We start from the raw sequence: 288,358 nt of genomic DNA, 5'->3' as shown, positions 1-288,358 counted from the left end.
CCAACGCCCTAGAATGAAGCCTAGGTTGCCCGGAACGTAGAAATGACCATATCTTTCACACTGTTTGCAATTATTAATTTATTCGATGCCAAAGCTGTTGTATTTATATTGTATTTTATACTTCTGGCATTGACTTCTTAGGCCCCAACTATTCGATCTGGAGGAGCAATGCATCAGAGTTAAGTCTAGGATGCCCGAACCGCCGAAATGATCATTACTTTCACGCTTATTGCAATTATTTCTGTAATACGATGAAAAGACTGTTGTATTTTTATTGTATCTTATGCTCCTGGCGTTGAGTCCTAAGGCCCTAACTATTCGATCTGGTGGAGGAACACCCTGGAGTGAAGCCTAGGTTGCCCGGATCGTCGAAATGACCAGAACTCTCACACTGGTTGCAATTATTCGTTTTATACGATGTAAAAGCTGTTGTATTTATTTCGTATTTTATGCTTCTGGCGTTGACTTCTAAGGCCCTAGCTACTCGACCTGGTGGAGGAACGCCCTAGAGTGAAACCTAGGTTGCCCGGAACGTAGAAATGACCATTACATTCACACTGGTTGAAATTATTCCTGTTATACGATGGAAAAACCGTTGCATCTTTATTGTATTTTATGCTTCTGGCGTTGACTTCTAAGGCCCCAACTAGTCGATCTGGTGCAGCAACGCCCTAGAGTGAAGCCTATGTTGCCGGAACGTAGAAATGACCAGTACCTTCACAATGTTAGCAATTATTCATTTTATACGATGGAAAAACTGTTGTACATATATTGTGTTTTATTCATCTGGCGTTGACTTCTCAGGCCCCAACTAGTCGATCTGGTGCAGCAACGCCCTAGAGTGAAGCCTATGTTGCCGGAACGTAGAAATGACCAGTACCTTCACAATGTTAGCAATTATTCATTTTATACGATGGAAAAACTGTTGTACATATATTGTGTTTTATTCATCTGGCGTTGACTTCTCAGGCCCTAACTATTCGATCTGGTGTAACAACGCCCTAGAGTGAAGCCTAGGTTGCCCGGAACGTAGAAATGACCATCACTTTCAAACTGGTTGGAATTATTCCTGTTATACGATAGAAAAACTGTTGTATTTTTATTGCATTCTATGCTTCGGGCGTTGACATCTAAGGCCCTAACTATTCAATGTGGTGGAGCAACGCCCTAGGGTAATGCCTAGGTTGCCCGGAAAGTAGAAATGACCATAACTTTCACAATGTTTGCAATTATTCATTTTATACGATGAAAAAACTGTTGTACATGTATTGTATTTTATCCTTCTGGCGTTGAATTCTAAGTCCCTAGCTATTCGATCTATTGGAGCGACGCCCTAGAGTGAAACCTAGGTTGCCCGGAACGTAGAAATGACCCTCACTTTCAAACTGGTTGGAATTATTCCTGTTATACGATGGAAAAACTGTTGTACTTTTATTGCATTTTATGCTTCTGGCGTTGACTTCTTAGGCCCTAAATATTCGAGCTGGTGGAGCAACGCCCTAGAGTGAAACCTAGGTTGCCCGGAACGTAGAAATGACCATTACATTCACACTGCTTGCAATTATTCCTGTTATGCGATGGAAAAACTGTTGTATTTTTATTGTATTCTATGCTTCTGGCGTTTAATTCTAAGTCGCTAGCCATTTGATCTGGTGGAGCAACGACCTAGAGTGATGCCTAGGTTGCCCGGAACGTAGAAATGACAATTACTTTCACACTGTTTGGTATTATTCATTTTGTACGATGGAAAATCTGTTGTATTTATATTGTTTTTTATGCCTCTGGCGTTGACTTCTAAGGCCGTAGCTATTAAATGCGGTGGAGCAACGGCCTAGAGTGACGCCTAGGTTGCCCGGAACGTAGAAATGACCATTCCTTTCACACTGGTTGCAATTATTCCTGTTATACGATGGAAAAACTGTTATGTTTATATCGTATTTTATTCTCATGGCGTTGAATTCTAAGTCCCTAGCTATTCCATCTCGTGGAACAACGCCCTAGGGTAAAGCCCGGGTTGCGCGGAACGTAGAAATGACCATAACTTTCACACTGGTAGCAATTATTCGTTTTATACGATGAAAAAACTGTTGTATTTATATTGTATTTTATGCTTCTGGCGTTCACTTCTTAGGCCCTAACTATTCGATCTGGTGGAACAACGCCGTAGAGTGAAGCCTAGGTTCCCCGGAACGTAGAAATGACCATTACTTTCACACTGTTTGCAATTACTCGTTTTATACGATGGAAAAACTGTTGCATCTTTATCGTATTTTATGCTTCTGGCGTCGACTTCTTAGGCCGTAACTATCCGATCTGGTGGAGCAACGCCCTAGAGTGACGCCTAGGTTGCTCGGAATGTAGAAATGACCATAAGTTGCATACTGGTTGCAATTATTCGTTTTATACGATGGAAAAGCTGTTGTATTTATATCGTATTTTATACTTCAGGCGTTGACTTCTGAGGCCGTAGCTATTCGATGTGGTGGAAGAACGCCATACAGTGAACCCTAGGTTGCCCGGAACGTAGAAATGTCCATATCTTTCACACTGTTTGCAATTATTCATTTTATACGATGGCAAAGCTGTTGTATTTATATTGTATTTTATGCTTCTGGCGTTGACTTCTTAGGCCCTAACTATTCGATCAGGTGGAGAAACGCCCTAGAGTGAAGCCTAGGTTGCCCGGAACGTAGAATTGGCCATCACTTTCAAACTGGTTGCAATTATTCCTGTTATAAGATGGATACACTGTTGTATTTTTATTGCATTTTATGCTTCGTGCGTTGACTTCTAAGGCCCTAAGTATTCAATCTGTTGGACCAACGCCCTAGGGTGAAGCCTAGCTTGCTCGGAAAGTAGAGATGACCATAAGTTTCATACTGGTTGCAATTATTCGTTTTATACGATGGAAAAGCTGTTGTATTTATATCGTATTTTATGCTTCTGGCGTTGACTTCTTAGGCCGTAACTATTCGCTCTGGTGGAGCAACGCCCTGGAGTGAAACCTAGGTTGCCCGGAACGTAGAATTGGCCATCACTTTCAAACTGGTTGCAATTATTCCTGATATATGATGGAAACACTGTTGTATTTTTTTTGCATTTTATGGTTCGGGCGTTGACTTCTAAGGCCCTAACTATTCAATCTGTTGGAGCAACGCCCTAGGGTGAAGCCTAGGTTGCTCGGAAAGTAGAAATGTCCATAAGTTTCATACTGGTTGCAATTATTCGTTTTATACGATGGAAAAACTGTTGTATTTATATTGTATTTTATGCTTCTGGCGTTGACTTCTAAGGCACTAACTATTCGATCTGGTGGAGCAACGCCCTAGAGTGGAGCCTAGGTTGCCCGGAAGGTAGAATTGGCCATCACTTTCAAACTGGCTGCAATTATTCGTTTTATACGATGGAAAAACTGTTGGATTTATATTGTATTTTATGCTTCTGGCGTTGACTTCTAAGGCACTAACTATTCGATCTGGTGGAGCAACGCCCTAGAGTGAAGCCTAGGTTGCCCGGAACGTAGAATTAGCCATCACTTTCAAACTGGTTGCAATTATTCCTGATATATGATGGAAACACTGTTGTATTTTTATTGCATTTTATGCTTCGGGCGTTGACTTCTAAGTCCCTAACTATTCAATCTGTTGGAACAACGCCCTAGGGTGAAGCCTAGGTTGCTCGGAAAGTAGAAATGACCATAAGTTTCATACTGGTTGCAATTATTCGTTTTATACGATGGAAAAACTGTTGTATTTATATCGCATTTTATGCTTCTGTCGTTGACTTCTAAGGCACTATCTTTTCGATCTGGTGGAGCAACGCCCTAGAGCGAAGCCTAGGTTGCCCGGAACGTACAATTGGCCATCACGTTCAAACTGGCTGCAATTATTCCTGTTATATGATGGAAACACTGTTGTATTTTTTTTGCATTTTATGGTTCGGGCGTTGACTTCTAAGGTCCTAACTATTCAATCTGTTGGAGCAACGCCCTAGGGTGAAGCCTAGGTTGCTCGGAAACTAGAAATGACCATAAGTTTCATTCTGGTTGCAATTATTCGTTTTATACGATGGAAAAACTGTTGTATTTATATTGTATTTTATGCTTCTGCGCTGACTTCTAAGGCACTAGCTATTCGATCTGGTGGAGCAACGCCCTAGAATGAGGCCTAGGTTGCCCGGAACGTAGAATTGGCCATCACTTTCAAACTGGTTGCAATTATTCCTGTTATATGATGGAAACACTGTTGTATTTTTATTGCATTTTATGCTTCGGGCGTTGACTTCTAAGGCCCTAACTATTCAATCTGTTGGAGCAACGCCCTAGGGTGAAGCCTAGCATGCTCGGAAAGTAGAAATGACCATAAGTTTCATACTGTTTGCAATTATTCGTTTTATACGATGGAAAAGCTGTTGTATTTATATCGTATTTTATGCTTCTGGCGTTGACTTCTTAGGCCGTAACTATTCGCTCTGGTGGAGCAACGCCCTGGAGTGAAACCTAGGTTGCCCGGAACGTAGAATTGGCCATCACTTTCAAACTGGTTGCAATTATTCCTGATATATGATGGAAACACTGTTGTATTTTTTTTGCATTTTATGGTTCGGGCGTTGACTTCTAAGGCCCTAACTATTCAATCTGTTGGAGCAACGCCCTAGGGTGAAGCCTAGGTTGCTCGGAAAGTAGAAATGTCCATAAGTTTCATACTGGTTGCAATTATTCGTTTTATACGATGGAAAAACTGTTGGATTTATATTGTATTTTATGCTTCTGGCGTTGACTTCTATGGCACTAACTATTCGATCTGGTGGAGCAACGCCCTAGAGTGAAGCCTAGGTTGCCCGGAACGTAGAATTGGCCATCACTTTCAAACTGGTTGCAATTATTCCTGATATATGATGGAAACACTGTTGTATTTTTATTGCATTTTATGCTTCGGTCGTTGACTTCTAAGGCCCTAACTATTCAATCTGTTGGAACAACGCCCTAGGGTGAAGCCTAGGTTGCTCGGAAAGTAGAAATGACCATAAGTTTCATACTGGTTGCAATTATTCGTTTTATACGATGGAAAAACTGTTGTATTTATATCGCATTTTATGCTTCTGGCGTTGACTTCTAAGGCACTATCTTTTCGATCTGGTGCAGCAACGCCCTAGAGCGAAGCCTAGGTTGCCCGGAACGTACAATTGGCCATCACTTTCAAACTGGTTGCAATTATTCCTGTTATATGATGGAAACACTGTTGTATTTTTTTTGCATTTTATGGTTCGCGCGTTGACTTCTAAGGTCCTAACTATTCAATCTGTTGGAGCAACACCCTAGAGTGAAGCCTAGGTTGCTCGGAAACTAGAAATGACCATAAGTTTCATACTGGTTGCAATTAATCGTTTTATACGATGGAAAAGCTGTTGTATTTATATCGTATTTTATGCTTCTGGCGTTTACTTCTAAGGACCTCAGTATTCGATCTGGTGGAGCAACGCCCTAGAGTGAATCCTAGGTTGCTCGGAATGTAGAAATGACCATAACTTTCACACTGGTTGCAATTATTCGTTTTATACGATGGAAAAGCTGTTGTATTTATATCGTATTTTATGCTTCTGGCGTTGACTTCTTAGGCTGTAACTATTCGGTCTGGTGGAGCAACGCCCTGGAGTGAAACCTAGGTTGCCAGGAACGTAGAATTGGCCATTACTTTCAAACTAGTTGCAATCATACCTGTTATATGATGGAAACACTGTTGTATTTTTTTTGCATTTTATGCTTCGGGCGTTGACTTCTAAGGCCCTAACGATTCAATCTGTTGGAGCAACGCCCTAGGGTGAAGCCTAGCTTGCTCGGAAAGTAGAAATGACCATAAGTTTCATACTGGTTGCAATTAGTCGTTTTATATGATGGAAAAGCTGTTGTATTTATATCGTATTTTATGCTTCTGGCGTTGACTTCATAGGCCGTAACTATTCGGTCTGGTGGAGAAACGCCCTGGAGTGAAACCTAGGTTGCCCGGAACGTAGAATTGGCCATCACTTTCAAACTGGTTGCAATTATTCCTGATATATGATGGAAACATTGTTGTATTTTTTTTTCATTTTTGGTTCGGGCGTTGACATCTAAGGCCCTAACTATTCAATCTGCTGGAGCAAGGCCCTAGGGTGAAGCCTAGGTTGCTCGGAAAGTAGAAATGACCATAAGTTTCATACTGGTTGCAATTATTCGCTTTATACGATGGAAAAACTGTTGTATTTATATTGTATTTTATGCTTCTGGCGTTGACTTCTAAGGCACTATCTATTCGATCTGGTGGAGCAACGCCCTAGAGAGAAGCCTAGGTTGCCCGGAACGTAGAATTGGCCATCACTTTCAAACTGGTTGCAATTATTCCTGTTATATGATGGAAACAGTGTTGTATTTTTTTTGCATTTTATGGTTCGGGCGTTGACTTCTAAGGTCCTAACTACTCAATCTGTTGGAGAAACGCCCTAGGGTGAAGCCTAGGTTGCTCGGAAAGTAGAAATGACCATAAGTTTCATACTGGTTGCAATTATTCGTTTTATACGATGGAAAAACTGTTGTATTTATATTGTATTTTATGCTTCTGGCGTTGACTTCTAAGGCCCTAACTATTCAATCTGTTGGAGCAACGCCCTAGGGCGAAGCCTAGGTTGCTCGGAAAGTAGAAATGACCATAAGTTTCATACTGGTTGCAATTATTCGTTTTATACGATGGAAAAACTGTTGTATTTATATCGTATTTTATGCTTCTGGCGTTGACTTCTAAGGCACTAGCTATTCGATCTGGTGGAGCAACGCCCTAGTGTGAGGCCTAGGTTGCCCGGAACGTAGAATTGGCCATCACTTTCAAACTGGTTGCAATTATTCCTGTTATATGATGGATACACTGTTGTATTTTTATTGCGTTTTATGGTTCGGGCGTTGACTTCTAAGGCCCTAACTATTCAATCCGTTGGAGCTACGCCCTAGGGTGAAGCCTAGGTTGCTCGGAAAGTAGAAATGACCATAAGTTTCATACTGGTTGCAATTATTTGTTTCATACGATGGAAAAACTGTTGTATTTATATTGTATTTTATGCTTCTGGCGTTGACTTCTAAGGCACTAACTATTCGATCTGGTGGAGCAACGCCCTAGAGTGAAGCCTAGGTTGCCCGGAACGTAGAATTGGCCATCACTTTCAAACTGGTCGCAATTATTCCTGTTATATGATGGAAACACTGTTGCATTTTTATTGCATTTTATGCTTCGTTCGTTGACCTCTAAGACCCTAACTATTCAGTCTGTTGGAGCAACGCCCTAGGGTGAAGCCTAGGTTGCTCGGAAAGTAGAAATGACCATAAGTTTCATACTGGTTGCAATTATTCGTTTTATACGATGGAAAAACTGTTGTATTTATATTGTATTTTATGCTTCTGGCGTCGACTTCTAAGGCACTAACTATTCGATCTGGTGGAGAAATGCCCTAGAGTGAAGCCTAGGTTGCCCGGAACGTAGAATTGGCCATCACTTTCAAACTGGTTGCAATTATTCGTTTATACGATGGAAAAACTGTTGTATTTATATTGTATTATATGCTTCTGGCGTTGACTTCTTAGGCCGTAACTATTCGGTCTGGTGGAGCAACGCCCTGGAGTGAAACCTAGGTTGCCCGGAACGTAGAATTGGCTGTCACTTTCAAACTGGTTGCAATTATTCCTGTTATACGATGGAAACACTGTTGTATTTTTATTGCATTTTATGCTTCGGGCGTTGACTTCTAAGGCCCTAACTATTCAATCTGTTGGTGCAACGCCCTAGGGTGAAGCCTAGGTTGCTCGGAAAGTAGAAATGACCGTAAGTTTCATACTGGTTGCAATTATTTGTTTTATACGATGGAAAAGCTGTTGTATTTATATTGTATTTTATGCTTCTGGCGCTGACTTCTAAGGCACTAACTATTCGATCTGGTGGAGCAACGTCCTAGAGTGAAGCCTAGGTTGCCCGGAACGTAGAATTGGCCATCACTTTCAAACTGGTTGCAATTATTCCTGTTATATGATGGAAACACTGTTGTATTTTTTTTGCATTTTACGGTTCGGGCGTTGACTTCTAAGGTCCTAACTATTCAATCTGTTGGAGCAACGCCCTAGGGTGAAGCCTAGGTTGCTCTGAAAGTAGAAATGACCATAAGTTTCATACTGGTTGCAATTATTCGTTTTATACGATGGAAAAACTGTTGTATTTATATTGTATTTTATGCTTCTGGCGTTGACTTCTAAGGCACTAACTATTCGATCTGGTGGAGCAACGCCCTAGAGTGAAGCCTAGGTTGCCCGGAACGTAGAATTGGCCATCACTTTCAAACTGGTTGCAATTATTCCTGTTATATGATGGATACACTGTTGTATTTTTATTGCATTTTATGCTTGGGGCGTTGACTTCTAAGGCCCTAAGTATTCAATCTGTTGGACCAACGCCCTAGGGTGAAGCCTAGCTTGCTCGGAATGTAGAAATGACCATAAGTTTCATACTGGTTGCAATTATTCGTTTTATACGATGGAAAAGCTGTTGTATTTATATCGTATTTTATGCTTCTGGCGTTGACTTCTAAGGCCCTGACTATTCAATCTGTTGGAGCAACGCCCTAGAGTGAAGCCGAGGTTGCCCGGAAAGGAGAAATGACCATCACTTTCAAACTGGTTGCAATTAATCCTTTTATACGATGGAAAAGCTGTTGTATTTATATCGTATTTTATGCTTCTGGCGTTTACTTCTAAGGACCTAACTATTCGATCTGGTGGAGCAACGCCCTAGAGTGAAGCCTAGGTTGCTCGGAATGTAGAAATGACCATAACTATCACACTGCTTGCAATTATTCGTTTTATACGATGGAAACGCTGTTGTATTTATATTGTATTTTATGCCTCTGGCGTTGACTTCTAAGGCCGTAGCTATTAGATGTGGTGGAGCAACGCCCTAGAGTGATGCCTATGGTGCTCGGAACGTAGAAATAACCATTACTTTCACACTGGTTGCAATTATCCGTTTTATACGATGGAAAAGCTGTTGTATTTATATCGTTTTTTATGGTTCTGGCGTTGACTTCTTAGGCCGTAACTATTCGATCTGGTGGAGCAGCGCCCTAGAGTGAAGCCTAGGTTGCCCGGAACGTAGCATTGGCCATCACTTTCAAACTAGTTGCAATTATTCCTGTTATATGAGGGAAGCACTGTTGTATTTTTTTTGCATTTTATGGTTTGGGCGTTGACTTCTAAGACCCTAACTATTCAATCTGTTGGAGCAACGCCCTAGGGTGAAAGCCTAGGTTGCTCGGAAAGTAGAAATGACCATAAGTTTCATACTGGTTGCAATTATTCGTTTTATACGATGGAAAAGCTGTTGTATTTATATTGTATTTTATGCTTCTGGCGTTGACTTCTAAGGCCCTAGCTGTTCGATCTAGCGGAGCAACGCCCTAGAGTGAAGCCGAGGTTGCCCGGAAAGGAGAAATGACCATCACTTTCAAACTGGTTGCAATTAATCCTTTTATACGATGGAAAAGCTGTTGTATTCATATCGTATTTTATGCTTCTGGCGTTGACTTCTAAGGCACTAACTATTCGATCTGGTGGAGCAACGCCCTAGAGTGAAGCCTAGGTTGCCCGGAACGTAGAATTGGCCATCACTTTCAAACTGGTTGCAATTATTCCTGTTATATGATGGAAACACTGTTGTATTTTAATTGCATTTTATGCTTCGGGCGTTGACTTCTAAGGCCCTAACTGTTCAATCTGTTGGAGCAACGCCCTAGGGTGAAGCCTACCTTGCTCGGAAAGTAGAAATGACCATAAGTTTCATACTGGTTGCAATTATTCGTTTTATACGATGGAAAAACTGTTGTATTTATATTGTATTTTATGCTTCTGGCGTTGACTTCTAAGGCACTAACTATTCGATCTGGTGGAGCAACGCCCTAGAGTGAAGCCTAGGTTGCCCGGAACGTAGAATTGGCCATCACTTTCAAACTGGTTGCAATTATTCCTGTTATATGATGGATACACTGTTGTATTTTTATTGCATTTTATGTTTCGGGCGTTGACTTCTAAGGCCCTAAGTATTCAATCTGTTGGACCAACGCCCTAGGGTGAAGCCTAGCTTGCTCGGAAAGTAGAAATGACCATAAGTTTCATACTGGTTGCAATTATTCGTTTTATACGATGGAAAAGCTGTTGTATTTATATCGTATTTTATGCTTCTGGCGTTGACTTCTAAGGCCCTGACTATTCAATCTGTTGGAGCAACGCCCTAGGGCGAAGCCTATGTTGCCCGGAACGTAGAAATGACCATAACTTTCACACTGGTTGCAATAATTCGTTTTATACGATGGAAAAGCTGTGGCATCTTTTATGTATTTTATTCATCTGGGGCTGACTTCTAAGGCCGTTGCTATTAGATGTGGTGGAGCAACGCCCTAGGGTGACGCCTAAGTTGCCTGGAACGTAGAAATGACCATTACCTTCACACTGGTTGCAATTATTCGTTTTATACGATGGAAAAGCTGTTCTATTTATATCGTATTTTATGCTTCTAGCGTTGACTTCTAAGGGCCTAACTATTCAATCTGTTGGTGCAACGCCCAAGGGTGAAGCCTATGTTGCCCGGAAAGTAGAAATGACCATAACTTTTACACTGGTTGCAATTATTCGTTTTATATGATGGAAAAACTGTTGTATTTATATAGTATTTTATGCTTCTGGCGTTGACTTCATAGGCCCTAACTATTCCATCTGGTGGAACAACGCCCTAGGGTGAATCCTAAGTTGCCTGGAACGTAGAAATGACCATCACCTTCACACGGGTTGCAATTATTCCTGTTATAGGATGGAAAGGCTGTTGTATTTTTATTGTATTTTATACTTCAGGCGTTGACTTCTAAGGCCCTAGCTATCCGATCTGGTCGAGCAACGCCCTAGAGTGAAGCCTAGGTTGCCCGGAACGTAGACATGACCATAACTTCCACACTGGTTGCAATTATTCGTTTTATACGATGGAAAAGCTGTTCTATTTATATCGTATTTTATGCTTCTGGCGTTGACTTCTAAGGCCCTGACTATTCAATCTGTTGGTGCAACGCCCAAGGGTGAAGCCTATGTTGCCCCAAAAGTAGAAATGACGTTAACTTTCATCCTGGTTGCAATTATTCGTTTTATATGATGGAAAAACTGTTGTATTTATATAGTGTTTTATGCTTCTGGCGTTGACTTCTTAGGCCCTAACTATTGCATCTGGTGGAACAACGCCCTAGAGTGAAGCCTAGGTTGCCCGGAACGTAGAAATGACCATAACTTCCACACTGGTTGCAATTATTCGTTTTATACGATGGAACAGCTGTTGTATTTATATCGTATTTTATGATTCTGGCGTTGAACTCTTAGGCCCTAACTATTCCATCTGGTGGATCAACGCCCTCGGGTGAAACCTAGGTTGCGCGTAACGTAGAAATGACCATAACTTTCACACTGGAAGCAATTATTCGTTTTATACGATGGAAAAACTGTTGTATTTATATCGTATTTTATGCTTCTGGCGTTGACTTCTAAGGCCCTAACTATTCGATCTGGTGGCGCAACGCCCTAGAGTGAAGCCTAGGTTGCCCGGAACGTAGAAATGACCATAACTTTCACACTGGCTGCAATTATTAGATTTATACGATGGAAAAGCTGTGGCATCTTTTATGTATTTTATTCATCTGGGGTTGACTTCTAAGGCCGTTACTATTAGATGTGGTGGAGCAACGCCCTAGGGTGACGCCTAAGTTCCCCGGAACGTAGAAATGACCATTACCTTCACACTGGTTGCAATTATTCGTTTTATACGATGGAAAAACTGTTCTATTTATTTTGTATTTCATGCTTCGGGCGTTGACTTCTAAGGCCCTAACTATTAAATCTGTTGGTGCAACGCCCAAGGTGAAGCCTATGTTGCCCGGAAGGTAGAAATGACGTTAACTTTCATACTGGTTGCAATTATTCGTTTTATGCGATGGAAAAGCTGTTTTATTTATTTTGTGTTTTATGCTTCGGGCATTGACTTCTAAGGCCCTAACTATTCGATCTGGTGGGGCAACGCCCTAGAGTGAAGCCTAGGTTGCCCGGAAAGTAGAAATGACCATAAATTTCATCCTGGTTGCAATTATTCGCTTTATATGATGGAAAAACTGTTGTATTTATATAGTGTTTTATGCTTCTGGCGTTGACTTCTAAGGCCCTAACTATTCCATCTGGTGGAACAACGCCCTAGGGTGAAGCCTAGGTTGCCTGGAACGTAGAAATGACCATCCCTTTCACACGGGTTGCAATTATTCCTGTTATAGGATGGAAAGGCTGTTGTATTTTTATTGTATTTTATACTTCAGGCGTTGACTTCTAAGGCCCTAGCTATTCGATCTGGTCGAGCAACGCCCTAGAGTGAAGCCTAGGTTGCCCGGAACGTAGACATGACCATAACTTCCACACTGGTTGCAATTATTCGTTTTATAGGATGGAAAAGCTATTCTATTTATATCGTATTTTATGCTTCTGGCGTTGACTTCTAAGGGCCTAACTATTCAATCTGTTGGTGCAACGCCCAAGGGTGAAGCCTATGTTGCCCCGAAAGTAGAAATGACGTTAACTTTCATACTGGTTGCAATTATTCGTTTTATACGATGGAAAACCTGTTTTATTTATTTTGCATTTTATGCTTCGGGCGTTGACTTCTAAGGCCCTAACTATTCGATCTGGTGGAGCAACGCCCTCGGGTGAAGCCTAGGATGCGCGTAACGTAGAAATGACCATAACTTTCACACTGGTAGCAATTATTCGTTTTATACGATGGAAAAACTGTTTTATTTATTTTGTATTTTATGCTACTGGCGTTGACTTCTAAGGCCCTAACCATTCTATCCGGTGGAGCAACGCCCTAGAGTGAAGCCTAGGTTGCCCGGTACGGAGAAATGACCATAGCTTTCACACCGGTAGCAATTATTCGTTTTATACGATGGAAAAACTGTTCTATTTATTTTGTATTTTATGCTTCGGGCGTTGACTTCTAAGGCCCTAACTATTCAATCTGTTGGTGCAACGCCCAAGGGTGAAGCCTATGTTGCCCGGAAAGTAGAAATGACGTTAACTTTTATACTGGTTGTAATTATTCGTTTTATACGATGGAAAAACTGTTTGATTTATTTTGTATTTTATGATTCGGGCGTTGACTTCTAAGGCCCTAACTATTCGATCTGGTGGCATAACGCCCTAGAGTGAAGCCTAGGTTGCCCGGAACGTAGAAATGACCATAACTTTCATCCTGGTTGCAATTATCCGTTTTATATGTTGGAAAAGCTGTTGTATTTATATAGTGTTTTATGCTTCTGGCGTTGACTTCTTAGGCCCTAACTATTCCATCTGGTGGAGCAACGCCCTAGGGTGAATCCTAGGTTGCCTGGAACGTAGAAATGACCATCACTTTCACACGGGTTGCAGTTATTCCTGTTATAGGATGGAAAAGCTGTTGTATTCATATCGTATTTTATGCTTCTGGCGTTGACTTCTAAGGCACTAACTATTCGATCTGGTGGAGCAACGCCCTAGAGTGAAGCCTAGGTTGCCCGGAACGTAGAATTGGCCATCACTTTCAAACTGGTTGCAATTATTCCTGTTATATGATGGAAACACTGTTGTATTTTAATTGCATTTTATGCTTCGGGCGTTGACTTCTAAGGCCCTAACTGTTCAATCTGTTGGAGCAACGCCCTAGGGTGAAGCCTACCTTGCTCGGAAAGTAGAAATGACCATAAGTTTCATACTGGTTGCAATTATTCGTTTTATACGATGGAAAAACTGTTGTATTTATATTGTATTTTATGCTTCTGGCGTTGACTTCTAAGGCACTAACTATTCGATCTGGTGGAGCAACGCCCTAGAGTGAAGCCTAGGTTGCCCGGAACGTAGAATTGGCCATCACTTTCAAACTGGTTGCAATTATTCCTGTTATATGATGGATACACTGTTGTATTTTTATTGCATTTTATGCTTCGGGCGTTGACTTCTAAGGCCCTAAGTATTCAATCTGTTGGACCAACGCCCTAGGGTGAAGCCTAGCTTGCTCAGAAAGTAGAAATGACCATAAGTTTCATACTGGTTGCAATTATTCGTTTTATACGATGGAAAAGCTGTTGTATTTATATCGTATTTTATGCTTCTGGCGTTGACTTCTAAGGCCCTGACTATTCAATCTGTTGGAGCAACGCCCTAGGGCGAAGCCTATGTTGCCCGGAACGTAGAAATGACCATAACTTTCACACTGGTTGCAATAATTCGTTATATACGATGGAAAAGCTGTGGCATCTTTTATGTATTTTATTCATCTGGGGCTGACTTCTAAGGCCGTTGCTATTAGATGTGGTGGAGCAACGCCCTAGGGTGACGCCTAAGTTGCCTGGAATGTAGAAATGACCATTACCTTCACACTGGTTGCAATTATTCGTTTTATACGATGGAAAAGCTGTTCTATTTATATCGTATTTTATGCTTCTAGCGTTGACTTCTAAGGGCCTAACTATTCAATCTGTTGGTGCAACGCCCAAGGGTGAAGCCTATGTTGCCCGGAAAGTAGAAATGACCATAACTTTTACACTGGTTGCAATTATTCGTTTTATATGATGGAAAAACTGTTGTATTTATATAGTATTTTATGCTTCTGGCGTTGACTTCATAGGCCCTAACTATTCCATCTGGTGGAACAACGCCCTAGGGTGAATCCTAAGTTGCCTGGAACGTAGAAATGACCATCACTTTCACACGGGTTGCAATTATTCCTGTTATAGGATGGAAAGGCTGTTGTATTTTTATTGTATTTTATACTTCAGGCGTTGACTTCTAAGGCCCTAGCTATCCGATCTGGTCGAGCAACGCCCTAGAGTGAAGCCTAGGTTGCCCGGAACGTAGACATGACCATAACTTCCACACTGGTTGCAATTATTCGTTTTATACGATGGAAAAGCTGTTCTATTTATATCGTATTTTATGCTTCTGGCGTTGACTTCTAAGGCCCTGACTATTCAATCTGTTGGTGCAACGCCCAAGGGTGAAGCCTATGTTGCCCCGAAAGTAGAAATGACGTTAACTTTCATCCTGGTTGCAATTATTCGTTTTATATGATGGAAAAACTGTTGTATTTATATAGTGTTTTATGCTTCTGGCGTTGACTTCTTAGGCCCTAACTATTGCATCTGGTGGAACAACGCCCTAGAGTGAAGCCTAGGTTGCCCGGAACGTAGAAATGACCATAACTTCCACACTGGTTGCAATTATTCGTTTTATACGATGGAACAGCTGTTGTATTTATATCGTATTTTATGATTCTGGCGTTGAACTCTTAGGCCCTAACTATTCCATCTGGTGGATCAACGCCCTCGGGTGAAACCTAGGTTGCGCGTAACGTAGAAATGACCATAACTTTCACACTGGAAGCAATTATTCGTTTTATACGATGGAAAAACTGTTGTATTTATATCGTATTTTATGCTTCTGGCGTTGACTTCTAAGGCCCTAACTATTCGATCTGGTGGCGCAACGCCCTAGAGTGAAGCCTAGGTTGCCCGGAACGTAGAAATGACCATAACTTTCACACTGGCTGCAATTATTAGATTTATACGATGGAAAAGCTGTGGCATCTTTTATGTATTTTATTCATCTGGGGTTGACTTCTAAGGCCGTTACTATTAGATGTGGTGGAGCAACGCCCTAGGGTGACGCGTAAGTTCCCCGGAACGTAGAAATGACCATTACCTTCACACTGGTTGCAATTATTCGTTTTATACGATGGAAAAACTGTTCTATTTATTTTGTATTTCATGCTTCGGGCGTTGACTTCTAAGGCCCTAACTATTAAATCTGTTGGTGCAACGCCCAAGGTGAAGCCTATGTTGCCCGGAAGGTAGAAATGACGTTAACTTTCATACTGGTTGCAATTATTCGTTTTATGCGATGGAAAAGCTGTTTTATTTATTTTGTGTTTTATGCTTCGGGCATTGACTTCTAAGGCCCTAACTATTCGATCTGGTGGGGCAACGCCCTAGAGTGAAGCCTAGGTTGCCCGGAAAGTAGAAATGACCATAAATTTCATCCTGGTTGCAATTATTCGCTTTATATGATGGAAAAACTGTTGTATTTATATAGTGTTTTATGCTTCTGGCGTTGACTTCTTAGGCCCTAACTATTCCATCTGGTGGAACAACGCCCTAGGGTGAAGCCTAGGTTGCCTGGAACGTAGAAATGACCATCCCTTTCACACGGGTTGCAATTATTCCTGTTATAGGATGGAAAGGCTGTTGTATTTTTATTGTATTTTATACTTCAGGCGTTGACTTCTAAGGCCCTAGCTATTCGATCTGGTCGAGCAACGCCCTAGAGTGAAGCCTAGGTTGCCCGGAACGTAGACATGACCATAACTTCCACACTGGTTGCAATTATTCGTTTTATAGGATGGAAAAGCTATTCTATTTATATCGTATTTTATGCTTCTGGCGTTGACTTCTAAGGGCCTAACTATTCAATCTGTTGGTGCAACGCCCAAGGGTGAAGCCTATGTTGCCCCGAAAGTAGAAATGACGTTAACTTTCATACTGGTTGCAATTATTCGTTTTATACGATGGAAAACCTGTTTTATTTATTTTGCATTTTATGCTTCGGGCGTTGACTTCTAAGGCCCTAACTATTCGATCTGGTGGAGCAACGCCCTCGGGTGAAGCCTAGGATGCGCGTAACGTAGAAATGACCATAACTTTCACACTGGTAGCAATTATTCGTTTTATACGATGGAAAAACTGTTTTATTTATTTTGTATTTTATGCTACTGGCGTTGACTTCTAAGGCCCTAACCATTCTATCCGGTGGAGCAACGCCCTAGAGTGAAGCCTAGGTTGCCCGGTACGGAGAAATGACCATAGCTTTCACACCGGTAGCAATTATTCGTTTTATACGATGGAAAAACTGTTCTATTTATTTTGTATTTTATGCTTCGGGCGTTGACTTCTAAGGCCCTAACTATTCAATCTGTTGGTGCAACGCCCAAGGGTGAAGCCTATGTTGCCCGGAAAGTAGAAATGACGTTAACTTTTATACTGGTTGTAATTATTCGTTTTATACGATGGAAAAACTGTTTGATTTATTTTGTATTTTATGACTCGGGCGTTGACTTCTAAGGCCCTAACTATTCGATCTGGTGGCATAACGCCCTAGAGTGAAGCCTAGGTTGCCCGGAACGTAGAAATGACCATAACTTTCATCCTGGTTGCAATTATCCGTTTTATATGTTGGAAAAGCTGTTGTATTTATATAGTGTTTTATGCTTCTGGCGTTGACTTCTTAGGCCCTAACTATTCCATCTGGCGGAGCAACGCCCTAGGGTGAATCCTAGGTTGCCTGGAACGTAGAAATGACCATCACTTTCACACGGGTTGCAGTTATTCCTGTTATAGGATGGAAAGGCTGTTGTATTTTTATTGTATTTTATACTTCAGGCGTTGACTTCTAAGGCCCAAGCTATTCGATCTGGTCGAGCAACGCCCTAGAGTGAAGCCTATGTTGCCCGGAACGTAGACATGACCATAACTTCCACACTGGTTGCAATTATTCGTTTTATACGATGGAAAAGCTGTTCTATTTATATCGTATTTTATGCTTCTGGCGTTGACTTCTAAGGGCCTAACTATTCAATCTGCTGGTGCAACGCCCAAGGGTGAAGCCTATGTTGCCCCGAAAGTAGAAATGACGTTAACTTTCATACTGGTTGCAATTATTCTTTTTATACGATGGAAAAACTGTTTTATTTATTTTGTATTTTATGCTTCGGGCGTAGACTTCTAAGGCCCTAACTATTCGATCTGGTGGAGCAACGCCCTAGAGTGAAGCCTAGGTTGCCCGGAACGTAGAAATGACCATAACTTCCACACTGGTTGCAATTATTCGTTTTATACGATGGAAAAACTGTATTATTTATTTTGTATTTTATGCTTCGGGCGTTGATTTCTAAGGCCCTAACTATTCGATCTGGTGCCGCAACGCCCTAGAGTGAAGCCGAGGTTGCCCGGAACGTAGAAATGACCATAACTTTCACACTGTTTGCAGTTATTCCTGTTATACGATGGAAAAACTTTTGCATCTTTATTGTACTTTATGCTTCTGGCGTTGGCTTCTAAGGTCCTAACTATTCAATCTGTTGGTGCAACGCTCTAGGGTGAAACCTAGGTAGCCCGGAAAGTAGAAATGACGTTAACTTTCATACTGGTTTCAATTATTCGTTTTATACGATGGAAAAACTGTTGTATTTATATTGTATTTTATGCTTCGGGCATTGACTTCTAAGGCCCTAGCTACTCAATCTGTTGGAGCAACGCCCTAGGGTGAAGCCTAGGTTGCCCGGAAAGTAGAAATGACAATAACTTTCATCCTGGTTGCAATTATTCGTTTTATATGATGGAAAAACTGTTGTATTTATATAGTGTTTTATGCTTCTGGCGTTGACTTCTTATGCCCTAACTATTGCATCTGGTGGAACAACGCCCTAGAGTGAAGCCTAGGTTGTCCGGAACGTAGAAATGACCATAACTTCCACACTGGTTGCAATTATTCGTTTTATACGATGGAAAAGCTGTTGTATTTATATCGTATTTTATGATTCTGGCGTTGAACTCTTAGGCCCTAACTATTCCATCTGGTGGATCAACGCCCTCGGGTGAAGCCTAGGTTGCGCGTAACGTAGAAATGACCATAACTTTCACACTGGTAGCAATTATTCGTTTTATACGATGGAAAAACTGTTGTATTTATATCGTATTTTATGCTTCTGGCGTTGACTTCTAAGGCCCTAACTATTCGATCTGGTGGCGCAACGCCCTAGAGTGAAGCCTAGGTTGCCCGGAACGTAGAAATGACCATAACTTTCACACTGGTTGCAATTATTAGTTTTATACGATGGAAAAGCTGTGGCATCCTTTATGTATTTTATTCATCTGGGGTTGACTTCTAAGGCCGTTGCTATTAGATGTGGTGGAGCAACGACCTAGGGTGACGCCTAAGTTCCCCGGAACGTAGAAATGACCATTACCTTCACACTGGTTGCAATTATTCGTTTTATACGATGGAAAAACTGTTCTATTTATTTTGTATTTCATGCTTCGGGCGTTGACTTCTAAGGCCCTAACTATTAAACCTGTTGGTGCAACGCCCAAGGTGAAGCCTATGTTGCCCGGAAGGTAGAAATGACGTTAACGTTCATACTGGTTGCAATTATTCGTTTTATGCGATGGAAAAGCTGTTTTATTTATTTTGTGTTTTATGCTTCGGGCATTGACTTCTAAGGCCCTAACTATTCGATCTGGTGGGGCAACGCCCTAGAGTGAAGCCTAGGTTGCCCGGAAAGTAGAAATGACCATAAATTTCATCCTGGTTGCAATTATTCGCTTTATATGATGGAAAAACTGTTGTATTTATATAGTGTTTTATGCTTCTGGCGTTGACTTCTTAGGCCCTAACTATTCCATCTGGTGGAACAACGCCCTAGGGTGAAGCCTAGGTTGCCTGGAACGTAGAAATGACCATCCCTTTCACACGGGTTGCAATTATTCCTGTTATAGGATGGAAAGGCTGTTGTATTTTTAATGTATTTTATACTTCAGGCGTTGACTTCTAAGGCCCTAGCTATTCGATCTGGTCGAGCAACGCCCTAGAGTGAAGCCTAGGTTGCCCGGAACGTAGACATGACCATAACTTCCACACTGGTTGCAATTATTCGTTTTATAGGATGGAAAAGCTATTCTATTTATATCGTATTTTATGCTTCTGGCGTTGACTTCTAAGGGCCTAACTATTCAATCTGTTGGTGCAACGCCCAAGGGTGAAGCCTATGTTGCCCCGAAAGTAGAAATGACGTTAACTTTCATACTGGTTGCAATTATTCGTTTTATACGATGGAAAACCTGTTTTATTTATTTTGCATTTTATGCTTCGGGCGTTGACTTCTAAGGCCCTAACTATTCGATCTGGTGGAGCAACGCCCTCGGGTGAAGCCTAGGATGCGCGTAACGTAGAAATGACCATAACTTTCACACTGGTAGCAATTATTCGTTTTATACGATGGAAAAACTGTTTTATTTATTTTGTATTTTATGCTACTGGCGTTGACTTCTAAGGCCCTAACCATTCGATCCGGTGGAGCAACGCCCTAGAGTGAAGCCTAGGTTGCCCGGAACGGAGAAATGACCATAGCTTTCACACCGGTAGCAATTATTCGTTTTATACGATGGAAAAACTGTTCTATTTATTTTGTATTTTATGCTTCGGGCGTTGACTTCTAAGGCCCTAACTATTCAATCTGTTGGTGCAACGCCCAAGGGTGAAGCCTATGTTGCCCGGAAAGTAGAAATGACGTTAACTTTTATACTGGTTGTAATTATTCGTTTTATACGATGGAAAAACTGTTTTATTTATTTTGTATTTTATGATTCGGGCGTTGACTTCTAAGGCCCTAACTATTCGATCTGGTGGCATAACGCCCTAGAGTGAAGCCTAGGTTGCCCGGAACGTAGAAATGACCTTAACTTTCATCCTGGTTGCAATTATCCGTTTTATATGTTGGAAAAGCTGTTGTATTTATATAGTGTTTTATGCTTCTGGCGTTGACTTCTTAGGCCCTAACTATTCCATCTGGCGGAACAACGCCCTAGGGTGAATCCTAGGTTGCCTGGAACGTAGAAATGACCATCACTTTCACACGGGTTGCAGTTATTCCTGTTATAGGATGGAAAGGCTGTTGTATTTTTATTGTATTTTATACTTCAGGCGTTGACTTCTATGGCCCTAGCTATTCGATCTGGTCGAGCAACGCCGTAGAGTGAAGCCTATGTTGCCCGGAACGTAGACATGACCATAACTTCCACACTGGTTGCAATTATTCGTTTTATACGATGGAAAAGCTGTTCTATTTATATCGTATTTTATGCTTCTGGCGTTGACTTCTAAGGGCCTAACTATTCAATCTGCTGGTGCAACGCCCAAGGGTGAAGCCTATGTTGCCCCGAAATTAGAAATGACGTTATCTTTCATAATGGTTGCAATTATTCTTTTTATACGATGGAAAAACTGTTTTATTTATTTTGTATTTTATGCTTCGGGCGTAGACTTCTAAGGCCCTAACTATTCGATCTGGTGGAGCAACGCCCTAGAGTGAAGCCTAGGTTGCCCGGAACGTAGAAATGACCATAACTTCCACACTGGTTGCAATTATTCGTTTTATACGATGGAAAAACTGTATTATTTATTTTGTATTTTATGCTTCGGGCGTTGATTTCTAAGGCCCTAACTATTCGATCTGGTGCCGCAACGCCCTAGAGTGAAGCCGAGGTTGCCCGGAACGTAGAAATGACCATAACTTTCACACTGTTTGCAGTTATTCCTGTTATACGATGGAAAAACTTTTGCATCTTTATTGTACTTTATGCTTCTGGCGTTGGCTTCTAAGGTCCTAACTATTCAATCTGTTGGTGCAACGCTCTAGGGTGAAACCTAGGTAGCCCGGAAAGTAGAAATGACGTTAACTTTCCGACTGGTTTCAATTATTCGTTTTATACGATGGAAAAACTGTTGTATTTATATTGTATTTTATGCTTCGGGCATTGACTTCTAAGGCCCTAGCTACTCAATCTGTTGGAGCAACGCCCTAGGGTGAAGCCTAGGTTGCCCGGAAAGTAGAAATGACAATAACTTTCATCCTGGTTGCAATTATTCGTTTTATATGATGGAAAAACTGTTGTATTTATATAGTGTTTTATGCTTCTGGCGTTGACTTCTTAGGCCCTAACTATTGCATCTGGTGGAACAACGCCCTAGAGTGAAGCCTAGGTTGTCCGGAACGTAGAAATGACCATAACTTCCACACTGGTTGCAATTATTCGTTTTATACGATGGAAAAGCTGTTGTATATATATCGTATTTTATGATTCTGGCGTTGAACTCTTAGGCCCTAACTATTCCATCTGGTGGATCAACGCCCTCGGGTGAAGCCTAGGTTGCGCGTAACGTAGAAATGACCATAACTTTCACACTGGTAGCAATTATTCGTTTTATACGATGGAAAAACTGTTGTATTTATATCGTATTTTATGCTTCTGGCGTTGACTTCTAAGGCCCTAACTATTCGATCTGGTGGCGCAACGCCCTAGAGTGAAGCCTAGGTTGCCCGGAACGTAGAAATGACCATAACTTTCACACTGGTTGCAATTATTAGTTTTATACGATGGAAAAGCTGTGGCATCCTTTATGTATTTTATTCATCTGGGGTTGACTTCTAAGGCCGTTGCTATTAGATGTGGTGGAGCAACGACCTAGGGTGACGCCTAAGTTCCCCGGAACGTAGAAATGACCATTACCTTCACACTGGTTGCAATTATTCGTTTTATACGATGGAAAAACTGTTCTATTTATTTTGTATTTCATGCTTCGGGCGTTGACTTCTAAGGCCCTAATTATTAAATCTGTTGGTGCAACGCCCAAGGTGAAGCCTATGTTGCCCGGAAGGTAGAAATGACGTTAACTTTCATACTGGTTGCAATTATTCGTTTTATGCGATGGAAAAGCTGTTTTATTTATTTTGTGTTTTATGCTTCGGGCGTTGACTTCTAAGGCCCTAACTATTCGATCTGGTGGGGCAACGCCCTAGAGTGAAGACTAGGTTGCCCGGAAAGTAGAAATGACCATAAATTTCATCCTGGTTGCAATTATTCGTTTTATATGATGGAAAAACTGTTGTATTTATATAGTGTTTTATGCTTCTGGCGTTGACTTCTTAGGCCTTAACTATTCCATCTGGTGGAACAACGCCTTAGGGTGAAGCCTAGGTTGCCCGCAAAGTAGAAATGACGTTAACTTTCATACTGGTTGCAATTATTCGTTTTATACGATGGAAAAGCTGTTTTATGTATTTTGTATTTTATGCTTCGGGCGTTGACTTCTTAGGCCCTAGCTATTCAATCTGTTGGTGCAACGCCCAAGGGTGAAGCCTATGTTGCCCGGAAAGTAGAAATGACGTTAACTGTCATACTGGTTGCAATTATTCGTTTTATACGATGGAAAAACAGTTTTATTTATTTTGTATTTTATGCTTCGGGCGTTGACTTCTAAGGCCCTAACTATTCGATCTGGTGGCGCAACGCCCTAGGGTGAAGCCTAGGTTGCCCGGAAAGTTGAAATGACCATAACTTTCACCCTGGTTGCAATTATTCGTTTTATATGATGGAAAAACTGTTGTATTTATATAGTGTTTTATGCTTCTGGCGTTGACTTCTTAGGCCCTAACTATTCCATCTGGTGGAACAACGCCCTAGGGTGAAGCCTAGGTTGCCTGGAACGTAGAAATGACCATCACTTTCACACGGGTTGCAATTATTCCTGTTATAGGATGGAAAGGCTGTTGTATTTTTATTGTATTTTATACTTCAGGCGTTGACTTCTAAGGCCCTAGCTATCCGATCTGGTCGAGCAACGCCCTAGAGTGAAGCCTAGGTTGCCCGGAACGTAGACATGACCATAACTTCCACACTGGTTGCAATCATTCGTTTTATACGATGGAAAAGCTGTTCTATTTATATCGTATTTTATGCTTCTGGCGTTGACTTCTAAGGGCCTAACTATTCAATCTGTTGGTGCAACGCCCAAGGGTGAAGCCTATGTTGCCTGGAAAGTAGAAATGACGTTAACTATCATACTGGTTGCAATTATTCGTTTTATACGATGGAAAAACGGTTTTATTTATTTTGTATTTTATGCTTCGGGCGTTGACTTCTAAGGCCCTAACTATTCGATCTGGTGGCGCAACGCCCTAGGGTGATGCCTAGGTTGCCCGGAAAGTAGAAATGACAATAACTTTCATCCTGGTTGCAATTATTCGTCTTATACGATGGAAAAGCTGTTGTATTTATATCGTATTTCATGATTCTGGCGTTGAACTCTTAGGCCCTAACTATTCCATCTGGTGGAGCAAGGCCCTAGAGTGAAGCCTAGGTTGCCCGGAACGGAGAAATTACCATAAATTTCACACCGGTAGCAATTATTCGTTTTATACGATGGAAAAGCTGTTCTATTTATATCGTATTTTATGCTTCTGGCGTTGACTTCTAAGGCCCTAACTATTCAATCTGTTCGTGCAACGCCCTAGGGTGAAGCCTAGGTTGCCCGGAACGTAGAAATGACCATAACTTCCACACTGGATGCAATTATTCGTTTTATACGATGGAAAAACTGTATTATTGATTTTGTATTTTATGCTTCGGGCGTCGATTTCTAAGGTCCTAACTATTCGATCTGGTGCCGCAATGCCCTAGAGTGAAGCCGAGGTTGCCCGGAACGTAGAAATGACCATAACTTTCACACTGTTTGCAGTTATTCCTGTTATACGATGGAAAAACTTTTGCATCTTTATTGTACTTTATGCTTCTGGCGTTGGCTTCTAAGGCCCTAACTATTCAATCTGTTGGTGCAACGCTCTAGGGTGAAGCCTAGGTAGCCCGGAAAGTAGAAATGACGTTAACTCTCATACTGGTTTCAATTATTCGTTTTATACGATGGAAAAACTGTTCTATTTATTTTGTATTTTATGCTTCGGGCGTTGACTTCTAAGGCCCTAACTATTCAATCTGTTGGTGCAACGCCCAAGGGTGAAGCCTATGTTGCCCGGAAAGTAGAAATGACGTTAACTTTTATACTGGTTGTAATTATTCGTTTTATACGATGGAAAAACTGTTTTATTTATTTTGTATTTTATGATTCGGGCGTTGACTTCTAAGGCCCTAACTATTCGATCTGGTGGCATAACGCCCTAGAGTGAAGCCTAGGTTGCCCGGAACGTAGAAATGACCTTAACTTTCATCCTGGTTGCAATTATCCGTTTTATATGTTGGAAAAGCTGTTGTATTTATATAGTGTTTTATGCTTCTGGCGTTGACTTCTTAGGCCCTAACTATTCCATCTGGCGGAACAACGCCCTAGGGTGAATCCTAGGTTGCCTGGAACGTAGAAATGACCATCACTTTCACACGGGTTGCAGTTATTCCTGTTATAGGATGGAAAGGCTGTTGTATTTTTATTGTATTTTATACTTCAGGCGTTGACTTCTATGGCCCTAGCTATTCGATCTGGTCGAGCAACGCCCTAGAGTGAAGCCTATGTTGCCCGGAACGTAGACATGACCATAACTTCCACACTGGTTGCAATTATTCGTTTTATACGATGGAAAAGCTGTTCTATTTATATCGTATTTTATGCTTCTGGCGTTGACTTCTAAGGGCCTAACTATTCAATCTGCTGGTGCAACGCCCAAGGGTGAAGCCTATGTTGCCCCGAAAGTAGAAATGACGTTAACTTTCATAATGGTTGCAATTATTCTTTTTATACGATGGAAAAACTGTTTTATTTATTTTGTATTTTATGCTTCGGGCGTAGACTTCTAAGGCCCTAACTATTCGATCTGGTGGAGCAACGCCCTAGAGTGAAGCCTAGGTTGCCCGGAACGTAGAAATGACCATAACTTCCACACTGGTTGCAATTATTCGTTTTATACGATGGAAAAACTGTATTATTTATTTTGTATTTTATGCTTCGGGCGTTGATTTCTAAGGCCCTAACTATTCGATCTGGTGCCGCAACGCCCTAGAGTGAAGCCGAGGTTGCCCGGAACGTAGAAATGACCATAACTTTCACACTGTTTGCAGTTATTCCTGTTATACGATGGAAAAACTTTTGCATCTTTATTGTACTTTATGCTTCTGGCGTTGGCTTCTAAGGTCCTAACTATTCAATCTGTTGGTGCAACGCTCTAGGGTGAAACCTAGGTAGCCCGGAAAGTAGAAATGACGTTAACTTTCCGACTGGTTTCAATTATTCGTTTTATACGATGGAAAAACTGTTGTATTTATATTGTATTTTATGCTTCGGGCATTGACTTCTAAGGCCCTAGCTACTCAATCTGTTGGAGCAACGCCCTAGGGTGAAGCCTAGGTTGCCCGGAAAGTAGAAATGACAATAACTTTCATCCTGGTTGCAATTATTCGTTTTATATGATGGAAAAACTGTTGTATTTATATAGTGTTTTATGCTTCTGGCGTTGACTTCTTAGGCCCTAACTATTGCATCTGGTGGAACAACGCCCTAGAGTGAAGCCTAGGTTGTCCGGAACGTAGAAATGACCTTAACTTCCACACTGGTTGCAATTATTCGTTTTATACGATGGAAAAGCTGTTGTATATATATCGTATTTTATGATTCTGGCGTTGAACTCTTAGGCCCTAACTATTCCATCTGGTGGATCAACGCCCTCGGGTGAAGCCTAGGTTGCGCGTAACGTAGAAATGACCATAACTTTCACACTGGTAGCAATTATTCGTTTTATACGATGGAAAAACTGTTGTATTTATATCGTATTTTATGCTTCTGGCGTTGACTTCTAAGGCCCTAACTATTCGATCTGGTGGCGCAACGCCCTAGAGTGAAGCCTAGGTTGCCCGGAACGTAGAAATGACCATAACTTTCACACTGGTTGCAATTATTAGTTTTATACGATGGAAAAGCTGTGGCATCCTTTATGTATTTTATTCATCTGGGGTTGACTTCTAAGGCCGTTGCTATTAGATGTGGTGGAGCAACGACCTAGGGTGACGCCTAAGTTCCCCGGAACGTAGAAATGACCATTACCTTCACACTGGTTGCAATTATTCGTTTTATACGATGGAAAAACTGTTCTATTTATTTTGTATTTCATGCTTCGGGCGTCGATTTCTAAGGTCCTAACTATTCGATCTGGTGCCGCAATGCCCTAGAGTGAAGCCGAGGTTGCCCGGAACGTAGAAATGACCATAACTTTCACACTGTTTGCAGTTATTCCTGTTATACGATGGAAAAACTTTTGCATCTTTATTGTACTTTATGCTTCTGGCGTTGGCTTCTAAGGCCCTAACTATTCAATCTGTTGGTGCAACGCTCTAGGGTGAAGCCTAGGTAGCCCGGAAAGTAGAAATGACGTTAACTCTCATACTGGTTTCAATTATTCGTTTTATACGATGGAAAAACTGTTGTATTTATATTGTATTTTATGTTTCGGGCATTGACTTCTAAGGCCCTAGCTACTCAATCTGTTGGAGCAGCGCCCTAGGGTGAAGCCTAGGTTGCCCGGAAAGTAGAAATGACAATAACTTTCATACTGGTTGCAATTATTCGTTTTATATGATGGAAAAACTGTTGTATTTATATAGTGTTTTATGCTTCTGGCGTTGACTTCTTAGGCCCTAACTATTGCATCTGGTGGAACACCGCCCTAGAGTGAAGCCTAGGTTGTCCGGAACGTAGAAATGACCATAACTTCCACACTGGTTGCAATTATTCGTTTTATACGATGGAAAAGCTGTTGTATTTATATCGTATTTTATGATTCTGGCGTTGAACTGTTAGGGCCTAACTATTCCATCTGGTGGATCAACGCCCTCGGGTGAAGCCTAGGTTGCGCGTAACGTAGAAATGACCATAACTTTCACACTGGTAGCAATTATTCGTTTTATACGATGGAAAAACTGTTGTATTTATATCGTATTTTATGCTTCAGTCGTAGACTTCTAAGGCCGTAGCTATTCGATATGTTGGAGCACCGGCCTAGAGTGAAGCCTAGGTTGCTCGGAACGTAGAAATGACCACTACTTTCACACTGTTTGCAATTATTCATTTAATACGGTGGAAATGCTGTTGTATTTATATCGTATTTTATGCTTCTGGCGTTGACTTCTAAGGCCCTAACTATTCGATCTGGTGGGGCAACGCCCTAGAGTGAAGCCTAGGTTGCCCGGAAAGTAGAAATGACCATAAATTTCATCCTGGTTGCAATTATTCGTTTTATATGATGGAAAAACTGTTGTATTTATATAGTGTTTTATGCTTCTGGCGTTGACTTCTTAGGCCTTAACTATTCCATCTGGTGGAACAACGCCTTAGGGTGAATCCTAGGTTGCCCGCAAAGTAGAAATGACGTTAACTTTCATACTGGTTGCAATTATTCGTTTTATACGATGGAAAAGCTGTTTTATGTATTTTGTATTTTATGCTTCGGGCGTTGACTTCTAAGGCCCTAACTATTCGATCTGGTGGCGCGACGCCCTAGAGTGAAGCCTATGTTGCCCGGAACGTAGAAATGACCATAACTTTCACACTGGTTGCTATCATTCGTTTTATATGATGGAAAAACTGTTGTATTTATATAGTGTTTTATGCTTCTGGCGTTGACTTCTTAGGCCCTAACTATTCCATCTGGTGGAACAACGGCCTAGAGTGAAGCCTAGGTTGCCCGGAACGTAGAAATGACCATAACTTCCACACTGGTTGCAATTATTCGTTTTATACGATGGAAAAGCTGTTCTATTTATATCGTATTTTATGCTTCTGGCGTTGACTTCTAAGGGCCTAACTATTCAATCTGTTGGTGCAACGCCCAAGGGTGAAGCCTATGTTGCCCCGAAAGTAGAAATGACGTTAACTTTCATACTGGTTGCAATTATTCTTTTTATACGATGGAAAACTGTTTTATTTATTTTGTATTTTATGCTTCGGGCGTAGACTTCTAAGGCCCTAACTATTCGATCTGGTGGAGGAACGCCCTAGAGTGAAGCCTAGGTTGCCCGGAACGTAGAAATGACCATAACTTCCACACTGGTTGCAATTATTCGTTTTATACGATGGAAAAACTGTATTATTTATTTTGTATTTTGTGCTTCGGGCGTTGATTTCTAAGGCCCTAACTATTCGATCTGGTGCCGCTACGCCCTAGAGTGAAGCCGAGGTTGCCCGGAACGTAGAAATGACCATAACTTTCACACTGTTTGCAGTTATTCCTGTTATACGATGGAAAAACTTTTGCATCTTTATTGTACTTTATGCTTCTGGCGTTGGCTTCTAAGGCCCTAACTATTCAATCTGTTGGTGCAACGCTCTAGGGTGAAGCCTAGGTAGCCCGGAAAGTAGAAATGACGTTAGCTTTCATACTGGTTTCAATTATTCGTTTTATACGATGGAAAAACTGTTGTATTTATATTGTATTTTATGCTTCGGGCATTGACTTCTAAGGCCCTAGCTACTCAATCTGTTGGAGCAATGCCCTAGGGTGAAGCCTAGGTTGCCCGGAAAGTAGAAATGAAGAATAACTTTCATCCTGGTTGCAATTATTCGTTTTATATGATGGAAAAACTGTTGTATTTATATAGTGTTTTATGCTTCTGGCGTTGACTTCTTAGACCCTAACTATTGCATCTGGTGGAACAACGCCCTAGAGTGAAGCCTAGGTTGCCCGGAACGTAGAAATGATCATAACTTCCACACTGGTTGCAATTATTCGTTTTATACGATGGAAAAGGTGTTGTATTTATATCGTATTTTATGATTCTGGCGTTGAACTCTTAGGCCCTAACTATTCCATCTGGTGGATCAACGCCCTCGGGTGAAGCCTAGGTTGCGCGTAACGTAGAAATGACCATAACTTTCACACTGGAAGCAATTATTCGTTTTATACGATGGAAAAACTGTTGTATTTATATCGTATTTTATGCTTCTGGCGTTGACTTCTATGGCCCTAACTATTCGATCTGGTGGCGCAACGCCCTAGAGTGAAGCCTAGGTTGCCCGGAACGTAGAAATGACCATAACTTTCACACTGGTTGCAATTATTAGATTTATACGATGGAAAAGCTGTGGCATCTTTTATGTATTTTATTCATCTGGGGTTGACTTCTAAGGCCGTTACTATTAGATGTGGTGGAGCAACGCCCTAGGGTGACGCCTAAGTTCCCCGGAACGTAGAAATGACCATTACCTTCACACTGGTTGCAATTATTCGTTTTATACGATGGAAAAACTGTTCTATTTATTTTGTATTTCATACTTCGGGCGTTGACTTCTAAGGCCCTAACTATTAAATCTGTTGGTGCAACGCCCAAGGTGAAGCCTATGTTGCCCGGAAGGTAGAAATGACGTTAACTTTCATACTGGTTGCAATTATTCGTTTTATGCGATGGAAAAGCTGTTTTATTTATTTTGTGTTTTAAGCTTTGGGCATTGACTTCTAAGGCCCTAACTATTCGATCTGGTGGGGCAACGCCCTAGAGTGAAGCCTAGGTTGCCCGGAAAGTAGAAATGACCATAAATTTCATCCTGGTTGCAATTATTCGCTTTATATGATGGAAAAACTGTTGTATTTATATAGTGTTTTATGCTTCTGGCGTTGAATTCTTAGGCCCTAACTATTCCATCTGGTGGAGAACGCCCTAGGGTGAAGCCTAGGTTGCCTGGAACGTAGAAATGACCATCCCTTTCACACGGGTTGCAATTATTCCTGTTATAGGATGGAAAGGCTGCTGTATTTTTATTGTATTTTATACTTCAGGCGTTGACTTCTAAGGCCCTAGCTAATCGATCTCATCGAGCAACGCCCTAGAGTGAAGCCTAGGTTGCCCGGAACGTAGACATGACCATAACTTCCACACTGGTTGCAATTATTCGTTTTATAGGATGGAAAAGCTATTCTATTTATATCGTATTTTATGCTTCTGGCGTTGACTTCTAAGGGCCTAACTATTCAATCTGCTGGTGCAACGCCCAAGGGTGAAGCCTATGTTGCCCCGAAAGTAGATATGACGTTAACTTTCATACTGGTTGCAATTATTCGTTTTATACGATGGAAAACCTGTTTTATTTATTTTGCATTTTATGCTTCGGGCGTTGACTTCTAAGGCCCTAACTATTCGATCTGGTGGAGCAACGCCCTCGGGTGAAGCCTAGGATGCGCGTAACGTAGAAATGACCATAACTTTCACACTGGTAGCAATTATTCGTTTTATACGATGGAAAAACTGTTTTATTTATTTTGTATTTTATGCTACTGGCGTTGACTTCTAAGGCCCTAACCATTCGATCCGGTGGAGCAACGCCCTAGAGTGAAGCCTAGGTTGCCCGGAACGGAGAAATGACCATAACTTTCACACCGGTAGCAATTATTCTTTTTATACGAAGGAAAAACTGTTCTATTTATTTTGTATTTTATGCTTCGGGCGTTGATTGCTAAGGCCCTAACTATTCAATCTGTTGGTGCAACGCCCAAGGGTGAAGCCTATGTTGCCCGGAAAGTAGAAATGACGTTAACTTTCATACTGGTTGCAATTATCCGATTTATACGATGGAAAAGCTGTTCTATTTATTTTGTATTTCATGCTTCGGGCGTTGACTTCTAAGGCCCTAACTATTAAATCTGTTGGTGCAACGCCCAAGGTGAAGCCTATGTTGCCCGGAACGTAGAAATGACCATAACTTTCACACTGGTTACTATCATTCCTTTTATACGATGGAAAAACTGTTGTATTTATATCGTATTTTATGCTTCTGGCGTTGACTTCTAAGGCCCGAACTATTCGATCTGGTGGAGCAATGCCCTAGAGTGAAGCCTAGGCTGCCCGGAACGGAGAAATCACCATAACTTTCACACCGGTAGCAATTATTCGTTTTATACGATGGAAAAACTGTTCTGTTTATTTTGTATTTTATGCTTCGGGCGTTGACTTCTAAGGCCCTAACTATTCAATCTGTTGGTGCAACGCCCTAGGGTGAAGCCTAGGTTGCCCGGAAAGTAGAAATGACGTTAACCTTCATACTGGTTGCAATTATTCGTTTTATACGATGGAAAAACTGTTGTATTTATATTGTATTTTATGCTTCGGGCATTGGCTTCTAAGGCCCTAACTATTCAATCTGTTGGAGCAACGCCCCAGTGTGAAACCTAGGTTGCCCGGAAAGTAGAAATGACCATAACTTTCATCCTGGTTGCAATTATCCGTTTTATATGTTGGAAAAGCTGTTGTATTTATATAGTGTTTTATGCTTCTGGCGTTGACTTCTTAGGCCCAAACTATTCCATCTGGTGGAACAACGCCCTAGGGTGAATCCTAGGTTGCCTGGAACGTAGAAATGACCATCACTTTCACACGGGTTGCAGTTATTCCTGTTATAGGATGGAAAGGCAGTTGCATTTTTATTGTATTTTATACTTCAGGCGTCGACTTCTAGGGTCCTAGCTATTCGATCTGGTCGAGCAACGCCTTAGAGTGCAGCCTAGGTTGCCCGGAACGTAGAAATGACCATAACTTCCACACTGGTTGCAATTATTCGTTTTATACGATGGAAAAACTGTTTTATTTATTCTGTATTTTATGCTTCTGGCGTTGACTTCTAAGGCCCTAACAATTCGATCTGGTGAAGCAACGCCCTAGAGTGAAGCCTAGGTTGCCCGGAACGGAGAAATGACCATAGCTTTCACACCGGTAGCAATTATTCGTTTTATACGATGGAAAAACTGTTCTATTTATTTTGTATTTTATGCTTCGGGCGTTGACTTCTAAGGCCCTAACTATTCAATCTGTTGGTGCAACGCCCAAGAGTGAAGCCTATGTTGCCCGGAAAGTAGAAATGACGTTAACTTTTATACTGGTTGTAATTATTCGTTTTATACGATGGAAAAACTGTTTTATTTATTTTGTATTTTATGATTCGGGCGTTGACTTCTAAGGCCCTAACTATTCGATCTGGTGGCATAACGCCCTAGAGTGAGGCCTAGGTTGCCCGGAACGTAGAAATGACCATAACTTTCATCCTGGTTGCAATTATCCGTTTTATATGTTGGAAAAGCTGTTGTATTTATATAGTGTTTTATGCTTCTGGCGTTGACTTCTTAGGCCCTAACTATTCCATCTGGTGGAACAACGCCCTAGGGTGAATCCTAGGTTGCCTGGAACGTAGAAATGACCATCACTTTCACACGGGTTGCAGTTATTCCTGTTATAGGATGGAAAGACAGTTGCATCTTTATTGTATTTTAAGCTTCGGGCATTGACTTCTAAGGCCCTAGCTATTCAATCTGTTGGAGCAACGCCCTAGGGTGAAGCCTAGGTTGCCCGGAAAGTAGAAATGACAATAACTTTCATCCTGGTTGCTATCATTCGTTTTATATGATGGAATAACTGTTGTATTCATATAGTGTTTTATGCTTCTGGCGTTGACTTCTTAGGCCCTAACTATTCCATCTGGTGGAACAACGCCCTAGAGTGAAGCCTAGGTTGCCCGGAACGTAGAAATGACCATAACTTCCACACTGGTTGCAATTATTCGTTTTATACGATGGAAAAGCTGTTGTATTTATATCGTATTTTATGCTTCTGGCGTTGACTTCTAAGGCCCTAACTATTCGATCTGGTGGCGCAACGCCCTAGAGTGAAGCCTATGTTGCCCGGAACGTAGAAATGACCATAACTTTCACACTGGTTGCAATTATTCGTTTTAGACGATGGAAAAGCTGTGGCATCTTTTATGTATTTTATTCATCTGGGGCTGACTTGTAAGGCCGTTGCTATTAGATGTGGTGGAGCAACGCCCTAGGGTGACGCCTAAGTTGCCCGGAACGTAGAAATGACCATTAGCTTCACACTGGTTGCAATTATTCGTTTTATACGATGGAAAAACTGTTCTATTTATTTTGTATTTTATGCTTCGGGCGTTGACTTCTAAGGCCCTAACTATTCAATCTGTTGGTGCAACGCCCAAGGGTGAAGTCTATGTTGCGCGGAAGGTAGAAATGACGTTAACTTTCATACTGGTTGCAATTATCCGTTTTATACGATGGAAAAGCTGTTGTATTTATATTGTATTTTATGCTTCGGGCATTGACTTCTAAGGCCCTAGCTACTGAATCTGTTGGAGCAACGCCCTAGGGTGAAGCCTAGGTTGCCCGGAAAGCAGAAATGACCATAACTTCCACACTGGTTGCAATTATTCGTTTTATACGATGGAAAAACTGTTTTATTTATTTTGTATTTTATGCTTCTGGCGTTGACTTCTAAGGCCCTAACTATTCGATCCGGTGGAGCAACGCCCTAGAGTGAAGCCTAGGTTGCCCGGAACGGCGAAATGACCATAACTTTCACACCGGTAGCAATTATTCTTTTTATACGTTGGAAAAACTGTTCTATTTATTTTGTATTTTATGCTTCGGGCGTTGACTGCTATGGCCCTAACTATTCAATCTGTTGGTGCAACACCCTACGGTGACGCCTAAGTTGCCCGGAACGTAGAAATGACCATTACCTTCACACTGGTTGCAATTATTGGTTTTATGCGATGGAAAAGCTGTTTTATTTATTTTGTGTTTTATGCTTCGGGCGTTGACTTCTAAGGCCCTAACTATTCGATCTGTTGGTGCAACGCCCTAGAGTGAAGCCTAGGTAGCCCGGAACGTAGAAATGACCATGACTTTCACACTGTTTGCAGTTATTCCTGTTATACGATGGAAAAACTTTTGCATCTTTATTGTACTTTGTGCTTCTGGCGTTGACTTCTAAGGCCCTAACTATTCAATCTGTTGGTGCAACGCCCTATGGTCAAGCCTAGGTAGCCCGGAAAGTAGAAATGACGTTAACTTTCATACTGGTTTCAATTATTCGTTTTATACGATGGAAAAACTTCTGTATTTATATTGTATTTTATGCTTCGGGCATTGACTTCTAAGGCCCTAGCTATTCAATCTGTTGTAGCAACGCCCTAGGGTGAAGCCTAGGTTGCCCGGAAAGTAGAAATGACATTAACATTCATCCTGGTTGCGATTATTCGTTTTATATGGCGGAAAAGCTGTTGTATTTATATAGTGTTTTATGCTTCTGGCGTTGACTTCTTAGGCCCTAACTATTCCATCTGGTGGAAAAACGCCCTTGGGTGAAGCCTCGGTTGCGCGGAACGTAGCAATGACCATAACTTTCACACTGGTAGCAATTATTCGTTTCATACGATGGAAAAACTGTTCTATTTATTTTGTATTTTATGCTTCGGGCGTTGACTTCTAAGGCCCTAGCTATTCGATCTGGTCGAGCAACGCCCTAGAGTGAAGCCTAGGTTGCACGGAACGTAGAAATGACCATAACTTCCACACTGCTTGCAATTATTCGTTTTATACGATGGAAAAGCTGTTGTATATATATCGTATTTTATGCTTCTGGCGTTGACTTCTTAGGCCCTAACTATTCCATCTGGTGGAACAGCGTCCTAGGGTGAAGCCTAGGTTGCGCGGAACGTAGAAGTGACCATAAATTTCACTCTGGTAGCAATTATTCGTTTTATACGATGGAAAAACTGTTTTATTTATTTTGTATTTTATGCTTCTGGCGTTGACTTCTACGGCCCTAACTATTCGATCTGGTGGAGCAATGCCCTAGAGTGAAGCCTAGGTTGCCCGGAACGGAGAAATCACCATAAATTTCACACCGGTAGCAATTATTCGTTTTATACGATGGAAAAACTGTTCTGTTTATTTTGTATTTTATGCTTCGGGCGTTGACTTCTAAGGCCCTAACTATTCAATCTGTTGGTGCAACGCCCTAGGGTGAAGCCTAGGTTGCCCGGAAAGTAGGAATGACGATAACTTTCATACTGGTTGCAATTATTCGTTTTATACGATGGAAAAACTGTTGTATTTATATTGTATTTTATGCTTCGGGCATTGACTTCTAAGGCCCTAACTATTCAATCTGTTGGAGCAACGCCCCAGGGTGAAACCTAGGTTGCCCGGAAAGTAGAAATGACCATTACTTTCATCCTGATTGCAATTATCCGTTTTATATGTTGGAAAAGCTGTTGTATTTATATAGCGTTTTAAGCTTCTGGCGTTGACTTCTTAGGGCCTAACTATTCTATCTGGTGGAACTACGCCCTAGGGTGAATCCTAGGTTGCCTGGAACGTAGAAATGACCATCACTTTCACACGGGTTGCAGTTATTCCTGTTATAGGATGGAAAGACTGTTGCATTTTTATTGTATTTTATACTTCAGGCGTTGACTTCTAAGGCCCTAGCTATTCGATCGGGGTCGAGCAACGCCCTAGAGTGAAGCCTAGGTTGCCGGGAACGTAGAAATGACCATAACTTCCACTCTGGTTGCAATTATTCGTTTTATACGATGGAAAAGCTGTTGTATTTATATCGTATTTTATGCTTCTGGCGTTGACTTCTAAGCACCTAGCCATTCGATCTGGTGGAGCAACGCCCTAGAGTGAAGCCTAGATTGCGCGGAACGTAGAAATGACCATAACGTTCACACTGGTAGCAATTATTCGTTTTGTACGATGGAAAAACTGTTTTATTTATTCTGTATTTTATGCTTCTGGCGTTGACTTCTAAGGCCCTAACTATTCGATCTGGTGGAGCAACGCCCTAGAGTGAAGCCTGGGTTGCCCGCTACGGAGAAATGACCATAACTTTCACACCGGTAGCAATTATTCGTTTTATACGATGGAAAAACTGTTCTATTTATTTTGTATTTTATGCTTCGGGCGTTGACTTCTAAGGCCCTAACTATTCAATCTGTTGGTGCAACGCCCTAGAGTGAAGCCTAGGTTGTCCGGAACGTAGAAATGACCATAACTTCCACACTGGTTGCAATTATTCGTTTTATACGATGGAAAAGCTGTTCTATTTATATCGTATTTTATGCTTCTGGCGTTGACTTCTAAGGGCCTAACTATTCAATCTGTTGGTGCAACGCCCAAGGGTGAAGCCTATGTTGCCCGGAAAGTAGAAATGACCATAACTTTTACACTGGTTGCAATTATTCGTTTTATATGATGGAAAAACTGTTGTATTTATATAGTGTTTTATGCATCTGGCGTTGACTTCTTAGGCCCTAACTATTCCATCTGGTGGAACAACGCCCTAGGGTGAATCCTAAGTTGCCTCGAACGTAGAAATGACCATCACTTTCACACGGGTTGCAATTATTCCTGTTATAGGATGGAAAGGCTGTTGTATTTTTATTGTATTTTATACTTCAGGCGTTGACTTCTAAGGCCCTAGCTATCCGATCTGGTCGAGCAACGCCCTAGAGTGAAGCCTAGGTTGCCCGGAACGTAGACATGACCATAACTTCCACACTGGTTGCAATTATTCGTTTTATACGATGGAAAAGCTGTTCTATTTATATCGTATTTTATGCTTCTGGCGTTGACTTCTAAGGGCCTAACTATTCAATCTGTTGGTGCAACGCCCAAGGGTGAAGCCTATGTTGCCCCGAAAGTAGAAATGACGTTAACTTTCATACTGGTTGCAATTATTCTTTTTATACGATGGAAAACTGTTTTATTATATTTTGTATTTTATGCTTCGGGCGTAGACTTCTAAGGCCCTAACTATTCGATCTGGTGGAGGAACGCCCTAGAGTGAAGCCTAGGTTGCCCGGAACGTAGAAATGACCATAACTTCCACACTGGTTGCAATTATTCGTTTTATACGATGGAAAAACTGTATTATTTATTTTGGATTTTATGCTTCGGGCGTTGATTTCTAAGGCCCTAACTATTCGATCTGGTGCCGCTACGCCCTAGAGTGAAGCCGAGGTTGCCCGGAACGTAGAAATGACCATAACTTTCACACTGTTTGCAGTTATTCCTGTTATACGATGGAAAAACTTTTGCATCTTTATTGTACTTTATGCTTCTGGCGTTGGCTTCTAAGGCCCTAACTATTCAATCTGTTGGTGCAACGCTCTAGGGTGAAGCCTAGGTAGCCCGGAAAGTAGAAATGACGTTAGCTTTCATACTGGTTTCAATTATTCGTTTTATACGATGGAAAAACTGTTGTATTTATATTGTATTTTATGCTTCGGGCATTGACTTCTAAGGCCCTAGCTACTCAATCTGTTGGAGCAACGCCCTAGGGTGAAGCCTAGGTTGCCCGGAAACTAGAAATGAAGAATAACTTTCATCCTGGTTGCAATTATTCGTTTTATATGATGGAAAAACTGTTGTATTTATATAGTGTTTTATGCTTCTGGCGTTGACTTCTTAGGCCCTAACTATTGCATCTGGTGGAACAACGCCCTAGAGTGAAGCCTAGGTTGCCCGGACCGTAGAAATGACCATAACTTCCACACTGGTTGCAATTATTCGTTTTATACGATGGAAAAGCTGTTGTATTTATATCGTATTTTATGATTCTGGCGTTGAACTCTTAGGCCCTAACTATTCCATCTGGTGGATCAACGCCCTCGGGTGAAGCCTAGGTTGCGCGTAACGTAGAAATGACCATAACTTTCACACTGGAAGCAATTATTCGTTTTATACGATGGAAAAACTGTTGTATTTATATCGTATTTTATGCTTCTGGCGTTGACTTCTAAGGCCCTAACTATTCGATCTGGTGGCGCAACGCCCTAGAGTGAAGCCTAGGTTGCCCGGAACGTAGAAATGACCATAACTTTCACACTGGTTGCAATTATTAGATTTATACGATGGAAAAGCTGTGGCATCTTTTATGTATTTTATTCATCTGGGGTTGACTTCTAAGGCCGTTACTATTAAATCTGTTGGTGCAACGCCCAAGGTGAAGCCTATGTTGCCCGGAAGGTAGAAATGACGTTAACTTTCATACTGGTTGCAATTATTCGTTTTATGCGATGGAAAAGCTGTTTTATTTATTTTGTGTTTTATGCTTCGGGCATTGACTTCTAAGGCCCTAACTATTCGATCTGGTGGGGCAACGCCCTAGAGTGAAGCCTAGGTTGCCCGGAAAGTAGAAATGACCATAAATTTCATCCTGGTTGCAATTATTCGCTTTATATGATGGAAAAACTGTTGTATTTATATAGTGTTTTATGCTTCTGGCGTTGACTTCTTAGGCCCTAACTATTCCATCTGGTGGAACAACGCCCTAGGGTGAAGCCTAGGTTGCCTGGAACGTAGAAATGACCATCCCTTTCACACGGGTTGCAATTATTCCTGTTATAGGATGGAAAGGCTGTTGTATTTTTATTGTATTTTATACTTCAGGCGTTGACTTCTAAGGCCCTAGCTATTCGATCTGGTCGAGCAACGCCCTAGAGTGAAGCCTAGGTTGCCCGGAACGTAGACATGACCATAACTTCCACACTGGTTGCAATTATTCGTTTTATAGGATGGAAAAGCTATTCTATTTATATCGTATTTTATGCTTCTGGCGTTGACTTCTAAGGGCCTAACTATTCAATCTGTTGCTGCAACGCCCAAGGGTGAAGCCTATGTTGCCCCGAAAGTAGAAATGACGTTAACTTTCATACTGGTTGCAATTATTCGTTTTATACGATGGAAAACCTGTTTTATTTATTTTGCATTTTATGCTTCGGGCGTTGACTTCTAAGGCCCTAACTATTCGATCTGGTGGAGCAACGCCCTCGGGTGAAGCCTAGGATGCGCGTAACGTAGAAATGACCATAACTTTCACACTGGTAGCAATTATTCGTTTTATACGATGGAAAAACTGTTTTATTTATTTTGTATTTTATGCTACTGGCGTTGACTTCTAAGGCCCTAACCATTCGATCCGGTGGAGCAACGCCCTAGAGTGAAGCCTAGGTTGCCCGGAACGGAGAAATGACCATAACTTTCACACCGGTAGCAATTATTCTTTTTATACGATGGAAAAACTGTTCTATTTATTTTGTATTTTATGCTTCGGGCGTTGATTGCTAAGGCCCTAACTATTCAATCTGTTGGTGCAACGCCCAAGGGTGAAGCCTATGTTGCCCGGAAAGTAGAAATGACGTTAACTTTCATACTGGTTGCAATTATTCGTTTTATACGATGGAAAAGCTGTTCTATTTATTTTGTATTTCATGCTTCGGGCGTTGACTTCTAAGGCCCTAACTATTAAATCTGTTGGTGCAACGCCCAAGGTGAAGCCTATGTTGCCCGGAACGTAGAAATGACCATAACTTTCACACTGGTTACTATCATTCGTTTTATACGATGGAAAAACTGTTGTATTTATATCGTATTTTATGCTTCTGGCGTTGACTTCTAAGGCCCGAACTATTCGATCTGGTGGAGCAATGCCCTAGAGCGAAGCCTAGGCTGCCCGGAACGGAGAAATCACCATAACTTTCACACCGGTATCAATTATTCGTTTTATACGATGGAAAAACTGTTCTGTTTATTTTGTATTTTATGCTTCGGGCGTTGACTTCTAAGGCCCTAACTATTCAATCTGTTGGTGCAACGCCCAAGGGTGAAGCCTATGTTGCCCGGAAAGTAGAAATGACGTTAACTTTTATACTGGTTGTAATTATTCGTTTTATACGATGGAAAAACTGTTTTATTTATTTTGTATTTTATGATTCGGGCGTTGACTTCTAAGGCCCTAACTATTCGATCTGGTGGCATAACGCCCTAGAGTGAAGCCTAGGTTGCCCGGAACGTAGAAACGACCATAACTTTCATCCTGGTTGCAATTATCCGTTTTATATGTTGGAAAAGCTGTTGTATTTATATAGTGTTTTATGCTTCTGGCGTTGACTTCTTAGGCCCTAACTATTCCATCTGGTGGAACAACGCCCTAGGGTGAATCCTAGGTTGCCTGGAACGTAGAAATGACCATCACTTTCACACGGGTTGCAGTTATTCCTGTTATAGGATGGAAAGACAGTTGCATCTTTATTGTATTTTAAGCTTCGGGCATTGACTTCTAAGGCCCTAGCTATTCAATCTGTAGGAGCAACGCCCTAGGGTGAAGCCTAGGTTGCCCGGAAAGTAGAAATGACAATAACTTTCATGCTGGTTGCTATCATTCGTTTTATATGATGGAATAACTGTTGTATTCATATAGTGTTTTATGCTTCTGGCGTTGACTTCTTAGGCCCTAACTATTCCATCTGGTGGAACAACGCCCTAGAGTGAAGCCTAGGTTGCCCGGAACGTAGAAATGACCATAACTTCCACACTGGTTGCAATTATTCGTTTTATACGATGGAAAAGCTGTTGTATTTATATCGTATTTTATGCTTCTGGCGTTGACTTCTAAGGCCCTAACTATTCGATCTGGTGGCGCAACGCCCTAGAGTGAAGCCTATGTTGCCCGGAACGTAGAAATGACCATAACTTTCACACTGGTTGCAATTATTCGTTTTAGACGATGGAAAAGCTGTGGCATCTTTTATGTATTTTATTCATCTGGGGCTGACTTGTAAGGCCGTTGCTATTAGATGTGGTGGAGCAACGCCCTAGGGTGACGCCTAAGTTGCCCGGAACGTAGAAATGACCATTCTCTTCACACTGGTTGCAATTATTCGTTTTATACGATGGAAAAACTGTTCTATTTATTTTGTATTTTATGCTTCGGGCGTTGACTTCTAAGGCCCTAACTATTCAATCTGTTGGTGCAACGCCCAAGGGTGAAGCCTATGTTGCGCGGAAGGTAGAAATGACGTTAACTTTCATACTGGTTGCAATTATCCGTTTTATACGATGGAAAAGCTGTTGTATTTATATTGTATTTTATGCTTCGGGCATTGACTTCTAAGGCCCTAGCTACTGAATCTGTTGGAGCAACGCCCTAGGGTGAAGCCTAGGTTGCCCGGAAAGCAGAAATGACCATAACTTCCACACTGGTTGCAATTATTCGTTTTATACGATGGAAAAACTGTTTTATTTATTTTGTATTTTATGCTTCTGGCGTTGACTTCTAAGGCCCTAACTATTCGATCCGGTGGAGCAACGCCCTAGAGTGAAGCCTAGGTTGCCCGGAACGGCGAAATGACCATAACTTTCACACCGGTAGCAATTATTCTTTTTATACGTTGGAAAAACTGTTCTATTTATTTTGTATTTTATGCTTCGGGCGTTGACTGCTATGGCCCTAACTATTCAATCTGTTGGTGCAACGCCCTAGGGTGAAGCCTAGGTTGCCCGGAAAGTAGGAATGACGATAACTTTCATACTGGTTGCAATTATTCGTTTTATACGATGGAAAAACTGTTGTATTTATATTGTATTTTATGCTTCGGCCATTGACTTCTAAGGCCCTAACTATTCAATCTGTTGGAGCAACGCCCCAGGGTGAAACCTAGGTTGCCCGGAAAGTAGAAATGACAATTACTTTCATCCTGGTAGCAATTATCCGTTTTATATGTTGGAAAAGCTGTTGTATTTATATAGCGTTTTAAGCTTCTGGCGTTGACTTCTTAGGGCCTAACTATTCTATCTGGTGGAACTACGCCCTAGGGTGAATCCTAGGTTGCCTGGAACGTAGAAATGACCATCACTTTCACACGGGTTGCAGTTATTCCTGTTATAGGATGGAAAGACAGTTGCATTTTTATTGTATTTTATACTTCAGGCGTTGACTTCTAAGGCCCTAGCTATTCGATCGGGGTCGAGCAACGCCCTAGAGTGAAGCCTAGGTTGCCGGGAACGTAGAAATGACCATAACTTCCACTCTGGTTGCAATTATTCGTTTTATACGATGGAAAAGCTGTTGTATTTATATCGTATTTTATGCTTCTGGCGTTGACTTCTAAGCACCTAGCCATTCGATCTGGTGGAGCAACGCCCTAGAGTGAAGCCTAGGTTGCGCGGAACGTAGAAATGACCATAACGTTCACACTGGTAGCAATTATTCGTTTTGTACGATGGAAAAACTGTTTTATTTATTCTGTATTTTATGCTTCTGGCGTTGACTTCTAAGGCCCTAACTATTCGATCTGGTGGAGCAACGCCCTAGAGTGAAGCCTGGGTTGCCCGCAACGGAGAAATGACCATAACTTTCACACCGGTAGCAATTATTCGTTTTATACGATGGAAAAACTGTTCTATTTATTTTGTATTTTATGCTTCGGGCGTTGACTTCTAAGGCCCTAACTATTCAATCTGTTGGTGCAACGCCCTAGAGTGAAGCCTAGGTTATCCGGAACGTAGAAATGACCATAACTTTCACACTGGTTACTATCATTCGTTTTATACGATGGAAAAACTGTTGTATTTATATCGTATTTTATGCTTCTGGCGTTGACTTCTTAGGCCCTAACTATTCCATCTGGTGGAACAACGCCCTTCGGTGAAGCCTAGGTTGCGCGGAACGTAGAAATCACCATAAATTTCACACCGGTAGCAATTATTCGTTTTATACGATGGAAAAACTGTTCTGTTTATTTTGTATTTTATGCTTCGGGCGTTGACTTCTAAGACCCTAACTATTCAATCTGTTGGTGCAACGCCCTAGGGTGAAGCCTAGGTTGCCCGGAACGGAGAAATCACCATAAATTTCACACCGGTAGCAATTACTCGTTTTATACGATGGAAAAACTGTTCTGTTTATTTTGTATTTTATGCTTCGGGCGTTGACTTCTAAGGCCCTAACTATTCAATCTGTTGGTGCAACGCCCTAGGGTGAAGCCTAGGTTGCCCGGAAAGTAGGAATGACAATAACTTTCATACTGGTTTCAATTATTCGTTTTATACGATGGAAAAACTTCTGTATTTATATTGTATTTTATGCTTCGGGCATTGACTTCTAAGGCCCTAGCTATTCAATCTGTTGTAGCAACGCCCTAGTGTGAAGCCTAGGTTGCCCGGAAAGTAGAAATGACATTAACATTCATCCTGGTTGCAATTATTCGTTTTATATGGCGGAAAAGCTGTTGTATTTATATAGTATTTTATGCTTCTGGCGTTGACTTCTTAGGCCCTAACTATTCCATCTGGTGGAACAACGTCCTTGGGTGAAGCCTCGGTTGCGCGGATCGTAGCAATGACCATAACTTTCACACTGGTAGCAATTATTCGTTTCATACGATGGAAAAACTGTTCTATTTATTTTGTATTTTATGCTTCGGGCGTTGACTTCTAAGGCCCTAGCTATTCGATCTGGTCGAGCAACGCCCTAGAGTGAAGCCTAGGTTGCACGGAACGTAGAAATGACCATAACTTCCACACTGCTTGCAATTATTCGTTTTATACGATGGAAAAGCTGTTGTATATATATCGTATTTTATGCTTCTGGCGTTGACTTCTTAGGCCCTAACTATTCCATCTGGTGGAACAGCGTCCTAGGGTGAAGCCTAGGTTGCGCGGAACGTAGAAGTGACCATAAATTTCACTCTGGTAGCAATTATTCGTTTTATACGATGGAAAAACTGTTTTATTTATTTTGTATTTTATGCTTCTGGCGTTGACTTCTACGGCCCTAACTATTCGATCTGGTGGAGCAACGCCCTAGAGTGAAGCCTGGGTTGCCCGCAACGGAGAAATGACCATAACTTTCACACCGGTAGCAATTATTCGTTTTATACGATGGAAAAACTGTTCTATTTATTTTGTATTTTATGCTTCGGGCGTTGACTTCTAAGGCCCTAACTATTCAATCTGTTGGTGCAACGCCCTAGAGTGAAGCCTAGGTTGTCCGGAACGTAGAAATGACCATAACTTCCACACTGGTTGCAATTATTCGTTTTATACGATGGAAAAGCTGTTCTATTTATATCGTATTTTATGCTTCTGGCGTTGACTTCTAAGGGCCTAACTATTCAATCTGTTGGTGCAACGCCCAAGGGTGAAGCCTATGTTGCCCGGAAAGTAGAAATGACCATAACTTTTACACTGGTTGCAATTATTCGTTTTATATGATGGAAAAACTGTTGTATTTATATAGTGTTTTATGCATCTGGCGTTGACTTCTTAGGCCCTAACTATTCCATCTGGTGGAACAACGCCCTAGGGTGAATCCTAAGTTGCCTGGAACGTAGAAATGACCATCACTTTCACACGGGTTGCAATTATTCCTGTTATAGGATGGAAAGGCTGTTGTATTTTTATTGTATTTTATACTTCAGGCGTTGACTTCTAAGGCCCTAGCTATCCGATCTGGTCGAGCAACGCCCTAGAGTGAAGCCTAGGTTGCCCGGAACGTAGACATGACCATAACTTCCACACTGGTTGCAATTATTCGTTTTATACGATGGAAAAGCTGTTCTATTTATATCGTATTTTATGCTTCTGGCGTTGACTTCTAAGGGCCTAACTATTCAATCTGTTGGTGCAACGCCCAAGGGTGAAGCCTATGTTGCCCCGAAAGTAGAAATGACGTTAACTTTCATACTGGTTGCAATTATTCTTTTTATACGATGGAAAACTGTTTTATTATATTTTGTATTTTATGCTTCGGGCGTAGACTTCTAAGGCCCTAACTATTCGATCTGGTGGAGGAACGCCCTAGAGTGAAGCCTAGGTTGCCCGGAACGTAGAAATGACCATAACTTCCACACTGGTTGCAATTATTCGTTTTATACGATGGAAAAACTGTATTATTTATTTTGGATTTTATGCTTCGGGCGTTGATTTCTAAGGCCCTAACTATTCGATCTGGTGCCGCTACGCCCTAGAGTGAAGCCGAGGTTGCCCGGAACGTAGAAATGACCATAACTTTCACACTGTTTGCAGTTATTCCTGTTATACGATGGAAAAACTTTTGCATCTTTATTGTACTTTATGCTTCTGGCGTTGGCTTCTAAGGCCCTAACTATTCAATCTGTTGGTGCAACGCTCTAGGGTGAAGCCTAGGTAGCCCGGAAAGTAGAAATGACGTTAGCTTTCATACTGGTTTCAATTATTCGTTTTATACGATGGAAAAACTGTTGTATTTATATTGTATTTTATGCTTCGGGCATTGACTTCTAAGGCCCTAGCTACTCAATCTGTTGGAGCAACGCCCTAGGGTGAAGCCTAGGTTGCCCGGAAAGTAGAAATGAAGAATAACTTTCATCCTGGTTGCAATTATTCGTTTTATATGATGGAAAAACTGTTGTATTTATATAGTGTTTTATGCTTCTGGCGTTGACTTCTTAGGCCCTAACTATTGCATCTGGTGGAACAACGCCCTAGAGTGAAGCCTAGGTTGCCCGGACCGTAGAAATGACCATAACTTCCACACTGGTTGCAATTATTCGTTTTATACGATGGAAAAGCTGTTGTATTTATATCGTATTTTATGATTCTGGCGTTGAACTCTTAGGCCCTAACTATTCCATCTGGTGGATCAACGCCCTCGGGTGAAGCCTAGGTTGCGCGTAACGTAGAAATGACCATAACTTTCACACTGGAAGCAATTATTCGTTTTATACGATGGAAAAACTGTTGTATTTATATCGTATTTTATGCTTCTGGCGTTGACTTCTAAGGCCCTAACTATTCGATCTGGTGGCGCAACGCCCTAGAGTGAAGCCTAGGTTGCCCGGAACGTAGAAATGACCATAACTTTCACACTGGTTGCAATTATTAGATTTATACGATGGAAAAGCTGTGGCATCTTTTATGTATTTTATTCATCTGGGGTTGACTTCTAAGGCCGTTACTATTAGATGTGGTGGAGCAACGCCCTAGGGTGACGCCTAAGTTCCCCGGAACGTAGAAATGACCATTACCTTCACACTGGTTGCAATTATTCGTTTTATACGATGGAAAAACTGTTCTATTTATTTTGTATTTCATGCTTCGGGCGTTGACTTCTAAGGCCCTAACTATTAAATCTGTTGGTGCAACGCCCAAGGTGAAGCCTATGTTGCCCGGAAGGTAGAAATGACGTTAACTTTCATACTGGTTGCAATTATTCGTTTTATGCGATGGAAAAGCTGTTTTATTTATTTTGTGTTTTATGCTTCGGGCATTGACTTCTAAGGCCCTAACTATTCGATCTGGTGGGGCAACGCCCTAGAGTGAAGCCTAGGTTGCCCGGAAAGTAGAAATGACCATAAATTTCATCCTGGTTGCAATTATTCGCTTTATATGATGGAAAAACTGTTGTATTTATATAGTGTTTTATGCTTCTGGCGTTGACTTCTTAGGCCCTAACTATTCCATCTGGTGGAACAACGCCCTAGGGTGAAGCCTAGGTTGCCTGGAACGTAGAAATGACCATCCCTTTCACACGGGTTGCAATTATTCCTGTTATAGGATGGAAAGGCTGTTGTATTTTTATTGTATTTTATACTTCAGGCGTTGACTTCTAAGGCCCTAGCTATTCGATCTGGTCGAGCAACGCCCTAGAGTGAAGCCTAGGTTGCCCGGAACGTAGACATGACCATAACTTCCACACTGGTTGCAATTATTCGTTTTATAGGATGGAAAAGCTATTCTATTTATATCGTATTTTATGCTTCTGGCGTTGACTTCTAAGGGCCTAACTATTCAATCTGTTGCTGCAACGCCCAAGGGTGAAGCCTATGTTGCCCCGAAAGTAGAAATGACGTTAACTTTCATACTGGTTGCAATTATTCGTTTTATACGATGGAAAACCTGTTTTATTTATTTTGCATTTTATGCTTCGGGCGTTGACTTCTAAGGCCCTAACTATTCGATCTGGTGGAGCAACGCCCTCGGGTGAAGCCTAGGATGCGCGTAACGTAGAAATGACCATAACTTTCACACTGGTAGCAATTATTCGTTTTATACGATGGAAAAACTGTTTTATTTATTTTGTATTTTATGCTACTGGCGTTGACTTCTAAGGCCCTAACCATTCGATCCGGTGGAGCAACGCCCTAGAGTGAAGCCTAGGTTGCCCGGAACGGAGAAATGACCATAACTTTCACACCGGTAGCAATTATTCTTTTTATACGATGGAAAAACTGTTCTATTTATTTTGTATTTTATGCTTCGGGCGTTGATTGCTAAGGCCCTAACTATTCAATCTGTTGGTGCAACGCCCAAGGGTGAAGCCTATGTTGCCCGGAAAGTAGAAATGACGTTAACTTTCATACTGGTTGCAATTATTCGTTTTATACGATGGAAAAGCTGTTCTATTTATTTTGTATTTCATGCTTCGGGCGTTGACTTCTAAGGCCCTAACTATTAAATCTGTTGGTGCAACGCCCAAGGTGAAGCCTATGTTGCCCGGAACGTAGAAATGACCATAACTTTCACACTGGTTACTATCATTCGTTTTATACGATGGAAAAACTGTTGTATTTATATCGTATTTTATGCTTCTGGCGTTGACTTCTAAGGCCCGAACTATTCGATCTGGTGGAGCAATGCCCTAGAGCGAAGCCTAGGCTGCCCGGAACGGAGAAATCACCATAACTTTCACACCGGTATCAATTATTCGTTTTATACGATGGAAAAACTGTTCTGTTTATTTTGTATTTTATGCTTCGGGCGTTGACTTCTAAGGCCCTAACTATTCAATCTGTTGGTGCAACGCCCAAGGGTGAAGCCTATGTTGCCCGGAAAGTAGAAATGACGTTAACTTTTATACTGGTTGTAATTATTCGTTTTATACGATGGAAAAACTGTTTTATTTATTTTGTATTTTATGATTCGGGCGTTGACTTCTAAGGCCCTAACTATTCGATCTGGTGGCATAACGCCCTAGAGTGAAGCCTAGGTTGCCCGGAACGTAGAAACGACCATAACTTTCATCCTGGTTGCAATTATCCGTTTTATATGTTGGAAAAGCTGTTGTATTTATATAGTGTTTTATGCTTCTGGCGTTGACTTCTTAGGCCCTAACTATTCCATCTGGTGGAACAACGCCCTAGGGTGAATCCTAGGTTGCCTGGAACGTAGAAATGACCATCACTTTCACACGGGTTGCAGTTATTCCTGTTATAGGATGGAAAGACAGTTGCATCTTTATTGTATTTTAAGCTTCGGGCATTGACTTCTAAGGCCCTAGCTATTCAATCTGTAGGAGCAACGCCCTAGGGTGAAGCCTAGGTTGCCCGGAAAGTAGAAATGACAATAACTTTCATGCTGGTTGCTATCATTCGTTTTATATGATGGAATAACTGTTGTATTCATATAGTGTTTTATGCTTCTGGCGTTGACTTCTTAGGCCCTAACTATTCCATCTGGTGGAACAACGCCCTAGAGTGAAGCCTAGGTTGCCCGGAACGTAGAAATGACCATAACTTCCACACTGGTTGCAATTATTCGTTTTATACGATGGAAAAGCTGTTGTATTTATATCGTATTTTATGCTTCTGGCGTTGACTTCTAAGGCCCTAACTATTCGATCTGGTGGCGCAACGCCCTAGAGTGAAGCCTATGTTGCCCGGAACGTAGAAATGACCATAACTTTCACACTGGTTGCAATTATTCGTTTTAGACGATGGAAAAGCTGTGGCATCTTTTATGTATTTTATTCATCTGGGGCTGACTTGTAAGGCCGTTGCTATTAGATGTGGTGGAGCAACGCCCTAGGGTGACGCCTAAGTTGCCCGGAACGTAGAAATGACCATTCTCTTCACACTGGTTGCAATTATTCGTTTTATACGATGGAAAAACTGTTCTATTTATTTTGTATTTTATGCTTCGGGCGTTGACTTCTAAGGCCCTAACTATTCAATCTGTTGGTGCAACGCCCAAGGGTGAAGCCTATGTTGCGCGGAAGGTAGAAATGACGTTAACTTTCATACTGGTTGCAATTATCCGTTTTATACGATGGAAAAGCTGTTGTATTTATATTGTATTTTATGCTTCGGGCATTGACTTCTAAGGCCCTAGCTACTGAATCTGTTGGAGCAACGCCCTAGGGTGAAGCCTAGGTTGCCCGGAAAGCAGAAATGACCATAACTTCCACACTGGTTGCAATTATTCGTTTTATACGATGGAAAAACTGTTTTATTTATTTTGTATTTTATGCTTCTGGCGTTGACTTCTAAGGCCCTAACTATTCGATCCGGTGGAGCAACGCCCTAGAGTGAAGCCTAGGTTGCCCGGAACGGCGAAATGACCATAACTTTCACACCGGTAGCAATTATTCTTTTTATACGTTGGAAAAACTGTTCTATTTATTTTGTATTTTATGCTTCGGGCGTTGACTGCTATGGCCCTAACTATTCAATCTGTTGGTGCAACGCCCTAGGGTGAAGCCTAGGTTGCCCGGAAAGTAGGAATGACGATAACTTTCATACTGGTTGCAATTATTCGTTTTATACGATGGAAAAACTGTTGTATTTATATTGTATTTTATGCTTCGGCCATTGACTTCTAAGGCCCTAACTATTCAATCTGTTGGAGCAACGCCCCAGGGTGAAACCTAGGTTGCCCGGAAAGTAGAAATGACAATTACTTTCATCCTGGTAGCAATTATCCGTTTTATATGTTGGAAAAGCTGTTGTATTTATATAGCGTTTTAAGCTTCTGGCGTTGACTTCTTAGGGCCTAACTATTCTATCTGGTGGAACTACGCCCTAGGGTGAATCCTAGGTTGCCTGGAACGTAGAAATGACCATCACTTTCACACGGGTTGCAGTTATTCCTGTTATAGGATGGAAAGACAGTTGCATTTTTATTGTATTTTATACTTCAGGCGTTGACTTCTAAGGCCCTAGCTATTCGATCGGGGTCGAGCAACGCCCTAGAGTGAAGCCTAGGTTGCCGGGAACGTAGAAGTGACCATAACTTCCACTCTGGTTGCAATTATTCGTTTTATACGATGGAAAAGCTGTTGTATTTATATCGTATTTTATGCTTCTGGCGTTGACTTCTAAGCACCTAGCCATTCGATCTGGTGGAGCAACGCCCTAGAGTGAAGCCTAGGTTGCGCGGAACGTTGAAATGACCATAACGTTCACACTGGTAGCAATTATTCGTTTTATACGATGGAAAAACTGTTTTATTTATTTTGTATTTTATGCTACTGGCGTTGACTTCTAAGGCCCTAACCATTCGATCCGGTGGAGCAACGCCCTAGAGTGAAGCCTAGGTTGCCCGGAACGGAGAAATGACCATAACTTTCACACCGGTAGCAATTATTCTTTTTATACGATGGAAAAACTGTTCTGTTTATTTTGTATTTTATGCTTCGGGCGTTGACTTCTAAGGCCCTAACTATTCAATCTGTTGGTGCAACGCCCAAGGGTGAAGCCTATGTTGCCCGGAAAGTAGAAATGACGTTAACTTTTATACTGGTTGTAATTATTCGTTTTATACGATGGAAAAACTGTTTTATTTATTTTGTATTTTATGATTCGGGCGTTGACTTCTAAGGCCCTAACTATTCGATCTGGTGGCATAACGCCCTAGAGTGAAGCCTAGGTTGCCCGGAACGTAGAAACGACCATAACTTTCATCCTGGTTGCAATTATCCGTTTTATATGTTGGAAAAGCTGTTGTATTTATATAGTGTTTTATGCTTCTGGCGTTGACTTCTTAGGCCCTAACTATTCCATCTGGTGGAACAACGCCCTAGGGTGAATCCTAGGTTGCCTGGAACGTAGAAATGACCATCACTTTCACACGGGTTGCAGTTATTCCTGTTATAGGATGGAAAGACAGTTGCATCTTTATTGTATTTTAAGCTTCGGGCATTGACTTCTAAGGCCCTAGCTATTCAATCTGTAGGAGCAACGCCCTAGGGTGAAGCCTAGGTTGCCCGGAAAGTAGAAATGACAATAACTTTCATGCTGGTTGCTATCATTCGTTTTATATGATGGAATAACTGTTGTATTCATATAGTGTTTTATGCTTCTGGCGTTGACTTCTTAGGCCCTAACTATTCCATCTGGTGGAACAACGCCCTAGAGTGAAGCCTAGGTTGCCCGGAACGTAGAAATGACCATAACTTCCACACTGGTTGCAATTATTCGTTTTATACGATGGAAAAGCTGTTGTATTTATATCGTATTTTATGCTTCTGGCGTTGACTTCTAAGGCCCTAACTATTCGATCTGGTGGCGCAACGCCCTAGAGTGAAGCCTATGTTGCCCGGAACGTAGAAATGACCATAACTTTCACACTGGTTGCAATTATTCGTTTTAGACGATGGAAAAGCTGTGGCATCTTTTATGTATTTTATTCATCTGGGGCTGACTTGTAAGGCCGTTGCTATTAGATGTGGTGGAGCAACGCCCTAGGGTGACGCCTAAGTTGCCCGGAACGTAGAAATGACCATTCTCTTCACACTGGTTGCAATTATTCGTTTTATACGATGGAAAAACTGTTCTATTTATTTTGTATTTTATGCTTCGGGCGTTGACTTCTAAGGCCCTAACTATTCAATCTGTTGGTGCAACGCCCAAGGGTGAAGCCTATGTTGCGCGGAAGGTAGAAATGACGTTAACTTTCATACTGGTTGCAATTATCCGTTTTATACGATGGAAAAGCTGTTGTATTTATATTGTATTTTATGCTTCGGGCATTGACTTCTAAGGCCCTAGCTACTGAATCTGTTGGAGCAACGCCCTAGGGTGAAGCCTAGGTTGCCCGGAAAGCAGAAATGACCATAACTTCCACACTGGTTGCAATTATTCGTTTTATACGATGGAAAAACTGTTTTATTTATTTTGTATTTTATGCTTCTGGCGTTGACTTCTAAGGCCCTAACTATTCGATCCGGTGGAGCAACGCCCTAGAGTGAAGCCTAGGTTGCCCGGAACGGCGAAATGACCATAACTTTCACACCGGTAGCAATTATTCTTTTTATACGTTGGAAAAACTGTTCTATTTATTTTGTATTTTATGCTTCGGGCGTTGACTGCTATGGCCCTAACTATTCAATCTGTTGGTGCAACGCCCTAGGGTGAAGCCTAGGTTGCCCGGAAAGTAGGAATGACGATAACTTTCATACTGGTTGCAATTATTCGTTTTATACGATGGAAAAACTGTTGTATTTATATTGTATTTTATGCTTCGGCCATTGACTTCTAAGGCCCTAACTATTCAATCTGTTGGAGCAACGCCCCAGGGTGAAACCTAGGTTGCCCGGAAAGTAGAAATGACAATTACTTTCATCCTGGTAGCAATTATCCGTTTTATATGTTGGAAAAGCTGTTGTATTTATATAGCGTTTTAAGCTTCTGGCGTTGACTTCTTAGGGCCTAACTATTCTATCTGGTGGAACTACGCCCTAGGGTGAATCCTAGGTTGCCTGGAACGTAGAAATGACCATCACTTTCACACGGGTTGCAGTTATTCCTGTTATAGGATGGAAAGACAGTTGCATTTTTATTGTATTTTATACTTCAGGCGTTGACTTCTAAGGCCCTAGCTATTCGATCGGGGTCGAGCAACGCCCTAGAGTGAAGCCTAGGTTGCCGGGAACGTAGAAGTGACCATAACTTCCACTCTGGTTGCAATTATTCGTTTTATACGATGGAAAAGCTGTTGTATTTATATCGTATTTTATGCTTCTGGCGTTGACTTCTAAGCACCTAGCCATTCGATCTGGTGGAGCAACGCCCTAGAGTGAAGCCTAGGTTGCGCGGAACGTTGAAATGACCATAACGTTCACACTGGTAGCAATTATTCGTTTTGTACGATGGAAAAACTGTTTTATTTATTCTGTATTTTATGCTTCTGGCGTTGACTTCTAAGGCCCTAACTATTCGATCTGGTGGAGCAACGCCCTAGAGTGAAGCCTGGGTTGCCCGCAACGGAGAAATGACCATAACTTTCACACCGGTAGCAATTATTCGTTTTATACGATGGAAAAACTGTTCTATTTATTTTGTATTTTATGCTTCGGGCGTTGACTTCTAAGGCCCTAACTATTCAATCTGTTGGTGCAACGCCCTAGAGTGAAGCCTAGGTTATCCGGAACGTAGAAATGACCATAACTTTCACACTGGTTACTATCATTCGTTTTATACGATGGAAAAACTGTTGTATTTATATCGTATTTTATGCTTCTGGCGTTGACTTCTTAGGCCCTAACTATTCCATCTGGTGGAACAACGCCCTTCGGTGAAGCCTAGGTTGCGCGGAACGTAGAAATCACCATAAATTTCACACCGGTAGCAATTATTCGTTTTATACGATGGAAAAACTGTTCTGTTTATTTTGTATTTTATGCTTCGGGCGTTGACTTCTAAGACCCTAACTATTCAATCTGTTGGTGCAACGCCCTAGGGTGAAGCCTAGGTTGCCCGGAACGGAGAAATCACCATAAATTTCACACCGGTAGCAATTACTCGTTTTATACGATGGAAAAACTGTTCTGTTTATTTTGTATTTTATGCTTCGGGCGTTGACTTCTAAGGCCCTAACTATTCAATCTGTTGGTGCAACGCCCTAGGGTGAAGCCTAGGTTGCCCGGAAAGTAGGAATGACAATAACTTTCATACTGGTTTCAATTATTCGTTTTATACGATGGAAAAACTTCTGTATTTATATTGTATTTTATGCTTCGGGCATTGACTTCTAAGGCCCTAGCTATTCAATCTGTTGTAGCAACGCCCTAGTGTGAAGCCTAGGTTGCCCGGAAAGTAGAAATGACATTAACATTCATCCTGGTTGCAATTATTCGTTTTATATGGCGGAAAAGCTGTTGTATTTATATAGTATTTTATGCTTCTGGCGTTGACTTCTTAGGCCCTAACTATTCCATCTGGTGGAACAACGTCCTTGGGTGAAGCCTCGGTTGCGCGGATCGTAGCAATGACCATAACTTTCACACTGGTAGCAATTATTCGTTTCATACGATGGAAAAACTGTTCTATTTATTTTGTATTTTATGCTTCGGGCGTTGACTTCTAAGGCCCTAGCTATTCGATCTGGTCGAGCAACGCCCTAGAGTGAAGCCTAGGTTGCACGGAACGTAGAAATGACCATAACTTCCACACTGCTTGCAATTATTCGTTTTATACGATGGAAAAGCTGTTGTATATATATCGTATTTTATGCTTCTGGCGTTGACTTCTTAGGCCCTAACTATTCCATCTGGTGGAACAGCGTCCTAGGGTGAAGCCTAGGTTGCGCGGAACGTAGAAGTGACCATAAATTTCACTCTGGTAGCAATTATTCGTTTTATACGATGGAAAAACTGTTTTATTTATTTTGTATTTTATGCTTCTGGCGTTGACTTCTACGGCCCTAACTATTCGATCTGGTGGATCAATGCCCTAGAGTGAAGCCTAGGTTGCCCGGAACGGAGAAATCACCATAAATTTCACACCGGTAGCAATTATTCGTTTTATACGATGGAAAAACTGTTCTGTTTATTTTGTATTTTATGCTTCGGGCGTTGACTTCTAAGGCCCTAACTATTCAATCTCTTGGTGCAACGCCCTAGGGTGAAGCCTAGGTTGCCCGGAAAGTAGGAATGACGATAACTTTCATACTGGTTGCAATTATTCGTTTTATACGATGGAAAAACTGTTGTATTTATATTGTATTTTATGCTTCTGGCGTTGACTTCTAAGCACCTAGCCATTCGATCTGGTGGAGCAACGCCCTAGAGTGAAGCCTAGGTTGCGCGGAACGTAGAAATGACCATAACGTTCACACTGGTAGCAATTATTCGTTTTGTACGATGGAAAAACTGTTTTATTTATTCTGTATTTTATGCTTCTGGCGTTGACTTCTAAGGCCCTAACTATTCGATCTGGTGGAGCAACGCCCTAGAGTGAAGCCTGGGTTGCCCGCAACGGAGAAATGACCATAACTTTCACACCGGTAGCAATTATTCGTTTTATACGATGGAAAAACTGTTCTATTTATTTTGTATTTTATGCTTCGGGCGTTGACTTCTAAGGCCCTAACTATTCAATCTGTTGGTGCAACGCCCAAGGGTGAAGCCTATGTTGCCCGGAAAGTAGAAATGACGTTAACTTTTATACTGGTTGTAATTATTCGTTTTATACGATGGAAAAACTGTTTTATTTATTTTGTATTTTATGATTCGGGCGTTGACTTCTAAGGCCCTAACTATTCGATCTGGTGGCATAACGCCCTAGAGTGAAGCCTAGGTTGCCCGGAACGTAGAAACGACCATAACTTTCATCCTGGTTGCAATTATCCGTTTTATATGTTGGAAAAGCTGTTGTATTTATATAGTGTTTTATGCTTCTGGCGTTGACTTCTTAGGCCCTAACTATTCCATCTGGTGGAACAACGCCCTAGGGTGAATCCTAGGTTGCCTGGAACGTAGAAATGACCATCACTTTCACACGGGTTGCAGTTATTCCTGTTATAGGATGGAAAGACAGTTGCATCTTTATTGTATTTTAAGCTTCGGGCATTGACTTCTAAGGCCCTAGCTATTCAATCTGTAGGAGCAACGCCCTAGGGTGAAGCCTAGGTTGCCCGGAAAGTAGAAATGACAATAACTTTCATGCTGGTTGCTATCATTCGTTTTATATGATGGAATAACTGTTGTATTCATATAGTGTTTTATGCTTCTGGCGTTGACTTCTTAGGCCCTAACTATTCCATCTGGTGGAACAACGCCCTAGAGTGAAGCCTAGGTTGCCCGGAACGTAGAAATGACCATAACTTCCACACTGGTTGCAATTATTCGTTTTATACGATGGAAAAGCTGTTGTATTTATATCGTATTTTATGCTTCTGGCGTTGACTTCTAAGGCCCTAACTATTCGATCTGGTGGCGCAACGCCCTAGAGTGAAGCCTATGTTGCCCGGAACGTAGAAATGACCATAACTTTCACACTGGTTGCAATTATTCGTTTTAGACGATGGAAAAGCTGTGGCATCTTTTATGTATTTTATTCATCTGGGGCTGACTTGTAAGGCCGTTGCTATTAGATGTGGTGGAGCAACGCCCTAGGGTGACGCCTAAGTTGCCCGGAACGTAGAAATGACCATTCTCTTCACACTGGTTGCAATTATTCGTTTTATACGATGGAAAAACTGTTCTATTTATTTTGTATTTTATGCTTCGGGCGTTGACTTCTAAGGCCCTAACTATTCAATCTGTTGGTGCAACGCCCAAGGGTGAAGCCTATGTTGCGCGGAAGGTAGAAATGACGTTAACTTTCATACTGGTTGCAATTATCCGTTTTATACGATGGAAAAGCTGTTGTATTTATATTGTATTTTATGCTTCGGGCATTGACTTCTAAGGCCCTAGCTACTGAATCTGTTGGAGCAACGCCCTAGGGTGAAGCCTAGGTTGCCCGGAAAGCAGAAATGACCATAACTTCCACACTGGTTGCAATTATTCGTTTTATACGATGGAAAAACTGTTTTATTTATTTTGTATTTTATGCTTCTGGCGTTGACTTCTAAGGCCCTAACTATTCGATCCGGTGGAGCAACGCCCTAGAGTGAAGCCTAGGTTGCCCGGAACGGCGAAATGACCATAACTTTCACACCGGTAGCAATTATTCTTTTTATACGTTGGAAAAACTGTTCTATTTATTTTGTATTTTATGCTTCGGGCGTTGACTGCTATGGCCCTAACTATTCAATCTGTTGGTGCAACGCCCTAGGGTGAAGCCTAGGTTGCCCGGAAAGTAGGAATGACGATAACTTTCATACTGGTTGCAATTATTCGTTTTATACGATGGAAAAACTGTTGTATTTATATTGTATTTTATGCTTCGGCCATTGACTTCTAAGGCCCTAACTATTCAATCTGTTGGAGCAACGCCCCAGGGTGAAACCTAGGTTGCCCGGAAAGTAGAAATGACAATTACTTTCATCCTGGTAGCAATTATCCGTTTTATATGTTGGAAAAGCTGTTGTATTTATATAGCGTTTTAAGCTTCTGGCGTTGACTTCTTAGGGCCTAACTATTCTATCTGGTGGAACTACGCCCTAGGGTGAATCCTAGGTTGCCTGGAACGTAGAAATGACCATCACTTTCACACGGGTTGCAGTTATTCCTGTTATAGGATGGAAAGACAGTTGCATTTTTATTGTATTTTATACTTCAGGCGTTGACTTCTAAGGCCCTAGCTATTCGATCGGGGTCGAGCAACGCCCTAGAGTGAAGCCTAGGTTGCCGGGAACGTAGAAGTGACCATAACTTCCACTCTGGTTGCAATTATTCGTTTTATACGATGGAAAAGCTGTTGTATTTATATCGTATTTTATGCTTCTGGCGTTGACTTCTAAGCACCTAGCCATTCGATCTGGTGGAGCAACGCCCTAGAGTGAAGCCTAGGTTGCGCGGAACGTTGAAATGACCATAACGTTCACACTGGTAGCAATTATTCGTTTTGTACGATGGAAAAACTGTTTTATTTATTCTGTATTTTATGCTTCTGGCGTTGACTTCTAAGGCCCTAACTATTCGATCTGGTGGAGCAACGCCCTAGAGTGAAGCCTGGGTTGCCCGCAACGGAGAAATGACCATAACTTTCACACCGGTAGCAATTATTCGTTTTATACGATGGAAAAACTGTTCTATTTATTTTGTATTTTATGCTTCGGGCGTTGACTTCTAAGGCCCTAACTATTCAATCTGTTGGTGCAACGCCCTAGAGTGAAGCCTAGGTTATCCGGAACGTAGAAATGACCATAACTTTCACACTGGTTACTATCATTCGTTTTATACGATGGAAAAACTGTTGTATTTATATCGTATTTTATGCTTCTGGCGTTGACTTCTTAGGCCCTAACTATTCCATCTGGTGGAACAACGCCCTTCGGTGAAGCCTAGGTTGCGCGGAACGTAGAAATCACCATAAATTTCACACCGGTAGCAATTATTCGTTTTATACGATGGAAAAACTGTTCTGTTTATTTTGTATTTTATGCTTCGGGCGTTGACTTCTAAGACCCTAACTATTCAATCTGTTGGTGCAACGCCCTAGGGTGAAGCCTAGGTTGCCCGGAACGGAGAAATCACCATAAATTTCACACCGGTAGCAATTACTCGTTTTATACGATGGAAAAACTGTTCTGTTTATTTTGTATTTTATGCTTCGGGCGTTGACTTCTAAGGCCCTAACTATTCAATCTGTTGGTGCAACGCCCTAGGGTGAAGCCTAGGTTGCCCGGAAAGTAGGAATGACAATAACTTTCATACTGGTTTCAATTATTCGTTTTATACGATGGAAAAACTTCTGTATTTATATTGTATTTTATGCTTCGGGCATTGACTTCTAAGGCCCTAGCTATTCAATCTGTTGTAGCAACGCCCTAGTGTGAAGCCTAGGTTGCCCGGAAAGTAGAAATGACATTAACATTCATCCTGGTTGCAATTATTCGTTTTATATGGCGGAAAAGCTGTTGTATTTATATAGTATTTTATGCTTCTGGCGTTGACTTCTTAGGCCCTAACTATTCCATCTGGTGGAACAACGTCCTTGGGTGAAGCCTCGGTTGCGCGGATCGTAGCAATGACCATAACTTTCACACTGGTAGCAATTATTCGTTTCATACGATGGAAAAACTGTTCTATTTATTTTGTATTTTATGCTTCGGGCGTTGACTTCTAAGGCCCTAGCTATTCGATCTGGTCGAGCAACGCCCTAGAGTGAAGCCTAGGTTGCACGGAACGTAGAAATGACCATAACTTCCACACTGCTTGCAATTATTCGTTTTATACGATGGAAAAGCTGTTGTATATATATCGTATTTTATGCTTCTGGCGTTGACTTCTTAGGCCCTAACTATTCCATCTGGTGGAACAGCGTCCTAGGGTGAAGCCTAGGTTGCGCGGAACGTAGAAGTGACCATAAATTTCACTCTGGTAGCAATTATTCGTTTTATACGATGGAAAAACTGTTTTATTTATTTTGTATTTTATGCTTCTGGCGTTGACTTCTACGGCCCTAACTATTCGATCTGGTGGATCAATGCCCTAGAGTGAAGCCTAGGTTGCCCGGAACGGAGAAATCACCATAAATTTCACACCGGTAGCAATTATTCGTTTTATACGATGGAAAAACTGTTCTGTTTATTTTGTATTTTATGCTTCGGGCGTTGACTTCTAAGGCCCTAACTATTCAATCTCTTGGTGCAACGCCCTAGGGTGAAGCCTAGGTTGCCCGGAAAGTAGGAATGACGATAACTTTCATACTGGTTGCAATTATTCGTTTTATACGATGGAAAAACTGTTGTATTTATATTGTATTTTATGCTTCTGGCGTTGACTTCTAAGCACCTAGCCATTCGATCTGGTGGAGCAACGCCCTAGAGTGAAGCCTAGGTTGCGCGGAACGTAGAAATGACCATAACGTTCACACTGGTAGCAATTATTCGTTTTGTACGATGGAAAAACTGTTTTATTTATTCTGTATTTTATGCTTCTGGCGTTGACTTCTAAGGCCCTAACTATTCGATCTGGTGGAGCAACGCCCTAGAGTGAAGCCTGGGTTGCCCGCAACGGAGAAATGACCATAACTTTCACACCGGTAGCAATTATTCGTTTTATACGATGGAAAAACTGTTCTATTTATTTTGTATTTTATGCTTCGGGCGTTGACTTCTAAGGCCCTAACTATTCAATCTGTTGGTGCAACGCCCTAGAGTGAAGCCTAGGTTGCCCGGAACGTAGAAATGACCATAACTTTCACGCTGGTTACTATCATTCGTTTTATACGATGGAAAAACTGTTGTATTTATATCGTATTTTATGCTTCTGGCGTTGACTTCTTAGGCCCAAACTATTCCATCTGGTGGAACAACGCCCTTGGCTGAAGCCTAGGTTGCGCGGAACGTAGAAATGACCATTACTTTCACAATGTTTGCAATTATTCATTTTATACGATGGAAAAGCTTTTGTTCTTATATTGTATTTTATTCTTCTGCCGTTGGCTTCTTAGGCCCTAACTATTCGATCTGGTGGAACAACCCCCTAGAGTGAAGACTTGGTTGCCCGGAACATGGAAATGACCATTACTTTAACACTGTTTGCAGTTATTCCTATTATACGATGGAAAAACCTTTGCATCTTTATTGTATTTTATGCTTCTGGCGTTGACTTCTAAGGCCCGAACTATTCGATCTGGTGGAGCAATGCCCTAGAGTGAAGCCTAGGCTGCCCGGAACGGAGAAATCACCATAACTTTCACACCGGTAGCAATTATTCGTTTTATACGATGGAAAAACTGTTCTGTTTATTTTGTATTTTATGCTTCGGGCGTTGACTTCTAAGGCCCTAACTATTCAATCTGTTGGTGCAACGCCCTAGGGTGAAGCCTAGGTTGCCCGGAAAGTAGGAACGACGTTAACTTTCTTACTGGTTGCAATTATTCGTTTTATACGATGGAAAAACTGTTGTATTTATATTGTATTTATATGCTTCGGGCATTGACTTCTAAGGCCCTAACTATTCAATCTGTTGGAGCAACGCCCCAGTGTGAAACCTAGGTTGCCCGGAAAGTAGAAATGACCATAACTTTCATCCTGGTTGCAATTATCCGTTTTATATGTTGGAAAAGCTGTTGTATTTATATAGTGTTTTATGCTTCTGGCGTTGACTTCTTAGGCCCTAACTATTCCATCTGGTGGAACAACGCCCTAGGGTGAATCCTAGGTTGCCTGGAACGTAGAAATGACCATCACTTTCACACGGGTTGCAGTTATTCCTGTTATATGATGGAAACACAGTTGCATTTTTATTGTATTTTATACTTCAGGCGTTGACTTCTAAGGCCCTAGCTATTCGATCTGGTGGGGCACCGCCCTAGATTGAAGCCTAGGTTGCCCGGAACGTAGAAAAAACCATTACCTTCACACTGGTTGCAATTATTCGTTTTATACGATGGAAAAACTGTTCTATTTATTTTGTATTTTATGCTTCGGGCGTTGACTTCTAAGGGCCTAACTATTCAATCTGTTGGTGCAACGCCCAAGGGTGAAGCCTATGTTGCCCCGAAAGTAGAAATGACGTTAACTTTCATACTGGTTGCAATTATTCGTTTTATATGATGGAAAAACTGTTTTATTTATTTTGTATTTTATGCTTCGGGCGTTGACTTCTAAGGCCCTAACTATTCGATCTGGTGGAGCAACGCCCTAGAGTGAAGCCTAGGTTGCCCGGAACTTAGAAATGACCATAACTTCCACACTGGTTGCAATTATTCGTTTTATACGATGGAAAAACTGTTCTATTTATTTTGTATTTTATGCTTCGGGCGTTGACTTCTGAGGCCGTTGCTATTCGATGTGGTGGAAGAACGCCATAGAGTGAAGCCTAGGTAGCCCGGAACTTAGAAATGACCATAACTTTCACACTGTTTGCAGTTATTCCTGTTATACGATGGAAAAACTTTTGCATCTTTATTGTATTTTATGCTTCGGGCATTGACTTCTAAGGCCCTAGCTATTCAATCTGTTGGAGCAACGCCCTAGGGTGAAGCCTAGGTTGCCCGGAAAGTAGAAATGACAATAACTTTCATCCTGGTTGCAATTATTCGTTTTATATGATGGAAAAACTGTTGTATTTATATAGTGTTTTATGCTTCTGGCGTTGACTTCTTAGGCCCTAACTATTGCATCTGGTGGAACAACGCCCTAGGGTGACGCCTAAGTTGTCCGGAACGTAGAAATGACCATTACCTTCACACTGGTTGCAATTATTCGTTTTATACGATGGAAAAACTGTTCTATTTATTTTGTATTTTATGCTTCGGGCGTTGACTTCTAAGGCCCCAGCTATTCGATCTGGTCGAGCAACGCCCTAGAGTGAAGCCTAGGTTGCACGGAACGTAGAAATGACCATAACTTCCACACTGCTTGCAATTATTCGTTTTATACGATGGAAAAGCTGTTGTATATTTATCGTATTTTATGCTTCTGGCGTTGACTTCTTAGGCCCTAACTATTCCATCTGGTGGAACAGCGTCCTAGGGTGAAGCCTAGGTTGCGCGGAACGTAGAAGTGACCATAAATTTCACTCTGGTAGCAATTATTCGTTTTATATGTTGGAAAAGCTGTTGTATTTATATAGCGTTTTAAGCTTCTGGCGTTGACTTCTTAGGGCCTAACTATTCTATCTGGTGGAACTACGCCCTAGGGTGAATCCTAGGTTGCCTGGAACGTAGAAATGACCATCACTTTCACACGGGTTGCAGTTATTCCTGTTATAGGATGGAAAGACTGTTGCATTTTTATTGTATTTTATACTTCAGGCGTTGACTTCTAAGGCCCTAGCTATTCGATCTGGTCGAGCAACGCCCTAGAGTGAAGCCTAGGTTGCCGGGAACGTAGAAATGACCATAACTTCCACACTGGTTGTAATTATTCGTTTTATACGATGGAAAAGCTGTTGTATTTATATCGTATTTTATGCTTCTGGCGTTGACTTCTAAGCACCTAGCCATTGGATCTGGTGGAGCAACGCCCTAGAGTGAAGCCTAGGTTGCACGGAACGTAGAAATGACCATAACGTTCACACTGGTAGCAATTATTCGTTTTGTACGATGGAAAAACTGTTTTATTTATTCTGTATTTTATGCTTGTGGCGTTGACTTCTAAGGCCCTAACTATTCGATCTGGTGGAGCAACGCCCTAGAGTGAAGCCTGGGTTGCCCGCAACGGAGAAATGACCATAACTTTCACACCGGTAGCAATTATTCGTTTTATACGATGGAAAAACTGTTCTATTTATTTTGTATTTTATGCTTCGGGCGTTGACTTCTAAGGCCCTAACTATTCAATCTGTTGGTGCAACGCCCTAGAGTGAAGCCTAGGTTACCCGGAACGTAGAAATGACCATAACTTTCACACTGGTTACTATCATTCGTTTTATACGATGGAAAAACTGTTGTATTTATATCGTATTTTATGCTTCTGGCGTTGACTTCTTAGGCCCTAACTATTCCATCTGGTGGAACAACGCCCTTGGGTGAAGCCTAGGTTGCGCGGAACGTAGAAATGACCATTACTTTCACAATGTTTGCAATTATTCATTTTATACGATGGAAAAGCTTTTGTTCTTATATTGTATTTTATTCTTCTGCCGTTGACTTCTTAGGCCCTAACTATTCGATCTGGTGGAACAACGCCCTAGAGTGAAGACTTGGTTGCCCGGAACATGGAAATGACCATTACTTTAACACTGTTTGCAGTTATTCCTGTTATACGATGGAAAAACCTTTGCATCTTTATTGTATTTTATGCTTCTGGCGTTGACTTCTAAGGCCCGAACTATTCGATCTGGTGGAGCAATGCCCTAGAGTGAAGCCTAGGCTGCCCGGAACGGAGAAATCACCATAACTTTCACACCGGTAGCAATTATTCGTTTTATACGATGGAAAAACTGTTCCGTTTATTTTGTATTTTATGCTTCGGGCGTTGACTTCTAAGGCCCTAACTATTCAATCTGTTGGTGCAACGCCCTAGGGTGAAGCCTAGGTTGCCCGGAAAGTAGGAACGACGTTAACTTTCTTACTGGTTGCAATTATTCGTTTTATAAGATGGAAAAACTGTTGTATTTATATTGTATTTATATGCTTCGGGCGTTGACTTCTGAGGCCGTTGCTATTCGATGTGGTGGAAGAACGCCATAGAGTGAAGCCTAGGTAGCCCGGAACGTAGAAATGACCATAACTTTCACACTGTTTCCAGTTATTCCTGTTATACGATGGAAAAACTTTTGCATCTTTATTGTATTTTATGCTTCGGGCATTGACTTCTAAGGCCCTAGCTATTCAATCTGTTGGAGCAACGTCCTAGGGTGAAGCCTAGGTTGCCCGGAAAGTAGAAATGACAATAACTTTCATCCTGGTTGCAATTATTCGTTTTATATGATGGAAAAACTGTTGTATTTATATAGTGTTTTATGCTTCTGGCGTTGACTTCTTAGGCCCTAACTATTGCATCTGGTGGAACAACGCCCTAGGGTGACGCCTAAGTTGCCCGGAACGTAGAAATGACCATTACCTTCACACTGGTTGCAATTATTCGTTTTATACGATGGAAAAACTGTTCTATTTATTTTGTATTTTATGCTTCGGGCGTTGACTTCTAAGGCCCTAACTATTCAATCTGTTGGTGCAACGCCCAAGGGTGAAGCCTATGTTGCCCGGAAGGTAGAAATGACGTTAACTTTCATACTGGTTGCAATTATCCGTTTTTTGCGATGGAAAAACTGTTTTATTTATTTTGTGTTTTATGCTTCGGGCTTTGACTTCTAAGGCCCTAACTATTCGATCTGGTGGGGCAACGCCCTAGAGTGAAGCCTAGGTTGCCCGGAAAGTAGAAATGACCATAACTTTCATCCTGGTTGCAATTATTCGTTTTATATGATGGAAAAACTGTTGCATTTATATAGTGTTTTATGCTTCTGGCGTTGACTTCTTAGGTCCTAACTATTCCATCTGGTGGAACAACGCCCTATCGTGAAGCCTAGGTTGCCTGGAACGTAGAAATGACCGTCACTTTCACACGGGTTGCAATTATTCCTGTTATAGGATGAAAAGGCTGTTGTATTTTTATTGTATTTTATACTTCAGGCGTTGACTTCTAAGGCCCTAGCTATTCGATCTGGTCGAGCAGCGCCCTAGAGTGAAGCCTAGGTTGCCCGGAACGTAGACATGACCATAACTTCCACACTGGTTGCAATTATTCGTTTTATACGATGGAAAAGCTGTTCTATTTATATCGTATTTTATGCTTCTGGCGTTGACTTCTAAGGGCCTAACTATTCAATCTGTTGGTGCAACGCCCAAGGGTGAAGCCTATGTTGCCCCGAAAGTAGAAATGACGTTAACTTTCATACTGGTTGCAATTATTCTTTTTATACGATGGAAAAACTGTTTTATTTATTTTGTATTTTATGCTTCGGGCGTAGACTTCTAAGGCCCTAACTATTCGATCTGGTGGAGCAACGCCCTAGAGTGAAGCCTAGGTTGCCCGGAACGTAGAAATGAGCATAACTTCCACACTGGATGCAATTATTCGTTTTATACGATGGAAAAACTGTATTATTTGTTTTGTATTTTATGCTTCGGGCGTCGATTTCTAAGGCCCTAACTATTCGATCTGGTGCCGCAACGCCCTAGAGTGAAGCCGAGGTTGCCCGGAACGTAGAAATGACCATAACTTTCACACTGTTTGCAGTTATTCCTGTTATACGATGGAAAAACTTTTGCATCTTTATTGTACTTTATGCTTCTGGCGTTGGCTTCTAAGGCCCTTACTATTCAATCTGTTGGTGCAACGCTCTAGGGTGAAGCCTAGGTAGCCCGGAAAGTAGAAATGACGTTAACTTTCATACTGGTTTCAATTATTCGTTTTATACGATGGAAAAACTGTTGTATTTATATTGTATTTTATGCTTCGGGCATTGACTTCTCAGGCCCTAGCTACTCAATCTGTTGGAGCAACGCCCTAGGGTGAAGCCTAGGTTGCCCGGAAAGTAGAAATGACAATAACTTTCATACTGGTTGCAATTATCCGTTTTATATGATGGAAAAACTGTTGTATTTATATAGTGTTTTATGCTTCTGGCGTTGACTTCTTAGGCCCTAACTATTGCATCTGGTGGAACAACGCCCTAGAGTGAAGCCTAGGTTGTCCGGAACGTAGAAATGACCATAACTTCCACACTGGTTGCAATTATTCGTTTTATACGATGGAAAAGCTGTTGTATTTATATCGTATTTTATGATTCTGGCGTTGAACTCTTAGGCCCTAACTATTCCATCTGGTGGATCAACGCCCTCGGGTGAAGCCTAGGTTGCGCGTAACGTAGAAATGACCATAACTTTTACACTGGTAGCAATTATTCGTTTTATACGATGGAAAAACTGTTGTATTTATATCGTATTTTATGCTCCTGGCGTTGACTTCTAAGGCCCTAACTATTCGATCTGGTGGCGCAACGCCCTAGAGTGAAGCCTAGGTTGCCCGGAACGTAGAAATGACCATAACTTTCACACTGGTTGCAATTATTAGTTTTATACGATGGAAAAGCTGTGGCATCCTTTATGTATTTTATTCATCTGGGGTTGACTTCTAAGGCCGTTGCTATTAGATGTGGTGGAGCAACGCCCTAGGGTGACGCCTAAGTTCACCGGAACGTAGAAATGACCATTACCTTCACACTGGTTGCAATTATTCGTTTTATACGATGGAAAAACTGTTCTATTTATTTTGTATTTCATGCTTCGGGCGTTGACTTCTAAGGCCCTAACTATTAAATCTGTTGGTGCAACGCCCAAGGTGAAGCCTATGTTGCCCGGAAGGTAGAAATGACGTTAACTTTCATACTGGTTGCAATTATTCGTTTTATGCGATGGAAAAGCTATTTTATTTATTTTGTGTTTTATGCTTCGGGCGTTGACTTCTAAGGCCCTAACTATTCGATCTGGTGGGGCAACGCCCTAGAGTGAAGCCTAGGTTGCCCAGAAAGTAGAAATGACCATAAATTTCATCCTGGTTGCAATTATTCGTTTTATATGATGGAAAAACTGTTGTATTTATATAGTGTTTTATGCTTCTGGCGTTGACTTCTTAGGCCTTAACTATTCCATCTGGTGGAACAACGCCTTAGGGTGAAGCCTAGGTTGCCTGCAAAGTAGAAATGACGTTAACTTTCATACTGGTTGATATTATTCGTTTTATACGATGGAAAAGCTGTTTTATGTATTTTGTATTTTATGCTTCGGGCGTTGACTTCTAAGGCCCTAACTATTCGATCTGGTGGCGCGACGCCCTAGAGTGAAGCCTATGTTGCCCGGAACGCAGAAATGACCATAACTTTCACACTGGTTGCTATCATTCGTTTTATATGATGGAAAAACTGTTGTATTTATATAGTGTTTTATGCTTCTGGCGTTGACTTCTTAGGCCCTAACTATTCCATCTGGTGGAACAACGCCCTAGAGTGAAGCCTAGGTTGCCCGGAACGTAGAAATGACCATAACTTCCACACTGGTTGCAATTATTCGTTTTATACGATGGAAAAGCTGTTGTATTTATATCGTATTTTATGCTTCTTGCGTTGACTTCTAAGGCCCTAACTATTCGATCTGGTTGCGCCACGCCCTAGAGTGAAGCCTATGTTGCCCGGAACGTAGAAATGACCATAACTTTCACACTGGTTGCAATAATTCGTTTTATACGATGGAAAAGCTGTGGCATCTTTTATGTATTTTACTCATCTGGGGCTGACTTCTAAGGCCGTTGCTGTTAGATGTGGTGGAGCAACGCCCAAGGGTGAAGCCTATGTTGCCCGGAAAGTAGAAATGACCATAACTTTTACACTGGTTGCAATTATTCGTTTTATATGATGGAAAAACTGTTGTAGTTATATAGTGTTTTATGCTTCTGGCGTTGACTTCTTAGGCCCTAACTATTCCATCTGGTGGAACAACGCCCTAGGGTGAAGCCTAAGTTGCCTGGAACGTAGAAATAACCATCACTTTCACACGGGTTGCAATTATTCCTGTTATAGGATGGAAAGGCTGTTGTATTTTTATTGTATTTTATACTTCAGGCGTTGACTTCTAAGGCCCTAGCTATCCGATCTGGTCGAGCAACGCCCTAGAGTGAAGCCTAGGTTGCCCGGAACGTAGACATGACCATAACTTCCACTCTGGTTGCAATTATTCGTTTTATACGATGGAAAAGCTGTTCTATTTATATCGTATTTTATGCTTCTGGCGTTGACTTCTAAGGGCCTAACTATTCAATCTGTTGGTGCAACGCCCAAGGGTGAAGCCTATGTTGCCCCGAAAGTAGAAATGACGTTAACTTTCATACTGGTTGCAATTATTCTTTTTATACGATGGAAAACTGTTTTATTTATTTTGTATTTTATGCTTCGGGCGTAGACTTCTAAGGCCCTAACTATTCGATCTGGTGGACGAACGCCCTAGAGTGAAGCCTAGGTTGCCCGGAACGTAGAAATGACCATAACTTCCACACTGGTTGCAATTATTCGTTTTATACGATGGAAAAACTGTATTATTTATTTTGTATTTTATGCTTCGGGCGTTGATTTCTAAGGCCCTAACTATTCGATCCGGTGGAGCAACGCCCTAGAGTGAAGCCTAGGTTGCCCGGAACGGCGAAATGACCATAACTTTCACACCGGTAGCAATTATTCTTTTTATACGTTGGAAAAACTGTTCTATTTATTTTGTATTTTATGCTTCGGGCGTTGACTGCTATGGCCCTAACTATTCAATCTGTTGGTGCAACGCCCTAGGGTGACGCCTAAGTTGCCCGGAACGTAGAAATGACCATTACCTTCACACTGGTTGCAATTATTCGTTTTATACGATGGAAAAGCTGTTGTATTTATATCGTATTTTATGCTTCTGGCGTTGACTTCTAAGGCCCTAACTATTCGATCTGGTGGCGCCACGCCCTAGAGTGAAGCCTATGTTGCCCGGAACGTAGAAATGACCATAACTTTCACACTGGTTGCAATAATTCGTTTTATACGATGGAAAAGCTGTGGCATCTTTTATGTATTTTATTCATCTGGGGCTGACTTCTAAGGCCGTTGCTATTAGATGTGGTGGAGCAACGCCCTAGGGTGACGCCTAAGTTGCCTGGAACGTAGAAATGACCATTACCTTCACACTGGTTGCAATTATTCGTTTTATACGATGGAAAAGCTGTTCTATTTATATCGTATTTTATGCTTCTGGCGTTGACTTCTTAGGCCCTAACTATTCCATCTGGTGGAACAACGCCCTAGGGTGAAGCCTAAGTTGCCAGGAACGTAGAAATGACCATCACTTTCACACGGGTTGCAATTATTCCTGTTATAGGATGGAAAGGCTGTTGTATTTTTATTGTATTTTATACTTCAGGCGTTGACTTCTAAGGCCCTAGCTATCCGATCTGGTCGAGCAACGCCCTAGAGTGAAGCCTAGGTTGCCCGGAACGTAGACATGACCATAACTTCCACACTGGTTGCAATTACTCGTTTTATACGATGGAAAAGCTGTTCTATTTATATCGTATTTTATGCTTCTGGCGTTGACTTCTTAGGCCCTAACTATTCCATCTGGTGGAACAACGCCCTTGGGTGAAGCCTAGGTTGCGCGGAACGTAGAAATGACCATTACTTTCACAATGTTTGCAATTATTCATTTTATACGATGGAAAAGCTTTTGTTCTTATATTGTATTTTATTCTTCTGCCGTTGACTTCTTAGGCCCTAACTATTCGATCTGGTGGAACAACGCCCTAGAGTGAAGACTTGGTTGCCCGGAACATGGAAATGACCATTACTTTAACACTGTTTGCAGTTATTCCTGTTATACGATGGAAAAACTTTTGCATCTTTATTGTATTTTATGCTTCGGGCATTGACTTCTAAGGCCCTAGCTATTCAATCTGTTGGAGCAACGTCCTAGGGTGAAGCCTAGGTTGCCCGGAAAGTAGAAATGACAATAACTTTCATCCTGGTTGCAATTATTCGTTTTATATGATGGAAAAACTGTTGTATTTATATAGTGTTTTATGCTTCTGGCGTTGACTTCTTAGGCCCTAACTATTGCATCTGGTGGAACAACGCCCTAGGGTGACGCCTAAGTTGCCCGGAACGTAGAAATGACCATTACCTTCACACTGGTTGCAATTATTCGTTTTATACGATGGAAAAACTGTTCTATTTATTTTGTATTTTATGCTTCGGGCGTTGACTTCTAAGGCCCTAACTATTCAATCTGTTGGTGCAACGCCCAAGGGTGAAGCCTATGTTGCCCGGAAGGTAGAAATGACGTTAACTTTCATACTGGTTGCAATTATCCGTTTTTTGCGATGGAAAAACTGTTTTATTTATTTTGTGTTTTATGCTTCGGGCTTTGACTTCTAAGGCCCTAACTATTCGATCTGGTGGGGCAACGCCCTAGAGTGAAGCCTAGGTTGCCCGGAAAGTAGAAATGACCATAACTTTCATCCTGGTTGCAATTATTCGTTTTATATGATGGAAAAACTGTTGCATTTATATAGTGTTTTATGCTTCTGGCGTTGACTTCTTAGGTCCTAACTATTCCATCTGGTGGAACAACGCCCTATCGTGAAGCCTAGGTTGCCTGGAACGTAGAAATGACCGTCACTTTCACACGGGTTGCAATTATTCCTGTTATAGGATGAAAAGGCTGTTGTATTTTTATTGTATTTTATACTTCAGGCGTTGACTTCTAAGGCCCTAGCTATTCGATCTGGTCGAGCAGCGCCCTAGAGTGAAGCCTAGGTTGCCCGGAACGTAGACATGACCATAACTTCCACACTGGTTGCAATTATTCGTTTTATACGATGGAAAAGCTGTTCTATTTATATCGTATTTTATGCTTCTGGCGTTGACTTCTAAGGGCCTAACTATTCAATCTGTTGGTGCAACGCCCAAGGGTGAAGCCTATGTTGCCCCGAAAGTAGAAATGACGTTAACTTTCATACTGGTTGCAATTATTCTTTTTATACGATGGAAAAACTGTTTTATTTATTTTGTATTTTATGCTTCGGGCGTAGACTTCTAAGGCCCTAACTATTCGATCTGGTGGAGCAACGCCCTAGAGTGAAGCCTAGGTTGCCCGGAACGTAGAAATGAGCATAACTTCCACACTGGATGCAATTATTCGTTTTATACGATGGAAAAACTGTATTATTTGTTTTGTATTTTATGCTTCGGGCGTCGATTTCTAAGGCCCTAACTATTCGATCTGGTGCCGCAACGCCCTAGAGTGAAGCCGAGGTTGCCCGGAACGTAGAAATGACCATAACTTTCACACTGTTTGCAGTTATTCCTGTTATACGATGGAAAAACTTTTGCATCTTTATTGTACTTTATGCTTCTGGCGTTGGCTTCTAAGGCCCTTACTATTCAATCTGTTGGTGCAACGCTCTAGGGTGAAGCCTAGGTAGCCCGGAAAGTAGAAATGACGTTAACTTTCATACTGGTTTCAATTATTCGTTTTATACGATGGAAAAACTGTTGTATTTATATTGTATTTTATGCTTCGGGCATTGACTTCTCAGGCCCTAGCTACTCAATCTGTTGGAGCAACGCCCTAGGGTGAAGCCTAGGTTGCCCGGAAAGTAGAAATGACAATAACTTTCATACTGGTTGCAATTATCCGTTTTATATGATGGAAAAACTGTTGTATTTATATAGTGTTTTATGCTTCTGGCGTTGACTTCTTAGGCCCTAACTATTGCATCTGGTGGAACAACGCCCTAGAGTGAAGCCTAGGTTGTCCGGAACGTAGAAATGACCATAACTTCCACACTGGTTGCAATTATTCGTTTTATACGATGGAAAAGCTGTTGTATTTATATCGTATTTTATGATTCTGGCGTTGAACTCTTAGGCCCTAACTATTCCATCTGGTGGATCAACGCCCTCGGGTGAAGCCTAGGTTGCGCGTAACGTAGAAATGACCATAACTTTTACACTGGTAGCAATTATTCGTTTTATACGATGGAAAAACTGTTGTATTTATATCGTATTTTATGCTCCTGGCGTTGACTTCTAAGGCCCTAACTATTCGATCTGGTGGCGCAACGCCCTAGAGTGAAGCCTAGGTTGCCCGGAACGTAGAAATGACCATAACTTTCACACTGGTTGCAATTATTAGTTTTATACGATGGAAAAGCTGTGGCATCCTTTATGTATTTTATTCATCTGGGGTTGACTTCTAAGGCCGTTGCTATTAGATGTGGTGGAGCAACGCCCTAGGGTGACGCCTAAGTTCACCGGAACGTAGAAATGACCATTACCTTCACACTGGTTGCAATTATTCGTTTTATACGATGGAAAAACTGTTCTATTTATTTTGTATTTCATGCTTCGGGCGTTGACTTCTAAGGCCCTAACTATTAAATCTGTTGGTGCAACGCCCAAGGTGAAGCCTATGTTGCCCGGAAGGTAGAAATGACGTTAACTTTCATACTGGTTGCAATTATTCGTTTTATGCGATGGAAAAGCTATTTTATTTATTTTGTGTTTTATGCTTCGGGCGTTGACTTCTAAGGCCCTAACTATTCGATCTGGTGGGGCAACGCCCTAGAGTGAAGCCTAGGTTGCCCAGAAAGTAGAAATGACCATAAATTTCATCCTGGTTGCAATTATTCGTTTTATATGATGGAAAAACTGTTGTATTTATATAGTGTTTTATGCTTCTGGCGTTGACTTCTTAGGCCTTAACTATTCCATCTGGTGGAACAACGCCTTAGGGTGAAGCCTAGGTTGCCTGCAAAGTAGAAATGACGTTAACTTTCATACTGGTTGATATTATTCGTTTTATACGATGGAAAAGCTGTTTTATGTATTTTGTATTTTATGCTTCGGGCGTTGACTTCTAAGGCCCTAACTATTCGATCTGGTGGCGCGACGCCCTAGAGTGAAGCCTATGTTGCCCGGAACGCAGAAATGACCATAACTTTCACACTGGTTGCTATCATTCGTTTTATATGATGGAAAAACTGTTGTATTTATATAGTGTTTTATGCTTCTGGCGTTGACTTCTTAGGCCCTAACTATTCCATCTGGTGGAACAACGCCCTAGAGTGAAGCCTAGGTTGCCCGGAACGTAGAAATGACCATAACTTCCACACTGGTTGCAATTATTCGTTTTATACGATGGAAAAGCTGTTGTATTTATATCGTATTTTATGCTTCTTGCGTTGACTTCTAAGGCCCTAACTATTCGATCTGGTTGCGCCACGCCCTAGAGTGAAGCCTATGTTGCCCGGAACGTAGAAATGACCATAACTTTCACACTGGTTGCAATAATTCGTTTTATACGATGGAAAAGCTGTGGCATCTTTTATGTATTTTACTCATCTGGGGCTGACTTCTAAGGCCGTTGCTGTTAGATGTGGTGGAGCAACGCCCAAGGGTGAAGCCTATGTTGCCCGGAAAGTAGAAATGACCATAACTTTTACACTGGTTGCAATTATTCGTTTTATATGATGGAAAAACTGTTGTAGTTATATAGTGTTTTATGCTTCTGGCGTTGACTTCTTAGGCCCTAACTATTCCATCTGGTGGAACAACGCCCTAGGGTGAAGCCTAAGTTGCCTGGAACGTAGAAATAACCATCACTTTCACACGGGTTGCAATTATTCCTGTTATAGGATGGAAAGGCTGTTGTATTTTTATTGTATTTTATACTTCAGGCGTTGACTTCTAAGGCCCTAGCTATCCGATCTGGTCGAGCAACGCCCTAGAGTGAAGCCTAGGTTGCCCGGAACGTAGACATGACCATAACTTCCACTCTGGTTGCAATTATTCGTTTTATACGATGGAAAAGCTGTTCTATTTATATCGTATTTTATGCTTCTGGCGTTGACTTCTAAGGGCCTAACTATTCAATCTGTTGGTGCAACGCCCAAGGGTGAAGCCTATGTTGCCCCGAAAGTAGAAATGACGTTAACTTTCATACTGGTTGCAATTATTCTTTTTATACGATGGAAAACTGTTTTATTTATTTTGTATTTTATGCTTCGGGCGTAGACTTCTAAGGCCCTAACTATTCGATCTGGTGGACGAACGCCCTAGAGTGAAGCCTAGGTTGCCCGGAACGTAGAAATGACCATAACTTCCACACTGGTTGCAATTATTCGTTTTATACGATGGAAAAACTGTATTATTTATTTTGTATTTTATGCTTCGGGCGTTGATTTCTAAGGCCCTAACTATTCGATCCGGTGGAGCAACGCCCTAGAGTGAAGCCTAGGTTGCCCGGAACGGCGAAATGACCATAACTTTCACACCGGTAGCAATTATTCTTTTTATACGTTGGAAAAACTGTTCTATTTATTTTGTATTTTATGCTTCGGGCGTTGACTGCTATGGCCCTAACTATTCAATCTGTTGGTGCAACGCCCTAGGGTGACGCCTAAGTTGCCCGGAACGTAGAAATGACCATTACCTTCACACTGGTTGCAATTATTCGTTTTATACGATGGAAAAGCTGTTGTATTTATATCGTATTTTATGCTTCTGGCGTTGACTTCTAAGGCCCTAACTATTCGATCTGGTGGCGCCACGCCCTAGAGTGAAGCCTATGTTGCCCGGAACGTAGAAATGACCATAACTTTCACACTGGTTGCAATAATTCGTTTTATACGATGGAAAAGCTGTGGCATCTTTTATGTATTTTATTCATCTGGGGCTGACTTCTAAGGCCGTTGCTATTAGATGTGGTGGAGCAACGCCCTAGGGTGACGCCTAAGTTGCCTGGAACGTAGAAATGACCATTACCTTCACACTGGTTGCAATTATTCGTTTTATACGATGGAAAAGCTGTTCTATTTATATCGTATTTTATGCTTCTGGCGTTGACTTCTTAGGCCCTAACTATTCCATCTGGTGGAACAACGCCCTAGGGTGAAGCCTAAGTTGCCAGGAACGTAGAAATGACCATCACTTTCACACGGGTTGCAATTATTCCTGTTATAGGATGGAAAGGCTGTTGTATTTTTATTGTATTTTATACTTCAGGCGTTGACTTCTAAGGCCCTAGCTATCCGATCTGGTCGAGCAACGCCCTAGAGTGAAGCCTAGGTTGCCCGGAACGTAGACATGACCATAACTTCCACACTGGTTGCAATTACTCGTTTTATACGATGGAAAAGCTGTTCTATTTATATCGTATTTTATGCTTCTGGCGTTGACTTCTAAGGCCCTAACTATTCGATCTGGTGGCGCAACGCCCTAGAGTGAAGCCTAGGTTGCCCGGAACGTAGAAATGACCATAACTTCCACACTGGTTGCAATTATTCGTTTTATACGATGGAAAAACTGTTTTATTTATTTTGTATTTTATGCTTCTGGCGTTGACTTCTAAGGCCCTAACCATTCGATCCGGTGGAGCAACGCCCTAGAGTGAAGCCTAGGTTGCCCGGAACGTAGAAATGACCATAACTTTCACACTGGTTACTATCATTCGTTTTATACTATGGAAAAACTGTTGTATTTATATCGTATTTTATGCTCCTGGCGTTGACTTCTTAGGCCCTAACTATTCCATCCGGTGGAACAACGCCCTTGGGTGAAGCCTAGGTTGCGCGGAACGTAGCAATGACCATAACTTTCACACTGGTAGCAATTATTCGTTTTATACGATGGAAAAACTGTTTTATTTATTTTGTATTTTATGCTTCGGGCGTTGACTTCTAAGGCCCTAACTATTCGATCTGGTGGCGCGACGCCCTAGAGTGAAGCCTATGTTGCCCGGAACGTAGAAATGACCATAACTTTCACACTGGTTGCTATCATTCGTTTTATATGATGGAAAAACTGTTGTATTTATATAGTGTTTTATGCTTCTGCCGTTGACTTCTTAGGCCCTAGCTATTCCATCTGGTGGAACAACGCCCTAGAGTGAAGCCTATGTTGCCCGGAACGTAGAAATGACCATAACTTCCACACTGGTTGCAATTATTCGTTTTATACGATGGAAAAGCTGTTGTATTTATATCGTATTTTATGCTTCTGGCGTTGACTTCTAAGGCCCTAACTATTCGATCTGGTGGCGCCACGCCCTAGAGTGAAGCCTATGTTGCCCGGAACGTAGAAATGACCATAACTTTCACACTGGTTGCAATTATTCGTTTTATACGATGGAAAAGCTGTGGCATCTTTTATGTATTTTCTTCATCTGGGGCTGACTTCTAAGGCCCTAACCATTCGATCCGGTGGATCAACGCCCTAGAGTGAAGCCTAGGTTGCCCGGAACGTAGAAATGACCATAACTTTCACACTGGTTACTATCATTCGTTTTATACGATGGAAAAACTGTTGTATTTATATCGTATTTTATGCTCCTGGCGTTGACTTCTTAGGCCCTAACTATTCCATCCGGTGGAACAACGCCCTTGGGTGAAGCCTAGGTTGCGCGGAACGTAGAAATGACCGTCACTTTCACACGGGTTGCAATTATTCCTGTTATAGGATGGAAAGGCTGTTGTATTTTTATTGTATTTTATACTTCAGGCGTTGACTTCTAAGGCCCTAGCTATTCGATCTGGTCGAGCAGCGCCCTAGAGTGAAGCCTAGGTTGCCCGGAACGTAGACATGACCATAACTTCCACACTGGTTGCAATTATTCGTTTTATACGATGGAAAAGCTGTTCTATTTATATCGTATTTTATGCTTCTGGCGTTGACTTCTAAGGGCCTAACTATTCAATCTGTTGGTGCAACGCCCAAGGGTGAAGCCTATGTTGCCCCGAAAGTAGAAATGACGTTAACTTTCATACTGGTTGCAATTATTCTTTTTATACGATGGAAAAACTGTTTTATTTATTTTGTATTTTATGCTTCGGGCGTAGACTTCTAAGGCCCTAACTATTCGATCTGGTGGAGCAACGCCCTAGAGTGAAGCCTAGGTTGCCCGGAACGTAGAAATGAGCATAACTTCCACACTGGATGCAATTATTCGTTTTATACGATGGAAAAACTGTATTATTTGTTTTGTATTTTATGCTTCGGGCGTCGATTTCTAAGGCCCTAACTATTCGATCTGGTGCCGCAACGCCCTAGAGTGAAGCCGAGGTTGCCCGGAACGTAGAAATGACCATAACTTTCACACTGTTTGCAGTTATTCCTGTTATACGATGGAAAAACTTTTGCATCTTTATTGTACTTTATGCTTCTGGCGTTGGCTTCTAAGGCCCTTACTATTCAATCTGTTGGTGCAACGCTCTAGGGTGAAGCCTAGGTAGCCCGGAAAGTAGAAATGACGTTAACTTTCATACTGGTTTCAATTATTCGTTTTATACGATGGAAAAACTGTTGTATTTATATTGTATTTTATGCTTCGGGCATTGACTTCTCAGGCCCTAGCTACTCAATCTGTTGGAGCAACGCCCTAGGGTGAAGCCTAGGTTGCCCGGAAAGTAGAAATGACAATAACTTTCATACTGGTTGCAATTATCCGTTTTATATGATGGAAAAACTGTTGTATTTATATAGTGTTTTATGCTTCTGGCGTTGACTTCTTAGGCCCTAACTATTGCATCTGGTGGAACAACGCCCTAGAGTGAAGCCTAGGTTGTCCGGAACGTAGAAATGACCATAACTTCCACACTGGTTGCAATTATTCGTTTTATACGATGGAAAAGCTGTTGTATTTATATCGTATTTTATGATTCTGGCGTTGAACTCTTAGGCCCTAACTATTCCATCTGGTGGATCAACGCCCTCGGGTGAAGCCTAGGTTGCGCGTAACGTAGAAATGACCATAACTTTCACACTGGTAGCAATTATTCGTTTTATACGATGGAAAAACTGTTGTATTTATATCGTATTTTATGCTCCTGGCGTTGACTTCTAAGGCCCTAACTATTCGATCTGGTGGCGCAACGCCCTAGAGTGAAGCCTAGGTTGCCCGGAACGTAGAAATGACCATAACTTTCACACTGGTTGCAATTATTAGTTTTATACGATGGAAAAGCTGTGGCATCCTTTATGTATTTTATTCATCTGGGGTTGACTTCTAAGGCCGTTGCTATTAGATGTGGTGGAGCAACGCCCTAGGGTGACGCCTAAGTTCACCGGAACGTAGAAATGACCATTACCTTCACACTGGTTGCAATTATTCGTTTTATACGATGGAAAAACTGTTCTATTTATTTTGTATTTCATGCTTCGGGCGTTGACTTCTAAGGCCCTAACTATTAAATCTGTTGGTGCAACGCCCAAGGTGAAGCCTATGTTGCCCGGAAGGTAGAAATGACGTTAACTTTCATACTGGTTGCAATTATTCGTTTTATGCGATGGAAAAGCTATTTTATTTATTTTGTGTTTTATGCTTCGGGCGTTGACTTCTAAGGCCCTAACTATTCGATCTGGTGGGGCAACGCCCTAGAGTGAAGCCTAGGTTGCCCAGAAAGTAGAAATGACCATAAATTTCATCCTGGTTGCAATTATTCGTTTTATATGATGGAAAAACTGTTGTATTTATATAGTGTTTTATGCTTCTGGCGTTGACTTCTTAGGCCTTAACTATTCCATCTGGTGGAACAACGCCTTAGGGTGAAGCCTAGGTTGCCTGCAAAGTAGAAATGACGTTAACTTTCATACTGGTTGATATTATTCGTTTTATACGATGGAAAAGCTGTTTTATGTATTTTGTATTTTATGCTTCGGGCGTTGACTTCTAAGGCCCTAACTATTCGATCTGGTGGCGCGACGCCCTAGAGTGAAGCCTATGTTGCCCGGAACGCAGAAATGACCATAACTTTCACACTGGTTGCTATCATTCGTTTTATATGATGGAAAAACTGTTGTATTTATATAGTGTTTTATGCTTCTGGCGTTGACTTCTTAGGCCCTAACTATTCCATCTGGTGGAACAACGCCCTAGAGTGAAGCCTAGGTTGCCCGGAACGTAGAAATGACCATAACTTCCACACTGGTTGCAATTATTCGTTTTATACGATGGAAAAGCTGTTGTATTTATATCGTATTTTATGCTTCTTGCGTTGACTTCTAAGGCCCTAACTATTCGATCTGGTTGCGCCACGCCCTAGAGTGAAGCCTATGTTGCCCGGAACGTAGAAATGACCATAACTTTCACACTGGTTGCAATAATTCGTTTTATACGATGGAAAAGCTGTGGCATCTTTTATGTATTTTACTCATCTGGGGCTGACTTCTAAGGCCGTTGCTGTTAGATGTGGTGGAGCAACGCCCTAGGGTGACGCCTAAGTTGCCTGGAACGTAGAAATGACCATTACCTTCACACTGGTTGCAATTATTCGTTTTATACGATGGAAAAGCTGTTCTATTTATATCGTATTTTATGCTTCTGGCGTTGACTTCTAAGGGCGTAACTGTTCAATCTGTTGGTGCAACGCCCAAGGGTGAAGCCTATGTTGCCCGGAAAGTAGAAATGACCATAACTTTTACACTGGTTGCAATTATTCGTTTTATATGATGGAAAAACTGTTGTAGTTATATAGTGTTTTATGCTTCTGGCGTTGACTTCTTAGGCCCTAACTATTCCATCTGGTGGAACAACGCCCTAGGGTGAAGCCTAAGTTGCCTGGAACGTAGAAATAACCATCACTTTCACACGGGTTGCAATTATTCCTGTTATAGGATGGAAAGGCTGTTGTATTTTTATTGTATTTTATACTTCAGGCGTTGACTTCTAAGGCCCTAGCTATCCGATCTGGTCGAGCAACGCCCTAGAGTGAAGCCTAGGTTGCCCGGAACGTAGACATGACCATAACTTCCACTCTGGTTGCAATTATTCGTTTTATACGATGGAAAAGCTGTTCTATTTATATCGTATTTTATGCTTCTGACGTTGACTTCTAAGGGCCTAACTATTCAATCTGTTGGTGCAACGCCCAAGGGTGAAGCCTATGTTGCCCCGAAAGTAGAAATGACGTTAACTTTCATACTGGTTGCAATTATTCTTTTTATACGATGGAAAACTGTTTTATTTATTTTGTATTTTATGCTTCGGGCGTAGACTTCTAAGGCCCTAACTATTCGATCTGGTGGACGAACGCCCTAGAGTGAAGCCTAGGTTGCCCGGAACGTAGAAATGACCATAACTTCCACACTGGTTGCAATTATTCGTTTTATACGATGGAAAAACTGTATTATTTATTTTGTATTTTATGCTTCGGGCGTTGATTTCTAAGGCCCTAACTATTCGATCCGGTGGAGCAACGCCCTAGAGTGAAGCCTAGGTTGCCCGGAACGGCGAAATGACCATAACTTTCACACCGGTAGCAATTATTCTTTTTATACGTTGGAAAAACTGTTCTATTTATTTTGTATTTTATGCTTCGGGCGTTGACTGCTATGGCCCTAACTATTCAATCTGTTGGTGCAACGCCCTAGGGTGACGCCTAAGTTGCCCGGAACGTAGAAATGACCATTACCTTCACACTGGTTGCAATTATTCGTTTTATACGATGGAAAAGCTGTTGTATTTATATCGTATTTTATGCTTCTGGCGTTGACTTCTAAGGCCCTAACTATTCGATCTGGTGGCGCCACGCCCTAGAGTGAAGCCTATGTTGCCCGGAACGTAGAAATGACCATAACTTTCACACTGGTTGCAATAATTCGTTTTATACGATGGAAAAGCTGTGGCATCTTTTATGTATTTTATTCATCTGGGGCTGACTTCTAAGGCCGTTGCTATTAGATGTGGTGGAGCAACGCCCTAGGGTGACGCCTAAGTTGCCTGGAACGTAGAAATGACCATTACCTTCACACTGGTTGCAATTATTCGTTTTATACGATGGAAAAGCTGTTCTATTTATATCGTATTTTATGCTTCTGGCGTTGACTTCTTAGGCCCTAACTATTCCATCTGGTGGAACAACGCCCTAGGGTGAAGCCTAAGTTGCCTGGAACGTAGAAATGACCATCACTTTCACACGGGTTGCAATTATTCCTGTTATAGGATGGAAAGGCTGTTGTATTTTTATTGTATTTTATACTTCAGGCGTTGACTTCTAAGGCCCTAGCTATCCGATCTGGTCGAGCAACGCCCTAGAGTGAAGCCTAGGTTGCCCGGAACGTAGACATGACCATAACTTCCACACTGGTTGCAATTACTCGTTTTATACGATGGAAAAGCTGTTCTATTTATATCGTATTTTATGCTTCTGGCGTTGACTTCTAAGGACCTAACTATTCAATCTGTTGGTGCAACGCCCAAGGGTGAAGCCTATGTTGCCCCGAAAGTAGAAATGACGTTAACTTTCATACTGGTTGCAATTATTCTTTTTATACGATGGAAAACTGTTTTATTTATTTTGTATTTTATGCTTCGGGCGTAGACTTCTAAGGCCCTAACTATTCGATCTGGTGGAGGAACGCCCTAGAGTGAAGCCTAGGTTGCCCGGAACGTAGAAATGACCATAACTTCCACACTGGTTGCAATTATTCGTTTTATACGATGGAAAAACTGTTTTATTTATTTTGTATTTTATGCTTCTGGCGTTGACTTCTAAGGCCCTAACCATTCGATCCGGTGGAGCAACGCCCTAGAGTGAAGCCTAGGTTGCCCGGAACGTAGAAATGACCATAACTTTCACACTGGTTACTATCATTCGTTTTATACTATGGAAAAACTGTTGTATTTATATCGTATTTTATGCTCCTGGCGTTGACTTCTTAGGCCCTAACTATTCCATCCGGTGGAACAACGCCCTTGGGTGAAGCCTAGGTTGCGCGGAACGTAGCAATGACCATAACTTTCACACTGGTAGCAATTATTCGTTTTATACGATGGAAAAACTGTTTTATTTATTTTGTATTTTATGCTTCGGGCGTTGACTTCTAAGGCCCTAACTATTCGATCTGGTGGCGCCACGCCCTAGAGTGAAGCCTATGTTGCCCGGAACGTAGAAATGACCATAACTTTCACACTGGTTGCAATTATTCGTTTTATACGATGGAAAAGCTGTGGCATCTTTTATGTATTTTCTTCATCTGGGGCTGACTTCTAAGGCCCTAACCATTCGATCCGGTGGAGCAACGCCCTAGAGTGAAGCCTAGGTTGCCCGGAACGTAGAAATGACCATAACTTTCACACTGGTTACTATCATTCGTTTTATACGATGGAAAAACTGTTGTATTTATATCGTATTTTATGCTCCTGGCGTTGACTTCTTAGGCCCTAACTATTCCATCCGGTGGAACAACGCCCTTGGGTGAAGCCTAGGTTGCGCGGAACGTAGCAATGACCATAACTTTCACACTGGTAGCAATTATTCGTTTTATACGATGGAAAAACTGTTTTATTTATTTTGTATTTTATGCTTCTGGCGTTGACTTCTACGGCCCTAACTATTCGATCTGGTGGAGCAATGCCCTAGAGTGAAGCCTGGGTTGCCCGGGAAGGAGAAATCACCATAAATTTCACACCGGTAGCAATTATTCGTTTTATACGGTGGAAAAACTGTTCTGTTTATTTTGTATTTTATGCTTCGGGCGTTGACTTCTAAGGCCCTAACTATTCAATCTGTTGGTGCAACGCCCTAGGGTGAAGCCTAGGTTGCCCGGAAAGTAGAAATGACGATAACTTTCATACTGGTTGCAATTATTCGTTTTATACGATGGAAAAACTGTTGTATTTATATTGTATTTTATGCTTCGGGCATTGACTTCTAAGGCCCTAACTATTCAATCTGTTGGAGCAACGCCCCAGTGTGAAACCTAGGTTGCCCGGAAAGTAGAAATGACCATTACTTTCATCCTGGTTGCAATTATCCGTGTTATATGTTGGAAAAGCTGTTGTATTTATATAGCGTTTTAAGCTTCTGGCGTTGACTTCTTAGGCCCTAACTATTCTATCTGGTGGAACTACGCCCTAGGGAGAATCCTAGGTTGCCTGGAACGTAGAAATGACCATCACTTTCACACGGGTTGCAGTTATTCCTGTTATAGGATGGAAAGACTGTTGCATTTTTATTGTATTTTATACTTCAGGCGTTGACTTCTAAGGCCCTAGCTATTCGATCTGGTCGAGCAACGCCCTAGAGTGAAGCCTAGGTTGCCGGGAACGTAGAAATGACCATAACTTCCACACTGGTTGCAATTATTCGTTTTATACGATGGAAAAGCTGTTTTATTTATTCTGTATTTTATGCTTCTGGCGTTGACTTCTAAGGCCCTAACTATTCGATCTGGTGGAGCAACGCCCTAGAGTGAAGCCTGGGTTGCCCGGAACGGAGAAATGACCATAACTTTCACACCGGTAGCAATTATTCGTTTTATACGATGGAAAAGCTGTTCTATTTATTTTGTATTTTATGCTTCGTGCGTTGACTTCTAAGGCCCTAACTATTCAATCTGTTGGTGCAACGCCCTAGAGTGAAGCCTAGGTTGCCCGGAACGTAGAAATGACCATAACTTTCACACTGGTTACTATCATTCGTTTTATACGATGGAAAAACTGTTGTATTTATATCGTATCTTATGCTTCTGGCATTGACTTCTTATGCCCTAACTATTCCATCTGGTGGAACAACGCCCTTGGGTGAAGCCTAGGTTGCACGGAACGTAGAAATCACCATAACTTTCACACTGGTAGCAATTATTCGTTTTATACGATGGAAAAACTGTTGTATTTATATCGTATTTTATGCTTCTGGCGTTGACATCTAAGGCCCTAACTATTCGATCTGGTGGCGCAACGCCCTAGAGTGAAGCCTAGGTTGCCCGGAACGTAGAAATGACCATAACTTTCACACTGGTTGCAATTATTAGTATTATACGATGGAAAAGCTGTGGCATCTTTTATGTATTTTATTCATCTGGGGTTGACTTCTAAGGCCGTTGCTATTAGATGTGGTGGAGCAACGCCCTAGGGTGACACCTAAGTTCCCCGGAACGTAGAAATGACCATTACCTTCACACTGGTTGCAATTATTCGTTTTATACGATGGAAAAACTGTTCTATTTATTTTGTATTTCATGCTTCGGGCGTTGACTTCTAAGGCCCTAACTATTAAATCTGTTGGTGCAACGCCCAAGGTGAAGCCTATGTTGCCCGGAAGGTAGAAATGACGTTAACTTTCATACTGGTTGCAATTTTTCGTTTTATGCGATGGAAAAGCTGTTTTATTTATTTTGTGTTTTATGCTTCGGGCATTGACTTCTAAGGCCCTAACTATTCGATCTGGAGGGGCAACGCCCTAGAGTGAAGCCTGGGTTGCGCGTAACGTAGAAATGACCATAACTTTCACACTGGTAGCAATTATTCGTTTTATGCGATGGAAAAACTGTTTTATTTATTTTGTATTTTATGCTTCTGGCGTTGACTTCTAAGGCCCTAACCATTCGATCCGGTGGAGCAACGCCCTAGAGTGAAGCCTAGGTTGCCCGGAACGGAGAAATGACCATAACTTTCACACCGGTAGCAATTATTCTTTTTATACGATGGAAAAACTGTTCTATTTATTTTGTATTTTATGCTTCGGGCGTTGATTGCTAAGGCCCTAACTATTCAATCTGTTGGTGCAACGCCGAAGGGTGAAGCCTATGTTGCCCGGAAAGTAGAAATGACGTTAACTTTCATACTGGTTGCAATTATTAGTTTTATACGATGGAAAAGCTGTTTTATGTATTTTGTATTTTATGCTTCGGGCGTTGACTTCTAAGGCCCTAACTATTCGATCTGGTGGCGCGACGCCCTAGAGTGAAGCCTATGTTGCCCGGAACGTAGAAATGACCATAACTTTCACACTGGTTGATATCATTCGTTTTATATGATGGAAAAACTGTTGTATTTATATAGTGTTTTATGCTTCTGGCGTTGTCTTCTTAGGCCCTAGCTATTCCATCTGGTGGAACAACGCCCTAGAGTGAAGCCTAGGTTGCCCGGAACGTAGAAATGACCATAACATCCACACTGGTTGCAATTATTCGTTTTATACGATGGAAAAGCTGTTTTATTTATTCTGTATTTTATGCTTCTGGCGTTGACTTCTAAGGCCCTAACTATTCGATCTGGTGGAGCAACGCCCTAGAGTGAAGCCTGGGTTGCCCGGAACGGAGAAATGACCATAACTTTCACACCGGTAGCAATTATTCGTTTTATACGATGGAAAAGCTGTTCTATTTATTTTGTATTTTATGCTTCGTGCGTTGACTTCTAAGGCCCTAACTATTCAATCTGTTGGTGGAACGCCCTAGAGTGAAGCCTAGGTTGCCCGGAACGTAGAAATGACCATAACTTTCACACTGGTTACTATCATTCGTTTTATACGATGGAAAAACTGTTGTATTTATATCGTATTTTATGCTTCTGGCGTTGACTTCTTATGCCCTAACTATTCCATCTGGTGGAACAGCGCCCTTGGGTGAAGCCTAGGTTGCGCGGAACGCAGAAATGACCATACCTTTCACACTGGTAGCAATTATTCGTTTTATACGATGGAAAAACTGTTGTATTTATATCGTATTTTATGCTTCTGGCGTTGACATCTAAGGCCCTAACTATTCGATCTGGTGGCGCAACGCCCTAGAGTGAAGCCTATGTTGCCCGGAACGTAGAAATGACCATAACTTTCACACTGGTTGCAATTATTCGTTTTATACGATGGAAAAGCTGTGGCATCTTTTATGTATTTTATTCATCTGGGGCTGACTTCTAAGGCCGTTGCTATTAGATGTGTTGGAGCAACGCCCTAGGGTGACGCCTAAGTTGCCTGGAACGTAGAAATGACCATTACCTTCACACTGGCTGCTATCATTCGTTTTATATGATGGAAAGACTGTTGTATTTATATAGTGTTTTATGCTTCTGGCGTTGACTTCTTAGGCCGTAGCTATTCCATCTGGTGGAACAACGCCCTAGAGTGAAGCCTAGGTTGCCCGGAACGTAGACATGACCATAACTTCCACACTGGTTGCAATTATTCGTTTTATACGATGGAAAAGCTGTTGTATTTATTCTGTATTTTATGCTTCTGGCGTTGACTTCTAAGGCCCTAACTATTCGATCTGGTGGAGCAACGCCCTAGAGTGAAGCCTGGGTTGCCCGGAACGGAGAAATGACCATAACTTTCACACCGGTAGCAATTATTCGTTTTATACGATGGAAAAGCTGTTCTATTTATTTTGTATTTTATGCTTCGTGCGTTGACTTCTAAGGCCCTAACTATTCAATCTGTTGGTGCAACGCCCTAGAGTGAAGCCTAGGTTGCCCGGAACGTAGAAATGACCATAACTTTCACACTGGTTACTATCATTCGTTTTATACGATGGAAAAACTGTTGTATTTATATCGTATTTTATGCTTCTGGCGTTGACTTCTTATGCCCTAACTATTCCATCTGGTGGAACAACGCCCTTGGGTGAAGCCTAGGTTGCGCGGAACGTAGAAATGACCATAACTTTCACACTGGTAGCAATTATTCGTTTTATACGATGGAAAAACTGTTGTATTTATATCGTATTTTATGCTTCTGGCGTTGACATCTAAGGCCCTAACTATTCGATCTGGTGGCGCAACGCCCTAGAGTGAAGCCTATGTTGCCCGGAACGTAGAAATGACCATAACTTTCACACTGGTTGCAATTATTAGTTTTATACGATGGAAAAGCTGTGGCATCTTTTATGTATTTTATTCATCTGGGGTTGACTTCTAAGGCCGTTGCTATTAGATGTGGTGGAGCAACGCCCTAGGGTGACACCTAAGTTCCCCGGAACGTAGAAATGACCATTACCTTCACACTGGTTGCAATTATTCGTTTTATACGATGGAAAAACTGTTCTATTTATTTTGTATTTCATGCTTCGGGCGTTGACTTCTAAGGCCCTAACTATTAAATCTGTTGGTGCAACGCCCAAGGTGAAGCCTATGTTGCCCGGAAGGTAGAAATGACGTTAACTTTCATACTGGTTGCAATTATTCGTTTTATGCGATGGAAAAGCTGTTTTATTTATTTTGTGTTTTATGCTTCGGGCATTGACTTCTAAGGCCCTAACTATTCGATCTGGTGGGGCAACGCCCTAGAGTGAAGCCTAGGTTGCGCGTAACGTAGAAATGACCATAACTTTCACACTGGTAGCAATTATTCGTTTTATGCGATGGAAAAACTGTTTTATTTATTTTGTATTTTATGCTTCTGGCGTTGACTTCTAAGGCCCTAACCATTCGATCCGGTGGAGCAACGCCCTAGAGTGAAGCCTAGGTTGCCCGGAACGGAGAAATGACCATAACTTTCATACCGGTAGCAATTATTCTTTTTATACGATGGAAAAACTGTTCTATTTATTTTGTATTTTATGCTTCGGGCGTTGATTGCTAAGGCCCTAACTATTCAATCTGTTGGTGCAACGCCGAAGGGTGAAGCCTATGTTGCCCGGAAAGTAGAAATGACGTTAACTTTCATACTGGTTGCAATTATTAGTTTTATACGATGGAAAAGCTGTTTTATGTATTTTGTATTTTATGCTTCGGGCGTTGACTTCTAAGGCCCTAACTATTCGATCTGGTGGCGCGACGCCCTAGAGTGAAGCCTATGTTGCCCGGAACGTAGAAATGACCATAACTTTCACACTGGTTGATATCATTCGTTTTATATGATGGAAAAACTGTTGTATTTATATAGTGTTTTATGCTTCTGGCGTTGTCTTCTTAGGCCCTAGCTATTCGATTTGGTGGTGCAACGCCCTAGAGTGGAGCCTAGGTTGCCCGGAACGTAGAAATGACCTTTACTTTCAAACTGGTTGGAATTATTCCTGTTATACGATCGAAAAACTGTTGTCTTTTTATTGCATTTTATGCTTCGGGCGTTGACTTCTAAGGCCCTAACTATTCAGTGTGGTGGGGCAACGCCCTAGAGGGAAGCCTAGGATGCCCGGAAAGTAGAAATGACCATAACTTTCACAATGTTTGCAATTATTCATTTTATACGATGAAAACACTGTTGTACATATATTGTATTTTATCCTTCTGGCGTTGAATTCTAAGTCCCTAGCCATTCGATCTATTGGAGCGACGCCCTAGAGTGAAACCTAGGTTGCCCGGAACGTAGAAATGACCATCATTTTCAAACTGGTTGGAATCATTCCTGTTATACGATGGAAAAACTGTTGTACTTTTATTGCATTTTATGCTTCTGGCGTTGACTTCTTAGGGTCTAACTATTCGATCTGGTGGAACAACGCCCTAGAGTGAAGCCTAGGCTGCCCGGAACGTAGAAATGACCATAACTTTCACACTGGTTGCTATCATTCGTTTTATACGATGGAAAAACTGTTATATTTATATTGCATTTTATGCTTCTGGCGTTGACTTCTTAGGCCCTAACTGTTCGATCAGGTTCAACAACGCCCTAGAGTGAAGACTAGGTTGCCCGGAACATGGAAATGACCATTACTTTCACATTGTTTGCAGTTATTCCTGTTATACGGTGGAAAAACTTTTGCATCTTTATTGTAATTTATGCTTCTGGCGTTGACTTCTAGGGCCCTACCTATTCGGTTTGGTGGAGCAACGCCCGAGAGCGGAGCCTAAGTTGCCCGGTACGTAGAAATCACCATTACTTTCACACTGTTTGCAAATATACATTATATACGATGGAAAATCTGTTGCATTTATGTTGTATTTTATGCTTCTGGCGTTGACTTCTAAGGCCCTAACTATTTGATCTGGTGGAGCACCGCCCTAGAGTGAAGCCTAGGTTGCTCGGAACGTAGAAAAGACCATTACATTCACACTGGTTGCAATTATTCCTGTTTTACGATGGAAAGACTGTTGCATCTTTATTGTATTTTATGTTTCTGGCTTTGATTTCTAAGGCCCTAACTATTCGATCCGGTGGTGCAACGCCCTAGGGTGAAGCCTAGGTTGCCCAGAAAGTAGAAATGACCATAACTTTCATACTGGTTGCGATTATTCGTTTTATACGATGCAAAAACTGTTCTATTTACTTTGTATTTTATGCTTCGGGCGTTGACTTCTAAGGCCCTAACTATTCGATATTGTGGAGCAACGCCCTAGAGTGCAGCCTAGGTTGCCCGGAACGTAGAAATGACCATAACTTTTACACTGGTAGCAATTATTCGTTTGATACAATGGAAAAACTGTTCTATTTATTTTGTATTTAATGCTTCTGGCGTTGACTTCTAAGGACCTAACTATTCGATCTGATGGAAAAACGCCCTAGCGTGAAGCCTAGGTTGCCCGGAACGTAGAAATGACCATAACTTTTACACTGGTAGCAATTATTCGTTTTATGCAATGGAAAAACAGTTCTAATTATTTTGCATTTTATGCTTCGGGCGTTGACTTCTAAGGCCCTAACTGATTGACCTGGTGGAGCAACGCCCTAGAGTGAAGCCTAGATTGCCCGGAACGTTGAAATGACAATAACTTTCACACAGGTTGTTATTATTCGTTTGATACAATGGAAAAACTGTTACATCTATATTGTATTTTATTCTTATGGCGTTGAATTCTAAGTCATTAGCTACTCGATCTGGTGGAGCAACGCCCTAAAGTAATACCTAGGTTACCCGGAACGTAGAAATGACCAGTACTTTCACACTGTTTGCAGTTATTCCTGTTATACGATGGAAAATCTTTTGCATCTTTATTGTATTTTATACTTCAGGCGTTGACTTCTAAGGCCCTAGCTATTCGATCTGGTCGAGCTGCGCCCTAGAGTGAAGCCTAGGTTGCCCGGAACGTAGAAATGACCATAACTTCCACACTGGTTGCAATTATTCGTTTTATACGATGGAAAAACTGTTTTATTTATTCTGTATTTTATGCTTCTGGCGTTGACTTCTAAGGCCCTAACTATTCGACCTGGTGGAGTAACGCCCTAGAGTGATGCCTAGGTTGCCCGGAACGGCGAAGTGACCATAACTTTCACACCGGTAGCAATTATTCGTTTTATACGATGGAAAAACTGTTCTATCTATTTTGTATTTTATGCTTCGGGCGTTGACTTCTAAGGACCTAACTATCCAATCTGTTGGTGCAACGCCCAAGTGTAAAGCCTATGTTGCCCGGAAAGTAGAAATGACGTTAACTTTTATACTGGTTGTAATTATTCGTTTTATACGATGGAAAAACTGTTTTATTTATTTTGTAATTTATGCTTCGGGAGTTGACTTCTAAGGACCTAACTATTCGATCTGGTGGCATAACACCCTAGAGTGAAGCCTAGGTTGCTCGGAACGTAGAAATGACCATAACTTTCACACTGGTTGCTATCATTCGTTTTATACGATGGAAAAACTGTTATATTTATATTGTATTTTATGCTTCTGGCGTTGACTTCTTAGGCCCTAACTGTTCGATCTGGTTCAACAACGCCCTAGAGTGAAGACTAGGTAGCCCGGAACATGGAAATGACCATTACCTTCACACTGTTTGCAGTTATTCCTGTTATACGGTGGAAAAACTTTTGCATCTTTATTGTATTTTATGCTTCTGGCGTTGACTTCTAAGGCCCTACCTATTCGGTTTGGTGCAGCAACGCCCGAGAGCGGAGCCTAAGTTGCCCTGTACGTAGAAATCACCATTACTTTCACACTGTTTGCAAATATACATTATATACGATGGAAAATCTGTTGTATTTATGTTGTATTTTATGCTTGTGGCGTTGACTTCTTAGGCCCTAACTATTTGATCTGGTGGAGCACCGCCCTAGAGTGAAGCCTAGGTTGCCCGGAACGTAGAAAAGACCATTACCTTCACACTGGTTGCAATTATTCCTGCTTTACGATGGGAAGACTGTTGCATCTTTATTGTATTTTATGCTTCTGGCGTTGATTTCTAAGGCCCTAACTATTCGATCTGGTGGTGCAACGTCCTATGGTGAAGCCTAGGTTGCCCAGAAAGTAGAAATGACCATAACTTTCATACTGGTTGCGATTATTCGTTTTATACGATGCAAAAACTGTTCTATTTACTTTGTATTTTATGCTTCGGGCGTTGACTTCTAAGGCCCTAACCATTCGATATGGTGGAGCAACGCCCTAGAGTGCAGCCTAGGTTGCCCGGAACGTAGAAATGACCATAACTTTTACACTGGCAGCAATTATTCGTTTTATACAGTGGAAAAACTGTTCTATTTATTTTGTATTTAATGCTTCTGGCGTTGACTTCTCAGGACCTAACTATTCGATCTGATGGAAAAACGCCCTAGGGTGAAGCCTAGGTTGCCCGGAACGTAGAAATGACCATAACTTTTACACTGGTAGCAATTATTCGTTTTATGCAATGGAAAAACAGTTCTAATTATTTTGCATTTTATGCTTCGGGCGTTGACTTCTAAGGCCCTAACTGATTGACCTGGTGGAGCAACGCCCTAGAGTGAAGCCTAGATTGCCCGGAACGTTGAAATGACAATAACTTTCACACAGGTTGTTATTATTCGTTTGATACAATGGAAAAACTGTTATATTTATATTGTATTTTATTCTTATGGCGTTGAATTCTAAGTCATTAGCTACTCGATCTGGTGGAGCAACGCCCTAAAGTAATACCTAGGTTACCCTGAACGTAGAAATGACCAGTACTTTCACACTGTTTGCAGTTATTCCTGTTATACGATGGAAAATCTTTTGCATCTTTATTGTATTTTATACTTCAGGCGTTGATTTCTAAGGCCCTAGCTATTCGATCTGGTCGAGCAGCGCCCTAGAGTGAAGCCTAGGTTGCCCGGAACGTAGAAATGACCATAACTTCCACACTGGTTGCAATTATTCGTTTTATACGATGGAAAAACTGTTTTATTTATTCTGTATTTTATGCTTCTGGCGTTGACTTCTAAGGCCCTAACTATTCGACCTGGTGGAGGAACGCCCTAGAGTGATGCCTAGGTTGCCCGGAACGGCGAAATGACCATAACTTTCACACCGGTAGCAATTATTCGTTTTATACGATGGAAAAACTGTTATATTTATATTGTATTTTATGCTTCTGGCGTTGACTTCTTAGGCCCTAACTGTTCGATCTGGTTCAACAACGCCCTAGAGTGAAGACTAAGGTAGCCCGGAACATGGAAATGACCATTACCTTCACACTGTTTGCAGTTATTCCTGTTATACGGTGGAAAAACTTTTGCATCTTTATTGTATTTTATGCTTCTGGCGTTGACTTCTAAGGCCCTACCTATTCGGTTTGGTGGAGCAACGCCCGAGAGCGGAGCCTAAGTTGCCCTGTACGTAGAAATCACCATTACTTTCACACTGTTTGCAAATATACATTATATACGATGGAAAATCTGTTGTATTTATGTTGTATTTTATGCTTGTGGCGTTGACTTCTTAGGCCCTAACTATTTGATCTGGTGGAGCACCGCCCTAGAGTGAAGCCTAGGTTGCCCGGAACGTAGAAAAGACCATTACCTTCACACTGGTTGCAATTATTCCTGCTTTACGATGGGAAGACTGTTGCATCTTTATTGTATTTTATGCTTCTGGCGTTGATTTCTAAGGCCCTAACTATTCGATCTGGTGGTGCAACGTCCTATGGTGAAGCCTAGGTTGCCCAGAAAGTAGAAATGACCATAACTTTCATACTGGTTGCGATTATTCGTTTTATACGATGCAAAAACTGTTCTATTTACTTTGTATTTTATGCTTCGGGCGTTGACTTCTAAGGCCCTAACTATTCGATATGGTGGAGCAACGCCCTAGAGTGCAGCCTAGGTTGCCCGGAACGTAGAAATGACCATAACTTTTACACTGGCAGCAATTATTCGTTTTATACAGTGGAAAAACTGTTCTATTTATTTTGTATTTAATGCTTCTGGCGTTGACTTCTCAGGACCTAACTATTCGATCTGATGGAAAAACGCCCTAGGGTGAAGCCTAGGTTGCCCGGAACGTAGAAATGACCATAACTTTTACACTGGTAGCAATTATTCGTTTTATGCAATGGAAAAACAGTTCTAATTATTTTGCATTTTATGCTTCGGGCGTTGACTTCTAAGGCCCTAACTGATTGAACTGGTGGAGCAACGCCCTAGAGTGAAGCCTAGATTGCCCGGAACGTTGAAATGACAATAACTTTCACACAGGTTGTTATTATTCGTTTGATACAATGGAAAAACTGTTATATTTATATTGTATTTTATTCTTATGGCGTTGAATTCTAAGTCATTAGCTACTCGATCTGGTGGAGCAACGCCCTAAAGTAATACCTAGGTTACCCGGAACGTAGAAATGACCAGTACTTTCACACTGTTTGCAGTTATTCCTGTTATACGATGGAAAATCTTTTGCATCTTTATTGTATTTTATACTTCAGGCGTTGATTTCTAAGGCCCTAGCTATTCGATCTGGTCGAGCAGCGCCCTAGAGTGAAGCCTAGGTTGCCCGGAACGTAGAAATGACCATAACTTCCACACTGGTTGCAATTATTCGTTTTATACGATGGAAAAACTGTTTTATTTATTCTGTATTTTATGCTTCTGGCGTTGACTTCTAAGGCCCTAACTATTCGACCTGGTGGAGGAACGCCCTAGAGTGATGCCTAGGTTGCCCGGAACGGCGAAATGACCATAACTTTCACACCGGTAGCAATTATTCGTTTTATACGATGGAAAAACTGTTATATTTATATTGTATTTTATGCTTCTGGCGTTGACTTCTTAGGCCCTAACTGTTCGATCTGGTTCAACAACGCCCTAGAGTGAAGACTAAGGTAGCCCGGAACATGGAAATGACCATTACCTTCACACTGTTTGCAGTTATTCCTGTTATACGGTGGAAAAACTTTTGCATCTTTATTGTATTTTATGCTTCTGGCGTTGACTTCTAAGGCCCTACCTATTCGGTTTGGTGGAGCAACGCCCGAGAGCGGAGCCTAAGTTGCCCTGTACGTAGAAATCACCATTACTTTCACACTGTTTGCAAATATACATTATATACGTTGGAAAATCTGTTGTATTTATGTTGTATTTTATGCTTGTGGCGTTGACTTCTTAGGCCCTAACTATTTGATCTGGTGGAGCACCGCCCTAGAGTGAAGCCTAGGTTGCCCGGAACGTAGAAAAGACCATTACCTTCACACTGGTTGCAATTATTCCTGCTTTACGATGGGAAGACTGTTGCATCTTTATTGTATTTTATGCTTCTGGCGTTGATTTCTAAGGCCCTAACTATTCGATCTGGTGGTGCAACGTCCTATGGTGAAGCCTAGGTTGCCCAGAAAGTAGAAATGACCATAACTTTCATACTGGTTGCGATTATTCGTTTTATACGATGCAAAAACTGTTCTATTTACTTTGTATTTTATGCTTCGGGCGTTGACTTCTAAGGCCCTAACTATTCGATATGGTGGAGCAACGCCCTAGAGTGCAGCCTAGGTTGCCCGGAACGTAGAAATGACCATAACTTTTACACTGGCAGCAATTATTCGTTTTATACAGTGGAAAAACTGTTCTATTTATTTTGTATTCAATGCTTCTGGCGTTGACTTCTAAGGACCTAACTATTCGATCTGATGGAAAAACGCCCTAGGGTGAAGCCTAGGTTGCCCGGAACGTAGAAATGACCATAACTTTTACACTGGTAGCAATTATTCGTTTTATGCAATGGAAAAACAGTTCTAATTATTTTGCATTTTATGCTTCGGGCGTTGACTTCTAAGGCCCTAACTGATTGACCTGGTGGAGCAACGCCCTAGAGTGAAGCCTAGATTGCCCGGAACGTTGAAATGACAATAACTTTCACACAGGTTGTTATTATTCGTTTGATACAGTGGAAAAACTGTTATATTTATATTGTATTTTATTCTTATGGCGTTGAATTCTAAGTCATTAGCTACTCGATCTGGTGGAGCAACGCCCTAAAGTAATACCTAGGTTACCCGGAACGTAGAAATGACCAGTACTTTCACACTGTTTGCAGTTATTCCTGTTATACGATGGAAAATCTTTTGCATCTTTATTGTATTTTATACTTCAGGCGTTGACTTCTAAGGCCCTAGCTATTCGATCTGGTCGAGCAGCGCCCTAGAGTGAAGCTTAGGTTGCCCGGAACGTAGAAATGACCATAACTTCCACACTGGTTGCAATTATTCGTTTTATACGATGGAAAAACTGTTTTATTTACTTTGTATTTTATGCTTCGGGCGTTGACTTCTAAGGCCCTAACTATTCGATATGGTGGAGCAACGCCCTAGAGTGCAGCCTAGGTTGCCCGGAACGTAGAAATGACCATAACTTTTACACTGGCAGCAATTATTCGTTTTATACAGTGGAAAAACTGTTCTATTTATTTTGTATTTAATGCTTCTGGCGTTGACTTCTAAGGACCTAACTATTCGATCTGTTGGTGCAACGCCCAAGGGTGAAGCCTATGTTGCCCGGAAAGTAGAAATGACGATAACTTTTATACTGGTTGTAATTATTCGTTTTATACGATGGAAAAACTGTTTTATTTATTTTGTATTTTATGCTTCGGGAGTTGACTTCTAAGGACCTAACTATTCGATCTGGTGGCATAACACCCTAGAGTGAAGCCTAGGTTGCCCGGAACGTAGAAATGACCATAACTTTCACACTGGTTGCTATCATTCGTTTTATACGATGGAAAAACTGTTATATTTATATTGTATTTTATGCTTCTGGCGTTGACTTCTTAGGCCCTAACTGTTCGATCTGGTTCAACAACGCCCTAGAGTGAAGACTAAGGTAGCCCGGAACATGGAAATGACCATTACCTTCACACTGTTTGCAGTTATTCCTGTTATACGGTGGAAAAACTTTTGCATCTTTATTGTATTTTATGCTTCTGGCGTTGACTTCTAAGGCCCTACCTATTCGGTTTGGTGGAGCAACGCCCGAGAGCGGAGCCTAAGTTGCCCTGTACGTAGAAATCACCATTACTTTCACACTGTTTGCAAATATACATTATATACGATGGAAAATCTGTTGTATTTATGTTGTATTTTATGCTTGTGGCGTTGACTTCTTAGGCCCTAACTATTTGATCTGGTGGAGCACCGCCCTAGAGTGAAGCCTAGGTTGCCCGGAACGTAGAAAAGACCATTACCTTCACACTGGTTGCAATTATTCCTGCTTTACGATGGGAAGACTGTTGCATCTTTATTGTATTTTATGCTTCTGGCGTTGATTTCTAAGGCCCTAACTATTCGATCTGGTGGTGCAACGTCCTATGGTGAAGCGTAGGTTGCCCAGAAAGTAGAAATGACCATAACTTTCATACTGGTTGCGATTATTCGTTTTATACGATGCAAAAACTGTTCTATTTACTTTGTATTTTATGCTTCGGGCGTTGACTTCTAAGGCCCTAACTATTCGATATGGTGGAGCAACGCCCTAGAGTGCAGCCTAGGTTGCCCGGAACGTAGAAATGACCATAACTTTTACACTGGCAGCAATTATTCGTTTTATACAGTGGAAAAACTGTTCTATTTATTTTGTATTTAATGCTTCTGGCGTTGACTTCTAAGGACCTAACTATTCGATCTGATGGAAAAACGCCCTAGGGTGAAGCCTAGGTTGCCCGGGACGTAGAAATGACCATAACTTTTACACGGGTAGCAATTATTCGTTTTATGCAATGGAAAAACAGTTCTAATTATTTTGCATTTTATGCTTCGGGCGTTGACTTCTAAGGCCCTAACTGATTGACCTGGTGGAGCAACGCCCTAGAGTGAAGCCTAGATTGCCCGGAACGTTGAAATGACAATAACTTTCACACAGGTTGTTATTATTCGTTTGATACAATGGAAAAACTGTTATATTTATATTGTATTTTATTCTTATGGCGTTGAATTCTAAGTCACTAGCTACTCGATCTGGTGGAGCAACGCCCTAAAGTAATACCTAGGTTACCCGGAACGTAGAAATGACCAGTACTTTCACACTGTTTGCAGTTACTCCTGTTATACGATGGAAAATCTTTTGCATCTTTATTGTATTTTATACTTCAGGCGTTGATTTCTAAGGCCCTAGCTATTCGATCTGGTCGAGCAGCGCCCTAGAGTGAAGCCTAGGTTGCCCGGAACGTAGAAATGACCATAACTTCCACACTGGTTGCAATTATTCGTTTTATACGATGGAAAAACTGTTTTATTTATTCTGTATTTTATGCTTCTGGCGTTGACTTCTAAGGCCCTAACTATTCGACCTGGTGGAGGAACGCCCTAGAGTGATGCCTAGGTTGCCCGGAACGGCGAAATGACCATAACTTTCACACCGGTAGCAATTATTCGTTTTATACGATGGAAAAACTGTTATATTTATATTGTATTTTATGCTTCTGGCGTTGACTTCTTAGGCCCTAACTGTTCGATCTGGTTCAACAACGCCCTAGAGTGAAGACTAAGGTAGCCCGGAACATGGAAATGACCATTACCTTCACACTGTTTGCAGTTATTCCTGTTATACGGTGGAAAAACTTTTGCATCTTTATTGTATTTTATGCTTCTGGCGTTGACTTCTAAGGCCCTACCTATTCGGTTTGGTGGAGCAACGCCCGAGAGCGGAGCCTAAGTTGCCCTGTACGTAGAAATCACCATTACTTTCACACTGTTTGCAAATATACATTATATACGATGGAAAATCTGTTGTATTTATGTTGTATTTTATGCTTGTGGCGTTGACTTCTTAGGCCCTAACTATTTGATCTGGTGGAGCACCGCCCTAGAGTGAAGCCTAGGTTGCCCGGAACGTAGAAAAGACCATTACCTTCACACTGGTTGCAATTATTCCTGCTTTACGATGGGAAGACTGTTGCATCTTTATTGTATTTTATGCTTCTGGCGTTGATTTCTAAGGCCCTAACTATTCGATCTGGTGGTGCAACGTCCTATGGTGAAGCCTAGGTTGCCCAGAAAGTAGAAATGACCTTAACTTTCATACTGGTTGCGATTATTCGTTTTATACGATGCAAAAACTGTTCTATTTACTTTGTATTTTATGCTTCGGGCGTTGACTTCTAAGGCCCTAACTATTCGATATGGTGGAGCAACGCCCTAGAGTGCAGCCTAGGTTGCCCGGAACGTAGAAATGACCATAACTTTTACACTGGCAGCAATTATTCGTTTTATACAGTGGAAAAACTGTTCTATTTATTTTGTATTTAATGCTTCTGGCGTTGACTTCTCAGGACCTAACTATTCGATCTGATGGAAAAACGCCCTAGGGTGAAGCCTAGGTTGCCCGGAACGTAGAAATGACCATAACTTTTACACTGGTAGCAATTATTCGTTTTATGCAATGGAAAAACAGTTCTAATTATTTTGCATTTTATGCTTCGGGCGTTGACTTCTAAGGCCCTAACTGATTGAACTGGTGGAGCAACGCCCTAGAGTGAAGCCTAGATTGCCCGGAACGTTGAAATGACAATAACTTTCACACAGGTTGTTATTATTCGTTTGATACAATGGAAAAACTGTTATATTTATATTGTATTTTATTCTTATGGCGTTGAATTCTAAGTCATTAGCTACTCGATCTGGTGGAGCAACGCCCTAAAGTAATACCTAGGTTACCCGGAACGTAGAAATGACCAGTACTTTCACACTGTTTGCAGTTATTCCTGTTATACGATGGAAAATCTTTTGCATCTTTATTGTATTTTATACTTCAGGCGTTGATTTCTAAGGCCCTAGCTATTCGATCTGGTCGAGCAGCGCCCTAGAGTGAAGCCTAGGTTGCCCGGAACGTAGAAATGACCATAACTTCCACACTGGTTGCAATTATTCGTTTTATACGATGGAAAAACTGTTTTATTTATTCTGTATTTTATGCTTCTGGCGTTGACTTCTAAGGCCCTAACTATTCGACCTGGTGGAGGAACGCCCTAGAGTGATGCCTAGGTTGCCCGGAACGGCGAAATGACCATAACTTTCACACCGGTAGCAATTATTCGTTTTATACGATGGAAAAACTGTTATATTTATATTGTATTTTATGCTTCTGGCGTTGACTTCTTAGGCCCTAACTGTTCGATCTGGTTCAACAACGCCCTAGAGTGAAGACTAAGGTAGCCCGGAACATGGAAATGACCATTACCTTCACACTGTTTGCAGTTATTCCTGTTATACGGTGGAAAAACTTTTGCATCTTTATTGTATTTTATGCTTCTGGCGTTGACTTCTAAGGCCCTACCTATTCGGTTTGGTGGAGCAACGCCCGAGAGCGGAGCCTAGGTTGCCCTGTACGTAGAAATCACCATTACTTTCACACTGTTTGCAAATATACATTATATACGATGGAAAATCTGTTGTATTTATGTTGTATTTTATGCTTGTGGCGTTGACTTCTTAGGCCCTAACTATTTGATCTGGTGGAGCACCGCCCTAGAGTGAAGCCTAGGTTGCCCGGAACGTAGAAAAGACCATTACCTTCACACTGGTTGCAATTATTCCTGCTTTACGATGGGAAGACTGTTGCATCTTTATTGTATTTTATGCTTCTGGCGTTGATTTCTAAGGCCCTAACTATTCGATCTGGTGGTGCAACGTCCTATGGTGAAGCGTAGGTTGCCCAGAAAGTAGAAATGACCATAACTTTCATACTGGTTGCGATTATTCGTTTTATACGATGCAAAAACTGTTCTATTTACTTTGTATTTTATGCTTCGGGCGTTGACTTCTAAGGCCCTAACTATTCGATATGGTGGAGCAACGCCCTAGAGTGCAGCCTAGGTTGCCCGGAACGTAGAAATGACCATAACTTTTACACTGGCAGCAATTATTCGTTTTATACAGTGGAAAAACTGTTCTATTTATTTTGTATTCAATGCTTCTGGCGTTGACTTCTAAGGACCTAACTATTCGATCTGATGGAAAAACGCCCTAGGGTGAAGCCTAGGTTGCCCGGAACGTAGAAATGACCATAACTTTTACACTGGTAGCAATTATTCGTTTTATGCAATGGAAAAACAGTTCTAATTATTTTGCATTTTATGCTTCGGGCGTTGACTTCTAAGGCCCTAACTGATTGACCTGGTGGAGCAACGCCCTAGAGTGAAGCCTAGATTGCCCGGAACGTTGAAATGACAATAACTTTCACACAGGTTGTTATTATTCGTTTGATACAATGGAAAAACTGTTATATTTATATTGTATTTTATTCTTATGGCGTTGAATTCTAAGTCACTAGCTACTCGATCTGGTGGAGCAACGCCCTAAAGTAATACCTAGGTTACCCGGAACGTAGAAATGACCAGTACTTTCACACTGTTTGCAGTTACTCCTGTTATACGATGGAAAATCTTTTGCATCTTTATTGTATTTTATACTTCAGGCGTTGACTTCTAAGGCCCTAGCTATTCGATCTGGTCGAGCAGCGCCCTAGAGTGAAGCCTAGGTTGCCCGGAACGTAGAAATGACCATAACTTCCACACTGGTTGCAATTATTCGTTTTATACGATGGAAAAACTGTTCTATTTATTCTGTATTTTATGCTTCTGGCGTTGACTTCTAAGGCCCTAACTATTCGATCTGGTGGCATAACACCCTAGAGTGAAGCCTAGGTTGCCCGGAACGTAGAAATGACCATAACTTTCACACTGGTTGCTATCATTCGTTTTATACGATGGAAAAACTGTTATATTTATATTGTATTTTATGCTTCTGGCGTTGACTTCTTAGGCCCTAACTGTTCGATCTGGTTCAACAACGCCCTAGAGTGAAGACTAGGTAGCCCGGAACATGGAAATGACCATTACCTTCACACTGTTTGCAGTTATTCCTGTTATACGGTGGAAAAACATTTGCATCTTTATTGTATTTTATGCTTCTGGCGTTGACTTCTAAGGCCCTACCTATTCGGTTTGGTGGAGCAACGCCCGAGAGCGGAGCCTAAGTTGCCCTGTACGTAGAAATCACCATTACTTTCACACTGTTTGCAAATATACATTATATACGATGGAAAATCTGTTGTATTTATGTTGTATTTTATGCTTGTGGCGTTGACTTCTTAGGCCCTAACTATTTGATCTGGTGGAGCACCGCCCTAGAGTGAAGCCTAGGTTGCCCGGAACGTAGAAAAGACCATTACCTTCACACTGGTAGCAATTATTCGTTTTATGCAATGGAAAAACTGTTCTAATTATTTTGCATTTTATGCTTCGGGTGTTGACTTCTAAGGACCTAACTATTCGACCTGATGGAAAAGCGCCCTAGGGTGAAGCCTAGGTTGCCCGGAACGTAGAAATGACCATAACTTTTACACTGGTAGCAATTATTCGTTTTATGCAATGGAAAAACTGTTCTAATTATTTTGCATTTTATGCTTCGGGTGTTGACTTCTAAGGCCCTAACTGATTGAACTGGTGGAGCAACGCTCTAGAGTGAAGCCTAGATTGCCCGGAACGTTGAAATGACCATAACTTTCACACAGGTTGTTATTATTCGTTTGATACAATGGAAAAACTGTTATATTTATATTGTATTTTATTCTTATGGCGTTGAATTCTAAGTCACTAGCTACTCGGTCTGGTGGAGCAACGCCCTAAAGTGATACCTAGGTTACCCGGAACGTAGAAATGACCAGTACTTTCACACTGTTTGCAGTTATTCCTGTTATACGATGGAAAATCTTTTGCATCTTTATTGTATTTTATGCTTCTGGCGTTGACTTCTAAGTCCCTAGCTATTCGATTTGGTGGAGCAACGCCCTAGAGTGGAGCCTAGGTTGCCCGGAACGTAGAAATGACCATTACTTTCAAACTGGTTGGAATTATTCGTGTTATACTATCGAAAAACTGTTGTCTTTTTATTGCATTTTATGCTTCGGGCGTTGACTTCTAACGCCCTAACTATTCAGTGTGGTGGGGCAACGCCCTAGAGTGAAGCCTAGGATGCCCGGAAAGTAGAAATGACCATAACTTTCGCAATGTTTGCAATTATTCGTTTTATACGATGAAAACACTGTTGTACATATATTGTATTTTATCCTTCTGGCGTTGAATTCTAAGTCCCTAGCCATTCGATCTATTGGAGCGACGCCCTAGAGTGAAACCTAGGTTGCCCGGAACGTAGAAATGACCATCATTTTCAAACTGGTTGGAATCACTCCTGTTATACGATGGAAAAACTGTTGTACTTTTATTGCATTTTATGCTTCTGGCGTTGACTTCTTAGGGCCTAACTATTCGATCTGGTGGAACAACGCCCTAGAGTGAAGCCTAGGCTGCCCGGAACGTAGAAATGACCATAACTTTCACACTGGTTGCTATCATACGTTTTATACGATGGAAAAACTGTTATATTTATATTGCATTTTATGCTTCTGGCGTTGACTTCTTAGGCCCTAACTGTTCGATCAGGTTCAACAACGCCCTAGAGTGAAGACTAGGTTGCCCGGAGCATGGAAATGACCATTACTTTCACACTGTTTGCAGTTATTCCTGTTATACGGTGGAAAAACTTTTGCATCTTTATTGTATTTTATCCTTCTGGCGTTGACTTCTAAGGCCCTACCTATTCGGTTTGGTGGAGCAACGCCCGAGAGCGGAGCCTAAGTTGCCCGGTACGTAGAAATCACCATTACTTTCACACTGTTTGCAAATATACATTATATACGATGGAAAATCTGTTGTATTTATGTTGTATTTTATGCTTCTGGCGTTGACTTCTTAGGCCCTAACTATTTGATCTGGTGGAGCACCGCCCTAGAGTGAAGCCGAGGTTGCCCGGAACGTAGAAATGACCATAACTTTCACACTGTTTGCAGTTATTCCTGTTATACGATGGAAAAACTTTTGCACCTTTATTGTACTTTATGCTTCTGGCGTTGACTTCTAAGGCCCTAACTATTCAATCTGTTGGTGCAACGACCTAGGGTGAAGCCTAGGATGCCCGGAAAGCAGAAATGACCATAACTTTCACACTGGTTGCAATTATTCGTTTTATACGATGGAAAAGCTGTGGCACCTTTATTGTATTTTATTCATCTGCGGTTGACTTCTAAGGCCGTAGCTGTTAGATGTGGTGGAGCAACGCCCTAGAGTGACGCCTAGGTTGGCCGGAACGTAGAAATGACCATTACTTTCACAATGTTTGCAATTATTCATTTTATACGATGGAAAAGCTTTTGTACTTATATTGTATTTTATTCTTCTGGCGTTAACTTCTTAGGCCCTAACTATTCGATCTGGAGGAACAACGCCCTAGAGTGAAGACTTGGTTGCCCGGAACATGGAAATGACCATTACTTTAGCACTGTTTGCAGTTATTCCTGTTATACGATGGAAAAACTTTTGCATCTTTATTGTATTTTATGCTTCTGGCGTTGACTTCTAAGGCCCTAGCTATTCGATTTGGTGGAGCAACACCCGAGAGTGGAGCCTAGGTTGCCCGATACGTAGAAATGACCATTAATTTCACACTGTTTGCTAATATACATTATATACGATGGAAAAACTGTTGTATTTATGTTGTATTTTATGCTTCTGGCGTTGACTTCTTAGGCCCTAACTATTTGATCTGGTGGAGCACCGCCCTAGAGTGAAGCCTAGGTTGCCCGGAACGTAGAAAAAACCATTACCTTCACACTGGTTGCAATTATTCGTTTTATACGATGGAAAAACTGTTCTATTTATTTTGTATTTTATGCTTCGGGCGTTGATTTCTAAGGACCTAGCCATTCCATCTGGTCGAGCAACGCCCTAGAGTGAAGCCTATGTTGCCCGGAACATAGAAATGACCATAACTTTCACACTGGTTGCTATCATTCGTTTTATATGATGGAAAAACTGTTGTATTTATATAGTGTTTTATGCTTCTGGCGTTGACTTCTTAGGCCCTAACTATACCATCTGGTGGAACAACGCCCTAGAGTGAAGCCTAGGTTGCCCGGAACGTAGAAATGACCATAACTTCCACACTGGTTGCAATTATTCGTTTTATACGATGGAAAAGCTGTTGCATTTATATCGTATTTTATGCTTCTGGCGTTGACTTCTAAGGCCCTAACTATTCGATCTGGTGGCGCAACGCCCTAGAGTGAAGCCTATGTTGCCCGGAACGTAGAAATGACCATAACTTTCACACTGGTTGCAATTATTCGTTTTATACGATGGAAAAGCTGTGGCATCTTTTATGTATTTTATTCATCTGGGGCTGACTTCTAAGGCCGTTGCTATTAGATGTGGTGGAGCAACGCCCTAGGGTGACGCCTAAGTTGCCCGGAACGTAGAAATGACCATTACCTTCACACTGGTTGCAATTATTCGTTTTATACGATGGAAAAACTGTTCTATTTATTTTGTATTTTATGCTTCGGGCGTTGTCTTCTAAGGCCCTAACTATTCAATCTGTTGGTGCAACGCCCAAGGGTGAAGCCTATGTTGCCCGGAAGGTAGAAATGACGTTAACTTTCATACTGGTTGCAATTATCCGTTTTATGCGATGGAAAAACTGTTTTATTTATTTTGTGTTTTATGCTTCGGGCGTTGACTTCTAAGGCCCTAACTATTCGACCTGGTGGGGCAACGCCCTAGAGTGAAGCCTAGCTTGCCCGGAAAGTAGAAATGACCATAACTTTCATCCTGGTTGCAATTATTCGTTTTATATGATGGAAAAGCTGTTGTATTTATATAGTGTTTTATGCTTCTGGCGTTGACTTCTTAGGCCCTAACTATTCCTTGTGGTGGAACAACGCCCTAGGGTGAAGCCTAGGTTGCCTGGAACGTAGAAATGACCATCACTTTCACACGGGTTGCAATTATTCCTGTTATAGGATGGAAAGGCTGTTGTATTTTTATCGTATTTTATACTTCAGGCGTTGACTTCTAAGATCCTAGCTATTCGATCTGGTCGAGCAACGCCCTAGAGTGAAGCCTAGGTTGCCCGGAACGTAGACATGACCATAACTTCCACACTGGTTGCAATTATTCGTTTTATACGATGGAAAAGCTGTTCTATTTATATCGCATTTTATGCTTCTGGCGTTGACTTCTAACGGCCTAACTATTCAATCTGTTGGTGCAACGCCCAAGGGTGAAGCCTATGTTGCCCCGAAAGTAGAAATGACGTTAACTTTCATACTGGTTGCAATTATTCGTTTTATACGATGGAAAAACTGTTTTATTTATTTTGTATTTTATGCTTCGGGCGTTGACTTCTAAGGCCCTAACTATTCGATCTGGTGGAGCAACGCCCTAGAGTGAAGCCTAGGTTGCCCAGAAAGTAGAAATGACCATAACTTCCACACTGGTTGCAATTATTCGTTTTATACGATGGAAAAACTGTATTATTTATTTTGTATTTTATGCATCGGGCGTTGATTTCTAAGGCCCTAACTATTCGATCTGGTGCCGCAACGCCCTAGAGTGAAGCCGAGGTTGCCCGGAACGTAGAAATGACCATAACTTTCACACTGTTTGCAGTTATTCCTGTTATACGATGGAAAAACTTTTGCATCTTTATTGTACTTTATGCTTCTGGCGTTGACTTCTAAGGCCCTAACTATTCAATCTGTTGGTGCAACGCCCTAGGGTGAAGCCTAGGTAGCCCGGAAAGTAGAAATGACGTTAACTTTCATACTGGTTTCAATTATTCGTTTTATACGATGGAAAAACTGTTGTATTTATATTGTATTTTATGCTTCGGGCATTGACTTCTAAGGCCCTAGCTACTCAATCTGTTGGAGCAACGCCCTAGGGTGAAGACTAGGTTGCCCGGAAAGTAGAAATGACAATAACTTTCATCCTGGTTGCAATTATTCGTTTTATATGATGGAAAAACTGTTGTATTTATATAGAGTTTTATGCTTCTGGCGTTGACTTCTTAGGCCCTAACTATTGCATCTGGTGGAACAACGCCCTAGAGTGAAGCCTAGGTTGCCCGGAACGTAGAAATGACCATAACTTCCACACTGGTTGCAATTATTCGTTTTGTACGATGGAAAAGCTGTTGTATTTATATCGTATTTTATGATTCTGGCGTTGAACTCTTAGGCCCAGCTATTCCATCTGGTGGAACAACGCCCTCGGGTGAAGCCTAGGTTGCGCGTAACGTAGAAATGACCATTACTTTCACACTGGTAGCAATTATTCGTTTTATACGATGGAAAAACTGTTTTATTTATTTTGTATTTTATGCTTCTGGCGTTGACTTCTAAGGCCCTAACTATTCGATCCGGTGGAGCAACGCCTAGAGTGAAGCCTAGGTTGCCCGGAACGGAGAAATGACCATAACTTTCACACCGGTAGCAATTATTCTTTTTATAGGATGGAAAAACTGTTGTATTTATCTTGTATTTTATGCTTCGGGCGTTGACTGCTAAGGCCCTAACTATTCAATCTGTTGGTGCAACGCCCAAGGGTGAAGTCTATGTTGCCCGGAAAGTAGAAATGACGTTAACTTTCATACTGGTTGCAATTATTCGTTTTATACGATGGAAAAACTTTTTTATTTATTTTGTATTTTATGCTTCGGGCGTTGACTTCTAAGGCCCTAACTGTTCGATCTGGTGGCGCAACGCCCTAGAGTGAAGCCTAGGTTGCCCGGAACGTAGAAATGACCATAACTTTCACACTGGTTGCTATCATTCGTTTTATATGACGGAAAAACTGTTGTATTTATATAGTGTTTTATGCTTCTGGCGTTGACTTCATGGGCCCTAACTATTCCATCTGGTGGAAGAACGCCCTAGAGTGAAGCCTAGGTTGCCCGGAACGTAGAAATGACCATAACTTCCACACTGGTTGCAATTATTCGTTTTATACGATGGAAAAGCTGTTGTATTTATATCGTATTTTATGCTTCTGGCGTTGACTTCTAAGGCCCTAACTATTCGATCTGGTGGAGCAACGCCCTAGGGTGAAGCCTAGGTTGCTCGGAATGTAGAAATGACCATAACTTTCACACTGATTGCAATTATTCGTTTTATACGATGGAAAAACTGTTGCATTTTTATCGTATTTTATGCTTCTGGCGTTGACTTCTTAGGCCGTAACTCTTCGATCTGGTGGAGCAACGCCCTGGAGTGAAACCTGGGTTGCCCGGAACGTAGAAATGACCACTACTATCACACTGGTTGCAAATTATTCCTGCTATACGATGGAAAAACTGTTGTATTTTTATTGCATTTTATGCTTCTGGCGTTCACTTCTTAGGCCCTAACTATTCGATCTGGTGGAACAACGGCCTAGGGTGAAGCCTAGGTTGCCCGGAACGTAGAAATGACCATAACTTTTACACTGGTAGCAATTATTCGTTTTATACAATGGAAAAACTGTTCTATTTATTTTGTATTTTATGCTGCGGGCATTGTCTTCTAAGGCCCTAGCTATTCGATTTGGTGGAGCACCGCCCTAGAGTGAAGACTAGGTTGCCCGGAACGTAGAAATGACCATAACTTTCACACTGGTTACAATTATTTGTTTCATACGATGGAATAGCTGTTGTATTTATATCGTATTTTATGCTTCTGGTGTTGACTTCTTAGGCCCTAACTATTCCATCTGGTGGAACAACGCCCTAGGGCAAAGCCCAGGTTGCGCGGAACGTAGAAATGACCATAACTTTCACACTGGTAGCAATTATTCGTTTTATACGATGGAAAAACTGTTTTATTTATTTTGTATTTTATGCTTCGGGCATTGTCTTCTAAGGCCCCAGCTATTCGATTTGGTGGAGCACCGCCCTAGAGTGAAGCCTAGGTTGACCGGAACGTAGAAATGACCATAACTTCCACACTGGTTGCAATTATTCGTTTTATACGATGGAAAGACTGTTGTATTTTTACTGTATTTTATACTTCAGGCGTTGACTTCTGAGGCCGTAGCTATTCGATGAGGTGGAAGAACGCCATACAGTGAAGCCTAGGTTGCCCGGAACGTAGAAATGGCCATAAGTTTCATACTGGTTGCAATTATTCGTTTTATACAATGGAAAAACCGTTCTATTTATTTTGTATTTTATGCTTCGGGCGTTGACTTCTAAGGCCCTAACTATTCAATCTGTTGTAGCAACGCCCTAGGGTGAAGCCTAGGTTGCTCGGAAAGTAGAAATGACCATAAGTTTCATACTGGTTGCAATTATTCGTTTTACACGATGGAAAAGCTGTTGCATCTTTATCGTATTTTATGCTTCTGGCGTTGACTTCTTAGGCCGTAACTATTCGATCTGGTGGAGCAACGCCCTGGAGTGAAACCTAGGTTGCCCGGAACGTAGAAATGACCACTACTATCACACTGGTTGCATATTATTCCTGCTACACGATGGAAAGCTGTTGTATTTTTATTGCATTTTATGCTTCTGGCGTCTACTTCTTAGGCCCTGACTATTCGATCTGGTGGAACAACGGCCTAGGGTGAAGCCTAGGTTGCCCGGAACGTAGAAATGACCATAACTTTCACACTGGTTACAATTATTTGTTTTATACGATGGAAAAGCTGTTGTATTTATATCGTATTTTATGCTTCTGGCGTTGACTTCTTAGGCCCTAACTATTCCATCAGGTCGAACAACGCCCTAGGGTAAAGCCCAGGTTGCGCGGAACGTAGAAATGACCATAACTTTCACACTGGTAGCAATTATTCGTTTTATAGGATGGAAAAACTGTTTTATTTATTTTGTATTTTATGCTTCGGGCGTTGACTTCTAAGGCCCTAACTATTCGATATGGTGGAGCAACGCCCTAGGGTGAAGCCTAGGTCGCCCGGGACGTAGAAATGATCATAACTCTCACACTGGTTGCTATCATTCGTTTTATACGATGGAAGAACTGTTATATTTATATTGTATTTTATGCTTCTGGCGTTGACTTCTTAGGCCCTAACAGTTCGATCTGGTAGAGCAACGCCCTAGAGTGTAGCCTAGGTTGCCCGGTACGTGGAAATGACCATAACTTTCACACTGGTAGCAATTATCCGTTTTATACGGTGGAAAAACTGTTCTATTTATTTTATATTTTAGGCTTCGGGCGTTGACTTCTAAGGCCCTAACTATTCGATCTGGAGGAGCAACGCCCTAGCGTGAAGCCTAGGTTGCCCGGTACGTAGAAATGACCATCACTATCAAACTGGTTGCAATTATTTGTTTTATACGATGGAAAAGCTGTTGTATTTATATCGTATTTTTTGCATCTGGCGTTGACTTCTTAGGCCCTAACTATTCCATCTGGTGGAACAACGCCGTAGGGTGAAGTCTAGGTTTCCCGGAAAGTAGAAATGACCATAACTTTCACACTGGTAGCAATTATTCGTTTTATACGGTGGAAAAACTGTTCTATTTATTTTGTATTTTATGCTTTGGGCGTTGACTTCTAAGGCCCTAACTGTTCGATCTGGTAGAGCCAACGCCCTAGAGTAAAGCCTAGGTTGCCCGGTACGTTGAAATGACCACAAGTTTCACACTGGTTGCTATTATTCGTTTTATACGATGGAAAAACTGTTATATTTATCTTGTGTTTAAGCTTCTGGCGTGGACTTCTGAGGCCCTAGCTATTCGATGTGGTGGAAGAACGCCATACAGTGAAGCCTAGATTGCCCGGAACGTAGAAATGACCATAAGTTTCTTACTGGTGTCAATTATTCCTTTTATACGATGGAAAAGCTGTTGTATTTATATCGTATTTTATGCATCTGGCGTTCACTTCTTAGGCCCTAACTATTCGATCTGGTGGAGCAACGCCCTAGAGTGAAGCCTAGGTTGCCCGGAACGTAGAAATGACCATAACTTCCACACTGGTTGCAATTATTCGTTTTATACGATGGAAAAGCTGTTGCATCTTTATCGTATTTTATGCTTATGGCGTTGACTTCTTAGGCCGTAACTATTCGATCTGGTGGAGCAACGCCCTGGAGTGAATCCTAGGTTGCCCGGAACGTAGAAATGACCATAACTTTTACACTGGTAGCAATTATTCGTTTTATACAATGGAAAAACTGTTCTATTTATTTTATACTTAATGCTTCGGGCGTTGACTTCTAAGGCCCTATCTGTTTGATCTGGTGGAGCAACGCCCTAGAGTGAAGCCTAGCTTGCCCGGAACGTAGAAATGACCATGACTTTCACACTGGTTACAATTATTTGTCTTATACGATGGAAAAGCTGTTGTATTTAAATCGTATTTTATGCTTCTGGCGTTGACTTCTTAGGACCTAACTATTCCCTCTGGTGGAACAACGCCCTAGGGTAAAGCCCAGGTTGCGCGGAACGTAGAAATGACCATAACTTTCACACTGGTATCAGTTATTCGTATTATACGATGGAGAAACTGTTTTATTTATTTTGTATTTTATGCTTCGGGCGTTGACTTCTAAGGCCCTAACTATTCGATATGGTGGAGCAACGCCCTAGAGTGCAGCCTAGGTTGCCAGGAACGTAGAAATGCCCATAACTTTTACACTGGTAGCAATTATTTGTTTTATACAATGGAAAATCTGTTCTATTTATTTTGTATTTAATGCTTCTGGCGTTGACTTCTAAGGCCCTAACTATTCGATCTGGTGGAGCAAGGCCCTAGAGTGAAGCCTAGGTTGCCCGGAACATAGAAATGACCAGTACTTTCACACTGGTTGCAGTTATTCGTTTTATACAATGAAAACCTGTTCTATTTATTTTGTATTTTATGCTTCGGGCGCTGACTTCTAAGGCCCTAACTATTCGATCTGGTGGAGCAACGCCCTAGAGTGAAGCCTAGGTTGCCCGGGAAGTAGAAATGACCATAACTTTCACACTGGTTGCAATTATTCCTGTTACACGATGGAAAAACTGTTGCACCTTTATTGCGTTTTATGCTTCTGGCGTTGACTTCATAGGCCCTAACTATTCGATCTGGTGGAGCAACATCCTGGAGTGAAGCCTAGGTTGACCGGAACGTAGAAATGACCATAACTTTCACACTGGTTACCATTATTCGTTTTATACGATGGAAAAACTGTTGTATTTATATTGTATTTTATGCTTCTGGCGTTGACTTCTAAGGCCCTAAATATTCGATCTGGTGGAGCAATGCCTCAGAGTTAAGTCTAGGATGCCCGAAACGCCGAAATGATCATTACTTTCGCGCTTGTTGCAATTATTCCTGTTATACGATGAAAAGACTGTTGTATTTTTATTGTATTTTATGCTTCAGGCGTGGACTTCTGAGGCCGTAGCTATTCGATGTGGTGGAATAACGCCATACAGTGAAGCCTAGGTTGCCCGGAACGTAGAAATGACCATTACTTTTACAATGTTTGCAACTATTCATTTTATACGATGGAATAACTGTTGTACTTATATTGTATTTTATCCTTCTGGCGTTGAATTCTAAGTCCATAGCTATTCGATCTGGTAGAACAACGCCCTAGAGTGAAACCTAGGTTATCCGGAACGTAGAAATGACTAGTACATTCACACTGGTTGCAGTTATTCCTGTTAAACGATGGAAAAACTGTTGCATCTTTATTGTATTTTATGCTTCTCGCGCTGACTTCTAAGGCCGTAACTATTCGATCTGGTGGAGCAACGCCCTAGGGTGAAAGGTAGGTTGCGCGGAACGTAGCAATGACCATAACTTTCACACTGGTAGCAATTATTCGTTTTATACGATGTAAAAGCTGTTGTATTTATATCGTATTTTATGCTTCTGGCGTTGAATTCTAAGTCCCTAGCTATTCGATCTGGTGGAGCAACGTCCTAGAGTGAAGCCAAGGTTGCCCGGAACGTAGAAATGACCATAACTTTCACACTGGTTACCATTATTCGTTTTATACGATGGAAAAGCTGTTGTATTTATATCGTATTTTATGCTTCTGGCGTTGACTCCTAAGGCCCTAACTATTCCATCTGGTGGAAGAACGCCCTAGGGTGAAGCCTAGGTTGCCCGGGAAGTAGAAATGACCATAACTTTCACACTGGTTGCAATTATTCCTGTTACACGGTGGAAAAACTGTTGCACCTTTATTGCGTTTTATGCTTCTGGCGTTGACTTCATAGGCCCTAACTATTCGATCTGGTGGAGCAACATCCTGGAGTGAAGCCTAGGTTGACCGGAACGTAGAAATGACCATAACTTTCACACTGGTTACCATTATTCGTTTTATACGATGGAAAAACTGTTGTATTTATATTGTATTTTATGCTTCTGGCGTTGACTTCTAAGGCCCTAAATATTCGATCTGGTGGAGCAATGCCTCAGAGTTAAGTCTAGGATGCCCGAAACGCCGAAATGATCATTACTTTCGCGCTTGTTGCAATTATTCCTGTTATACGATGAAAAGACTGTTGTATTTTTATTGTATTTTATGCTTCAGGCGTGGACTTCTGAGGCCGTAGCTATTCGATGTGGTGGAAGAACGCCATACAGTGAAGCCTAGGTTGCCCGGAACGTAGAAATGACCATTACTTTTACAATGTTTGCAACTATTCATTTTATACGATGGAATAACTGTCGTACTTATATTGTATTTTATCCTTCTGGCGTTGAATTCTAAGTCCATAGCTATTCGATCTGGTAGAACAACACCCTAGAGTGAAACCTAGGTTATCCGGGACGTAGAAATGACCAGTACATTCACACTGGTTGCAGTTATTCCTGTTAAACGATGGAAAAACTGTTGCATCTTTATTGTATTTTATGCTTCTCGCGCTGACTTCTAAGGCCGTAACTATTCGATCTGGTGGAGCAACGCCCTAGAGTGAAAGGTAGGTTGCGCGGAACGTAGCAATGACCATAACTTTCACACTGGTAGCAATTATTCGTTTTATACGATGTAAAAGCTGTTGTATTTATATCGTATTTTATGCTTCTGGCGTTGAATTCTAAGTCCCTAGCTATTCGATCTGGTGGAGCAACGTCCTAGAGTGAAGCCAAGGTTGCCCGGAACGTAGAAATGACCATAACTTTCACACTGGTTACCATTATTCGTTTTATACGATGGAAAAGCTGTTGTATTTATATCGTATTTTATGCTTCTGGCGTTGACTCCTAAGGCCCTAACTATTCCATCTGGTGGAAGAACGCCCTAGGGTGAAGCCTAGGTTGCCCGGAACGTAGAAATGACCATAACTTTCACACTGGTGGCAATTATACGTTTTATACGATGGAAAGATTTTTGTATTTATTTTGTAGTTTATGCTTATGGCGTTGACATCTAAGGCCCTAACTCTTCGATCTGGTGGAGGAACGCCTCAGAGTTAAGCCTAGGATGCCCGAAACGTCGAAATGATCATTACTTTCGCACTGTTTGCAATTAGTCATGCTATACGATGGAAAAACTGTTGCTCTTTTATTGTATTTTATGCTTCTGGCGTTGACTTCTAAGGCCGTTGCTATTAGCGGTGGTGGAGCAACGCTCTAGAGTGACGTCTAGGTTGCACGGAACGTAGAAATGACCATTACTTTCACAATGTTTGCAATTATTCACTTTATACAATGGAAAAACTGTTGTACTTATATTGTATTTTATTCTTCTGGCGTTGAATTCTAAGTCCCTAGCTATTCTATCTGGTGGAGCAACGCCCTAGATTGAAGCCTAGGTTGCCCGGAACGTAGAAATGACCACTACTATCACACTGGTTGCAAATTATTCCTGCTATACGATGGAAAAACTGTCGTATTTTTATTGCATTTTATGATTCTGGCGTTCACTTCTTAGGCCCTAACTGTTCGATCTGGTGGAACAGCGACCTAGGGTGAAGCCTAGGTTGCGCGGAACGTAGCAATGACCATAACTTTCACACTGGTAGCAATTATTCGTTTTATACGATGTAAAAGCTGTTGTATTTATATCGTATTTTATGCTTCTGGCGTTGACTTCTTAGGCCCTAACTATTCGACCTGGTGGAGCAACGCCCTAGAGTGAAGCTTAGGTTGCCCGGAACGTAAAAATGTCCATAACTTCCACACTGGTTGCAATTATTCGTTTTATACGATGTAAAAGCTGTTGTATTTATATCGTATTTTATGCTTCTGGCGTTGACTCCTTAGGCCCTAACTATTCGACCCGGTGGAGCAACGCCCTAGAGTGAAACCTAGGTTGCCCGGAACGTAGAAATGACCATTACATTCACACTGGTTGCAATTATTCCTGTTATACGATGGAAAAACTGTTGTATTTTTATTGTATTCTATGCTTCTGGCGTTTAATTCTAAGTCGCTAGCTATTTGATCTGGTGGAGCAACGACCTAGAGTGAAGTCTAGGTTGCCCGGAACGTAGAAATGACCATAACTTTCACACGGGTTGCTATTATTCGTTTTATACGATGGAAAAGCTGTTATATTTATATTGCATTTTATGCTTCTGGCATTGAATTCTAAGTCCCTAGCAATTCCATCTTGTGGAACAACACCCTAGAGTGAAGCCTAGGTTGCCCGGAACGTAGAAGTGACCATTACTTCCACACTGTTTGCAAATATACATTATATACGATGGAAAAGCTGTTGTACTTATATTGCAATTGATGCTACTGGCGTTGACTTCTTAGGCCCTAACTATTTGATCTGGCGGAGCACCGCCCTAGAGTGAAGCCTAGGTTGCCCGGAACGTAGAAATGACCATCACTTTCACACTGGTTGCAATTATTCCTGTTACACGGTGGAAAAACTCTTGTATATTTATTGTGTTTTATGCTTCTGGCGTTGACTTCTTAGGCCCAAACTATTCCATCTGGTGGAACAACGCCCTAGGGTGAAGCCTTGGTTGCCCGGAACGTAGAAATGACCATAACTTTCACACTGGTAGCAATTATTCGTTTTATACGATGGAAAAGCTGTAGTATTTATATCGTATTTTATACTTGTGGCGTTGACTTCTTAGGCCCTAACTATTCCATCTGGTGGAACTACGCCCTGGAGTGAAGCCTAGGTTGCCCGGAACGTAGAAATGACCATAACTTTCACACTGGTAGCAATTATTCGTTTTATACATGGAAAAACTGTTCTATTTATTTTGTATTTCTTGCTTCTGGCGTTGACTTCTAAGGCCCTAACTATTCCATCTGGTGGAGTAACGCCCTAGAGTGACGCCTAGGTTACCCGGAACGTAGAAATGACCATTACTTTCACACTGTTTGCAATTATTCGTTTTATACGACGGGAAAACAGTTGCACCTTTATTGTATTTTCTGCATCTGGCGTTGACATCTAAGGCCCTAACTATTCGATCTGGTGGAGCAAGGCCCTAGAGTGAAGCCTAGGTTGCCCAGAACATAGAAATGACCAGTACTTTCACACTGGTTGCAGTTATTCGTTTTATACAATGAAAACCTGTACTATTTATTTTGCATTTTATGCTTCGGGCGCTGACTTCTAAGGCCCTAACTATTCGATCTGGTGGAGCAACGCCCTAGAGTGAAGCCTAGGTTGCCCGGGAAGTAGAAATGACCATAACTTTCACACTGGTTGCAATTATTCCTGTTACACGATGGAAAAACTGTTGCACCTTTATTGCCTTTTATGCTTCTGGCGTTGACTTCATAGGCCCTAACTATTCGATCTGGTGGAGCAACGTCCTAGAGTGAAGCCTAAGTTGACCGGAACGTAGAAATGACCATAACTTTCACACTGGTTGCTATTATTCGTTTTATACGATGGAAAAGCTGTTATATTTATATTGCATTTTATGCTTCTGGCATTGAATTCTAAGTCCCTAGCAATTCCATCTTGTGGAACAACACCCTAGAGTGAAGCCTAGGTTGCCCGGAACGTAGAAATGACCATTACCTCCACACTGTTTGCAAATATACATTATATACGATGGAAAAGCTGTTGTACTTATATTGCAATTGATGCTACTGGCGTTGACTTCTTAGGCCCTAACTATTTGATCTGGCGGAGCACCGCCCTAGAGTGAAGCCTAGGTTGCCCGGAACGTAGAAATGACCATCACTTTCACACTGGTTGCAATTATTCCTGTTACACGGTGGAAAAACTCTTGTATATTTATTGTGTTTTATGCTTCTGGCGTTGACTTCTTAGGCCCAAACTATTCCATCTGGTGGAACAACGCCCTAGGGTGAAGCCTTGGTTGCCCGGAACGTAGAAACGACCATAACTTTCACACTGGTAGCAATTATTCGTTTTATACGATGGAAAAGCTGTAGTATTTATATCGTATTTTATACTTGTGGCGTTGACTTCTTAGGCCCTAACTATTCCATCTGGTGGAACTACGCCCTGGAGTGAAGCCTAGGTTGCCCGGAACGTAGAAATGACCATAACTTTCACACTGGTAGCAATTATTCGTTTTATACATGGAAAAACTGTTCTATTTATTTTGTATTTCATGCTTCTGGCGTTGACTTCTAAGGCCCTAACTATTCCATCTGGTGGAGTAACGCCCTAGAGTGACGCCTAGGTTACCCGGAACGTAGAAATGACCATTACTTTCACACTGTTTGCAATTATTCGTTTTATACGACGGGAAAACAGTTGCACCTTTATTGTATTTTCTGCATCTGGCGTTGACATCTAAGGCCCTAACTATTCGATCTGGTGGAGCAAGGACCTAGAGTGAAGCCTAGGTTGCCCAGAACATAGAAATGACCAGTACTTTCACACTGGTTGCAGTTATTCGTTTTATACAATGAAAACCTGTTCTATTTATTTTGCATTTTATGCTTCGGGCGCTGACTTCTAAGGCCCTAACTATTCGATCTGGTGGAGCAACGCCCTAGAGTGAAGCCTAGGTTGCCCGGAACGTAGAAATGACCATAACTTTCACACTGGTTGTTATTATTCGTTTTATACGATGCAAAAACTGTTATATTCATATTGTATTTTATGCTTCTGGCGTTGACTTCTAAGGCCCTAACTATTCGATCTTGTGGAACAACGCCCTAGAGTGAAGCCTAGGTTGCCTGGAACGTAGAAATGACCATCACTTTCACACGGGTTGCAATTATTCCTGTTATAGTATGGAAAGACTGTTGTATTTATATTGTATTTTATGCTTCTAGCGTTGACTTCTGAGGCCGTTGCTATTCGATGTGGTGGAAGAACGCCATAGAGTGAAGCCTAGGTAGCCCGGAACGTAGAAATGTCCATATCTTTCACTGTTTGCAATTATTCATTTTCTGCGATGGAAAAACTGTTGCCTCTTTATCGTATTTTATGCTTCCGGAGTTGACTTCTTAGGACGTAACTATTCGATCTGGTGGAGCAACGCCCTGGAGTGAAACCTAGGTTGCCCGGACCGTAGAAATGACCACTACTATCACACTGGTTGCAAATTATTCCTGCTATACGATGGAAAAACTGTTGTATTTTTATTGCATTTTATGCTTCTGGGGTTCACTTCTTAGGCCCTAACTATTCGATCTGGTGGAACAACGCTGTAGAGTGAAGACTAGGATGCCCGGAACGTAGAAATGACCATTACTTTCACACTGTTTGCAATTATTCCTTTTATACGATGGAACAGCTGTTTATTTTTATCGTATTTTATGCTTCTGGCGTTGACTTCTAAGGACCTAACTATTCGATCTGGTGGAGCAACGCCCTAGAGTGAAGCCTAGGTTGCCCGGAACGTAGAAATGACCATAACTTTCACACTGGTTGCTATTATTCGTTTTATACGATGCAAAAACTGTTATATTCATATTGTATTTTATGCTTCTGGCGTTGACTTCTAAGGCCCTAACTATTCGATCTTGTGGAACAACGCCCTAGAGTGAAGCCTAGGTTGCCTGGAACGTAGAAATGACCATCACTTTCACACGGGTTGCAATTATTCCTGTTATAGGATGGAAAGACTGTTGTATTTTAATTGTATTTTATACTTCAGGCGTTGACTTCTGAGGCTGTAGCAATTCGATGTGGTGGAAGAACGCCATAGAGTGAAGCGTAGGTAGCCCGGAACGTAGAAATGTCCATATCTTTCACACTGTTTGCAGTTACTCCTGTTGTACGATGGAAAAACTGTTGCATCTTTATTGTATTTTATGCTTCTGGCGTTGACTTCTAAGGCCCTAACTATTCAATCTGGTGGAGCAACGCCCTAGAGTGACGCCTAGGTTGCCCGGAACGTAGAAATGACCATTACTTTTACAATGTTTGCAACTATTCATTTTATACGATGGAATAACTGTTGTACTTATATTGTATTTTATCCTTCTGGCGTTGAATTCTAAGTCCATAGCTATTCGATCTGGTAGAGCAACGCCCTAGAGTGAAACCTAGGTTATCCGGAACGTAGAAATGACAGTACATTCACACTGGTTGCAGTTATTCCTGTTAAACGATGGAAAAACTGTTGCATCTTTATTGTATTTTATGCTTCTCGCGCTGACTTCTAAGGCCGTAACTATTCGATCTGGTGGAGCAACGCCCTAGGGTGAAGGGTAGGTTGCGCGGAACGTAGCAATGACCATAACTTTCACACTGGTAGCAATTATTCGTTTTATACGATGTAAAAGCTTTTGTATTTATATCGTATTTTATGCTTCTGGCGTTGGCTTCTTAGGCCCTAACTATTCGACCCGGTGGAGCAACGCCCTAGAGTGAAGCTTAGGTTGCCCGGAACGTAAAAATGACCATAACTTCCACACTGGTTGCAATTATTCGTTTTATACGATGTAAAAGCTGTTGTATTTATATCGTATTTTATGCTTCTGGCGTTGACTTCTTAGGCCCTAACTATTCGACCTGGTGGAGCAACGCCCTAGAGTGAAACCTAGGTTGCCCGGAACGTAGAAATGACCATTACATTCACACTGGTTGCAATTATTCATTTTATACGATGGAAAAACTGTTGTACTTATATTGTATTTTATCCTCTTGGCGTTGATTTCTAAGTCCCTAACTATTCAATCTGGTGGAGCAATGCCCTAGAGTGACGCCTAGGTTGCCCGGAACGCAGAAATGACCATTACTTTTACAATGTTTGCAACTATTCATTTTATACGATGGAATAACTGTTGTACTTATATTGTATTTTATCCTTCTGGCGTTGAATTCTAAGTCCATAGCTATTCGATCTGGTAGAACAACGCCCTAGAGTGAAACCTAGGTTATCCGGTACGTAGAAATGACCCGTACATTCACACTGGTTGCAGTTATTCCTGTTAAACGATGGAAAAACTGTTGCATCTTTATTGTATTTTATGCTTCTCGCGCTGACTTCTAAGGCCGTAACTATTCGATCTGGTGGAGCAACGCCCTAGGGTGAAGGGTAGGTTGCGCGGAACGTAGAAATGACCATTACTTTCACAATGTCTGCAATTATTCATTTTATACGATGGAAAAACTGTTGTACTTATATTGTATTTTATCCTCTTGGCGTTGATTTCTAAGTCCCTAACTATTCAATCTGGTGGAGCAATGCCCTAGAGTGACGCCTAGGTTGCCCGGAACGCAGAAATGACCATTACTTTTACAATGTTTGCAACTATTCATTTTATAAGATGGAATAACTGTTGTACTTATATTGTATTTTATCCTTCTGGCGTTGAATTCTAAGACCATAGCTATTCGATCTGGTAGAGCAACGCCCTAGAGTGAAACCTAGGTTATCCGGTACGTAGAAATGACCCGTACATTCACACTGGTTGCAGTTATTCCTGTTAAACGATGGAAAAACTGTTGCATCTTTATTGTATTTTATGCTTCTCGCGCTGACTTCTAAGGCCGTAACTATTCGATCTGGTGGAGCAACGCCCTAGGGTGAAGGGTAGGTTGCGCGGAACGTAGCAATGACCATTACTTCCACACTGATTGCAAATATACATTACATATCATGGAAAAGCTGTAGTACTTATATTGTAATTTATGCTTCTGGCGTTGACTTCTTAGGCCCTAACTATTCCATCTGGTGGAACAACGCCCTGGAGTGAAGCCTAGGTTGCCCGGAACGTAGAAATGACCATAACTTTCACACTGGTAGCAATTATTCGTTTTATACATGGAAAAACTGTTCTATTTATCTTGTATTTTATGCTTCCGGCGTTGACTTCTACTGAACTACCTATTCGATCTGGTGGAGCAACACCCTACACTGAAGCTTAGGTTGCCCGGTACGTAGATGTGACCATAACCTTCACACAGGTTGCAATTATCCGTTTTGTACGATGGAAAGACTGTTGTATTTATTTTGTAGTTTATGCTTCTGGCGTTGACTACTAAGGCCATAGCTCCTCGATCTGGTGGAGCAACGCCTCAGAGTTAAGCCTAGGATGCCCGAAACGTCGAAATGATCATTACTTTCGCACTGGTTGCAATAAGTCATGCTATACGATGGAAAAACTGTTGCATTCATATTGTATTTTATGCTTCTGGCGTTGACTTCTAAGGCCGTAGCTATTAGCTGTGGGGGAGCAACGCCCTAGAGTGACGCCTAGGTTGCTCGGACCGTAGAAATGACCATTACTTTCACACTTGTTGCAATTATTCCTGTTACACGGTAGAAAAACTCTTGTATATTTATTGTGTTTTATGCTTCTGGCGTTGAGGTCTTAGGCCCAAACTATTCCATCTGGTGGAACAACGCCCTAGAGTGAAGCCTAGGTTGCCCGGAACGTAGAAATGACCATCACTTTCACACTGGTTGCAATTGTTCCTGTTACACGGTGGAAAAACTCTTGTATATTTATTGTGTTTTATGCTTCTGGCGTTGACTTCTTAGGCCCAAACTATTCCATCTGGTGGAACAACGCCCTAGGGTGAAGCCTTGTTTGCCCGGAACGTAGAAATGACCATAACCTTCACACTGGTAGCAATTATTCGTTTTATACGATGGAAAAGCTGTAGTATTTATATCGTATTTTATACTTGTGGCGTTGACTTCTTAGGCCCTAAATATTCCATCTGGTGGAACTACGCCCTGGAGTGAAGCCTAGGTTGCCCGGAACGTAGAAATGACCATAACTTTCACACTGGTAGCAATTATTCGTTTTATACATGGAAAAACTGTTCTATTTATTTTGTATTTCATGCTTCTGGCGTTGACTTCTAAGGCCCTAACTATTCCATCTGGTGGAGTAACGCCCTAGAGTGACGCCTAGGTTACCCGGAACGTAGAAATGACCATTACTTTCACACTGTTTGCAATTAATCGTTTTATACGACGGGAAAACAGTTGCACCTTTATTGTATTTTCTGCATCTGGCGTTGACATCTAAGGCCCTAACTATTCGATCTGGTGGAGCAAGGCCCTAGAGTGAAGCCTAGGTTGCCCGGAACATAGAAATGACCAGTACTTTCACACTGGTTGCAGTTATTCGTTTTATACAATGAAAACCTGTTCTATTTGTTTTGCATTTTATGCTTCGGGCGCTGACTTCTAAGGCCCTAACTATTCGATCTGGTGGAGCAACGCCCTAGAGTGAAGCCTAGGTTGCCCGGGAAGTAGAAATGACCATAACTTTCACACTGGTTGCAATTATTCCTGTTACACGATGGAAAAACTGTTGCACCTTTATTGCCTTTTATGCTTCTGGCGTTGACTTCATAGGCCCTAACTATTCGATCTGGTGGAGCAAGGCCCTAGAGTGAAGCCTAGGTTGCCCGGACCGTAGAAATGACCACTACTATCACACTGGTTGCAAATTATTCCTGCTATACGATGGAAAAACTGTTGTATTTTTATTGCATTTTATGCTTCTGGCGTTCACTTCTTAGGCCCTAACTATTCGATCTGGTGGAACAACGCTGTAGAGTGAAGACTAGGATGCCCGGAACGTAGAAATGACCATTACTTTCACACTGTTTGCAATTATTCCTTTTATACGATGGAACAGCTGTTTTATTTATATCGTATTTTATGCTTCTGGCGTTGACTTCTAAGGACCTAACTATTCGATCTGGTGGAGCAACGCCCTAGAGTGAAGCCTAGGTTGCCCGGAACGTAGAAATGACCATAACTTTCACACTGGTTGCTATTATTCGTTTTATACGATGCAAAAACTGTTATATTCATATTGTATTTTATGCTTCTGGCGTTGACTTCTAAGGCCCTAACTATTCGATCTTGTGGAACAACGCCCTAGAGTGAAGCCTAGGTTGCCTGGAACGTAGAAATGACCATCACTTTCACACGGGTTGCAATTATTCCTGTTATAGGATGGAAAGACTGTTGTATTTTAATTGTATTTTATACTTCAGGCGTTGACGTCTGAGGCTGTAGCAATTCGATGTGGTGGAAGAACGCCATAGAGTGAAGCGTAGGTAGCCCGGAACGTAGAAATGTCCATATCTTTCACACTGTTTGCAGTTACTCCTGTTGTACGATGGAAAAACTGTTGCATCTTTATTGTATTTTATGCTTCTGGCGTTGACTTCTAAGGCCCTAACTATTCAATCTGGTGGAGCAACGCCCTAGAGTGACGCCTAGGTTGCCCGGAACGTAGAAATGACCATTACTTTTACAATGTTTGCAACTATTCATTTTATACGATGGAATAACTGTTGTACTTATATTGTATTTTATCCTTCTGGCGTTGAATTCTAAGTCCATAGCTATTCAATCTGGTAGAGCAACGCCCTAGAGTGAAACCTAGGTTATCCGGAACGTAGAAATGACCAGTACATTCACACTGGTTGCAGATATTCCTGTTAAACGATGGAAAAACTGTTGCATCTTTATTGTATTTTATGCTTCTCGCGCTGACTTCTAAGGCCGTAACTATTCGATCTGGTGGAGCAACGCCCTAGGGTGAAGGGTAGGTTGCGCGGAACGTAGCAATGACCATAACTTTCACACTGGTAGCAATTATTCGTTTTATACGATGTAAAAGCTTTTGTATTTATATCGTATTTTATGCTTCTGGCATTGGCTTCTTAGGCCCTAACTATTCGACCCGGTGGAGCAACGCCCTAGAGTGAAGCTTAGGTTGCCCGGAACGTAAAAATGGCCGTTACTTTCACAATGTCTGCAATTATTCATTTTATACGATGGAAAAACTGTTGTACTTATATTGTATTTTATCTTCTTGGCGTTGATTTCTAAGTCCCTAGCTATTCGATCTGGTGGAGCAACGCCCTAGAGTGAAGCCAAGGTTGACCGGAACGTAGAAATGACCAGCACTTTCCCACTGGTTGCAGTTATTCGTTTCATACAATGGAAAAACTGTTGTATTTGTTTTGCATTTTATGCTTCGGGCGCTGACTTCTAAGGCCCTAACTATTCGATCTGCTGGAGCAACGCCCTAGAGTGAAGCCTAGGTTGCCCGGGAAGTAGAAATGACCATAACTTTCACACTGGTTGCTATTATTCGTTTTATACGATGGAAAAGCTGTTATATTTATATTGCATTTTATGCTTCTGGTATTGAATTCTAACTCCCTAGCTATTCCATCTGGTGGAGCAGCACCCCAGTGTGAAGCCTAGGTTGCCCGGAACGTAGAAATAACCATTACTTCCACACTGATTGCAAATATACATTACATATGATGGAAAAGCTGTTGTACTTATATTGTAATTTATGCTTCTGGCGTTGGCTTCTTAGGCACTAACCATTCGATCTGGTGGAACAACGCCCTAGAGTGAAGCCTAGGTTGCCCGGCACGTAGAAATGACCATTACCTTCACACTGGTTGCAATTATTACTGTTATACGATGGAAAAACTGTTGCATCTTTATTGTGTTTTATGCTTCTGGTGTTGACTTCATAGGCCCCAGCTATTCGATCTGGTGGAGCAACGCCCTAGAGTGAAGCCTAGGTTGCCCGGAACGTAGAAATGACCAAAACTTTCACACTGGTAGCAATTATTCGTTTTATACGATGGAAAAGCTGTAGTATTTATATCGTATTTTATGCTTCTGGCGTTGACTTCTTAGGCCCTAACTATTCCATCTGGTGGAACAACGCCCTGGAGTGAAGCCTAGGTTGCCCGGTACGTAGATATGACCATAACCTTCACACAGGTTGCAATTATCCGTTTTGTACGAAGGAAAGACTGTTGTATTTATTTTGTATTTCATGCTTCTGGCGTTGACTTCTAAGGCCCTAACTATTCCATCTGGTGGAGTAACGCCCTAGAGTGACGCCTAGGTTACCCGGAACGTAGAAATGACCAATACTTTCACACTGTTTGCTATTATTCGTTTTATACGACGGGAAAACTGTTGCACCTTTATTGTATTTTCTGCATCTGGCGTTGACATCTAAGGCCCTAACTATTCCATCTGGTGGAGCAAGGCCCTAGAGTGAAGCCTAGGTTGCCCGGAACATAGAAATGACCAGTACTTTCACACTGGTTGCAGTTATTCGTTTTATACAATGAAAAACTGTTCTATTTATTTTGCATTTTATGCTTCGGGCGCTGACTTGTAAGGCCCTAACTATTCGATCTGGTGGAGCAACGCCCTAGAGTGAAGCCTATGTTGCCCGGGAAGTAGAAATGACCATAACTTTTACACTGGTTACAATTATTCCTGTTACACGATGGAAAAACTGTTGCACATTTATTGCGTTTTATGCTTCTGGCGTTGACTTCATAGGCCCTAACTATTCGATCTGGTGGAGCAACGTCCTAGAGTGAAGCCTAGGTTGCCCGGAACGTAGAAGTGACCATTACTTCCACACTGTTTGCAAATATACATTATATACGATGGAAAAGCTGTTGTACTTATATTGTAATTGATGCTACTGGCGTTGTCTTCTTAGGCCCTAACTATTTGATCTGGTGGAGCACCGCTCTAGAATGAAGCCTAGGTTGCCCGGAACGTAGAACATTCCATTACCTTCACACTGGTTGCAATTATTCCTGTTACACGATGTAAAAACTGTTGCACCTTTATTGTATTTTATGCTTCTGGCGTTGACTTCATAGGCCCTAACTATTCGATCTGGTGGAGCAACGTCCTAGAGTGAAGCCTAGGTTGACTGGAACGTAGAAATGACCATAACTTTCACACTGGTTACCATTATTCGTTTTATACGATGGAAAAGCTGTTGTATTTATATCGTATTTTATGCCTCTGGCGTTGACTTTTAAGGCCGTAGCTATTAGATGTGGTGGAGCAACTCCCTTGAGTGTCGCACAGGTTGCCCGGAACGTAGAAATTACCATTACTTTCACAATTTTTGCAAATATACATTTTAGTCGATGGAAAAACTGTTGTACTTATATAGTATTTTAGCCTTCTGGCGTTGAATTATAAGTCCCTAGCTATTCTATCTGGTGGAGCAACGCCCTAGAGTGAAACCTAGGTTACCCGGAACGTAGAAATGACCATCACTTTCACACTGGTTGCAATTATTCCTGTTACACGGTGGAAAAACTCTAGCATATTTATTGTGTTTTATGCTTCTGGCGCTGACTTCTTAGGCCCAAACTATTCCAGCTGGTGGAACAACGCCCTAGGCTGAAGCCCAGGTTGCCCGGAACGTAGAAATGACCATAACATTCACACTGGTAGCAATTATTCGTTTTATACGATGGAAAAGCTGTAGTATTTATATCGTATTTTATGCTTCTGGTGTTGACTTCTTAGGCCCTAACTATTCCATCTGGTGGAACAACGCCCAGGAGTGAAGCCTAGGTTGCCCGGAGCGTAGAAATGACCATAACTTTCACACTGGTAGCAATTATTCGTTTTATACATGGAAAAACTGTTCTATTTATTATGTATTTCATGCTTCTGGCGTTGACTTCTAAGGCCCTAACTATTCGATCTGGTGGAGTAACGCCCTAGAGTGACGCCTAGGTTACCCGGAACGTAGAAATGACCATTATTTTCACACTGTTTGCAATTATTCGTTTTATACGACGGGAAAACAGTTGCACCTTTATTGTATTTTATGCATCTGGCGTTGACGTCTAAGGCCCTAACTATTCGATCTGGTGGAGCAAGGCCCTAGAGTGAAGCCTAGGTTGCCCAGAACATAGAAATGACCAGTACTTTCACACTGGTTGCAGTTATTCGTTTTATACAATGAAAAACTGTTCTATTTATTTTGCATTTTATGCTTCGGGCGCTGACTTCTAAGGCCCTAACTATTCGATCTGGTGGAGCAACGCCCTAGAGTGAAGCCTACGTTGCCCGGGAAGTAGAAGTGACCATAACTTTCACACTGGTTGCAATTATTCCTGTTACACGATGGAAAAACTGTTGCACCTTTATTGCGTTTTATGCTTCTGACGTTGACTTCATAGGCCCTAACTATTCGATCTGGTGGAGCAACGTCCTAGAGTGAAGCCTAGGTTGACCGGAACGTAGAAATGACTATAACTTTCACACTGGTTACCATTATTCGTTTTATACGATGGAAAAGCTGTTGTATTTATATCGTGTTTTATGCTTCTGGCGTTGACTTCTTAGGCCCTAACTGTTCCATCTGGTGGAACAACGCCCTAGAGTGAAGATTAGGTTGCCCTGAACGTAGAAGTGACCATTACTTCCACACTGCTTGCAAATATACATTATAAACGATGGAAAAGCTGTTGTACTTATATTGTAATTGATGCTACTGGCGTTGACTTCTTAGGCCCTAACTATTTGATCTGGTGGAGGACCGCCCTAGAGTGAAGCCTAGGTTGCCCGGAACGTAGAACATACCATTACCTTCACACTGGTTGCAATTATTCCTGTTATACGATGGAAAAACTGTTGCACCTTTATTGTATTTTATGCTTCTGGCGTAGACTTCATGGGCCCTAACTATTCGATCTGGTGGAGCAACGTCCTAGAGTGAAGCCTAGGTTGACTGGAACGTAGAAATGACCATAACTTTCACACTGGTTACCATTATTCGTTTTATACGATGGAAAAGCTGTTGTATTTATATCGTATTTTATGCTTCTGGCGTTGACTTTTAAGGCCGTAGCTATTAGATGTGGTGGAGCAACGCCCTTGAGTGTCGTATAGGTTGCCCGGAACGTAGAAATGACCATTACTTTCACAATTTTTGCAAATATACATTTTATACGATGGAAAAACTGTTGTACTTATATAGTGTTTAAGCCTTCTGGCGTTGAATTATAAGTCCCTAGCTATTCTATCTGGTGGAGCAACGCCCTAGAGTGAAACGTAGGTTACCCGGAACGTAGAAATGACCAGTACTTTCACACTGGTTGCAGTTATTCCTGTTATACGATGGAAAAACTGTTGCTCCTTTATTGTATTTTATGCATCTGGCGTTGACATCTAAGGCCCTAACTATACGATCTGGTGGAGCAAAGCCCTAGAGTGAAGCCTAGGTGGCCCGGAACATAGAAATGACCAGTACTTTCACACTGGTTGCAGTTATTCGTTTTATACAATGAAAAACTGTTCTATTTATTTTGCATTTTATGCTTCGGGCGCTGACTTCTAAGGCCCTATCTATTCGATCTGGTGGAGCAACGCCCTAGAGTGAAGCCTAGGTTGCCCGGGAAGTAGAAATGACCATAACTTTCACACTGGTTGCAATTATTCCTGTTACACGATGGAAATACTGTTGCACCTTTATTGCGTTTTATGCTTCTGGCGTTGACTTCATAGGCCCTAACTATTCGACCTGGTGGAGCAACGCCCTAGAGTGAAACCTAGGTTGCCCGGAACGTAGAAATGACCATTACATTCACACTGGTTGCATTTATTCCTGTTATACGATGGAAAAACTGTTGTATTTTTATTGTATTCTATGCTTCTGGCGTTTAATTCTAAGTCGCTAGCTATTTGATCTGGTGGAGCAACGACCTAGAGTGAAGTCTAGGTTGCCCGGAACGTAGAAATGACAATAACTTTCACACGGTTTGCTATTATTCATTTTGTACGATGGAAAAGCTGTTGTACTTATATTGTATTTTATTCCTCTGGCGTTGACTTCTAAGGCCGTAGCTATTAGATGTGGTGGAGCAACGCCCTAGAGTGACGCCTAGGTTGACCGGAACGTGGAAATGACCATTACTTTCACAATGTCTGCAATTATTCATTTTATACGATGGAAAAACTGTTGGACTTATATTGTATTTTATCCTCTTGGCGTTGATTTCTAAGTCCCTAACTATTCAATCTGGTGGAGCAACGCCCTAGAGTGACGCCTAGGTTGCCCGGAACGTAGAAATGACCATTACTTTTACAATGTTTGCAACTATTCATTTTATACGATGGAATAACTGTTGTACTTATATTGTATTTTATCCTTCTGGCGTTGAATTCTAAGTCCATAGCTATTCGATCTGGTACAGCAACGCCCTAGAGTGAAACCTAGGTTATCCGGAACGTAGAAATGACCACTACATTCACACTGGTTGCAGTTATTCCTGTTAAACGATGGAAAAACTGTTGCATCTTTATTGTATTTTATGCTTCTCGCGCTGACTTCTAAGGCCGTAACTATTCGATCTGGTGGAGCAACGCCCTAGGGTGAAGGGTAGGTTGCGCGGAACGTAGCAATGACCATAACTTTCACACTGGTAGCAATTATTCGTTTTATACGATGTAAAAGCTGTTGTATTTATATCGTATTTTATGCTTCTGGCGTTGACTTCTTAGGCCCTAACTATTCGACCCGGTGGAGCAACGCCGTAGAGTGAAGCTTAGGTTGCCCGGAACGTAAAAATGACCATAACTTCCACACTGGTTGCAATTATTCGTTTTATACGATGTAAAAGCTGTTGTATTTATATCGTATTTTATGCTTCTGGCGTTGACTTCTTAAGCCCTAACTATTCGACCTGGTGGAGCAACGCCCTAGAGTGAAACCTGGGTTGCCCGGAACGTAGAAATGACCATTACATTCACACTGGTTGCAATTATTCCTGTTATACGATGGAAAAACTGTTGTATTTTTATTGTGTTCTATGCTTCTGGCGTTTAATTCTAAGTCGCTAGCTATTTGATCTGGTGGAGCAACGACCTAGAGTGAAGTCTAGGTTGCCCGGAACGTAGAAATGACAATAACTTTCACACTGTGTGCTATTATTCATTTTGTACGATGGAAAAGCTGTTGTACTTATATTGTATTTTATTCCTCTGGCGTTGACTTCTAAGGCCGTAGCTATTAGATGTGGTGGAGCAACGCCCTAGAGTGACGCCTAGGTTGACCGGAACGTAGAAATGTCCGTTACTTTCACAATGTCTGCAATTATTCATTTTATACGATGGAAAAACTGTTGTACTTATATTGTATTTTATCCTCTTGGCGTTGATTTCTAAGTCCCTAGCTATTCGATCCGGTGGAGCAACGCCTCAGAGTTAAGCCTAGGATGCCCGAAACGTCGAAATGATCATTACTTTCGCACTGGTTGCAATAAGTCATGCTTTACGATGGAAAAACTGTTGCATTCTTATTGTATTTTATGCTTCTGGCGTTGACTTCTAAGGCCGTAGCTATTAGCTGTGGGGGAGCAACGCCCTAGAGTGACGCCTAGGTTGCTCGGACCGTAGAAATGACCATTACTTTCACACTGGTTGCAATTATTCCTGTTACACGGTGGAAAAACTCTTGTATATTTATTGTGTTTTATGCTTCTGGCGTTGACTTCTTAGGCCCAAGCTATTCCATCTGGTGGAACAACGCCCTAGAGTGAAGCCTAGGTTGCCCGGAACGTAGAAATGACCATCACTTTCACACTGGTTGCAATTATTCATGTTACACGGTGGAAAAACTCTTGTATATTTATTGTGTTTTATGCTTCTGGCGTTGACTTCTTAGGCCCTAGCTATTCCATCGGGTGGAACAACGCCCTGGAGTGAAGCCTAGGTTGCCCGGAACGTAGAAATGACCATAACTTTCACACTGGTAGCAATTATTCGTTTTATACATGGAAAAACTGTTCTATTTATTTTGTATTTCATGCTTCTGGCGTTGACTTCTAAGGCCCTAACTATTCCATCTGGTGGAGTAACGCCCTAGAGTGACGTCTAGGTTACCCGGAACGTAGAAATGACCATTACTTTCACACTGTTTGCAATTATTCGTTTTATACGACGGGAAAACTGTTGCACCTTTATTGTATTTTCTGCATCTGGCGTTGACATCTAAGGCCCTAACTATTCGATCTGGTGGAGCAACGTCCTAGAGTGAAGCCTAGGTTGACCGGAACGTAGAAATCACCATAACTTTCACACTGGTTACCATTATTCGTTTTATACGATGGAAAAGCTGTTGTATTTATATCGTGTTTTATGCTTCTGGCGTTGACTTCTTAGGCCCTAACTGTTCCATCTGGTGGAACAACGCCCTAGAGTGAAGCCTAGGTTGCCCGGAACGTAGAAGTGACCATTACTTCCACACTGCTTGCAAATATACATTATATACGATGGAAAAGCTGTTGTACATATATTGTAATTGATGCTACTGGCGTTGACTTCTTAGGCCCTAACTATTTGATCTGGTGGAGCACCGCCCTAGAGTGAAGCCTAGGTTGCCCGGAACGTAGAACATACCATTACCTTCACACTGGTTGCAATTATTCCTGTTATACGATGGAAAAACTGTTGCACCTTTATTGTATTTTATGCTTCTGGCGTTGACTTCATAGGCCCTAACTATTCGATCTGGTGGAGCAACGTCCTAGAGTGAAGCCTAGGTTGACTGGAACGTAGAAATGACCATAACTTTCACACTGGTTACCATTATTCGTCTTATACGATGGAAAAGCTGTTGTATTTATATCGTATTTTATGCTTCTGGCGTTGACTTTTAAGGCCGTAGCTATTAGATGTGGTGGAGCAACGCCCTTGAGTGTCGCATACTTTGCCCGGAACGTAGGAATGACCATTACTTTCACAATTTTTGCAAATATACATTTTATACGATGGAAAAACTGTTGCACTTATATAGTATTTTAGCCTTCTGGCGTTGAATTATAAGTCCCTAGCTAATCTACCTGGTGGAGCAACGCCCTAGAGTGAAACCTAGGTTACCCGGAACGTAGAAATGACCAGTACTTTCACACTGGTTGCAGTTATTCATTTTATACGATGGAAAAACTGTTGTACTTATATTGTATTTTATCCTTCTGGCGTTGAATTCTAAGTCCATAGCTATTCGATCTGGTAGAGCAACGCCCTAGAGTGAAACCTAGGTTATCCGGAACGTAGAAATGACAGTACATTCACACTGGTTGCAGTTATTCCTGTTAAACGATGGAAAAACTGTTGCATCTTTATTGTATTTTATGCTTCTCGCGCTGACTTCTAAGGCCGTAACTATTCGATCTGGTGGAGCAACGCCCTAGGGTGAAGGGTAGGTTGCGCGGAACGTAGCAATGACCATAACTTTCACACTGGTAGCAATTATTCGTTTTATACGATGTAAAAGCTTTTGTATTTATATCGTATTTTATGCTTCTGGCGTTGGCTTCTTAGGCCCTAACTATTCGACCCGGTGGAGCAACGCCCTAGAGTGAAGCTTAGGTTGCCCGGAACGTAAAAATGACCATAACTTCCACACTGGTTGCAATTATTCGTTTTATACGATGTAAAAGCTGTTGTATTTATATCGTATTTTATGCTTCTGGCGTTGACTTCTTAGGCCCTAACTATTCGACCTGGTGGAGCAACGCCCTAGAGTGAAACCTAGGTTGCCCGGAACGTAGAAATGACCATTACATTCACACTGGTTGCAATTATTCATTTTATACGATGGAAAAACTGTTGTACTTATATTGTATTTTATCCTCTTGGCGTTGATTTCTAAGTCCCTAACTATTCAATCTGGTGGAGCAATGCCCTAGAGTGACGCCTAGGTTGCCCTGAACGCAGAAATGACCATTACTTTTACAATGTTTGCAACTATTCATTTTATACGATGGAATAACTGTTGTACTTATATTGTATTTTATCCTTCTGGCGTTGAATTCTAAGTCCATAGCTATTCGATCTGGTAGAACAACGCCCTAGAGTGAAACCTAGGTTATCCGGTACGTAGAAATGACCCGTACATTCACACTGGTTGCAGTTATTCCTGTTAAACGATGGAAAAACTGTTGCACCTTTATTGTATTTTATGCTTCTCGCGCTGACTTCTAAGGCCGTAACTATTCGATCTGGTGGAGCAACGCCCTAGGGTGAAGGGTAGGTTGCGCGGAACGTAGAAATGACCATTACTTTCACAATGTCTGCAATTATTCATTTTATACGATGGAAAAACTGTTGTACTTATATTGTATTTTATCCTCTTGGCGTTGATTTCTAAGTCCCTAACTATTCAATCTGGTGGAGCAATGCCCTAGAGTGACGCCTAGGTTGCCCGGAACGCAGAAATGACCATTACTTTTACAATGTTTGCAACTATTCATTTTATACGATGGAATAACTGTTGTACTTATATTGTATTTTATCCTTCTGGCGTTGAATTCTAAGACCATAGCTATTCGATCTGGTAGAGCAACGCCCTAGAGTGAAACCTAGGTTATCCGGTACGTAGAAATGACCCGTACATTCACACTGGTTGCAGTTATTCCTGTTAAACGATGGAAAAACTGTTGCATCTTTATTGTATTTTATGCTTCTCGCGCTGACTTCTAAGGCCGTAACTATTCGATCTGGTGGAGCAACGCCCTAGGGTGAAGGGTAGGTTGCGCGGAACGTAGCAATGACCATAACTTTCACACTGGTAGCAATTATTCGTTTTATACGATGGAAAAGCTGTTATATTTATATTGCATTTTATGCTTCTGGCATTGAATTCTAACTCCCTAGCTATTCCATCTGGTGGAGCAACACCCTAGTGTGAAGCCTAGGTTGCCCGGAACGTAGAAATAACCATTACTTCCACACTGATTGCAAATATACATTACATATGATGGAAAAGCTGTAGTACTTATATTGTAATTTATGCTTCTGGCGTTGACTTCTTAGGCCCTAACTATTCCATCTGGTGGAACAACGCCCTGGAGTGAAGCCTAGGTTGCCCGGAACGTAGAAATGACCATAACTTTCACACTGGTAGCAATTATTCGTTTTATACATGGAAAAACTGTTCTATTTATCTTGTATTTTATGCTTCCGGCGTTGACTTCTACTGAACTACCTATTCGATCTGGTGGAGCAACACCCTACACTGAAGCTTAGGTTGCCCGGTACGTAGATGTGACCATAACCTTCACACAGGTTGCAATTATCCGTTTTGTACGATGGAAAGACTGTTGTATTTATTTTGTAGTTTATGCTTCTGGCGTTGACTACTAAGGCCATAGCTCCTCGATCTGGTGGAGCAACGCCTCAGAGTTAAGCCTAGGATGCCCGAAACGTCGAAATGATCATTACTTTCGCACTGGTTGCAATAAGTCATGCTATACGATGGAAAAACTGTTGCATTCATATTGTATTTTATGCTTCTGGCGTTGACTTCTAAGGCCGTAGCTATTAGCTGTGGGGGAGCAACGCCCTAGAGTGACGCCTAGGTTGCTCGGACCGTAGAAATGACCATTACTTTCACACTTGTTGCAATTATTCCTGTTACACGGTAGAAAAACTCTTGTATATTTATTGTGTTTTATGCTTCTGGCGTTGAGTTCTTAGGCCCAAACTATTCCATCTGGTGGAACAACGCCCTAGAGTGAAGCCTAGGTTGCCCGGAACGTAGAAATGACCATCACTTTCACACTGGTTGCAATTGTTCCTGTTACACGGTGGAAAAACTCTTGTATATTTATTGTGTTTTATGCTTCTGGCGTTGACTTCTTAGGCCCAAACTATTCCATCTGGTGGAACAACGCCCTAGGGTGAAGCCTTGGTTGCCCGGAACGTAGAAATGACCATAACTTTCACACTGGTAGCAATTATTCGTTTTATACGATGGAAAAGCTGTAGTATTTATATCGTATTTTATACTTGTGGCGTTGACTTCTTAGGCCCTAAATATTCCATCTGGTGGAACTACGCCCTGGAGTGAAGCCTAGGTTGCCCGGAACGTAGAAATGACCATAACTTTCACACTGGTAGCAATTATTCGTTTTATACATGGAAAAACTGTTCTATTTATTTTGTATTTCATGCTTCTGGCGTTGACTTCTAAGGCCCTAACTATTCCATCTGGTGGAGTAACGCCCTAGAGTGACGCCTAGGTTACCCGGAACGTAGAAATGACCATTACTTTCACACTGTTTGCAATTAATCGTTTTATACGACGGGAAAACAGTTGCACCTTTATTGTATTTTCTGCATCTGGCGTTGACATCTAAGGCCCTAACTATTCGATCTGGTGGAGCAAGGCCCTAGAGTGAAGCCTAGGTTGCCCGGAACATAGAAATGACCAGTACTTTCACACTGGTTGCAGTTATTCGTTTTATACAATGAAAACCTGTTCTATTTGTTTTGCATTTTATGCTTCGGGCGCTGACTGCTAAGGCCCTAACTATTCGATCTGGTGGAGCAACGCCCTAGAGTGAAGCCTAGGTTGCCCGGGAAGTAGAAATGACCATAACTTTCACACTGGTTGCAATTATTCCTGTTACACGATGGAAAAACTGTTGCACCTTTATTGCCTTTTATGCTTCTGGCGTTGACTTCATAGGCCCTAACTATTCGATCTGGTGGAGCAAGGCCCTAGAGTGAAGCCTAGGTTGCCCGGACCGTAGAAATGACCACTACTATCACACTGGTTGCAAATTATTCCTGCTATACGATGGAAAAACTGTTGTATTTTTATTGCATTTTATGCTTCTGGCGTTCACTTCTTAGGCCCTAACTATTCGATCTGGTGGAACAACGCTGTAGAGTGAAGACTAGGATGCCCGGAACGTAGAAATGACCATTACTTTCACACTGTTTGCAATTATTCCTTTTATACGATGGAACAGCTGTTTTATTTATATCGTATTTTATGCTTCTGGCGTTGACTTCTAAGGACCTAACTATTCGATCTGGTGGAGCAACGCCCTAGAGTGAAGCCTAGGTTGCCCGGAACGTAGAAATGACCATAACTTTCACACTGGTTGCTATTATTCGTTTTATACGATGCAAAAACTGTTATATTCATATTGTATTCTATGCTTCTGGCGTTGACTTCTAAGGCCCTAACTATTCGATCTTGTGGAACAACGCCCTAGAGTGAAGCCTAGGTTGCCTGGAACGTAGAAATGACCATCACTTTCACACGGGTTGCAATTATTCCTGTTATAGGATGGAAAGACTGTTGTATTTTAATTGTATTTTATACTTCAGGCGTTGACTTCTGAGGCTGTAGCAATTCGATGTGGTGGAAGAACGCCATAGAGTGAAGCGTAGGTAGCCCGGAACGTAGAAATGTCCATATCTTTCACACTGTTTGCAGTTACTCCTGTTGTACGATGGAAAAACTGTTGCATCTTTATTGTATTTTATGCTTCTGGCGTTGACTTCTAAGGCCCTAACTATTCAATCTGGTGGAGCAACGCCCTAGAGTGACGCCTAGGTTGCCCGGAACGTAGAAATGACCATTACTTTTACAATGTTTGGTACTATTCATTTTATACGATGGAATAACTGTTGTACTTATATTGTATTTTATCCTTCTGGCGTTGAATTCTAAGTCCATAGCTATTCAATCTGGTAGAGCAACGCACTAGAGTGAAACCTAGGTTATCCGGAACGTAGAAATGACCAGTACATTCACACTGGTTGCAGTTATTCCTGTTAAACGATGGAAAAACTGTTGCATCTTTATTGTATTTTATGCTTCTCGCGCTGACTTCTAAGGCCGTAACTATTCGATCTGGTGCAGCAACGCCCTAGGGTGAAGGGTAGGTTGCGCGGAACGTAGCAATGACCATAACTTTCACACTGGTAGCAATTATTCGTTTTATACGATGTAAAAGCTTTTGTATTTATATCGTATTTTATGCTTCTGGCGTTGGCTTCTTAGGCCCTAACTATTCGACCCGGTGGAGCAACGCCCTAGAGTGAAGCTTAGGTTGCCCGGAACGTAAAAATGACCGTTACTTTCACAATGTCTGCAATTATTCATTTTATACGATGGAAAAACTGTTGTACTTATATTGTATTTTATCTTCTTGGCGTTGATTTCTAAGTCCCTAGCTATTCGATCTGGTGGAGCAACGCCCTAGAGTGAAGCCAAGGTTGACCGGAACGTAGAAATGACCAGCACTTTCCCACTGGTTGCAGTTATTCGTTTCATACAATGGAAAAACTGTTGTATTTGTTTTGCATTTTATGCTTCGGGCGCTGACTTCTAAGGCCCTAACTATTCGATCTGCTGGAGCAACGCCCTAGAGTGAAGCCTAGGTTGCCCGGGAAGTAGAAATGACCATAACTTTCACACTGGTTGCTATTATTCGTTTTATACGATGGAAAAGCTGTTATATTTATATTGCATTTTATGCTTCTGGTATTGAATTCTAACTCCCTAGCTATTCCATCTGGTGGAGCAGCACCCTAGTGTGAAGCCTAGGTTGCCCGGAACGTAGAAATAACCATTACTTCCACACTGATTGCAAATATACATTACATATGATGGAAAAGCTGTTGTACTTATATTGTAATTTATGCTTCTGGCGTTGGCTTCTTAGGCACTAACCATTCGATCTGGTGGAACAACGCCCTAGAGTGAAGCCTAGGTTGCCCGGCACGTAGAAATGACCATTACCTTCACACTGGTTGCAATTATTACTGTTATACGATGGAAAAACTGTTGCATCTTTATTGTGTTTTATGCTTCTGGTGTTGACTTCTTAGGCCCTAGCTATTCGATCTGGTGGAGCAACGCCCTAGAGTGAAGCCTAGGTTGCCCGGAACGTAGAAATGACCAAAACTTTCACACTGGTAGCAATTATTCGTTTTATACGATGGAAAAGCTGTAGTATTTATATCGTATTTTATGCTTCTGGCGTTGACTTCTTAGGCCCTAACTATTCCATCTGGTGGAACAACGCCCTGGAGTGAAGCCTAGGTTGCCCGGTACGTAGATATGACCATAACCTTCACACAGGTTGCAATTATCCGTTTTGTACGAAGGAAAGACTGTTGTATTTATTTTGTATTTCATGCTTCTGGCGTTGACTTCTAAGGCCCTAACTATTCCATCTGGTGGAGTAACGCCCTAGAGTGACGCCTAGGTTACCCGGAACGTAGAAATGACCATTACTTTCACACTGTTTGCTATTATTCGTTTTATACGACGGGAAAACTGTTGCACCTTTATTGTATTTTCTGCATCTGGCGTTGACATCTAAGGCCCTAACTATTCCATCTGGTGGAGCAAGGCCCTAGAGTGAAGCCTAGGTTGCCCGGAACATAGAAATGACCAGTACTTTCACACTGGTTGCAGTTATTCGTTTTATACAATGAAAAACTGTTCTATTTATTTTGCATTTTATGCTTCGGGCGCTGACTTGTAAGGCCCTAACTATTCGATCTGGTGGAGCAACGCCCTAGAGTGAAGCCTATGTTGCCCGGGAAGTAGAAATGACCATAACTTTTACACTGGTTACAATTATTCCTGTTACACGATGGAAAAACTGTTGCACATTTATTGCGTTTTATGCTTCTGGCGTTGACTTCATAGGCCCTAACTATTCGATCTGGTGGAGCAACGTCCTAGAGTGAAGCCTAGGTTGCCCGGAACGTAGAAGTGACCATTACTTCCACACTGTTTGCAAATATACATTATATACGATGGAAAAGCTGTTGTACTTATATTGTAATTGATGCTACTGGCGTTGTCTTCTTAGGCCCTAACTATTTGATCTGGTGGAGCACCGCCCTAGAATGAAGCCTAGGTTGCCCGGAACGTAGAGCATACCATTACCTTCACACTGGTTGCAATTATTCCTGTTACACGATGTAAAAACTGTTGCACCTTTATTGTATTTTATGCTTCTGGCGTTGACTTCATAGGCCCTAACTATTCGATCTGGTGGAGCAACGTCCTAGAGTGAAGCCTAGGTTGACTGGAACGTAGAAATGACCATAACTTTCACACTGGTTACCATTATTCGTTTTATACGATGGAAAAGCTGTTGTATTTATATCGTATTTTATGCCTCTGGCGTTGACTTTTAAGGCCGTAGCTATTAGATGTGGTGGAGCAACTCCCTTGAGTGTCGCACAGGTTGCCCGGAACGTAGAAATTACCATTACTTTCACAATTTTTGCAAATATACATTTTATACGATGGAAAAACTGTTGTACTTATATAGTATTTTAGCCTTCTGGCGTTGAATTATAAGTCCCTAGCTATTCTATCTGGTGGAGCAACGCCCTAGAGTGAAACCTAGGTTACCCGGAACGTAGAAATGACCATCACTTTCACACTGGTTGCAATTATTCCTGTTACACGGTGGAAAAACTCTTGCATATTTATTGTGTTTTATGCTTCTGGCGCTGACTTCTTAGGCCCAAACTATTCCATCTGGTGGAACAACGCCCTAGGCTGAAGCCCAGGTTGCCCGGAACGTAGAAATGACCATAACATTCACACTGGTAGCAATTATTCGTTTTATACGATGGAAAAGCTGTAGTATTTATATCGTATTTTATGCTTCTGGCGTTGACTTCTTAGGCCCTAACTATTCCATCTGGTGGAACAACGCCCAGGAGTGAAGCCTAGGTTGCCCGGAACGTAGAAATGACCATAACTTTCACACTGGTAGCAATTATTCGTTTTATACATGGAAAAACTGTTCTATTTATTTTGTATTTCATGCTTCTGGCGTTGACTTCTAAGGCCCTAACTATTCGATCTGGTGGAGTAACGCCCTAGAGTGACGCCTAGGTTACCCGGAACGTAGAAATGACCATTATTTTCACACTGTTTGCAATTATTCGTTTTATACGACGGGAAAACAGTTGCACCTTTATTGTATTTTATGCATCTGGCGTTGACGTCTAAGGCCCTAACTATTCGATCTGGTGGAGCAAGGCCCTAGAGTGAAGCCTAGGTTGCCCGGAACATAGAAATGACCAGTACTTTCACACTGGTTGCAGTTATTCGTTTTATACAATGAAAAACTGTTCTATTTATTTTGCATTTTATGCTTCGGGCGCTGACTTCTAAGGCCCTAACTATTCGATCTGGTGGAGCAACGCCCTAGAGTGAAGCCTACGTTGCCCGGGAAGTAGAAGTGACCATAACTTTCACACTGGTTGCAATTATTCCTGTTACACGATGGAAAAACTGTTGCACCTTTATTGCGTTTTATGCTTCTGACGTTGACTTCATAGGCCCTAACTATTCGATCTGGTGGAGCAACGTCCTAGAGTGAAGCCTAGGTTGACCGGAACGTAGAAATGACTATAACTTTCACACTGGTTACCATTATTCGTTTTATACGATGGAAAAGCTGTTGTATTTATATCGTGTTTTATGCTTCTGGCGTTGACTTCTTAGGCCCTAACTGTTCCATCTGGTGGAACAACGCCCTAGAGTGAAGCCTAGGTTGCCCTGAACGTAGAAGTGACCATTACTTCCACACTGCTTGCAAATATACATTATAAACGATGGAAAAGCTGTTGTACTTATATTGTAATTGATGCTACTGGCGTTGACTTCTTAGGCCCTAACTATTTGATCTGGTGGAGGACCGCCCTAGAGTGAAGCCTAGGTTGCCCGGAACGTAGAACATACCATTACCTTCACACTGGTTGCAATTATTCCTGTTATACGATGGAAAAACTGTTGCACCTTTATTGTATTTTATGCTTCTGGCGTAGACTTCATGGGCCCTAACTATTCGATCTGGTGGAGCAACGTCCTAGAGTGAAGCCTAGGTTGACTGGAACGTAGAAATGACCATAACTTTCACACTGGTTACCATTATTCGTTTTATACGATGGAAAAGCTGTTGTATTTATATCGTATTTTATGCTTCTGGCGTTGACTTTTAAGGCCGTAGCTATTAGATGTGGTGGAGCAACGCCCTTGAGTGTCGTATAGGTTGCCCGGAACGTAGAAATGACCATTACTTTCACAATTTTTGCAAATATACATTTTATACGATGGAAAAACTGTTGTACTTATATAGTGTTTTAGCCTTCTGGCGTTGAATTATAAGTCCCTAGCTATTCTATCTGGTGGAGCAACGCCCTAGAGTGAAACGTAGGTTACCCAGAACGTAGAAATGACCAGTACTTTCACACTGGTTGCAGTTATTCCTGTTATACGATGGAAAAACTGTTGCTCCTTTATTGTATTTTATGCATCTGGCGTTGACATCTAAGGCCCTAACTATACGATCTGGTGGAGCAAAGCCCTAGAGTGAAGCCTAGGTGGCCCGGAACATAGAAATGACCAGTACTTTCACACTGGTTGCAGTTATTCGTTTTATACAATGAAAAACTGTTCTATTTATTTTGCATTTTATGCTTCGGGCGCTGACTTCTAAGGCCCTATCTATTCGATCTGGTGGAGCAACGCCCTAGAGTGAAGCCTAGGTTGCCCGGGAAGTAGAAATGACCATAACTTTCACACTGGTTGCAATTATTCCTGTTACACGATGGAAATACTGTTGCACCTTTATTGCGTTTTATGCTTCTGGCGTTGACTTCATAGGCCCTAACTATTCGACCTGGTGGAGCAACGCCCTAGAGTGAAACCTAGGTTGCCCGGAACGTAGAAATGACCATTACATTCACACTGGTTGCAATTATTCCTGTTATACGATGGAAAAACTGTTGTATTTTTATTGTATTCTATGCTTCTGGCGTTTAATTCTAAGTCGCTAGCTATTTGATCTGGTGGAGCAACGACCTAGAGTGAAGTCTAGGTTGCCCGGAACGTAGAAATGACAATAACTTTCACACGGTTTGCTATTATTCATTTTGTACGATGGAAAAGCTGTTGTACTTATATTGTATTTTATTCCTCTGGCGTTGACTTCTAAGGCCGTAGCTATTAGATGTGGTGGAGCAACGCCCTAGAGTGACGCCTAGGTTGACCGGAACGTGGAAATGACCATTACTTTCACAATGTCTGCAATTATTCATTTTATACGATGGAAAAACTGTTGGACTTATATTGTATTTTATCCTCTTGGCGTTGATTTCTAAGTCCCTAACTATTCAATCTGGTGGAGCAACGCCCTAGAGTGACGCCTAGGTTGCCCGGAACGTAGAAATGACCATTACTTTTACAATGTTTGCAACTATTCATTTTATACGATGGAATAACTGTTGTACTTATATTGTATTTTATCCTTCTGGCGTTGAATTCTAAGTCCATAGCTATTCGATCTGGTACAGCAACGCCCTAGAGTGAAACCTAGGTTATCCGGAACGTAGAAATGACCAGTACATTCACACTGGTTGCAGTTATTCCTGTTAAACGATGGAAAAACTGTTGCATCTTTATTGTATTTTATGCTTCTCGCGCTGACTTCTAAGGCCGTAACTATTCGATCTGGTGGAGCAACGCCCTAGGGTGAAGGGTAGGTTGCGCGGAACGTAGCAATGACCATAACTTTCACACTGGTAGCAATTATTCGTTTTATACGATGTAAAAGCTGTTGTATTTATATCGTATTTTATGCTTCTGGCGTTGACTTCTTAGGCCCTAACTATTCGACCCGGTGGAGCAACGCCGTAGAGTGAAGCTTAGGTTGCCCGGAACGTAAAAATGACCATAACTTCCACACTGGTTGCAATTATTCGTTTTATACGATGTAAAAGCTGTTGTATTTATATCGTATTTTATGCTTCTGGCGTTGACTTCTTAAGCCCTAACTATTCGACCTGGTGGAGCAACGCCCTAGAGTGAAACCTGGGTTGCCCGGAACGTAGAAATGACCATTACATTCACACTGGTTGCAATTATTCCTGTTATACGATGGAAAAACTGTTGTATTTTTATTGTATTCTATGCTTCTGGCGTTTAATTCTAAGTCGCTAGCTATTTGATCTGGTGGAGCAACGACCTAGAGTGAAGTCTAGGTTGCCCGGAACGTAGAAATGACAATAACTTTCACACTGTTTGCTATTATTCATTTTGTACGATGGAAAAGCTGTTGTACTTATATTGTATTTTATTCCTCTGGCGTTGACTTCTAAGGCCGTAGCTATTAGATGTGGTGGAGCAACGCCCTAGAGTGACGCCTAGGTTGACCGGAACGTAGAAATGACCATTACTTTCACAATGTCTGCAATTATTCATTTTATACGATGGAAAAACTGTTGGACTTATATTGTATTTTATCCTCTTGGCGTTGATTTCTAAGTCCCTAACTATTCAATCTGTTGGAGCAACGCCCTAGGGTGAAGCCTAGGTTGCCGGAAAGTAGAAATGACCTTAACTTTCATACTGGTTGCAATTATTCGTTTTATACGATGGAAAAACTGTTGCATTTATATTGTATTTTATGCTTCGGGCGTTGACTTCTAAGGCCCTAGCTATTGAATCTGTTGGGTCAACGCCCTAGAGTGAAGCCTAGGTTGCTCGGAATGTAGAAATGACCATAACATTCACACTGGTTGAAATTATTCGTTTTATACGATGGAAAAGCTGTTGCATCTTTATTCTATTTTAAGCTTCTGGCGATGACTTCTAAGGCCCTAACTATTCGATCTGGTGGAGCAGCGCCCTCGAGTTAAGCCTAGGTTGCCCGGAACGTAGAAATGACCACACTTTCGAACTGGTTGCAATTAATCCTTTTATACGATGGAAAAACTGTTGTATTTTTATTGCATTTTATGCTTCCGGCGTTGACTTCTAAGGCCCTAACTATTCAATCTGTTGGATCAACACCCTAGAGTGAAGCCTAGGTTGCTCGGAATGTAGAAATGACCATAACATTCACACTGGTTGAAATTATTCGTTTTATACGATGGAAAAGCTGTTGTATTTATGTTGTATTTTATGCTGCTGGCGTTCACTTCTTAGGCCCTAACTATTCGATCTGGTGGAACAACGCTCTGGGGTGAAGCCTAGGTTGCCGGGAACGTAGAAATGACCATAACTTTCACACTGGTCGCTATTATTCGTTTTATACGATGGAAAAGCTGTAGTATTTATATCGTATCTTATGCTTCTGGCGTTGACTTCTTAGGCCCTAACAATTCGATCTGGTGGAACGACGCCCTAGAGTGAAGCCTAGGTTACCTGGAACGAACAAATGACCATCACTTTCACACGGGTTGCAATTATTCCTGTTATAGGATGGAAAGACTGTTGTATTTTTATTGTATTTTATGCTTCAGGCGTTGAGTTCTGAGGCCGTAGCTATTCGATGTGGTGGAAGAACGCCATAGAGTGAAGCCTAGGTTGCCCCGAACGTAGAAATGGCCATATCCTTCATACTGGTGGCAATTATTCGTTTTATACGATGGAAAAACAGTTCTATTTATTTTGTATTTTATGCTTTGGCCGTTGGCTTCTGAGGCCCTAACTATTCGATCTGTTGGAGCAACGCCCTAGGGTGAAGCCTAGGTTGCCGGAAAGTAGAAATGACCTTAACTTTCATACTGGTTGCAATTATTCGTTTTATACGATGGAAAAACTGTTGCATTTATATTGTATTTTATGCTTCGGGCGTTGACTTCTAAGGCCCTAGCTATTGAATCTGTTGGGTCAACGCCCTAGAGTGAAGCCTAGGTTGCTCGGAATGTAGAAATGACCATAACATTCACACTGGTTGAAATTATTCGTTTTATACGATGGAAAAGCTGTTGCATCTTTATTCTATTTTAAGCTTCTGGCGATGACTTCTAAGGCCCTAACTATTCGATCTGGTGGAGCAGCGCCCTCGAGTGAAGCCTAGGTTGCCCGGAACGTAGAAATGACCACACTTTCGAACTGGTTGCAATTAATCCTTTTATACGATGGAAAAACTGTTGTATTTTTATTGCATTTTATGCTTCCGGCGTTGACTTCTAAGGCCCTAACTATTCAATCTGTTGGATCAACACCCTAGAGTGAAGCCTAGGTTGCTCGGAATGTAGAAATGACCATAACATTCACACTGGTTGAAATTATTCGTTTTATACGATGGAAAAGCTGTTGTATTTATGTTGTATTTTATGCTGCTGGCGTTCACTTCTTAGGCCCTAACTATTCGATCTGGTGGAACAACGCTCTGGGGTGAAGCCTAGGTTGCCGGGAACGTAGAAATGACCATAACTTTCACACTGGTCGCTATTATTCGTTTTATACGATGGAGAAACTGTTATATTTATATTGTATTTTATGCTTCTGGCGTTGCCTTCTTTGGCCTTAGCTGTTCGATCTGGTGGAACAACGCCCTAGAGTAAAGCCTATGTTGCCCGGAACGTAGAAATGACCATAACTTTCACACTGGTTGCTATTATTCGTTCTATACGATGGAAAAACTGTTATATTTATATTGTATTTTAAGCTTCTGGCTTTGCTTTCTTAGGCCCTAACTGTTCCATCTGGCGGAACAACGCCCTAGAGTGAAGCCTAGGTTACCCGGAACGTAGAAATGACCAGTACTTTCACACTGTTTGCAATTGTTCATTTTATACGATGGAAAAGCTGTTGTATTGATATTGTATTTTATGCTTCTGGCGTTGACTTCTAAGGCCGTAGCTATTAGCTGTGGTGGAGCAACGCCCTACAGTGACGCCTAGGTTGCCCGGAACCTAGAAATGACCATTAATTTCACAATGTTTGCAATTATTCATTTTATACAATGGAAAAACGGTTGTACTTATATTGTGTTTTATTCTTCTTGCGTTGAATTCCACGTCCCTAGCTAGTCGATCTGGTGGAGCAACGCCCTAGAGAGAAACCTAGGTTCCTCCGAATGTAGAAATGACTTCGACTTTCACACAGGTCCCAATTATTCGTTTTATACGATGGAAAAGCTGTTGTATTTTGTATCGTGTTTTATGCTTCGGGCGTTTACTTCTAAGGCCATCACCATTCGAACTGGTGGAGCAACGCCCTAGAGTGAAACCTAGGTTGCCCGGAACGTAGAAATGACCATAACTTTCACACTGGTAGCAATTATTCGTTTTATACGATGGAAAAACTGTTTTATTTATTTTGTATTTTATGCTTCGGGCGTTGACTTCTAAGGCCCTAACTATTCGATCTGGTGGAGCAACGCCCTAGAGTGAAGCCTAGGTTGCCCGGTACGTAGAAATGACCATAACTTTCACACTGGTTGCTATCATTCGATTTATACGATGGAAAAACTGTTATATTTACATTGTATTTTATACTTCTGGCGTTGACTTCTTAGGCCCTAACTGTTCGATCTGGTGGAACAACGCCGTAGGGTGAAGCCTAGGTTGCCCGGAACGTAGAAATGACCACTATTATCACACTGGTTGCAAATTATTCCTGCCATACGATGGAAGAACTGTTGTATTTTTATTGTACTTTATTCTTCTGGTGTTGACTTCTTAGGCCCTAACTATTCGATCTGGTGGAACAACGCCGTAGAGTGAAGCCTAGGTTGACCGGAACGTAGAAATGACCATTACTTTCACACTGTTTGCAATTATTCCTTTTATACGATGGAAAAGCTGTTGTATTTATATCGTACTTTATGCTTCTGGCGTTGACTTCTAAGAACTTAACTATTCGATCTGGTGGAGCAACGCCCTAGAGTGAAGCCTAGGCTGCTCGGAATGTAGAAATGACCATAACTTTCACACTGATTGCAATTATTCGTTTTATACGATGGAATAACTGTTGTACTTATATTGTATTTTATCCTTCTGGCGTTGAATTCTAAGTCCCTAGCTATTCGATCTGGTAGAGCAACGCCCTAGAGTGAAACCTAGGTTATCCGGAACGTAGAAATGACCAGTACATTCACACTGGTTGCAGTTATTCCTGTTAAACAATGGAAAAACTGTTGCATCTTTATTGTATTTTATGCTTCTGGCGCTGACTTCTAAAGCCGTCACTATTCGATCTGGTGGAGCAACGCCCTAGGGTGAAGGGTAGGTTGCGCGGAACGTAGCAATGACCATAACTTTCACACTGGTAGCAATTATTCGTTTTATACGATGGAAAAACTGTTCTATTTATTTTGTATTTTATGCTTCGTGCGTTGACTTCTAAGGCCCCAGCTATTCGATCTGGTCGAGCAACGCCATAGAGTGAAGCCTAGGTTGCCCGGAACGTAGAAATGACCATAACCTCCACACTGGTTGCAATTACTCGTTTTATACGATGGAAAAGCTGTTATACTTATATTGTATTTTATGCTTCTGGCATTGACTTCTAAGGCCCAGCTATTCGATCTGTTGGAGCAACGCCTTAGGGTGAAGCCTAGGTTGCCCGGAACGTAGAAATGACCATAACTTTCACACTGGTAGCAATTATTCGTTTTATACAATGGAAAACCTGTTCGATTTATTTTGTATTTTATGTTTCGGGCGTTGACTTCTAAGGCCCTAACTGTTTGATCTGGTGGACCAACGCCCTATAATGAAGGCTAGGTTGCCCGGAACGTAGAAATGACCATACATTTCACACTGTTTGCAATTATTAATTTATTCGATGCCAAAGCTGTTGTATTTATATCGTGTGTTATGCTTCTGGCGTTGACTTCTTAGGCCATAACAATTCGAGCTGGTGGAGCAACGCCCTAGAGTGAAATCTAGGTTGCCCGGAACGTAGTAATGACCATTACATTCAGACTGGTTGCAGTTATTAATTTATTCGATGCCAAAGCTGTTGTATTTATATTGTATTTTATGCTTCTGGCATTGACTTCTTAGGCCCCAACTATTCGATCTGGAGGAGCAATGCATCAGAGTTAATTCTAGGATGCCCGAAACGCCGAAATGACCATTACTTTCACGCTTATTGCAATTATTCCTGTAATACGATGAAAAGACTGTTGTATTTTTATTGTATCTTATGCTCCTGGCGTTGACTTCTATGGCCCTAACTATTCGATCTGGTGGAGCAGCACCCTGGAGTGAAGCCTAGGTTGCCCGGAACGTCGAAATGACCAGAACTTTCACACTGGTAGCAATTATTCGTTTTATACAATGGAAAACCTGTTCGATTTATTTTGTATTTTATGTTTCGGGCGTTGACTTCTAAGGCCCTAACTGTTTGATCTGGTGGACCAACGCCCTAGAATGAAGCCTAGGTTGCCCGGAACGTAGAAATGACCATATCTTTCACACTGTTTGCAATTATTAATTTATTCGATGCCAAAGCTGTTGTATTTATATTGTATTTTATGCTTCTGGCATTGACTTCTTAGGCCCCAACTATTCGATCTGGAGGAGCAATGCATCAGAGTTAAGTCTAGGATGCCCGAACCGCCGAAATGATCATTACTTTCACGCTTATTGCAATTATTTCTGTAATACGATGAAAAGACTGTTGTATTTTTATTGTATCTTATGCTCCTGGCGTTGACTCCTAAGGCCCTAACTATTCGATCTGGTGGAGGAACACCCTGGAGTGAAGCCTAGGTTGCCCGGATCGTCGAAATGACCAGAACTCTCACACTGGTTGCAATTATTCGTTTTATACGATGTAAAAGCTGTTGTATTTATTTCGTATTTTATGCTTCTGGCGTTGACTTCTAAGGCCCTAGCTACTCGACCTGGTGGAGGAACGCCCTAGAGTGAAACCTAGGTTGCCCGGAACGTAGAAATGACCATTACATTCACACTGGTTGAAATTATTCCTGTTATACGATGGAAAAACCGTTGCATCTTTATTGTATTTTATGCTTCTGGCGATGACTTCTAAGGCCCCAACTAGTCGATCTGGTGGAGCAACGCCCTAGAGTGAAGCCTATGTTGCCGGAACGTAGAAATGACCAGTACCTTCACAATGTTAGCAATTATTCATTTTATACGATGGAAAAACTGTTGTACATATATTGTGTTTTATTCATCTGGCGTTGACTTCTCAGGCCCTAACTATTCGATCTGGTGTAACAACGCCCTAGAGTGAAGCCTAGGTTGCCCGGAACGTAGAAATGACCATCACTTTCAAACTGGTTGGAATTATTCCTGTTATACGATAGAAAAACTGTTGTATTTTTATTGCATTCTATGCTTCGGGCGTTGACATCTAAGGCCCTAACTATTCAATGTGGTGGAGCAACGCCCTAGGGTAATGCCTAGGTTGCCCGGAAAGTAGAAATGACCATAACTTTCACAATGTTTGCAATTATTCATTTTATACGATGAAGAAACTATTGTACATGTATTGTATTTTATCCTTCTGGCGTTGAATTCTAAGTCCCTAGCTATTCGATCTATTGGAGCGACGCCCTAGAGTGAAACCTAGGTTGCCCGGAACGTAGAAATGACCATCACTTTCAAACTGGTTGGAATTATTCCTGTTATACGATGGAAAAACTGTTGTATTTATATCGTATTTTATGCTTCTGGCTTTGACTTCTTAGGCCCTAACAATTCGAGCTGGTGGAGCAACGCCCTAGAGTGAAGCGTAGGTTGCCCGGAACGTAGAAATGACCATAACTTTTACACTGGTAGCAATTATTCGTTTTCTGCGTTGGAAAAACTGTTGTATTTATATTGTATTTTATGCCTCTGGCGTTGACTTCTAAGGCCCTAGCAATTCGATCTAGTGGAGGAACGCCATAGAGTGAAGCCTAGGTTCCCCGGAACGTAGAAATGACCATAACTTTCAGACTGGTTGCAATTAATCCTGTTATACGATGGAAGAACTGTTGTATTTTTATTGCATTTTATGCTTCGGGCGTTGACTTATAAGGCCCTGACTATTCAATCTGTTGGAGCACCGCCCTAGAGTGAAGCCTAGGTTGCTCGGAATGTGGAAATGACCATAGCTTTCACACTGTTTGCAATTATTCGTTTTATACGATGGAAAAACTGTTGTATTTATTTCGTATTTTATGCTTCTGGCGTTGACTTCTATGGCCCTAGCTATTCGATCTAGTGGAGCAACGCCCTAGAGAGAAGCCTAGGTTGCCCGGAGCGTAGAAATGACCATCACTTTCAAACTGGTTGCAATTAATCCTGTTATACGATGGGTAAACTGTTGTATTTTTATTGCATTTTATGCTCCGGGCGTTGACTTCTAAGGTCCTAAGTATTCAATCTGTTGGAGCAACGCCCTAGAGAGAAGCCTTCGTTGTTCGGAATGTAGAAATGTCCATAACTTTCTCACTGGTTGCAATTATTCGTTTTATACGATGGAAAAACTGTTGTATTTATACTGTATTTTATGCTTCTGGCGTTCACTTCTTAGGCCCTAACTATTCGATCTGCCGGAACAACGCCCTAGGGTGATGCCTAGGTTGCCCGGAACGTGGAAATGACCATAACTTTTACACTGGTAGAAATTATTCGTTTTATACAATAGAAAAACTGTTGTATTTATATTGTATTTTATGCTTCTGGCGTTGACTTCTTAGGCCCTAACTATTCGATCTGGTGGAGCAATGCCTCAGAGTTAAGTCTAGGATGCCCGAAACGCCGAAATGATCATTATTTTCAGGCTTGCTGCAATTATTCCTGTTATACGATGAAAAGACCGTTGTATTTCGATTGTATTTAATGCTTCAGGCGTAGGCTTCTAAGGCCGTAGCTATTCGATATGGCGGAGCACCGCCCTAGAGTGAAGCCTAGGTTGCTCGGAATATAGAAATGACCATAACTTTCACACTGGTTGCAATTATTCATTTTATACGGTGGCAAAGCTGTTGCATTTATATTGTATTTTATGCTTCTGGCGTTGACTCCTTAGGCCCTAACTATTCAATCTGGTGGAGCAGTGCCTCGGAGTTAAGTCTAGGATGCCCGAAACGCCGAAATGATCATTACTTTCACGCATGTTGCAATTATTCCGGTTATACGATGAAAAGACTGTTGTATTTGTATTGTATTTTATGCTTCAGGCGTAGGCTTCTAAGGCCGTAGCTATTCGATATGGTGGAGCACCGCCCTAGAGTGAAGCCTAGGTTGCTCGGAACGCAGAAATGACCACTACTTTCACACAGTTTGCAATCATTCATTTAATACGATGGGAAAGCTGTTGTATTTATATCGTATTTTATGCTTCGGGCGTTGACTTCTTAGGCCCTAACACTTCGATCTGGTGGAGCAACACCCTACAGTGCAGCCTAGGTTGCCCGGAACGTAGATATGACCATAACCTTCACACAGGTTGCAATTATTCGTTTTATACGGTGTAAAGGCTGTTGCATTTATTTTGTATTTTATTTTTCTGGTGTTGACTTCTTAGGCCCTAACTATTCAATCTGGTGGAACAACGCCGTAGAGTGAAGCCTAGGTTGCCCGGAACGTAGAAATGACCATTACTTTCACACTGTTTGCAATTATTCCCTTCATACCATGGAAAAGCTGTTGTATTTATATCGTATTTTATGCTTCTGGCGTTGACTTCTAAGGACCTAACTATTCGATCTGGTGGAGCAACGCCCTAGAGTGAAGCCTAGGTTGCTCGGAATGTAGAAATAACCATAACTTTCACACTGGTTGCAATTATTCGTTCTTTACGATGGAAAAGCTGTTGTATTTATATTGTATTTTATGCCTCTGGCGTTGACTTCTAAGGCCCCAGCAATTCGATCTAGTGGAGCAACGCCCTAGAGTGTAGCCTAGGTTGCCCGGAACGTAGAAATGACCATCACTTTCAAACTGGTTGCAATTATTCGTTTTATACGATTGAAAAGCTGTTGCATTTATATTGTATTTTATGCTTCTGGCGTTGACTTCTTAGGCCCTAACTATTCCCTCTGGTGCATCAACACGCTAGAGTGAAACCTACGTTGCCCGGAACGTAGAAATGACCATTCCTTTCACACTGGTTGCAATTATTCCTGTTATACAATGGAAAAACTGTTGTATTTTAATTGTATTTTATGCTTTTAGCGATGAATTCTAAGTCCCTAGCTATTCGATCTGGTGGAGCAACGCCATAGAGTGACGCCTAGCTTGCTCGGAACGTAGAAATGACCATTACTTTCACACTGGTTGCAATTATTCATTTTATACGATGGAAAAGCTGTTGTATTTATATCGTATTTTATGCTTCTGGCATTGACTTCTTATGACCTAACTATTCGATCTAGTGGATCAACGCCCTGGAGTGAAACCTAGGTTGCCCGGAACGTAGAAATGACCAGTACTTTCACACTGTTTGCAGTTATTCCTGTTATACGATGGAAAAACTGTTGTACTTATATTGTATTTTATTCTTATGGCGTTCACTTCTTAGGGCCTAACTATTCGATCTGATGGAACAATGCCCTAGGGTGAAGCCTAGGTTGCCCGGAACGTGGAAATGACCGTAACTTTTACACTGGTAGCAATTATTCGTTTTATACAATGGAAAGACTGTTTTATTTATTTTGTATTTTATGCTTCGGGCGTTGACTTCTGAGGCCCTAACTATTCGATCTGGTGGAGCAACGCCCTGGAGTGAAACCTGGGTTGCCCGGAACGTAGAAATGACCATAACTTTCACACTGGTTGCTATCTTTCGTTTTATACGATGTAAAGGCTGTTGTACTTAATTGGTGTTTTATTCTTCTGGTGTTGATTTCTTAGGCCCTAACTATTCGATCTGGTTGAACAACGCCGTAGAGTGAAGCCTAGGTTGCCCGGAACGTAGGAATAACCATTACTTTCACACTGTTTGCAATTATTCCTTTTACACGATGGAAAAGCTGTTGTATTTATATCGTATTTTATGCTTCTGGCGTTGACTTCTTAGGCCCTAACTATTCGATCTGGTGGAACAACGCCCTAGGGTGAAGCCTAGGTTGCCCGGAACGTAGAAATGACCATAACTTTTACACTGGTGGCAATTATTCGTTTTATACAATCGAAAAACTGTTCTATTTATTTTGTATTTAATGCTTCGGGCGTCGACTTCTAAGGCCCTAACTGTTTGATCTGGTGGAGCAACGCCCTAGGGTGAAGCCTAGGTTGCACGGAACGCAGAAGTGACCATAACTTTCACACGGGTTGCAATTATTCCTGTTATAGGATGGAAAGACTGTTGTATTCTTATTGCATTTTATACTTCAGGCGTTGACTTCTGAGGCCGTAGCTATTCGATGTGGTGGAAGAACGCCATACAGTGAAGCCTAGGTTGCCCGGACCGTAGAAATGACCATAACTTTTACACTGGTAGCAATTATTCGCTTTATACAATGGAAAAACCGTTGTATTTTTATTGCATTTTTTGCTTCGGGCATTGACTTCTATGGCCCTAACTATGCAATCTGTTGGAGCAACGCCCTAGGGGGAAGCCTAGGTTGCTCGGAACGCTGAAATGACCATAACCTTCACACTGGTTGCAATTATTCGTTTTGTACGATGGAAAAGCTGTTGTATTTATATCGTATTTTATGCTTCTGGCGTTGACTTCTTAGGCCCTAACTATTCCATCTGGTGGAACAACGCCCTCGGGGGAAGTCTAGGTTGCCCGGAAAGTAGAAATGACCATAACTTTCACACTGGTAGCAATTATTCGTTTTATACGATGGAAAAACTGTTCTACTTATTTTGTATTTTATGCTTCGGGCGTTGACTTCTTAGGCCCTAACTATTCGATCTGGTGGAACAACGCCCTACAGTGAAGCCTAGGTTGCCTGGAACGTAGAAAGGACCATCACTTTCACACGGGTTGCAATTATTCCTGTTATAGGATGGAAAGACTGTTGTATTTTTATTGTATTTTATGCTTCAGGCGTTGACTTCTGAGGCCGTAGCTATTCGATGTGGTGGAACAACGCCCTAGGGTGAATCCTGGGTTGCCCGGAACGTAGATATGACCATAACTTTCACACTGGTTGCAATTATTCGTTTTATACGATGGAAAAGCTGTTGTATTTATATCGTATTTTATGCTTCTGGCGTTGACTTCTTAGGCCGCAACTATTCGATCTGGAGGAACAACGCCCTGGGGTGAAGCGTAGGTTGCCCGGAAAGCAGAAATGACCATAACTTTCACACTGGTAGCAATTATTCGTTTTATACGATGGAAAAACTGTTCTATTTATTTTGTATTTTATGCTTCGGGCGTTGACTTCGAAGGCCCTAACTATTCGATCTGGTGGAGCAACGCCCTAGAGTGAAGCCTAGGTTGCCCGGCACGTAGAAATGACCATAACTTTCACACTGGTTGCTATCATTCGTTTTATATGATGGAAAAACTGTTGTATTTATATTGTATTTTATGCTTCTGGCGATCACTTCTTAGGCCCTAACTATTCGACCTGGTGGAACAACGGCCTAGAGTGAAGCCTAGGTTGCCCGGAACGGAGAAATGACCATAACTTTCACACTGGTTGCTATCATTCGTATTATATGATGGATAAACTGTTGTATTTATATTGTATTTTATGCGTCTGGCGTTCACTTCTTAGGCCCTAACTATTCGATCAGGTGGAGCAACGCCCTAGAGTGAAGCCTAGGTTGCTCGAAATGTAGAAATGACCATAACTTTCACACAGGTTGCAATTATTCGTTTTATACGATGGAAAAGCTGTTGTATTTATATCGTATTTTATGCTTCTGGCGTTGACTTCTTAGGCCCTAACTATTCAATCTGTTGGAGCAACGCCCTTGGGTGAAGCCTAGGTTGCCCGGAACGTAGAAATGACCATAACTTTCACACTGGTAGCAATTATTCGTTTTATACGATGGAAAAACTGTTTTATTTATTTTGTATTTTATGCTTCGGGCGTTGACTTCTAAGGCCCTAACTATTCAATCTGTTGGAGCAACGCCCTAGGGTGAAGCCTAGGTTGCCCGGAAAGTAGAAATGACGTTAACTTTCATATTGGTTGCAATTATTCGTTTTTTACGATGGAAAAACTGTTGTATTTATATTGTATTTTATGCATCTGGCGTTGACTTCTAAGGCACTAACTATTCCGTCTAGTGGATCAACGCCCCAGAGTGAAGCCTAGGTTGCCCGGAACGTAGAAATGACCATCACTTTCAAACTGGATGCAATTATTCCTGTTATATGATGTAAAAACTGTTGTACTTTTATCGCATTTTATGCTTCGGGCATTGACTTCTAAGGCCCTAACTATTCGATCTGTTGGAGCAACGCCCTTGGGTGAAGCCTAGGTTGCCCGGAAAGTAGAAATAACCACAACTTTCGTACTTGTTGCAATTATTCGTTTTATACGATGGATAACTGTTATATTTATATTGTATTTTATGCTTCTGGCGTTGACTTCTTGGGCCCTAACTATTCGATCTGGCGGAACGACGCCCTAGAGTGAAGCCTAGGTTGCCCGGAACCTAGAAATGACCATAACTTTCACACTGGTTGCAATTATTCGTTTTATACGACGGAAAAGCTGTGGTATTTATATCGTATTTTATGCTTCTGGCGGTGACTTCTTAGGCCCTAACTATTCGATCTGGTGGAGCAACGCCCTAGAGTGAAACCTAGTTTGCCCGGAACGTAGAAATGACCATAACTTTTACACTGGTAGCAATTATTCGTTTTCTGCGTTGGAAAAACTGTTGTATTTATATTGTATTTTATGCCTCTGGCGTTGACTTCTAAGGCCCTAGCAATTCGATCTAGTGGAGGAACGCCATAGAGTGAAGCCTAGGTTCCCCGGAACGTAGAAATGACCATAACTTTCAAACTGGTTGCAATTAATCCTGTTATACGATGGAAGAACTGTTGTATTTTTATTGCATTTTATGCTTCGGGCGTTGACTTATAAGGCCCTGACTATTCAATCTGTTGGAGCACCGCCCTAGAGTGAAGCCTAGGTTGCTCGGAATGTGGAAATGACCATAGCTTTCACACTGTTTGCAATTATTCGTTTTATACGATGGAAAAACTGTTGTATTTATTTCGTATTTTATGCTTCTGGCGTTGACTTCTATGGCCCTAGCTATTCGATCTAGTGGAGCAACGCCCTAGAGAGAAGCCTAGGTTGCCCGGAGCGTAGAAATGACCATCACTTTCAAACTGGTTGCAATTAATCCTGTTATACGATGGGTAAACTGTTGTATTTTTATTGCATTTTATGCTCCGGGCGTTGACTTCTAAGGTCCTAAGTATTCAATCTGTTGGAGCAACGCCCTAGAGTGAAGCCTTCGTTGTTCGGAATGTAGAAATGTCCATAACTTTCTCACTGGTTGCAATTATTCGTTTTATACGATGGAAAAACTGTTGTATTTATACTGTATTTTATGCTTCTGGCGTTCACTTCTTAGGCCCTAACTATTCGATCTGCCGGAACAACGCCCTAGGGTGATGCCTAGGTTGCCCGGAACGTGGAAATGACCATAACTTTTACACTGGTAGAAATTATTCGTTTTATACAATAGAAAAACTGTTGTATTTATATTGTATTTTATGCTTCTGGCGTTGACTTCTTAGGCCCTAACTATTCGATCTGGTGGAGCAATGCCTCAGAGTTAAGTCTAGGATGCCCGAAACGCCGAAATGATCATTATTTTCAGGCTTGCTGCAATTATTCCTGTTATACGATGAAAATACCGTTGTATTTCGATTGTATTTAATGCTTCAGGCGTAGGCTTCTAAGGCCGTAGCTATTCGATATGGCGGAGCACCGCCCTAGAGTGAAGCCTAGGTTGCTCGGAATATAGAAATGACCATAACTTTCACACTGGTTGCAATTATTCATTTTATACGGTGGCAAAGCTGTTGCATTTATATTGTATTTTATGCTTCTGGCGTTGACTCCTTAGGCCCTAACTATTCAATCTGGTGGAGCAGTGCCTCGGAGTTAAGTCTAGGATGCCCGAAACGCCGAAATGATCATTACTTTCACGCATGTTGCAATTATTCCGGTTATACGATGAAAAGACTGTTGTATTTGTATTGTATTTTATGCTTCAGGCGTAGGCTTCTAAGGCCGTAGCTATTCGATATGGTGGAGCACCGCCCTAGAGTGAAGCCTAGGTTGCTCGGAACGCAGAAATGACCACTACTTTCACACAGTTTGCAATCATTCATTTAATACGATGGGAAAGCTGTTGTATTTATATCGTATTTTATGCTTCGGGCGTTGACTTCTTAGGCCCTAACACTTCGATCTGGTGGAGCAACACCCTACAGTGAAGCCTAGGTTGCCCGGAACGTAGATATGACCATAACCTTCACACAGGTTGCAATTATTCGTTTTATACGGTGTAAAGGCTGTTGCATTTATTTTGTATTTTATTTTTCTGGTGTTGACTTCTTAGGCCCTAACTATTCAATCTGGTGGAACAACGCCGTAGAGTGAAGCCTAGGTTGCCCGGAACGTAGAAATGACCATTACTTTCACACTGTTTGCAATTATTCCCTTCATACCATGGAAAAGCTGTTGTATTTATATCGTATTTTATGCTTCTGGCGTTGACTTCTAAGGACCTAACTATTCGATCTGGTGGAGCAACGCCCTAGAGTGAAGCCTAGGTTGCTCGGAATGTAGAAATAACCATAACTTTCACACTGGTTGCAATTATTCGTTCTTTACGATGGAAAAGCTGTTGTATTTATATTGTATTTTATGCCTCTGGCGTTGACTTCTAAGGCCCCAGCAATTCGATCTAGTGGAGCAACGCCCTAGAGTGTAGCCTAGGTTGCCCGGAACGTAGAAATGACCATCACTTTCAAACTGGTTGCAATTATTCGTTTTATACGATTGAAAAGCTGTTGCATTTATATTGTATTTTATGCTTCTGGCGTTGACTTCTTAGGCCCTAACTATTCCCTCTGGTGCATCAACACGCTAGAGTGAAACCTACGTTGCCCGGAACGTAGAAATGACCATTCCTTTCACACTGGTTGCAATTATTCCTGTTATACAATGGAAAAACTGTTGTATTTTAATTGTATTTTATGCTTTTAGCGATGAATTCTAAGTCCCTAGCTATTCGATCTGGTGGAGCAACGCCATAGAGTGACGCCTAGCTTGCTCGGAACGTAGAAATGACCATTACTTTCACACTGGTTGCAATTATTCATTTTATACGATGGAAAAGCTGTTGTATTTATATCGTATTTTATGCTTCTGGCATTGACTTCTTATGACCTAACTATTCGATCTAGTGGATCAACGCCCTGGAGTGAAACCTAGGTTGCCCGGAACGTAGAAATGACCAGTACTTTCACACTGTTTGCAGTTATTCCTGTTATACGATGGAAAAACTGTTGTACTTATATTGTATTTTATTCTTATGGCGTTCACTTCTTAGGGCCTAACTATTCGATCTGATGGAACAATGCCCTAGGGTGAAGCCTAGGCTGCCCGGAACGTGGAAATGACCGTAACTTTTACACTGGTAGCAATTATTCGTTTTATACAATGGAAAAACTGTTTTATTTATTTTGTATTTTATGCTTCGGGCGTTGACTTCTGAGGCCCTAACTATTCGATCTGGTGGAGCAACGCCCTGGAGTGAAACCTGGGTTGCCCGGAACGTAGAAATGACCATAACTTTCACACTGGTTGCTATCTTTCGTTTTATACGATGTAAAGGCTGTTGTACTTAATTGGTGTTTTATTCTTCTGGTGTTGATTTCTTAGGCCCTAACTATTCGATCTGGTTGAACAACGCCGTAGAGTGAAGCCTAGGTTGCCCGGAACGTAGGAATAACCATTACTTTCACACTGTTTGCAATTATTCCTTTTACACGATGGAAAAGCTGTTGTATTTATATCGTATTTTATGCTTCTGGCGTTGACTTCTTAGGCCCTAACTATTCGATCTGGTGGAACAACGCCCTAGGGTGAAGCCTAGGTTGCCCGAAACGTAGAAATGACCATAACTTTTACACTGGTGGCAATTATTCGTTTTATACAATCGAAAAACTGTTCTATTTATTTTGTATTTAATGCTTCGGGCGTCGACTTCTAAGGCCCTAACTGTTTGATCTGGTGGAGCAACGCCCTAGGGTGAAGCCTAGGTTGCACGGAACGCAGAAGTGACCATAACTTTCACACGGGTTGCAATTATTCCTGTTATAGGATGGAAAGACTGTTGTATTCTTATTGCATTTTATACTTCAGGCGTTGACTTCTGAGGCCGTAGCTATTCGATGTGGTGGAAGAACGCCATACAGTGAAGCCTAGGTTGCCCGGACCGTAGAAATGACCATAACTTTTACACTGGTAGCAATTATTCGCTTTATACAATGGAAAAACCGTTGTATTTTTATTGCATTTTTTGCTTCGGGCATTGACTTCTATGGCCCTAACTATGCAATCTGTTGGAGCAACGCCCTAGGGGGAAGCCTAGGTTGCTCGGAACGTTGAAATGACCATAACCTTCACACTGGTTGCAATTATTCGTTTTGTACGATGGAAAAGCTGTTGTATTTATATCGTATTTTATGCTTCTGGCGTTGACTTCTTAGGCCCTAACTATTCCATCTGGTGGAACAACGCCCTCGGGGGAAGTCTAGGTTGCCCGGAAAGTAGAAATGACCATAACTTTCACACTGGTAGCAATTATTCGTTTTATACGATGGAAAAACTGTTCTACTTATTTTGTATTTTATGCTTCGGGCGTTGACTTCTTAGGCCCTAACTATTCGATCTGGTGGAACAACGCCCTAGAGTGAAGCCTAGGTTGCCTGGAACGTAGAAAGGACCATCACTTTCACACGGGTTGCAATTATTCCTGTTATAGGATGGAAAGACTGTTGTATTTTTATTGTATTTTATGCTTCAGGCGTTGACTTCTGAGGCCGTAGCTATTCGATGTGGTGGAACAACGCCCTAGGGTGAATCCTGGGTTGCCCGGAACGTAGATATGACCATAACTTTCACACTGGTTGCAATTATTCGTTTTATACGATGGAAAAGCTGTTGTATTTATATCGTATTTTATGCTTCTGGCGTTGACTTCTTAGGCCGCAACTATTCGATCTGGAGGAACAACGCCCTGGGGTGAAGCGTAGGTTGCCCGGAAAGCAGAAATGACCATAACTTTCACACTGGTAGCAATTATTCGTTTTATACGATGGAAAAACTGTTCTATTTATTTTGTATTTTATGCTTCGGGCGTTGACTTCTAAGGCCCTAACTATTCGATCTGGTGGAGCAACGCCCTAGAGTGAAGCCTAGGTTGCCCGGCACGTAGAAATGACCATAACTTTCACACTGGTTGCTATCATTCGTTTTATATGATGGAAAAACTGTTGTATTTATATTGTATTTTATGCTTCTGGCGATCACTTCTTAGGCCCTAACTATTCGACCTGGTGGAACAACGGCCTAGAGTGAAGCCTAGGTTGCCCGGAACGTAGAAATGACCATAACTTTCACACTGGTTGCTATCATTCGTATTATATGATGGATAAACTGTTGTATTTATATTGTATTTTATGCTTCTGGCGTTCACTTCTTAGGCCCTAACTATTCGATCAGGTGGAGCAACGCCCTAGAGTGAAGCCTAGGTTGCTCGAAATGTAGAAATGACCATAACTTTCACACAGGTTGCAATTATTCGTTTTATACGATGGAAAAGCTGTTGTATTTATATCGTATTTTATGCTTCTGGCGTTGACTTCTTAGGCCCTAACTATTCAATCTGTTGGAGCAACGCCCTTGGGTGAAGCCTAGGATGCCCGGACCGTAGAAATGACCATAACTTTCACACTGGTAGCAATTATTCGTTTTATACGATGGAAAAACTGTTTTATTTATTTTGTATTTTATGCTTCGGGCGTTGACTTCTAAGGCCCTAACTATTCAATCTGTTGGAGCAACGCCCTAGGGTGAAGCCTAGGTTGCCCGGAAAGTAGAAATGACGTTAACTTTCATATTGGTTGCAATTATTCGTTTTTTACGATGGAAAAACTGTTGTATTTATATTGTATTTTATGCATCTGGCGTTGACTTCTAAGGCACTAACTATTCCGTCTAGTGGATGAACGCCCCAGAGTGAAGCCTAGGTTGCCCGGAACGTAGAAATGACCATCACTTTCAAACTGGATGCAATTATTCCTGTTATATGATGTAAAAACTGTTGTACTTTTATCGCATTTTATGCTTCGGGCATTGACTTCTAAGGCCCTAACTATTCGATCTGTTGGAGCAACGCCCTTGGGTGAAGCCTAGGTTGCCCGGAAAGTAGAAATAACCACAACTTTCGTACTTGTTGCAATTATTCGTTTTATACGATGGATAACTGTTATATTTATATTGTATTTTATGCTTCTTGCGTTGACTTCTTGGGCCCTAACTATTCGATCTGGCGGAACGACGCCCTAGAGTGAAGCCTAGGTTGCCCGGAACCTAGAAATGACCATAACTTTCACACTGGTTGCAATTATTCGTTTTATACGACGGAAAAGCTGTGGTATTTATATCGTATTTTATGCTTCTGGCGGTGACTTCTTAGGCCCTAACTATTCGATCTGGTGGAGCAACGCCCTAGAGTGAAACCTAGTTTGCCCGGAACGTAGAACTGACCATTACTTTCACACTGGTTGCAATTATTCCTGTTATACGATGGAAAAACTGTTGCATCTTTATTGTATTTTATGCTTCTGGCGTTGACTTCTAAGTCCCTAACTATTCGATCTGGTGGAGCAACGCACTAGAGTGAAGCCTAGGATGCCCGGAACGTAGAAATGACCATAACTTTCACACTGGTTGCAATTATTCGTTTTATACGTCCGAAAAGCTGTGGTATTTATGTCGTATTTTATGCTTCGGCCGTTGACTTCTAAGGCCCTAACTATTCCATCTGTTGGAGCAACGCCCTAGGGTGAAGCCTAGGTTGCCCGGAAAGTAGAAAATGACCATAACTTTCATACTGGTTGCAATTATTCGTTTTATACGATGGAAAAACTGTTGTATTTATATTGTATTTTATGCTTCTGGCGTTGACTTCTAAGGCAGTAACTTTTCGATCTGGTTGAGCAACGCAATAGAGTGAAGCCTAAGTTGCCCGGAACGTAGAATTGGCCATCACTTTCAAACTGGTTGCAATTATTCCTGTTATATGATGGTAACACTGTTGTATTTTTTTTGCATTTTATGGTTCGGGCGTTGACTTCTACGGCCCCAACTATACGATCAGGTGGAACAATGCCTCAGAGTTAAGTCTAGGATGCCCGAAACGCCGAAATGGTCATTACTTTCACGCTTGTTGCAATTATTCCTCTTATACGATGAAAAGGCTGTTGTATTTTTATTGTATTTTATGCTTCAGGCGTAGGCTTCTAAGGCCGTAGCTATTCGATGTGGTGGAAGAACGCCATAGAGTGAAGCCTAGGTTGCCCGGAACGTAGAAATGACCATTACTTTCACACTGTTTGCAATTATTCCTTTTATACGATGGAAAAGCTGTTGTATTTATATCGTATTTTATGCTTCTGGCGTTGACTTCTGAGGCCGTAGCTATTCGATATGGTGGAGCCCCGCCATAGAGTGAAGCCTAGGTTGCTCGGAACGCAGAAATGACCACTACTTTCACACAGTTTGCAATTATTCATTTAATACGATGGAAAAGCTGTTGTATTTATATCGTATTTTATGCTTCGGGCGTTGACTTCTTAGGCCCTAACACTTCGATCTGGTGGAGCAACGCCCTACAGTGAAGCCTAGGTTGCCCGGAACGTAGATATGACCATAACCTTCACACGGGTTGCAATTATTCGTTTTATACGGTGTAAAGGCTGTTGTATCTATTTTGTATTTTATTCTTCTGGTGTTGACTTCTTAGGCCCTAACTATTCGATCTGGTGGAACAACGCCGTAGAGTGAAGTCTAGGTTGCCCGGAACGTAGAAATGACCATTACTTTCACACTGTTTGCAATTATTCCTTTCATACCATGGAAAAGCTGTTGTATTTATATCGTATTTTATGCTTCTGGCGTTGACTTCTAAGGACCTAACTATTCGCTCTGGTGGAGCAACGCCCTAGAGTGAAGCCTAGGTTGCTCGGAATGTAGAAATGACCATAGCTTTCACACTGGTTGCAATTATTCGTTTTATACGATGGAAAAACTGTTGTATTTATATTGTATTTTATGCTTCTGGCGTCCACTTCTTAGGCCCTAACTATTCGATCTGGTGGAACAACGCCCTAGGGGGAAGCCTAGGCTGCCCGGAACGTAGAAATGACCATAACTTTTACACTGGTAGCAATTATTCGTTTTATACGATGGAAAAACTGTTGTATTAATATTGTATTTAATGCTTCTGGCGTTCACTTCTTAGGCCCTAACTGTTTGATCTGGTGAAGCAACGCCATAGAGTGAAGCCTAGGTTGCCCGGAACGTAGAAATGACAATTACTTTCACACTGTTTGCAATTATTCCTTTTATACGATGCAAAAGCTGTTGTATTTATATCGTATTTTATGCTTGTGGCGTTGACTTCTAAGGACCTAACTATTCGATCTGGTGGAGCAACGCCCTAGAGTGAAGCCTAGGTTGCTCGGAATATAGAAATGACCATAACTTTCACACTGGTTGCAATTATTCGTTTTCTGCGATGGAAAAACTGTTGTATTTATATTGTATTTTATGCTTCTGGCGTTGACTTATTAGGCCCTAACTATTCGATCTGTTGGAGCAATGCCTCAGAGTTAAGTCTAGGATGGCCGAAACGCCGAAATGATCATTACTTTCACGCTTGTTGCAATTATTCCTGTTATAGGATGAAAAGACCGTTGCATTTTTATTGTATTTTGTGCTTCAGGCGTAGGCTTCTAAGGCCGTAGCTATTCGATATGGTGGAGCACCTCCCTAGAGTGAAGCCTAGGTTGCTCGGAATATAGAAATGACCATAACTTTCACACTGGTTGCAATTATTCGTTTTCTACGATGGAAAGACTGTTGCATTTATATTGTATTTTATGCTTCTGGCGTTCACTTCTTAGGCCCTAACTATTCCATCTGGTGGAGCACCGCCATAGAGTGAAGCCTAGGTTTCCCGGAACGTAGAAATGACCATAACTTTTACACTGGTAGCAATTATTCGTTTCATACAATGGAAAAACTGTTCTATTTATTTTGTATTTAATGCTTCGGGCGTTGGCTTCGAAGGCCCTAACTGTTTGATCTGGAGGACCAACGCCCTAGAGTGATGCCTAGGTTGCCCGGAACGTAGAAATGACCATAACTTTCACACTGGTTGCTATTATTCGTTTTATAAGATGGAAAAACTGTTATATTTATATTGTATTTTATGCTTCAGGCGTTGACTTCTGAGGCCGTAGCTATTCGATGTGGTGTAAGAACGCTATAGAGTGAAGCCTAGGTTGCCCGGAACGTAGAAATTTCCATATCTTTCACACTGTTTGCAATTATTCATTTTATACGGTGGCAAAACTGTTGCATTTATATTGTATTTTATGCTTCTGGCGTTGACTTCTAAGGACCTAACTATTCGATCTAGTGGAGCAACGCCCTAGGGTGAAGCCTAGGTTGCCCGGAACGTAGAAGTGACCATTACTTTCACACTGTTTGCAATTATTCCTCTTATACGATGGAAAAGCGGTTGTATTTATATTGTATTTTATGCTTCTGGCGTTGACTTCTTAGGCCCTAACACTTCGATCTGGTGGAGCAACGCCCTACAGTGAAGCCTAGGTTGCCCGGAACGTAGATATGACCATAACCTTCACACGGGTTGCAATTATTCGTTTTATACGGTGTAAAGGCTGTTGTATCTATTTTGTATTTTATTCTTCTGGTGTTGACTTCTTAGGCCCTAACTATTCGATCTGGTGGAACAACGCCGTAGAGTGAAGTCTAGGTTGCCCGGAACGTAGAAATGACCATTACTTTCACACTGTTTGCAATTATTCGTTTTATACGATGGAAAAACTGTTGTATTTATATTGTATTTTATGCTTCTGGCGTCCACTTCTTAGGCCCTAACTATTCGATCTGGTGGAACAACGCCCTAGGGTGAAGCCTAGGCTGCCCGGAACGTAGAAATGACCATAACTTTTACACTGGTAGCAATTATTCGTTTTATACGATGGAAAAACTGTTGTATTTATATTGTATTTAATGCTTCTGGCGTTCACTTCTTAGGCCCTAACTGTTTGATCTGGTGAAGCAACGCCATAGAGTGAAGCCTAGGTTGCCCGGAACGTAGAAATGACCATTACATTCACACTGGTTGCAATTATTCCTGTTATACGATGGAAAAACTGTTGTATTTTTATTGTATTCTATGCTTCTGGCGTTTAATTCTAAGTCGCGAGCTATTTGATCTGGTGGAGCAACCACCTAGAGTGATGCCTAGGTTGCCCGGAACGTAGAAATGACAAGTACTTTCACACTGTTTGGTATTATTCTTTTTGTACGATGGAAAAGCTGTTGTATTTATATCGTATTTTATGCTTCTGGCGTTGACTTCTTAGGCCCTAACTGTCCGATCTGGTGGACCAACGCCCTAGAGTGAAGCCTAGGTTATCCGGAACGTAGAAATGACCAGTACATTCACACTGGTTGCAGTTATTCCTGTAAAACAATGGAAAAACTGATGCATCTTTATTGTATTTTATGCTTCTGGCGTTGATTTCTTAGGTCCTAACTATTCGATCTGGTTGAACAACGCCGTAGCGTGAAGCCTAGGTTGCCCGGAACGTAGGAATAACCATTACTTTCACACTGTTTGCAATTATTCCTTTTATACGATGGAAAAGCTGTTGTATTTATATCGTATTTTATGCTTCTGGCGTTGACTTCTTAGGCCCTAACTATTCGATCTGGTGGAGCAACGCCCTAGAGTGAAGCGTGGGTTGCTCGGAATGTAGAAATAACCATAACTTTCACACTGGTTGCTATTATTCGTTTTATACGTTGGAATAACTGTTATATTTATATTGTATTTATGCTTCTGGCGTTGACTTCTGAGGCCGTTGCTATTCGATGTGGTGGAAGAACGCCATAGAGTGAAGCCTAGGTTGCCCGGAACGTAGAAATGACCATAACTTTCACACTGGTAGCAATAATTCGTTTTATACAATGGAAAAACTGTTCTACTTATTTTGTATTTAATGCTTCGGGAGTTGACTTCTAAGGCCCTAACTGTTTGATCTGGTGGAGTAACGCCCTAGAGTGAAGCCTAGGTTGCCTGGAACGTAGAAATGACCATCACTTTCACACGGGTTGCAGTTATTCCTGTTATAGGATGGAAAGGCTGTTGTATTTATATTGTATTTTATGCTTCTGGCGTTGACTCCTGAGGCCGTTGCTATTCGATGTGGTGGAAGAACGCCATACAGTGAAGCCTAGGTTGCCCGGAACGTAGAAATGACCATAACTTTCACACTGGTTGCAATTATTTGTTTTATACGATGGAAAAGCTGTTGTATTTATATCGTATTTTATGCTTCGGGCGTTGACTTCTAAGGCCCTAACTGTTTGATCTGGTGGAGCAACGCCCTAGAGTGAAGACTAGGTTGCCCGGAACGTAGAAATGACCATAACTTTCACACTGGTTGCTATTACCCTTTTTATACGATTGTAAAGCCGTTATATTTATATTGTATTTTATGCTTCTGGCGTTGACTTCGGAGGCCGTTGCTATTCGATGTGGTGGAAGAACGCCATAGAGTGAAGCCTAGGTAGCCCGGAACGTAGAAATGTCCATATTTTTCACACTGTTTGCAATTATTCGTTTTATGCGATGGAAAAACTGTTCTATTTATTTTGTATTTTATGCTTCGGGCGTTGACTTCTAAGGCCCTAACTATTCGATCTGATGGTGCAACGCCCTAGAGTGAAGCCTACGTTTCCCGGTACGTAGAAATGACCATCACTTTCATAATGGTTGCAATTATTCGTGTTATATGATGGAAAAACTGTTGTATTTTTATTGCATTTTATGCTTCGGGCATTGACTTCTAAGGCCCTAACCATTCAATCTGTTGGAGCAACGCCCTAGGGTGAAGCCTAGGTTGCCCGGAAAGTAGAAATGACCATAACTTTCATACTGGTTGCAATTATTCGTTTTATATGGTGGAAAAACTGTTGTATTTATATCGTATTTTATGCTTCTGGCGTTCACTTCTTAGGCCCTAACTATTCGATATGGTGGAACAACGCCCAAGGGTGAAGCCTAGGGTGCCCGGAACGTAGAAATGACCATAACTTTTACACTGGTAGCAATTATTCGTTTTATACAATGGAAAAACTGCTGTATTTATATTGTATTTTATGCTTCTGGCGTTGACTTCTTCGGCCCTAACTATTCGATCTGGTGGAGCAATGCCTCAGAGTTAAGTCTAGGATGCCCGAAACGCCGAAATGATCATTACTTTCACGCTTGTTGCAATTATTCCTGTTATACGATGAAAAGACCGTTGTATTTTTATTGTATTTTATGCTTCAGGCGTAGGCTTCTAAGGCCGTAGCTATTCGATCTGGTGGAGCAACGCCCTAGAGTGAAACCTAGGTTGGCCGGAACGTAGAAATGACCATTACATTCACACTGGTTGCTATTATTCCTGTTATACGATGGAAAAACTGTTGTATTTTTATTGAATTCTATGCTTCTGGGGTTTAATTCTAACTCGCTAGCTATTTGATCTGGTGGAGCAACGACCTAGAGTGATGCCTAGGTTGCCCGGAACGTAGAAATGACAATTACTTTCACACTGTTTGGTATTATTCATTTTGTACGATGGAAAAGCTGTTGTATTTATATTGTATTTTATGCCTCTGGCGTTGACTTCTAAGGCCGTAGCTATTGGATATGGTGGAGCACCGCCCTAGAGTGAAGCCTAGGTTGCTCGGAATATAGAAATGACCATAACTTTCACACTGGTTGCAATTATTCGTTTTCTACGATGGAAAAACTGTTGTATTCATATTGTTTTTTATGCTTCTGGCGTTCACTTCTGAGGGCCTAACTATTCGATCTGATGGAGCAATGCCCTAGGGTGAAGCCTAGGTTGCCCGGAACGTAAAAATGACCATAACTTTTACACTGGTAGCAATTATTCGATTTATACAATGGAAAAACTGTTCTATTTAATTTGTATTTTATTCTTCGGGCGTTGACTTCTTTGGCCCTAACAATTCGATCTGGTGGAGCAACGCCCTAGAGTGAAGCCTAGGTTGCCTGGAACGTACAAATGACCATCACTTTCACACGGGTTGCAATTATTCCTGTAAAACAATGGAAAAACTGATGCATCTTTATTGTATTTTATGCTTCTGGCGTTGACTTCTTAGGTCCTAACTATTCGATCTGGTTGAACAACGCCGTAGAGTGAAGCCTAGGTTGCCCGGAACGTAGGAATAACCATTACTTTCACACTGTTTGCAATTATTCCTTTTATACGATGGAAAAGCTGTTGTATTTATATCGTATTTTATGCTTCTGGCGTTGACTTCTTAGGCCCTAACTATTCGATCTGGTGAAGCAACGCCCTAGAGTGAAGCGTAGGTTGCTCGGAATGTAGAAATAACCATAACTTTCACACTGGTTGCTATTATTCGTTTTATACGATGGAAAAACTGTTATATTTATATTGTATTTATGCTTCTGGCGTTGACTTCTGAGGCCGTTGCTATTCGATGTGGTGGAAGAACGCCATAGAGTGAAGCCTAGGTTGCCCGGAACGTAGAAATGACCATAACTTTTACACTGGTAGCAATTATTCGTTTTATACAATGGAAAGACTGTTCTATTTATTTTGTATTTAATGCTTCTGGCGTTGACTTCTTAGGCCCTAACTATTCGATCCGGTGGAGCGATGCCTCAGAGTTAAGTCTAGGATGCCCGAAACGCCGAAATGATCATTACACTCACGCTTGTTGCAATTATTCATGTTATAGGATGGAAAGACTGTTGTATTTTTATTGTATTTTATACTTCAGGCGTTGACTTCTGAGGCCGTAGCTATCCGATGTGGTGGAAGAACGCCATACAGTGAAGCCTAGGTTGCCCGGAACGTAGAAATGACCATAACTTTCACACTGGTTGCAATTATTTGTTTTATACGATGGAAAAGCTGTTGTATTTATATTGTATTTTATGCTTCTGGCGTTGACTTCTTAGGCCCTAACTATTCGACCAGGGGGAGCGATGCCTCAGAGTTAAGTCTAGGATGCCCGAAACGCCGAAATGATCATTACATTCACGCTTGTTGCAATTATTCGTTTTATACGATGGAAAAACTGTTGCATCTTTATCGTATTTTGTGCTTCTGGCGTTGACGTCTTAGGCCGTAACTATTCGATCTGGTGGAGCAACGCCCTAGAGTGAAGCCTAGGTTGCCCGGAACGTAGAAATGACCATAACTTTTACACTGGTAGCAATTATTCGTTTTATACGATGGAAAAACTGTTGTATTTATTTCGTATTTTATGCTTCTGGCGTTGACTTCTATGGCCCTAGCTATTCGATCTAGTGGAGCAACGCCCTAGAGAGAAGCCTAGGTTGCCCGGAACGTAGAAATGACCATCACTTTCAAACTGGTTGCAATTAATCCTGTTATACGATGGAAGAACTGTTGTATTTTTATTGCATTTTATGCTTCGGGCGTTGACTTATAAGGCCCTGACTATTCAATCTGTTGGAGCAACGCCCTAGAGTGAAGCCTAGGTTGCTCGGAATGTGGAAATGACCATAGCTTTCACACTGTTTGCAATTATTCGTTTTATACGATGGAAAAACTGTTGTATTTATTTCGTATTTTATGCTTCTGGCGTTGACTTCTATGGCCCTATCTATTCGATCTAGTGGAGCAACGCACTAGAGAGAAGCCTAGGTTGCCCGGAACGTAGAAATGACCATCACTTTCAAACTGGTTGCAATTAATCCTGTTATACGATGGAAAAACTCTTGTATTTTTATTGCATTTTATGCTTCGGGCGTTGACTTCTAAGGCCCTAAGTATTCAATCTGTTAGAGCAACGCCCTAGAGTGAAGCCTTCGTTGTTCGGAATGTAGAAATGTCCATAACTTTTTCACTGGTTCCAATTATTCGTTTTATACGATGGAAAAACTGTTGTATTTATACTGTATTTTATGCTTCTGGCGTTCACTTCTTAGGCCCTAACTATTCGATCTGCTGGAACAACGCCCTAGGGTGAAGCCTAGGTTGCCCGGAACGTGGAAATGACCATAAGTTTTACACTGGTAGCAATTATTCGTTTTATACAATAGAAAAACTGTTGTATTTATATTGTATTTTATGCTTCTGGCGTTGACTTCTTAGGCCCTAACTATTCGATCTGGTGGAGCAATGCCTCAGAGTTAGGTCTAGGATGCCCGAAACGCCGAAATGATCATTACTTTCACGCTTGTTGCAATTATTCCTGTTATACGATGAAAAGACCGTTGTATTTTGATTGTATTTAATGCTTCAGGCGTAGGCTTCTAAGGCCGTAGCTATTCGATATGGCGGAGCACCGCCCTAGAGTGAAGCCTAGGTTGCTCGGAATATAGAAATGACCATCACTTTCAAACTGGTTGCAATTAATCCTGTTATACGATGGAAAAACTGTTGTATTTTTATTGCATTTTATGCTTCGGGCGTTGACTTCTAAGGCCCTAAGTATTCAATCTGTTAGAGCAACGCCCTAGAGTGAAGCCTTCGTTGTTCGGAATGTAGAAATGTCCATAACTTTTTCACTGGTTGCAATTATTCGTTTTATACGATGGAAAAACTGTTGTATTTATACTGTATTTTATGCTTCTGGCGTTCACTTCTTAGGCCCTAACTATTCGATCTGCTGGAGCAACGCCCTAGAGTGAAGCCTAGGTTGCTCGGAATGTAGAAATAACCATAACTATCACACTGGTTGCAATTATTCGTTTTCTACGATTGAAAAACTGTTGTATTTATATTGTATTTTATGCTTCTGGCGTTCACTTCTTAGGGCCTAACTATTCGATCCGATGAAACAATGCCCTAGGGTGAAGCCTAGGTTGCCCGGAACGTAAAAATGACCATAACTTTTACACTGGTAGCAATTATTCGTTTTATACAATGGAAAAACTGTTCTATTTATTTTGTATTTTATGCTTAGGGCGTTGACTTCTGAGGCCCTAACTATTCGATCTGGTGGAGCAACGCCCTGGAGTGAAACCTGGGTTGCCCGGAACGTAGAAATGACCATAACTTTCACACTGGTTGCTATCTTTCGTTTTATACGATGTAAAGGCTGTTGTACTTAATTGGTATTTTATTCTTCTGGTGTTGATTTCTTAGGCCCTAACTATTCGATCTGGTTGAACAACGCCGTAGAGTGAAGCCTGGGTTGCCCGGAACGTAGGAATAACCATTACTTTCACACTGTTTGCAATTATTCCTTTTACACGATGGAAAAGCTGTTGTATTAATATCGTATTTTATGCTTCTGGCGTTGACTTCTTAGGCCCTAACTATTCGATCTGGTGGAACAACGCCCTAGGGTGAAGCCTAGGTTGCCCGGAACGTAGAAATGACCATAACTTTTACACTGGTAGCAATTATTCGTTTTATACAATCGAAAAACTGTTCTATTTATTTTGTATTTAATGCTTCGGGCGTCGACTTCTAAGGCCCTGACTATTCAATCTGTTGGAGCAACGCCCTAGAGTGAATCCTAGGTTGCTCGGAATGTAGAAATGACCATAGCTTTCACACTGGTTGCAATTATTCGTTTTATATGATGGAAAAGCTGTTGTATTTATATTGTATTTTATGCTTCTGGCGTTCACTTCTTAGGCCCTAACTATTCGATCTGGTGGAACAACGGCCTAAGGTGAAGCCTAGGTTGCCCGCAACGTAGAAATGGCCATAACTTTTACACAGGTAGCAATTATTCGTTTTATACAATGGAAAAACTGTTCTATTTATTTTGTATTTAATGCTTCGGGCGTTGGCTTCTAAGGCCCTAACTGTTTGATCTGGTGGACCAACGCCCTAGAGTAAAGCCTAGGTTGCCCGGAACGTAGAAATGACCATAACTTTCACACTGGTTGCTATTATTCGTTTTATACGATGGAAAAACTGTTATATTTATATTGTATTTTATGCTTCAGGCGTTGACTTCTGAGGCCGTAGCTATTCGATGTTGTGGAAGAACGCCATAGAGTGAAGCCTAGCTTGCCCGGAACGTAGAAATGTCCATATCTTTCACACGGTTTGCAATTATTCATTTTATACAGTGGCAAATCTGTTGCATTTATATTGTATTTTATGCTTCTGGCGTTGACTCCTTAGGCCGTAACTATTCGATCTGGTGGAGCAATGCCTCAGAGTTAAGTCTAGGATGCCCGAAACGCCGAAATGATCATTACTTTCACGCATGTTGCAATTATTCCTGTTATACGATGAAAAGACTGTTGTATTTTTATTGTACTTTATGCTTCAGGCGTAGGCTTCTAAGGCCCTAACTATTCGACATTGTGGAGCAACGCCCTAGAGTGAAAGCTAGGTTGCCCGGAACGTAGAAATGACCATTACATTCACACTGGTTGCAATTATTCATGTTATACGATGGAAAAACTGTTGTATTTTTATTGTATTCTATGCTTCTGGCGGTTAATTCTAAGTCGCTAGCTATTTGATCTGGTGGAGCAACGACCTAGGGTGATGCCTAGGTTGCCCGGATCGTAGAAATGACAATTACTTTCACACTGTTTGGTATTATTCATTTTGTACGATGGAAAAGCTGTTGTATTTATATTGTATTTTATGCCTCTGGCGTTGACTTCTAAGGCCGTATATATTAGATGCGGTGGAGCAACGCCCTAGAGTGACGCCTAGGTTGCCCGGAACGTAGAAATGACCATAACTTTCACAGTGGTTGCTATCATTCCTTTTATACGATGGAAAAACTGTTATATTTATATTGTATTTTATGCTTCTGGCGTTGACATCTTAGGCCCTAACTGTCCGATCTGGTGGAACAACGCCCTAGAGTGAAGCCAAGGTTATCCGGAACGTAGAAATGTCCAGTACATTCACACTGGTTGCAGTTATTCCTGTAAAACAATGGAAACACTGTTGCATCTTTATTGTATTTTATGCTTCTGGCGTTGACTTCTAAGGCCCTAACTATTCGATCTGGTGACGTAACGCCCTAGGGTGAAGCCTAGGTTGGCCGGAATGTAGAAATGTCCATAACTTTCACACTGGTTGCAATTATTCGTTTTATACAATGGAAAAACTGTTCTATTTATTTTGTATTTTATGCTTAGGGCGTTGACTTCTGAGGCCCTAACTATTCGATCTGGTGGAGCAACGCCCTGGAGTGAAACCTGGGTTGCCCGGAACGTAGAAATGACCATAACTTTCACACTGGTTGCTATCTTTCGTTTTATACGATGTAAAGGCTGTTGTACTTAATTGGTATTTTATTCTTCTGGTGTTGATTTCTTAGGCCCTAACTATTCGATCTGGTTGAACAACGCCGTAGAGTGAAGCCTGGGTTGCCCGGAACGTAGGAATAACCATTACTTTCACACTGTTTGCAATTATTCCTTTTACACGATGGAAAAGCTGTTGTATTAATATCGTATTTTATGCTTCTGGCGTTGACTTCTTAGGCCCTAACTATTCGATCTGGTGGAACAACGCCCTAGGGTGAAGCCTAGGTTGCCCGGAACGTAGAAATGACCATAACTTTTACACTGGTAGCAATTATTCGTTTTATACAATCGAAAAACTGTTCTATTTATTTTGTATTTAATGCTTCGGGCGTCGACTTCTAAGGCCCTGACTATTCAATCTGTTGGAGCAACGCCCTAGAGTGAATCCTAGGTTGCTCGGAATGTAGAAATGACCATAGCTTTCACACTGGTTGCAATTATTCGTTTTATATGATGGAAAAGCTGTTGTATTTATATTGTATTTTATGCTTCTGGCGTTCACTTCTTAGGCCCTAACTATTCGATCTGGTGGAACAACGGCCTAAGGTGAAGCCTAGGTTGCCCGCAACGTAGAAATGGCCATAACTTTTACACAGGTAGCAATTATTCGTTTTATACAATGGAAAAACTGTTCTATTTATTTTGTATTTAATGCTTCGGGCGTTGGCTTCTAAGGCCCTAACTGTTTGATCTGGTGGACCAACGCCCTAGAGTAAAGCCTAGGTTGCCCGGAACGTAGAAATGACCATAACTTTCACACTGGTTGCTATTATTCGTTTTATACGATGGAAAAACTGTTATATTTATATTGTATTTTATGCTTCAGGCGTTGACTTCTGAGGCCGTAGCTATTCGATGTTGTGGAAGAACGCCATAGAGTGAAGCCTAGCTTGCCCGGAACGTAGAAATGTCCATATCTTTCACACGGTTTGCAATTATTCATTTTATACAGTGGCAAATCTGTTGCATTTATATTGTATTTTATGCTTCTGGCGTTGACTCCTTAGGCCGTAACTATTCGATCTGGTGGAGCAATGCCTCAGAGTTAAGTCTAGGATGCCCGAAACGCCGAAATGATCATTACTTTCACGCATGTTGCAATTATTCCTGTTATACGATGAAAAGACTGTTGTATTTTTATTGTACTTTATGCTTCAGGCGTAGGCTTCTAAGGCCCTAACTATTCGACATTGTGGAGCAACGCCCTAGAGTGAAAGCTAGGTTGCCCGGAACGTAGAAATGACCATTACATTCACACTGGTTGCAATTATTCATGTTATACGATGGAAAAACTGTTGTATTTTTATTGTATTCTATGCTTCTGGCGGTTAATTCTAAGTCGCTAGCTATTTGATCTGGTGGAGCAACGACCTAGGGTGATGCCTAGGTTGCCCGGATCGTAGAAATGACAATTACTTTCACACTGTTTGGTATTATTCATTTTGTACGATGGAAAAGCTGTTGTATTTATATTGTATTTTATGCCTCTGGCGTTGACTTCTAAGGCCGTATATATTAGATGCGGTGGAGCAACGCCCTAGAGTGACGCCTAGGTTGCCCGGAACGTAGAAATGACCATAACTTTCACAGTGGTTGCTATCATTCCTTTTATACGATGGAAAAACTGTTATATTTATATTGTATTTTATGCTTCTGGCGTTGACATCTTAGGCCCTAACTGTCCGATCTGGTGGAACAACGCCCTAGAGTGAAGCCAAGGTTATCCGGAACGTAGAAATGTCCAGTACATTCACACTGGTTGCAGTTATTCCTGTAAAACAATGGAAACACTGTTGCATCTTTATTGTATTTTATGCTTCTGGCGTTGACTTCTAAGGCCCTAACTATTCGATCTGGTGACGTAACGCCCTAGGGTGAAGCCTAGGTTGGCCGGAATGTAGAAATGTCCATAACTTTCACACTGGTTGCAATTATTCGTTTTATACGATTGAAAAGCTGTTGTATTTATATTGTATTTTATGCTTCTGGCGTTGACTTCTTAGGCCCTAACTATTCCCTCTGGTGCATCAACACGCTAGAGTGAAACCTACGTTGCCCGGAACGTAGAAATGACCATTCCTTTCACACTGGTTGCAATTATTCCTGTTATACAATGGAAAAACTGTTGTATTTTAATTGTATTTTATGCTTTTAGCGATGAATTCTAAGTCCCTAGCTATTCGATCTGGTGGAGCAACGCCCTAGAGTGACGCCTAGCTTGCTCGGAACGTAGAAATGACCATTACTTTCACACTGGTTGCAATTATTCGTTTTATACGATGGAAAAGCTGTTGTATTTATATCGTATTTTATGCTTCTGGCATTGACTTCTTATGACCTAACTATTCGATCTGGTGGATCAACGCCCTGGAGTGAAACCTAGGTTTGCCCGGAACGTAGAAATGACCAGTACTTTCACACTGTTTGCATTTATTCCTGTTATACGATGGAAAAACTGTTGTACTTATATTGTATTTTATTCTTATGGCGTTCACTTCTTAGGGCCTAACTATTCGATCTGATGGAACAATGCCCTAGGGTGAAGCCTAGGTTGCCCGGAACGTGGAAATGACCGTAACTTTGACACTGGTAGCAATTATTCGTTTTATACAATGGAAAAACTGTTTTATTTATTTTGTATTTTATGCTTCGGGCGTTGACTTCTGAGGCCCTGACTATTCGATCTGGTGGAGCAACGCCCTGGAGTGAAACCTGGGTTGCCCGGAACGTAGAAATGACCATAACTTTCACACTGGTTGCTATCTTTCGTTTTATACGATGTAAAGGCTGTTGTACTTAATTGGTATTTTATTCTTCTGGTGTTGATTTCTTAGGCCCTAACTATTCGATCTGGTTGAACAACGCCGTAGAGTGAAGCCTAGGTTGCCCGGAACGTAGGAATAACCATTACTTTCACACTGTTTGCAATTATTCCTTTTACACGATGGAAAAGCTGTTGTATTTATATCGTATTTTATGCTTCTGGCGTTGACTTCTTAGGCCCTAACTATTCGATCTGGTGGAACAACGCCCTAGGGTGAAGCCTAGGTTGCCCGGAACGTAGAAATGACCATAACTTTTACACTGGTAGCAATTATCCGTTTTATACAATCGAAAAACTGTTCTATTTATTTTGTATTTAATGCTTCGGGCCTCGACTTCTAAGGCCCTAACTGCTTGATCTGGTGGAGCAACGCCCTAGAGTGAAGCCTAGGTTGCAGGGAACGTAGAAATGACCATAACTTTCACACGGGTTGCAATTATTCCTGTTATAGGATGGAAAGACTGTTGTATTCTTATTGTATTTTATACTTCAGGCGCTGACATCTGAGGCCGTAGCTATTCGATGTGGTGGAAGAACGCCATACAGTGAAGCCTAGGTTGCCCGGACCGTAGAAATGACCATCACTTTTACACTGGTAGCAATTATTCGCTTTATACAATGGAAAAACCGTTGTATTTTTATTGCATTGTTTGCTTCGGGCATTGACTTCTAAGGCCCTAACTATGCAATCTGTTGGAGCAACGCCCTAGGGGGAAGCCTAGGTTTCTCGGAACGTTGAAATGACCATAACTTTCATACTGGTTGCAATTATTCGTTTTATATGGTGGAAGAACTGTTGTATTTATATCGTATTTTATGCTTCTGGCGTTCACTTCTTAGGCCCTAACTATTCGATATGGTGGAACAACGCCCTAGGGTGAAGCCTAGGTTGCCCGGAACGTAGAAATGACCATAACTTTTACACTGGTAGCAATTATTCGTTTTATACAATGGAAAAACTGCTGTATTTATATTGTATTTTATGCTTCTGGCGTTCACTTCTTAGGGCCTAACTATTCGATCTGATGGAGCAATGCCCTAGGGTGAAGCCTAGGTTGCTCGGAATGTAGAAATAACCATAACTTTCACACTGGTTGCAATTATTCGTTTTTTACGATGGAAAAGCTGTTGTATTTATATTTTATTTTATGCCTCTGGCGTTGACTTCTAAGGCCCTAACTATTCGATCTGGTGGAGCAATGCCTCAGAGTTAAGTCTAGGATGCCCGAAACGCCGAAATGATCATTACTTTCACGCTTGTTGCAATTATTCCTGTTATACGATGAAAAGACCGTTATATTTTTATTGTATTTTATGCTTCAGGCGTAGGCTTCTAAGGCCGTAGCTATTCGATCTGGTGGAGCAACGCCCTAGAGTGAAACCTAGGTTGGCCGGAACGTAGAAATGACCATTACATTCACACTGGTTGCTATTATTCCTGTTATACGATGGAAAAACTGTTGTATTTTTATTGAATTCTATGCTTCTGGCGTTTAATTCTAACTCGCTAGCTATTTGATCTGGTGGAGCAACGACCTAGAGTGATGCCTAGGTTGCCCGGAACGTAGAAATGACAATTACTTTCACACTGTTTGGTATTATTCATTTTGTACGATGGAAAAGCTGTTTTATTTATATTGTATTTTATGCCTCTGGCGTAGACTTCTAAGGCCGTAGCTATTGGATATGGTGGAGCACCGCCCTAGAGTGAAGCCTAGGTTGCTCGGAATATAGAAATGACCATAACTTTCACACTGGTTGCAATTATTCGTTTTCTACGATGGAAAAACTGTTGTATTCATATTTTTTTTTATGCTTCTGGCGTTCACTTCTTAGGCCCTAACTATTCGACCTGGTGGAGCAACGCCCTAGAGTGAAACCTAGGTTGCCCGGAACGTAGAAATGACCATTACATTCACACTGGTTGCAATTATTCCTGTTATACGATGGAAAAACTGTTGTATTTTTATTGTATTCTATGCTTCTGGCGTTTAATTCTAAGTCGCGAGCTATTTGATCTGGTGGAGCAACCACCTAGAGTGATGCCTAGGTTGCCCGGAACGTAGAAATGACAAGTACTTTCACACTGTTTGGTATTATTCTTTTTGTAGGATGGAAAAGCTGTTGTATTTATATCGTATTTTATGCTTCTGGCGTTGACTTCTTAGGCCCTAACTGTCCGATCTGGTGGAAGAACGCCCTAGAGTGAAGCCTAGGTTATCCGGAACGTAGAAATGACCAGTACATTCACACTGGTTGCAGTTATTCCTGTAAAACAATGGAAAAACTGATGCATCTTTATTGTATTTTATGCTTCTGGCGTTGATTTCTTAGGTCCTAACTATTCGATCTGGTTGAACAACGCCGTAGAGTGAAGCCTAGGTTGCCCGGAACGTAGGTATAACCATTACTTTCACACTGTTTGCAATTATTCCTTTTATACGATGGAAAAGCTGTTGTATTTATATCGTATTTTATGCTTCTGGCGTTGACTTCTTAGGCCCTAACTATTCGATCTGGTGAAGCAACGCCCTAGAGTGAAGCGTAGGTTGCTCGGAATGTAGAAATAACCATAACTTTCACACTGGTTGCTATTATTCGTTTTATACGATGGAAAAACTGTTATATTTATATTGTATTTATGCTTCTGGCGTTGACTTCTGAGGCCGTTGCTATTCGATGTGGTGGAAGAACGCCATAGAGTGAAGCCTAGGTTGCCCGGAACGTAGAAATGACCATAACTTTTACACTGGTAGCAATTATTCGTTTTATACAATGGAAAGACTGTTCTATTTATTTTGTATTTAATGCTTCTGGCGTTGACTTCTTAGGCCCTAACTATTCGATCCGGTGGAGCGATGCCTCAGAGTTAAGTCTAGGATGCCCGAAACGCCGAAATGATCATTACTTTCACGCTTGTTGCAATTATTCCTGTTATAGGATGGAAAGACTGTTGTATTTTTATTGTATTTTATACTTCAGGCGTTGACTTCTGAGGCCGTAGCTATCCGATGTGGTGGAAGAACGCCATACAGTGAAGCCTAGGTTGCCTGGAGCGTAGAAATGACCATAACTTTCACACTGGTTGCAATTATTTGTTTTATACGATGGAAAAGCTGTTGTATTTATATTGTATTTTATGCTTCTGGCGTTGACTTCTTAGGCCCTAACTATTCGATCAGGGGGAGCGATGCCTCAGAGTTAAGTCTAGGATGCCCGAAACGCCGAAATGATCATTACATTCACGCTTGTTGCAATTATTCGTTTTATACGATGGAAAAGCTGTTGCATCTTTATCGTATTTTGTGCTTCTGGCGTTGACGTCTTAGGCCGTAACAATTCGATCTGGTGGAGCACCGCCCTGGAGAGCAACCTAGGTTGCCCGGAACGTAGAAATGACCACTACTATCACACTGGTTGCAAATTATTCCTGCTATACGATGGAAAAGCTGTTGTATTTTTATTGCATTTTATGCTTCGGGCATTGACTTCTAAGGCCCTAACTATTCAATCTGTTGGAGCAACGCCCTAGGATGAAGCCTAGGTTGCCCGGAACGTAGAAATGACCATAACTTTCACACTGGTAGCAATTATTCGTTTTATACAATGGAAAAACTGTTCTATTTATTTTGTATTTAATGCTTCGGGAGTTGACTTCTAAGGCCCTAACTGTTTGATCTGGTCGAGTAACGCCCTAGAGTGAAGCCTAGGTTGCCTGGAACGTAGAAATGACCATCACTTTCACACGGGTTGCAGTTATTCCTGTTATAGGATGGAAAGGCTGTTGTATTTATATTGTATTTTATGCTTCTGGCGTTGACTTCTGAGGCTGTTGCTATTCGATGTGGTGGAAGAACGCCATACAGTGAAGCCTAGGTTGCACGGAACGTAGAAATGACCATAACTTTCACACTGGTTGCAATTATTTGTTTTATACGATGGAAAAGCTGTTGTATTTATATCGTATTTTATGCTTCGGGCGTTGACTTCTAAGGCCCTAACTGTTTGATCTGGTGGAGCAACGCCCTAGAGTGAAGCCTAGGTTGCCCGGAACGTAGAAATGACCATTACTTTCACACTGGTTGCTATTACTCTTTTTATACGATTGTAAAGCCGTTATATTTATATTGTATTTTATGCTTCTGGCGTTGACTTCGGAGGCCGTTGCTATTCGATGTGGTGGAAGAACGCCATAGAGTGAAGCCTAGGCAGCCCGGAACGTAGAAATGTCCATATTTTTCACACTGTTTGCAATTATTCATTTTATACGATGGCAAAGCTGTTGTATTTATATTGTATTTTATGCTTCTGGCGTTGACTTCTTAGGCCCTAACTATTCGATCAGGGGGAGCGATGCCTCAGAGTTAAGTCTAGGATGCCCGAAACGCCGAAATGATCATTACATTCACGCTTGTTGCAATTATTCGTTTTATACGATGGAAAAACTGTTGCATCTTTATCGTATTTTGTGCTTCTGGCGTTGACGTCTTAGGCCGTAACTATTCGATCTGGTGGAGCACCGCCCTGGAGTGAAACCTAGGTTGCCCGGAACGTAGAAATGACCACTACTATCACACTGGTTGCAAATTATTCCTGCTATACGATGGAAAAGCTGTTGTATTTTTATTGCATTTTATGCTTCGGGCATTGACTTCTAAGGCCCTAACTATTCAATCTGTTGGAGCAACGCCCTAGGGTGAAGCCTAGGTTGCCCGGAACGTAGAAATGACCATAACTTTCACACTGGTAGCAATTATTCGTTTTATACAATCGAAAAACTGTTGTATTTATATTGTATTTTATGCCTCTGGCGTTGACTTCTAAGGCCCTAGCTATTCGACCTAGTGGAGCAACGCCCTAGGGTGAAGCCTAGGTTGCCCGGAACGTAGCAATGACCATTACTTTCACACTGTTTGCAATTATTCCTTTTATACGATGGAAAAGCGGTTGTATTTATATTGTATTTTATGCTTCTGGAGTTGACTTCATAGGCCCTAACTATTCGATCTGGTGGAGCAAAGCCTCAGAGTTAGGTCTAGGATGCCCGAAACGCCGAAATGATCATTATTTTCACGCTTATTGCAATTATTCCTGTAATACGATGAAACGACTGTTGTATTTTTATTGTATCTTATGTTCCTGGCGTTGACTTCTAAGGCCCTAACTATTCGATCTGGTGGAGGAACACCCTGGAGTGAAGCCTAGGTTGCCCGGAACGTGGAAATGACCAGAACTCTCACACTGGTTGCAATTATTCGTTTTATACGATGTAAAAGCTGTTGTATTTATATCGTATTTTATGCTTCTGGCGTTGACTTCTTAGGACCTAACTATTCGACCTGGTGGAGCAACCACCTAGAGTGATGCCTAGGTTGCCCGGAACGTAAAAATGACAAGTACTTTCACACTGTTTGGTATTATTCTTTTTGTACGATGGAAAAGCTGTTGTATTTATATCGTATTTTATGCTTCTGGCGTTGACTTCTTAGGCCCTAACTATTCCATCTGGTGGAACAACGCCCTAGGGGGAAGTCTAGGTTGCCCGGAAAGTAGAAATGACCATAACTTTCACAGTGGTAGCAATTATTCGTTTTATACGATGGAAAAACTGTTCTATTTATTTTGTATTTTATGCTTCGGGCGTTGACTTCTAAGGCCCTAACTATTCGATCTGCTGGAGCAACGCCCTAGAGTGAAGCCTACGTTTCCCGGTACGTAGAAATGACCATCACTTTCATAATGGTTGCAATTATTCGAGTTATATGATGGAAAAACTGTTGTATTTTTATTGCATTTTATGCTTCGGGCATTGACTTCTAAGACCCTAACTATTCAATCTGTTGGAGCAACGCCCTAGGGTGAAGCCTAGGTTGCCCGGAAAGTAGAAATGACCATAACTTTCATACTGGATGCAATTATTCGTTTTATATGGTGGAAAAACTGTTGTATTTATATCGTATTTTATGCTTCTGGCGTTCACTTCTTAGGCCCTAACTATTCGATATGGTGGAACAACGCCCTAGGGTGAAGCCTAGGTTGCCCGGAACGTAGAAATGACCATAACTTTTACACTGGTAGCAATTATTCGTTTTCTACGATGGAAAAACTGTTGTATTCATATTGTTTTTTATGCTTCTGGCGTTCACTTCTTAGGGCGTAACTATTCGATCTGATGGAGCAATGCCCTAGAGTGAAGCCTAGGTTGCCTGGAACGTACAAATGACCATCACTTTCACACGGGTTGCAATTATTCCTGTTATAGGATGGAAAAACAGTTGTATTTTTATTGCATTTTATGCTTCTGGCGTTCACTTCTTAGGCCCTAACTATTCCATCTGGTGGAGCACCGCCCTAGAGTGAAGCCTAGGTTTCCCGGAACGTAGAAATGACCATAACTTTTACACTGGTAGCAATTATTCGTTTCATACAATGGAAAAACTGTTCTATTTATTTTGTATTTAATGCTTCGGGCGTTGGCTTCGAAGGCCCTAACTGTTTGATCTGGAGGACCAACGCCCTAGAGTGATGCCTAGGTTGCCCGGAACGTAGAAATGGCCATAACTTTCACACTGGTTGCAATTATTCGTTTTTTACGATGGAAAAGCTGTTGTATTTATATTGTATTTTATGCCTCTGGCGTTGACTTCTAAGGCCCTAGCTATTCGATCTAGTGGAGCAACGCCCTAGGGTGAAGCCTAGGTTGCCCGGAACGTAGAAATGACCATTACTTTCACACTGTTTGCAATTATTCCTTTTATACGATGGAAAAGCGGTTGTATTTATATTGTATTTTATGCTTCTGGCGTTGACTTCTTAGGCCCTAACTATTCGATCTGGTGGAGCAAAGCCTCAGAGTTAAGTCTAGGATGCCCGAAACGCCGAAATGATCATTATTTTCACGCTTATTGCAATTATTCCTGTAATACGATGAAACGACTGTTGTATTTTTATTGTATCTTATGTTCCTGGCGTTGACTTCTAAGGCCCTAACTATTCGATCTGGTGGAGCAACACCCTGGAGTGAAGCCTAGGTTGCCCGGAACGTGGAAATGACCAGAACTCTCACACTGGTTGCAATTATTCGTTTTATACGATGTAAAAGCTGTTGTATTTATATCGTATTTTATGCTTCTGGCGTTGACTTCTTAGGCCCTAACTATTCGACCTGTTGGAGCAACGCCCTAGAGTGAAACCTAGGTTGCCCGGAACGTAGAAATGACCATTACATTCACACTGGTTGCTATTATTCGTTTTATACGATGGAAAAACTCTTATATTTATATTGTATTTATGCTTCTGGCGTTGACTTCTGAGGCCGTTGCTATTCGATGTGGTGGAAGAACGCCATTTAGTGAAGCCTAGGTAGCCCGGAACGTAGAAATGTCCATATCTTTTACACTGTTTGCAATTATTCATTTTATACGATGGCAAAGCTGTTGTATTTATATTGTATTTTATGCTTCTGGCGTTGACTTCTTAGGCCCTAACTATTCGATCTGGTGGAACAACGGCCTAGGGTGAAGCCTCGGTTGCCCGGAACGTAGAAATGACCATAACTTTTACACTGGTAGCAATTATTCGTTTTATACAACGGAAAAACTGTTCTATTTATTTTGTATTTAATCCTTCGGGCGTTGGCTTCTAAGGCCCTAACTGTTTGATCTGGTGGAACAACGCCCTAGAGTGAAGCCTAGGTTGCCTGGAACGTAGAAATGACCATCCCTTTCACACGGGTTGCAATTATTCCTGTTATAGGATGGAAAGACTGTTGTATTTTTATTGTATTTTATACTTCAGGCGTTGACTTCTGAGGCCGTAGCTATCCGATGTGGTGGAAGAACGCCATACAGTGAAGCCTAGGATGCCCGGAACGTAGAAATGACCATAACTTTCACACTGGTTGCAATTATTTGTTTTATACGATGGAAAAGCTGTTGTATTTATATCGTATTTTATGCTTCGGGCGTTGACTTCTAAGGCCCTAACTGTTTGATCTGGTGGAGCAACGCCCTAGAGTGAAGCCTAGGTTGCCCGGAACGTAGAAATGACCATAACTTTCACACTGGTTGCTATTACTCGTTTAATACGATTGAAAAGCCGTTATATTTATATTGTATTTTATGCTTCTGGCGTTGACTTCGGAGGCCGTTGCTATTCGATGTGGTGGAAGAACGCCATAGAGTGAAGCCTAGGTAGCCCGGAACGTAGAAATGTCCATATTTTTCACACTGTTTGCAATTATTCATTTTATACGATGGCAAAGCTGTTGTATTTATATTGTATTTTATGCTTCTGGCGTTGACTTCTTAGGCCCTAACTATTCGATCAGGAGGAGCGATGCCTCAGAGTTAAGTCTAGGATGCCCGAAACGCCGAAATGATCATTACATTCACGCTTGTTGCAATTATTCGTTTTATACGATGGAAAAACTGTTGCATCTTTATCGTATTTTGTGCTTCTGGCGTTGACTTCTTAGGCCGTAACTATTCGATCTGGTGGAGCACCGCCCTGGAGTGAAACCTAGGTTGCCCGGAACGTAGAAATGACCACTACTATCACACTGGTTGCAAATTATTCCTACTATACGATGGAAAAGCTGTTGTATTTTTATTGCATTTTATGCTTCGGGCATTGACTTCTAAGGCCCTAACTGTTTGATCTGGAGGACCAACGCCCTAGAGTGAAGCCTAGGTTGCCGGAACGTAGAAATGACCATAACTTTCACACTGGTTGCTTTTATTCGTTTTATAAGATGGAAAAACTGTTATATTTATATTGTATTTTATGCTTCAGGCGTTGACTTCCGAGGCCGTAGCTATTGGAAATGGTGGAGCACCGCCCTAGAGTGAAGCCTAGGTTTCCCGGAACGTAGAAATGACCATAACTTTTACACTGGTAGCAAATATTCGTTTCATACAATGGAAAAACTGTTCTATTTATTTTGTATTTAATGCTTCGGGCGTTGGCTTCGAAGGCCCTAACTGTTTGATCTGGAGGACCAACGCCCTAGAGTGATGCCTAGGTTGCCCGGAACGTAGAAATGACCATAACTTTCACACTGGTTGCTATTATTCGTTTTATAAGATGGAAAAACTGTTATATTTATATTGTATTTTATGCTTCAGGCGTTGACTTCTGAGGCCGTAGCTATTCGATGTGGTGGAAGAACGCCATAGAGTGGAGCCTAGGTTGCCCGGAACGTAGAAATTTCCATATCTTTCACACTGTTTGCAATTATTCATTTTATACGGTGGCAAAACTGTTGCATTTATATTGTATTTTATGCCTCTGGCGTTGACTTCTAAGGACCTAACTATTCGATCTGGTGGAGAAACGACCTAGAGTGAAGCCTAGGTTGCTCGGAATGTAGAAATAACCATAACTTTCACACTGGTTGCAATTATTCGTTTTTTACGATGGAAAAGCTGTTGTATTTATATTGTATTTTATGCCTCTGGCGTTGACTTCTAAGGCCCTAGCTATTCGATCTAGTGGAGCAACGCCCTAGGGTGAAGCCTAGGTTGCCCGGAACGTAGAAATGACCATTACTTTCACACTGTTTGCAATTATTCCTTTTATACGATGGAAAAGCGGTTGCATTTATATTTTATTTTATGCTTCTGGCGTTGACTTCTTAGGCCCTAACTATTCGATCTGGTGGAGCAAAGCCTCAGAGTTAAGTCTAGGATGCCCGAAACGCCGAAATGATCATTATTTTCACGCTTATTGCAATTATTCCTGTAATACGATGAAACGACTGTTGTATTTTTATTGTATCTTATGTTCCTGGCGTTGACTTCTAAGGCCCTAACTATTCGATCTGGTGGAGCAACACCCTGGAGTGAAGCCTAGGTTGCCCGGAACGTGGAAATGACCAGAACTCTCACACTGGTTGCAATTATTCGTTTTATACGATGTAAAAGCTGTTGTATTTATATCGTATTTTATGCTTCTGGCGTTGACTTCTTAGGCCCTAACTATTCGACCTGTTGGAGCAACGCCCTAGAGTGAAACCTAGGTTGCCCGGAACGTAGAAATGACCATTACATTCACACTGGTTGCAATTATTCCTGTTATACGATGGAAAAACTGTTGTATTTTTATTGTATTCTATGCTTCTGGCGTTTAATTCTAAGTCACGAGCTATTTGATCTGGTGGAGCAACCACCTAGAGTGATGCCTAGGTTGCCCGGAACGTAGAAATGACAAGTACTTTCACACTGTTTGGTATTATTCTTTTTGTACGATGGAAAAGCTGTTGTATTTATATCGTATTTTATGCTTCTGGCGTTGACTTCTTAGGCCCTAACTGTCCGATCTGGTGGAACAACGCCCTAGAGTGAAGTCTAGGTTATCCGGAACGTAGAAATGACCAGTACATTCACACTGGTTGCAGTTATTCCTGTAAAACAATGGAAAAACTGATGCATCTTTATTGTATTTTATGCTTCTGGCGTTGATTTCTTAGGTCCTAACTATTCGATCTGGTTGAACAACGCCGTAGAGTGAAGCCTAGGTTGCCCGGAACGTAGGAATAACCATTACTTTCACACTGTTTGCAATTATTCCTTTTATACGATGGAAAAGCTGTTGTATTTATATCGTTTTTTATGCTTCTGGCGTTGACTTCTTAGGCCCTAACTATTCGATCTGGTGAAGCAACGCCCTAGAGTGAAGCGTAGGTTGCTCGGAATGTAGAAATAACCATAACTTTCACACTGGTTGCTATTATTCGTTTTATACGATGGAAAAACTGTTATATTTATATTGTATTTATGCTTCTGGCGTTGACTTCTGAGGCCGTTGCTATTCGATGTGGTGGAAGAACGCCATAGAGTGAAGCCTAGGTAGCCCGGAACGTAGAAATGTCCATATCTTTCACACTGTTTGCAATTATTCATTTTATACGATGGCAAAGCTGTTGTATTTATATTGTATTTTATGCTTCTGGCGTTGACTTCTTAGGCCCTAACTATTCGATCTGGTGGAACAACGGCCTAGGGTGAAGCCTCGGCTGCCCGGAACGTAGAAATGACCATAACTTTTACACTGGTAGCAATTATTCGTTTTATACAACGGAAAAACTGTTCTATTTATTTTGTATTTAATCCTTCGGGCGTTGGCTTCTAAGGCCCTAACTGTTTGATCTGGTGGAGCAACGCCCTAGAGTGAAGCCTAGGTTGCCTGGAACGTAGAAATGACCATCCCTTTCACACGTGTTGCAATTATTCCTGTTATAGGATGGAAAGACAGTTGTATTTTTATTGTATTTTATACTTCAGGCGTTGACTTCTGAGGCCGTAGCTATCCGATGTGGTGGAAGAACGCCATACAGTGAAGCCTAGGTTGCCCGGAACGTAGAAATGACCATAACTTTCACACTGGTTGCAATTATTTGTTTTATACGATGGAAAAGCTGTTGTATTTATATCGTATTTTATGCTTCGGGCGTTGACTTCTAAGGCCCTAACTGTTTGATCTGGTGGGGCAACGCCCTAGAGTGAAGCCTAGGTTGCCCGGAACGTAGAAATGACCATAACTTTCACACTGGTTGCTATTACTCGTTTTATACGATTGAAAAGCCGTTATATTTATATTGTATTTTATGCTTCTGGCGTTGACTTCGGAGGCCGTTGCTATTCGATGTGGTGGAAGAACGCCATAGAGTGAAGCCTAGGTAGCCCGGAACGTAGAAATGTCCATATTTTTCACACTGTTTGCAATTATTCATTTTATACGATGGCAAAGCTGTTGTATTTATATTGTATTTTATGCTTCTGGCGTTGACTTCTTAGGCCCTAACTATTCGATCAGGAGGAGCGATGCCTCAGAGTTAAGTCTAGGATGCCCGAAACGCCGAAATGATCATTACATTCACGCTTGTTGCAATTATTCGTTTTATGCGATGGAAAAACTGTTGCATCTTTATCGTATTTTGTGCTTCTGGCGTTGACTTCTTAGGCCGTAACTATTCGATCTGGTGGAGCACCGCCCTGGAGTGAAACCTAGGTTGCCCGGAACGTAGAAATGACCACTACTATCACACTGGTTGCAAATTATTCCTGCTATACGATGGAAAAGCTGTTGTATTTTTATTACATTTTATGCTTCGGGCATTGACTTCTAAGGCCCTAACTGTTTGATCTGGAGGACCAACGCCCTAGAGTGAAGCCTAGGTTGCCGGAACGTAGAAATGACCATAACTTTCACACTGGTTGCTATTATTCGTTTTATAAGATGGAAAAACTGTTATATTTATATTGTATTTTATGCTTCCGGCGTTGACTTCTGAGGCCGTAGCTATTGGATATGGTGGAGCACCGCCCTAGAGTGAAGCCTAGGTTGCTCGGAATATAGAAATGACCATAACTTTCACACTGGTTGCAATTATTCGTTTTCTACGGTGGCAAAACTGTTGCATTTATATTGTATTTTATGCTTCTGGCGTTGACTTCTAAGGACCTAACTATTCGATCTGGTGGAGCAACGCCCTAGAGTGAAGCCTAGGTTGCCTGGAACGTACAAATGACCATCACTTTCACAAGGGTTGCAATTATTCCTGTTATAGGATGGAAAAACAGTTGTATTTTTATTGCATTTTATGCTTCTGGCGTTCACTTCTTAGGCCCTAACTATTCCATCTGGTGGAGCACCGCCCTAGAGTGAAGCCTAGGTTTCCCGGAACGTAGAAATGACCATAACTTTTACACTGGTAGCAATTATTCGTTTCATACAATGGAAAAACTGTTCTATTTATTTTGTATTTAATGCTTCGGGCGTTGGCTTCGAAGGCCCTAACTGTTTGCTCTGGAGGACCAACGCCCTAGAGTGATGCCTAGGTTGCCCGGATCGTAGAAAGGACCATAACTTTCACACTGGTTGCTATTATTCGTTTTATAAGATGGAAAAACTGTTATATTTATATTGTATTTTATGCTTCAGGCGTTGACTTCTGAGGCCGTAGCTATTCGATGTGGTGGAAGAACGCCATAGAGTGAAGCCTATGTTGCCCGGAACGTAGAAATTTCCATATCTTTCACACTGTTTGCAATTATTCATTTTATACGGTGGCAAAGCTGTTGCATTTATATTGTATTTTATGCTTCTGGCGTTGACTTCTAAGGACCTAACTATTCGATCTGGTGGAGAAACGCCCTAGAGTGAAGCCTAGGTTGCTCGGAATGTAGAAATAACCATAACTTTCACACTGGTTGCAATTATTCGTTTTTTACGATGGAAAAGCTGTTGTATTTATATTGTATTTTATGCCTCTGGCGTTGACTTCTAAGGCCCTAGCTATTCCATCTAGTGGAGCAACGCCCTAGGGTGAAGCCTAGGTTGCCCGGAACGTAGAAATGACCATTACTTTCACACTGTTTGCAATTATTCCTTTTATACGATGGAAAAGCGGTTGTATTTATATTGTATTTTATGCTGCTGGCGTTGACTTCTTAGGCCCTAACTATTCGATCTGGTGGAGCAAAGCCTCAGAGTTAAGTCTAGGATGCCCGAAACGCCGAAATGATCATTATTTTCACGCTTATTGCAATTATTCCTGTAATACGATGAAACGACTGTTGTATTTTTATTGTATCTTATGTTCCTGGCGTTGACTTCTAAGGCCCTAACTATTCGATCTGGTGGAGCAACACCCTGGAGTGAAGCCTAGGTTGCCCGGAACGTGGAAATGACCAGAACTCTCACACTGGTTGCAATTATTCGTTTTATACGATGTAAAAGCTGTTGTATTTATATCGTATTTTATGCTTCTGGCGTTGACTTGTTAGGCCCTAACTATTCGACCTGGTGGAGCAACGCCCTAGAGTGAAACCTAGGTTGCCCGGAACGTAGAAGTGACCATTACATTCACACTGGTTGCAATTATTCCTGTTATACGATGGAAAAACTGTTGTATTTTTATTGTATTCTATGCTTCTGGCGTTTAATTCTAAGTCGCGAGCTATTTGATCTGGTGGAGCAACCACCTAGAGTGATGCCTAGGTTGCCCGGAACGTAGAAATGACAAGTACTTTCACACTGTTTGGTATTATTCTTTTTGTACGATGGAAAAGCTGTTGTATTTATATCGTATTTTATGCTTCTGGCGTTGACTTCTTAGGCCCTAACTATTCCATCTGGTGGAACAACGCCCTAGGGGGAAGTCTAGGTTGCCCGGAAAGTAGAAATGACCATAACTTTCATACTGGTTGCAATTATTTGTTTTATACGATGGAAAAGCTGTTGCATTTATATCGTATTTTATGCTTCGGGCGTTGACTTCTAAGGCCCTAACTGTTTGATCTGGTGGGGCAACGCCCTAGAGTGAAGCCTAGGTTGCCCGGAACGTAGAAATGACCATAACTTTCACACTGGTTGCTATTACTCGTTTTATACGATTGAAAAGCCGTTATATTTATATTGTATTTTATGCTTCTGGCGTTGACTTCGGAGGCCGTTGCTATTCGATGTGGTGGAAGAACGCCATAGAGTGAAGCCTAGGTAGCCCGGAACGTAGAAATGTCCATATTTTTCACACTGTTTGCAATTATTCATTTTATACGATGGCAAAGCTGTTGTATTTATATTGTATTTTATGCTTCTGGCGTTGACTTCTTAGGCCCTAACTATTCGATCAGGAGGAGCGATGCCTCAGAGTTAAGTCTAGGATGCCCGAAACGCCGAAATGATCATTACATTCACGCTTGTTGCAATTATTCGTTTTATGCGATGGAAAAACTGTTGCATCTTTATCGTATTTTGTGCTTCTGGCGTTGACTTCTTAGGCCGTAAGTATTCGATCTGGTGGAGCACCGCCCTGGAGTGAAACCTAGGTTGCCCGGAACGTAGAAATGACCACTACTATCACACTGGTTGCAAATTATTCCTGCTATACGATGGAAAAGCTGTTGTATTTTTATTACATTTTATGCTTCGGGCATTGACTTCTAAGGCCCTAACTGTTTGATCTGGAGGACCAACGCCCTAGAGTGAAGCCTAGGTTGCCGGAACGTAGAAATGACCATAACTTTCACACTGGTTGCTATTATTCGTTTTATAAGATGGAAAAACTGTTATATTTATATTGTATTTTATGCTTCAGGCGTTGACTTCTGAGGCCGTAGCTATTGGATATGGTGGAGCACCGCCCTAGAGTGAAGCCTAGGTTGCTCGGAATATAGAAATGACCATAACTTTCACACTGGTTGCAATTATTCGTTTTCTACGGTGGCAAAACTGTTGCATTTATATTGTATTTTATGCTTCTGGCGTTGACTTCTAAGGACCTAACTATTCGATCTGGTGGAGCAACGCCCTAGAGTGAAGCCTAGGTTGCCTGGAACGTACAAATGACCATCACTTTCACAAGGGTTGCAATTATTCCTGTTATAGGATGGAAAAACAGTTGTATTTTTATTGCATTTTATGCTTCTGGCGTTCACTTCTTAGGCCCTAACTATTCCATCTGGTGGAGCACCGCCCTAGAGTGAAGCCTAGGTTTCCCGGAACGTAGAAATGACCATAACTTTTACACTGGTAGCAATTATTCGTTTCATACAATGGAAAAACTGTTCTATTTATTTTGTATTTAATGCTTCGGGCGTTGGCTTCGAAGGCCCTAACTGTTTGCTCTGGAGGACCAACGCCCTAGAGTGATGCCTAGGTTGCCCGGATCGTAGAAAGGACCATAACTTTCACACTGGTTGCTATTATTCGTTTTATAAGATGGAAAAACTGTTATATTTATATTGTATTTTATGCTTCAGGCGTTGACTTCTGAGGCCGTAGCTATTCGATGTGGTGGAAGAACGCCATAGAGTGAAGCCTAGGTTGCCCGGAACGTAGAAATTTCCATATCTTTCACACTGTTTGCAATTATTCATTTTATACGGTGGCAAAACTGTTGCATTTATATTGTATTTTATGCTTCTGGCGTTGACTTCTAAGGACCTAACTATTCGATCTGGTGGAGAAACGCCCTAGAGTGAAGCCTAGGTTGCTCGGAATGTAGAAATAACCATAACTTTCACACTGGTTGCAATTATTCGTTTTTTACGATGGAAAAGCTGTTGTATTTATATTGTATTTTATGCCTCTGGCGTTGACTTCTAAGGCCCTAGCTATTCCATCTAGTGGAGCAACGACCTAGGGTGAAGCCTAGGTTGCCCGGAACGTAGAAATGACCATTACTTTCACACTGTTTGCAATTATTCCTTTTATACGATGGAAAAGCGGTTGTATTTATATTGTATTTTATGCTGCTGGCGTTGACTTCTTAGGCCCTAACTATTCGATCTGGTGGAGCAAAGCCTCAGAGTTAAGTCTAGGATGCCCGAAACGCCGAAATGATCATTATTTTCACGCTTATTGCAATTATTCCTGTAATACGATGAAACGACTGTTGTATTTTTATTGGATCTTATGTTCCTGGCGTTGACTTCTAAGGCCCTAACTATTCGATCTGGTGGAGCAACACCCTGGAGTGAAGCCTAGGTTGCCCGGAACGTGGAAATGACCAGAACTCTCACACTGGTTGCAATTATTCGTTTTATACGATGTAAAAGCTGTTGTATTTATATCGTATTTTATGCTTCTGGCGTTGACTTCTTAGGCCCTAACTATTCGACCTGGTGGAGCAACGCCCTAGAGTGAAACCTAGGTTGCCCGGAACGTAGAAGTGACCATTACATTCACACTGGTTGCAATTATTCCTGTTATACGATGGAAAAACTGTTGTATTTTTATTGTATTCTATGCTTCCGGCGTTTAATTCTAAGTCGCGAGCTATTTGATCTGGTGGAGCAACCACCTAGAGTGATGCCTAGGTTGCCCGGAACGTAGAAATGACAAGTACTTTCACACTGTTTGGTATTATTCTTTTTGTACGATGGAAAAGCTGTTGTATTTATATCGTATTTTATGCTTCTGGCGTTGACTTCTTAGGCCCTAACTATTCCATCTGGTGGAACAACGCCCTAGGGGGAAGTCTAGGTTGCCCGGAAAGTAGAAATGACCATAACTTTCACACTGGTAGCAATTATTCGTTTTATACGATGGAAAAACTGTTCTATTTATTTTGTATTTTATGCTTCGGGCGTTGACTTCTAAGGCCCTAACTATTCGATCTGGTGGAGCAACGCCCTAGAGTGAAGCCTACGTTTCCCGGTACGTAGAAATGACCATCACTTTCATAATGGTTGCAATTATTCGAGTTATATGATGGAAAAACTGTTGTATTTTTATTGCATTTTATGCTTCGGGCATTGACTTCTAAGGCCCTAACTATTCAATCTGTTGGAGCAACGCCCTAGGGTGAAGCCTAGGTTGCCCGGAAAGTAGAAATGACCATAACTTTCATACTGGATGCAATTATTCGTTTTATATGGTGGAAAAACTGTTGTATTTATATCGTATTTTATGCTTCTGGCGTTCACTTCTTAGGGCCTAACTATTCGATCTGATGGAGCAATGCCCTAGGGTGAAGCCTAGGTTGCCCGGAACGTAAAAATGACCATAACTTTTACACTGGTAGCAATTATTCGTTTTATACAATGGAAAAACTGTTCTATTTAATTTGTATTTTATGCTTCGGGCGTTGTCTTCTTTCGCCCTAACAATTCGATCTGGTGGAGCAACGCCCTAGAGTGAAGCCTAGGTTGCCTGGAACGTACAAATGACCATCACTTTCACACGGGTTGCAATTATTCCTGTTATAGGATGGAAAAACAGTTGTATTTTTATTGCATTTTATGCTTCTGGCGTTCACTTCTTAGGCCCTAACTATTCCATCTGGTGGAGCACCGCCCTAGAGTGAAGCCTAGGTTTCCCGGAACGTAGAAATGACCATAACTTTTACACTGGTAGCAATTATTCGTTTCATACAATGGAAAAACTGTTCTATTTATTTTGTATTTAATGCTTCGGGCGTTGGCTTCGAAGGCCCTAACTGTTTGATCTGGAGGACCAACGCCCTGGAGTGATGCCTAGGTTGCCCGGAACGTAGAAATGACCATAACTTTCACACTGGTTGCTATTATTCGTTTTATAAGATGGAAAAACTGTTATATTTATATTGTATTTTATGCTTCAGGCGTTGACTTCTGAGGCCGTAGCTATTCGATGTGGTGGAAGAACGCCATAGAGTGGAGCCTAGGTTGCCCGGAACGTAGAAATTTCCATATCTTTCACACTGTTTGCAATTATTCATTTTATACGGTGGCAAAACTGTTGCATTTATATTGTATTTTATGCCTCTGGCGTTGACTTCTAAGGACCTAACTATTCGATCTGGTGGAGAAACGCCCTAGAGTGAAGCCTAGGTTGCTCGGAATGTAGAAATAACCATAACTTTCACACTGGTTGCAATTATTCGTTTTTTACGATGGAAAAGCTGTTGTATTTATATTGTATTTTATGCTTCTGGCGTTGACTTCTTAGGCCCTAACTATTCGATCTGGTGGAGCAAAGCCTCAGAGTTAAGTCTAGGATGCCCGAAACGCCGAAATGATCATTATTTTCACGCTTATTGCAATTATTCCTGTAATACGATGAAACGACTGTTGTATTTTTATTGTATCTTATGTTCCTGGCGTTGACTTCTAAGGCCCTAACTATTCGATCTGGTGGAGCAACACCCTGGAGTGAAGCCTAGGTTGCCCGGAACGTGGAAATGACCAGAACTCTCACACTGGTTGCAATTATTCGTTTTATACGATGTAAAAGCTGTTGTATTTATATCGTATTTTATGCTTCTGGCGTTGACTTCTTAGGCGCTAACTATTCGACCTGTTGGAGCAACGCCCTAGAGTGAAACCTAGGTTGCCCGGAACGTAGAAATGACCATTACATTCACACTGGTTGCTATTATTCGTTTTATACGATGGAAAAACTGTTATAATTATATTGTATTTATGCTTCTGGCGTTGACTTCTGAGGCCGTTGCTATTCGATGTGGTGGAAGAACGCCATAGAGTGAAGCCTAGGTAGCCCGGAACGTAGAAATGTCCATATCTTTCACACTGTTTGCAATTATTCATTTTATACGATGGCAAAGCTGTTGTATTTATATTGTATTTTATGCTTCTGGCGTTGACTTCTTAGGCCCTAACTATTCGATCTGGTGGAACAACGGCCTAGGGTGAAGCCTCGGTTGCCCGGAACGTAGAAATGACCATAACTTTCACACTGGTAGCAATTATTCGTTTTATACAACGGAAAAACTGTTCTATTTATTTTGTGTTTAATCCTTCGGGCGTTGGCTTCTAAGGCCCTAACTGTTTGATCTGGTGGAGCAACGCCCTAGAGTGAAGCCTAGGTTGCCGGAACGTAGAAATGACCATAACTTTCACACTGGTTGCTATTATTCGTTTTATAAGATGGAAAAACTGTTATATTTATATTGTATTTTATGCTTCAGGCGTTGACTTCTGAGGCCGTAGCTATTGGATATGGTGGAGCACCGCCCTAGAGTGAAGCCTAGGTTGCTCGGAATATAGAAATGACCATAACTTTCACACTGGTTGCAATTATTCGTTTTCTACGGTGGCAAAACTGTTGCATTTATATTGTATTTTATGCTTCAGGCGTTGACTTCTAAGGACCTAACTATTCGATCTGGTGGCGCAACGCCCTAGAGTGAAGCCTACGTTGCTCGGAATGTAGAAATAACCATAACTTTCACACTGGTTGCAATTATTCGTTTTTTACGATGGAAAAGCTGTTATATTTTTATTGTATTTTATGCCTCTGGTGTTGACTTCTAAGGCCCTAGCTATTCGATCTAGTGGAGTAACGCCCTAGGGTGAAGCCTAGGTTGCCCGGAACGTAGAAATGACCATTACTTTCACACTGGTTGCAATTATTCGCTTTTTACGATGGAAAAGCGGTTGTATTTATATTGTATTTTATGCTCCTGGCGTTGACTTCTTAGGACCTAACTATTCGATCTGGTGGAGCAAAGCCTCAGAGTTAAGTCTAGGATGCCCGAAACGCCGAAATGATCATTATTTTCACGCTTATTGCAATTATTCCTGTAATACGATGATACGACTGTTGTATTTTTATTGTATCTTATGTTCCTGGCGTTGACTTCTAAGGCCCTAACTATTCGATCTGGTGGAGCAACACCCTGGAGTGAAGCCTAGGTTGCCCGGAACGTGGAAATGACCAGAACTCTCACAGTGGTTGCAATTATTCGTTTTATACGATGTAAAAGCTGTTGTATTTATATCCTATTTTATGCTTCTGGCGTTGACTTCTTAGGCCCTAACTATTCGACCTGGTGGAGCAACGCCCTAGAGTGAAACCTAGGTTGCCCGGAACGTAGAAATGACCATTATATTCACACTGGTTGCAATTATTCCTGTTATACGATGGAAAAACTGTTGTATTTTTACTGTATTCTATGCTTCTGGCGTTTAATTCTAAGTCGCTAGCTATTTGATCTGGTGGAGCAACCACCTAGAGTGATGCCTAGGTTGCCCGGAATGTAGAAATGACAAGTACTTTCACACTGTTTGGTATTATTCTTTTTGTACGATGGAAAAGCTGTTGTATTTATATCGTATTTTATGCTTCTGGCGTTGACTTCTTGGGCCCTAACTATTCCATCTGGTGGAACAACGCCCTAGGGGGAAGTCTAGGTTGCCCGGAAAGTAGAAATGACCATAACTTTCACACTGGTAGCAATTATTCGTTTTATACGATGGAAAAACTGTTCTATTTATTTTGTATTTTATGCTTCGGGCGTTGACTTCTAAGGCCCTAACTATTCGATCTGGTGGAGCAACGCCCTAGAGTGAAGCCTACGTTTCCCGGTACGTAGAAATGACCATCACTTTCATAATGGTTGCAATTATTCGAGTTATATGATGGAAAAACTGTTGTATTTTTATTGCATTTTATGCTTCGGGCATTGACTTCTAAGGCCCTAACTATTCAATCTGTTGGAGCAACGCCCTAGGGTGAAGCCCAGGTTGCCCGGAAAGTAGAAATGACCATAACTTTCATACTGGATGCAATTATTCGTTTTATATGGTGGAAAAACTGTTGTATTTATATCGTATTTTATGCTTCTGGCGTTCACTTCTTAGGCCCTAACTATTCGATATGGTGGAACAACGCCCTAGGGTGAAGCATAGGTTGCCCGGAACGTAGAAATGACCATAACTTTTACACTGGTAGCAATTATTCGTTTTCTACGATGGAAAAACTGTTGTATTCATATTGTTTTTTATGCTTCTGGCGTTCACTTCTTAGGGCCTAACTATTCGATCTGATGGAGCAATGCCCTAGGGTGAAGCCTAGGTTGCCCGGAACGTAAAAATGACAATAACTTTTACACTGGTAGCAATTATTCGTTTTATACAATGGAAAAACTGTTCTATTTAGTTTGTATTTTATGCTTCGGGCGTTGACTTCTTTCGCCCTAACAATTCGATCTGGTGGAGCAACGCCCTAGAGTGAAGCCTAGGTTGCCTGGAACGTACAAATGACCATCACTTTCACACGGGTTGCAATTATTCCTGTTATAGGATGGAAAAACAGTTGTATTTTTATTGCATTTTATGCTTCTGGCGTTCACTTCTTAGGCCCTAACTATTCCATCTGGTGGAGCACCGCCCTAGAGTGAAGCCTAGGTTTCCCGGAACGTAGAAATGACCATAACTTTTACACTGGTAGCAATTATTCGTTTTATACAACGGAAAAACTGTTCTATTTATTTTGTATTTAATCCTTCGGGCGTTGGCTTCTAAGGCCCTAACTGTTTGATCTGGTGGAGCAACGCCCTAGAGTGAAGCCTAGGTTGCCTGGAACGTAGAAATGACCATCCCTTTCACACGGGTTGCAATTATTCCTGTTATAGGATGGAAAGACTGTTGTATTTTTATTGTATTTTATACTTCAGGCGTTGACTTCTGAGGCCGTAGCTATCCGATGTGGTGGAAGAACGCCATACAGTGAAGCCTAGGATGCCCGGAACGTAGAAATGACCATAACTTTCACACTGGTTGCTATTATTTGTTTTATACGATGGAAAAGCTGTTGTATTTATATCGTATTTTATGCTTCGGGCGTTGACTTCTAAGGCCCTAACTGTTTGATCTGGTGGAGCAACGCCCTAGAGTGAAGCCTAGGTTGCCCGGAACGTAGAAATGACCATAACTTTCACACTGGTTGCTATTACTCGTTTAATACGATTGAAAAGCCGTTATATTTATATTGTATTTTATGCTTCTGGCGTTGACTTCGGAGGCCGTTGCTATTCGATGTGGTGGAAGAACGCCATAGAGTGAAGCCTAGGTAGCCCGGAACGTAGAAATGCCCATATTTTTCACACTGTTTGCAATTATTCATTTTATACGATGGCAAAGCTGTTGTATTTATATTGTATTTTATGCTTCTGGCGTTGACTTCTTAGGCCCTAACTATTCGATCAGGAGGAGCGATGCCTCAGAGTTAAGTCTAGGATGCCCGAAACGCCGAAATGATCATTACATTCACGCTTGTTGCAATTATTCGTTTTATACGATGGAAAAACTGTTGCATCTTTATCGTATTTTGTGCTTCTGGCGTTGACTTCTTAGGCCGTAACTATTCGATCTGGTGGAGCACCGCCCTGGAGTGAAACCTAGGTTGCCCGGAACGTAGAAATGACCACTACTATCACACTGGTTGCAAATTATTCCTGCTATACGATGGAAAAGCTGTTGTATTTTTATTGCATTTTATGCTTCGGGCATTGACTTCTAAGGCCCTATCTGTTTGATCTGGAGGACCAACGCCCTAGAGTGAAGCCTAGGTTGCCGGAACGTAGAAATGACCATAACTTTCACACTGGTTGCTATTATTCGTTTTATAAGATGGAAAAACTGTTATATTTATATTGTATTTTATGCTTCAGGCGTTGACTTCTGAGGCCGTAGCTATTGGATATGGTGGAGCACCGCCCTAGAGTGAAGCCTAGGTTGCTCGGAATATAGAAATGACCATAACTTTCACACTGGTTGCAATTATTCGTTTTCTACGGTGGCAAAACTGTTGCATTTATATTGTATTTTATGCTTCAGGCGTTGACTTCTAAGGACCTAACTGTTCGATCTGGTGGAGCAACGCCCTAGAGTGAAGCCTAGGTTGCTCGGAATGTAGAAATAACCATAACTTTCACACTGGTTGCAATTATTCGTTTTTTACGATGGAAAAGCTGTTATATTTTTATTGTATTTTATGCCTCTGGCGTTGACTTCTAAGGCCCTAGCTATTCGATCTAGTGGAGCAACGCCCTAGGGTGAAGCCTAGGTTGCCCGGAACGTAGAAATGACCATTACTTTCACACTGTTTGCAATTATTCCTTTTATACGATGGAAAAGCGGTTGTATTTATATTGTATTTTATGCTCCTGGCGTTGACTTCTTAGGCCCTAACTATTCGATCTGGTGGAGCAAAGCCTCAGAGTTAAGTCTAGGATGCCCGAAACGCCGAAATGATCATTATTTTCACGCTTATTGCAATTATTCCTGTAATACGATGATACGACTGTTGTATTTTTACTGTATCTTATGTTCCTGGCGTTGACTTCTAAGGCCCTAACTATTCGATCTGGTGGAGCAACACCCTGGAGTGAAGCCTAGGTTGCCCGGAACGTGGTAATGACCAGAACTCTCACAGTGGTTGCAATTATTCGTTTTATACGATGTAAAAGCTGTTGTATTTATATCGTATTTTATGCTTCTGGCGTTGACTTCTTAGGCCCTAACTATTCGACCTGGTGGAGCAACGCCCTAGAGTGAAACCTAGGTTGCCCGGAACGTAGAAATGACCATTACATTCACACTGGTTGCAATTATTCCTGTTATACGATGGAAAAATGTTGTATTTTTATTGTATTCTATGCTTCTGGCGTTTAATTCTAAGTCGCTAGCTATTTGATCTGGTGGAGCAACCACCTAGAGTGATGCCTAGGTTGCCCGGAACGTAGGAATAACCATTACTTTCACAGTGTTTGCAATTATTCCTTTTATACGATGGAAAAGCTGTTGTATTTATATCGTATTCTATGCTTCTGGCGTTGACTTCTTAGGCCCTAGCTATTCGATCTGGTGAAGCAACGCCCTAGAGTGAAGCCTAGGTTGCTCGGAATGTAGAAATAACCATAACTATCACACTGCTTGCTATTATTCGTTTTATACGATGGAAAAACTGTTATATTTATATTGTATTTATGCTTCTGGCGTTGACTTCTGGGGCCGTTGCTATTCGATGTGGTGGAAGAACGCCATACAGTGAAGCCTAGGTTGCCCGGAACGTAGAAATGACCATAACTTTCACACTGGTTGCAATTATTTGTTTTATACGATGGAAAAGCTGTTGTATTTATATCGTATTTTATGCTTCGGGCGTTGACTTCTAAGGCCCTAACTGTTTGATCTGGTGGAGCAACGCCCTAGAGTGAAACCTAGGTTGCCCGGAACGTAGAAATGACCATAACTTTCACACTGGTTGCTATTACTCGTTTTATACGATGGAAAAGCCGTTATATTTATATTGTATTTTATGCTTCTGGCGTTGACTTCTGAGGCCGTTGCTATTCGATGTGGTGGAAGAACGCCATAGAGTGAAGCCTAGGTAGCCCGGAACGTAGAAATGTCCATATCTTTCACACTGTTTGCAATTATTCATTTTATACGATGGCAAAGCTGTTGTATTTATATTGTATTTTATGCTTCTGGCGTTGACTTCTTAGGCCGTAACTATTCGATCTGGTGGAGCACCGCCCTGGAGTGAAACCTAGGTTGCCCGGAACGTAGAAATGACCACTACTATCACACTGGTTGCAAATTATTCCTGCTATACGATGGAAAAGCTGTTGTATTTTTATTGCATTTTATGCTTCGGGCATTGACTTCTAAGGCCCTAACTATTCAATCTGTTGGAGCAACGCCCTAGGGTGAAGCCTAGGTTGCCCGGAACGTAGAAATGACCATAACTTTCACACTGGTAGCAATTATTCGTTTTATACAATGGAAAAACTGTTCTATTTATTTTGTATTTAATGCTTCGGGAGTTGACTTCTAAGGCCCTAACTGTTTGATCTGGTGGAGTAACGCCCTAGAGTGAAGCCTAGGTTGCCTGGAACGTAGAAATGACCATCACTTTCACACGGGTTGCAATTATTCCTGTTATAGGATGGAAAGGCTGTTGTATTTATATCGTATTTTATGCTTCAGGCGTTGACTTCTGAGGCCGTAGCTATTCGATGTGGTGGAAGAACGCCATAGAGTGAAGCCTAGGTTGCCCGGAACGTAGAAATTTCCATATCTTTCACACTGTTTGCAATTATTCATTTTATTCGGTGGCAAAACTGTTGCATTTATATTGTATTTTATGCTTCTGGCGTTGACTTCTAAGGACCTAACTATTCGACCTGGTGGAGCAACGCCCTAGAGTGAAGCGTAGGTTGCTCGGAATGTAGAAATAACCATAACTATCACACTGGTTGCTATTATTCGTTTTTACGATGGAAAAACTGTTATATTTATATTGTATTTATGCTTCTGGCGTTGAGTTCTGAGGCCGTTGCTATTCGATCTAGTGGAGCAACGCCCTAGGGTGAAGCCTAGGTTGCCCGGAACGTAGAAATGACCATAACTTTCACACTGGTTGCAATTATTTGTTTTATACGATGGAAAAGCTGTTGTATTTATATCGTATTTTATGCTTCGGGCGTTGACTTCTAAGGCCCTAACTGTTTGATCTGGTGGAGCAACGCCCTAGAGTGAAGCCTAGGTTGCCCGGAACGTAGAAATGACCATAACTTTCACACTGGCTGCTATTACTCGTTTTATACGATGGAAAAGCCGTTATATTTATATTGTATTTTATGCTTGTGGCGTTGACTTCTGAGGCCGTTGCTATTCGATGTGGTGGAAGAACGCCATAGAGTGAAGCCTAGGTAGCCCCGAACGTAGAAATGTCCATATGTTTCACACTGTTTGCAATTATTCATTTTATACGATGGCAAAGCTGTTGTATTTATATTGTATTTTATGCTTCTGGCGTTGACTTCTTAGGCCCTAACTATTCGATCTGGTGGAACAACGGCCTAGGGTGAAGCCTCGGTTGCCCGGAACGTAGGAATGACCATAACTTTTACACTGGTAGCAATTATTCGTTTTATACAACGGAAAAACTGTTCTATTTATTTTGTATTTAATCATTCGGGCGTTGGCTTCTAAGGCCCTAACTGTTTGATCTGGTGGAGCAACGCCCTAGAGTGAAGCCTCGGTTGCCTGGAACGTAGAAATGACCATCCCTTTCACACGGGTTGCAATTATTCCTGTTATAGGATGGAAAGACTGTTGTATTTTTATTGTATTTTATACTTCAGGCGTTGACTTCTGAGGCCGTAGCTATCCGATGTGGTGGAAGAACGCCATACAGTGAAGCCTAGGTTGCCCGGAACGTAGAAATGACCATAACTTTCACACTGGTTGCAATTATTCGTTTTTTACGATGGAAAAGCTGTTATATTTTTATTGTATTTTATGCCTCTGGCGTTGACTTCTAAGGCCCTAGCTATTCGATCTAGTGGAGCAACGCCCTAGGGTGAAGCCTAGGTTGCCCGGAACGTAGAAATGACCATTACTTTCACACTGTTTGCAATTATTCCTTTTATACGATGGAAAAGCGGTTGTATTTATATTGTATTTTATGCTCCTGGCGTTGACTTCTTAGGCCCTAACTATTCGATCTGGTGGAGCAAAGCCTCAGAGTTAAGTCTAGGATGCCCGAAACGCCGAAATGATCATTATTTTCACGCTTATTGCAATTATTCCTGTAATACGATGATACGACTGTTGTATTTTTACTGTATCTTATGTTCCTGGCGTTGACTTCTAAGGCCCTAACTATTCGATCTGGTGGAGCAACACCCTGGAGTGAAGCCTAGGTTGCCCGGAACGTGGTAATGACCAGAACTCTCACAGTGGTTGCAATTATTCGTTTTATACGATGTAAAAGCTGTTGTATTTATATCGTATTTTATGCTTCTGGCGTTGACTTCTTAGGCCCTAACTATTCGACCTGGTGGAGCAACGCCCTAGAGTGAAACCTAGGTTGCCCGGAACGTAGAAATGACCATTACATTCACACTGGTTGCAATTATTCCTGTTATACGATGGAAAAATGTTGTATTTTTATTGTATTCTATGCTTCTGGCGTTTAATTCTAAGTCGCTAGCTATTTGATCTGGTGGAGCAACCACCTAGAGTGATGCCTAGGTTGCCCGGAACGTAGGAATAACCATTACTTTCACAGTGTTTGCAATTATTCCTTTTATACGATGGAAAAGCTGTTGTATTTATATCGTATTTTATGCTTCTGGCGTTGACTTCTTAGGCCCTAGCTATTCGATCTGGTGAAGGAACGCCCTAGAGTGAAGCCTAGGTTGCTCGGAATGTAGAAATAACCATAACTATCACACTGCTTGCTATTATTCGTTTTATACGATGGAAAAACTGTTATATTTATATTGTATTTATGCTTCTGGCGTTGACTTCTGGGGCCGTTGCTATTCGATGTGGTGGAAGAACGCCATACAGTGAAGCCTAGGTTGCCCGGAACGTAGAAATGACCATAACTTTCACACTGGTTGCAATTATTTGTTTTATACGATGGAAAAGCTGTTGTATTTATATCGTATTTTATGCTTCGGGCGTTGACTTCTAAGGCCCTAACTGTTTGATCTGGTGGAGCAACGCCCTAGAGTGAAACCTAGGTTGCCCGGAACGTAGAAATGACCATAACTTTCACACTGGTTGCTATTACTCGTTTTATACGATGGAAAAGCCGTTATATTTATATTGTATTTTATGCTTCTGGCGTTGACTTCTGAGGCCGTTGCTATTCGATGTGGTGGAAGAACGCCATAGAGTGAAGCCTAGGTAGCCCGGAACGTAGAAATGTCCATATCTTTCACACTGTTTGCAATTATTCATTTTATACGATGGCAAAGCTGTTGTATTTATATTGTATTTTATGCTTCTGGCGTTGACTTCTTAGGCCGTAACTATTCGATCTGGTGGAGCACCGCCCTGGAGTGAAACCTAGGTTGCCCGGAACGTAGAAATGACCACTACTATCACACTGGTTGCAAATTATTCCTGCTATACGATGGAAAAGCTGTTGTATTTTTATTGCATTTTATGCTTCGGGCATTGACTTCTAAGGCCCTAACTATTCAATCTGTTGGAGCAACGCCCTAGGGTGAAGCCTAGGTTGCCCGGAACGTAGAAATGACCATAACTTTCACACTGGTAGCAATTATTCGTTTTATACAATGGAAAAACTGTTCTATTTATTTTGTATTTAATGCTTCGGGAGTTGACTTCTAAGGCCCTAACTGTTTGATCTGGTGGAGTAACGCCCTAGAGTGAAGCCTAGGTTGCCTGGAACGTAGAAATGACCATCACTTTCACACGGGTTGCAGTTATTCCTGTTATAGGATGGAAAGGCTGTTGTATTTATATCGTATTTTATGCTTCAGGCGTTGACTTCTGAGGCCGTAGCTATTCGATGTGGTGGAAGAACGCCATAGAGTGAAGCCTAGGTTGCCCGGAACGTAGAAATTTCCATATCTTTCACACTGTTTGCAATTATTCATTTTATTCGGTGGCAAAACTGTTGCATTTATATTGTATTTTATGCTTCTGGCGTTGACTTCTAAGGACCTAACTATTCGACCTGGTGGAGCAACGCCCTAGAGTGAAGCGTAGGTTGCTCGGAATGTAGAAATAACCATAACTATCACACTGGTTGCTATTATTCGTTTTTACGATGGAAAAACTGTTATATTTATATTGTATTTATGCTTCTGGCGTTGAGTTCTGAGGCCGTTGCTATTCGATCTAGTGGAGCAACGCCCTAGGGTGAAGCCTAGGTTGCCCGGAACGTAGAAATGACCATAACTTTCACACTGGTTGCAATTATTTGTTTTATACGATGGAAAAGCTGTTGTATTTATATCGTATTTTATGCTTCGGGCGTTGACTTCTAAGGCCCTAACTGTTTGATCTGGTGGAGCAACGCCCTAGAGTGAAGCCTAGGTTGCCCGGAACGTAGAAATGACCATAACTTTCACACTGGCTGCTATTACTCGTTTTATACGATGGAAAAGCCGTTATATTTATATTGTATTTTATGCTTGTGGCGTTGACTTCTGAGGCCGTTGCTATTCGATGTGGTGGAAGAACGCCATAGAGTGAAGCCTAGGTAGCCCCGAACGTAGAAATGTCCATATGTTTCACACTGTTTGCAATTATTCATTTTATACGATGGCAAAGCTGTTGTATTTATATTGTATTTTATGCTTCTGGCGTTGACTTCTTAGGCCCTAACTATTCGATCTGGTGGAACAACGGCCTAGGGTGAAGCCTCGGTTGCCCGGAACGTAGGAATGACCATAACTTTTACACTGGTAGCAATTATTCGTTTTATACAACGGAAAAACTGTTCTATTTATTTTGTATTTAATCATTCGGGCGTTGGCTTCTAAGGCCCTAACTGTTTGATCTGGTGGAGCAACGCCCTAGAGTGAAGCCTCGGTTGCCTGGAACGTAGAAATGACCATCCCTTTCACACGGGTTGCAATTATTCCTGTTATAGGATGGAAAGACTGTTGTATTTTTATTGTATTTTATACTTCAGGCGTTGACTTCTGAGGCCGTAGCTATCCGATGTGGTGGAAGAACGCCATACAGTGAAGCCTAGGTTGCCCGGAACGTAGAAATGACCATAACTTTCACACTGCTTGCAATTATTTGTTTTATACGATGGAAAAGCTGTTGTATTTATATCGTATTTTATGCTTCGGGCGTTGACTTCTAAGGCCCTAACTGTTTGATCTGGTGGAGCAACGCCCTAGAGTGAAGCCTAGGTTGCCCGGAACGTAGAAATGACCATAACTTTCACACTGGTTGCTATTACTCGTTATATACGATTGAAAAGCCGTTATATTTATATTGTATTTTATGCTTCTGGCGTTGACTTCGGAGGCCGTTGCTATTCGATGTGGTGGAAGAACGCCATAGAGTGAAGCCTAGGTAGCCCGGAGCGTAGAAATGTCCATATTTTTCACACTGTTTGCAATTATTCATTTTATACGATGGCAAAGCTGTTGTATTTATATTGTATTTTATGCTTCTGGCGTTGACTTCTTAGGCCCTAACTATTCGATCAGGGGGAGCGATGCCTCAGAGTTAAGTCTAGGTTGCTCGGAATGTAGAAATAACCATAACTTTCACACTGGTTGCAATTATTCGTTTTTTACGATGGAAAAGCTGTTGTATTTATATTGTATTTTATGCTTCTGGCGTTGACTTCTTAGGCCCTAACTATTCGATCTGGTGGAGCAAAGCCTCAGAGTTAAGTCTAGGATGCCCGAAACGCCGAAATGATCATTATTTTCACGCTTATTGCAATTATTCCTGTAATACGATGAAACGACTGTTGTATTTTTATTGTATCTTATGTTCCTGGCGTTGACTTCTAAGGCCCTAACTATTCGATCTGGTGGAGCAACACCCTGGAGTGAAGCCTAGGTTGCCCGGATCGTGGAAATGACCAGAACTCTCACACTGGTTGCAATTATTCGTTTTATACGATGTAAAAGCTGTTGTATTTATATCGTATTTTATGCTTCTGGCGTTGACTTCTTAGGCGCTAACTATTCGACCTGTTGGAGCAACGCCCTAGAGTGAAACCTAGGTTGCCCGGAACGTAGAAATGACCATTACATTCACACTGGTTGCTATTATTCGTTTTATACGATGGAAAAACTGTTATAATTATATTGTATTTATGCTTCTGGCGTTGACTTCTGAGGCCGTTGCTATTCGATGTGGTGGAAGAACGCCATAGAGTGAAGCCTAGGTAGCCCGGAACGTAGAAATGTCCATATCTTTCACACTGTTTGCAATTATTCATTTTATACGATGGCAAAGCTGTTGTATTTATATTGTATTTTATGCTTCTGGCGTTGACTTCTTAGGCCCTAACTATTCGATCTGGTGGAACAACGGCCTAGGGTGAAGCCTCGGTTGCCCGGAACGTAGAAATGACCATAACTTTTACACTGGTAGCAATTATTCGTTTTATACAACGGAAAAACTGTTCTATTTATTTTGTGTTTAATCCTTCGGGCGTTGGCTTCTAAGGACCTAACTGTTTGATCTGGTGGAGCAACGCCCTAGAGTGAAGCCTAGGTTGCCGGAACGTAGAAATGACCATAACTTTCACACTGGTTGCTATTATTCGTTTTATAAGATGGAAAAACTGTTATATTTATATTGTATTTTATGCTTCAGGCGTTGACTTCTGAGGCCGTAGCTATTGGATATGGTGGAGCACCGCCCTAGAGTGAAGCCTAGGTTGCTCGGAATATAGAAATGACCATAACTTTCACACTGGTTGCAATTATTCGTTTTCTACGGTGGCAAAACTGTTGCATTTATATTGTATTTTATGCTTCAGGCGTTGACTTCTAAGGACCTAACTATTCGATCTGGTGGAGCAACGCCCTAGGGTGAAGCCTAGGTTGCTCGGAATGTAGAAATAACCATAACTTTCACACTGGTTGCAATTATTCGTTTTTTACGATGGAAAAGCTGTTATATTTTTATTGTATTTTATGCCTCTGGCGTTGACTTCTAAGGCCCTAGCTATTCGATCTAGTGGAGTAACGCCCTAGGGTGAAGCCTAGGTTGCCCGGAACGTAGAAATGACCATTACTTTCACACTGGTTGCAATTATTCGTTTTTTACGATGGAAAAGCGGTTGTATTTATATTGTATTTTATGCTCCTGGCGTTGACTTCTTAGGCCCTAACTATTCGATCTGGTGGAGCAAAGCCTCAGAGTTAAGTCTAGGATGCCCGAAACGCCGAAATGATCATTATTTTCACGCTTATTGCAATTATTCCTGTAATACGATGATACGACTGTTGTATTTTTATTGTATCTTATGTTCCTGGCGTTGACTTCTAAGGCCCTAACTATTCGATCTGGTGGAGCAACACCCTGGAGTGAAGCCTAGGTTGCCCGGAACGTGGAAATGACCAGAACTCTCACAGTGGTTGCAATTATTCGTTTTATACGATGTAAAAGCTGTTGTATTTATATCGTATTTTATGCTTCTGGCGTTGACTTCTTAGGCCCTAACTATTCGACCTGGTGGAGCAACGCCCTAGAGTGAAACCTAGGTTGCCCGGAACGTAGAAATGACCATTATATTCACACTGGTTGCAATTATTCCTGTTATACGATGGAAAAACTGTTGTATTTTTACTGTATTCTATGCTTCTGGCGTTTAATTCTAAGTCGCTAGCTATTTGATCTGGTGGAGCAACCACCTAGAGTGATGCCTAGGTTGCCCGGAATGTAGAAATGACAAGTACTTTCACACTGTTTGGTATTATTCTTTTTGTACGATGGAAAAGCTGTTGTATTTATATCGTATTTTATGCTTCTGGCGTTGACTTCTTAGGCCCTAACTATTCCATCTGGTGGAACAACGCCCTAGGGGGAAGTCTAGGTTGCCCGGAAAGTAGAAATGACCATAACTTTCACACTGGTAGCAATTATTCGTTTTATACGATGGAAAAACTGTTCTATTTATTTTGTATTTTATGCTTCGGGCGTTGACTTCTAAGGCCCTAACTATTCGATCTGGTGGAGCAACGCCCTAGAGTGAAGCCTACGTTTCCCGGTACGTAGAAATGACCATCACTTTCATAATGGTTGCAATTATTCGAGTTATATGATGGAAAAACTGTTGTATTTTTATTGCATTTTATGCTTCGGGCATTGACTTCTAAGGCCCTAACTATTCAATCTGTTGGAGCAACGCCCTAGGGTGAAGCCCAGGTTGCCCGGAAAGTAGAAATGACCATAACTTTCATACTGGATGCAATTATTCGTTTTATATGGTGGAAAAACTGTTGTATTTATATCGTATTTTATGCTTCTGGCGTTCACTTCTTAGGGCCTAACTATTCGATCTGATGGAGCAATGCCCTAGGGTGAAGCCTAGGTTGCCCGGAACGTAAAAATGACAATAACTTTTACACTGGTAGCAATTATTCGTTTTATACAATGGAAAAACTGTTCTATTTAGTTTGTATTTTATGCTTCGGGCGTTGACTTCTTTCGCCCTAACAATTCGATCTGGTGGAGCAACGCCCTAGAGTGAAGCCTAGGTTGCCTGGAACGTACAAATGACCATCACTTTCACACGGGTTGCAATTATTCCTGTTATAGGATGGAAAAACAGTTGTATTTTTATTGCATTTTATGCTTCTGGCGTTCACTTCTTAGGCCCTAACTATTCCATCTGGTGGAGCACCGCCCTAGAGTGAAGCCTAGGTTTCCCGGAACGTAGAAATGACCATAACTTTTACACTGGTAGCAATTATTCGTTTTATACAACGGAAAAACTGTTCTATTTATTTTGTATTTAATCCTTCGGGCGTTGGCTTCTAAGGCCCTAACTGTTTGATCTGGTGGAGCAACGCCCTAGAGTGAAGCCTAGGTTGCCCGGAACGTAGAAATGACCATAACTTTCACACTGGTTGCTATTACTCGTTTAATACGATTGAAAAGCCGTTATATTTATATTGTATTTTATGCTTCTGGCGTTGACTTCGGAGGCCGTTGCTATTCGATGTGGTGGAAGAACGCCATAGAGTGAAGCCTAGGTAGCCCGGAACGTAGAAATGTCCATATTTTTCACACTGTTTGCAATTATTCATTTTATACGATGGCAAAGCTGTTGTATCTATATTGTATTTTATGCTTCTGGCGTTGACTTCTTAGGCCCTAACTATTCGATCAGGAGGAGCGATGCCTCAGAGTTAAGTCTAGGATGCCCGAAACGCCGAAATGATCATTACATTCACGCTTGTTGCAATTATTCGTTTTATACGATGGAAAAACTGTTGCATCTTTATCGTATTTTGTGCTTCTGGCGTTGACTTCTTAGGCCGTAACTATTCGATCTGGTGGAGCACCGCCCTGGAGTGAAACCTAGGTTGCCCGGAACGTAGAAATGACCACTACTATCACACTGGTTGCAAATTATTCCTGCTATACGATGGAAAAGCTGTTGTATTTTTATTGCATTTTATGCTTCGGGCATTGACTTCTAAGGCCCTAACTGTTTGATCTGGAGGACCAACGCCCTAGAGTGAAGCCTAGGTTGCCGGAACGTAGAAATGACCATAACTTTCACACTGGTTGCTATTATTCGTTTTATAAGATGGAAAAACTGTTATATTTATATTGTATTTTATGCTTCAGGCGTTGACTTCTGAGGCCGTAGCTATTGGATATGGTGGAGCACCGCCCTAGAGTGAAGCCTAGGTTGCTCGGAATATAGAAATGACCATAACTTTCACACTGGTTGCAATTATTCGTTTTCTACGGTGGCAAAACTGTTGCATTTATATTGTATTTTATGCTTCAGGCGTTGACTTCTAAGGACCTAACTATTCGATCTGGTGGAGCAACGCCCTAGAGTGAAGCCTAGGTTGCTCGGAATGTAGAAATAACCATAACTTTCACACTGGTTGCAATTATTCGTTTTTTACGATGGAAAAGCTGTTATATTTTTATTGTATTTTATGCCTCTGGCGTTGACTTCTAAGGCCCTAGCTATTCGATCTAGTGGAGCAACGCCCTAGGGTGAAGCCTAGGTTGCCCGGAACGTAGAAATGACCATTACTTTCACACTGTTTGCAATTATTCCTTTTATACGATGGAAAAGCGGTTGTATTTATATTGTATTTTATGCTCCTGGCGTTGACTTCTTAGGCCCTAACTATTCGATCTGGTGGAGCAAAGCCTCAGAGTTAAGTCTAGGATGCCCGAAACGCCGAAATGATCATTATTTTCACGCTTATTGCAATTATTCCTGTAATACGATGATACGACTGTTGTATTTTTACTGTATCTTATGTTCCTGGCGTTGACTTCTAAGGCCCTAACTATTCGATCTGGTGGAGCAACACCCTGGAGTGAAGCCTAGGTTGCCCGGAACGTGGTAATGACCAGAACTCTCACAGTGGTTGCAATTATTCGTTTTATACGATGTAAAAGCTGTTGTATTTATATCGTATTTTATGCTTCTGGCGTTGACTTCTTAGGCCCTAACTATTCGACCTGGTGGAGCAACGCCCTAGAGTGAAACCTAGGTTGCCCGGAACGTAGAAATGACCATTACATTCACACTGGTTGCAATTATTCCTGTTATACGATGGAAAAATGTTGTATTTTTATTGTATTCTATGCTTCTGGCGTATAATTCTAAGTCGCTAGCTATTTGATCTGGTGGAGCAACCACCTAGAGTGATGCCTAGGTTGCCCGGAACGTAGGAATAACCATTACTTTCACAGTGTTTGCAATTATTCCTTTTATACGATGGAAAAGCTGTTGTATTTATATCGTATTTTATGCTTCTGGCGTTGACTTCTTAGGCCCTAGCTATTCGATCTGGTGAAGCAACGCCCTAGAGTGAAGCCTAGGTTGCTCGGAATGTAGAAATAACCATAACTATCACACTGCTTGCTATTATTCGTTTTATACGATGGAAAAACTGTTATATTTATATTGTATTTATGCTTCTGGCGTTGACTTCTGGGGCCGTTGCTATTCGATGTGGTGGAAGAACGCCATACAGTGAAGCCTAGGTTGCCCGGAACGTAGAAATGACCATAACTTTCACACTGGTTGCAATTATTTGTTTTATACGATGGAAAAGCTGTTGTATTTATATCGTATTTTATGCTTCGGGCGTTGACTTCTAAGGCCCTAACTGTTTGATCTGGTGGAGCAACGCCCTAGAGTGAAACCTAGGTTGCCCGGAACGTAGAAATGACCATAACTTTCACACTGGTTGCTATTACTCGTTTTATACGATGGAAAAGCCGTTATATTTATATTGTATTTTATGCTTCTGGCGTTGACTTCTGAGGCCGTTGCTATTCGATGTGGTGGAAGAACGCCATAGAGTGAAGCCTAGGTAGCCCGGAACGTAGAAATGTCCATATCTTTCACACTGTTTGCAATTATTCATTTTATACGATGGCAAAGCTGTTGTATTTATATTGTATTTTATGCTTCTGGCGTTGACTTCTTAGGCCGTAACTATTCGATCTGGTGGAGCACCGCCCTGGAGTGAAACCTAGGTTGCCCGGAACGTAGAAATGACCACTACTATCACACTGGTTGCAAATTATTCCTGCTATACGATGGAAAAGCTGTTCTATTTTTATTGCATTTTATGCTTCGGGCATTGACTTCTAAGGCCCTAACTATTCAATCTGTTGGAGCAACGCCCTAGGGTGAAGCCTAGGTTGCCCGGAACGTAGAAATGACCATAACTTTCACACTGGTAGCAATTATTCGTTTTATACAATGGAAAAACTGTTCTATTTATTTTGTATTTAATGCTTCGGGAGTTGACTTCTAAGGCCCTAACTGTTTGATCTGGTGGAGTAACGCCCTAGAGTGAAGCCTAGGTTGCCTGGAACGTAGAAATGACCATCACTTTCACACGGGTTGCAATTATTCCTGTTATAGGATGGAAAGGCTGTTGTATTTATATCGTATTTTATGCTTCAGGCGTTGACTTCTGAGGCCGTAGCTATTCGATGTGGTGGAAGAACGCCATAGAGTGAAGCCTAGGTTGCCCGGAACGTAGAAATTTCCATATCTTTCACACTGTTTGCAATTATTCATTTTATTCGGTGGCAAAACTGTTGCATTTATATTGTATTTTATGCTTCTGGCGTTGACTTCTAAGGACCTAACTATTCGACCTGGTGGAGCAACGCCCTAGAGTGAAGCGTAGGTTGCTCGGAATGTAGAAATAACCATAACTATCACACTGGTTGCTATTATTCGTTTTTACGATGGAAAAACTGTTATATTTATATTGTATTTATGCTTCTGGCGTTGACTTCTGAGGCCGTTGCTATTCGATCTAGTGGAGCAACGCCCTAGGGTGAAGCCTAGGTTGCCCGGAACGTAGAAATGACCATAACTTTCACACTGGTTGCAATTATTTGTTTTATACGATGGAAAAGCTGTTGTATTTTTATTGCATTTTATGCTTCGGGCATTGACTTCTAAGGCCCTAACTGTTTGATCTGGAGGACCAACGCCCTAGAGTGAAGCCTAGGTTGCCCGGAACGTAGAAATGACCATAACTTTCACACTGGTTGCTATTATTCGTTTTATAAGGTGGAAAAACTGTTATATTTATATTGTATTTTATGCTTCAGGCGTTGACTTCTGAGGCCGTAGCTATTGGATATGGTGGAGCACCGCCCTAGAGTGAAGCCTAGGTTGCTCGGAATATAGAAATGACCATAACTTTCACACTGGTTGCAATTATTCGTTTTCTACGGTGGCAAAACTGTTGCATTTATATTGTATTTTATGCTTCTGGCGATGACTTCTAAGGACCTAACTATTCGATCTGGTGGAGCAACGCCCTAGAGTGAAGCCTAGGTTGCTCGGAATGTAGAAATAACCATAACTTTCACACTGGTTGCAATTATTCGTTTTTTACGATGGAAAAGCTGTTATATTTTTATTGTATTTTATGCCTCTGGCGTTGACTTCTAAGGCCCTAGCTAGTCGATCTAGTGGAGCAACGCCCTAGGGTGAAGCCTAGGTTGCCCGGAACGTAGAAATGACCATTACTTTCACACTGTTTGCAATTATTCCTTTTATACGATGGAAAAGCGGTTGTATTTATATTGCATTTTATGCTCCTGGCGTTGACTTCTTAGGCCCTAACTATTCGATCTGGTGGAGCAAAGCCTCAGAGTTAAGTCTAGGATGCCCGAAACGCCGAAATGATCATTATTTTCACGCTTATTGCAATTATTCCTGTAATACGATGATACGACTGTTGTATTTTTATTGTATCTTATGTTCCTGGCGTTGACTTCTAAGGCCCTAACTATTCGATCTGCTGGAGCAACACCCTGGAGTGAAGCCTAGGTTGCCCGGAACGTGGAAATGACCAGAACTCTCACACTGGTTGCAATTATTCGTTTTATACGATGCAAAATCTGTTGTATTTATACCGTATTTTATGCTTCTGACGTTGACTTCTTAGGCCCTAACTATTCGACCTGGTGGAGCAACGCCCTAGAGTGAAACCTAGGTTGCCCGGAACGTAGAAATGACCATTACATTCACACTGGTTGCAATTATTCCTGTTATACGATGGAAAAACTGTTGTATTTTTATTGTATTCTATGCTTCTGGCGTTTAATTCTAAGTCGCTAGCTATTTGATCTGGTGGAGCAACCACCTAGAGTGATGCCTAGGTTGCCCGGAACGTAGGAATAACCATTACTTTCACAGTGTTTGCAATTATTCCTTTTATACGATGGAAAAGCTGTTGTATTTATATCGTATTTTATGCTTCTGGCGTTGACTTCTTAGGCCCTAACTATTCGATCTGGTGAAGCAACGCCCTAGAGTGAAGCCTAGGTTGCTCGGTATGTAGAAATAACCATAACTATCACACTGCTTGCTATTATTCGTTTTATACGATGGAAAAACTGTTATATTTATATTGTATTTATGCTTCTGGCGTTGACTTCTGAGGCCGTTGCTATTCGATGTGGTGGAAGAACGCCATACAGTGAAGCCTAGGTTGCCCGGAACGTAGAAATGACCATAACTTTCACACTGGTTGCAATTATTTGTTTTATACGATGGAAAAGCTGTTGTATTTATATCGTATTTTATGCTTCGGGCGTTGACTTCTAAGGCCCTAACTGTTTGGTCTGGTGGAGCAACGCCCTAGAGTGAAGCCTGGGTTGCCCGGAACGTAGAAATGACCATAACTTTCACACTGGTTGCTATTACTCGTTTTATACGATGGAAAAGCCGTTATATTTATATTGTATTTTATGCTTCTGACGTTGACTTCTGAGGCCGTTGCTATTCGATGTGGTGGAAGAACGCCATAGAGTGAAGCCTAGGTAGCCCGGAACGTAGAAATGTCCATATCGTTCACACTGTTTGCAATTATTCATTTTATACGATGGCAAAGCTGTTGTATTTATATTGTATTTTATGCTTCTGGCGTTGACTTCTTAGGCCCTAACTATTCGATCATGGGGAGCGATGCCTCAGAGTTAAGTCTAGGATGCCCGAAACGCCGAAATGATCATTACATTCACGCTTGTTGCAATTATTCGTTTTATACGATGGAAAAACTGTTGCATCTTTATCGTATTTTGTGCTTCTGGCGTTGACTTCTTAGGCCGTAACTATTCGATCTGGTGGAGCACCGCCCTGGAGTGAAACCTAGGTTGCCCGGAACGTAGAAATGACCACTACTATCACACTGGTTGCAAATTATTCCTGCTATACGATGGAAAAGCTGTTGTATTTTTATTGCATTTTATGCTTCGGGCATTGACTTCTAAGGCCCTAACTATTCAATCTGTTGGAGCGACGCCCTAGGGTGAAGCCTAGGTTGCACGGAACTTAGAAATGACCATAACTTTCACACTGGTAGCAATTATTCGTTTTATACAATGGAAAAACTGTTCTATTTATTTTGTACTTAATGCTTCGGGAGTTGACTTCTAAGGCCCTAACTGTTTGATCTGGTGGAGTAACGCCCTAGAGTGAAGCCTAGGTTGCCTGGAACGTAGAAATGACCATCACTTTCACACGGGTTGCAATTATTCCTGTTATAGGATGGAAAGACTGTTGTATTTATATCGTATTTTATGCTTCAGGAGTTGACTTCTGAGGCCGTAGCTATTCGGTGTGGTGGAAGAACGCCATAGAGTGAAGCCTAGGTTGCCCGGAACGTAGAAATTTCCATATCTTTCACACTGTTTGCAATTATTCATTTTATTCGGTGGCAAAACTGTTGCATTTATATTGTATTTTATGCTTCTGGCGTTGACTTCTAAGGACCTAACTATTCGACCTGGTGGAGCAACGCCCTAGAGTGAAGCGTAGGTTGCTCGGAATGTAGAAATAACCATAACTTTCACACTAGTTGCATTTATTCGTTTTTTACGATGGAAAAGCTGTTGTATTTACATTGTATTTTATGCCTCTGGCGTTTACTTCTAAGGCCCTAACTGTTTGATCTGGTGGAGCATCGCCGTAGAGTGAAGCCTAGGTTGCCCGGAACGTAGAAATGACCATAACTTTCACACTGGTTACAATTATTTGTTTTATACGATGGAAAAGCTGTTGTATTTATATCGTATTTTATACTTCTGGCGTTGACTTCTTAGGCCCTAACTATTCCATCTGGTGGAACAACGCCCTAGGGTAAAGCCCAGGTTGCGCGGAACGTAGAAAAGACCATAACTTTCACACTGGTAGCAATTATTCATTTTATACGATGGAAAAACTGTTTTATTTATTTTGTATTATAAGCTTCGGTCGTTGACTTCTAAGGCCCTAACTATTCGATCTGGTGGAGCAACGCCCTAGAGTGAAGCCTAGGTTGCCCGGAACGTAGAAATGACCATCACTTTCACACTGGTTGCAATTATTCGTTTCATACGATGGGAAAACTGTTGCATCTTTATCGTATTTTATGCTCCTGGCGTTGACTTCTTAGGCCCTAACTATTCGATCTTGTGGAACAACGCCCTAGGGTGAAGCCTAGGTTGCCTCGAACGTAGAAATGACCATCACTTTCACACCGGTTGCAATTATTTCTGTTATAGAATGGAAAGACTGTTGTATTTTTATTGTATTTTATACTTCAGGCGTTGACTTCTGAGGCCGTAGCTATTCGATGTGGTGGAGGAACGCCATACAGTGAAGCCTAGGTTGCGCGGAACGTAGAAATGACCATAAGTGTCTTACTGGTTGCAATTATTCGGTTTATACGATGGAAATACTGTTGTATTTATATTGTATTTTATGCTTCTGGCGTTCACTTCTTAGGCCCTAACTATTCGATCTGGTGGAACAACACCCTAGGGTGAAGCCTAGGTTGCCCGGAACGTAGAAATGACCATAGCTTTTACACTGGTAGCAATTATTCGTTTTATACAATGGAAAAACCGTTCTATTTATTTTGTATTTTATGCTTCTGACGTTGACTTCTTAGGCTTTAACTATTCGATCTGGTGGAACAACGCCGTAGAGTGAAGCCTAGGTTGCCCGGAACGTAGAAATGACCATTACTTTCACACTGCTTGCAATTATTCGTTTTATACGATGGAAAAACTGTTGCATCTTTATCGTATTTTCTGCTTCTGGCGTTGACTTCTTAGGCCGTAACTATCCGATCTGGTGGAGCAACGCCCTGGAGTGAAACCTGGGTTGCCCGTAACGTAGAAATGACCACTACTATCACACTGGTTGCAAATTATTCCTGCTATACGATGGAGAAACTGTTGTATTTTTATTGCATTTTATGCTTCTGGCGTTCACTTCTTAGGCCCTAACTATTCGATCTGGTGGAACAACGCCCTAGGGAGAAGCCTAGGTTGCCCGGAACGTAGAAATGACCATAGCTTTTACACTCGTAGCAATTATTCGTTTTATACAATGGAAAAACCGTTCGATTTATTTTGTATTTTATGCTTCGGGCGTTGACTTCTAAGGCCCTAACTATTCAATCTGTTGGAGCAAAGCCCTAGGGTGAAGCCTAGGTTGCTCGGAAAGTAGAAATGACCATAACTTTCACACGGGTTGCAATTATTCCTGTTATAGGATGGAAAGACTGTTGTATTTTTATTGTATTTTATACTTCAGGCGTTGACTTCTGAGGCCGTAGCTATTCGTTGTGGTGGACGAACGCCATACAGTGAAGCCTAGGTTGCCCGGACCGTAGAAATGACCATAACTTTTACACTGGTAGCAATTATTCGTTTGATACAATGGAAAAACCGTTGTATTTTAATTGCATTTTTTGCTTCGGGCATTGACTTCTAAGGCCCTGACTATGCAATCTGTTGGAGCAACGCCCTAGGGGGAAGCCTAGGTTGCTCGGAACGTTGAAATGACCATAACCTTCACACTGGTTGCAATTATTCGTTTTATACGATGGAAAAGCTGTTGTATTTATATCGTATTTTATGCTTCTGGCGTTGACTTCTTAGGCCCTAACTATTCGATCTGGTGGAGCAATGCCTCAGAGTTAAGTCTAGGATGCCCGAAATGCCGAAATGATCATTACTTTCACGCTTGTTGCAATTATTCCTGTTATACGATCAAAAGACCGTTGTATTTTTATTGTATTTTATGCTTCAGGCGTAGGCTTCTAGGGCCGTAGCTATTCGATCTGGTGGAGCAACACCCTGGAGTGAAGCCTGGGTTGCCCGGAACGTGGAAATGACCAGAACTCTCACACTGGTTGCAATTATTCGTTTTATACGATGTAAAAGCTGTTGTATTTATATCGTATTTTATGCTTCTGGCGTTGACTTCTTAGGCCCTAACTATGCGACCTGGTGGAGCAACGCCCTAGAGTGAAACCTAGGTTGGCCGGAACGTAGAAATGACCATTACATTCACACTGGTTGCTATTATTCCTGTTATACGATGGAAAAACTTTTGTATTTTTATTGAATTCTATGCTTCTGGCGTTTAATTCTAACTCGCTAGCTATTTGATCTGGTGGAGCAACGACCTAGAGTGATGCCTAGGTTGCCCGGAACGTAGAAATGACAATTACTTTCACACTGGTTGCAATTATTCGTTTCATACGATGGGAAAACTGTTGCATCTTTATCGTATTTTATGCTCCTGGCGTTGACTTCTTAGGCCCTAACTATTCGATCTTGTGGAACAACGCCCTAGGGTGAAGCCTAGGTTGCCTCGAACGTAGAAATGACCATCACTTTCACACCGGTTGCAATTATTTCTGTTATAGAATGGAAAGACTGTTGTATTTTTATTGTATTTTATACTTCAGGCGTTGACTTCTGAGGCCGTAGCTATTCGATGTGGTGGAGGAACGCCATACAGTGAAGCCTAGGTTGCGCGGAACGTAGAAATGACCATAAGTGTCTTACTGGTTGCAATTATTCGGTTTATACGATGGAAATACTGTTGTATTTATATTGTATTTTATGCTTCTGGCGTTCACTTCTTAGGCCCTAACTATTCGATCTGGTGGAACAACACCCTAGGGTGAAGCCTAGGTTGCCCGGAACGTAGAAATGACCATAGCTTTTACACTGGTAGCAATTATTCGTTTTATACAATGGAAAAACCGTTCTATTTATTTTGTATTTTATGCTTCTGACGTTGACTTCTTAGGCTTTAACTATTCGATCTGGTGGAACAACGCCGTAGAGTGAAGCCTAGGTTGCCCGGAACGTAGAAATGACCATTACTTTCACACTGCTTGCAATTATTCGTTTTATACGATGGAAAAACTGTTGCATCTTTATCGTATTTTCTGCTTCTGGCGTTGACTTCTTAGGCCGTAACTATCCGATCTGGTGGAGCAACGCCCTGGAGTGAAACCTGGGTTGCCCGTAACGTAGAAATGACCACTACTATCACACTGGTTGCAAATTATTCCTGCTATACGATGGAGAAACTGTTGTATTTTTATTGCATTTTATGCTTCTGGCGTTCACTTCTTAGGCCCTAACTATTCGATCTGGTGGAACAACGCCCTAGGGAGAAGCCTAGGTTGCCCGGAACGTAGAAATGACCATAGCTTTTACACTCGTAGCAATTATTCGTTTTATACAATGGAAAAACCGTTCGATTTATTTTGTATTTTATGCTTCGGGCGTTGACTTCTAAGGCCCTAACTATTCAATCTGTTGGAGCAAAGCCCTAGGGTGAAGCCTAGGTTGCTCGGAAAGTAGAAATGACCATAACTTTCACACGGGTTGCAATTATTCCTGTTATAGGATGGAAAGACTGTTGTATTTTTATTGTATTTTATACTTCAGGCGTTGACTTCTGAGGCCGTAGCTATTCGTTGTGGTGGAAGAACGCCATACAGTGAAGCCTAGGTTGCCCGGACCGTAGAAATGACCATAACTTTTACACTGGTAGCAATTATTCGTTTGATACAATGGAAAAACCGTTGTATTTTAATTGCATTTTTTGCTTCGGGCATTGACTTCTAAGGCCCTGACTATGCAATCTGTTGGAGCAACGCCCTAGGGGGAAGCCTAGGTTGCTCGGAACGTTGAAATGACCATAACCTTCACACTGGTTGCAATTATTCGTTTTATACGATGGAAAAGCTGTTGTATTTATATCGTATTTTATGCTTCTGGCGTTGACTTCTTAGGCCCTAACTATTCGATCTGGTGGAGCAATGCCTCAGAGTTAAGTCTAGGATGCCCGAAATGCCGAAATGATCATTACTTTCACGCTTGTTGCAATTATTCCTGTTATACGATCAAAAGACCGTTGTATTTTTATTGTATTTTATGCTTCAGGCGTAGGCTTCTAAGGCCGTAGCTATTCGATCTGGTGGAGCAACACCCTGGAGTGAAGCCTGGGTTGCCCGGAACGTGGAAATGACCAGAACTCTCACACTGGTTGCAATTATTCGTTTTATACGATGTAAAAGCTGTTGTATTTATATCGTATTTTATGCTTCTGGCGTTGACTTCTTAGGCCCTAACTATGCGACCTGGTGGAGCAACGCCCTAGAGTGAAACCTAGGTTGGCCGGAACGTAGAAATGACCATTACATTCACACTGGTTGCTATTATTCCTGTTATACGATGGAAAAACTGTTGTATTTTTATTGAATTCTATGCTTCTGGCGTTTAATTCTAACTCGCTAGCTATTTGATCTGGTGGAGCAACGACCTAGAGTGATGCCTAGGTTGCCCGGAACGTAGAAATGACAATTACTTTCACACTGTTTGGTATTATTCATTTTGTACGATGTAAAAGCTGTTGTATTTATATTGTATTTTATGCCTCTGGCGTTGACTTCTAAGGCCGTAGCTATTGGATATGGTGGAGCACCGCCCTAGAGTGAAGCCTAGGTTGCCCGGAATATAGAAATGACCATAACTTTCACACTGGTTGCAATTATTCGTTTTCTACGATGGAAAAACTGTTGTATTCATATTGTTTTTTATGCTTCTGGCGTTCACTTCTTAGGGCCTAACTATTCGATCTGATGCAGCAATGCCCTAGGGTGAAGCCTAGGTTGCCCGGAACGTAAAAATGACCATAACTTTTACACTGGTAGCAATTATTCGTTTTATACAATGGAAAAACTGTTCTATTTATTTTGTATTTAATGCTTCGGGAGTTGACTTCTAAGGCCCTAACTGTTTGATCTGGTGGAGTAACGCCCTAGAGTGAAGCCTAGGTTGCCTGGAACGTAGAAATCACCATCACTTTCACACGGGTTGCAATTATTCCTGTTATAGGATGGAAAGACTGTTGTATTTTTATTGTATTTTATACTTCAGGCGTTGACTTCTGAGGCCGCAGCTATCCGATGTGGTGGAAGAACGCCATAGAGTGAAGCCTAGGTAGCCCGGAACGTAGAAATGTCCATATTTTTCACACTGTTTGCAATTATTCATTTTATACGATGGCAAAGCTGTTGTATTTATATTGTATTTTATGCTTCTGGCGTTGACTTCTTAGGCCCTAACTATTCGATCAGGAGGAGCGATGCCTCAGAGTTAAGTCTAGGATGCCCGAAACGCCGAAATGATCATTACATTCACGCTTGTTGCAATTATCCGTTTTATACGATGGAAAAACTGTTGCATCTTTATCGTATTTTGTGCTTCTGGCGTTGACTTCTTAGGCCGTAACTATTCGATCTGGTGGAGCACCGCCCTGGAGTGAAACCTAGGTTGCCCGGAACGTAGAAATGACCACTACTATCACACTGGTTGCAAATTATTCCTGCTATACGATGGAAAAGCTGTTGTATTTTTATTGCATTTTATGCTTCGGGCATTGACTTCTAAGGCCCTAACTGTTTGATCTGGAGGACCAACGCCCTAGAGTGAAGCCTAGGTTGCCGGAACGTAGAAATGACCATAACTTTCACACTGGTTGCTATTATTCGTTTTATAAGATGGAAAAACTGTTATATTTATATTGTATTTTATGCTTCAGGCGTTGACTTCTGAGGCCGTAGCTATTGGATATGGTGGAGCACCGCCCTAGAGTGAAGCCTAGGTTGCTCGGAATATAGAAATGACCATAACTTTCACACTGGTTGCAATTATTCGTTTTCTACGGTGGCAAAACTGTTGCATTTATATTGTATTTTATGCTTCAGGCGTTGACTTCTAAGGACCTAACTATTCGATCTGGTGGAGCAACGCCCTAGAGTGAAGCCTAGGTTGCTCGGAATGTAGAAATAACCATAACTTTCACACTGGTTGCAATTATTCGTTTTTTACGATGGAAAAGCTGTTATATTTTTATTGTATTTTATGCCTCTGGCGTTGACTTCTAAGGCCCTAGCTATTCGATCTAGTGGAGCAACGCCCTAGGGTGAAGCCTAGGTTGCCCGGAACGTAGAAATGACCATTACTTTCACACTGGTTGCAATTATTCGTTTTTTACGATGGAAAAGCGGTTGTATTTATATTGTATTTTATGCTCCTGGCGTTGACTTCTTAGGCCCTAACTATTCGATCTGGTGGAGCAAAGCCTCAGAGTTAAGTCTAGGATGCCCGAAACGCCGAAATGATCATTATTTTCACGCTTATTGCAATTATTCCTGTAATACGATGATACGACTGTTGTATTTTTATTGCATCTTATGTTCCTGGCGTTGACTTCTAAGGCCCTAACTATTCGATCTGGTGGAGCAACACCCTGGAGTGAAGCCTAGGTTGCCCGGAACGTGGAAATGACCAGAACTCTCACAGTGGTTGCAATTATTCGTTTTATACGATGTAAAAGCTGTTGTATTTATATCGTATTTTATGCTTCTGGCGTTGACTTCTTAGGCCCTAACTATTCGACCTGGTGGAGCAACGCCCTAGAGTGAAACCTAGGTTGCCCGGAACGTAGAAATGACCATTACATTCACACTGGTTGCAATTATTCCTGTTATACGATGGAAAAACTGTTGTATTTTTATTGTATTCTATGCTTCTGGCGTTTAATTCTAAGTCGCTAGCTATTTGATCTGGTGGAGCAACCACCTAGAGTGATGCCTAGGTTGCCCGGAATGTAGAAATGACAAGTACTTTCACACTGTTTGGTATTATTCTTTTTGTACGATGGAAAAGCTGTTGTATTTATATCGTATTTTATGCTTCTGGCGTTGACTTCTTAGGCCCTAACTATTCAATCTGTTGGAGCAACGCCCTAGGGTGAAGCCTAGGTTGCCCGGAACGTAGAAATGACCATAACGTTCACACTGGTAGCAATTATTCGTTTTATACAATGGAAAAACTGTTCTATTTATTTTGTATTTAATGCTTCGGGAGTTGACTTCTAAGGCCCTAACTGTTTGATCTGGTGGAGTAACGCCCTAGAGTGAAGCCTAGGTTGCCTGGAACGTAGAAATGACCATCACTTTCACACGGGTTGCAATTATTCCTGTTATAGGATGGAAAGGCTGTTGTATTTATATCGTATTTTATGCTTCAGGCGTTGACTTCTGAGGCCGTAGCTATTCGATGGGGTGGAAGAACGCCATAGAGTGAAGCCTAGGTTGCCCGGAACGTAGAAATTTCCATATCTTTCACACTGTTTGCAATTATTCATTTTATTCGGTGGCAAAACTGTTGCATTTATATTGTATTTTATGCTTCTGGCGTTGACTTCTAAGGACCTAACTATTCGACCTGGTGGAGCAACGCCCTAGAGTGAAGCGTAGGTTGCTCGGAATGTAGAAACAACCATAACTTTCACACTAGTTGCAATTATTCGTTTTTTACGATGGAAAAGCTGTTGTATTTATATTGTATTTTATGCCTCTGGCGTTGACTTCTAAGGCCCTAGCTATTCGATCTAGTGGAGCAACGCCCTAGGGTGAAGCCTAGGTTGCGCGGAACGTAGGAATAACCATTACTTTCACACTGTTTGCAATTATTCCTTTTATACGATGGAAAAGCTGTTGTATTTATATCGTATTTTATGCTTCTGGCGTTGACTTCTTAGGCCCTAACTATTCGATCTGGTGAAGCAACGCCCTAGAGTGAAGCCTAGGTTGCTCGGAATGTAGAAATAACCATAACTATCACACTGGTTGCTATTATTCGTTTTTACGATGGAAAAACTGTTATATTTATATTGTATTTATGCTTCTGGCGTTGACTTCTGAGGCCGTTGCTATTCGATGTGGTGGAAGAACGCCATACAGTGAAGCCTAGGTTGCCCGGAACGTAGAAATGACCATAACTTTCACACTGGTTGCAATTATTTGTTTTATACGATGGAAAAGCTGTTGTATTTATATCGTATTTTATGCTTCGGGCGTTGACTTCTAAGGCCCTAACTGTTTGATCTGGTGGAGCAACGCCCTAGAGTGAAGCCTAGGTTGCCCGGAACGTAGAAATGACCATAACTTTCACACTGGCTGCTATTACTCGTTTTATACGATGGAAAAGCCGTTATATTTATATTGTATTTTATGCTTGTGGCGTTGACTTCTGAGGCCGTTGCTATTCGATGTGGTGGAAGAACGCCATAGAGTGAAGCCTAGGTAGCCCCGAACGTAGAAATGTCCATATGTTTCACACTGTTTGCAATTATTCATTTTATACGATGGCAAAGCTGTTGTATTTATATTGTATTTTATGCTTCTGGCGTTGACTTCTTAGGCCCTAACTATTCGATCTGGTGGAACAACGGCCTAGGGTGAAGCCTCGGTTGCCCGGAACGTAGGAATGACCATAACTTTTACACTGGTAGCAATTATTCGTTTTATACAACGGAAAAACTGTTCTATTTATTTTGTATTTAATCCTTCGGGCGTTGGCTTCTAAGGCCCTAACTGTTTGATCTGGTGGAGCAACGCCCTAGAGTGAAGCCTCGGTTGCCTGGAACGTAGAAATGACCATCCCTTTCACACGGGTTGCAATTATTCCTGTTATAGGATGGAAAGACTGTTGTATTTTTATTGTATTTTATACTTCAGGCGTTGACTTCTGAGGCCGTAGCTATCCGATGTGGTGGAAGAACGCCATACAGTGAAGCCTAGGTTGCCCGGAACGTAGAAATGACCATAACTTTCACACTGCTTGCAATTATTTGTTTTATACGATGGAAAAGCTGTTGTATTCATATCGTATTTTATGCTTCGGGCGTTGACTTCTAAGGCCCTAACTGTTTGATCTGGTGGAGCAACGCCCTAGAGTGAAGCCTAGGTTGCCCGGAACGTAGAAATGACCATAACTTTCACACTGGTTGCTATTACTCGTTTTATACGATTGCAAAGCCGTTATATTTATATTGTATTTTATGCTTCTGGCGTTGACTTCGGAGGCCGTTGCTATTCGATGTGGTGGAAGAACGCCATAGAGTGAAGCCTAGGTAGCCCGGCACGTAGACATGTCCATATTTTTCACACTGTTTGCAATTATTCATTTTATAGGATGGCAAAGCTGTTGTATTTATATTGTATTTTATGCTTCTGGCGTTGACTTCTTAGGCCCTAACTATTCGATCAGGGGGAGCGATGCCTCAGAGTTAAGTCTAGGATGCCCGAAACGCCGAAATGATCATTACATTCACGCTTGTTGCAATTATTCGTTTTATACGATGGAAAAACTGTTGCATCTTTATCGTATTTTGTGCTTCTGGCGTTGACTTCTTAGGCCGTAACTATTCGATCTGGTGGAGCACCGCCCTGGAGTGAAACCTAGGTTGCCCGGAACGTAGAAATGACCACTACTATCACACTGGTTGCAAATTATTCCTGCTATACGATGGAAAAGCTGTTGTATTTTTATTGCATTTTATGCTTCGGGCATTGACTTCTAAGGCCCTAACTGTTTGATCTGGAGGACCAACGCCCTAGAGTGAAGCCTAGGTTGCCCGGAACGTAGAAATGACCATAACTTTCACACTGGTTGCTATTATTCGTTTTATAAGATGGAAAAACTGTTATATTTATATTGTATTTTATGCTTCAGGCGTTGACTTCTGAGGCCGTAGCTATTGGATATGGTGGAGCACCGCCCTACAGTGAAGCCTAGGTTGCTCGGAATATAGAAATGACCATAACTTTCACACTGGTTGCAATTATTCGTTTTCTACGGTGGCAAAACTGTTGCATTTATATTGTATTTTATGCTTCTGGCGATGACTTCTAAGGACCTAACTATTCGATCTGGTGGAGCAACGCCCTAGAGTGAAGCCTAGGTTGCTCGGAATGTAGAAATAACCATAACTTTCACACTGGTTGCAATTATTCGTTTTTTACGATGGAAAAGCTGTTATATTTTTATTGTATTTTATGCCTCTGGCGTTGACTTCTAAGGCCCTAGCTAGTCGATCTAGTGGAGCAACGCCCTAGGGTGAAGCCTAGGTTGCCCGGAACGTAGAAATGACCATTACTTTCACACTGTTTGCAATTATTCCTTTTATACGATGGAAAAGCGGTTGTATTTATATTGCATTTTATGCTCCTGGCGTTGACTTCTTAGGCCCTAACTATTCGATCTGGTGGAGCAAAGCCTCAGAGTTAAGTCTAGGATGCCCGAAACGCCGAAATGATCATTATTTTCACGCTTATTGCAATTATTCCTGTTATAGGATGGAAAGACTGTTGTATTTTTATTGTATTTTATACTTCAGGCGTTGACTTCTGAGGCCGTAGCTATCCGATGTGGTGGAAGAACGCCATAGAGTGAAGCCTAGGTAGCCCGGAACGTAGAAATGTCCATATTTTTCACACTGTTTGCAATTATTCATTTTATACGATGGCAAAGCTGTTGTATTTATATTGTATTTTATGCTTCTGGCGTTGACTTCTTAGGCCCTAACTATTCGATCAGGAGGAGCGATGCCTCAGAGTTAAGTCTAGGATGCCCGAAACGCCGAAATGATCATTACATTCACGCTTGTTGCAATTATTCGTTTTATACGATGGAAAAACTGTTGCATCATTATCGTATTTTGTGCTTCTGGCGTTGACTTCTTAGGCCGTAACTATTCGATCTGGTGGAGCACCGCCCTGGAGTGAAACCTAGGTTGCCCGGAACGTAGAAATGACCACTACTATCACACTGGTTGCAAATTATTCCTGCTATACGATGGAAAAGCTGTTGTATTTTTATTGCATTTTATGCTTCGGGCATTGACTTCTAAGGCCCTAACTGTTTGATCTGGAGGACCAACGCCCTAGAGTGAAGCCTAGGTTGCCGGAACGTAGAAATGACCATAACTTTCACACTGGTTACTATTATTCGTTTTATAAGATGGAAAAACTCTTATATTTATATTGTATTTTATGCTTCAGGCGTTGACTTCTGAGGCCGTAGCTATTGGATATGGTGGAGCACCGCCCTAGAGTGAAGCCTAGGTTGCTCGGAATATAGAAATGACCATAACTTTCACACTGTTTGGTATTATTCTATTTGTACGATGGAAAAGCTGTTGTATTTATATCGTATTTTATGCTTCTGGCGTTGACTTCTTAGGCCCTAACTATTCAATCTGTTGGAGCAACGCCCTAGGGTGAAGCCTAGGTTGCCCGGAACGTAGAAATGACCATAACTTCCACACTGGTAGCAATTATTCGTTTTATACAATGGAAAAACTGTTCTATTTATTTTGTATTTAATGCTTCGGGAGTTGACTTCTAAGGCCCTAACTGTTTGATCTGGTGGAGTAACGCCCTAGAGTGAAGCCTAGGTTGCCTGGAACGTAGAAATGACCATCACTTTCACACGGGTTGCAATTATTCCTGTTATAGGATGGAAAGGCTGTTGTATTTATATCGTATTTTATGCTTCAGGCGTTGACTTCTGAGGCCGTAGCTATTCGATGTGGTGGAAGAACGCCATAGAGTGAAGCCTAGGTTGCCCGGAACGTAGAAATTTCCATATCTTTCACACTGTTTGCAATTATTCATTTTATTCGGTGGCAAAACTGTTGCATTTATATTGTATTTTATGCTTCTGGCGTTGACTTCTAAGGACCTAACTATTCGACCTGGTGGAGCAACGCCCTAGAGTGAAGCGTAGGTTGCTCGGAATGTAGAAATAACCATAACTTTCACACTAGTTGCAATTATTCGTTTTTTACGATGGAAAAGCTGTTGTATTTATATTGTATTTTATGCCTCTGGCGTTGACTTCTAAGGCCCTAGCTATTCGATCTAGTGGAGCAACGCCCTAGGGTGAAGCCTAGGTTGCGCGGAACGTAGGAATAACCATTACTTTCACACTGTTTGCAATTATTCCTTTTATACGATGGAAAAGCTGTTGTATTTATATCGTATTTTATGCTTCTGGCGTTGACTTCTTAGGCCCTAACTATTCGATCTGGTGAAGCAACGCCCTAGAGTGAAGCCTAGGTTGCTCGGAATGTAGAAATAACCATAACTATCACACTGGTTGCTATTATTCGTTTTTACGATGGAAAAACTGTTATATTTATATTGTATTTATGCTTCTGGCGTTGACTTCTGAGGCCGTTGCTATTCGATGTGGTGGAAGAACGCCATACAGTGAAGCCTAGGTTGCCCGGAACGTAGAAATGACCATAACTTTCACACTGGTTGCAATTATTTGTTTTATACGATGGAAAAGCTGTTGTATTTATATCGTATTTTATGCTTCGGGCGTTGACTTCTAAGGCCCTAACTGTTTGATCTGGTGGAGCAACGCCCTAGAGTGAAGCCTAGGTTGCCCGGAACGTAGAAATGACCATAACTTTCACACTGGCTGCTATTACTCGTTTTATACGATGGAAAAGCCGTTATATTTATATTGTATTTTATGCTTGTGGCGTTGACTTCTGAGGCCGTTGCTATTCGATGTGGTGGAAGAACGCCATAGAGTGAAGCCTAGGTAGCCCCGAACGTAGAAATGTCCATATGTTTCACACTGTTTGCAATTATTCATTTTATACGATGGCAAAACTGTTGTATTTATATTGTATTTTATGCTTCTGGCGTTGACTTCTTAGGCCCTAACTATTCGATCTGATGGAACAACGGCCTAGGGTGAAGCCTCGGTTGCCCGGAACGTAGGAATGACCATAACTTTTACACTGGTAGCAATTATTCGTTTTATACAACGGAAAAACTGTTCTATTTATTTTGTATTTAATCCTTCGGGCGTTGGCTTCTAAGGCCCTAACTGTTTGATCTGGTGGAGCAACGCCCTAGAGTGAAGCCTCGGTTGCCTGGAACGTAGAAATGACCATCCCTTTCACACGGGTTGCAATTATTCCTGTTATAGGATGGAAAGACTGTTGTATTTGTATTGTATTTTATACTTCAGGCGTTGACTTCTGAGGCCGTAGCTATCCGATCTGGTGGAAGAACGCCATACAGTGAAGCCTAGGTTGCCCGGAACGTAGAAATGACCATAACTTTCACACTGCTTGCAATTATTTGTTTTATACGATGGAAAAGCTGTTGTATTTATATCGTATTTTATGCTTCGGGCGTTGACTTCTAAGGCCCTAACTGTTTGATCTGGTGGAGCAACGCCCTAGAGTGAAGCCTAGGTTGCCCGGAACGTAGAAATGACCATAACTTTCACACTGGTTGCTATTACTCGTTTTATACGATTGAAAAGCCGTTATATTTATATTGTATTTTATGCTTCTGGCGTTGACTTCGGAGGCCGTTGCTATTCGATGTGGTGGAAGAACGCCATAGAGTGAAGCCTAGGTAGCCCGGAACGTAGAAATGTCCATATTTTTCACACTGTTTGCAATTATTCATTTTATACGATGGCAAAGCTGTTGTATTTATATTGTATTTTATGCTTCTGGCGTTGACTTCTTAGGCCCTAACTATTCGATCAGGGGGAGCGATGCCTCAGAGTTAAGTCTAGGATGCCCGAAACGCCGAAATGATCATTACATTCACGCTTGTTGCAATTATTCGTTTTATACGATGGAAAAACTGTTGCATCTTTATCGTATTTTGTGCTTCTGGCGTTGACTTCTTAGGCCGTAACTATTCGATCTGGTGGAGCACCGCCCTGGAGTGAAACCTAGGTTGCCCGGAACGTAGAAATGACCACTACTATCACACTGGTTGCAAATTATTCCTGCTATACGATGGAAAAGCTGTTGTATTTTTATTGCATTTTATGCTTCGGGCATTGACTTCTAAGGCCCTAACTGTTTGATCTGGAGGACCAACGCCCTAGAGTGAAGCCTAGGTTGCCCGGAATGTAGAAATGACCATAACTTTCACACTGGTTGCTATTATTCGTTTTATAAGATGGAAAAACTGTTATATTTATATTGTATTTTATGCTTCAGGCGTTGACTTCTGAGGCCGTAGCTATTGGATATGGTGGAGCACCGCCCTAGAGTGAAGCCTAGGTTGCTCGGAATATAGAAATGACCATAACTTTCACACTGGTTGCAATTATTCGTTTTCTACGGTGGCAAAACTGTTGCATTTATATTGTATTTTATGCTTCTGGCGATGACTTCTAAGGACCTAACTATTCGATCTGGTGGAGCAACGCCCTAGAGTGAAGCCTAGGTTGCTCGGAATGTAGAAATAACCATAACTTTCACACTGGTTGCAATTATTCGTTTTTTACGATGGAAAAGCTGTTATATTTTTATTGTATTTTATGCCTCTGGCGTTGACTTCTAAGGCCCTAGCTAGTCGATCTAGTGGAGCAACGCCCTAGGGTGAAGCCTAGGTTGCCCGGAACGTAGAAATGACCATTACTTTCACACTGTTTGCAATTATTCCTTTTATACGATGGAAAAGCGGTTGTATTTATATTGCATTTTATGCTCCTGGCGTTGACTTCTTAGGCCCTAACTATTCGATCTGGTGGAGCAAAGCCTCAGAGTTAAGTCTAGGATGCCCGAAACGCCGAAATGATCATTATTTTCACGCTTATTGCAATTATTCCTGTAATACGATGATACGACTGTTGTATTTTTATTGTATCTTATGTTCCTGGCGTTGACTTCTAAGGCCCTAACTATTCGATCTGCTGGAGCAACACCCTGGAGTGAAGCCTAGGTTGCCCGGAACGTGGAAATGACCAGAACTCTCACACTGGTTGCAATTATTCGTTTTATACGATGCAAAATCTGTTGTATTTATATCGTATTTTATGCTTCTGGCGTTGACTTCTTAGGCCCTAACTATTCGACCTGGTGGAGCAACGCCCTAGAGTGAAACCTAGGTTGCCTGGAACGTAGAAATGACCATTACATTCACACTGGTTGCAATTATTCCTGTTATACGATGGAAAAACTGTTGTACTTTTATTGTATTCTATGCTTCTGGCGTTTAATTCTAAGTCGCTAGCTATTTGATCTGGTGGAGCAACCACCTAGAGTGATGCCTAGGTTGCCCGGAACGTAGGAATAACCATTACTTTCACAGTGTTTGCAATTATTCCTTTTATACGATGGAAAAGCTGTTGTATTTATATCGTATTTTATGCTTCTGGCGTTGACTTCTTAGGCCCTAACTATTCGATCTGGTGAAGCAACGCCCTAGAGTGAAGCCTAGGTTGCTCGGTATGTAGAAATAACCATAACTATCACACTGCTTGCTATTATTCGTTTTATACGATGGAAAAACTGTTATATTTATATTGTATTTATGCTTCTGGCGTTGACTTCTGAGGCCGTTGCTATTCGATGTGGTGGAAGAACGCCATACAGTGAAGCCTAGGTTGCCCGGAACGTAGAAATGACCATAACTTTCACACTGGTTGCAATTATTTGTTTTATACGATGGAAAAGCTGTTGTATTTATATCGTATTTTATGCTTCGGGCGTTGACTTCTAAGGCCCTAACTGTTTGATCTGGTGGAGCAACGCCCTAGAGTGAAGCCTGGGTTGCCCGGAACGTAGAAATGACCATAACTTTCACACTGGTTGCTATTACTCGTTTTATACGATGGAAAAGCCGTTATATTTATATTGTATTTTATGCTTCTGACGTTGACTTCTGAGGCCGTTGCTATTCGATGTGGTGGAAGAACGCCATAGAGTGAAGCCTAGGTAGCCCGGAACGTAGAAATGTCCATATCGTTCTCACTGTTTGCAATTATTCATTTTATACGATGGCAAAGCTGTTGTATTTATATTGTATTTTATGCTTCTGGCGTTGACTTCTTAGGCCCTAACTATTCGATCATGGGGAGCGATGCCTCAGAGTTAAGTCTAGGATGCCCGAAACGCCGAAATGATCATTACATTCACGCTTGTTGCAATTATTCGTTTTATACGATGGAAAAACTGTTGCATCTTTATCGTATTTTGTGCTTCTGGCGTTGACTTCTTAGGCCGTAACTATTCGATCTGGTGGAGCACCGCCCTGGAGTGAAACCTAGGTTGCCCGGAACGTAGAAATGACCACTACTATCACACTGGTTGCAAATTATTCCTGCTATACGATGGAAAAGCTGTTGTATTTTTATTGCATTTTATGCTTCGGGCATTGACTTCTAAGGCCCTAACTATTCAATCTGTTGGAGCGACGCCCTAGGGTGAAGCCTAGGTTGCCCGGAACTTAGAAATGACCATAACTTTCACACTGGTAGCAATTATTCGTTTTATACAATGGAAAAACTGTTCTATTTATTTTGTACTTAATGCTTCGGGAGTTGACTTCTAAGGCCCTAACTGTTTGATCTGGTGGAGTAACGCCCTAGAGTGAAGCCTAGGTTGCCTGGAACGTAGAAATGACCATCACTTTCACACGGGTTGCAATTATTCCTGTTATAGGATGGAAAGACTGTTGTATTTATATCGTATTTTATGCTTCAGGCGTTGACTTCTGAGGCCGTAGCTATTCGATGTGGTGGAAGAACGCCATAGAGTGAAGCCTAGGTTGCCCGGAACGTAGAAATTTCCATATCTTTCACACTGTTTGCAATTATTCATTTTATTCGGTGGCAAAACTGTTGCATTTATATTGTATTTTATGCTTCTGGCGTTGACTTCTAAGGACCTAACTATTCGACCTGGTGGAGCAACGCCCTAGAGTGAAGCGTAGGTTGCTCGGAATGTAGAAATAACCATAACTTTCACACTAGTTGCAATTATTCGTTTTTTACGATGGAAAAGCTGTTGTATTTACATTGTATTTTATGCCTCTGGCGTTTACTTCTAAGGCCCTAACTGTTTGATCTGGTGGAGCATCGCCGTAGAGTGAAGCCTAGGTTGCCCGGAACGTAGAAATGACCATAACTTTCACACTGGTTACAATTATTTGTTTTATACGATGGAAAAGCTGTTGTATTTATATCGTATTTTATGCTTCTGGCGTTGACTTCTTAGGCCCTAACTATTCCATCTGGTGGAACAACGCCCTAGGGTAAAGCCCAGGTTGCGCGGAACGTAGAAATGACCATAACTTTCACACTGGTAGCAATTATTCATTTTATACGATGGAAAAACTGTTTTATTTATTTTGTATTATAAGCTTCGGTCGTTGACTTCTAAGGCCCTAACTATTCGATCTGGTGGAGCAACGCCCTAGAGTGAAGCCTAGGTTGCCCGGAACGTAGAAATGACCATCACTTTCACACTGGTTGCAATTATTCGTTTCATACGATGGGAAAACTGTTGCATCTTTATCGTATTTTATGCTCCTGGCGTTGACTTCTTAGGCCCTAACTATTCGATCTTGTGGAACAACGCCCTAGAGTGAAGCCTAGGTTGCCTCGAACGTAGAAATGACCATCACTTTCACACCGGTTGCAATTATTTCTGTTATAGAATGGAAAGACTGTTGTATTTTTATTGTATTTTATACTTCAGGCGTTGACTTCTGAGGCCGTAGCTATTCGATGTGGTGGAGGAACGCCAAACAGTGAAGCCTAGGTTGCGCGGAACGTAGAAATGACCATAAGTGTCTTACTGGTTGCAATTATTCGGTTTATACGATGGAAATACAGTTGTATTTATATTGTATTTTATGCTTCTGGCGTTCACTTCTTAGGCCCTAACTATTCGATCTAGTGGAACAACACCCTAGGGTGAAGCCTAGGTTGCCCGGAACGTAGAAATGACCATAGCTTTTACACTGGTAGCAATTATTCGTTTTATACAATGGAAAAACCGTTCTATTTATTTTGTATTTTATGCTTCTGGCGTTGACTTCTTAGGCTTTAACTATTCGATCTGGTGGAACAACGCCGTAGAGTGAAGCCTAGGTTGCCCGGAACGTAGAAATGACCATTACTTTCACACTGCTTGCAATTATTCGTTTTATACGATGGAAAAACTGTTGCATCTTTATCGTATTTTCTGCTTCTGGCGTTGACTTCTTAGGCCGTAACTATCCGATCTGGTGGAGCAACGCCCTGGAGTGAAACCTGGGTTGCCCGTAACGTAGAAATGACCACTACTATCACACTGGTTGCAAATTATTCCTGCTATACGATGGAGAAACTGTTGTATTTTTATTGCATTTTATGCTTCTGGCGTTCACTTCTTAGGCCCTAACTATTCGATCTGGTGGAACAACGCCCTAGGGAGAAGCCTAGGTTGCCCGGAACGTAGAAATGACCATAGCTTTTACACTCGTAGCAATTATTCGTTTTATACAATGGAAAAACCGTTCGATTTATTTTGTATTTTATGCTTCGGGCGTTGACTTCTAAGGCCCTAACTATTCAATCTGTTGGAGCAAAGCCCTAGGGTGAAGCCTAGGTTGCTCGGAAAGTAGAAATGACCATAACTTTCACACGGGTTGCAATTATTCCTGTTATAGGATGGAAAGACTGTTGTATTTTTATTGTATTTTATACTTCAGGCGTTGACTTCTGAGGCAGTAGCTATTCGTTGTGGTGGAAGAACGCCATACAGTGAAGCCTAGGTTGCCCGTACCGTAGAAATGACCATAACTTTTACACTGGTAGCAATTATTCGTTTGATACAATGGAAAAACCGTTGTATTTTAATTGCATTTTTTGCTTCGGGCATTGACTTCTAAGGCCCTAACTATGCAATCTGTTGGAGCAACGCCCTAGGGGGAAGCCTAGGTTGCTCGGAACGTTGAAATGACCATAACCTTCACACTGGTTGCAATTATTCGTTTTATACGATGGAAAAGCTGTTGTTTTTATATCGTATTTTATGCTTCTGGCGTTGACTTCTTAGGCCCTAACTATTCCATCTGGTGGAACAACGCCCTAGGGGAAGTCTAGGTTGCCCGGAAAGTAGAAATGACCATAACTTTCACGCTGGTAGCAATTATTCGTTTTATACAATGGAAAAACTGCTGTATTTATATTGTATTTTATGCTTCTGGCGTTGACTTCTTAGGCCCTAACTATTCGATCTGGTGGAGCAATGCCTCAGAGTTAAGTCTAGGATGCCCGAAACGCCGAAATGATCATTACTTTCACGCTTGTTGCAATTATTCCTGTTATACGATCAAAAGACCGTTGTATTTTTATTGTATTTTATGCTTCAGGCGTAGGCTTCTAAGGCCGTAGCTATTCGATCTGGTGGAGCAACACCCTGGAGTGAAGCCTGGGTTGCCCGGAACGTGGAAATGACCAGAACTCTCACACTGGTTGCAATTATTCGTTTTATACGATGTAAAAGCTGTTGTATTTATATCGTATTTTCTGCTTCTGGCGTTGACTTCTTAGGCCCTGACTATGCGACCTGGTGGAGCAACGCCCTAGAGTGAAACCTAGGTTGGCCGGAACGTAGAAATGACCATTACATTCACACTGGTTGCTATTATTCCTGTTATACGATGGAAAAACTGTTGTATTTTTATTGAATTCTATGCTTCTGGCGTTTAATTCTAACTCGCTAGCTATTTGATCTGGTGGAGCAACGACCTAGAGTGATGCCTAGGTTGCCCGGAACGTAGAAATGACAATTACTTTCACACTGTTTGGTATTATTCATTTTGTACGATGTAAAAGCTGTTGTATTTATATTGTATTTTATGCCTCTGGCGTTGACTTCTAAGGCCGTAGCTATTGGATATGGTGGAGCACCGCCCTAGAGTGAAGCCTAGGTTGCCCGGAATATAGAAATGACCATAACTTTCACACTGGTTGCAATTATTCGTTTTCTACGATGGAAAAACTGTTGTATTCATATTGTTTTTTATGCTTCTGGCGTTCACTTCTTAGGGCCTAACTATTCGATCTGATGCAGCAATGCCCTAGGGTGAAGCCTAGGTTGCCCGGAACGTAAAAATGACCATAACTTTTACACTGGTAGCAATTATTCGTTTTATACAATGGAAAAACTGTTCTATTTATTTTGTATTTAATGCTTCGGGAGTTGACTTCTAAGGCCCTAACTGTTTGATCTGGTGGAGTAACGCCCTAGAGTGAAGCCTAGGTTGCCTGGAACGTAGAAATGACCATCACTTTCACACGGGTTGCAATTATTCCTGTTATAGGATGGAAAGACTGTTGTATTTTTATTGTATTTTATACTTCAGGCGTTGACTTCTGAGGCCGTAGCTATCCGATGTGGTGGAAGAACGCCATAGAGTGAAGCCTAGGTAGCCCGGAACGTAGAAATGTCCATATTTTTCACACTGTTTGCAATTATTCATTTTATACGATGGCAAAGCTGTTGTATTTATATTGTATTTTATGCTTCTGGCGTTGACTTCTTAGGCCCTAACTATTCGATCAGGAGGAGCGATGCCTCAGAGTTAAGTCTAGGATGCCCGAAACGCCGAAATGATCATTACATTCACGCTTGTTGCAATTATTCGTTTTATACGATGGAAAAACTGTTGCATCTTTATCGTATTTTGTGCTTCTGGCGTTGACTTCTTAGGCCGTAACTATTCGATCTGGTGGAGCACCGCCCTGGAGTGAAACCTAGGTTGCCCGGAACGTAGGAATGACCACTACTATCACACTGGTTGCAAATTATTCCTGCTATACGATGGAAAAGCTGTTGTATTTTTATTGCATTTTATGCTTCGGGCATTGACTTCTAAGGCCCTAACTGTTTGATCTGGAGGACCAACGCCCTAGAGTGAAGCCTAGGTTGCCGGAACGTAGAAATGACCATAACTTTCACACTGGTTGCTATTATTCGTTTTATAAGATGGAAAAGCTGTTATATTTATATTGTATTTTATGCTTCAGGCGTTGACTTCTGAGGCCGTAGCTATTGGATATGGTGGAGCACCGCCCTAGAGTGAAGCCTAGGTTGCTCGGAATATAGAAATGACCATAACTTTCACACTGGTTGCAATTATTCGTTTTCTACGGTGGCAAAACTGTTGCATTTATATTGTATTTTATGCTTCAGGCGTTGACTTCTAAGGACCTAACTATTCGATCTGGTGGAGCAACGCCCTAGAGTGAAGCCTAGGTTGCTCGGAATGTAGAAATAACCATAACTTTCACACTGGTTGCAATTATTCGTTTTTTACGATGGAAAAGCTGTTATATTTTTATTGTATTTTATGCCTCTGGCGTTGACTTCTAAGGCCCTAGCTATTCGATCTAGTGGAGCAACGCCCTAGGGTGAAGCCTAGTTTGCCCGGAACGTAGAAATGACCATTACTTTCACACTGGTTGCAATTATTCGTTTTTTACGATGGAAAAGCGGTTGTATTTATATTGTATTTTATGCTCCTGGCGTTGACTTCTTAGGCCCTAACTATTCGATCTGGTGGAGCAAAGCCTCAGAGTTAAGTCTAGGATGCCCGAAACGCCGAAATGATCATTATTTTCACGCTTATTGCAATTATTCCTGTAATACGATGATACGACTGTTGTATTTTTATTGTATCTTATGTTCCTGGCGTTGACTTCTAAGGCCCTAACTATTCGATCTGGTGGAGCAACACCCTGGAGTGAAGCCTAGGTTGCCCGGAACGTGGAAATGACCAGAACTCTCACAGTGGTTGCAATTATTCGTTTTATACGATGTAAAAGCTGTTGTATTTATATCGTATTTTATGCTTCTGGCGTTGACTTCTTAGGCCCTAACTATTCGACCTGGTGGAGCAACGCCCTAGAGTGAAACCTAGGTTGCCCGGAACGTAGAAATGACCATTACATTCACACTGGTTGCAATTATTCCTGTTATACGATGGAAAAACTGTTGTATTTTTATTGTATTCTATGCTTCTGGCGTTTAATTCTAAGTCGCTAGCTATTTGATCTGGTGGAGCAACCACCTAGAGTGATGCCTAGGTTGCCCGGAATGTAGAAATGACAAGTACTTTCACACTGTTTGGTATTATACTTTTTGTACGATGGAAAAGCTGTTGTATTTATATCGTATTTTATGCTTCTGGCGTTGACTTCTTAGGCCCTAACTATTCCATCTGGTGGAACAACGCCCTAGGGGGAAGTCTAGGTTGCCCGGAAAGTAGAAATGACCATAACTTTCACACTGGTAGCAATTATTCGTTTTATACGATGGAAAAACTGTTCTATTTATTTTGTATTTTATGCTTCGGGCGTTGACTTCTAAGGCCCTAACTATTCGATCTGGTGGAGCAACGCCCTAGAGTGAAGCCTACGTTTCCCGGTACGTAGAAATGACCATCACTTTCATAATGGTTGCAATTATTCGAGTTATATGATGGAAAAACTGTTGTATTTTTATTGCATTTTATGCTTCGGGCATTGACTTCTAAGGCCCTAACTATTCAATCTGTTGGAGCAACGCCCTAGGGTGAAGCCCAGGTTGCCCGGAAAGTAGAAATGACCATAACTTTCATACTGGATGCAATTATTCGTTTTATATGGTGGAAAAACTGTTGTATTTATATCGTATTTTATGCTTCTGGCGTTCACTTCTTAGGCCCTAACTATTCGATATGGTGGAACAACGCCCTAGGGTGAAGCCTAGGTTGCCCGGAACGTAGAAATGACCATAACTTTTACACTGGTAGCAATTATTCGTTTTCTACGATGGAAAAACTGTTGTATTCATATTGTTTTTTATGCTTCTGGCGTTCACTTCTTAGGGCCTAACTATTCGATCTGATGGAGCAATGCCCTAGGGTGAAGCCTAGGTTGCCCGGAACGTAAAAATGACCATAACTTTTACACTGGTAGCAATTATTCGTTTTATACAATGGAAAAACTGTTCTATTTAATTTGTATTTTATGCTTCGGGCGTTGACTTCTTTCGCCCTAACAATTCGATCTGGTGGAGCAACGCCCTAGAGTGAAGCCTAGGTTGCCTGGAACGTACAAATGACCATCACTTTCACACGGGTTGCAATTATTCCTGTTATATAATGGAAAAACAGTTGTATTTTTATTGCATTTTATGCTTCTGGCGTTCACTTCTTAGGCCCTAACTATTCCATCTGGTGGAGCACCGCCCTAGAGTGAAGCCTAGGTTTCCTGGAACGTAGAAATGACCATAACTTTTACACTGGTAGCAATTATTCGTTTCATACAATGGAAAAACTGTTCTATTTATTTTGTATTTAATGCTTCGGGCGTTGGCTTCGAAGGCCCTAACTGTTTGATCTGGAGGACCAACGCCCTAGAGTGATGCCTAGGTTGCCCGGAACGTAGAAATGACCATAACTTTCACACTGGTTGCTATTATTCGTTTTATAAGATGGAAAAACTGTTATATTTATATTGTATTTTATGCTTCAGGCGTTGACTTCTGAGGCCGTAGCTATTCGATGTGGTGGAAGAACGCCATAGAGTGGAGCCTAGGTTGCCCGGAACGTAGAAATTTCCATATCTTTCACACTGTTTGCAATTATTCATTTTATACGGTGGCAAAACTGTTGCATTTATATTGTATTTTATGCCTCTGGCGTTGACTTCTAAGGACCTAACTATTCGATCTGGTGGAGAAACGCCCTAGAGTGAAGCCTAGGTTGCTCGGAATGTAGAAATAACCATAACTTTCACACTGGTTGCAATTATTCGTTTTTTACGATGGAAAAGCTGTTGTATTTATTTTGTATTTAATGCTTCGGGAGTTGACTTCTAAGGCCCTAACTGTTTGATCTGGTGGAGTAACGCCCTAGAGTGAAGCCTAGGTTGCCTGGAACGTAGAAATGACCATCACTTTCACACGGGTTGCAATTATTCCTGTTATAGGATGGAAAGACTGTTGTATTTTTATTGTATTTTATACTTCAGGCGTTGACTTCTGAGGCCGTAGCTATCCGATGTGGTGGAAGAACGCCATAGAGTGAAGCCTAGGTAGCCCGGAACGTAGAAATGTCCATATTTTTCACACTGTTTGCAATTATTCATTTTATACGATGGCAAAGCTGTTGTATTTATATTGTATTTTATGCTTCTGGCGTTGACTTCTTAGGCCCTAACTATTCGATCAGGAGGAGCGATGCCTCAGAGTTAAGTCTAGGATGCCCGAAACGCCGAAATGATCATTACATTCACGCTTGTTGCAATTATTCGTTTTATACGATGGAAAAACTGTTGCATCTTTATCGTATTTTGTGCTTCTGGCGTTGACTTCTTAGGCCGTAACTATTCGATCTGGTGGAGCACCGCCCTGGAGTGAAACCTAGGTTGCCCGGAACGTAGAAATGACCACTACTATCACACTGGTTGCAAATTATTCCTGCTATACGATGGAAAAGCTGTTGTATTTTTATTGCATTTTATGCTTCGGGCATTGACTTCTAAGGCCCTAACTGTTTGATCTGGAGGACCAACGCCCTAGAGTGAAGCCTAGGTTGCCGGAACGTAGAAATGACCATAACTTTCACACTGGTTGCTATTATTCGTTTTATAAGATGGAAAAACTGTTATATTTATATTGTATTTTATGCTTCAGGCGTTGACTTCTGAGGCCGTAGCTATTGGATATGGTGGAGCACCGCCCTAGAGTGAAGCCTAGGTTGCTCGGAATATAGAAATGACCATAACTTTCACACTGGTTGCAATTATTCGTTTTCTACGGTGGCAAAACTGTTGCATTTATATTGTATTTTATGCTTCAGGCGTTGACTTCTAAGGACCTAACTATTCGATCTGGTGGAGCAACGCCCTAGAGTGAAGCCTAGGTTGCTCGGAATGTAGAAATAACCATAACTTTCACACTGGTTGCAATTATTCGTTTTTTACGATGGAAAAGCTGTAATATTTTTATTGTATTTTATGCCTCTGGCGTTGACTTCTAAGGCCCTAGCTATTCGATCTAGTGGAGCAACGCCCTAGGGTGAAGCCTAGGTTGCCCGGAACGTAGAAATGACCATTACTTTCACACTGGTTGCAATTATTCGTTTTTTACGATGGAAAAGCGGTTGTATTTATATTGTATTTTATGCTCCTGGCGTTGACTTCTTAGGCCCTAACTATTCGATCTGGTGGAGCAAAGCCTCAGAGTTAAGTCTAGGATGCCCGAAACGCCGAAATGATCATTATTTTCACGCTTATTGCAATTATTCCTGTAATACGATGATACGACTGTTGTATTTTTATTGTATCTTATGTTCCTGGCGTTGACTTCTAAGGCCCTAACTATTCGATCTGGTGGAGCAACACCCTGGAGTGAAGCCTAGGTTGCCCGGAACGTGGAAATGACCAGAACTCTCACAGTGGTTGCAATTATTCGTTTTATACGATGTAAAAGCTGTTGTATTTATATCGTATTTTATGCTTCTGGCGTTGACTTCTTAGGCCCTAACTATTCGACCTGGTGGAGCAACGCCCTAGAGTGAAACCTAGGTTGCCCGGAACGTAGAAATGACCATTACATTCACACTGGTTGCAATTATTCCTGTTATACGATGGAAAAACTGTTGTATTTTTATTGTATTCTATGCTTCTGGCGTTTAATTCTAAGTCGCTAGCTATTTGATCTGGTGGAGCAACCACCTAGAGTGATGCCTAGGTTGCCTGGAATGTAGAAATGACAAGTACTTTCACACTGTTTGGTATTATTCTTTTTGTACGATGGAAAAGCTGTTGTATTTATATCGTATTTTATGCTTCTGGCGTTGACTTCTTAGGCCCTAACTATTCCATCTGGTGGAACAACGCCCTAGGGGGAAGTCTAGGTTGCCCGGAAAGTAGAAATGACCATAACTTTCACACTGGTAGCAATTATTCGTTTTATACGATGGAAAAACTGTTCTATTTATTTTGTATTTTATGCTTCGGGCGTTGACTTCTAAGGCCCTAACTATTCGATCTGGTGGAGCAACGCCCTAGAGTGAAGCCTACGTTTCCCGGTACGTAGAAATGACCATCACTTTCACAATGGTTGCAATTATTCGAGTTATATGATGGAAAAACTGTTGTATTTTTATTGCATTTTATGCTTCGGGCATTGACTTCTAAGGCCCTAACTATTCAATCTGTTGGAGCAACGCCCTAGGGTGAAGCCCAGGTTGCCCGGAAAGTAGAAATGACCATAACTTTCATACTGGATGCAATTATTCGTTTTATATGGTGGAAAAACTGTTGTATTTATATCGTATTTTATGCTTCTGGCGTTCACTTCTTAGGCCCTAACTATTCGATATGGTGGAACAACGCCCTAGGGTGAAGCCTAGGTTGCCCGGAACGTAGAAATGACCATAACTTTTACACTGGTAGCAATTATTCGTTTTCTACGATGGAAAAACTGTTGTATTCATATTGTTTTTTATGCTTCTGGCGTTCACTTCTTAGGGCCTAACTATTCGATCTGATGGAGCAATGCCCTAGGGTGAAGCCTAGGTTGCCCGGAACGTAAAAATGACCATAACTTTTACACTGGTAGCAATTATTCGTTTTATACAATGGAAAAACTGTTCTATTTAATTTGTATTTTATGCTTCGGGCGTTGACTTCTTTCGCCCTAACAATTCGATCTGGTGGAGCAACGCCCTAGAGTGAAGCCTAGGTTGCCTGGAACGTACAAATGACCATCACTTTCACACGGGTTGCAATTATTCCTGTTATATAATGGAAAAACAGTTGTATTTTTATTGCATTTTATGCTTCTGGCGTTCACTTCTTAGGCCCTAACTATTCCATCTGGTGGAGCACCGCCCTAGAGTGAAGCCTAGGTTTCCCGGAACGTAGAAATGACCATAACTTTTACACTGGTAGCAATTATTCGTTTCATACAATGGAAAAACTGTTCTATTTATTTTGTATTTAATGCTTCGGGCGTTGGCTTCGAAGGCCCTAACTGTTTGATCTGGAGGACCAACGCCCTAGAGTGATGCCTAGGTTGCCCGGAACGTAGAAATGACCATAACTTTCACACTGGTTGCTATTATTCGTTTTATAAGATGGAAAAACTGTTATATTTATATTGTATTTTATGCTTCAGGCGTTGACTTCTGAGGCCGTAGCTATTCGATGTGGTGGAAGAACGCCATAGAGTGGAGCCTAGGTTGCCCGGAACGTAGAAATTTCCATATCTTTCACACTGTTTGCAATTATTCATTTTATACGGTGGCAAAACTGTTGCATTTATATTGTATTTTATGCCTCTGGCGTTGACTTCTAAGGACCTAACTATTCGATCTGGTGGAGAAACGCCCTAGAGTGAAGCCTAGGTTGCTCGGAATGTAGAAATAACCATAACTTTCACACTGGTTGCAATTATTCGTTTTTTACGATGGAAAAGCTGTTGTATTTATATTGTATTTTATGCCTCTGGCGTTGACTTCTAAGGCCCTAGCTATTCGATCTAGTGGAGCAAAGCCCTAGGGTGAAGCCTAGGTTGCCCGGAACGTAGAAATGACCATTACTTTCACACTGTTTGCAATTATTCCTTTTATACGATGGAAAAGCGGTTGTATTTATATTGTATTTTATGCTTCTGGCGTTGACTTCTTAGGCCCTAACTATTCGATCTGGTGGAGCAAAGCCTCAGAGTTAAGTCTAGGATGCCCGAAACGCCGAAATGATCATTATTTTCACGCTTATTGCAATTATTCCTGTAATACGATGAAACGACTGTTGAATTTTTATTGTATCTTATGTTCCTGGCGTTGACTTCTAAGGCCCTAACTATTCGATCTGGTGGAGCAACACCCTGGAGTGAAGCCTACGTTGCCCGGAACGTGGAAATGACCAACACTCTCACACTGGTTGCAATTATTCGTTTTATACGATGTAAAAGCTGTTGTATTTATATCGTATTTTATGCTTCTGGCGTTGACTTCTTAGGCCCTAACTATTCGACCTGTTGGAGCAACGCCCTAGAGTGAAACCTAGGTTGCCCGGAACGTAGAAATGACCATTACATTCACACTGGTTTCTATTATTCGTTTTATACGATGGAAAAACTGTTATATTTATATTGTATTTATGCTTCTGGCGTTGACTTCTGCGGCCGTTGCTATTCGATGTGGTGGAAGAACGCCATAGAGTGAAGCCTAGGTAGCCCGGACCGTAGAAATGTCCATATCTTTCACACTGTTTGCAATTATTCATTTTATACGATGGCAAAGCTGTTGTATTTATATTGTATTTTATGCTTCTGGCGTTGACTTCTTAGGCCCTAACTATTCGATCTGGTGGAACAACGGCCTAGGGTGAAGCCTCGGTTGCCCGGAACGTAGAAATGACCATAACTTTTACACTGGTAGCAATTATTCGTTTTATACAACGGAAAAACTGTTCTATTTATTTTGTATTTAATCCTTCGGGCGTTGGCTTCTAAGGCCCTAACTGTTTGATCTGGTGGAGCAACGCCCTAGAGTGAAGCCTAGGTTGCCTGGAACGTAGAAATGACCATCCCTTTCACACGGGTTGCAATTATTCCTGTTATAGGATGGAAAGACTGTTGTATTTTTATTGTATTTTATACTTCAGGCGTTGACTTCTGAGGCCGTAGCTATCCGATGTGGTGGAAGAACGCCATACAGTGAAGCCTAGGATGCCCGGAACGTAGAAATGACCATAACTTTCACACTGGTTGCAATTATTTGTTTTATACGATGGAAAAGCTGTTGTATTTATATCGTATTTTATGCTTCGGGCGTTGACTTCTAAGGCCCTAACTGTTTGATCTGGTGGAGCAACGCCCTAGAGTGAAGCCTAGGTTGCCCGGAACGTAGAAATGACCATAACTTTCACACTGGTTGCTATTACTCGTTTAATACGATTGAAAAGCCGTAATATTTATATTGTATTTTATGCTTCTGGCGTTGACTTCGGAGGCCGTTGCTATTCGATGTGGTGGAAGAACGCCATAGAGTGAAGCCTAGGTAGCCCGGAACGTAGAAATGTCCATATTTTTCACACTGTTTGCAATTATTCATTTTATACGATGGCAAAGCTGTTGTATTTATATTGTATTTTATGCTTCTGGCGTTGACTTCTTAGGCCCTAACTATTCGATCAGGAGGAGCGATGCCTCAGAGTTAAGTCTAGGATGCCCGAAACGCCGAAATGATCATTACATTCACGCTTGTTGCAATTATTCGTTTTATACGATGGAAAAACTGTTGCATCTTTATCGTATTTTGTGCTTCTGGCGTTGACTTCTTAGGCCGTAACTATTCGATCTGGTGGAGCACCGCCCTGGAGTGAAACCTAGGTTGCCCGGAACGTAGAAATGACCACTACTATCACACTGGTTGCAAATTATTCCTGCTATACGATGGAAAAGCTGTTGTATTTTTATTGCATTTTATGCTTCGGGCATTGACTTCTAAGGCCCTAACTGTTTGATCTGGAGGACCAACGCCCTAGAGTGAAGCCTTGGTTGCCGGAACGTAGAAATGACCATAACTTTCACACTGGTTGCTATTATTCGTTTTATAAGATGGAAAAACTGTTATATTTATATTGTATTTTATGCTTCAGGCGTTGACTTCTGAGGCCGTAGCTATTGGATATGGTGGAGCACCGCCCTAGAGTGAAGCCTAGGTTGCTCGGAATATAGAAATGACCATAACTTTCACACTGGTTGCAATTATTCGTTTTCTACGGTGGCAAAACTGTTGCATTTATATTGTATTTTATGCTTCAGGCGTTGACTTCTAAGGCCCTAGCTATTCGATCTAGTGGAGCAACGCCCTAGGGTGAAGCCTAGGTTGCCCGGAACGTAGAAATGACCATTACTTTCACACTGTTTGCAATTATTCCTTTTATACGATGGAAAAGCGGTTGTATTTATATTGTATTTTATGCTCCTGGCGTTGACTTCTTAGGCCCTAACTATTCGATCTGGTGGAGCAAAGCCTCAGAGTTAAGTCTAGGATGCCCGAAACGCCGAAATGATCATTATTTTCACGCTTATTGCAATTATTCCTGTAATACGATGATACGACTGTTGTATTTTTACTGTATCTTATGTTCCTGGCGTTGACTTCTAAGGCCCTAACTATTCGATCTGGTGGAGCAACACCCTGGAGTGAAGCCTAGGTTGCCCGGAACGTGGAAATGACCAGAACTCTCACAGTGGTTGCAATTATTCGTTTTATACGATGTAAAAGCTGTTGTATTTATATCGTATTTTATGCTTCTGGCGTTGACTTCTTAGGCCCTAACTATTCGACCTGGTGGAGCAACGCCCTAGAGTGAAACCTAGGTTGCCCGGAACGTAGAAATGACCATTACATTCACACTGGTTGCAATTATTCCTGTTATACGATGGAAAAACTGTTGTATTTTTATTGTATTCTATGCTTCTGGCGTTTAATTCTAAGTCGCTAGCTATTTGATCTGGTGGAGCAACCACCTAGAGTGATGCCTAGGTTGCCCGGAACGTAGGAATAACCATTACTTTCACAGTGTTTGCAATTATTCCTTTTATACGATGGAAAAGCTGTTGTATTTATATCGTATTTTATGCTTCTGGCGTTGACTTCTTAGGCCCTAGCTATTCGATCTGGTGAAGCAACGCCCTAGAGTGAAGCCTAGGTTGCTCGGAATGTAGAAATAACCATAACTATCACACTGCTTGCTATTATTCGTTTTATACGATGGAAAAACTGTTATATTTATATTGTATTTATGCTTCTGGCGTTGACTTCTGGGGCCGTTGCTATTCGATGTGGTGGAAGAACGCCATACAGTGAAGCCTAGGTTGCCCGGAACGTAGAAATGACCATAACTTTCACACTGGTTGCAATTATTTGTTTTATACGATGGAAAAGCTGTTGTATTTATATCGTATTTTATGCTTCGGGCGTTGACTTCTAAGGCCCTAACTGTTTGATCTGGTGGAGCAACGCCCTAGAGTGAAACCTAGGTTGCCCGGAACGTAGAAATGACCATAACTTTCACACTGGTTGCTATTACTCGTTTTATACGATGGAAAAGCCGTTATATTTATATTGTATTTTATGCTTCTGGCGTTGACTTCTGAGGCCGTTGCTATTCGATGTGGTGGAAGAACGCCATAGAGTGAAGCCTAGGTAGCCCGGAACGTAGAAATGTCCATATCTTTCACACTGTTTGCAATTATTCATTTTATACGATGGCAAAGCTGTTGTATTTATATTGTATTTTATGCTTCTGGCGTTGACTTCTTAGGCCCTAACTATTCGATCAGGGGGAGCGATGCCTCAGAGTTAAGTCTAGGATGCCCGAAACGCCGAAATGATCATTACATTCACGCTTGTTGCAATTATTCGTTTTATACGATGGAAAAACTGTTGCATCTTTATCGTATTTTGTGCTTCTGGCGTTGACTTCTTAGGCCGTAACTATTCGATCTGGTGGAGCACCGCCCTGGAGTGAAACCTAGGTTGCCCGGAACGTAGAAATGACCACTACTATCACACTGGTTGCAAATTATTCCTGCTATACGATGGAAAAGCTGTTGTATTTTTATTGCATTTTATGCTTCGGGCATTGACTTCTAAGGCCCTAACTATTCAATCTGTTGGAGCAACGCCCTAGGGTGAAGCCTAGGTTGCCCGGAACGTAGAAATGACCATAACTTTCACACTGGTAGCAATTATTCGTTTTATACAATGGAAAAACTGTTCTATTTATTTTGTATTTAATGCTTCGGGAGTTGACTTCTAAGGCCCTAACTGTTTGATCTGGTGGAGTAACGCCCTAGAGTGAAGCCTAGGTTGCCTGGAACGTAGAAATGACCATCACTTTCACACGGGTTGCAATTATTCCTGTTATAGGATGGAAAGGCTGTTGTATTTATATCGTATTTTATGCTTCAGGCGTTGACTTCTGAGGCCGTAGCTATTCGATGTGGTGGAAGAACGCCATAGAGTGAAGCCTAGGTTGCCCGGAACGTAGAAATTTCCATATCTTTCACACTGTTTGCAATTATTCATTTTATTCGGTGGCAAAACTGTTGCATTTATATTGTATTTTATGCTTCTGGCGTTGACTTCTAAGGACCTAACTATTCGACCTGGTGGAGCAACGCCCTAGAGTGAAGCGTAGGTTGCTCGGAATGTAGAAATAACCATAACTTTCACACTAGTTGCAATTATTCGTTTTTTACGATGGAAAAGCTGTTGTATTTATATTGTATTTTATGCCTCTGGCGTTGACTTCTAAGGCCCTAGCTATTCGATCTAGTGGAGCAACGCCCTAGGGTGAAGCCTAGGTTGCCCGGAACGTAGGAATAACCATTACTTTCACACTGTTTGCAATTATTCCTTTTATACGATGGAAAAGCTGTTGTATTTATATCGTATTTTATGCTTCTGGCGTTGACTTCTTAGGCCCTAACTATTCGATCTGGTGAAGCAACGCCCTAGAGTGAAGCCTAGGTTGCTCGGAATGTAGAAATAACCATAACTATCACACTGGTTGCTATTACTCGTTTTATACGATGGAAAAGCCGTTATATTTATATTGTATTTTATGCTTGTGGCGTTGACTTCTGAGGCCGTTGCTATTCGATGTGGTGGAAGAACGCCATAGAGTGAAGCCTAGGTAGCCCCGAACGTAGAAATGTCCATATGTTTCACACTGTTTGCAATTATTCATTTTATACGATGGCAAAGCTGTTGTATTTATATTGTATTTCATGCTTCTGGCGTTGACTTCTTAGGCCCTAACTATTCGATCTGGTGGAACAACGGCCTAGGGTGAAGCCTCGGTTGCCCGGAACGTAGGAATGACCATAACTTTTACACTGGTAGCAATTATTCGTTTTATACAACGGAAAAACTGTTCTATTTATTTTGTGTTTACTCCTTCGGGCGTTGGCTTCTAAGGCCCTAACTGTTTGATCTGGTGGAGCAACGCCCTAGAGTGAAGCCTCGGTTGCCTGGAACGTAGAAATGACCATCCCTTTCACACGGGTTGCAATTATTCCTGTTATAGGATGGAAAGACTGTTGTATTTTTATTGTATTTTATACTTCAGGCGTTGACTTCTGAGGCCGTAGCTATCCGATGTGGTGGAAGAACGCCATACAGTGAAGCCTAGGTTGCCCGGAACGTAGAAATGACCATAACTTTCACACTGCTTGCAATTATTTGTTTTATACGATGGAAAAGCTGTTGTATTTATATCGTATTTTATGCTTCGGGCGTTGACTTCTAAGGCCCTAACTGTTTGATCTGGTGGAGCAACGCCCTAGAGTGAAGCCTAGGTTGCCCGGAACGTAGAAATGACCATAACTTTCACACTGGTTGCTATTACTCGTTTTATACGATTGAAAAGCCGTTATATTTATATTGTATTTTATGCTTCTGGCGTTGACTTCGGAGGCCGTTGCTATTCGATGTGGTGGAAGAACGCCATAGAGTGAAGCCTAGGTAGCCCGGAACGTAGAAATGTCCATATTTTTCACACTGTTTGCAATTATTCATTTTATACGATGGCAAAGCTGTTGTATTTATATTGTATTTTATGCTTCTGGCGTTGACTTCTTAGGCCCTAACTATTCGATCAGGGGGAGCGATGCCTCAGAGTTAAGTCTAGGATGCCCGAAACGCCGAAATGATCATTACATTCACGCTTGTTGCAATTATTCGTTTTATACGATGGAAAAACTGTTGCATCTTTATCGTATTTTGTGCTTCTGGCGTTGACTTCTTAGGCCGTAACTATTCGATCTGGTGGAGCACCGCCCTGGAGTGAAACCTAGGTTGCCCGGAACGTAGAAATGACCACTACTATCACACTGGTTGCAAATTATTCCTGCTATACGATGGAAAAGCTGTTGTATTTTTATTGCATTTTATGCTTCGGGCATTGACTTCTAAGGCCCTAACTGTTTGATCTGGAGGACCAACGCCCTAGAGTGAAGCCTAGGTTGCCCGGAACGTAGAAATGACCATAACTTTCACACTGGTTGCTATTATTCGTTTTATAAGATGGAAAAACTGTTATATTTATATTGTATTTTATGCTTCAGGCGTTGACTTCTGAGGCCGTAGCTATTGGATATGGTGGAGCACCGCCCTAGAGTGAAGCCTAGGTTGCTCGGAATATAGAAATGACCATAACTTTCACACTGGTTGCAATTATTCGTTTTCTACGGTGGCAAAACTGTTGCATTTATATTGTATTTTATGCTTCTGGCGATGACTTCTAAGGACCTAACTATTCGATCTGGTGGAGCAACGCCCTAGAGTGAAGCCTAGGTTGCTCGGAATGTAGAAATAACCATAACTTTCACACTGGTTGCAATTATTCGTTTTTTACGATGGAAAAGCTGTTATATTTTTATTGTATTTTATGCCTCTGGCGTTGACTTCTAAGGCCCTAGCTAGTCGATCTAGTGGAGCAACGCCCTAGGGTGAAGCCTAGGTTGCCCGGAACGTAGAAATGACCATTACTTTCACACTGTTTGCAATTACTCCTTTTATACGATGGAAAAGCGGTTGTATTTATATTGCATTTTATGCTCCTGGCGTTGACTTCTTAGGCCCTAACTATTCGATCTGGTGGAGCAAAGCCTCAGAGTTAAGTCTAGGATGCCCGAAACGCCGAAATGATCATTATTTTCACGCTTATTGCAATTATTCCTGTAATACGATGATACGACTGTTGTATTTTTATTGTATCTTATGTTCCTGGCGTTGACTTCTAAGGCCCTAACTATTCGATCTGCTGGAGCAACACCCTGGAGTGAAGCCTAGGTTGCCCGGAACGTGGAAATGACCAGAACTCTCACACTGGTTGCAATTATTCGTTTTATACGATGTAAAATCTGTTGTATTTATGTCGTATTTTATGCTTCTGGCGTTGACTTCTTAGGCCCTAACTATTCGACCTGGTGGAGCAACGCCCTAGAGTGAAACCTAGGTTGCCCGGAACGTAGAAATGACCATTACATTCACACTGGTTGCAATTATTCCTGTTATACGATGGAAAAACTGTTGTATTTTTATTGTATTCTATGCTTCTGGCGTTTAATTCTAAGTCGCTAGCTATTTGATCTGGTGGAGCAACCACCTAGAGTGATGCCTAGGTTGCCCGGAACGTAGGAATAACCATTACTTTCACAGTGTTTGCAATTATTCCTTTTATACGATGGAAAAGCTGTTGTATTTATATCGTATTTTATGCTTCTGGCGTTGACTTCTTAGGCCCTAACTATTCGATCTGGTGAAGCAACGCCCTAGAGTGAAGCCTAGGTTGCTCGGTATGTAGAAATAACCATAACTATCACACTGCTTGCTATTATTCGTTTTATACGATGGAAAAACTGTTATATTTATATTGTATTTATGCTTCTGGCGTTGACTTCTGAGGCCGTTGCTATTCGATGTGGTGGAAGAACGCCATACAGTGAAGCCTAGGTTGCCCGGAACGTAGAAATGACCATAACTTTCACACTGGTTGCAATTATTTGTTTTATACGATGGAAAAGCTGTTGTATTTATATCGTATTTTATGCTTCGGGCGTTGACTTCTAAGGCCCTAACTGTTTGATCTGGTGGAGCAACGCCCTAGAGTGAAGCCTAGGTTGCCCGGAACTTAGAAATGACCATAACTTTCACACTGGTAGCAATTATTCGTTTTATACAATGGAAAAACTGTTCTATTTATTTTGTACTTAATGCTTCGGGAGTTGACTTCTAAGGCCCTAACTGTTTGATCTGGTGGAGTAACGCCCTAGAGTGAAGCCTAGGTTGCCTGGAACGTAGAAATGACCATCACTTTCACACGGGTTGCAATTATTCCTGTTATAGGATGGAAAGACTGTTGTATTTATATCGTATTTTATGCTTCAGGCGTTGACTTCTGAGGCCGTAGCTATTCGATGTGGTGGAAGAACGCCATAGAGTGAAGCCTAGGTTGCCCGGAACGTAGAAATTTCCATATCTTTCACACTGTTTGCAATTATTCATTTTATTCGGTGGCAAAACTGTTGCATTTATATTGTATTTTATGCTTCTGGCGTTGACTTCTAAGGACCTAACTATTCGACCTGGTGGAGCAACGCCCTAGAGTGAAGCGTAGGTTGCTCGGAATGTAGAAATAACCATAACTTTCACACTAGTTGCAATTATTCGTTTTTTACGATGGAAAAGCTGTTGTATTTACATTGTATTTTATGCCTCTGGCGTTTACTTCTAAGGCCCTAACTGTTTGATCTGGTGGAGCATCGCCGTAGAGTGAAGCCTAGGTTGCCCGGAACGTTGAAATGACCATAACTTTCACACTGGTTACAATTATTTGTTTTATACGATGGAAAAGCTGTTGTATTTATATCGTATTTTATGCTTCTGGCGTTGACTTCTTAGGCCCTAACTATTCCATCTGGTGGAACAACGCCCTAGGGTGAAGCCCAGGTTGCGCGGAACGTAGAAATGACCATAACTTTCACACTGGTAGCAATTATTCATTTTATACGATGGAAAAACTGTTTTATTTATTTTGTATTATAAGCTTCGGTCGTTGACTTCTAAGGCCCTAACTATTCGATCTGGTGGAGCAACGCCCTAGAGTGAAGCCTAGGTTGCCCGGAACGTAGAAATGACCATCACTTTCACACTGGTTGCAATTATTCGTTTCATACGATGGGAAAACTGTTGCATCTTTATCGTATTTTATGCTCCTGGCGTTGACTTCTTAGGCCCTAACTATTCGATCTTGTGGAACAACGCCCTAGAGTGAAGCCTAGGTTGCCTCGAACGTAGAAATGACCATCACTTTCACACCGGTTGCAATTATTTCTGTTATAGAATGGAAAGACTGTTGTATTTTTATTGTATTTTATACTTCAGGCGTTGACTTCTGAGGCCGTAGCTATTCGATGTGGTGGAGGAACGCCATACAGTGAAGCCTAGGTTGCGCGGAACGTAGAAATGACCATAAGTGTCTTACTGGTTGCAATTATTCGGTTTATACGATGGAAATACTGTTGTATTTATATTGTATTTTATGCTTCTGGCGTTCACTTCTTAGGCCCTAACTATTCGATCTGGTGGAACAACACCCTAGGGTGAAGCCTAGGTTGCCCGGAACGTAGAAATGACCATAGCTTTTACACTGGTAGCAATTATTCGTTTTATACAATGGAAAAACCGTTCTATTTATTTTGTATTTTATGCTTCTGGCGTTGACTTCTTAGGCTTTAACTATTCGATCTGGTGGAACAACGCCGTAGAGTGAAGCCTAGGTTGCCCGGAACGTAGAAATGACCATTACTTTCACACTGCTTGCAATTATTCGTTTTATACGATGGAAAAACTGTTGCATCTTTATCGTATTTTCTGCTTCTGGCGTTGACTTCTTAGGCCGTAACTATCCGATCTGGTGGAGCAACGCCCTGGAGTGAAACCTGGGTTGCCCGTAACGTAGAAATGACCACTACTATCACACTGGTTGCAAATTATTCCTGCTATACGATGGAGAAACTGTTGTATTTTTATTGCATTTTATGCTTCTGGCGTTCACTTCATAGGCCCTAACTATTCGATCTGGTGGAACAACGCCCTAGGGAGAAGCCTAGGTTGCCCGGAACGTAGAAATGACCATAGCTTTTACACTCGTAGCAATTATTCGTTTTATACAATGGAAAAACCGTTCGATTTATTTTGTATTTTATGCTTCGGGCGTTGACTTCTAAGGCCCTAACTATTCAATCTGTTGGAGCAAAGCCCTAGGGTGAAGCCTAGGTTGCTCGGAAAGTAGAAATGACCATAACTTTCACACGGGTTGCAACTATTCCTGTTATAGGATGGAAAGACTGTTGTATTTTTATTGTATTTTATACTTCAGGCGTTGACTTCTGAGGCCGTAGCTATTCGTTGTGGTGGAAGAACGCCATACAGTGAAGCCTAGGTTGCCCGGACCGTAGAAATGACCATAACTTTTACACTGGTAGCAATTATTCGTTTTATACAATGGAAAAACCGTTGTATTTTAATTGCATTTTTTGCTTCGGGCATTGACTTCTAAGGCCCTAACTATGCAATCTGTTGGAGCAACGCCCTAGGGGGAAGCCTAGGTTGCTCGGAACGTTGAAATGACCATAACCTTCACACTGGTTGCAATTATTCGTTTTATACGATGGAAAAGCTGTTGTATTTATATCGTATTTTATGCTTCTGGCGTTGACTTCTTAGGCCCTAACTATTCCATCTGGTGGAACAACGCCCTAGGGGAAGTCTAGGTTGCCCGGAAAGTAGAAATGACCATAACTTTCACGCTGGTAGCAATTATTCGTTTTATACAATGGAAAAACTGCTGTATTTATATTGTATTTTATGCTTCTGGCGTTGACTTCTTAGGCCCTAACTATTCGATCTGGTGGAGCAATGCCTCAGAGTTAAGTCTAGGATGCCCGAAACGCCGAAATGATCATTACTTTCACGCTTGTTGCAATTATTCCTGTTATACGATCAAAAGACCGTTGTATTTTTATTGTATTTTATGCTTCAGGCGTAGGCTTCTAAGGCCGTAGCTATTCGATCTGGTGGAGCAACACCCTGGAGTGAAGCCTGGGTTGCCCGGAACGTGGAAATGACCAGAACTCTCACACTGGTTGCAATTATTCGTTTTATACGATGTAAAAGCTGTTGTATTTATATCGTATTTTATGCTTCTGGCGTTGACTTCTTAGGCCCTAACTATGCGACCTGGTGGAGCAACGCCCTAGAGTGAAACCTAGGTTGGCCGGAACGTAGAAATGACCATTACATTCACACTGGTTGCTATTATTCCTGTTATACGATGGAAAAACTGTTGTATTTTTATTGAATTCTATGCTTCTGGCGTTTAATTCTAACTCGCTAGCTATTTGGTCTGGTGGAGCAACGACCTAGAGTGATGCCTAGGTTGCCCGGAACGTAGAAATGACAATTACTTTCACACTGTTTGGTATTATTCATTTTGTACGATGTAAAAGCTGTTGTATTTATATTGTATTTTATGCCTCTGGCGTTGACTTCTAAGGCCGTAGCTATTGGATATGGTGGAGCACCGCCCTAGAGTGAAGCCTAGGTTGCCCGGAATATAGAAATGACCATAACTTTCACACTGGTTGCAATTATTCGTTTTCTACGATGGAAAAACTGTTGTATTCATATTGTTTTTTATGCTTTTGGCGTTCACTTCTTAGGGCCTAACTATTCGATCTGATGCAGCAATGCCCTAGGGTGAAGCCTAGGTTGCCCGGAACGTAAAAATGACCATAACTTTTACACTGGTAGCAATTATTCGTTTTATACAATGGAAAAACTGTTCTATTTATTTTGTATTTAATGCTTCGGGAGTTGACTTCTAAGGCCCTAACTGTTTGATCTGGTGGAGTAACGCCCTAGAGTGAAGCCTAGGTTGCCTGGAACGTAGAAATGACCATCACTTTCACACGGGTTGCAATTATTCCTGTTATAGGATGGAAAGACTGTTGTATTTATATCGTATTTTATGCTTCAGGCGTTGACTTCTGAGGTCGTAGCTATTCGATGTGGTGGAAGAACGCCATAGAGTGAAGCCTAGGTTGCCCGGAACGTAGAAATTTCCATATCTTTCACACTGTTTGCAATTATTCATTTTATTCGGTGGCAAAACTGTTGCATTTATATTGTATTTTATGCTTCTGGCGTTGACTTCTAAGGACCTAACTATTCGACCTGGTGGAGCAACGCCCTAGAGTGAAGCGTAGGTTGCTCGGAATGTAGAAATAACCAGAACTCTCACACTGGTTGCAATTATTCGTTTTATACGATGTAAAAGCTGTTGTATATATATCGTATTTTATGCTTCTGGCGTTGACTTCTTAGGCCCTAACTATTCGACCTGGTGGAGCAACGCCCTAGAGTGAAACCTAGGTTGCCCGGAACGTAGAAATGACCATTACATTCACACTGGTTGCAATTATTCCTGTTATACGATGGAAAAACTGTTGTATTTTTGTTGTATTCTATGCTTCTGGCGTTTAGTTCTAAGTCGCTAGCTATTTGATCTGGTGGAGCAGCCTCCTAGAGTGATGCCTAGGTTGCCCGGAACGTAGGAATAACCATTACTTTCACACTGTTTGCAATTATTCCTTTTATACGATGGAAAAGCTGTTGTATTTATATCGTATTTTATGCTTCTGGCGTTGACTTCTTAGGCCCTAACTATTCGACCTGGTGGAGCAACGCCCTAGAGTGAAACCTAGGTTGCCCGGAACGTAGAAATGACCATTACATTCACACTGGTAGCAATTATTCGTTTTATACAATGGAAAAACTTTTCTATTTATTTTGTATTTAATGCTTCGGGCGTTGACTTCTAAGGCCCTAACTGTTTGATCTGGTGGAGCAACGCCCTTGAGTGAAGCCTAGGTTGCCCGGAACGTAGGAATGACCATATCTTTCACTGTTTGCAATTATTCATTTTATACGGTGGAAAAACTGTTGCATCTTTATCGTATTTTATGCTTCGGGCGTTGACTTCTAAGGCCCTAACTATTCAATCTGTTGGAGCAAAGCCCTAGGGTGAAGCCTTGGTTGCTCGGAAAGTAGAAATGACCATAAGTTTCATACTGGTTGCAATTATTCGTTTTATACGATGGAAAAACTGTTGTATTTATTTTGTATTTTATGCTTGTGGCGTTGACTTCTAAGGCCCTAACTATTCGATCTGGTAGAGCAGCGCCCTAGAGTGAAGCCTAGGTTGCCCGGTAAGTAGAAATGACCATAAGTTTCATACTGGTTGCAATTATTCGTTTTATACGATGGAAAAACTGTTGTATTTATATTGTATTTTATGCTTCTGGCGTTCACTTCTTAGGCCCTAACTATTCGATCTGGTGGTACAACGCCCTAGGGTGAAGCGTAGGTTGCCCGGAACGTAGAAATGACCATAACTTTTACACTGTCAGAAATTATTCGTTTTATACAATGGAAAAACCGTTCTATTTATTTTGTATTTTATGCTTCGGGCGTTGACTTCTAAGGCCCTAACTGTTTGATCTGGTGGAGCATCGCCGTAGAGTGAAGCCTAGGTTGCCCGGAACGTAGAAATGACCATAACTTTCACACTGGTTGCTATTATTCCTTTTATACGATGGAAAAACTGTTATATTTATATTGTATTTAAGCTTCTGGCGTTGACTTCTGAGGCCGCTGCCATTCGATGTGGTGGAAGAACGCCATAGAGTGAAGCCTAGGTAGCCCGGATCGTAGAAATGTCCATATCTTTCACACTGTTTGCAATTTTTCGTTTTATACGATGGAAAAACTGTTTTATTTATTTTGTATTTTATGCCTCGCGCGTTGACTTCTAAGGCCGTAACTATTCGATCTGGTGGAACAGCGGTCTAGGGTGAAGCCTAGGTTGCCCGGAACGTAGAAATGACCATAACTTTTACACTGGTAGCAATTATTCGTTTTATACAATGGAAAAACTGTTCTATTTATTTTGTACTTAATGCTTCGGGCGTTGACTTCTAAGACCCTAACTGTTTGATCTGGTGGAGCAACGCCCTAGAGTGAAGCCTAGGTTGCCCGGAACGTAGAAATGACCATAACTTTCATACTGGTTGCAATTATTCGTTTTATATGGTGGAAAAACTGTTGTATTTATATCGTATTTTATGCTTCTGGCGTTCACTTCTTAGACCCTAACTATTCGATATGGTGGAACAACGCCCTAGGGTGAAGCCTAGGTTGCCCGGAACGTAGAAATGACCATAACTTTTACACTGTCAGCAATTATTCGTTTTATACAATGGAAAAACCGTTCTATTTATTTTGTATTTTATGCTTCGGGCGTTGACTTCTAAGGCCCTAACTATTCAATCTGTTGGAGCAAAGCCCTAGGGTGAAGCCTAGGTTGCCCGGAAAGTAGAAATGACCATAACTTTCATACTGGTTGCAATTATTCGTTTTATATGGTGGAAAAACTGTTGTATTTATATCGTATTTTATGCTTCTGGCGTTCACTTCTTAGACCCTAACTATTCGATATGGTGGAACAACGCCCTAGAGTGAAGCCTAGGTTGCCCGGAACGTAGAAATGACCATAACTTTTACACTGGTAGCAATTATTCGTTTTATACAATGGAAAAACTGCTGTATTTATATTGTATTTTATGCTTCTGGCGTTGACTTCTTAGGCCCTAACTATTCGATCTGGTGGAGCAATGCCTCAGAGTTAAGTCTAGGATGACCGAAACGCCGAAATGATCATTACTTTCACGCTTGTTGCAATTATTCGTGTTATACGATCAAAAGACCGTTGTATTTTTATTGTATTTTATGCTTCAGGCGTAGGCTTCTAAGGCCGTAGCTATTCGATCTGGTGGAGCAACACCCTGGAGTGAAGCCTGGGTTGCCCGGAACGTGGAAATGACCAGAACTCTCACACTGGTTGCAATTATTCGTTTTATACGATGTAAAAGCTGTTGTATTTATATCGTATTTTATGCTTCTGGCGTTGACTTCTTAGGCCCTAACTATGCGAGCTGGTGGAGCAACGCCCTAGAGTGAAACCTAGGTTGGCCGGAACGTAGAAATGACCATTCCATTCACACTGGTTGCTATTATTCCTGTTATACGATGGAAAAACTGTTGTATTTTTATTGAATTCTATGCTCCTGGCGTTTAATTCTAACTCGCTAGCCATTTGATCTGGTGGAGCAACGACCTAGAGTGATGCCTAGGTTGCCCGGAACGTAGAAATGACAATTACTTTCACACTGTTTGGTATTATTCATTTTGTACGATGTAAAAGCTGTTGCATTTATATTGTATTTTATGCCTCTGGCGTTGACTTCTAAGGCCGTAGCTATTGGATATGGTGGAGCACCGACCAAGAGTGAAGCCTAGGTTGCTCGGAATATAGAAATGACCATAACTTTCACACTGGTTGCAATTATTCGTTTCCTACGATGGAAAAACTGTTGTATTCATATTGTTTTTTATGCTTCTGGCGTTCACTTCTTTGGCCCTAACAATTCGATCTGGTGGAGCAACGCCCTAGAGTGAAGCCTAGGTTGCCTGGAACGTACAAATGATCATCACTTTCACACGGGTTGCAATTATTCCTGTTATAGGATGGAAAGGCTGTTGTATTTTTATTGCATTTTATGCTTCTGGCGTTCACTTCTTAGGCCCTAACTATTCCATCTCGTGGAGCACCGCCCTAGAGTGAAGCCTAGGTTGCCCGGAACGTAGAAATGACCATAACTTTTACACTGGTAGCAATTATTCGTTTTATACAATGGAAAAACTGTTCTATTTATTTTGTATTTAATGCTTCGGGCGTTGGCTTCGAAGGCCCTAACTGTTTGATCTGGAGGACCAACGCCCTAGAGTGAAGCCTAGGTTGCCCGGAACGTAGAAATGACCATAACTTTCACACTGGTTGCCATTATTCGTTTTATAAGATGGAAAAACTGTTATATTTATATTGTATTTTATGCTTCAGGCGTTGACTTCTGAGGCCGTAGCTATTCGATGTGGTGGAAGAACGCCATAGAGTGAAGCCTAGGTTGCCCGGAACGTAGAAATTTCCATATCTTTCACACTGTTTGCAATTATTCATTTTATACGGTGGCAAAACTGTTGCATTTATATTGTATTTTATGCTTCTGGCGTTGACTTCTAAGGACCTAACTCTTCGATCTGGTGGAGCAACGCCCTAGAGTGAAGCCTAGGTTGCTCGGAATGTAGAAATAACCATAACTTTCACACTGGTTGCAAATATTCGTTTTTTACGATGGAAAAGCTGTTATATTTTTATTGTATTTTATGCCTCTGGCGTCGACTTCTAAGGCCCTAGCTATTCGATCTAGTGGAGCAACGCCCTAGGGTGAAGCCTAGGTTGTCCGGAACGTAGAAATGACCATTACTTTCACACTGTTTGCAATTATTCCTTTTATACGATGGAAAAGCGGTTGTATTTATATTGTATTTTATGCTTCTGGCGTTGACTTCTTAGGCCGTAACTATTCGATCTGGTGGAGCAAAGCCTCAGAGTTAAGTCTAGGATGCCCGAAACGCCGAAATGATCATTATTTTCACGCTTATTGCAATTATTCCTGTAATACGATGAAACGACTGTTGTGTTTTTATTGTATCTTATGTTCCTGGCGTTGACTTCTAAGGCCCTAACTATTCGATCTGGTGGAGAAACACCCTGGAGTGAAGCCTAGGTTGCCCGGAACGTGGAAATGACTAGAACTCTCACACTGGTTGCAATTATTCGTTTTATACGATGTAAAAGCTGTTGTATATATATCGTATTTTATGCTTCTGGCGTTGACTTCTTAGGCCCTAACTATTCGACCTGGTGGAGCAACGCCCTAGAGTGAAACCTAGGTTGCCCGGAACGTAGAAATGACCATTACATTCACACTGGTTGCAATTATTCCTGTTATACGATGGAAAAACTGTTGTATTTTTATTGTACTCTATGCTTCTGGCGTTTAATTCTAAGTCGCTAGCTATTTGATCTGGTGGAGCAACCACCTAGAGTGATGCCTGGGTTGCCCGGAACGTAGGAATAACCATTACTTTCACACTGTTTGCAATTATTCCTTTTATACGATGGAAAAGCTGTTGTATTTATATCGTATTTTATGCTTCTGGCGTTGACTTCTTAGGCCCTAACTATTCGACCTGGTGGAGCAACGCCCTGGAGTGAAACCTAGGTTGCCCGGAACGTAGAAATGACCATTACATTCACACTGGTTGCAATTATTCCTGTTATACGATGGAAAAACTGTTGTATTTTTATTGTATTCTATGCTTCTGGCGTTTAATTCTAAGTCGCTAGGTATTTGACGTGGTGGAGCAACCACCTAGAGTGATGCCTAGGTTGCCCGGAACGTAGGAATAACCATTACTTTCACACTGTTTGCAATTATTCCTTTTATACGATGGAAAAGCTGTTGTATTTATATCGTATTTTATGCTTCTGGCGTTGACTTCTTAGGCCCTAACTATTCGATCTGGTGAAGCAACGCCCTAGAGTGAAGCCTAGGTTGCTCGGAATGTAGAAATAACCATAACTTTCACACTGGTTGCTATTATTCGTTTTATACGATGGAAAAACTGTTATATTTATATTGTATTTATGCTTCTGGCGTTGACGTCTGAGGCCGTTGCTATTCGATGTGGTGGAAGAACGCCATAGAGTGAAGCCTAGTATGCCCGGCACGTAGAAATGACCATAACTTTTACACTGGTAGCAATTATTCGTTTTATACAATGGAAAAACTGTTCTATTTATTTTGTATTTAATGCTTCTGGCGTTGACTTCTTAGGCCCTAACTTTTCGATCCGGTGGAGCGATGCCTCAGAGTTAAGTCTAGGATGCCCGAAACGCCGAAATGATCATTACTTTCACGCTTGTTGCAATTATTCCTGTTATAGGATGGAAAGACTGTTGTATTTTTATTGTATTTTATACTTCAGGCGTTGACTTCTGAGGCCGTAGCTATCCGATGTGGTGGAAGAACGCCATACAGTGAAGCCTAGGTTGCCCGGAACGTAGAAATGACCATGACTTTCACACTGGTTGCAATTATTTGTTTTATACGATGGAAAAGCTGTTGTATTTATATCGTATTTTATGCTTCGGGCGTTGACTTCTAAGGCCCTAACTGTTTGATCTGGTGGAGCAACGCCCTAGAGTGAAGCCTAGGTTTCCCGGAACGTAGAAATGACCATAACTTTCACACTGGTTGCAATTATTCGTTTTATACGATGTAAAAGCTGTTGTATTTATATCGTATTTTATGCTTCTGGCGTTGACTTCTTAGGCCCTAACTATGCGACCTGGTGGAGCAACGCCCTAGAGTGAAACCTAGGTTGGCCGGAACGTAGAAATGACCATTACATTCACACTGGTTGCTATTATTCCTGTTATACGATGCAAAAACTGTTGTATTTTTATTGAATTCTATGCTTCTGGCGTTTAATTCTAACTCGCTAGCCATTTGATCTGGTGGAGCAACGACCTAGAGTGATGCCTAGGTTGCCCGGAACGTAGAAATGACAATTACTTTCACACTGTTTGGTATTATTCATTTTGTACGATGTAAAAGCTATTGTATTTATATTGTATTTTATGCCTCTGGCGTTGACTTCTAAGGCCGTAGCTATTGGATATGGTGGAGCACCGCCCTAGAGTGAAGCCTAGGATGCTCGGAATATAGAAATGACCATAACTTTCACACTGGTTGCAATTATTCGTTTTCTACGATGGAAAAACTGTTGTATTCATATTGTTTTTTATGCTTCTGGCGTTCACTTCTTAGGGCCTAACTATTCGATCTGATGCAGCAATGCCCTAGGGTGAAGCCTAGGTTGCCCGGAACGTAAAAATGACCATAACTTTTACACTGGTAGCAATTATTCGTTTTATACAATGGAAAAACTGTTCTATTTATTTTGTATTTAATGCTTCGGGCGTTGGCTTCGAAGGCCCTAACTGTTTGATCTGGAGGACCAACGCCCTAGAGTGAAGCCTAGGTTGCCCGGAACGTAGAAATGACCATAACTTTCACACTGGTTGCTATTATTCGTTTTATAAGATGGAAAAACTGTTATATTTATATTGTATTTTATGCTTCAGGCGTTGACTTCTGAGGCCGTAGCTATTCGATGTGGTGGAAGAACGCCATAGAGTGAAGCCTAGGTTGCCCGGAACGTAGAAATTTCCATATCTTTCACACTGTTTGCAATTATTCATTTTATACGGTGGCAAAACTGTTGTATTTATATTGTATTTTATGCTTCTGGCGTTGACTTCTAAGGACCTAACTATTCGATCTGGTGGAGCAACGCCCTAGAGTGAAGCCTAGGTTGCTCGGAATGTAGAAATAACCATAACTTACACACTGGTTGCAATTATTCGTTTTTTACGATGGAAAAGCTGTTATATTTTTATTGTATTTTATGCCTCTGGCGTCGACTTCTAAGGCCCTAGCTATTCGATCTAGTGGAGCAACGCCCTAGGGTGAAGCCTAGGTTGCCCGGAACGTAGAAATGACCATTACTTTCACACTGTTTGCAATTATTCCTTTTATACGATGGAAAAGCGGTTGTATTTATATTGTATTTTATGCTTCTGGCGTTGACTTCTTAGGCCCTAACTATTCGATCTGGTGGAGCAAAGCCTCAGAGTTAAGTCTAGGATGCCCGAAACGCCGAAATGATCATTATTTTCACGCTTATTGCAATTATTCCTGTAATACGATGAAACGACTGTTGTATTTTTATTGTATCTTATGTTCCTGGCGTTGACTTCTAAGGCCCTAACTATTCGATCTGGTGGAGCAACACCCTGGAGTGAAGCCTAGGTTGCCCGGAACGTGGAAATGACCAGAACTCTCACACTGGTTGCAATTATTCGTTTTATACGATGTAAAAGCTGTTGTATATATATCGTATTTTATGCTTCTGGCGTTGACTTCTTAGGCCCTAACTATTCGACCTGGTGGAGCAACGCCCTAGAGTGAAACCTAGGTTGCCCGGAACGTAGAAATGACCATTACATTCACACTGGTTGCAATTATTCCTGTTATACGATGGAAAAACTGTTGTATTTTTATTGTATTCTATGCTTCTGGCGTTTAATTCTAAGTCGCTAGCTATTTGATCTGGTGGAGCAACCACCTAGAGTGATGCCTAGGTTGCCCGGAACGTAGGAATAACCATTACTTTCACACTGTTTGCAATTATTCCTTTTATACGATGGAAAAGCTGTTGTATTTATATCGTATTTTATGCTTCTGGCGTTGACTTCTTAGGCCCTAACTATTCGACCTGGTGGAGCAACGCCCTTGAGTGAAACCTAGGTTGCCCGGAACGTAGAAATGACCATTATATTCACACTGGGTGCAATTATTCCTGTTATACGATGGAAAAACTGTTGTACTTTTATTGTATTCTATGCTTCTGGCGTTTAATTCTAAGTCGCTAGCTATTTCATCTGGTGGAGCAACCACCTAGAGTGATGCCTAGGTTGCCCGGAACGTAGGAATAACCATAACTTTCACACTGGTTGCAATTATTTGTTTTATACGATGGAAAAGCTGTTGTATTTATATCGTATTTTATGCTTCGGGCGTTGACTTCTAAGGCCCTAACTGTTTGATCTGGTGGAGCAACGCCCTAGAGTGAAGCCTAGGTTGCCCGGAACGTAGAAATGACCATAACTTTCACACTGGTTGCTATTACTCGTTTTATACGATGGAAAAGCCGTTATATTTATATTGTATTTTATGCTTCTGGCGTTGACTTCTGAGGCCGTTGCTATTCGATGTGGTGGAAGAACGCCATAGAGTGAAGCCTTGGTAGCCCGGAACGTAGAAATGTCCATATCTTTCACACTGTTTGCAATTATTCATTTTATACGATGGCAAAGCTGTTGTATTTATATTGTATTTTATGCTTCTGGCGTTGACTTCTTAGGCCCTAACTATTCGATCTGGTGGAACAACGGCCTAGGGTGAAGCCTAGGTTGCCCGGAACGTAGAAATGACCATAACTTTTACACTGGTAGCAATTATTCGTTTTATACAACGGAAAAACTGTTCTATTTATTTTGTATTTAATGCTTCGGGCGTTGACTTCTAAGGCCCTAACTGTTTGATCTGGTGGAGCAACGCCGTAGAGTGAAGCCTAGGTTGCCTGGAACGTAGAAATGACCATCCCTTTCACACGGGATGCAATTATTCCTGTTATAGGATGGAAAGACTGTTGTATTCTTATTGTATTTTATACTTCAGGCGTTGACTTCTGAGGCCGTAGCTATCCGATGTGGTGGAAGAACGCCATACAGTGAAGCCTAGGTTGCCCGGAACGTAGAAATGACCATAACTTTTACACTGTCAGCAATTATTCGTTTTATACAATGGAAAAACCGTTCTATTTATTTTGTATTTTATGCTTCGGGCGTTGACTTCTCAGGCCCTAATTATTCGATCTGGTGGAGCAATGCATCAGAGTTAAGTCTATGATGCCGGAAACGCCGAAATGATCATTACTTTCACGCTTGTTGCAATTATTCCTGTTATGCGATGAAAAGACTGTTGTATTTTTATTGTATTTTATGCTTCAGACGTGGGCTTCTGAGGCCGTAGCTATTCGATGTGGTGGAAGAACGCCATACAGTGAAGCCTAGGTTGCCCGGAACGTATAAATGTCCACTATTTTCACACTGTTTGCAATTATTCATTTAATACGATGGAAATGCTGTTGTATTTATATCGTATTTTATGCTACGGGCGTTGACTTCTTAGGCCCTAACATTTCGATCTGGTGGAGCAACGCCCGACAGTGAAGCCTAGGTTGCCCCTAACGTAGATATGACCATAACCTTCACACAGGTTGCAATTATTGGTTTTATACGGTGTAAAGGCTGTTGTATTTATTTTGTATTTTATTCTTCTGGTGTTGACTTCTTAGGCCCTAACTGTTCGACCTGGTGGAACAACGCCCTAGTGTGAAGCCTAGGTTGCCGGTACGTAGAAATGACCAGTACCTTCACAATGTTAGCAATTATTCATTTTATACGATGAACGAACTGTTGTACATATATTGTGTTTTATTCTTCTGGCGTTGACTTCTCAGGCCCTAACTATGCGATCTGGTGGAGCAACGCCCTAGAGTGCGGCCTAGGTAGACCGGAACGTAGAAATGACCATAACCTTCACACTGATTGCTATTAGTCGTTTTATACGGTGGAAAAACTGTTATATTTATATTGTATTTTATCCTTCTGGCGTCGACTTCTAAGGCTCTAGCTATTCGATCTGATGGAGCGACGCCCTAGAGTGAAGCCTAGGTAGCCCGGAACGTAGAAATGACCATAACTTTCACACTGGACGCAATTATTCGTTTTATACGATGGAAAAGCTGTTGTATTTATTTTGTAGTTTATGCTTCTGGCGTTGACTTCTAAGGCCCTAACTCTTGGATCTGGTGGAACAGCGCCTCAGAGTTAAGTCTAGGGTGCCCGAAATGTCGATATGATCATTACTTTCGCACTGGTTGCAATCATTCGTTTTATACGATGGAAAAACTGTTGCATCTTTATCGTATTTTATGCTTCTGGCGTTGAATTCTTCGGCCGTAACTATCCGATCTGGTGGAGCGACGCCCTGGAGTGAAACCTGGGTTGCCCGGAACGTAGAAATGACCACTACTATCACACTGGTTGCAAATTATTCCTGCTATACGATGGAAAAACTGTTGTATTTTTATTGCATTTTATGCTTCTGGCGTTCACTTCTTAGGCCCTAACTATTCGATCTGGTGGAACAACGCCGTAGGGTGAAGCCTAGGTTGCCCGGAACGTAGAAATGACCATAGCTTTTACACTCGTAGCAATTATTCGTTTTATACAACGGAAAAACCGTTCTATTTATTTTGTGTTTTATGCTTCGGGCGTTGACTTCTAAGGCCCTAACTATTCAATCTGTTGGAGCAAAGCCCTAGGGTGAAGCCTAGGTTGCCCGGAAAGTAGAAATGACCATAACTTTCATACTGGTTGCAATTATTCGTTTTATATGGTGGAAAAACTGTTGTATTTATATCGTATTTTATGCTTCTGGCGTTCACTTCTTAGGCCCTAACTATTCGATATGGTGGAACAACGCCCTAGGGTGAAGCCTAGGTTGCCCGGAACGTAGAAATGACCATAACTTTTACACTGGTAGCAATTATTCGTTTTATACCATGGAAAAACTGCTGTATTTATATTGTATTTTATGCTTCTGGCGTTGACTTCTTAGGCCCTAACTATTCGATCTGGTGGAGCAATGCCTCAGAGTTAAGTCTAGGATGACCGAAACGCCGAAATGATCATTACTTTCACGCTTGTTGCAATTATTCCTGTTATACGATCAAAAGACCGTTGTATTTTTATTGTATTTTATGCTTCAGGCGTAGGCTTCTAAGGCCGTAGCTATTCGATCTGGTGGAGCAACACCCTGGAGTGAAGCCTGGGTTGCCCGGAACGTGGAAATGACCAGAACTCTCACACTGGTTGCAATTATTCGCTTTATACGATGGAAAAACTGTTGTATTTTTATTGAATTCTATGCTTCTGGCGTTTAATTCTAACTCGCTAGCTATTTGATCTGGTGGAGCAACGACCTAGAGTGATGCCTAGGTTGCCCGGAACGTAGAAATGACAATTACTTTCACACTGTTTGGTATTATTCATTTTGTACGATGTAAAAGCTGTTGTATTTATATTGTATTTTATGCCTCTGGCGTTGACTTATAAGGCCGTAGCTATTGGATATGGTGGAGCACCGCCCAAGAGAGAAGCCTAGGTTGCTCGGAATATAGAAATGACCATAACTTTCACACTGGTTGCAATTATTCGTTTCCTACGATGGAAAAACTGTTGTATTCATATTGTTTTTTATGCTTCTGGCGTTCACTTCTTAGGGCCTAACTATTCGATCTGATGCAGCAATGCCCTAGGGTGAAGCCTAGGTTGCCCGGAACGTAAAAATGACCATAACTTTTACACTGGTAGCAATTATTCGTTTTATACAATGGAAAAACTGTTCTATTTAATTTGTATTTTATGCTTCGGGCGTTGACTTCTTTGGCCCTAACAATTCGATCCGGTGGAGCAACGCCCTAGAGTGAAGCCTAGGTTGCCTGGAACGTACAAATGACCATCACTTTCACACTGGTTGCTATCATTCGATTTATACGATGGAAAAACTGTTATATTTACATTGTATTTTATACTTCTGGCGTTGACTTCTTAGGGCCTAACTGTTCGATCTGGTGGAACAACGCCCTAGAGTGAAGCCTATTTTGCCGGTACGTAGAAATGACCAGTACCTTCACAATGTTACCAATTATTCATTTTATACGATGAACGAACTGTTGTACATATATTGTGTTTTATTCTTCTGGCGTTGACTTCTCAGGCCCTAACTATGCGATCTGGTGGAGCAACGCCCTAGAGTGCAGCCTAGGTAGACCGGAACGTAGAAATGACCATAACCTTCACACTGATTGCTATTAGTCGTTTTATACGGTGGAAAAACTGTTATATTTATATTGTATTTTATCCTTCTGGCGTCGACTTCTAAGGCTCTAGCTATTCGGTCTGATGGAGCGACGCCCTAGAGTGAAGCCTAGGTAGCCCGGAACGTAGAAATGACCATAACTTTCACACTGGACGCAATTATTCGTTTTATACGATGGAAAGGCTGTTGTATTTATTTTGTAGTTTATGCTTCTGGCGTTGACTTCTAAGGCCCTAGCTCTTGGATCTGGTGGAACAGCGCCTCAGAGTTAAGTCTAGGGTGCCCGAAATGTCGATATGATCATTACTTTCGCACCGGTTGCAATCATTCGTTTTATACGATGGAAAAACTGTTGCATCTTTATCGTATTTTATGCTTCTGGCGTTGACTTCTTAGGCCGTAACTATCCGATCTGGTGGAGCAACGCCCTGGAGTGAAACCTGGGTTGCCCGGAACGTTGAAATGACCATAACTTTTACACTGGTAGCAATTATTCGTTTTATACGATGGAAAAACTGCTGTATTTATATTGTATTTTATGCTTCTGGCGTTGACTTCTTAGGCCCTAACTATTCGATCTGGTGGAGCAATGCCTCAGAGTTAAGTCTAGGATGACCGAAACGCCGAAATGATCATTACTTTCACGCTTGTTGCAATTATTCCTGTTATACGATCAAAAGACCGTTGTATTTTTATTGTATTTTATGCTTGAGGCGTAGGCTTCTAAGGCCGTAGCTATCCGATCTGGTGGAGCAACACCCTGGAGTGAAGCCTGGGTTGCCCGGAACGTGGAAATGACCAGAACTCTCACACTGGTTGCAATTATTCGTTTTATACGATGTAAAAGCTGTTGTGTTTATATCGTATTTTATGCTTCTGGCGTTGACTTCTTAGGCCCTAACTATTCCATCTGGTGGAACAACGCCCTAGGGTGAAGCCTAGGTTGCCCGGAACGTAAAAATGACCATAACTTTTACACTGGTAGCAATTATTCGTTTTATACAATGGAAAAACTGTTCTATTTAATTTGTATTTTATGCTTCGGGCGTTGACTTCTTTGGCCCTAACAATTCGATCCGGTGGAGCAACGCCCTAGAGTGAAGCCTAGGTTGCCTGGAACGTACAAATGACCATCACTTTCACACCGGTTGCAATTATTCCTGTTATAGGATGGAAAGACTGTTGTATTTTTATTGCATTTTATGCTTCTGGCGTTCACTTCTTAGGCCCTAACTATTCCATCTCGTGGAGCACCGCCCTAGAGTGAAGCCTAGGTTGCCCGGAACGTAGAAATGACCATAACTTTTACACTGGTAGCAATTATTCGTTTTATACAATGGAAAAACTGTTCTATTTATTTTGTATTTAATGCTTCGGGCGTTGGCTTCGAAGGCCCTAACTGTTTGATCTGGAGGACCAACGCCCTAGAGTGAAGCCTAGGTTGGCCGGAACGTAGAAATGACCATAACTTTCACACTGGTTGCTATTATTCGTTTTATAAGATGGAAAAACTGTTATATTTATATTGTATTTTATGCTTCAGGCGTTGACTTCTGAGGCCGTAGCTATTCGATGTGGTGGAAGAACGCCATAGAGTGAAGCCTAGGTTGCCCGGAAGGTAGAAATTTCCATATCTTTCACACTGTTTGCAATTATTCATTTTATACGGTGGCAAAACTGTTGCATTTATATTGTATTTTATGCTTCTGGCGTTGACTTCTAAGGACCTAACTATTCGGTCTGGTGGAGCAACGCTCTAGAGTGAAGCCTAGGTTGCTCGGAATGTAGAAATAACCATAACTTTCACACTGGTTGCAATTATTCGTTTTTTACGATGGAAAAGCTGTTATATTTTTATTGTATTTTATGCCTCTGGCGTTGACTTCTAAGGCCCTAGCTATTCGATCTAGTGGAGCAACGCCCTAGGGTGAAGCCTAGGTTGCCCGGAACGTAGAAATGACCATTACTTTCACACTGTTTGCAATTATTCCTTTTATACGATGGAAAAGCGGTTGTATTTATATTGTATTTTATGCTTCTGGCGTTGACTTCTTAGGCCCTAACTATTCGATCTGGTGGAGCAAAGCCTCAGAGTTAAGTCTAGGATGCCCGAAACGCCGAAATGGTCATTATTTTCACGCTTATTGCAATTATTCCTGTAATACGATGAAACGACTGTTGTATTTTTATTGTATCTTATGTTCCTGGCGTTGACTTCTAAGGCCCTAACTATTCGATCTGGTGGAGCAACACCCTGGAGTGAAGCCTAGGTTGCCCGGAACGTGGAAATGACCAGAACTCTCACACTGGTTGCAATTATTCGTTTTATACGATGTAAAAGCTGTTGTATTTATATCGTATTTTATGCTCCTGGCGTTGACTTCTTAGGCCCTAACTATTCGACCTGGTGGAGCAACGCCCTAGAGTGAAACCTAGGTTGCCCGGAACGTAGAAATGACCATTACATTCACACTTGTTGCAATTATTCCTGTTATACGATGGAAAAACTGTTGTATTTTTATTGTATTCTATGCTTCTGGCGTTTAATTCTAAGTCGCTAGCTATTTGATCTGGTGGAGCAACCACCTAGAGTGATGCCTAGGTTGCCCGGAACGTAGGAATAACCATTACTTTCACACTGTTTGCAATTATTCCTTTTATACGATGGAAAAGCTGTTGTATTTATATCGTATTTTATGCTTCTGGCGTTGACTTCTTAGGCCCTAACTATTCGACCTGGTGGAGCAACGCCCTAGAGTGAAACCTAGGTTGCCCTGAACGTAGAAATGACCATTACATTCACACTGGTTGCAATTATTCCTGTTATACGATGGAAAAACTGTTGTATTTTTATTGTATTCTATGCTTCTGGCGTTTAATTCTAAGTCGCTAGCTATTTGATCTGGTGGAGCAACCACCTAGAGTGATGCCTAGGTTGCCCGGAACGTAGAAATGACCATCACCTTCACACGGGTTGCAATTATTCCTGTTATAGGATGGAAAGACTGTTGTATTTTTATTGCATTTTATGCTTCTGGCGTTCACTTCTTAGGCCCTAACTATTCCATCTGGTGGAGCACCGCCCTAGAGTGAAGCCTAGGTTGCCCGGAACGTAGAAATGACTATAACTTTTACACTGGTAGCAATTATTCGTTTTATACAATGGAAAAGCTGTTGTATTTATATCGTATTTTATGCTTCGGGCGTTGACTTCTAAGGCCCTAACTGTTTGATCTGGTGGAGCAACGCCCTAGAGTGAAACCTAGGTTGGCCGGAACGTAGAAATGACCATTACATTCACACTGGTTGCTATTATTCCTGTTATACGATGGAAAAACTGTTGTATTTTTATTGAATTCTATGCTTCTGGCGTTTAATTCTAACTCGCTAGCCATTTGATCTGGTGGAGCAACGACCTAGAGTGATGCCTAGGTTGCCCGGAACGTAGAAATGACAATTACTTTCACACTGTTTGGTATTATTCATTTTGTACGATGTAAAAGCTGTTGTATTTATATTGTATTTTATGCCTCTGGCGTTGACTTCTAAGGCCGTAGCTATTGGATATGGTGGAGCACCGCCCTAGAGTGAAGCCTAGGTTGCTCGGAATATAGAAATGACCATAACTTTCACACTGGTTGCAATTATTCGTTTTCTACGATGGAAAAACTGTTGTATTCATATTGTTTTTTATGCTTCTGGCGTTCACTTCTTAGGGCCTAACTATTCGATCTGATGCAGCAATGCCCTAGGGTGAAGCCTAGGTTGCCCGGAACGTAAAAATGACCATAACTTTTACACTGGTAGCAATTATTCGTTTTATACAATGGAAAAACTGTTCTATTTAATTTGTATTTTATGCTTCGGGCGTTGACTTCTTTGGCCCTAACAATTCGATCTGGTGGAGCAACGCCCTAGAGTGAAGCCTAGGTTGCCTGGAACGTACAAATGACCATCACTTTCACACGGGTTGCAATTATTCCTGTTATAGGATGGAAAGACTGTTGTATTTTTATTGCATTTTATGCTTCTGGCGTTCACTTCTTAGGCCCTAACTATTCCATCTGGTGGAGCACCGCCCTAGAGTGAAGCCTAGGTTGCCCGGAACGTAGAAATGACCATAACTTTTACACTGGTAGCAATTATTCGTTTTATACAATGGAAAAACTGTTCTATTTATTTTGTATTTAATGCTTCGGGCGTTGGCTTCGAAGGCCCTAACTGTTTGATCTGGAGGACCAACGCCCTAGAGTGAAGCCTAGGTTGCCCGGAATGTAGAAATGACCATAACTTTCACACTGGTTGCTATTATTCGTTTTATAAGATGGAAAAACTGTTATATTTATATTGTATTCTATGCTTCAGGCGTTGCCTTCTGAGGCCGTAGCTATTCGATGTGGTGGAAGAACGCCATAGAGTGAAGCCTAGGTTGCCCGAAACGTAGAAATTTCCATATCTTTCACACTGTTTGCAATTATTCATTTTATACGGTGGCAAAACTGTTGCATTTATATTGTATTTTATGCTTCTGGCGTTGACTTCTAAGGACCTAACTATTCGATCTGGTGGAGCAACGCCCTAGAGTGAAGCCTAGGTTGCTCGGAATGTAGAAATAACCATAACTTTCACACTGGTTGCAAATATTCGTTTTTTACGATGGAAAAGCTGTTATATTTTTATTGTATTTTATGCCTCTGGCGTCGACTTCTAAGGCCCTAGCTATTCGATCTAGTGGAGCAACGCCCTAGGGTGAAGCCTAGGTTGCCCGGAACGTAGAAATGACCATTACTTTCACACTGTTTGCAATTATTCCTTTTATACGATGGAAAAGCGGTTGTATTTATATTGTATTTTATGCTTCTGGCGTTGGCTTCTTAGGCCCTAACTGTTGGATCTGGTGGAGCAGCGCCTCAGAGTTAAGTCTAGGGTGCCCGAAATGTCGATATGATCTTTACTTTCGCACTGGTTGCAAATAGTCATGCTATACGATGGAAAAACTGCTGCATTTTTATTGTATTTTGTGCTTCTGGCGTTGACTTCTAAGGCCGTAGCTATTAGATATGATGGGGCAACGCCCTAGAGTGACGCCTAGGTTACCCGGAACGTAGAAATGACCATTACTTTCACACTGTTTGCAATTATTCATTTTATACGATGGAAAAGCTGTTGTATTTATATTGTATTTTATGCTTCCGGCGTTAACTTCTAAGGGCGTAGCTATCGGATGTGGAGCAGCAACGCCCTAGAGTGACGCGTAGGTTGCCCGGAACGTAGAAATGACCATTACTTTCACAATGTCTGCAATTATTCATTTTATACGATGGAAAAACTGTTGTACTTATATTGTATTTGATCCTTCTGGCGTTGAATTCTAAGTCCCTAGCTATTCGATCTGGTGGAGCAGCGCACTAGAGTGAAGCCTAGGTTACCCGGAACGTAGAAATGACCAGTACTTTCACACTGGTTGCAGTTATTCGTTTTATACAGTGGAAAAACTGTTCTATTTATTTTGCATTTTATGCTTCGGGCGCTGACTTCTAAGTCCCTAGCAATTCCATCTGGTGGAGCAACACCTTAGAGTGAAGCCTAGGTTGCTCGGAACGTAGAAATGACCATAACCTTCACACTGGTTGCAACTATTCGTTTTATACGATGGAAAAGCTGTTGTATTTATATCGTATTTTATGCTTCCGGCGTTGACTTCTTAGGCCCTAACTATTTGATCTGGTGGAGCACTGCGCTAGAGTGAAGCCTAGGTTGCCCGGAACGTAGAACATACCATTACCTTCACACTGGTTGCAATTATTCCTGTTATACGATGGAAAAACTATTGTACTTATATTGTATTTTATGCTTCGGGCGTTGACTTCTAAGGCCCTAACTATTCGATTTGGTGGAGCAACGCCATACAGTGAAGCCTAGGTTGCCCGGAACGTAGATATGTCCATAACCATCACACAGGTTGCAATTATCCGTTTTATACGATGGAAAGACTGTTGTATTTATTTTGTAGTTTATGCTCCTGGCGTTGACTTCTATGGCCCTAACTCTTCGATCTGGTGGAGCAACGACTCAGAGTTAAGTCTAGGAAGCCCGAAATGTCGATATGATCATTACTTTCGCACTGGTTGCAATTAGTCATGCTATACGATGGAAAAACTGCTGCATTTTTAATGTATTTTGTGCTTCTGGCGTTGACTTCTAAGGCCGTAGATACTAGATATGGTGGAGCAACGCCCTAGAGTGCCGCCTAGGTTACCCGGAACGTAGAAATGACCAGTACTTTCACACTGGTTGCAGTTATTCGTTTTATACAATGGAAAAACTGTTCTATTTATTTTGCATTTTATGCTTCTGGCGTTGACTTCTTAGGCCCTAACTATTCCATCTGGTGGAACAACGCCCTAGGGTCAAACGTAGGTTGCCCGGAACGTAGAAATGGCCATCACTTTCACAATGTTCGCAATCATTCATTTTATACGATGGAAAAACTGTTGTACTTATACTGTATTTTATGCTTCGGGCGTTGACTTCTAAGGCCCTAACTCTTCGATCTGGTGGAGCAACGCCTCATAGTTAAGTCTAGGGTGCCCGAAATGTCGATATGAGCATTACTTTCGCACTGGTTGCAATTAGTCATGCTATACGATGGAAAAACTGCTGCATTTTTATTGTATTTTGTGCTTCTGGCGTTGACTTCTAAGGCCGTAGCTACTAGATATGGTGGAGCAACGCCCTAGAGTGACGCCTAGGTTACCCGGAACGTAGAAATGACCAGTACTTTCACACTGGTTGCAGTTATTCGTTTTACACATGGAAAAACTGTTCTATTTTTTTGTATTTTATGCTTCGGGCGTTGACTTCTAAGGCCCTAACTATTCGATCTGGTGGAGCAACGCCCTAGAGTGAAGCCTAGGTTGCCCGGGAAGTAGAAATGACCATAACAATCACACTGGTTGCAATTATTCCTGTTACACAGAGGAAAAATTGTTGCACCTTTATTGTATTTTATGCTTCTGGTGTTGACTTCATAGGCCCTAACGATTCGATCTGGTGGAGCAACGTCCTAGAGTGAAGCCTAGGTTGACCGGAACGTAGAAATGACCATAACTTTCACACTGGTTACCATTATTCGTTTTATACGATGGTAAAGCTGTTGTATTTATATCGTATTTTATGCTTCTGGCGTTGACTTCTTAGGCCCTAACTATTCCATCTGGTGGAACAACGCCCTAGGGTGAAGCCTAGGCTGCCCGGAACGTAGAAATGACCAGTACTTTCACACTGGTTGCAGTTATTCGTTTTATACAATGGAACAACTGTTCTATTTATTTTGCATTTTATGCTTCGGGCGTTGACTTCTAAGGCCCTAACTATTCGATCTGGTGGAGCAACGCCCTAGAGTGAAGCCTAGGTTGCCCGGGAAGTAGAAATGACCAGTACTTTCACACTGGTTGCAGTTATTCGTTTTATACAATGAAAAACTGTTCTATTTATTTTGCATTTTATGCTTCGGGCGCTGACTTCTAAGGCCCTACCTATTCGATCTGGTGGAGCAACGCCCTAGAGTGAAGCCTAGGTTGCCCGGGAAGTAGAAATGACCAGTACTTTCACACTGTCTGCAGTTATTCCTGTTGTATGATGGAAAAACTGTTGCACCTTTTTTGTATTTTATGCTTCTGGCGTTGACTTCTAAGGCCCTAACTATTCGATCTGGTGGAGCAACGCCCTAGAGTGAAGCCTAGGTTTCTCGGAACGTAGAAACGACCATTAATTTCACAATGACTGCAATTATTCGTTTTCTACGATGGAAAAGCTGTTGTATTTGTATCGTATTTTATGCTTCTGGCGTTGACTTCTTAGGCCCTAACTATTCCATCTGGTGGAACAACGCCCTACGGTTAAGCCTAGATTACCCGGAACGTAGAAATGTCCAGTACTTTCACACTGGTTGCAGTTATTCGTTTTATACAGTGGAGAAACTGTTCTATTTATTTTGCATTTTATGCTTCGGGCGCTGACTTCTAAGGCCCTAACTATTCGATCTGGTGGAGCAACGCCCTAGAGTGAAGCCTAGGTTGCCCGGAACGTAGAAGTGACAATTACTTCCACACTGTTTGCAAATATACATTTTATACGATGGAAAATCTGTTGTACTTATATTGTAATTTATGCTACTGGCGTTGACTTCTTAGGCCCTAACTATTTGATCTGGTGGAGCACTGCCCTAGAGGGAAGCCTAGGTTGCCCGGAACGTAGAACGTACCATCACCTTCACACTGGTTGCAATTATTCCTGTTATACGATGGAAAAACTGTTGCACCTTTATTGTATCTTATGCTTCTGGCGTTGACTTCTAAGGCCCTAACTATTCGATCTGGTGGAGCAACGCCCTAGAGTGAAGCCTAGGTTGCCCGGAACGTAGAAATGACCAGCACTTTCACACTGGTTGCAGTTATTCGTTTTATACAATGAAAAACTGTTCTATTTATTTTGCATTTTATGTTTCGGGCGCTGACTTCTAAGGCCCTAACAATTCGATCTGTTGGAGCAACGCCCTAGAGTGAAGCCTAGGTTGCCCGTGAAGTAGAAATGACCAGTACTTTCACACTGTTTGCGGTTATTCCTGTTGTATGATGGAAAAACTGTTGCAACTTTATTGTATTTTATGCTTCTGGCGTTGACTTCTAAGGCCCTAACTATTCGATCTGGTGGAGCAACGCCCTAGAGTGAAGCCTAGGTTGCTCGGAACGTAGAAACGACCATTACTTTCACAATGTCTGCAATTATTCGTTTTCTACGATGGAAAAGCTGTTGTATTTGTATCGTATTTTATGCTTCTGGCGTTGACTTCTTAGGCCCTAACTATTCCATCTGGTGGAACAACGCCCTAGGGTCAAACCTAGGTTGACCGGAACGTAGAAGTGACCATTACCTTCACAATGTTCGCAATCATTCATTTTATACGATGGAAAAACTGTTGTACTTATATTGTATTTTATGCTTCGGGCGTTGACTTCTAAGGCACTAACTATGAGATTTGGTGGAGCATCGCCCTACAGTGAAGCCTAGGTTGCCCGGAACCTAGATATGCCCATAACCATCACACAGGTTGCAATTATTTGTTTTATACGATGGAAAGACTGTTGTATTTATTTTGTAGTTTATGCTCCTGGCGTTGACTTCTATGGCCCTAACTCTTCGATCTGGTGGAGCAACACCTCAGAGTTAAGTCGAGGATGCCCGAAAAGTCGATATGAGCATTACTTTCGCGCTGGTTGCAATTAGTCATGCTATACGATGGAAAAACTGCTGCATTTTTATTGTATTTTGTGCTTCTGGCGTTAACTTCTAAGGCCGTTGCTACTAGATATGGTGGAGCAACGCCCTAGAGTGACGCCTAGGTTACCCGGAACGTAGAAATGACCAGTACTTTCACACTGGTTGCAGTTATTCGTTTTATACAATGGAAAAACTGTTCTATTTATTTTGCATTTTATGCTTCTGGCGTTGACTTCTTAGGCCCTAACTATTCCATCTGGTGGAACAACGCCCTAGGGTCAAACCTAGGTTGCCCGGAACGTAGAAATGACCATCACTTTCACAATGTTCGCAATCGTTCATTTTATACGATGGAAAAACAGTTGTACTTATACTGTATTTTATGCTTCGGGCGTTGACTTCTAAGGCCCTAACTCTTCGATCTGGTGGAGCAACGCCTCATAGTTAAGTCTAGGGTGCCCGAAATGTCGATATGAGCATTACTTTCGCACAGGTTGCAATTAGTCATGCTATACGATGGAAACACTGCTGCATTTTTATTGTATTTTGTGCTTCTGGCGTTGACTTCTAAGGCCGTAGCTACTAGATATGGTGGAGCAACGCCCTAGAGTGAAGCCTAGGTTGCCCGGAACGTAGAAATGATCATCACTTTCAAACTGGTTGCAATTATTCGTTTTATACGATGGAAAAACTGTTGCATCTTTATTGTATTCTATGCCTCTGGCGTTTACTTCTAAGGCCCTAACTATTCGATCTGGTGGAGCAACGCCCTAGAGTGAAGCCTAGGTTGCCGGAACGTAGAAATGACCATAACTTTCACACAGGTTGCAATTACTCGTTTTATACAATGGAAGAACTATTGTGTCTATATTGTATTTTATGCTTCTGGCGTTGACTTCTTAGGCCCTAACTGTTCGATCTGGTGGAACAACGCCGTAGAGTGAAGCCTAGGTTACCCGGAACGTAGAAATGACCAGTACTTTCACACTGTTTGCAGTTATTCCTGCTATACGATGGAAAAACAGTTGCATCTTTATTGAATTTTATGCTTCAGGCGCTGACTTCTAAGTCCCTAACTATTCTATCTGGTGGATCATCGCCCCAGAGTGAGGCCTAGGTTGCCCGGAACGTAGAAATGACCATCACTTCCATAAGGGTAGCAATTATTCGTTTTATACGATGGAAAAACTGTTGTGTTTATATTGTATTTTATGCATCTGGCGTTGACTTCTCAGGCACTAACTATTCGATCTGGTGGAGCAACGCCCTAGAGTGAAGCCTAGGTTGCCCGGAACGTAGAAATGACCATTACTTTCACACTGTTTGCAAATATACGTTATATACGATGGAAAAGCTGTTGTATTTATATTGTATTTTATGCTTCTGGCGTTGACTTCTTAGGCCTAAACTATTTGATCTGGTGGAGCACGGACCTAGAGTGAAGCCCAGGTTGTCCGGAACGAAGAGCACACCATTACCTTCACACGGGTTGCATTTATTCCTGTTATACGATGGACAAACTGTTGCATTTTTATTGTACTTTATGCTTCTGGCGCTGACTTCTAAGGTCCTACGTATTCGATCTGGTGGAGCAATGCCTCACAGTTAAATCTAGGATGCCTGGAACGTCGAAATGGTCATTACTTCCAGGCTGGTTGCATTTATTCATGCTATACGATGGAAAAACTGTTGTATTTTTACTGTATTTTATGCTTCTGGCGTTGACTTCTAAGGTCCTACCTATTCGATCTCGTGGGGCAACGTCCGAGAGTGTAGCCTATGTTGCCCGAAACGTAGAAATGACCATTACTTTCACGCTGGTTGCAATTATTCCTGTTATACGATGGACAAACTGTTGGATTTTTATTATACTTTATGCTTCTGGCGTTGCCTTCTTAAGCCCTAACTGTTCGATCTGGTAGAACAACGCCCTAGAGTGAAGACTAGGTTACCCGGAACATAGAAATGACAAGTACTTTCACACTGTTTGCAATTATTCATTTTATACGATGGAAAAGCTGTTGTATTGATATTGTATTTTATGCTTCTAGCGTTGACTTCTAAGGCCGTAGCTATTAGCTGTGGTGGAGCAACGCCCTACAGTGACGCCTAGGTTGCCCGGAACGTAGAACTGACCATTAATTCCACAATGTTTGCAATTATTCATTTTATACAATGGAAAAACGGTTGTACTTATATTGTCTTTTATTCTTCTGGCGTTGAATTCCGAGTCCCTAGCTATTCGATCTGGTGGAGCAACGCCCTAGAGTGAAACCTAGGTTGCCCGGAACGTAGAAATGACCATAACTTTCACACTGGTTGCTATTATTCCTTCTATACGATGGAAAAACTGTTATATTTTTATTGTATTTTATGCTTCTGGCGTTGCCTTCTTAGGCCGTAGCTATTAGCTGTGGTGGAGCAACGCCCTACAGTGACGCCTAGGTTGCCCGGAACGTAGAAATGACCATTAATTTCACAATGTTTGCAATTATTCATTTTATACAATGGAAAAACGGTTGTACTTATATTGTGTTTTATTCTTCTGGCGTTGAATTCCAAGTCCCTAGCTATTCGATCTGGTGGAGCACCGCCCTAGAGTGAAACCTAGGTTGCCCGGAACGTAGAAATGACCATAACTTTCACACTGGTTGCTATTATTCGTTCTATACAATGGAAAAACGGTTGTACTTATATTGTGTTTTATTCTTCTGGCGTTGAATTCCAAGTCCCTAGCTATTCGATCTGGTGGAGCACCGCCCTAGAGTGAAACCTAGGTTGCCCGGAACGTAGAAATGACCATAACTTTCACACTGGTTGCTATTATTCGTTCTATACGATGGAAAAACTGTTGTATTTATATTGTATTTTATGCTGCTGGCGTTGACTTCCTAGGCCCTAACAATTCGATCTGCTGGAACAACGCCCTAGAGTGAAGCCTAGGTTGCCTGGAACGTACAAATGACCATCACTTTCACACGGGTTGCAATTATTCCTGTTATAGGATGGAAAAACTGTTATATTTATATTGTATCTTATGCTTCTGGCGATGACTTCTTAGGCCCTAACAATTCGATCTGGTGGAACAACGCCCTAGAGTGAAGCCAAGGATGCCTGGAACGTACAAATGACCATCACTTTCACACGGGTTGCAATTATGCCTGTTATAGGATGGAAAGACTGTTGTTATTTTTATTGTATTTTATGCTTCAGGCGTTGACTTCTGAGGCCGCAGCTATTCGATGTGGCGGAAGAACGCCATAGAGTGAAGCCTAGGTTGCCCGGAACGTAGAAATGACCATAACTTTCATACTGGTTGCAATTATTCGTTTATATGATGGAAGAACTGTTGTATTTATAGTGTATTTTATGCTGTTGGCGTTCACTTCTTAGGCCCTAACAATTCGATCTGGTGGAACAACGCCCTGGGGTGAAGCCTAGGCTGCCCGGAACGTAGAAAAGACCATAACTTTGACACTGGTTGCTATTATTCATTTTATACGATGGAAAAACTGTTCTATTTATTTTGTGTTTTATGCTTCGGGCGTTGACTTCTAAGGCCCTAACTGTTTGATCTGGTGGAGCAACGCCCTAGAGTGAAGCCTAGGTTGCCCGGAACGTAGAAATGACCATAACTTTCACACTGGATGCTATTATTCGTTCTATACGATGGAAAGACTGTTATATTTATATTGTATCTTATGCTTCTGGCGTTGACTTATTAGGCCCTAGCAATTCGATCTGGTGGAACAACGCCCTAGAGTGAAGCCTAGGTTGCCTGGAACGTACAACTGACCATCACTTTCACACGGGTTGCAATTATTCCTGTTATAGGATGGAAAGACTGTTGTATTTTTGTTGTATTTTATGCTTCAGGCGTTGACTTCTGAGGCCGTAGCTATTCGATGTGGTGGAAGAACGCCATAGAGTGAGGCCTAGGTTGCCCGGAACGTAGAAATGACCATAACTTTCATACTGGTTGCAATTATTCGTTTTATATGATGGAAGAACTGTTGTTTTTATATTGTATTTTATGCTGCTGGCGTTCACTTCTTAGGCCCTAACTAGTCGATCTGATGGAACAACGCCCTGGGGTGAAGCCTAGGTTGCCCGGAACGTAGAAATGACCATAACTTTCACACTGGTTGCTATTATTCGTTTTATACGATGGAAAAACTGTTATATTTATATCTTATTTTATGTTTCTGGCGTTGCCTTCTTAGGCCCCAACTGTTCGATCTGGTGCAACAACTCCCTAGAGTGAAGCCTAGGTTACCCGGAACGTTGAAATGACCATCACTTTCACACGGGTTGCAATTATTCCTGTTATAGGATGGAAAGACTGTTATATTTATATTGTATCTTATGCTTCTGGCGTTGACTTCTTAGGCCCTAACAATTCGATCTGGTGGAACAACGCCCTAGAGTGAAGCCTAGGTTGCCTGGAACGTACAAATGACCATCACTTTCACACGGGTTGCAATTATTCATGTTATAGGATGGAAAGACTGTTGTATTTTTATTGTATTTTATGCCTCAGGCGTTGTCTTCTGAGGCCGCAGCTATTCGATGTGGTGGAAGAACGCCATACTGTGAAGCCTAGGTTGCCCGGAACGTAGAAATGACCATAACTTTCATACTGGTTGCAATCATTCGTTTTATATGATGGAAGAACTGTTGTATTTATATTGTATTTTATGCTGCTGGCGTTCACTTCTTAGGCCCTAACTATTCAACCTGTTGGGTCAACGCCCCAGAGTGAAGCCTAGGTTGCTCGGAATGTAGAAATGACCATAACATTCACACTGGTTGAAATTATTCGTTTTATATGATGGAAAAGCTGTTGCATCTTTATTGTATTTTATGCTTCTGGCGTTTAATTCTAAGTCGCTAGCTATTCAATCTGTTGGAGCAACGCCCAAGGGTGTAGCCTAGGTTGCCCGGAACGTAGAAATGACCATAACTTTTACACTGGTAGCAATTATTCGTTTTATACAATGGAAAAACTGTTCTATTTATTTTGTATTTTATACTTCGGGCGTTGACTTCTAATGCCTAAACTGTTTGATCTGGTGGAGCAACGCCCTAGAGTGAAGCCTAGGTTGCCCGGAACGTAGAAATGACCATAACTTTCACACTGGTTGCTATTCTTCGTTCTATACGATGGAAAAACTGTTATATTCATATTGTATCTTATGCTTCTGGCGTTGACTTCTTAGGCCCTAACAATTCGATCTGGTGGAACAACGCCCTAGAGTGAAGCCTAGGATGCCTGGAACGTACAAATGACCATCACTTTCACACGAGTTGCAATTATGCCTGTTATAGGATGGAAAGACTGTTGTATTTTTATTGTATTTTATGCTTCAGGCGTTGACTTCTGATGCCGCAGCTATTCGATGTGGTGGAAGAACGCCATAGAGTGAAGCCTAGGTTGCCCGGAACGTAGAAATGACAATAACTTTCATACTGGTTGCAATTATTCGTTTTATATGATGGAAGATCTGTTGTATTTATAGTGTATTTTATGCTGCTGGCGTTCACTTCTTAGGCCCTAACTATTCGATCTGGTGGAACAACGCCCTGGGGTGAAACCTAGGTTGCCCGGAACGTAGAAATGACCATAACTTTTGCACTGGTAGCAATTATTCGTTTTATACAATGGAAAAACTGTTCTATTTATTTTGTATTTTATACTTCGGGCGTTGACTTCTAAGGCCTAAACCGTTTGATCTGGTGGAGCAACGCCCTAGAGTGAAGCCTAGGTTGCCCTGAACGTAGAAATGGCCATTACTTTCACACTGGTTGCAATTATTCCTGTTATACGATGGAAAAACTGTTGTATCTTTATTGTATTTTATGCTTCTGGCTTTGACTTCTAAGGTCGTAGCTATTCGATCTGGTGCAGCAACGCCCTAGAGTGAAGCCTAGGTTGCCCGGAACGTAGAAATGACCATAACATTCACACTGGTTGCAATTATTCGTTTTATACGATGGAAAGGCTGTTGTATTTATTTTGTAGTTTATGCTTCTGGCGTTGACTTCTTAGGCCCTAACTATTCGATCTGGCGGAACAACGCCCTAAGGCGAAGCCTAGGTTGCCCGGAACGTAGAAACGACCATAACATTCACACTGGTTGCAATTATTCGTATAATACGATGGAAAAGCTGTTGTATTTACATTGTATTTTATGCTTCTGGCGTTGACTTCTAAATCCCTAACTATTCGATGTGGTGTAGCAACGCCCTAGAGTGAAGCCTAGGTTGCCCGCAACGTAGAAAAGACCATAACTTTGACACTGGTTGCTATTATTCATTTTATACGATGGAAAAACTGTTCTATTTATTTTGTGTTTTATGCTTCGGGCGTTGACTTCTAAGGCCCTAACTGTTTGATCTGGTGGAGCAACGCCCTAGAGTGAAGCCTAGGTTGCCCGGAACGTAGAAATGACCATAACTTTCACACTGGATGCTATTATTCGTTCTATACGATGGAAAGACTGTTATATTTATATTGTATCTTATGCTTCTGGCGTTGACTTATTAGGCCCTAGCAATTCGATCTGGTGGAACAACGCCCTAGAGTGAAGCCTAGGTTGCCTGGAACGTACAATTGACCATCACTTTCACACGGGTTGCAATTATTCCTGTTATAGGATGGAAAGACTGTTGTATTTTTGTTGTATTTTATGCTTCAGGCGTTGACTTCTGAGGCCGTAGCTATTCGATGTGGTGGAAGAACGCCATAGAGTGAGGCCTAGGTTGCCCGGAACGTAGAAATGACCATAACTTTCATACTGGTTGCAATTATTCGTTTTATATGATGGAAGAACTGTTGTTTTTATATTGTATTTTATGCTGCTGGCGTTCACTTCTTAGGCCCTAACTAGTCGATCTGATGGAACAACGCCCTGGGGTGAAGCCTAGGTTGCCCGGAACGTAGAAATGACCATAACTTTCACACTGGTTGCTATTATTCGTATTATACGATGGAAAAACTGTTATATTTATATCTTATTTTATGTTTCTGGCGTTGCCTTCTTAGGCCCCAACTGTTCGATCTGGTGCAACAACTCCCTAGAGTGAAGCCTAGGTTACCCGGAACGTTGAAATGACCATCACTTTCACACGGGTTGCAATTATTCCTGTTATAGGATGGAAAGACTGTTGTATTTTTATTGCATTTTATGCTTCAGGCATTGACTTCTACGGCCCTAACTATTCAATCTGTTGGAGCAGCGCCCTAGCGTGTAGCCTAGGTTGCCCGGAAAGTAGAAATGACCACAACTTTCACACTGGTTGCTATTATTCGTCTTATACGATGGAAAAACTGTTATTCGTTCTAAACGATGGAAAAACTGTTATATTTATATTGTATCTTATGCTTCTGGCGTTGACTTCTTAGGCCCTAACAATTCGATCTGGTGGAACAACGCCCTAGAGTGAAGCCTAGGTTGCCTGGAACGTACAAATGACCATCACTTTCACACGGGTTGCAATTATTCATGTTATAGGATGGAAAGACTGTTGTATTTTTATTGTATTTTATGCCTCAGGCGTTGTCTTCTGAGGCCGCAGCTATTCGATGTGGTGGAAGAACGCCATACAGTGAAGCCTAGGTTGCCCGGAACGTAGAAATGACCATAACTTTCATACTGGTTGCAATCATTCGTTTTATATGATGGAAGAACTGTTGTATTTATATTGTATTTTATGCTGCTGGCGTTCACTTCTTAGGCCCTAACTATTCAACCTGTTGGGTCAACGCCCCAGAGTGAAGCCTAGGTTGCTCGGAATGTAGAAATGACCATAACATTCACACTGGTTGAAATTATTCGTTTTATATGATGGAAAAGCTGTTGCATCTTTATTGTATTTTATGCTTCTGGCGTTTAATTCTAAGTCGCTAGCTATTCAATCTGTTGGAGCAACGCCCAAGGGTGTAGCCTAGGTTGCCCGGAACGTAGAAATGACCATAACTTTTACACTGGTAGCAATTATTCGTTTTATACAATGGAAAAACTGTTCTATTTATTTTGTATTTTATACTTCGGGCGTTGACTTCTAATGCCTAAACTGTTTGATCTGGTGGAGCAACGCCCTAGAGTGAAGCCTAGGTTGCCCGGAACGTAGAAATGACCATAACTTTCACACTGGTTGCTATTCTTCGTTCTATACGATGGAAAAACTGTTATATTCATATTGTATCTTATGCTTCTGGCGTTGACTTCTTAGGCCCTAACAATTCGATCTGGTGGAACAACGCCCTAGAGTGAAGCCTAGGATGCCTGGAACGTACAAATGACCATCACTTTCACACGAGTTGCAATTATGCCTGTTATAGGATGGAAAGACTGTTGTATTTTTATTGTATTTTATGCTTCAGGCGTTGACTTCTGAGGCCGCAGCTATTCGATGTGGTGGAAGAACGCCATAGAGTGAAGCCTAGGTTGCCCGGAACGTAGAAATGACAATAACTTTCATACTGGTTGCAATTATTCGTTTTATATGATGGAAGATCTGTTGTATTTATAGTGTATTTTATGCTGCTGGCGTTCACTTCTTAGGCCCTAACTATTCGATCTGGTGGAACAACGCCCTGGGGTGAAACCTAGGTTGCCCGGAACGTAGAAATGACCATAACTTTTACACTGGTAGCAATTATTCGTTTTATACAATGGAAAAACTGTTCTATTTATTTTGTATTTTATACTTCTGGCGTTGACGTCTAAGGCCCTAACTATTCGATCTGGTGTAGCAACGCCCTAGCGTGAAGCCTAGGTTGCCCGTAACGAAGAAATGACCATTACTTCCACATTGGTTGCAATTATTCATTTTATACGATGGAAAAACTGTTTTATTTATATTGTATTTTATGCTTCTGGCGTTGACTTCGAAGGCCGTATCTATTCGATGTGGTGGAGCAACGCCCTAGAGTGAAGCCTATGTTGTCCGGAACGTGGAAATGACCATTACTTTCACATTGGCTGCAATTAATCCTGCTACACGATGGAAAAACTGTTGTACTTATATTGTATTTTACGCTTCTGGCGTTGACTTCGAAGGCCGTAACTATTCCATCTTGTGTAGCAACGCCCTAGAGTCAAGCCTAGGTTGCCCGGAACGTAGAAATGGCCATAACTTTCACACTGGTTGGAATTATTCGTTTAATACGATGGAAAAGCTGTTGTATTTATATTGTGTTTTATGCTTCGGGCGCTGACTTCTAAGGCCCTAAGTATTCGATCTGGTGGAGCAACGCCCTAGAGTGAAGCCTAGGTTGCCCGGAACGTAGAAATGACCATTACTTTCTCATTGGTTGCAATTATTCCTGTTATACGATGGAAAGACTGTTTTATTTTTATTGTATTTTATGCTTCAGGCGTTGCCTTCTAAGGTCGTAGCTATTCGACGGGGTGGCGCAACGCCCTAGAGTGAAGCCTAGGTTGCCCAGAATGTAGAAATGACAATTACTTTCACACTGTTTGCAATTATTCATTATATACGGTGGAGAAACTGTTCAATTATATAGTATTTTATGATTCTGGCGTTGACTTCTAAGGCCATAGCTATTCGATGTGGTGGCGCACCGACCTATCGTGAAGCCTAGGTTTCCCGGAACGTAGAAATGACCATTACCGTCACACTTGTTGCAATTGTTCCTGTTATACGATTGAAACGTTGTTGTATTTTTATTTTATTTTATGCTTCTGGCGTTGGCTTCAAAGGCCCTAGCTATTGGATCTGGTGGAGCAACGCCCTAGAGTGAAGCCTAGGTTGCCCGAAACCTAGAAATGACCATTACTTTCACTCTGGTTGCAATTATTCCTGTTATACGATGGAAAAACGGTTGGATTTTTATTGTATTTTATGCATCGGGCGTTGACTTCTAAGGCACTAACTATTCGATCTGGTGGACCAACGCCCTAGAGTCAAGACTAGGTTGCCCGAAACGTAGAAATGACCATAACTTTCACACTGGTTGGAATTATTCGTTTAATACGATGGAAAAGCTGTTGTATTTATATTGTGTTTTATGCTTCGGGCGTTGACTTCTAAGTCCCTAGCTATTCGATCTGGTTGAGCAACGCCCTAGAGTGAAGCCTGGGTAGCCCGGAACGTAGAAATGACCATTACTTTCACACTGTTTGCAATTATTCATTTCATACGGTGGAAAAGCTGTTGTATTTATATTGTATTTTATGCTTCCGGCGTCGACTTCTTAGGCCCTAACTATTCGATCTGGTGGAGCAATGCCCTAGAGTGAAGCCTAGGGTGCCCGGAACGTAGAAATGACCATCACTTTCAAACTCCTTGCTTTATTCCTGTTATATGATGGAAAAACTGATGTACTTATACTGTATTTTATTCTTCTGGCGTTGACTTCTTAGGCCCTAACTATTCGATCTGGTGGAACAACGCCCAAGAGTGAAGCCTAGGTTGCCCGGAACGTAGAAATGACCATCACTTTCAAACTCGTTGCTTTATTCCTGTTATATGATGGAAAAACTGATGTACTTATACTGTATTTTATTCTTCTGGCGTTGACTTCTTAGGCCCTAACTATTCGATCTGGTGGAACAACGCCCAAGAGTGAAGCCCAGGTTGCCCTGAACGTAGAAATGACCATTACTTTCACACTGGTTCCAATTATTCCTGTTATACGATGGAAAAACTGTTGTATTCATATCGTATTTAATGCTTCTGGCGTTGACTTCTTAGGCCCTAACTATTCCATCTGGTGGAACGACGCCCTTGGGTGAAGCCTAGGTTGCCAGGAACGTAGAAATGACCATATCTTTCACACTGGTAGCAATTATTCGTTTCATACAATGGAAAAACTGTTCTATTTATTTTGTATTTTATACTTCGGGCGTTGACTTCGAAGGCCGTAACTATTCGATCTGGTGGAACAACGCCCTAGAGTGAAGACTAGGTTGCGCCGAACGTAGAAACGACCATCACTTTCACACTGGTTGCAATTATTCCTGTTATACGGTCGGAAAACTGTTGGATTTTTATTGTAATTTATGCTTCTGGCGTTGACTACTAAGGCCCTATGTATTCGATCTAGAGGAGCAATGCCTCACAGTTAAATCTAGGATGCCTGGATCGTCGAAATGATCATTACTTCCACGCTGGTTGCATTTATTCATGCTATACGATGGAAAAACTGTTGTATTTTTACTGTATTTTATGCTTCTGGCGTTGACTTCTAAGGTCCTAGCTATTCGATCTCGTGGGCCAACGTCCAAGAGTGTAGCCTATGTTGCCCGAAACGTAGAAATGACCATTACTTTCACGCTGGTTGCAATTATTCCTGTTATACGATGGACAAACTGTTGGCTATTTATTATACTTTATGCTACTGGATTTGACTTCTAAGGCCCTAACTATTCGATCTAGTTGAGCAACGCCCTAGAATGAAGCCTAGGTTGCCCGGAACGTAGAAATGACAATAACTTTGACACTGGTTGCAATTATTCCTGTTATACGATGGAAAATGTGTTGTATTTATATTGCATTTTATGCTTCTGGCTTTGACGTCTTAGGCCCAGACTATTCGATCTGGTGGACACACGCCATAGAGTGAAACCTAGGTTCCCCGGAACGTAGAAATGACCATAACTTTCACACTGGTAGCAATTATTGGTTTTATACAATGGAAAAACTGTTCTATTTACTTTGTATTTTATGCTTCGGGCGTTGACTTCTAAGGCCCTAACTATTCTATCTGGTGGAGTGACGCCCTAGAGTGAAGCCTAGGTTGCCCGGAACGTAGAAAAGACCATAACTTTCACACTGGTTGTTATTATTCGTTTTATGCGATGGAAAAACTATTGTATTTTTGTTGTATTATATGCTTTTGGCGTTGACTACTAAGGCCCTAACTATTCGATCTGGTGGAACAACGCCCTAGAGTGAAGCCTAGTTTGCCCGGATCGTAGAAATGACCATTACTTTCA

Source organism: Calliopsis andreniformis, unplaced genomic scaffold, assembly GCF_051401765.1.
Source record: "Calliopsis andreniformis isolate RMS-2024a unplaced genomic scaffold, iyCalAndr_principal scaffold0008, whole genome shotgun sequence".
Taxonomy (NCBI): domain Eukaryota; kingdom Metazoa; phylum Arthropoda; class Insecta; order Hymenoptera; family Andrenidae; genus Calliopsis; species Calliopsis andreniformis.
The sequence above is the reverse complement of the archived record's forward strand: the minus strand, read 5'-3'. Positions refer to the sequence as shown.